Source organism: Xiphophorus maculatus, chromosome 5 (assembly GCF_002775205.1).
Source record: "Xiphophorus maculatus strain JP 163 A chromosome 5, X_maculatus-5.0-male, whole genome shotgun sequence".
Classification (NCBI taxonomy): domain Eukaryota; kingdom Metazoa; phylum Chordata; class Actinopteri; order Cyprinodontiformes; family Poeciliidae; genus Xiphophorus; species Xiphophorus maculatus.
The window spans coordinates 9,854,824-10,133,351 of record NC_036447.1 but is presented as its reverse complement, the minus strand read 5'-3'; the positions used below and the strand labels follow the sequence as shown (position 1 = coordinate 10,133,351).

The window sequence follows — 278,528 nt, the reverse complement described above, 5'->3', positions numbered from 1 at the left end:
ATCTTGTTTCATTACATGAAATATTTAAAACACAAAGCGAAGGTTATTTTGTGAAATAAGTTAAATGATTTAATACTTGTTGTGAACTGCATGACTAGATTATTCATTATTAATGACTTAACTATTTTTTACTGATTCTGCTATGATTTTCAGATTCCTTTTTAACCGGCTTTGGTGGTAATAAAATTATCATCCCTCACTTTAGAGTCTCTGAACTAATTGATTAAACAATTCACCTGTGTGTCATGAAACGTGTTCGTCATGTAAGCAGCTTATCCTAATAATTAGGATACACTGAGTGCCTTTAAATCTAGACTAAAAACCCACCAGTTTAGAGGTGCTTTTGAGACATAATCAATGAAACAATCAACAATCTGATGTGTAACAACAGCAAAATGTAATGCTTCAATTGTTCACTGTGTGTTTTATGACTTTGTAGTTTTGTGTTTTTATGATGTAAAGCACTTTGAGAATCCCTGTTGCTGAAAGGTGCTATACAAATAAAATTAGATTTCATTAGCTAGGCTCGGGACAAAACAATGAGGTATTAGCATGTTTTCCCACTAAAGTACTTAACATTTCTCCAGAAATACAAATCAGTGGGACTCAGATCAATGAGCCTTCAAAATTATGTGAAAGGAGAGCATCACAACGGCAGCTTTCATTTGGTTAGGTAGTTAGGCACTTATGTCTGAAATCAAAAGAAGCTCTTTCTGATTAAATCATGCTGTGTTTGTAATCACCACCATGGTGTGTGTGGGGGTGCAGGCATGGGAACCAGTTGGTTAGCCATTTGCATGTTTATTGGACAGACTGGATCTCATGTTGATGTTCATACTATGATAAAAAAATAAATAAAATTAACATTGGCTATGCAGCCACATTTTTAAAAGACATATTATTATTAAAGGGCAAATATCATAATACCTAAATATCATAACTTGCCTTTTTGACAGTTTTAAAGGGGATGAGTCATTTTCAAAGAAGGAATGAGTTGTTTTTTTTTTACTCACAAAGAGTCTCTGGAGCCATGGCTCTCTAAAATTGAAAGCAGATGCCAAATATTGATGACAGTGCAGTGCGGGAATGCTTGTCAATGTAAACAGAAAACTGATTGTTTTTAGTAACAAAAACACATTTTTAACTGGAATACATCAAACTGTTGTATGTCTGCTTATTGGTAATCAATTCCTTTTTGAAATGAGTATGACTATTCTGAGCATAAGAGCATTTTCCAAAAATTGTGGAGGAGTTTTTTTTTTAAAAAGGGTGAACTCCTTCTCACTCACCAAAAATAGTCATTTTTGACTATTTTGACTGTCCTGCTTGAAGTTACGAAATAACAGGATGTCTTGTCTTCTGGGGAAAGAACAACTGAAAGTAGAGGTGAGGAAAAACAGAAGGTTTACACCATGGATAGCTGGATAGCTCTTGGTGGAGTCAGCAGTCAGACCATCAAGGTGACTACAAATGTTATTTACAAGTATAAATGTTTTCAGGTGAAAAAAATACAGTGGCTTTCATTACATAAAAAAATAACTGCTCTTTCCAAACTTTAATCTTGCTGTGTTTTCTTCACATATTTAGATCAGTGACTTTTCCCAGTGTTTGAGCTCTGTGAGTTCAGCATTTTGACTTCCCATTCAACCACCACATGTGCACTGGCATGTAGCATTGGCTTGAAGTGACTTTGTTAGTTTGTTCGACCTCCAAGCTACTGATCTGTCTCCAGACTTTCACATTCTCAGTTGTCTGAAGCTCCATTTTTCGCTTGCTTTTTTATGCATTTCTTCACATATGAAAATTAATCTATCATGATCAACAAGCCTGAACAGAACATGGTGAAAAGGAAAAAGTGAATTACATGCCCTTTCATATTTTCTGCCTGCTTTGTTGCTAATGAGATAGCAGTAACTGTTGCTAGTTAGCATAAACATATTTCCTGCTGCACTTACTTAAACAACTCATCTCTGTGTAGATAACTTTTGTAAAGCAAATTTGGTTACGGCATATGTATAATCTAATCAAAATTATTAAAGTCTATCCAAGTCCTGCTGCTAGATTTTTGCTGTTTTCAAACATGAACAAGATCAGATGTGTTGCTCTACAGAAATGTTCACATTAAAATTGTAATTTAAGTTTTAACACAGAGTGGAATCTGCCAACAGTTACATGCTGTATATTGAAGTAACAGATGGCGCTACAACTAATTAGCAGGTACAAAGCCACGCATGAACCATCAGATGACAACCATCAGTTCACACATTTGGAGATATGCTGAGCACAACAGCCTCTTTACCAACTTGGACCACAGTTTGTCCATTGTATTAAATTACATTATTATTATTATAACATGATCACCGTGCATTATAATTTACAAATGGAATACAAGACATTCTATAAGTGAAGTATGATGATAAAAGAAACACATTGGATAGAGTTTGGAAAGGTTACAGGTAAGACCTTTAACAACCTTGGCTGGTAAGAGTTGTCACATTCATGCCATATTAATCTTCTGTTGATGTCAGTTTGCACTTAGCATGTAATCTGAATATGAGGTGAAGCACAGGTGAAATAGTACATTTCTAATACTTGTGTCTTTCACCTAGTGCACAGAAACCAATGTTTGAAATCCAGTACTGTGGTGCCCAACACACATATTTGAAGAAGGATTGCGCTTTCTACTGTCTGTCATTTTTTCTTCTTTCCTGTTTATCTAGATAGCAGTAGTTTTTCTTGCCTCCTTAACATTTGCTTTTTGTGCAGATCTACTCCCGTGAGGCAGCTCTGTAAGCTTCCCCCTTCTCATTTCCAACCCTGTCTGTCTGGAAGTAGGTCACAGACTACAGCTGTGTTAAAAGCTTTTCTAAATAAAACACCATAAGCTCAGCAGTGTTGAGCATTAGTCATCCCAATACTTGAGGAAGTTAAAGAGAGCTGCATATATGGTTGCACAGTGTCTGCTTGTTTTTCTTCATATGGAAATTAGAACAGGACAATGTGTTACCCATCAAAGCATCTTTCAAAAAAGTTTCCAGCCCAGTGATGGGCTTTGGTTCTGGCAATATTTGCTTTTTATAGCATATTTCTATGAAATAATGAAGAAAAAAAAATACATTCAGTGTCTTAAAGGTATTTAATATATACACTTCATTAAATTTAAATGAAGTAAAATTATATTTTATGTCTCAATGATGCAGACATTGAATTTGAATACTTGGCATGCCCTGAATCAGTTTAGTTTTCCTCTGGCGCCATCTTGAGGTGGCAGTCTTTCGATGGTTTAATAGCAGTAAAATTCACATTGAATGAATCCCATGTTGATAACCTTACTATTGTTTCATTTATAAAAATAAAGTAGCAAGTGCTGTTTTGAACTGTTCAATCTACATATTCAAGCTAATCTAAACTGCATATAGGACAAAATATTTAGTTTTATTAAAGTGTATTCACACCTTTGCAAACTCTGTTGCAAATGTGGAACTTAGAGTTATTTCCAAAAGTGTTCGAGCCCCTGGAGCTATTTTGGAAAGAACAAGCATAAATAAAAATGTTCCTATCATTTGATGATCATGCACTTCTTCCATGAAATCCTGTAAACATACAGCAAAGTTTGTTTTTTAATGTAATAAATTATGGGAAAATTCCATAGGTATGAATACTTTTGCACAATCTAAAGTGATACAGATGACACAGAAGTAACACAAACAGCAATGAAGTAAAGGAAAACTATGGGTGGCCTCAGATGTGGTTGTTTGAAAGATTTAATTGCTTTTCAAATGCTATAATGGCTCTGTTCATAGTAAGGAAATGGTATGATTCTGAAAATTGCCCACTGCTCTTGAGGCCAATGAGAGACCAGTTCTGACAGAAAGAAGAAACTTTGCTGCAGTTACCACTGAAGTTACTGCACTATAAAAGCATTGGATACCATTAAAGATAACCTGTACACTGGTTCAGGAAGAATATTTGTGGCAAAGAATATTCAGGCTACTCAAACAGGCTCCTTGAAATGTGGCTGCATTCAAAATGCTTATCAATGGTTTACAAGCTTTCATGGATGCTACTGCATGTGACACTCAGCAAACCCTTCATCACTGTGTAATGAATATTAATTAAAATTGAAGCAGTGAGTTATGTGCTGAATTGTCATTAAATCTTTAAACTGGGTGAGGCCAATATAAATGCCAAGAGGCCCGCTCTGCACTTTAATGAAGAATCTTCAAAGGTCACTCATGCAGACAATGGCATTTATAAAACAATTTGCGTCCAATGCTTTTATTAAAATGGCAAAGGCTGTTTTATCAAATTATTTTGGAAATACGCTGCTGTTTTCTGCTGAACTAAGTGCAATTTCTCATCTCTTTTCTGATATTTTAAAAAACAGTATAAAACCTATTTGTCCTTAATGTTTGTGTTATGAATCAAAGTTCTTCAATATTTAATTTGCAAGGCTACTTTTTTAAAGGTGTGTGTATTAACACACCTACAATAGAGTTGATAGTTTTCTGTTGATGCACAGTACTTCTCTGAGTGCAATGTCTGTGGATGTATCTGTGTGTATGTATATTTATCTATGCACTTTTCTGGATATTACTTCTAAAACAAAATAATTTGAGCTTTTTTCATAATTTTAAATACAACCTGCTAATCATCATGATTGTTTATGTAAATGGGTTTTTTGTTGTTGTTGTTGTTTAAAAAAAAAAAATGTATTTGTCTGGAGCAACCACTTTGATTCCGGATTTCATTTATTGATTAAAAGCCTGTGTGTCCGAGTTGGAAAAGAACAAGTTTAATCCCATTAGCCCCATCGTACAGGAGTCTTAAAAAGAAACTGGAACTATCTGTAACAGCTTACTGGATTAGAACCCTTCCTGAACTCATGTAACCTGGGTGACTGTGGGGCTCCAATTATGTTACACCTAGTCAAAAAAAACTTGTGGTTTTAGTTGAACTGAACTTTATTTATGATATAGATGAAAGTTTTTTAATAGCTGGTAACTCAGTAACTATTAACAAGTGCTCAGATGTCAAACCACATCAGTTATTCCCTATAAATAGTAAAGCTTAGATGTCTGTGACAAGTGGATCCATGTAACTAATTCAGGAATGAGTAGCTTGTTGGTATTTTTCCACATTCAGCGTTTGAAATCTCAGTGGGAGAGCAAAGTGCCAAAATCACCCTGTCAATGTGAAATATTTAAAGTTTTCATGTTATTTGACAACATTTAAAAACAAAACATATTCATCCTCAGTACAGCCTTCACCTATTTTTAAAAAATGTTTTCATGGCACCCAGGGCCGAGAATCAACTCAGTGACCACTGTTTGGAGAGATGTAACCTCTCGATTTAGTGCACCTGCTCTACAAACGAGTCATATGTTGCACCTGGAATTGACTTTTTACAAAGACGTTTGTAGAGCATCAATAACATTGGACCTTTTTCATATTTAATTGTGTTACAACCCCAAACTTTATGTAGTTTAACAGTGTAAGACTGAATACACAAAATAGTGGATGGTCACGATGTCCTGGCTGGTAGTTTAAAATGACACATTTATCACAGTTGCATCTCTTAACAGATTAGCATTAAGTTATTATTATCATTATAAGCAAAATTGCTGAAAATGTTTCAAAATCCTATTTTGTTTTGACAAATACATGTGAACATACAGAGACATGACACCCTTTGCTGCTATTTTTGAGCTATTTTAACTTTACTTTCAGTGCTATCTTAATAGCAAAGAATGCTCCAGCTAGTGAGATTTATTTACCTGTAATAAATAGGTCTGGTTCAGGGAGTCTTTGGTAAAAAATGTTCATTGATATTTAAAGTGGAAAGTTTTCTAATGTCAATGTTCAGAAAAAGTCCAGTTGCTTTGGAACAATGGCAGGATGATATAATAGTATTACATTACTCACTCCTAAGCTGAGATAGATAACCAGCTTAGCCCATTGCAGGCTATTGGGCTAACTATTTCTGATCCCATTGACGTTGCAGGAAGCCAGGCTTAAAATAATAAGAGGAGCAGCCTCACAAGGTTATAAAAGGATGCACAAAGAGGGTTTGAGGTAGATGCCAGATTACACGTGTCCTATTCGGACCTGAAACAGGCGGGTGAGTACACAGAGATCCAGAAACTTCCTGGTGAGGCCGCAGCACGCCCTGAGCTCCTCACCTCAACTTCAGCTTTCTTCCACCCAGCCACAATCTGTAAACATGGATCCTGCAGCTCAGACCCTGAACGCCAGCGCAGCCTTCAACAGAGAGGCCTTCCCCAGGAGAGCCATGCGAGCGGCACCCAGAGGAGTCTCATCTCACTTTGTGGGGACTTCAATTGTGATCCTGTCTTCGTTTGCTGTCTCCGCCTTGGCTATGAACTGTGGGAAGAGGATCCAGGAGTTGAGACAAAAACCTCATGGAAGCTAAAACACCTGGACTGATGAATATGCCTTCAATAGCTACCATGAGTTAAGAGTTCTTACAATTACGATTTTCTTTTTCTTTTTTTGCAAAGCCATATTATCTGGCTCTTGTGGTCAGCTTTCTCGTGTCCTTGTACCATAAAGTGTGGGTGTATGTTTAGCATGAGGCATCTTAATGAATGGTCTGAGGAACCAGAAGGATGTGAGACCTCTAGTGGATGAGTTTGAGACTCCTCTGGCTTCCACCAATGTATGTCTTGTTGAACTGGTGCTGATTTCAGAAAGGTGGAAAAAAAATATGCAGTAATATCAAGAAGCCTCTTCCAAATGTTACCTCAGATTTGTTGTCATAGTGATAAAAACAACATTGAAAACTAGAAAAAAAGATGGCTCTGCTCAGAGTGTGCAGAAAGTGAAAGGTGCAAATGTTAGAATGCGTGGCCTACAGAAAGAAAGATAGCATGTAATACATCTTTAGGGTCTATTTGGATCTGAATAATCTTATACACCTCCAGGTGCATGTTATATATTTTATTAACAGAAAATCCTCTAGAGGTCACATTTAATATTGGACTTTAATCGTTTTGTAGAATCACATTCAACATAATCATTATATCTTTGTATTTCAGCTGTCTTTTCTCTACAAAGAAAAATATTAGAGGTATTGTGTATTAGAAGACCTGCAAGCTGTTGTCTCTGGTTTGATGAATGAAAAGTAAAATATTTTTCCCTATTGAAACTAGGCATGGATTGGTTTCTAATATCAAGGTGAAATTTTAAAGTCACAATATCATCCCTACAGAACCAAGTACTTTCAAAGATATACCAGAGAAAGTGTCAAAATGACAGTTTTCTTTGGATGTATTGGGCACAAAGTAATGCAACAACGACACTTCCTCACCTGCTGCTGCGCTCTGATGGTCAGCTCTTCAAGGCTTCTCAAATTTTCTTTTAGATTCCAGATAGACAAATTTTGCAGCTGGAAATAACTAAAGTTAAGAAAAACAAGGAGAGTCACTCTTATCCACGCTGTTCTCAAACTACAGAACAGCAAATTTTAAACTCACAAAGCAAGGCACAGAGCTCACCTAACGGTGGCTGGTTATATTTGCGTTACTCCTTAATAAAACTTCATGGTAGCAGAAAAACATTTCAATGCGATACGTTTGTACAAAATAATATTATTAAATTATTATTAGGTCCTTTTATCTTTTGTTGGCGTATATAGTGTTTTGTTTGAAACTTAACCACTACAGCTCTCCAAACCTGAGTCTTTACATAAAATATACTGTGACCAGGTGCTCAGTGAACTTTTTTGAACAAAAATCTGGAGAAACCATGTTTAACACATTATTTTATTTATTAAAATAATATCAAAGATTGCAGTTTAGATCACGAATAAATCAGCCAATGATGATTTTTCACACTCTGTGAACATCTTAGTTGTTTGTGCTGCTGGAGAATATTCTCCAAATGAGCCTCTAATGTCCGGGATATGCGTCACATGTTCTGATGCCCTTTCAGAGTGACTTTAAACTCTTCAGCCTCCTCTCCGAGAAGAAACGGTGTGTCTGCTGAGCTCTGTCGCCTTCTGCTGATGCGCTAAAGTAAGACAACATGGAACGGTTGTTCTGCTGCTGAGCCGCCTTCTCCCCATCCTCTTCATCATCATCCCTAAGTACACAGATTAAAGAGGTTTTTTTTGATAAAGTGGTTAGAGCTTGTCTCCTGATGTCAAATGATTTTCACAGACCTAAAGTCTGTGAAAATCAAAGGATTTACAGATCAGAGGTTTCCACTAAGTTTTATTTTTATCTTCCAACAATTTTCTTTATGCCTGGAAAAAGTCCTCAGGCTCCTCACCAGTGTACAGGCGCTGCCTTGCTGTCCATGAGAGTCTGAGCTGTGCTCCAGCTGAATCTGACAAACTGAGGATAACCAAACACAGGGTCCAGGTACTTCAGCAGCCACTCTTTAGTTTTGGGGTCTAGCAACAGAAAACAGAAAGTTTTGACATCATTTTCCCACTTTGGCCTTCGTTTAGAGACAAATCTCTAAATCTATGCAGCACACCGAGAATATGAAAATATGCTGCACTTTGACATGTCGAATGTTGTTACCATTGGGATACCCTGAGCCATAATCTGTATCTATCTCCCCCAGGTCTTCTGCAAAGTTCCAGCCTTTCACAACGCGATCTCTGGCAACCTGAAAACCACAACCAGAATTTTCACTGTGAAAATAAAGCAAGAAAACATAACTATAAAAGTACAGCTCATAACCGTAGAGAGACCAATAACTGTTGTCACTCATTTCAGAAAGTGAAACTTGTGGATTCATTAGTCAGGGAATTTTATTCAAATTTGCCCCACCAGGTCTTTGCTACATGACTGGAATGGGTGACAGAAACCTGCCGTATGTCATTAGTAGTGCAGTTTTTCCTGTTTCTTACCACACAACAAGAACATTGATGCTGGTGAACATGGAGTATCTTCATGTACAAACAGACATAAAAACAGAAGAATGCCAGCAGCAACAAAAAAAAAAACAGCTGCCGGACAAGAAGGAAAACAGAAAAATAGCGAAAGCTAAACCTTTAAAAGGAGGTCAATGTGAGGCAACAATAAAAACATCCTTATGATGCGGCAGCAAAGGAAATTACATGTCTTAAAATTGATCAGGAAAGGTTTTATCATTTAGACAACACTTGTATTATACAAATATAAAATAGCATTTCTACCCAGAGGAGATTTAGATTTCCAAGGAAGTATAAATCAGGTCAAACAAACGCTAGAAATAGGACGAGACATGATCAACAAGTGAAAAAAAAAAGGACAGCAATGCATATTGGCTGACTGACCTTTGCACAAATGCTGGCCGCGCTGACAACAGGAAAGAGGGAGTCGGCTTTAGGCCTCACAGTCACCTGGATACCAGGGAAAAGCTGGGACAGCTTCTTCTCATACTTCTCTGCTGGTCCGACTGTGTCCACGTACACCTGAGAAGCATCGGCGATACAGGACAGGACAGAGAGGAGGTGATATGGAGTAAAAAGGGAAAAATAGAGAAGGGAAAATGGCACATAATGAAGCATCAAGCTGCAGGTGCTCTGCGGATATTCAGAACTACATTGAAGAAATTAAACTGTTTTGGTGTAATGTTTACAAACCTCTTTAAGCTGTACTCCACTGTCCAAGGCATACTGAATCAGACAAATGGCTGTATCATGTGACAGGGCATTCAGGTTGTATTTTGTCCTTAAACCAAAATTAAAAACAATGTTATTGTGTGTGCAATTACCATCTCAGGCTGGCACATATATGAGCTCAATGTGCCCTACCTTTGCAACATGCTGGTGGAGATCATGTTGGGCGAAAGAATCTGCAAAGCCCAGCCTACGTAGCTTTGTGCTTCATCCAGTTTTTGGAACAGATTCTCTCTTTCAGCCTCATTTAGCGTCTTTGAATCTAACCAAAGACAAATAAACATTTTATTAAGAGATTAAATGCTTCCGATTGAGGCTTTTTAAAGAACGATGTGTGTGTGGGGGTGTGCGTGCGTGTGTTTGTCTGAGGAAATATAGCAAATAAACTCAGTTTAAACAAGGACTATTCTTCTGAGAGGAAAAAGGAGGATTACCTGCTACTTTCAGATCCTTCAGCTCCTCCTTTTTTGAAACAGGACAAAAACAAATCCCATACACCATCGGTCCTGAATCAGAAAAAGAACATTGTAAGTATTCCAAGAAATTATATATATAATTAGGATCACGGTGAAGTATTTGACGCTGAATTTCAAAAGGGTGTCTAGACCTTTAAACCATAATGTCCAGATGTTATGATATGTCCATTTCTCCAAAATATGTTCAGACTGGCTTTATTCATTTTTTGTAAGCCATGAACAATACCTTGTCATCAGAGACAAAAAACCGTAATTTTACTATGTCTTGGTGCAGGTTTCCATATGTTTGCTGATAATACACTTTTACATGTAGTTGGTAAGGATGCTATTTCACAAGAAAATGTCTTTAACTAAATTATGCATTTATTGTTTCCCCCAGAAACTTAACACCCTGGTGCATTAAGTAATATACAGAAAAGCTACGAGATACAGGGGATGTCACGATGCAATGGTACTTGGTTTCATATTTCTATTTTTAACCCATTAATAATATTCTACATGCTTGTTAACCCAAAAGTCCAACCAGGGACCGTCACTGCAAACTGGCTCTAGCTTTGAATGCTTTTATGTTAGGTATTTGCTAATACTTAACACTTGTCCCAACGCAAATAAGCAGATAAATGATGAAATGATAACGCACCGAGTACAGGACCTCTGCCTGCCTCATCCACTCCCAGGCAGCAGTCCTCCGTCCTGCACACATCAGGAATCCGAGAGGCCAGCCTGCAGCTGCCAGAGTTGTCCGCTTCAAACTGTTTCAGGTCCATTGCTGCTGACTGAACGGACCCAATCGTTAAATGAAAAAGTTTACAACGGTGTTCAAATCGGCGTCCCGATGAAAGCCAATACTGCAGTTTCCAATATTACCACGAGGGGATTACTCTAAGGTTAGCTCGATGCTACATGCTGCTACAACACAGATAAAAACAAGGTTTTCCAAGAGAACTGAGGATAAACTATTAGTTCCCTCGTTTCTAAATAAGTCAACAATAACACAAGTAACTCTGACCTGCTCAGACAGTGGCTGTGCTGCTCTCCTCTCCACTTCCACCGCAGCTTTGCCGCGCCTATTTTGAATTTTCAGGCAAATTACTGCCACCACCTGGACTGGAGGTGGACTCGCACGCATCCATGGTTCAAACATGAAGCGAGCAGTGGGTATAGTAACTGGTTACATTTACTCGGTAACTTGAGAAAAGTTGTAAAAATTGTAAATTTTTTCAGGTTAAAGTAATTCGTGTTTTTACTTGGAAGGTTTGGGAGGTTCTGTTTTTTGTTTGTTTTTTTAAATTGACCACCTTTATTTAGATTTTTCTTTTCTAAAGCTCCCTGTCTCTTCTCTTTTAATTTGGAAAATTACACAATGTAGAGTTTCTTTTCACTCAATTTTGAATTTTCTCTTTTCACTTAAACTGACAAGGAGAGCATTAAGAGTTGAAGGGACCGGGGTGGCGTTGTGACTGGAAGAACTGCAGAAAGCCACAGCTCCACAGAACATGTCAACACAACAAAATACAATACAATAAAAAAGAAAAACAGAAAAAGCTTAAAAAAACAAAAACAGGAAAAGAAAATGAAAACAAATCAGTGCAGAGCAATCCTGGAAGGAAATCTGTTAGTCTGCAAATGATGAGACTGTCCTGAAGATTTATCTTTCTTGGATCGTGACAAGCCTGAACATACATCCAGAGATACGTTTAGCTTTTAGCATAACATGCTAGAATGGTCTAATCAAAGTCCAAACATAAATACAATAAAAAATCTGTCTCTAAAACAAATGCACTCCTTCCAATGAAGTGCCTGAACTCTTTTTCAAATATGATAATACGGGAATGTTAGCTTAAACATGCTAAACTATATTTTCCAAAAAGTTGTAGCTATAACTGCAACAAAAGCAGTTTCTACTAAAAGTTGGGAACTGAAATCAAAACAATGTAACTCTTTTCACATTTTCTTTGAAAACCATCTCTCAGTATCCTTTCACTTTTTTTTTTGCACTATGCTGTTTTGCACCACAAATTGTGGAAAAGTTTAAGTGCTATTATTATTTTAGAACTCCAATTCTTTACTCTACATCCAAAACGTTTTAAGTATAGAACCGTGCTTACTAGGATTGTGTTCTGAAACATAGACCCAGCAGTGAACTTGACATTTGAATTTTGGATGCCCTCCTAATGAGTTTAAACTGCAGCTGAACGTGGAAGCAGGGAGGGAGCCTCAGGTGGTGAGGACGGGGTAGCGTGAGAGGAAAAGCCATGCACAAAAGTCCAAGTGTGCACTGGTTCCTGGGCTGAAATTGGCTTTGCTTCTTGCTCCTTGCACACTCCCTCCTTCTCTCTCTCTCCGCATCCCTCTTGGCGACTGAAAGGCTCCCTTTGTGCCCCTCAGTAACACGCAGTCCCCAGCCGATTAAACGTGGGGAATTAGTAGTCAATTTTAGCCTCACACCACACACACAAACACAGTAAACAGCTTAGGTTGGTGGGGCTCTGATTGTGTTGTTGTTACAGTTAACGCGTCAGCACCATGTTATTTATTTACTTTTTCACCCTTCACATACTTATTGCACAGAATAAGTCTCACACACAGTTCTTTTTTTTTTTATAAATAAATTGATTTAATAGATGACAATAATATTTCAACATTGCTTTTTTGTAAGGAAGCAAAAATACTCGAGTGAGTGTATACCAAACACTTTACAAAACTAACCAGAATTATACAAAATGGAAGAAGCAAAGATGTGACACACAATGCATTATTACTCACATAAAAAAAGACAACTACATGTCAAAAGGGTCAGTATAAAACATTTGAGTCAAGTAATAAAGGCAAACTTGTGGTAATGACCGTTATTCAGGTTGATAAAGTGGGAGAGGGCTGCAAAGGTGTAAACTGAAGGTGAAGGCACAATTTTGGCTGACATGTAGAGCCTTGTCCATGTGATTCTAATCCTAAAGTAATACCCAGAGCTGGCCTGTTACCCCGAAAGATTTGGTTAAGACCTCTAGATCTTAACACAGGTGGTGGATAAATCATCAAAGTGTTTGTCATTTAAAACTCAACAAAATGCTTTACTTTTGTTTTTTGTTTTTTTCAGGAATTCAGGTGATCGCCACAAAGCAAATAGAACTGAGGTAAATCTCCAAGGAGTCACACATTAAAATACTACATCTTTAAGAGCTCTCTTTCCCTGTCTTTTTCCTATTTTTTCCCCACTATACACGCTTATTTAGTTCAGCAAAAATAGATCCAAAGGAAGAAATATAGAGTGAGCTATCTACAGAATAAAAACAACAACAACAACAAAAGCTTCAGCTGTCCATTTTTGGCCATGAAAAACAATCTTACATCTGAAATGGAACAGAACGTGCTTCTTCTTTTTTTCTCCATAGCAGTGGTGCCGATCAGTGAAGATGGTTACACCATGATGAAAATAAATGCACTACTTGCATGAACACAAAAACACCAAATAATCGTTTAGTTTGGTTAATAAAATTAGATTATGTCAGTCTAAAAACCTGTCACCTCCTGGTGTAATCAGAGTCAATCTTAAATCCAACACTAGTCCAATCCCAGCTCTCGCTCTACCGTTTGTAACGTATATACAAGTGCTGTACATGACAAAGTAAAAAATAAAATAGGATGGCACACGTTTGTTAACATTGACGTGTTTTTGATTGGCTGTGGGCCCATGATTCGCATTTCATTCTGCACGAGTCTCTGTTTCGTGTTAGCTCTTGTGGACACTTTTTATCATGTTGGCTAAAAAAAAAAAAAAACAGAAAAAAAACATGGTAAAAACCACTAATATGGCACAGATACACACATACAATTCATACACCCACATGTTTGCACACAGATACAAGAGATTCACGCACACACTTCCCATATTTCCCGCTGCTCAGCTGCTCTGCCTCAAGGTCTTGTGAGCGTGGTGTAAACAGGCTGCTCCCAGTGTGTGGGGCTGTGAGAGGGCGCCACGCTGGAGGGGTCTCCTATGGTAGTGTACAGAGGCCTCTGTGTAGGGCCCATGTAGGAGAATGCTGAATACAGCCCTGGGGCCTGGCTGGAGTGGGTGTAGTATGCCCCGGGGGCTTGGTGGTCTCCGTACTCAAACTGAGCCCTGGAGGCCAGCGAAGGGAAAGCGGAGCCATAGTGGGGGAGGCTGAGCGGGGTGTAGGTGACGTGGGTACCTGAGGAGGGGGAGGATGAAGCCTCTGCATAGTGGCTAGCGGACGCAGACTCACTTTTGATGGGGGCCTTCGAAGGATCCGAGGACGAAGGAGAGGCCTGAGGCTGCTGCTGCTGCTGTTTCGAGAGCCAAGCCGAGTGCCCGCTGGCTGCAGCCAGGGCGTAAGCGTAGGACGAGGCGGAGGAGCCGGCCGGGGGGGCCCCGGCGCCACTCTGTGGGTGACCATTTGGAGGAAGGTACTGGTCGAACTCGTTGACATCAAACGGCTCAATATTGGACATCACCTCATGACTGATCTCGCCAATATCCATGGTGCCGAAGTCAATGTGGGGTTTGGTGCTTGACGATGAAGGACCACCAGATGCCCCCTCAGCTCCAACTCCAAGGGCGCTCCTGGAACCCCCAGATCCTCCGCCAGCTCCTGTTCCACCCTCCCTTTTGGCATCTGACAGTTTCCCAGACTGAAGCTCTGTCTTTGGGGTGGTGGGGGGTGTGGGTGGGCTGTGACCCTGACCTAGATACAGAGAAGAGAGGCCAGCATTGTCAGGTGAACTTTGGCTTTATTGTTGTTTTCATGTATTTTTGCAATGTACGTTTTTTAAGCAATAGCTTGTATATGTGCGTGACATTGAAAAGAATTGAGAGTTAATGTGGTTGAGGCGACTTCCATCTAAGCAAAGTGAAAATGTATCTGAAAGTGAAGTGTAAAGAGAAGTCTACATAAAGACATCAAACAAGCCTTGTGTCAGGGTTAAGGGTGTATGGTTAGGGTTTAAGTTGAGACTAAATTAGAACATGATATATGTGCTATAAAGTTTAATTATATATTTTACTTGGCTCTACATTGCTATCAAAGACATATCCATCAATGTCCATAATTTGGGAGGTTTAGCTTTAAAATATATCTCTTTAAATGTTGATTACATATCTTGGCTTTGTGCACCAGGATACAGGATCTACACACCTGTGGGATGATGGTGATGGTGGTGGTGGTGGTGGTGCAGGTCACCCAGGGGAGACCCAGCCCCACCATTGTGATCCAGGTGTAGGGTCTTGTAGTGGGACTGGGAGTGGCTGGCCTCCCCTTCCCCCTGGCTGTCGGACTCACTGGCTGGGGTCAGTTTGCCATTTTTGCGTCTCCGGGGCTGGTACTTGTAGTCTGGGTAGTCCTTTTTGTGCTGTTTTCTCAACCTCTCTGCCTCCTCGATGAATGGCCTCTTGTCGCTCTCGTTTAGCAGTCTGGGGGTGAGAAAAACAAGGACAGATTAAATCCCATACGTTCCTTGAGACCGATTAAGTACAGCTTCTCCAAATGTAAAATGAAGCAACTCAAAATGTGAATGTCTTTTTATGATTTGTGACTCAAAAGAAATACAGCTCGCATGCAGCGTTTCAAATTTAAGCACATCATCATCCCTTTGCTTTACATCCTGAAAGACATGAATGATAGCAGGGCTTGTCTGCTCCTCCGCTCATACGAACCTCCACAGCTTGCCCAGGGTCTTGCTGAGCTCCGCGTTGTGTAGGTGGGGGTACTGATCTGCCAGCTTCCTCCTCGCGGCTTGCGCCCACACCATGAACGCGTTCATGGGCCTCTTCACGTGGGGCTTCGCCTTGTTCCCGTTGTTCACGCGCACCGGCATTGGCACGAGCGTCCAGTCGTATCCGTCCAGCACCTGACTGACCGCCTCCCTGATCCCGATGGGGAAGCGATCGTCCTCCTCCTCCGACTTGGCCCTCACTATGCCTCCGTCCTCGCTGCCCGCATCCGCCACGCAGAGCGCGGTGAGCTGCTGAGGCGGGCCGCTCAGGGGGGAGTCCGGGCCGTGTGGCGCTCCGGACTGACTCGGTGACAGCGAGTGGCCGTCATCTGACCCCACGGGACTCAGCTCTGACTCTGACAGGCTGTGCTCCTCTCCCGACATAGTTTCTATATTTCCTCTTATACTATTATTATTTGTTTGTTTATTACACTGACAAAACACCTTTAATGCAGTAGTAGGTTTTAAATATAATTAAAAAAAACAATCTCTTTTATTAGATATTGACTTGTTAAAAAGTTTATAGTGTCACCAATTAATGATTAGTTCTGACTCTTCTTGGGAAAAGTCATAATTGTGAGCCCAAATATCCTTTCTTGCTGTCGGGTCCTTTTTTTTAAAATGTAATTAAATTTTTTAAATAGCAGCTAAAATGAAACAAAAAAAGAGAAGAAAGTTTAACTCGATTAAAAATCTGAAAATAAATGTTATAAAAAGCTAAAATGTATATGAACCAAAAACTTGCTGTTTATTTCAGTTCATTATAACAGGTGAAATTTAACATCTCCAAAGAAAATCCAAAAATTCTAATACAATTTTATGCTAAATACAAATTAATGCCAAATCTGGGTCAGTGTAAAGGACTATTGTACGTTACACATAAATATCGATATCATTTATGTCCGAAATGTTGCATTATAAAATTACATAACCTACCAATTTAGATGTCCAGTGGTGGTGTGTGTGGCTGACTGCGGAGCCGATGAATGGCTGCTCTGTGTGGCAACAGCGGAGCTTAAAGAGCGCCTTGTGAGAAGGACTGGGAGGAAAAAAAAGTGATTGAAACTGGAAAACATTCCCAAAGAGACAGCATTCCAGTACAGGGCTAATCCCCGCCCCTCGGGGCACAGTGCTGCGCTCTGATTGGCTCTTTAGTGACGCAGATGTTGACTAAGTGGACCGAAACGCGTATCAGAGCTCAGTGCCCATCAATGTTGGATTTGCAGCAGAGGAGAGGTGAGATTTTTTACCTTGGAGTAGTTTTAGATGAGTGTACAGTGCGCCCATTTAGAGGCAGGAGAAGGCCATCTTTGTTGGACGTGTTAACATGGTTCAAACAAATAAGCAATCGTGGGGAGAGTTATTGCTCGGTCATTTCCAGAAAAAAAAAATGTAAAAAATTAATCGTGAAATGTAGTGGGCCAACAGAAGTATGTAGTACTTGGTACAATGAGCGTAGCTCCCAAATCTGCCACATCGATTAGGAAATGCTGAAGAAGTCCACACGGTTGTAAACATTTTGAGCCGACCTTCACTCTTTCCCTTAAATCCAGTGAAACACCTTTTGATACCGTGAAATTAGTTCCCAAACTTCCCGCATGCATCTGGAAAACTCAAAGGATACAGTTTGCATTTTCCGTTAGTGAATAGAAATCATAAAAGTTTGATGTGCATTTGCATTTAGCCCAGTCAGTGATATCTCTGAATAAAATGTCCCCAAATCTGACACATTGACTTGGAAAACCCAAGAAAGTCTACATAGTTTTCAATTTAGCTTTACAAATAAACATTTAAAAAGTGTGACCTGCATTTATATCTACACCCCTTTATTTGATAACCCTAAAATAAAAACAAGTTAAACACATTTTGAAAACCCAACTTTGCTTCCTTTCTTTTTTTTTTTTGTTTGTTTGTTTTGTGCATGTAGTATGGCGTTCATTTGTACAAAACCTTGCTTAATTCAATACCTATGAATAAAATCTAGAGAAGCATGTAGAAACAGAGCGGCGCCCAAAACTTTATTTTATTTAAATGAACAAATTATAAATAAAGTTCATTATAAGCCTCTCACACACCATTATTAGTTTTAAATTCTTGGTTGTTTTATTGTTTTTAAAACTGTCATGTGGTTGATATTTAATGTGGCTTTTTTAGTGATCCCCAAGGTAAACCCATTCTAGATTGCTCTTTAATGTTAAAATTCTGATAAAATAAGAAATAGTGTGAACCAACTGTCTCTACAATACTGGAGAGATCTTTTTTACAAGTGGGTCACATTTATCTTCTGACCTCATTGAACATCTGTTCATTGAATCAAAAACGTTTTTTTTTTTTTTTTTGTTTTTTTTTTTACATTTCTTCCAAATCAGAACCACAAACTTTATAATGTGAAGGGAAAGGAGATATGTATTCACAAATATAAGTCTACAAAGTTACTCTGATGCCCCTAAATAAAATAGTTAATTGTGCACTTTGCTCTGCAAAACTAGTTTAAATTTCAGGTGAACTTTAGGTCAGTAAACAGCTGATTACTGAAACTTGAAAACAACATCAAAGTTGCATTACATCTTCTGTACAGTCTGTATGAATTTTACAGCACCTTGCCAAATTATCACCTTTTTCACACTGCGTCACATTCCAACAGTAAACGATTAGTTTATTGGAAAGCAGTGAATTAAATTGAAAGTGGTGAATTGCAAAGAGAAGAGAGAACTTTATTATTTGTATTTTTTTGGTGTTTTTCTGCAAACAATAATCCAGAAAAGTGTCCAGTGGATTTCCATTTGGGCTCCTCTTTACTCTGATACCCCCAAATAACATATAGACCCTATTTTTGATACAGTGATCATAATACCTAAATTTGACGTTATTTGTACATTAACTATATGAAGCCTATCAAAAGCTGTTATTGGATATTCTGTCATGTTGTTGATTTTTAACGTTCATCTGCATTTTTTTTAATACAAACAAGAAAAAACGTTCCCTCCTCTGCTACATGTTGATCAATCTCCCTTTTGGATGAAGATGTGGAAGCAGCTACAAGAAAAGTAAAAAAAAAAAAAGAAAAAAAGAACAAATCTGATTATTGACCCTACCCATATTGGATAGTATGTTCCGTAATGTTTTCTTTTTAAAACTCCTTGTAAGTTCAGTAATTGCACTGTTCTCTTCGTTGCTGTGTGTCCGCACATGATGGCCCATTTGCACGCTGTTTCAGGCCGTGATATAAACCGTTAAAGTGTGGCCTAATGGGAAGCACCGTCTGATGAGCGTATAAAAGACACACACACACACACACACATACACACACACACACACACACACACACACACACACACACACACACGCACACACACAGTCACCAAACGACAGCAACAATGACCCCTGTGTGTCCGATTGCTTCTTATGTGTAGCCCGGCTCTCAGTTTTCTCCCTCTCTCTCCCTGCTCCTTCTCTTTGCTCTCTTTGTCTCCATCTCAGGTGAATTGTAGCCATGTGATCAAACGCCCAAGCCTCTATCCATTAACCCTCGTAAATGAAAAAAATGGGGGGAACAAAAAGCAGTTTTGTGCTGCAAACATGGAAAAAAAAATGATAACAGAGAGCGATGTGTGCGTCTTCCTCCCCTTATGTCCAAGACACAAGTGGCGCACACAGAGAAAATAGTCGGCGGCAGACGGGGACGCAAGGACCTCTCTGTTTCTCCCGCTGCGACACTATCCCCGCTCCTAATGTGCACCCATCTGGATTTGGGCCTCGGAGGTGCTGATGGTGGTGCTTGGGCTTGAGGAAGATGCTGGTGGAGGGGAGGTGTGGGAGTGTGTGTGGGGGGGGGAACACCTTGCTTACTTGCTGCACCCGGCCGGCTAAATTGCAGCGGCACAGAGATTCTGCGTGAGGCCTCTCAGGCTTGTGGAGTGAGTTGTGCTTTTAGTTTTGCTTATTTTCGTTCAGGTTGTTTCTGCAGGAAAGGGTTAGTATGTATTCGTTTTGTTGCTGTTGTTGTTGTTTTCTTTTCTGTGTGTTTGCAGATTGTTGAGGGCTGAGGTTTCATGGGGGCTGTTTGGTTCTTGCTCCTGGATGCGCCATTCGCCTCCAGGGACTCTGTCAGTTTGATCTGAGAGAATGTCCGGAATGAATAATCTCTTTAACAAAGCTCATAATTTAGAATTTAAAAAAATTCGATTTAAATGCATTTAAATACTGCTTCAGCAGTTATCAATACATTCATATTTTTTTAAAATGACTGTTGAGTTGATTAATTGCGTAAGAATTTTAGTAGATATTTTATTAACTGAAATTTGAAATTTCCACTTCTGAATTTCCCTTGAGTAGTTTTTTTTTTAATTAATCAAAGTGTTTTCGTTGTGCCGAAAATAATGACAATGATAAAAAATGTCCGATTTTTTTTTAGTGCGTAATAACAAAATGCGTTGCGCTTCGTGGATAAAGCTGAAATAAAATCTCAGCTTTAATTTCAGATTTCAGATTGATTTTTGCAATATAATATTTTGAATTCTTTAAGAATAAACAATCCAAATCAAAGATTTTTATCAAGGAGGACAGCATAAACAGCTTTACAGCTAAATCATGTTTGCAATTGACAACAAAATTATTGATTGATATGTGATAATCAATGCTGAGAAAGCGGAGTGCCTTGAAACGCCTTTATAGCTTGACGCATGATTTGTAACCTGCTCACTTTCAGATGTTAAAAATGTATACATATATATTTATATTTCATTTATTTATATAAATAAAATACAAATATTTATAGTTAAAATCATTTTTCATATGAGAAGCGTATTTCTGGATTTTTAAATTCATATAACAATGTTTGTTGTTTTTAGCAATTACACATTTCTCAAAACTATCTTGACGTAAACAGATATTTTATGTCTTAAATTTTTCCAATATTTCCAATATTTCAAAACTCAAATAATTTCGTGTAATGTGACCATATTGCATTAATTTATGCCTTCTTTGTTTTAAAATTAAATGCCTTCTTTACATTTAGCAGAAGCAGATAGTTTATTTTAAACAAATTTATGCTTTTTATACTTTTGTACTTGATGCGTATCACTCAGACATTTTTACCCCTCTGACAGGTGTTTCAATGAGGCGATCAATTTGTCTCGTAAGTAAGTACGTGGATGACGTAGTACAAACGTAGCGCGAGTTCACGTATTCCTCCCAAAGCTATAGGCTAAAACACAAAAGGGACATGTTCATAAATATTGTGCAGCACAATAGTTTTTTTCCTGCAACTTCCTCAGCATTTTATATGTCCGGAAGCCAAGCTGGAAGCAGGGCGGTTCCACAGTCGCTGACTTTTCAAGTTAGAGATCCGACTTCACCGAGCGTTTCATTTGTGGACTTGGGAAATCTGACTTCCGAGGAGAACATAAGCACAGCATCTGCAAGTCAGCAAACCAGTCATTTACTAATTGTAATTCATCTAAGTCATGTTCAATAAGTTTGGATATTACCTAAAAGTTAATTTACTCAGTAACTCGATTCACAAGGAAAATATATAGATGATCTACAGTCCGTGTTGTCGGTTAATTATGGTGATTCCTGGCTTGTAGCTGGAAACATGACATTTAAGATTAGAATACTATGTACATCCGACCAAGAACGCTTTTAATCCATAAATCCATAAATAAAAAAAACACTGAGAGGTTGTTATTATCAAAACATTTTGATAAGACATACAAGCCCAATCAGAACATATATTTGAATTTTTGTAATATGAATCTGACTTGAAAACTGTTAAATTTCCAAGTCATAACTCCAAATTGGGGAATTTGGGAAACACCTTAGAGGCAAATAGAATTCCTCCTTTGTATTTTGGAAAACCAATAAGATGTGCAATTTGCATTTTTGTATCTCTTCCCATTTTAAGGGTTCAAACACAAGAGGAAGATGTTTATAATTCGAAGTTATACAGCTCTTTTCCTGCTGCTGGCTTATTGTGGTACACACTGTCAGAGCTGTGTGTAAAAGGCTTACACCTGCAAATTTCCCAGTTTTATGTGTGCAGCCATGTTGATTGTTGAACTTGGGCCTGCTTGGAGCAATCTGACTTTATGAAGTCTGAGTTGCAGCTTCAGGAAACGGTCTTGTTGCATTTCAGAGTGGTAATTTGTAAAAACCAAACTTTGGGCATAGAAATAGAATGCATCTTTATACAGAATGCTCTGCTATGATGGAGTCAAAAAGTTTCAAGTTATGATTCTTTTACCTGCGACTGACATGTTGTCCAAATGTTTACTCTGCTTGTGCACAGGCAACATTTTCCTGTCTCTAGTTAAACTATCATGAACCTCGGGGCAGCTGTTGCTTGTTAGAAAATAGAGCTCACATGGTTGCATCAGTAACTGCGCTAACCTGCCATGTGACTACACTAATGGGCCTCTCCATGGCTCCGCAGACTGAAGTGTCACAAGAGCCTGCTTCCTGGCTCCTGGGGGAGAGTGGGGAGACGATGGGAAGACAGGGTCTCATGATCAAGATGGGAGGTCACAGATCCTAGTGGGTCAAAGAGTCAGCCTCAGGTGCACACTCTGTCATGAGATAGAAATACTGGCTCATTTAGAGTTATTCTATGATTGGTCAATTCATTTCACCAGAACATTTTGATAGAGGTGTGTTTTTTTTCTGATCAGGCGCTGGAGGTACAGAGGCAAATGGAAAAGTGAGAACATCCTTTAGAGTTGACCTCAATAGTTGCACAGATCTCTGGGGGAAATTCCTGAAATCTGATGAGAGACAAGAGGGAAAAACAGGCTGATACAAAGAGAGAGAGAGAGAAAGTTGGAGAGAGATGCAGATAAGCATGCACAGCGGTCAAATATTCTGGGTCACATTCTGCATTAAACTGATGCATAATCGCTGGAAAGTATTCACTCCCATGTCAATAGGCACTTTTGGCTTGAACTGAAAGGCAGCATTTGTTCGAAGAGATGACGAACTCATTAAAAAGACTTTGAATTTGTGACATAAATTAGTCTACTTGGCCCAGCTGCCTTAAAAAAGAAGAATTAATCAGTAAACGCCACAACAGTTCTTGTGCTTCGGGTTGGCTGTGTATATTCTTGACTTCTGGAAAACACTGTAATTCATAAATGTCATTTCCTCTGAGGGTCTGGGTGAAGACAACACTTGTGGTCAGTGCTTCTTGCTTGGGAAATTCCAGCTCCTAGGCTATTGCTGCCAATAAAAATGCATCTCATGTGACTCTGCCGCCATTTTCTGGGACCTGTGTGGTGAGCTCTGGAGACATCGTCTCTCCCATAAAACTTTTATGGTGTCAGATTCTGTGAAGCCATGCTGTGTTTTGTAGTATTCATGCCTATTGAAACTTCAACCAAATGTTTTATACATTTTATTGGGGTTTTATTTGATAGACTAACACAAATTAGTATACGAAAGAAGGTCTGAAAATCTTTTTTTTAAAAATTAAAAATTCTTGCATGTGTTTTTTTTCAGTGGTAACTTGAAAAATCAGAGCTACCGGAGCTACCCTTTTACTTTTGCTCTTAGTTCAGCATTAAAATTCTTGGTCTACATGTGAAACCTTGAACATATCATCACCTTCAAACATGATGGAGGGAGAATTATAGTGTAGTGCAGCATTGGAACAAAACCTAGTGGAGGCTGCATATCACTTGAGACTAGAGTTGAGGTTCACCTTCCATCAGTTCAGTGACCCTAAACATACAACCACAGCTTTGAAGTGGTTCAGATCAAAGCATAATCATGTGTTAGAATGGCCTAGTCAAAGTTCTGCTCTAACTCTGATCAATACTTTGTGGCAAGACTTCAAAATCAAAGTTCATGTTCTGCATAGGACAACAGGCGAAACATTTACCCTCTGTAGCGGCAAGGATAGCAAAGCCAGCAGCTAAAGGGCTCTACAAAGTGTTGATTCATGGGTGGTGCGTAGAGATTTTCAGATTTTTATTTATAAAAACTTGAAAATAGATGCATAGTTTTTATTCCATGTCACATTTGTCCACTAAATTATTTTTGCTCCGTCACTCTGATGTCCAAAGTTTTTGTCATTGGGGCCACATTTTCTATTATACCTTTTTAAAATTGGGATTAGAAGCTCTTTTTTTTCATTTTGCTTACTCAACAATAAAGTGAACATGCAGTCGTTTACTGAGTAAAGTAAAGCAGCCAGTATGTAGAGAAAAGATATGTAAATGATTGTAGGTCCAAAACATAAAGCTGGTCATGCAGATTTACCCGCTTAAAAAAAAAAAGATAATATAGAGTGCGATGGGTGTGTATGAGTCACATGTGTTAGTGTATTTTCATCAACAAGAACAGGATATGATACATTTTTACTTTATTTAGCCAAGTTTACTAAATTGATTTACCAAAATCTGTTTGTGGTTCTGTTTATTCTCAAATTAAATTAGCAAAAAAAAAAAAAAACATGGGTTACATTTTGAATACTTTGTGTTGAACCTCATATTTTACATCTTGAGATGATTTTTATTTGACTGGATCTGTTTTGGTACATACTAACATTTTTTTTTTTTAAATGTGCATCTGCATTAACCACGTCTGTTGGGAAATCTATTTTAGTTTGTCCTTCTACTGCTGCAGAAAGCCGCACAAAATCATTCGAAACGCCACAAATGGCCCCCGGGCCACACTTTGGGGATTGCTGGACTATCACATGAAATCCCAATGAATTACATCCAAGTCTGTGGTTGTAATGTGACAAATTCTGAAACAGTTCGAGCATTATATATGCTTTGACAAGGCGCAGCATTGACTCATTGAGAATATATAGAGGCTCAAAATCTTTATAGTCTGAGGACAGGGCTGAAGTCTTTGAGTGCAGGTGCATTTTCAGCTTATCTCTTGATTTATGCAGCATGTAGACTTTTTAAGTTGTAGTGATGCAGTGACACGCCATCCATGGGGATGGATTAAAAAAAGAGAGATTCTGCTATCTGACCTCTGTCACTCCCTTTTTTGCCCATTTTCACCAAGTGAATTAGTGCAGCTGCACCACACTTAAATGGGTGCCCCTCTTTTTTCTTTCCTCCAAGAGTGTATGTGACCAAGCATGAATCCTCCCTTTGTGCTCCATCTGCAGAGCCCTCCTCCGCCCCCAGTGGTTTCTTGCGTTCTTCATCTTTTCTGTTTGGGGAAAGAAGGGGGCTTTCGGTTGCGATAGCGGCAGCACTTGGTGAGGTGGTGGCGGTGGTAGCGATGGTGGTGGCGGGGGACGAGAGGGGTTGAGGGAGGAGGGGAGGGGGGAACTTGTTGGACTGCATTCTTGTGCAGCTGTGGAGGCTGGTGCAGGGCGAGGAGGTGGAGGGCAGAGCAGGATCATCATTGCATTGCAGGGCACCATGAATGGTCTATTGTTCGGCCTTTTGCTGTGTCTACGTCTCTTTGCCACGACTTCTGCTACGCTGGAAGCGACAGAAGAAAAGCATGTGAACATAAAGAGAGAAATCTACAACCTGCATATGAACGTGATAAGACCTCCTCTCTCCCCCCAAAACCAAAGTTTCAGTCAAGGTCCGAGAGAGAAGGATGACGGTGTCTCAGGTGGAGAGGGAAGTTAAATCTCAGTGTCATGATGATGCTGATGATGATGATGGTGGGGATGATGGGTTTGGAGACAATGATGGCATTCAGGCTGCAACTTTATGACTGGTTTGCCCTTCAGTCATACATGCCAGCGTGCTGTTTAGTCATGCATTTATGTTGACTCCTGTCCACCCTGAAATTCCTCCGTGAAGTTCAGCAAAGGCAGAATCAGCAAGCGCTTTCTTGTTTGATTACAAAAAACCATGTTATTTCTCAAATTATCTTTTTTTCTTGATTGTACAAACACTTCAGACAGAGTCATTTCTGAACGTTTTTGCATGTCTTTCAAGACTTGTATCCCTCCGTTTGGGTTTTTTATTTTTATTTTTCAGTCATGAGAATAAGTGAGTCAAACTTGTTAAGTTAAACAGAGAAGGTCAGCATCAGGTGGACCCAGGTGACCTGTCAGCTCAGATTTAATATTTCTCTTCAATCAGAACAGAGCAAATAACCGAGAGCTTATTGTCCTGGATATGAAAGGCTGTAGACAACTTCATTAAAAGCTCATGAGACAAACATTTGTATTTTTTGTTTAATTTTGAGACAGCATTATTTTTAGACTTAGTGTTTGTCTTTAATAAAATAGTAACTGAATAATGTTTGCAAGTCTTTTTATGAAGCCTAATGCTTTATCCTATTTAACCAGGAATGCTCCAGATTAAAAAAAAACCTCTTTGGTCAGTGAGTCCTCATAAATATTTATTTTTTTTCCCATGAAAACATAGACTGTTAAAACGCAGAGCTACAGATAAACAGAAAGTTGTCTTTAACCCAGATCAAATACACAGGTAAGCCCACTTTTATTCATACCCGTTTTGGGGTTTAAAGTGTTTTTTTTTTTCATTTTACCAACATATTTCTTATGACTGAAAGTAATGTTAGCATTTTTACGATGTCCGGTCCTGACTTGGTTCTGATAGAGAATCTTTGGAGAGAGATAAAGATTAGGGAGATGGACAGGAGGCCTTCCATCCTCAAATAGTTCATCTTCAACATAAATAATCAAGTACCAGTGGAAAGATGCAAAAATCTCTACTTAAAGGAGGATTTGATTGTTGTAATGGTACTGATGATTTTTCCATTGATTATTGACATTGTGCTATTGATTTTTTTGAGAGATGCTTGTCTCATTTCCTGCAGATTTGACCAATTTAGAAAGACAACTTAAACTGAAAATGTTTATATAAGTGTAATACCTCTACATTAGTATGTAATGTAGTTGTATACTAATAGTGTTATAAAAGAACATTGAGTTTGTTCTTGCAGAAGAACATTGAGATTCTTGTTCTAAGTTTATCTTGATGGAATCTGCTTTATCAGACCAATCACCTAGTCATCAGAAAATAACACAAAATAACTCTTTGTGTTATTTTCCAAAGAGTTATGAATCCTGGAAAAGCAAAGGAATGTGGAAGCTTTGATACTGCTACACAAAACACAGCCAGATGCGAAATCCAATTGCTATTAATCCGAAGCAACTCTAAACAGGTGGGTTTATAGTCTTGATGTAATTGAATTCAGTGTTTTGGCTGGAAGTTTGTTCCAGATTAGTGGAACATAAAAGCTGAATGCTACTTCTTCATGTTTTATTTCTGACCTTCTTGTAGACTAGAACCAGAAGATCTTTCTGTAAGGTTGATACATATGTCTTTGGTTCTAAGCCATTCAGTCATTTATAACCTAACAAAAGTATTTTAAAATCCACTCTCTGAGCTGCGGTTGGAGCATTGTATCCCAATGATATAAATATTTTTGGTGTCAGTTGTTGTAAATGGCTAAAAACACCCAATCCTGGATTTGTTTGTGAAGCTGTTAGCTTTTCACCTTGTTAACAGACTCGCAATGATATGGCATCTGTCTGCCACATGAAAGGGAACTATTATGAATTACTATAAATCTGGGATGTTCAATCTAAAAAAAAAAAAAACCTTTGTGATAACAAAGATTATGACTAACCCCATTTCTCTTTTCAATTTTCCCCTCACATTTTGTGTGAGCTTCTCCCTCTCGGGCATACAAAATATGTACAAGGCAAGCATGAAGGGAAGCCAGTGCCCATTTAACTGGCCAGATATTGCCATGCAGCGTGTACAGTAAATGCACACTCTGAGTAAGTACATGGCCCCTGAGTCATGACATCCAACCAAATATTGCATTCAAGTAGTTCTTAGGAATTGTGATTTTACAAACTGAACTTATATTTACTTGTGTAAATTGTGCTGCACATCAATGCTGTATGGAGTTATCCAACTTCTGACACACATGGACAGATGTTCCAATGCAGGACAGTTGAACTACATTTCATTGTTTTGCCTCAGTGGCAGCATGTTTGGTGTCACCCTACTAAGATTTCTACTGGATAGAAGTTTGGGGATTGGGCTGGGTGCTACACAACTTCAATGTTGGTCCTGAAACAAGATACAACTCATTTTTTAGTGCGGTTGGAGTTGTTGTTTTGTTCAAACACCCATTCAAGCACATTTCCTCTTCAACATGAGGGAATGTTAACTCCTCAAGTATATAGATGAATTCAAATTGATCAATAATTTTGGCTATGCCACAAGATATTCCAGACTCTGAGGAATGAGAAACATTCCTATACAATGAAGCATAAGCTGATGATTGAGGGGTCACCATCCTTTACTGTGTAAAGGATGGTGACCCCTCAATCATCAGTGACCCCTCACACCCCCACCATGGACTGTTCTCCCTGCTGCCCTCTGGAAAGAGGTTCCGCAGCATCCGGTGCAGGTCCACCAGGTTCCGAAACAGCTTTTTCCCACTTGCCATCAGACTGCTGAACTCTTAACTGGACTGCACTCAAAATCTGGTCTCCACTTCATACCTTGCACATGTACAGAGCTAAGTAACGTCCATTTTACTGTCAGTCCTGCACTTTATATTTTATATTCATATTTATATTCATATTTTATACTGTATTTTATTTTATTCTGGAGTAACCTCACAACATTGGAACCTCAAAACACTGTCCTGAGCCGTATGCAACGAAATTTCGTTCTGTATACACCCTGTGCATGCAAAATGACAATAAAGTCAGTTTAAGTCTAAGTCTAAGTCAAGTGACTTGAATTTAGTGATAAACTGTCTCCTATGCCTGAAAAGAACAATTTTGCTTTCATCAGTCCATAAAATGTTACTCTATTCCTCTTTATGCCAGTCGATGTTTTGCTTGGCATGTCAGTTTTCAGCAGTGCTTTGCGGGAGCTTCTTGTCAATAACTTTTGAAACTCATCCAATTGTTCCAGTTTTCATGGGCTTTCATCCAAAATCATCTCTGGCTTACTCTTTGCCATTTTGATTTTTGTTTGATACATTTAAATGGTAGTTTTTCATTTAATTCCACTGTTTTGGTTTTGATTTAATAGCATTTGAGATCATTTTGCCTAAGCAGCTCATCTTTGAAAGGTCTCCCCCTCCAATCAACGTTTTATTGTCAAAGTAATTATTGTCAAAGGTATTATGTCAAAGTTATTATGTCAAAGTCACATTACTCAATTTCTAAGAAGAGTGTACTGTTATCAGATTGTAACATTCACTGCCATTGTTGCTAAATAAGTGCCACCTGTCTGACACTTGTTGTTTTACCAGAAAGGATGACTTCACTCTTTGACTTCCTCTGACTTTTAAATAATGATTGTCTTACACAGGATTGAATGTGAGTTTGCAGATTTTCTATTACTTCACTAATCACTAGTCCATCATTTGTCAAGTTTTGTCTAAAACATTAATCATCTATTTAGTGATTCCTTTTTTTTAACACAATTTTATGTAATCTTTTTAGAAAATACAAATCTTACGTTAGCTGAAGAATTTTGGAGAAAATTGTGACATGTGCATGTAAAGTGAAGTATAAATTTCTACTTGTAGAAATTCCAAATAGCTAAACTTCATACAATGAATCATAGCTGCTTCTTGACCTAGAACAAGTTTATTTCTATAAAGAAAGAGAAATAATGGGTGTGAAGTTCTTCCATAGAAATGCTGTATGTCTTTAAACTGATTGCTATAATACAAATTACTTTTCTTTTACTGTTTGTAGCTTGCATAAATTCCATGTCCTGTCTTTTTATGTTCCTTTATATTATCAAACACTTTGTGCCTTTTGGTGTTTTTATGAACAAGTAAAACAAAACCACAGATTTCAAATTATTGGTAATTTTCATTGTTTTATTAAAATCAGGAGTCTGTTACCCATTGGTTTTGCCTCCTCCTCTGAGGTCACGTCTTTTTTTAAAACTGGAGATTGTGCTCAATGAATTTAAATGTGAGCTGAGTTAAAACTGCAATCATTAAAGTGACACTTTTTGGAAAACAGATGTGATATGTGTGTTTCTTATTCCAAACATAACTTTTAAACGCTGTTTGGGGTCAATATCTACACATTTTTCTTTGAGAAAGAAGTAGTAGGGGGAAAACAGAAAGTGGATTTGACTTTCCCCATCATGAGTTCTTCTCAGAACATTTAATTAGTCCGTGTGAACGAAGGAGAAAGAGGGCGAGGGCCCGAGGCTCTGAGGAAAAGATGACTACATGAAAGAGGCTGTTGTTGTCAGCGCAGACAGAGAGATTAAAGGCAATGAGACAGAAAGATAGATGGAATATTTTGGAGAGAAGAGTAAGAAATTTGATGATTTATTGTTGACTCCTTGTCTTTGCTGTGCTGAATGTGAGCTAGCCTAATGTCATAATAAATTTTAACAACTATACTGGGTACTATAGTGTTCTACAACAGCTGCTTCGAGCAAAGATATATCAAAGTTCTTAACATTTAATGACACACTAAGAAATTGATAAACTGGATAAAGACGCCATCCAATTGATTGGCCATAAAAAATTAAAGACCTCTGGGAAGTTTAGCTATCTCAAGTGTCAAGAAATCTATTTCTAAAGTCCCAACACCACCAGAAAAATAGAAAACTGGTGCAGATAAACATACTGATGTTCTGGTATTTATAGTTGTTTTTATTTATAGATGCTATGTACTTTAAATACAAACTGTAAATGCAATGGTGGCAAAAGAAGAAACTAGAGAAATGTGTACAGCTTTGACTGCAGGATCCTAATCTCGCACAGAAGTTGTTCTAAACAATCCACCATTATTTCAAGTACATTTATTCAGTTGGGGAAAAATATTAAGAAATATTTAATTATTATTAATAACTATTTTTAAACTAGCCAAAAATGTCACTGAATCTTTTTTGGGTCATAAAATATCTAATTGATTTTTTGCTTCCCAGAGGCATAAATATGACACATCCGGGTGGATTAGGACATGTGATTTGTCTTATCACCCTCCTTAATGAGCAGGAGGGTGATGAAAATTTTAAAAAATGTCCTTATTGAAAATACATGCAAAGCTATATTTGATGGAGAGACAGGACTAACAGGAGACAGAGAGGAGCAGCCAGAGGATGTTTACCCCGTGGTGTTTCCCAGGATGGCTCAGCAGGCCTCCTCTGCTGAGCTGAGCAACGCTGAGCTGCAGACAATGCTCCTCTGTCCACCCAGTGGGCCGCTCCGCAGCTCCACAGCAGACAACAGCTTATTATGAAATCAAAGATCCCCCAGCCTCAGTCCTCTGTGCCTAAATACTGTCCCCTGCTGTGCACGCACGCCCTGTCACCAGCCCGAGGCCGCAAACAGCCAGTAAGGCCGGAGAGGCCAAGCAGATATCCAGGGGTGTCACACACATGAAAGCACGCAAACACACTCACACACTTAACCTACACCAGAACGAACGCACAGCAGCTTATTAGGCAGGATGCTGGTCGGCCATTAGGAGTCTTATGAAAGGTCGCGAGGTCACACAGCTGCTCCCCTCACGGACGCTGACGACAGAGGGACGTGATGGTACGGATAATTAACCGACTTCTGAAAACAGATGCAAAGCAGGATGGAAAGACAGCAGGGAGAGAAGGGAAATATCTTCTTAGAAAAGACAAAGGACAACTTTTAACCTCTCTTCTGCCTGTGACACATTTTAAAGAGATGGAAGGAAGAATTAAATTTGGGGAAAAACAAAACACTGATGATCAGTTTTCTGAAATACATGGAGTGGGACAAAATCAACTCTGACATCAATCTGAATACTTCCTACATGAACATTTGTGACCTTTCCAGAAACCTCTTTGAAACCGCAAAGGTTTGTTCGAATATATAAGGCATATTTTAAAAATAAAAAACTAAAGAAAACAATTACTAGCAACATGTTTGACTGAAAGTATGAATTAATAAAAAAAAAAAAAAAAGGTATTATTTGCAAATTAAGGAATTAAACTTTTAAGATTCTCTGAACTATTAATTTATTTTTGTGAAGAAAACAATCTTATTGGACTATTTGAATGCTGCATCAGATGTCCTACAAGCATAAAAATGTCAGATAAAACATCTTACTAGTTTGTAAGTCATCCGTTGGAAATCATATTTCCGTCATAATTTTGAGAATTTTTTGTATAATATGCGTTGGCTTTGGCAGTGAGTCTGTAGTGGCACTAATCGACCACATGGTGGCGCCGGTGTCCCAGCAAGTGGCACTACCTGCCTTTTCGTTGCAGCTAAACAGACTTTAGTAAGATAACTATCCATTTTGTTTGCTCTTATTTTACATGTCCATGTATTTCATTTGAGCATAAAGTTTCTGCTTATTTGTATTTTCCTATTTAATCTATTTGGCCAAAGGAGTGAAAGTCAAATTTTGTGAAATATATTTTGTACCTAATGGAAGACATTTAGTTTCGTGTAGCTCCTCTTGCGTCTCAGACATTATAGTCACAAATGTGACAGGATTAATGAATAACAACTGGATTTTATCGTCCACACCCATATTCTCAATTTAATCTGCTTTACCAGGCGTGTGAGGTTGTAGTGTGATCAGAGTTGGTTGAGACAAAACATACTGATGTTAGAATCTGAGCCAGCTGCTGTCTAACTCTGAATGGCACATACACACATGTGTGTTGCATAACCTTTTTTCTGTAGATTGTTACTTTAAATCATGCTCAGAGCTCCATGTTTCCACAGCAGTGCTTTGAGCACGTTGCTAAACAATAACAACATTTAAGGACAAGACATTTTATGATTTGATACAGTTTAATAATTTGAAGGATAATTAAACAGTTTATTTTGATTATTGTTTTCCATTAGACCTATATTTTAAAGATTTTTCAGAGATGCAGATGTTTTTGTGTTGGTAAAGAACTTCACCTTACATGCTGTTAAAGATTGGTATAGGTGAATGTTGAGGCACAGGCTTTAATTAAAGTTTCTGGCTTATTACTCTTTATAAGTATTAAAGGTCCCATGAATAGTACCACAATGAAAAAGCTTATATATGTAAGAAACAGATAAATTACAGCAGCAATGGCCACACAAGAGCACTGTTTGTCATCCAGATCATGTCATATTTTGTCTGACATGAGGGCTGAAGATCCCCACCTACTACAACCCAATGATCCGCCAGTCCGTATGAGAAAGGTTCAACTTGGATGCTGCTTGTGTATTTATCCAGTTTCTCCAATAACAATATTAAATTCCTAGAATTCAGAAATTATAATAATTGTCATTAACAATACTAAAAAAGTGGTCATACAATTATTCAGGGTGTTTTACATAAGTCTGTCTAATTAGCTAAATATGTCAGAGTGAGCCAAGACTGTGAGAAGACATCAGACAACAAAGAAATGTTCTATCACAACCAATTAAAAATGTTAATAACTATTCACTGTAGTTTTTCTCCAGTAAAAATATTAATTGGCCACATATTTAAAGTCTTCAGTACTAATCTTGTCTGGTACTAATCTTCCAGGCAATTTAAATATGTTTTTTATTGGTTTGCTGTAATATTCTAATTTTTAATGGTGTGTTTTCATGAGCAAAAAGCTGGGAATCATCATAATTAGGAAGAATAAAGGCTTGAAAGCATGAATCTGTGTGTGATTAATAAGTGAATTGAGTTAATGAGTTAGTAAGATAATTTATTATCAGTGACTGTATAATATAGGACTTCAATCTATGCAGATTACAAATTTATTTAACTCGTTTTATTCTTCGATATTGTTTTCTATGCAATGCTTAGAACTGCAAGAAGTTTGTAGAAACTAGTTCTTGCAATATCCACATTTGTGGTTTGCTGGTTGCTTTTACTTCATGGGTGCAACTCCAGTCCTTAAGAATCTGTGTCCTACATGTTGTCCTACAGCTGGGCTGAATTAGCTTCCCAGCATGTCATCAAGCTGCATATACACCTGTTTGTGACCTATTCCTTTTATTCAGGTCAATATCTAAAACATATTGGACACCGCTATTTTAATGGTCTCAATGAATAACCACATTTATTTATCTTAAATGTGTTTAAATGTAACTTGTTCACTGATACCTAATTTTGTGATGATAACTTGAAAGAAGACAAGAGTTACGCAACATATCAAGTAAAATGTTCAATTCTGTGAAAGAAAAACACTAGTAATAATATTATTGAAAGCAACACACATTATATTGCCCTACATATTAACTAGCATTAAATTAATTGGTTGCACATCTCTCCAAATCATTGATCTCAGGTGTTCTAATCTCTTTCATGATGACAGCTGTATATCATCCAGCACCTAAGTGTGCAGACTGGTTCTACCTACACAATCATAAGTAAAGGAACGGGTCAGTGGTGAAATGTTAGGATGCCACTTGTTCATTTTCTCAGTCAGCTTTTGATGAAATATAACAAAGTGGAGTGAGAGGAATGACAGCAACTCAGCCACATTAAGGTAGGCCATGTAAAATCACAGAATAAGGTAAGTGGGTTCTGAGACACATGGTGTGATGAGCTCAGATCACTAAGACATTTCGAATAATTTTATTCCCCCAATTTTGAGGGGGTAGTTTGAGGATGCCCCTTTCTTCCTTCAACATGACTGCATACCACTGTACAAAGCAAGATTCATAAAGCTAATAAGTGACTAAGTTGTCTTAGAACTTGCCTGCATGCACTGTCCTTACTTGAACCTAACAAAAAGCATTTGAAATAAAGTAGACTGGATCAGCTTGTCCAACATCAGCATCTGATCTCACAAATGCATTTCTGAAAGAATGGTCAGAAAATTCCATAAATGCACTGCTTTCAGGAAAACACTTTCCTCAAGAGTTGAAGCTGTTACAGCTGCAAAGGGTGACATCATATTAAACCCTTTGAGTTAAGAATTGAATGTCACTTCAAGTTCATATGCGTGTGACTCAGATGAGCAGATATATTCAGTTGATAAGTAAACACAAGGTTAATGAAGTTATCTTAGGAGGAACAAACCCTAGATGAACTTGTATGGAGGGCCATTGCACAAGAGCATAGAAACAAAGCACAGACAATTTAAGTTTTAACAGTATAAACTGCTGTTTAATAGTTGTTTGATCATACAAAATGAAGAGACAGTTGTGAAGTGTTTGTTTCTATTGATAATATTATAATAAAGTGCTTGTTCATTTGCACAGGTCTTACTTTAATCTCATGTTTCTGCACTATGTACCTCTTTTGTGCTGGGTAATTTAGGAACATAGTGCATTGGACTTTCAAGAAACAAATTAATTAAATACAAATAGTTAAAGAAACTCATTCAAGAAGACACTATTTCAAAATACAGATGACCAAGAAAATTATTTTGTGCTTTCTTGCCTTTATATATTAAATAATAAATAAACATTCTGTCCTAAGACCTGAACAGATCCAAAGTAAAGTTAATAAAAGCATATATTTACAAAAAAAAGACTGGAAATTAACAACAAAAAGCTTCAGGTAGTTATAGACCAAACACAAATAATACTGAATAAATTAGGAAAACATTTACATTTTCAAGATGCCTTGTGAAATAAAAGTATTACTCTGTCACCACATTTAAAATTAGAAGACCTCTGAGGTTTTTACACATGCCGTCTTTTTTCTTTTTTTGACTGAAACTGTATTTTACACAAAAACAAAATGTATTCCAGTTCTAAGAAAACAAACCTCTCTCACTCCACATGCAAAGCTCACACTGCATCTTTCATATTTTATATTTATCTCAGTTCAGTGCTTTGGTTGAATCAAACAATGTCAGACAACAAACAAAATGGCAGGAATTATCATTAATCAAACTCCTGATTCTCTGCTGATGTATAAAGGTAGGGTTGGCTGTAGTCTATCAAGGCTGATCTGATTCTCTGTGTCCAGAACACACAGCATCTCTACTGTCTGCTCTTTCACAAATGCCCCTTTGTAATCCAAGTGAATGTCATCCCTTATTTTTATCTCCCTTTTACTTCCTGTTTTGAGACCGTCCATTTCCTTATCTGCCTCCTCATCATCTGCATCGTCTCCGCAGCACAAAGCTACTTCATTCTCATAGCAGAAAGCACTGGGGGAGTGAGATCCCTGCAAATGTCTTGCTGCTCTTGGAGCAAACAGTGATGGAGATCGGGAGAAGCTTGAACTTGAAGAAGACAATTGCCCACTGTGACCCTTTTTCTGGCTCAGTTCTCTGGCACTGCATTGAGGTGTAGATGGCACTTCGTAAGTCTTATGGAAGCGGGAATAATCCACATGGTAGCGGTCACCCTTCTCAAACACCACCGGCTCAAAGCGGTGACCCCAAAGGATCTCTCTGGCCAAGTAAGAGCTACGGGCCTGTGTAGTCATGGCTGTGGCCTCCACCATCCCCTCCAAGATGACCACTATCTCAAAGTCCTCCTTCTGTAGGTCACTGTGGCTCAGGTTGAAAAGAGGACTGTTTTTGTTGATCTCGTGGACAACCACCAGTGGTGACACCAAAAACAGTCTATCCAGTCCGTCGTCATAGCCAACATCAATGTCTGTTTGTTCTAAGGGAAGGTACTCACCCTCAGCTGTCACGTGCGGTTTGATGAGTTGCGCACGCACATGCGCCTCAACAATGTGGCTCTTACGCATGTTCCCTAGGCGCCACATGAGGCACAGCTTACCATCTCTCAGGGCGATGACTGCATTATGCGAGAACAACAAGGTCTGCGCTCTCTTTTTGGGGCGAACCATCTTTGCCATGATGGTGCCAATCATGAAAGAGTCAATTATACACCCCACAATGGATTGCACTACCACTGTCACAACAGCAATCGGACATTCCTCAGTGACACACCGGAAGCCATATCCAATAGTGGTCTGGGTCTCTATTGAGAAGAGGAAAGCCCCAATGAAACCCTGGATGTGGAGAATGCATGGCCGCTTTTTATCTTTTGCCTCCTCTGAGATACTTCTAGGATTCTCATCCGCCACAGGAAGGTCCAGTTCAAAGTCCCCATGAGCAAGAGCAACTCCCCAGAAGATAAAACCAAAGAGCAGCCAGGATAGAAGGAAAGTAGCGGTAAAGATGAGCAGCAAGTAACGCCAACGTATGTCTACACAAGTGGTAAAAATGTCAGCCAGGTATCGTCGTGGTTTATCCTCCATGTTATTGAAAACTACATTGCACTGGCCGTTCTTCTTCACGAAACGGCTGCGCAGCCGTCCAGTGCTAAGATCCAGGTCCAGACGACACAGAGGAGAGGAACGACAGCTGCTGTGGATGATCGGCTCTTTCGTCATCCTCAAGGGCAAAGCCCCTAGAACTTCATCACCTCCTGGATACTCTCCTCCTCCACCTCCTTCCTCACCCCGCATGCATGCCCCTGATAGTGTTTGCTGTGTCAGAGGACTGTGGCCGTTGTGGAGGCCCAAACTTGAGATTTTCAGCATATCTTCATCAGTGGAAACGATGCTGTATCTAGAGGAAAAAAGGAGAAGAAGGTACAAAAGATAACTAACCTGATCCCAATTTTACAAACTCATGCGTTTCTCTTTTCATTTTGAAAGACTGTATTAAGTGCTATTCTAAGGTACTGATGGTGTTAGCTCCAACAGAAATTCCAACAAAACTGCTAACATTAACTAGACATGACCAGAGTCAACAAAGCAGATATAAGATATAAGATAATGGACAACTTCCTAATATTTATTGAAATACTGCAAAGCACTCTTTTAATAGTGTGCTTGGGTGCAGGCTACCTGGCACCCAACTTTTCTGCCAATAGCCCGTTTTACAAGTCACTTCAAGATTTTATAAAGATGCCTTTTTTTGTCTCCATGTGTTTTGTGAAAGGAGCGATGCATTGAGTTGGTAGAACTCAGCCACCTGTATTACGCACCAGTCTCACTAAACAAGGTAGTCACAGCCCTTCATCAGCTGGCTGATGATACACTGTTCATACACAAAGAACTTGAAAACCGATCCAATGCAAAATGGTGACGTCAATGTCCCATTACTCCTCCTGATATCCCATGCCAACTTCAGTTTGGAAAACTCTCAGCTGTGCAGGATATTGCTGTATCCACTTGTGATTTATGAACAGGCAGAGGGAGCTCAGTGGTGGTTTGTTTTTGTGCGTTTGTGACGTAATGCTTTGTGAAAAAGGCTATTGATTGCAAACAATATTTCCCTCACATCTACCTCAACTACAACACCAACACCACCACACACATTTAAGCTTTCACATTCACTTCCATGACTCTAAATATAGATTGGTGGGTATCTTTTGTGGTTTGTGGTGAACAGCACTTTTCTTTTGATGTCATTGTACACTGTATAAACAGTGTACAATGACTTGCTTCTAAACTGTAATTACGGACATGGTTTTAACTTCTATCCAACATACCTGTTGACCCTCACCGCTCCCATGGCACCGGTGATCATCAGGCTGTGTCTGCGAGGGCAGTAATGGAGGTTGGGGCGGGCAGTTCCAACCATTAACGTATTCTTGCTGGACAAGGAGGATATATGAGCTCAGGTCTGTCATGCGTTTGTGATCGGACTTCCTTTCTCATGATACATTTCCTGTAGATAAATAGAATGAAGACAGAATTTGATTAAGTAATTAGAAACATGAACGTTATCTTATTCTAAACCAGAATCAACGCAAATAGTCTGTTTTTGTTTGCTTGCTTGTTTGTTGCTAAAGTACATTTCTACTCTGATAACTGAGTATGAAACTGAGACATATTATTCTGTGTGAGTGTGAGTCTACTATCTTGTGGCAGGTGAGAAAGACAAGTACAAGATAACAAAAATGACCCAAATAAAATGGTAGAGCGATGATATGGCCAACATCCATTCAATTCTTGCAAATGTTTAACTTGTACAAAAATATCAGACCATCACAGAGAAACTTGTATTGTGTATTTTTTGCTTAATACCCACTAGTTGCTGATGAAAACACACCTAGTCTATCTTGCTTTAAGACTGTCAGTGTCTCTGTAATCCTGATGTAGTGACAGAGAACAATTTAAGCTCTACTACAGTTGAGAAAGTGTATCTATGGTGGGTCAGATTATATTGTATATGACAATTCAACTGCAAAGAACTGCTAATGAGTTGTCCTCAAGTCTTTTTCTATACAGTAGTGCTCTCATACCAGCTGACAAATGATCCACCAATATTTTCTATGTAAGATGTTTTTCTCCAGAAATGTATGTCAAGAATAAAATACTCTTCTCCATCTCTGTACAGAATGCGGGGGGGGGCCTTGTTATGTAGGCTACTAATAACTTCCGGGCACAGGATGTTACAGTAGCAAAAGTTGTCAGCCGGCACTTTCTTTTCCAGATGTATTGTATCTGTGTAACAGGCAGAAGTTATCAGCTCTCCAAGATGGTCCGGGACCAGACAGAGAGATAAACAGCAAAGCTGGATCTGTGGTTGAACCCTTTGGGGAGACACTGGATCATTTCCACTCTCCCCTTTGGTAAGCAGCAATACGCTTCAGGGGATCATGTTTAGAGCAATGGTAGTGTTGTCCTAAGTAGCATACTGGCCAATGTACTCGTTACCCTGTACACACAAACAGTTACATCAAAAAACACTTTCTGAATAATAGAAACAATTCTTGTTCATATGCAAACAAGGTTCTTGGGCCAAGGGCACCTTTGCTAACATGTTGCCTAAGTTATGTGTGTTTAGAGAGATGCAGCAATCTGGTTTTGAAATCAGAACTTCTTCACTGTTGGTTTATAAGATACATTTGTAAGAGCTATGTCTGGGTGAATCTAATATTATTTGCCCTCTGGTTTAATTTATTTTGAATATTTGCGCTATTGTCTTGATGCATGGCTTCTAGAGTCAGGTTACCAAGTGAAAGCAAAAATAGGAACAGGAACATTTCCTCTGAGAATGTTTGTACATATATAGCTAAGTTTGTCAGGATACTGTTTTCTCTGACAAAAAATCCAGGAGAATATGAAACCATCAGTTTGTAGCCAGCATAATAATGTAAAGTACATCAGCAATTCCACCGGCATTTGTTTATCCATTCATTGTCTATACAGACTTTTCCTCACAGGGTTGAGGAATGCTCACTGGGTGAGAGGTAGGCCAGTCCATCACAGGACAATGTGAAAACAAGCCGGACAAACAACCATGCATCCATCATACACTCACAGCTGTTCATGCTTTATACCTTTCAGTGTAGCAGATTAAAAACAATTCTGCAAAGACTGGACAACAATTCATTCACAGCAGCATAAAAGACTCATTAGGGTGATGATTGATGGTGATTGTTGCAATCAAGGATTGCCCATCCAGTTTAGGTTAGTTTGGATGACCTTTCCCCCTTCAGTTCATTACTTTAAAACCTGTACTACAATACAAGTTTTCAAATAACTTGTATTGTCATTTTGTTAGTTTTTAAGACTTCCTCTAATGATCTGAAACATTTATGACAAAAAAGCTAAAACACAAGAAATCTGTTAGAGGACAAATCCTATTTTTTACAAAAATGTTCCATTTATAATAGTATTGCAAAAGTTTAAAAGACCCCATACAAACAACAATTATCAGGAGTCAGAATTATAAAAACCTCTTGAAAACAAGAAACAAAATCCAGTACAAATAACTCATGTTTTGTACTAATACAAAACATGACAATTTTCAGTGCCTACAGATTTCATGAGACTGACCAGACACAAAGTAGTTCATAACTACGAAGAGAAAAAAACGAGACATGGTTTTCAAGTAAATAAGAGTTGAAAACTATGCTTTTGTTTCTACTCTTGCTGAATCAGTACTTTGCAGAGTTACGTTTTGATGTGTTTATATCTACAAGCCAGCTTTTCACATCTAGAGACTGTAAAATTCACCCATTTTTTTGTAAAGATAGATAGATAGCATTTATTGTCATTGAACAGAATTCAACGAAATTTCCATTGCAGCTCCCGTGCAAAAGGTCAAATATATACAGTATAAATAAGCAAACACACAATAATAAAATGCACAAGCTCTGTCAGACTGGATGTCTTGCCACAGATTCTCAACTGGGTTTAGGTCTTGGATTTGACTGGGCCAATCCAATGCATAAATGCGATTTAGTCCCATTCAGCATGTTTAAGATAATTTGCATGCTGTACTGCAAAACTCAGTTTAAGTCTTTTGCAGCTTCTAACATTTTTTTTTTCAGGTCTAGTCTGTATTTAGCTCCACCCACTTTCCCAGCAACTCTGTCTAGAGTCCCTGTCCTTACTGAAGAAAAGTGTCACTCAAGAATGATTCTGCCACCAACAAGTTTCACAGCAGGGATAAAGTATTCAGGCTGATGAGAGGTTTTAGTTTTTATCCAATATGTTTTTTGCATGTAGACCGCAACTTTACATTTTGGTTTCTTCTAACCAGAGCACCTTTTGCAGCAGGTTTGTTGTGTCTCTTATGACTTACGTCAAGCAGACCTGTAATGTAAACAATGTTGGAGTTTTTGCCACTAATCCATGAAGGTAGATGAGGAATGTGTGGTTTCTGAGAAAATTCTCCCTCAAAAGCTACAGATTTCTGCAGCTCCTCAGGAGTCACAACGTTTGGCTGTTTTACCAACTAATGCTCCCTCTGTCCTTTTTTTTTTTCACATTTCACGTGGACAACGCATGTTATTAGGTTAGCAGTTGTAACATTCCTTCTATTTTCTGATGATGAATTGCTAAAACATAGAGATTTTTTTCTCTCTATGAACCCAACTTTAAACTTTCTTCACAACTTTATTCTTATTCTTTGTTCCTTGTTCATTATGCAGTTTGCTCAATAATGTCCTCCACAAACCTCTGAGGGCTGGAGTTATACAAAGAGTAAATGACTATATTCAGCAACCAGGTGACTTTTGATGGCTGCACTGGATTTTATTTAGGAGCTATGGGGCCTGAATACATGTGCATGGCACACTTTCTAGATTTTAATTTGTGTGTTAAAAATCCTCACAATTCATGCATCATCTTCCTTCCACTTCACAGTTATGCTCCAGTTTTTGTTGGTTGCAGTGCTAAAATTGTCACAAAACATGCAATAACTTGTATGTTTTACACTTTCTCAGCATTTGCTATGAATACCTTTGCAAGGCACTGAATGTACACCTGAAAATAAATAGGACAAAGACTTCATGTTTGCAAATGAATTGTAAACCTGTTCTTCTGGGGGGAAAAAGTATTTTATATTGTGTCTAAAAAGCGAACAGCATCAGATGAGACATTCATAAAGGTTACACGGGAACAAGTTGCAATTAAACAGATTAGTATATGATATTGAATTTTCAGCTGATGGTTGAAGCAACACACATGAACAACAAGTGGAAATACATTTCTGCTCTTGCTCTCCCAGTCTTGTTTTTCCGTATGTTGTCCGTGTCCTCTTTTTTGTGAAGTGATGTTATCAGTTGTGAAATTGTTTTTCAGCCATGTGTGAAAGTGGCCGCATGGCGCAAGAATGTGTGAAACAGGCTAGTTGCGTGCATCTCATGTTCAATGTGCGAGAGTTGTCAGCTCTGCCTAATGCATGGAGCAGACGAGACAGATTTGTGTAATGAAAGCCTATTGATTGCATTCTTACCCAGTGATTAGCCCTAGGCCCGTTCAGAGCTACCACGGGTGGAAAACCAGACAGGCAGGGGAAGGGACAAAGGTTTAAAAAAGAGATGAATCAGTGGTAATCTGCTGTTAGAGGAACAATTGATCCGCTCTTTGGCCCGATTTCAAGGTTATGTCAGCAAGAGGAACCAAAAAGCATCGGGTTGCATAAGCAATAGAAGCCCAGCTGGATGCGGTGCGAAAGGTCAGTGGTGGTTTGTGGTTCCTTGTGCGTGCATCATTATTGTTGCTGTACAATAACCGACAGGCATGCATTAATCAAAAATAGCAATGGATGCTTTCGGGAAAATTTTTGAGAGCCGCAGCTTAAAAGCCTCAGTTCAATAGTGATATTTCAAGTAATAGACACAAAAACATCTACACACATTTACACACATGATAATACAAAACTTGATGGGATTTTCTTTCACTCCATGTTTGATTTGTGCAAATACTTTGATGTATGATGCTCCCAGACTTGTGTAAGGGCGGATGTTACAAACTGGCTACCATCAGTATTTTTTTTTTTTTGATCATCTAAAACAGTTAAGAGTAACAAAAATCAAAACAGAAGAGATCTGTAGAGGAGAGGGTTGCTTTCTGACACCTACTGTGGGTGTTGGCTTTGTAAATATGTGGTTCTTCTGCTTAGATTTTTTTATTTGGTTATGATGTTTTTTTGATTTTATGCTTCTTTTTTTGTTCATCTTTTAAAATACCAGAATTTTTTACTCTAACTAAAATATTATTTTTTTATTTGAGTCCTTTTTCACTATAAAATGTACTGTAGTATTTCTACTCTTACTTGACTACAGTCTTGGATATACTACCCTTCTCATTAGGTCCCATTTAGTTCACTCCATTGGATCCTTCAGTACCCATTTATCTCGACGGTGACCAAAAGGTGTTTCTGCAAAACTCTTTCTTTCTAAATTTAAGTTGAAGCATGGACATTTGCAAAAGTTCTAAGCTGACGCCATCAGGTTCACTAGATGTTTTGATATGACTTGTTGATAGTTTGACTCATTTCAGTGCAGTCAAACCAAATTATGTGGGAACAAAACTAAAAGAGATCTGATCGCTTGCTTCATAAACCAAGGGCTTTGCCTTGAACATCATAAAATGTAATGAATAGTATTTCAGCTGATTTCTTTTCCACTCTCCTCTACACAGAGCAGGTCAAACAGGCAGGAAGGTGCAGCAGGGAATAGGTAAACAACATTGTACAAGGTGAAAGTCCAGTCATAGGATAAATAAAATTATGTTTAGCAGTTTTCTGTTCAATAAGGGAAACTGAAACAGAGCTTTTCCTCACAAGAAAAAGTTTGACATCATATTGATTCTAGTCCTTGGTTGAGATCTGAGATTAGAATATTAAACAAGAAAACACACTTCGTGGCATGCCCTGTGGTGTGACTGACCAACATGGCAACATAATATTAATGTTTCATGTAACAAAACAACCATAATTCTATTTCAATCAAATGACAAATTACCCAACTTAATGTAGTTAATTCTGATTTAATCTAAAAAATAGTTCAATGAAATAATGTGAGCTCAGATCTAAATAGGAAAAAGGAAAATAACATTCTGTTATAATCAGGAAAATATAAAACTAAAACAGCTTGATATCTTTATTAAAGTTATGGTTTATAATTACCCAGTCAATCAGCCAGTCATCAAAATCAATTAATTTTAGCTTCATCTGCTCTGACTATTGGAAGCTTATATAAGTAATAATACTGAAAATCTCTTTTTCTTTCCCCATTAAAAGCATCAACACTGAAAACTTGCTCTCTTTAAGTTTGCAAATGTCACAAAGAAGCAGGATTTTATTTTTAGCTTAGCATAATAAAATAAAAATTAGGGACATATGCTTTGATGCACTAACAAAAAATGATATTCTCTGATTTGATCTAAACTTACTACATCTGTCAATGAACCTGCAACATGCCATTTGCCCTTACGATAAATGTTTAACACATTTCATTGCTGAATTAAATAAACGTGTTTTGTAGGTGTTGTAGTCCTTAGAAAGAAATTTTTAAAAACCGGATTGGTTTCCCTCAAATAAAAACCTTGAAAGAAGTTTTTGACACCTGTGTTGTCTCGTTCTCTCTACTGCCCCAGAGTTGTGTATGAAATATCTCTTGTATTTGAGTTTGAAGTCTGTTTCTGAAAACATTTCCAGATATTCTCGTTGTAATATTTAAAGAGCAATAATGAGATTTAGGGAAGATTAAACTCAGATGACAGCGTCAGAACGACGGATCCAAACGGCTGAAAATACGCAACCAATCAGAAATGCTTAGAAAGTCCCTTTGGAAGACTTTTGCCATAGATTCAGAGTAGCCATGGGACAGATACTTGTATAAATGTATATCAAAGTTTTAAACTGTTTCAAAAATATAAAACAGCCCAGCACTTCCTTTTCCTGTAATTGAGTACTGTCAGACAACTGGCTGAAAGAAGGCTGCTTAGAGGACTTATAAGAATGATTGTAACAAATATTTCTGGTTGTGACAGTGGCAGTGTTACGATTATACAAGCACCATCCTTCACTTTTTTCTCATGTTAGGGTAAAACAGTTTTAAAACTACAGTTGGCAGAAGATTTAAAGTAGACAGCCTAACTAATTATGCATTCAATAGATCATCATTCTACTGTCTAAATGTAAAAATAGAAAAAAATTAATAAATATTACAGCTAATCTTAAGATTGTTTTTTGTTCAAAGCAAAAGCAGATCAAACTATGATACGTTTACACATATTTTACAAAGTGAAAATATGTCCCCATGCCTAGTTCAGGATCTTTTCAATTTTCTAAGGTTATTTTTTTCTCCTGGAACTGCTTTTTGGCACATTGCTCTGCCCTCAAAATAAAAGTAGCAGTGAAAGACAAAGCAACCAGAAAATGTTGCTTTTTACAGGAACTAAGTGCAGCACAGATACTATTATTTATTATGCTCATTAGTGTATAAATAAGTGATAAAGCTGTCTTCAAAATATGGATTCTTCAGTTGTAATAAGTAAAAAGAAAACACTATATAACTTTGAGATGATAGGAAAACTCCTTTGGACTGATCCACACTTGTCGTGCAGTTTCTTGCTATTCATAAGATCATTCGTGTAACTAAATACATCTCTCTGTCTTGCTTGCTTTCTTTTGTTTTTGGTAGTAGATTCCCACCAAGCCATCATAACTGTAGTAAACTTGAATGGCTTTTCTTTCAGTGTGAGCACAGTCATTTCCCAAGCTGACATAAGTCCCGAGAGGGAGCTGCAGTGAGTAATAATGATCTGAATTGCTGTAAATCTCCATGAGAACTAGCAGAATTTCATTATAGCATATTAAAATAGACACCAAAAAAAAGATCTTTGAGGGTACAGTCAGGTTCATAGTAATTTTTAAAGCAACCCAGTTAAAAGACCCAAATGATATATTTTCCAGTGTAATAGAGGGTATTTTGGAAGCTCTTGCTGTGGGATGAGGGTTTGCTTATCTCCAGTAGGTATTGGACGAGACCAAGGTTGTCCAACTACAGGCATCAAGGGCAACAAGTCTGCAACTTTTAGGTGAACCCTTCTGCGTCACCTGTGAATCAAATGACTCAGTCATTCAGCTCTGTGGAGGCCTGGTAATGAGCCATTAATCTGACTCAAGTGTGTTGAAAGAAGGACACATTTAAAAATTTGAGCCTTTGAGGATCTTAGCTTTTGAGGACTGAAGTTGGGCACCTCCACCCTGGGCATTTTACAGGTCATGTCGAATTTATTATGTGCTAAAATCATAGAATCATAGTCTGTTTTTTATGCATAAGTCAGTAAATGAATAGCGCATGACTGCATTATTTGAAAACACATTTCTCTTAAAGAATAGGCATATAAGATCAAACTAATAAGAATAATAATACAAGATGGTTTTGCAAAATAAAATGTGAATGACTAATTTGTTCAATCAATAATCAAAGCATGTATTAAAAAACTGTCCAACACATTTAAATAATAATTAATAAATTGTTCAAATACAGAAAAATCTAAACACATATTTCTTTCTTAATAGGTTTACATGCAATCATGAAGATAAAATCAATGCCCTAATTTAATGGATTATATTTAGGATTTGGCCCTAGTTATTTGACTTGCGGATGTGAGTCTGAAAGACAGAATTAAAAGAATACATTTCAGTATGTGAGGGATTTTCTTTTTCAGATCTACAGCCATCAACATTATAAACTAACAAATCAACACAAAAAAACAATTCGAAAAAGTGTTTCTTATATGAGACAAGAATTTGTTCAAATCTGTAACAGTTGGTACAAGATGTTCCTAAGCGAGAGCGGCCTGCGTATTGCTGAAGAGTGTTATCTTGGCTTCCTGCTGGGCCCTACCCCTGAAGAAAACCAAAACTAGAGCTCTCACCAGGGCTGTTCTCTTTTTAAATAGAAGAACACACATATAACCAAGTACAATCATTCATCTACAATAGACTTATGTTCTATATTTAATGAAAAACCTACGCAAACTCTTTATTTCATGTGTTTCTTAAAACCCATCCTTTGAAAATTAGCTGCCAAACAAATTTACCTACTGGTACATTTAGAGTAAACATGAACGTTGAATCAAAGGTATGTAATGTTAATTTTTATGTTCTGTTTCTTTCTCTCTGTGTGTTCCACCATTAGGACATTAAATTCCAAATTAAGAATTTTGCACATCTTATAACCAGTGTCTATATTTTAACTCATTACAGCATGGCAAATTTGCAAATGATGCAATTTTCACACCCACATCAAAACTTAATTAGCTGTTGCAGTGTTGCAGTTCCTTTAAAACAAAACTCTAAAGCATTATCTTCACGCCCTGCAGGAGAAACTCCTAAATCCGGGTCGATGAGTTCTCACAGCGCAAGCTAAAGTTATGACGAGGCTGTTTGCAAACTGAGCTGTAGCTGTGACGTCTTTAGCTTCATTCAGGCCAGGGGAACTGTCCAGTTCTGAAAATCAATTTCCCCCCTCCAGGAATAATTGACAGCAGGGAGGATGATAGAAGAGCTACAGCTAAGTGCTGCCCTGACAAAAACAAAGGATACCGGCTCTTCAAATAGTTTCTTTCACCTTCTTGTATGTTCATTTAATGGTGACTTTTAACTTCTAAAAAGTAATTTATCAGAGCAGAGGGCAAAGTGTCAACTTAAGGCAGTATAAAACTTTCTAATTTACTTTGTTTCATGGAGGTAAAGCATGTTTGAAAGATGTGAAAAGCCTTTCCACCTCTACATCATCAGCGTATGGCATCACATAAATGCATTTCAAATATAATTTTTAAAAAACTGCCCACACTCACCTTTTGCAGTGCTGAAATCAAAATCATATGGAGACCAACTGTGGTTTCATCCTCATGAACAGACATGTAAGCAGGTTTTTTGTCGCCGCTTCCCTCCTTCTTCTCCTCCTTGTTCTCTTTAGTAGTCAAACATCTTTGTCAGGAAAGTTCACCCCGATGGCTCGAGTGCAAACTTAGTGATGCCTTTATCCAGAGCTTTCTCCTGTTGCTCCATTGTCTACAAACCGAGTCGCTCTTTCTTTACTGCCTGAGAGTTGTGTATCTGTCCTGATGCCTGACAGAGTCGGTGACTGTGCGTGTGTAGGGGTGTGTTTGTGAGTGTGGGAGAGAGAAAAAGAGAGAGCTCTGATTATGTGCCTATTTATAAGTGCTATTGTTTTCCCCAGGGAGTGGAAATGTGGAGTATATATTTAAGACTTTAGCCAACTCAGGCAGATCCTTAAAACACACAGTAGAGATTTATGAGTGACATTTACAAGCCCAGTTTGAGAGAAGTTAATCGGTTCTTTAAATGTAACAAATTTAAACCTGTTTGTAGCATTTTAAACTTTTACAGACATATTTACTTCGCTTACAGGCATTATCTTTGATTCAGTGTTTGTTAGCTAATTTTGTGCATTCCTTAAAGCCACAAATGTGGTAGCAATTTAGCATTATTGATGATTTATTTGACCTATATTTGAAGGTGAGCTTACGTTACAACTTGCATTAGCTTGAACTGATAGTGAATTGTCTCTACCTCCCACTCAGCCAAAATTATACACACAAGCTTATAAACATACAACCCCATTAATATCTTTACTGCATAATTTGATTATCCATCAACAAGTTTCTGGCATAATTCTGGCTGGATATAGGATTTCTTTTCTAGACAGAAATGGTAGTTTGTTTCATTTTGGTAGGATTAGCACAGTCAATAAATTTCAATAGAGCTCAGGTCAGAGACCATGGTAGTTTTCAGTATGTGCCATCAAAATAGATTAAAATTGCACACATTTAGAGCTTTTCTCAGAGCTCCCTATTGCAGCTTTAAATAAAGCTACATTCACACAGTAGGCAAATGAGACTCATCTGAATTTTTCATGGGAGTTTGATTTACACAATTCCGATCTTTTCACCCAAAAGAAAATCAGATTTGTGCCACTTCCATATGTGGTACTAAATCAAAACATCTGCAGTCAGCACAGTCATGTTGCATTTTATTTGACTTTTGTGTTGTTCACGTAAGACATGCATCATAATCTTGTAGCAGAAGAAGCCAGACATGGTAAATCTGGATGTAAATAATGGCTGAGCAGTGCCGACACTTTGGTTGGAGCTAATTAGTGGAACGTTTCCTTCGTCTTTTATAGTCTTGTGAGACACTATAAAAAGTGTCTCACTTTGCTAATTTAAAATAGATCCGTATGCGGCTCCATTAATTATTACTTACATAAACAGTGTGCTGCTGTGTGACATTAACAGTCTTCTTCTACACATGTGGGTTGTTTTGAAATTGAAAACTATTAACATAAAGTCTGATTGCAGTCACATTTAATAAGTATGACCAACCACACACACAAAAAATCTAATTTCAGCAAAATATCAGAACTGATCATTAAGACCTGCTGTGTGAACGTAGCCTGAGAGCCAATTGTGTGACAGTTTTTGTTTTTTGGGGGGAGGGTTTTCCAAAGGATGAATGACCTCTCTGAGTGGAGTCCACATTACATTTATTTTGGGCGCACACCTTTCAATCTAGGATTCAGTGACAGAATCAGCAGCATTCATGTCATAGCTGTTGGGTCTGTCGGTTTTGTATTACTCTACTATACCTTCTATTAAACTATTAGGTCATCCATTCTTGAGAACAAATCTGCATATTAGGCATGCACCGATCCACTTTTTTTCACTTCCGATATTGATACCAATATCTCAGGTTTCGTATGAGAAGATATCGACCCAATCCAGAAAAACAGTGCTGAATTGACTTCAAATCTTTTGTTTTTTAAACATAGATGTAAAAGTACTGAATTTTCAAATTTATTTGATAACCCTGCCCCAGAATAGCACACTTAAATACACCAGTTGCTTCACAAGCTTAGTTAAACTAATAAAAACAGCACAACTTTAACTCAAGTCAGTGCAATAATGAGTATAACAGCCAATATAAAATAAATAATAAAGAAACTGAAACTGACAAAAACAAACACATAAAAGTTAACTGTAACAAACCTTCTTTCAATATCACTAAGAAAGTACAATTGAATTCCAAATATAATCTAAAGTAAAATAAATAATAAAACATGACATAGCTCAGAGCAGAGAGCACAGAATTAAACTGAATAGATCTGACCATATGTATCGAGCACATCGTCACAGATACCCAATCTAAAATATCTTTTCAATATCAGGACCGAAACAGATATTACTGATAACATCTCAACTGCATATATACAGTATATATACTATATATATATATATATATACAGTATATATATATATATATACTGTATATATAATGTGTTGATTGAACATCTCAGATGTGGGTTTCATTGTGGCTATGTCAGACCAGTCTTATTTGTACAAATACCTCTTTGAAGCATTTTTTTTTACCAATTAGACAGAACTCTTTAGTTTCCATGGAAACTTTATTTTCCTCTCTCACACACACAAATCTGCTCTGTCTCTCCATGAAGATTATTTTTAAAACTCCTTTCTATCTAGCAGCATGAAACAACAGGTGGGTGTTATGTTGCGTTGGTGGGGTGTTGGACAGCAGCCATATTGGACCGAGAAGTGTGGGCATAGATCAGAGGTCAGGGGATTAATGAAGTCGGCACAAAGCCTGAACAAGAAGACTGGCCAAACACTGCTTGCTTTATTTGCTAAGTCTGAAGAAAACAAAAGTCGTTGCTTCTGTGTTTGCTACTTTGGCCGTTTGATGATTAACATGAACAAAGTTTTACAATCAAACTCAGGGTCATTCTGACGCTTGGGAAACAGTTTTTGGAGATAAAAGAGCTAATAAATAAAGTGAGGTGGTAAATCATATGCATTAAAACAGCAGGTGCTTCAAATGTCTCAATCTGCAATATGTTAGAAAATTCTCAAATCAGCAGCATCAAGATTGGAGGCTAAGTGGGGTTAGTGGAAGCTGATTCTTCCTGCCAATGTAACCATCTGTGTATGGAAATAGCTCTGATCAAAGTGGCAGTGAGGCAATCTTAGCAGCATATTTTTCTCCTCATTCTGCTTTTCTGTTTTTCCAAGATCCAAACACACCTTTTCTCATAATACTTGCAGAAGCACTGTCACATATTTCCACAAAAAACTTCACCGAGTGGGTCAATGGTGGAAAATCGGCGCCAAAATCCCTCAACAGCGTTATAATAACTCTTCCCTTTAGTCCTCTTTAAATTTGATGTGCAGCTGATGGGAGCTATTTTTTGTGGTGTTGGCCTTCCTCGTGGGCCCGTGTGATGACTCCCTTCAAATGCCATGAGAGCCAATTTACTTGGAAGCAGGCGGCTGGCTCATTTCTCACTTTCAGAGCTCATCCAGGTCAACACGTTTTTAGAAAAACAGGGCGATGGAGACAGGAGGGGGCAAAATAACAGAAGCAGCTCTCAGGAGATTGCAGTGCAGTTCCAAATGTTTCTGATTCTGGTGTGCTGTTATCTAAAACTCCTCGTATCTGCTGTAAAAACAGCAACAAAGTATGCTATTAGGAGATGGTTTGACATAATGACAGTCTAGTTAAGAAGATAATGAGCTTTGCTGTTATGTCTGGCCTTAGCACATCTAATGCTGTGTGAAAGGATATATAATTTTATAAGTTGGCCTTTTTTCCAGCAAATTTAAATCTTTCAAATTATCAAAGAAAAAGTTAATGTCAAACAAAGAATATTGTCATGCAATTTGAAATAACTACTTAAATTATTAGGATTTATGAGCAAGAAGATGACCAGATGTGAATGTAGCTGGAGTGTTATTGCATGCTGCACCTGTAGGTTATCAGTGGAAACTGGTTCTTCCTCCGACCTAAAAACTCCATGTTGAATTAGCACCTGAGTGTATTCCTGAAATGGCCCAGCCCATCTGTAACTGCAACCCTGAGCAGAGAAATTAAACGGGTACAGAAAAATTTGAGACTAATAGCTGACTCACTGAATGTTATACATTTCATCTGTTTCCTGTAGCTGCTTCATCCACATTCAGGATAACCAGCCCAGCAGATCTGGCAGGAGCAGCAAAGAGTTATTGGGTTCAGAGAGCTGTAAACAGGAGTGCTGAACATGATCAATATTTCCTTTGGGCTGCAACAGGGTGCACAGAGCTTAAGCATTTACTTTCTTCTTTACTGAAGTGATTGTCTCTTGAGCTTTACTTAATCTTTAAAAGTGATAAAACACATGTTCTTTTTTTCCTTTTGGATGTCCTTTCTGGACAGTTGTGTCCCAATAAGCAAAGCGATGGTGAGAGGAACAATCAATTACACGTGAAAGTATTTGTAACTGTGACGTAAAACCCTCCATTCTCAAAGCTGTGGACTCTAGAGGGCCAATAAAATGAGCTGCAACAACTTTACTATTTAGTTTAACCAACTTTCTAAATGGCTGGTTTAGAAAGTTACTGCATATGATCTTAATGAATATGGAATGTTAACAGGGATTAAAAAACAGTAACAAGGCTGCACAGGTGGGAGTGAAAACATCCTCCAGTTCTGACATGACCCATAATTCATTCATATATCCAACACTGGAGTTTAAAAAGAGAAATATGAACATACCACTCATCCTACTTATTGTTTGGAGGCTAGTGAAACAGTAAACATCTGATTTACTTCTAATCTTTGTGTCTGCGTGGGAGGAACAATTTAATTCTGAGTTGTTTATGAGGGGAAAAAAAGGATTAAGTAGCTTTACCACAGGCATTAAACTGTCTGAATTACAGTTAGTTTTAAGGAGCGTGAGTTTAACTTTTCTGACTGCATCTCCATGGATACCAGCTCCACTTTCTCATTACCGCAACTTCTGCCAGAGCGGCTGACTGTAGCAACAGAATGTGTCACACCGACGGCAGAGGACAAGAATATCTCTCCTTAATTGTCATTTCATGTGCCAGAATGTTTAATTATACTTCTGTGTCTTAGCTCTGCTTGACAAAATGTAGGCTTCTAAAACTGTAATTAAACACCACACACTGCTGCCACGCTCTAGAGATTAACCATGTAATGTAAAGTGGGACAAAGTGTTTACTTCATAGGACTTACACTAAAACAGATGCAGGACAGATAGTCTACTTAACAATATATACATATACAATACACTGCAAAAGTATTCACACCCCACAAGCTTTTTCTAATGTTGCGCAACCTTTGAAAGTTTGTAAAGGATAAGCCAACCAAGTCGTATATGGTTGAGAAGTGAAAGGAATAGGACGTGTATAAATCTAAAAAGTGTTGCGTGTATTTGTATTAAATCTGCTCCAGAATAACTTGTTACTGCAAGTCCTTTGGGCAGCATTTACCAGCTTTGCAGGTATAGAGACTGACAGTTCTTGGTTCTGCAATTTTGATCAGCTCTGGACTTTGGCAGGGTCATTCTAACATGGGATTTATTTGATCTAAATCATAGGTCTTCAACCCTGGTCTTCATGTTTCAATGTCCACCTGATATTTCTGTAACAATACTCATTATTCTGATAATAAGTGAATTACTTCTTCAAGATAGAAGTTATTGTTGTCATTATTCTTTATACCATAACTACAGTAAGACTGGTAAGTGGTGGACCTGTCCATCCTCTTGTTTTGATGCGTTCTGACCTTTCAGAGGACCATCTGTGGAGCAGCCCCGTCCGTAAAACACCTGCTCAAAAGAGTTGGTACTACGTTTCAGTTTTCTCAGGAGGATGTCATCTGATAGGCCACTGAGTTTTGAGCCCATGCGAGAAACAATGAAGGTTTGTGGGGGGTTTTCCATTAAAAGATCCAACCCCTGCAATACTTCCACAGTCAAACTAGGGCATTTTCCCGTTAGAGACCTTCCAAATAAGGATAGCTCTGTGGAATATGCCATGCTGAAGGTGTATTTTTAATCCAGTCTTGCATCACTTGGATCACCCTGCAGGTAACATTATTTGTTTTCACCAGATATTTTCATGTGCAATTAATTACTAAAAATAATTTCTTTTAAGATTACTTTTGCTGTTTTGACAGGGGCAGTTTATTTTGACATTTTGCTGTGTTTTGTAGCAAATCAGTTTTTTTTTCTTTTACTCCATGTATTTATGTTTCAAATAAATACATCTGAATAGTTATCTTTTAATCTCTTAAGCCTAATTGTAGCTAATAAGGATTCTGCTGTTTTGATTATGTTTGTTATTATATAATGGTAATGAACTGTGCTTACAGCCTAAGAGTCTCCTGGGAAATAACACCACACCAGTTCTACTGAAACAAGTCAATCAGAAGCTATTTTAGTGCTGACGTCCCAGAGAATTACCAGCAACATCAACATGGCGCCCCCTGCTGAAGACTATTACTGCCGCCAGTTCCTGCCCAACACCTTTGACCCCTCCCGCTGCAGGTCCTGCCTGCGGCCCATTCACATGCACCTCAGTAAATTGACTGGAGAATACGCAGATGCTGCAGCTTTGGACATTCCACATGAGCTGGTATGTGCATTACAGTTGTGAAATCAGCCTAGTTAGCATTTTAGCAAACCAAGGTTAGGCATAAAAAACAAAGAAATCTCTTGAGGAAAAGTAAGAAATGATGACCATTTATCAAACCTAATTACTGTACAGTGTAAATTTTAGGGGCTATTCTAAAGCTGTGAGAGAATTTACCGAGTCCTTCCCTGCTGCATCACTATTGGTGTTTTCTTCTCCTACAGTATGTCATGAAAGTATTCACACCCCTTCCACAGTTTATTTTTCTACTACAAATATTTTATGCATTTTAATATGATTTTATTTGATAGACAACACAGTTTCTTTGGAAGGAAAACAGTACATGGGCTCTCAATGTTTGCTTTATGAATAACATTTTCCTCATGTCATGATCCTTATGCACCACTATAGTTTATGTAATTTATGTCTTTCTTTCATCAGTGGCTTTCTACTTGCCACCCTTTCATAAAGACAAATTTTCCTAAGAGTTGAATACAAACGCATGCCAAACTTTTCAGATTTTAAATTTTAAAAAGCATGTATCATTTTCTTTCCATTTCAAAATTATGCATCAGTTTGTATTAGTCTCTCACTATAAATCCCATTACGTTTCCAACTTTATTGTAACAAAATATGAGTAAGTGAATGCAGAATGCTATTTTTGCAAGGTACCATTAGTTTAAAATCTGAATATGTCTTAGACTTTCTATTGGCTGGTTTCTCAGAAATGAACCTGACCTTAGACAGTTCTCTGTGGTTACTACTTAATGCATCTTTTATTAATTAGTACCGGGTACTTTTCAGTGACGTTACTTTTGTTATACATGCACATGTTCTTTGTAGCTGTGGTTTCTCAGTTCTCTGGGCAGTGGGAGGGCTTCTGAATGTGTGAAAGCTCTTTTCTTCTCTTCTCCTTTTTCTCTTTCTCTTCTCGTAAGTTCTTCTTTCCCTTTAAACTTTTTACCCCATCTCTCTACCTTTCTTTTATTTTCCTATTTCTTCGCCATCTGCTGTCTATTGCATTTGAAAAGCATTTTCTAATAAAGTTTTTATAGATATATCAAGATACATGATGCTGAAAGCTGTTACACTCCACTTGTGAGAATAAATCTGCTGGCTTCTCCTTGGCACTCAGACAACAATTGTGAGTGTCACACTGCCAGACAGACCACATAAATAAAACATTTTCGTGGTTTTGGCTATGCTTAATATATTACTTGGTTCTATTTGATATCAAATTCTATTTTAGAGTACAGATCCAATTTAGCAAGCATTTTAAAGTACGGTAGTTTCAATATTTTGCTTGTACTCTTTGGCAGGTCCGGTACTTGCCCTTCTGAGGCTTCAAGCTTTGTACAAAAATATTTTTGCACCATCAATATGCTCCTGAGAAAATAAAACATAATGCATATACTGTACCTTGCTGACAGCTGTCAAAACTGCAGTCTCTTATAGCTGAAGCTTTTGACCGTAATTCAACTGTTACAAGCTAAACTGTAAAATTATTCCATTGAACCAAACATTTATTTCCTCTTTAAGAACTTGCACTCAATGATCTTGTAAACTTTATTACAATCTTGGAGCTTTTTTAGTACTTCTTGATCTTGCTGTTTACTGTAACTCAAGCATTACAACATATTGACAATGACAACATATTGACATATAGCGCTGCTTTTCTTAAGCAGCGCTATATTCAGGTTGTGGCTGATCAACTTTGCATATGGCTAATTGAATTTGCTGACAGTTAGCCACAGTGGTTAAACAAATTGAGCCTGAGAGAGAACTCTGCATTGGAATTTTTTTTATCAATGTATATCTGAAAAATGAGTGAATTGTAAGAGTTCCATTTTTTACCGATTTTAATATCATATTTAGCTGAATTTTATTTATCTTCTTTTTAATGTATGACTTCAGTTTTGAAATACATCCACAATCCATAGTGTCAATATGTTGACTTTGGTGTTAGCTTCTCAGGCCTTCTTGTGTTTTAATATGAATTTTTGAAATCGGAACATTGTAAGTGGTTGAAGCTTCTCAAAAAAAACGTGTCTGGCATTCATTGTGATATGCAATAAATGCATGCACCATTAGCATGTTTCAGAGTTAATATCAAGTAAAATAATAAAGTAATTTCCAAGGAAGTGTGAGACACAATGTTCTACCATTTGTATTGTATGATTATGCCAGTCAATGAAGTAAAACCTAATGTGGAGGTGACAGACAGATAGCACATCAACGTGGTATTTGATTCTTTTATCATTAATTAATGAAAGCTTGCTGCAGTCCTTGGGGAATGGGTGGAAATCTGATAGGCACTGTCACTAACACCCTGCAGTAGCACAACCCCACTGGTTAAAATAACCTGTAGAGTAGAACATGCCAAGGAATCCTATAGTGACAACATTTACATTAAATTAGGCTTTATTGTGTTTTTAGAAACAAAAGAGATTGGGTCTGACATTCATACACCTGCATCCAATTTGGAGAGAATCTAAAGGACAAATAAAGTGTATTATCTGTGTTAATGATAGGTTGAACTTATGATTGGGATCAAGAAAAAACCAAAAAGCTTCCAAATGGGTGGCGCTGGTAATGCAAAGGCACTAGAGCAATGAAATAATGATGAGCATGAACACAGACTAGCTTGAGTTACGTCCTGTAGCTATAGTGAATGAAGAGGTGAAGGTAGAAGGAGCTGAACAGCAGAATCTTGACAGCAGATTTCACAAAAGGATCTTTCCTGGCACGGTGAGTGAAAGATTTCTTGATAGACTTTACTTAAAATTTCCTACAGAGATATGTGTGTTGAGTTTACTTTTAAGGGCTTGTTCTTTGAAGACGCCAGCTTTTTAATTTAGTCACATGGCGCAGGATTCATGTAAAATTGGCAAAATAGACAAATAAAAATATCATTTTTATTCCTTATTTTAAAAAAGCTAATTGCATTACAGCTAAAACTGTTTCAATCAGGTTATGTATCTCACAATATTGCTGTAATCCCAGTCTTTGTTTAATTTAACCTTTGACTCAATCATTTTGCAAATAATCCAGATGCTTATATTTAATATTTTGTTCCTTTCGTCTACAAACCAGGATGTAGGTGACACTAATGATGATGATCAGGATGATTATGAGGATCTAGTGCTGTCTGAGGTGACGACATGTGCCAGCAGTGATGACGCCAGTGGTTGTTGGACGTTTGAGTGGAATCTTGAACGCAGCCTGAGTCCTGAGTGGGAACTTGAGAATTGTGAAACTGACATTCAGCCTAGGTGACCCAGATCATTCATTTTAATGACCTGTTTTTAAATATTTAACTGAAAAATATATCACTTCATGAAAAAAGGGGGGGAATTGGTGAAATACCTAGTTAAATTAGTGTGCACACCTTGAAGCTGATATGTTATTGAACCACTTTCTGGTTGAATTTTGGCATCCAGTCTCCTTCAGTCCGAGTCTATTAGTGTCCAACATCTTGGCTTGAAAACATTTTTCCACTCTAACTTACAAAAGTTCATCATGCCTCTCAGATGACATCTCTTGTGAATAGCCCTCTTTTGATAAACTCGTCCAAGACTAAGTAAGACATTTTCTGTCTTACTTAGTCTTGGACTCTGGCTAAGCCATTTTAAAACTTTACTCTTCCTCTCTTAATACTACTCTCTAGTTTATTTGAATGTATGATTGGACTAACCGGAGTGCTAAAGAAAAACGAAGGAGGTCAGTTTTACAGTAGACACCAAAAGTTTTGGGTCCATCCTATATGGTTTCACATGGGATTTTAACCAGACTTGCATCTTTTCATTGGGAGAAAAAGTATTCATCTTATAACCCTGCTCTTTAGTCCAGACAAGAGAATGTTGTGTAATGTAGACCATAACCGTACTTCTTAGAAAGTCCTCCAGTGTTACTGTTTGCTTCTTGTCTTGATCCATTTAAGGAGAATATCCAATTTCTGTCTCTGTCTTCTAGCTATTCAAATCAGTGGGAGTGTTCAGAGAGGAGCACATCCCTCAGCCCACAGAGCCCTCCTGCAGGCCAAACAGAAATGACCAGACTGGACCTATCTCCCCCGAGAGACACTGAAAACTCCTGGATGGATGAAAGGAGGGGAAGAGACATGTCCCGCCGGGCTTCAGGTCTGTCACACAGTACATCCCGTCATACAAAACATCTTTATCTTGAACTTAGACACAATATTTTGCCACACATTAATTTTTTTCTCTAAACTGTTCTTTGCTAATTAAATAATAAGACGGTGATGACAGGAACATATGACTTTCAGAGTCCAGAGGAGGCAGGGAGAAAGAAAGTGGCTACTTTTCCCCTGACAGAAGAGGTGACGGTGTGCAGCAGATGGATGAGGACAACAAGCGTACCCATCGCTATTATGAGAGGGGACATCCCCTGCCAAGCAACTATGTGCTCGAGCCCAAAGCTTGCGTCCCCTACAGGAATGTCAGCCTTGGACTGCCGTCCCAAAGAAGAAACCCAGAGACCTATATGCAGGCAACTTGGAGAAGTGAGTCCCCACAGAGGTACACATACCACTCAAACTTCAGAAGAGGTACAGACTCTGAGAGGAATTCTCCAACACGTCATAGCTCTTTGAGTCCAGATCGCTACAGGTTACCTGAGTCTGCCATGGGACCTCAGAGAGGGAGCTCCCTCTGTAGGAGTCAGGCTCGGTCTCGTGCCTCATTGCAGGGCTCTCTCCAAATTCAGTCTAATGGTGCTTCACGCCACACATCTGGCAGGTCCAGTCCTTTACGCAGAAGGGATTCCACAGCTCCTCGTAATGCCTCAGCACACAGACGGGCAGACTCATTTCCGTTACACAGTGCTGGCTATGAAGACCTTAAGATGTCCAGCCAAGAGTCAAGGAGTCCGTCACAAGCTTCAAATAAACACAGTTTGGATTCTGAGAAACTCTACAGAAATCTTGAGTCTATATCCCGCCGTAGTTCTTCTGCAGTCAAGCAGAACTCATACGAAGCGTCTCCTCGAAGCAGAACAGCTGTTAGCAGTCTGGCCAACACTCTGTCCCACAACAGCCGTGAAGTGTCACCATCCAGGAATGGCTACAGTCCACAGAGTCACGCCTCATTAAGAGAGCCTGATTCAAGAGACAGCAGGATGAGTAGATCCCAAAGTTCCTGGCAAGGGTCTTCACACTCTTTACTCAATCTCCCATCGTCACATGGTTCCTCTTCATTGAGACAGCAAGGGGCAGGCTCCCAGATTCTAGTTGGGTCGCCCTCAAACATTGCAGTCACAGACGGTAATGATGGGGTTGCTTCTTGGCAGGGGTCTTCACACTCTTTACTTGGCCACCCCCCATCAGAAGCTTCCTCTTTATCGAGACAGAGAGCAGACTCTCGGGTCCTTGGAGGATCACCCTCACAATTTGCAGTCACAGACTCTGATAAGGTTAATGAGGGATTTGGCTCCTCGCATGGGTCTTCACCCTCTTTACTCAGTCGCCCGCCATCACAAAGCTCCAATTCATTGAGACAGGCAACGGACCTTCAGATTGGTGGATCACCTTTGCAAGCTGTGGCAACAGATGCTGCAAATGCTAATAATGGTGTAACTAAAGTCAGCTCTGACAGAAGTAAGAGCATTGTCAGACGAGGAATGGATGCCCTGTTGCTCTCCGAACCGGAAAAAGCTGTAGTAGAACCTGAAGAGGTACATAGATCAGGATTTTTTTCATCATTTTGGCAAAATTCTTGTCAACAAATGCTAAATCTGCACAAATGATTATGAATCCAAGGTTGGGATGACCATAGATGACTACATCATGCTGGCTGATATACCCAAGATTCAGGTGGAGTCAGAAGAAGATTTTCCAGGGCTGAGACGGAGAAATGAGAGTCCTAGTCCCTGCAGAGACCAGAGACAAAGATCATACAGGTGTGTGAGATAATTTTAGTTTTCTTCAGCCGTAGAAAGGGCTTAACACGACGAAAGTGTTTAACATGGAACAGCCATTGACTGTAACGGTTGGTGATTTGATATCTTATGACATAGAAACAGCAGAATAATGCTCCACACGTTTTTGCAGATTTGCAGTGTGACTTTATGTGATAGACTGAAAAAACTTTGGTGCATATTTATATTCAGCCACCACCTTACCTGCTAGTGCAGCTGCAAGTGAAATGGGGTATTCAACAGTTTTAAACCTCTTGAGTCTGAAAGTGTTAGTTCATTCATTGTTACAAAATAGGTCAAGCTCAGGTAGATTGTACATAACGCATTGGTAAACACCTATTGTCAAATGCCAAGGATTCAGCAACTCTGGCTGTGTTTAGAATCATTGTCCTGCTGGAAGGTAAACCTCCACTCCAGGCTTTTACATCCTCCAATTGGTTTTGCTCCTTTATTTAGCTCTTTTCTTCTTCTCATCAACTCTGTACTTCTCTCTTAAGTTCTGTTTTTCATTTTAAAACCATAGGAGATAGGTCCTTTAGAGCTTTAGCTCTTAGAATGTGGAATGCATTACCTCCATTTTGGTACTGTCAGGATTGTTTATTCTTTTTCTCTTTGTCAGCTAAAGACTTGTTTGTTCATATTGGCTTTTTGATAGTTTTATGCTAATGATATTTTATCTATCCTATTTTACTCTCCTTAAAATCTTTATCTTTCCAAAATGTTTTGTGGTTGCGTTACTGTGAAGCGTGTTGTGGTTTTATCCTGTGAAACTTGCTATATAAATAATTCTAGCATGAAAAAGTATGTATTCATCTTCTGAAGGTATCAAGATGAAACAGACATGTATAGTTCTAGGATAGAGCCAGACGAGAGGAGGAGGGGCAGAGAGAGAGGGAGAGACAGACGAGAAAAATGTCGGGACCTTGAAACTGGACGATTGTCTCAGAGACAATCTGCCATTTCTCTTCATACACAGGTAAGATCTAGCAACTGCCCAGGCCTACATGAAAAATGTTGACACAGCCAATGAAAACCCAGTTTGTTCTTCTTCCACTTAAGACGTCAGATCTAAGTGAAAAAAACAGATCTATGAGAAAGAAGGACCGAGCGCACCCTGAGCGCTCGCAGACACAGGTGAGCAGTTTCAGTACTTCCAGAAACTCTAAAACACACGTGTTCAGAGGAAAATGGGTCATTTTTGCTTCTGTTTTCATGCATCATGTTGATGTTTATTCCATCTGTTTTATCTGAGTCTGACTCACTGAAGCTCATTGTAGAAAAAAAAAAGACATTACTCAGTAGTCTGTTTTAGGGCGGCATGCGCATGTGATTAATCATCTTTATTAATGGATTCAAGAATAGTTTTGCAACAGGAGTTGTTTCTACAGGAGTTTTTCTTTCCCTGGAGAAGTGAAGTAAAAAGTTGTTTTTTTCACTTTTCAAAACTGCTGAATAAGTGTGCAATTAATGGATATAAAAAGCTGTGACCATATTTCTATTGTTTTACTGCGGAGAATGTTAAATTGGGTCACAAGACTTCATTGTTGCAATCTAAAATGCAAAGAGAAATGGTATGACCACACTTTTGTGGCTTCCTCTTCCTTCTGCATGCCATGCAGTACTTCTCTCTTAAGTCCTATTTCTCTGTCATCACCTCATGCAACTTGGACACAACATCTTGCTTGGTGAGTGTTTTAAGGTGTCCTTACTAGCTTTGACAGCATCTGCTTGCTTTTTAGAGTGACTCCGAAAACGTTTTACAAGTTCCTCTTTCTCCTCCAACAGTACTGATCGTGGTTCAGTAACTACAGATCTTCCTGTTTTATGTCCTCATTTTTCAAGATTGTAGTTACTTGTGAAGAGTTAACTGTCTTTATCACCTTTTGCATGTTTCAGACTACTGTATCAATATCAACTGGGCCATTTTGTCTGCTTGAAAGTTTCCGCTTCCTTTAGTTTCACAATCAAAACCGAGACACAAGCCACAGCAGACTGCTTTCCAACCGTTTGGCTCTAATGCTTCAATTGCAGATGGTGTTTTCTAAAGGGCTGGATGTCCAGGCTGGATGAGCAAGGCAAAGTAAGCACCTGTTTTTATATTTGTTCATCAAGCTAGATTTTTGCTATAAGCATCAGTAAAGAACCTGGCAGACAGTTTGAACCCAGAACGTACAAGAGCCTGTTTTTGATGTGCCTGACTCAGCCAACAGCCTCTGATGATTGTCTGGGCTGTGTTAAGCGTGGTTTCGATATGATTTAAGCAGCGTTTAAAAATAAAATTCTGGTCTAAATGCAAACATTATCGGTACACGTCACATTCATTTTGAGATTTTAATCATCCATTTCAACTATTTTTCTCTTAACCTGCTTAAAGACCAAACCATGTCAAAGTTTAAACCGCCTACTTTAGTAGCTGATTTAAGACGCAGTTAAAAATATTATGCTGGCCCTCACTTTTTATTATCCCACAAACAGTTGTACAATTGTAAAAGGCATACTGTTATTAACACAGCCACACAATCCCAAGCTGCTACCACCATGCTTAGTACTTTAAATATCTTATGTTTGAAAGCGCCCTTCTGAGTCCTTCACATGTACTTTTTGTCACTGTGGTCAAATTAAACTTTGCCTTTTTTATACCATAAAACCTGTATCTCAGAAGATCTCAGTCTGTACTGATGTTAAACAGGCTGAGATGTAGAAAGTGACTGGTGTTCCAGCACCTTCTATTTTATGATTGTCTTAAGCATAATGATTCCTGGATTGGAAGAGCAAGCCAAAAGACAATTTGGATCAGATAAATGAAGTACAGATGTTACTGGATAATTCATCACAGTAAAAAAGGCTTTTAACTAAATACTACTACAGTTGCATGTTTGTATTATTTCATTTTGTATGTTTAATTTTGACCCTGTGACAAATTGAAACAAATTTTAAAAACTTTTTTTAATTTAAAACTTAAGTGTGATGATAATGTTGCCAAGTAATATTTAGATGCCCACATCTGTTAATTTTCAACAGTGGATGAAGCACTGGTTTGTTCTTGGTGACACTTCACTGAGGTACTACAGAGACTCGGAGGCTGAGGAGGTAGGAACAGATGTGTCTCAATGACACTTACAGTGCCTTGCAACATTTTATTCCATCAAAACCACAAAGTATAAGGTTTTTAGTGGTATTTTTAATATGCAACACAAAGTAGAACATATTTGTGAAGAGGAAAGAAAAGATCAGTGGTTTATGAGGTTGTTATGAAAAAGTTATTGTTGGAGGAAAAACTATAAAATGTTCTGTGTGCAGTTTTTTACCAGCCATATAGAGGACACTGTAAACATGTGGAAGACGGTGTTCTAGTCTCATGAGTCCAAAATGGTTGAAAAACTAACACTGCACATCACCTTGAACAAATTATCCCCACAGTTAAACATAATGGTGGAGAACAACTATCCTAAACATGCAGCGAAAGCCATGTATAACTAAGAAGATTTGGATCAAATTGTATTTATTTGTTAGAATGTTAGAATGAAGGTAGTCCCAACCTGCATTTATTTTAGAATCTGTGGCAGGATTTTGAAATTGATGTTTACAGACGCTTCTCATTCAATCTGACTGAAATTATTTTGAGTTATTTTGAAAAGAAGAGTGGGCAAAACGTTCAGCCCTTACATCACAGGTGTCAAACTCCAGTCCTCAAGGGCCGCTGTCCTGCAGTTTTTGGATGTGCCACAGGTACAAAACGCTGGAATGAAATGGCTTAATTACCTCCACCTTGTGTAGATCAGTTCTCCCAGCCTTGCTAATGACTTAATTATTCTATTCAGCTGTGGTGCAGCAGAGGCACATCTAAAAGTTGCAGGACAGCGGCCCTTGAGGACTGGAGTTTGACACCCCTGCCTTACATGTTCAATTCTGGAGTGATGGCGTATAAGGACAGCAGCTGTAATCACAATAAAAGCTAGTTCTGAAAAACATTTTCACAAGGGAGGTTTGAAACAGTTTAAGGTAACTTCTGTTGAACAAAACTGTACAGTTGTGGGTAAAATGTCTTACAAGGACATAACTGAAACTATGGAACTATCGTCCATTTATACCAGTTATGTCTTTAATGTGTTATGTGTTAAAAATCCAAACAAAATGAAGTTAATTAAACATAATCTCTTTTCTTATAAAGTCAGATGATTTGGATGGAGAGATTGATCTGACATCCTGTGTGAACGTGTCAGACTGTGATATAGAGAAGAACTATGGACTTCAAATTCAGGTAATTTTCAGTGCATAGCTACTATCGTCATGTTTTAAAGCATTTTTCCAGGTCAGTGGACGGTCATTAAGATGCTCCACTTCTTGTGTGTTTCTCTCTTCTTCAGACAAAAAGAGCTGTGTTCACTCTCTCTGCTATAACATCCAGAATTCGTCGGAACTGGGTGAAGTTACTGACACAGGCCATCCAGAACAACTCACAGTGAGTTCCACGTTGTAATTGGTCTCATTATGGGATGAATTAAAGAGATTCTTTCCGAACCAAAGCAGAACCTCACTTTAAAGCTCCATAACTGTCCTTTAAAATTATTTTTAGAAGAGGGAAATCTTAATGACATTTAACCTGTTCTAAACAGACATCATTTCAATTTTAATTCTTAATGTAAAAATGAAAAATGGGTAGGAATAAAATATTTTCCATCACTTTTTTTAAATTTGTTAATCAAAGTTGACATAAATTGATATAATAAATTAATTAAATTAATAAACAATTCCTCTTTGAAGTGTATTATATCGTTTTAATCTAAAATTGTAATTGTAATTTCACTAACAAGTATTCAAGGGGCCAGAACCTTTTTGTGATTGGTTGGTCAGTCTCCAGTGACCCCGTTCTGTTGTCCTTAATTGGATGTGTAACTCTACTCTTATGTATCCCCTCTTATTTTGACCTCAGCCAATCAGACTCCAGCAGTGAGAAAGCGAACTCCCGCTCCCGGAGGCTGTCGTCAAGCCAACGGCCCGCTCAGTTCCCCTGCAAGGACTCCAGCTATGAACCTGCCACTTCTAACTACAATACCGTAGACGCGAACGCCAACAAGGACCCAACGACAGAAGGAGACCCAGGCATAGACCTGTCTCCGGCCACTCAGAGGGAACAAGGAGAAGGTTGGGACCGTGAGCAAGCAAAGAGACTGGAAGAGAGGAACAAGTGGTTTGAGGAAGGGGTCCCTCTGAGTGATTTGAGCAGCAGGTGGGACTCCATGGAGCTGAAAAAGGGGAACATTACAGTCCCTGTTATTGAAACCATGGATTCTGAAGTCAATAAGAAATGGACAGAATTTGAAACGTCATATAAGGACGTAAGCTCCCAGTCTCTCATTGGAGCCCAGGCCCATCAATCAAGTTCTCCAGATTTGTCAGAGTCTCTAATTTATTCTCAAATGTATCAACCAAGCCCAGATCAGGTCAATCAGACTTGCCTGTCCTCTTTGGGCAAGGCTCTTCCATCAATAAATAGTCAAATCCTTCCAACTAACAAAGCTGAAGCTCTTCAAAAGGAGGTAAGCCAATAATTCGTTTAAGGATGCAAAAGAAAAGCTTTGCACCTTCTAACATTTAGTGTGTGTGTGGAAACCAACCTCTCTCCAAAAGCAGGTTGAAAGCATCAGAAAGGAGTATCAAGCCATGGAGATAGATGTGGACAGTCCTTGTGGCCCTGGAGCCCCCTGTAGAGCCAAGCTGAAAGCCATGGAAGCAGCTCATCAAAAGCAACTGCAGGAGCTGCAGGAGAAGCATGCCAGGGAGAAGAAGAAGCTGGAGGAAGAGAGAGACCGCATGCTACAAGAGGAGAGCCAGTCAGCTGCTAAGGGTTAGCTGACGCATAGTATCAGACAAAGAATGTCCCTTTGAGATTTATTGTCCAAATTCTGAACCAAGCCACTTTAGAATAAGGATTACCAATGTACGTAGAGTCACAGTTTATTACATTGTTGAAATCTATATCAATGCAGTAAAATAACACAATTATTTTCTATTTCACAACATACATTAGCATTGTGATCTTCTCTTCTCCCACTTAATTTACTCACCAGTAAACTTTTCTTGACAGAGACATTGAATTTGTCTGAACCAGAGATTTTGAAGGTTAGCATCAATATGCTGCTCCAATATGGGTCAACAAGTTCACAGAACTATTGCAATTGTACTTACTATTGTAAACATACGTAGTTTTACTATTGTAAAATTATACTTGAAACAAGTATAATTTTATCATTTGTTCCTACAGGTGTGTCATGTGTATCACATCCATGTCTATGTGGAGATGTTAGCTGAAGTAGTCTAATCTTAACATGTTTTTCCTCCCCATTTTCTCGTTACTTGTTGATAATTAAGGCTCACCGTTGTCTACTTCTAGTTCAGCAGACAACAGTGTCCTGCTTCGTAAGCTTCTCACATTGCTGTGGATGGCATAAAATTTAATGACTACTTTTAATTTTTACTAAGTTCTCTTAAAATCAATATCCTAAAAGATATCGAAGTTATACGATTTAAGGAATGATAAAAACGACAAAGCTATTTGAAAATTCATCACAGTCTGTAGCCTGACACCTGGAATTTAATTGGGACATCACTAAATAGCACTTATACTGTGATGATTCTGCTTTCTTCAAGGCTCTTCTCCCATAACTTTACAATTGGTTAGTTTTCTAACTGATTAATTTTCATTAAAGCTATGAGGGCACTCAAAGCAGCTCACAGGGAGGAGTTGGAGAGAGAAGTGGAGAAGGCTAGAGGGCTGGATGGAGGAGCAGCACACTTGGATTCCTCCTACAGAGGTCATATGTAAGTTTATTCTCAGCTCTCTGTTCTGCTGCTGATAAAAGCAACTTCCTTCCAGGCTCTTGCTGCTAGACTGAGATGTTCCTAACTCCTTAACGACCCTCACTGTGATGATGCTGTACAATTCAGTTCAGAACTTTGTGTGTTTGTCTACATTAGGCCTCAGGCTGATGTCTTGCACAGCGAGTTAAACGTGCTATCAGAACGATACTCTCAAAAGTGCCTGGAGTTGAAAAGCACTGAGCACAACAGCAAGAGCCGAGAGACTGAGCTGGACTACAAGAAGAAAGAGATGGAGCAGCTCCAGAGAGAAAACCAGGTAGCTGGACATGAGATTGTGTTTTAATCTCCACTGTAGGGTCACATTCTTGCATAATGCATGTATATTTAACTTTCCAACATATGTTTGGAACACAATTTGTCCTAACAAATTCTATTTTTCAGGAGCTTAAGATGAAGCTAGCAGAAGAAATCAGTCGAATGAGATATTTCATTACAGGCCAGAGGTCTGAGGAGGTCTCACTTTGCAAAACCGAGGAAACTCCTTCCAATTTAGAGGTATTAAGAATAAAAACATAGTCTTTTGAAATTATTTTTAATACAATAAATAATCCAGTGTCTTAGTGCAATCAAGCCCCTAGAGCTCATAGCAATCAAATGGTCTTGATATACAATTGGAAACAACACAGTCCCACCATTTAAACACTGCAATTCTGAACCCATAAATAAATCAAAGTAGTTTGCTTTGTCTACATTAATACCTCCATGCACTGCTGCCTGGTCAGTTCTGTTTTCAAATTCTTGACTGTGAAAAATGTGTTGTACGAAACATCCTACTGTAGTATATACTGCCGCCTCCTGGTAAATTTAATGTATTGCATTATCCTGATGGAGCAGATGCACAATATCTTGATTATATATTTCTCAATACACCAAAAAATAACCTAACCAATTTCTTTTTTTCTGAAGCAACATTTGCCAATTTGTAATAATAGCTTGTGTGAATACCAGTTGTTTTATCTGTATTAAACTTGAAAACTACATTAAACTCAGCTGAGAATTATGTCAGTATATTATTTGACGCATAAAATCATCTTGTAAGCTGAAATAGTGAGAAGTTGCATGTTTTGTCTTTCAGACATTGTTGAGAGCAAAGGAAAATGAGGTGCAGTATCTTAAGAAAGAAATCAGCTGTCTACAAAATGAAGTCCAAACGCTTATGAAGGTATGCCTGAATTATCTTAATATAAAATCTCTTGCAAAAACTTCTCGTCTTTACAACCACAAACTTTAATGTATTTTCTTAAGATTTTATGTAACAGATCGTCAGAAGGTAACTATTAGTTAGTATAGTGAGAAAAAGATAGGTTTTTACAAGCAAAAATATGAAATAGATGGCAAGCATTTCTTTAAACAAATGTTCAAGTCATTAAACAATTTTTTTTATTCAAATTTCAAACAATACTTTATTGATGGAAAGAGCATGTCAAGACATGGCATTTATGGAAAAGTGACAAAAAGGAAATTGTTGAATTTCAACAATTTCTTTCTTTCTACATATAGAAGGTGCCCTGGTGAGAGGAGGTCAAAATGCAAAATGCTTGCTCAGAAGTCTAACACTGCACATCATGCCCATTATTAAACATGGTGTTGGCAGCATCATGTTGAGGGAATGCCGTTCTTCAACAAGGAGAGGGAACCATGTCATACTATAGGCATAGATTCACCTCCCAGTAGGACAAAGACCCTAAACATATGCAACAATGGTATGATTTAAATCAAAGCACAATTGTGTGTTAGAATGACTTACTAAAAATCCAAAACAGTTGGGAACAAACTCTCCATCTAATCTGACTGAGTTAGACATTCATGAAATAGCACAAAAGACTTGCGGCTGTGAATGAAGTGAAAGGTGGTTCTACAAATTATTGTGTCTATTGACTGAATTCAAGTGCACAGTACACTTGTCAGATTTGATTGACTAAAAACCATTTATCTTTTTCCTTCCACATAAAATACATTAAAATTTGTGGTTGTAACAGAACAAAATGTGAAAAAGTGAATAATTCTTTATTGGAGTGTGCTTGTAACTTTTGTATTTCAAATATGCTTATGTTTGCTACAGGAAAAAGATGCAGTTTATTCGCAGTATAAGGAGGCCTATGTTGAACTGAGTGATACAAGGGGTCAAAGCCAGTTGGAGCTGGGTTCCCTTAATGAGCATTTAAGACTGGCCAATGCTGCACTCCAGGAGGAAGGCAGACATACCTGACCAATAAGGTCAACACATAAACTTCACATCAAAGGATGAACAGCAGTCAGCCAATTAATAAATATCACGTCAAACCAATCTTATTGCATCACAACTGTTGTGTACGAACCACTGACCGTTATGAAATAAAGAGAACGCGTTCCACGTGTGCGATCAACTTTGTTTATTTAGTGGACACACTTGTAAACATGCAAACAAGAGTGAAGGCAGAGATAATAGTTCTGATAGCTTCACAAGACAAGAGATTTCTCAAAATCAGGATCAATAGGTGCAGCGATATGAAGGAGATGGCTGGACGAAAAGGATGTTTGAAAGTGCTCTTTCCACGCTCATCTAGCCTGTGCTGCCTGGTATTCTTTCAGTACATATTGCAAAGCACCCTGTGGACAAAGGTTTTTACAATATCATTAATTAGCAAGAATGCTATAAATTGAAAACTTCAACAAATAAAAAGGAGATAAGAATTACATGCACAAAGTCTGTAATTGGTTAACATGCTTCTGAGACCAAATTTACACAGATAAGACATGAAAGATTTGAGCTATAATCTTTAGCTAGTGTTTAAGGTGTGGCTCTGGGACACATACCGTTTACCTCTTATGTGGCAGACAAAAGTCAGTCATCGTCGTCGTCATCCTCGGGGACAAAAATGTCATGCTCTTCCAGGAGAGCGGCAAAATTCTTGCTGATCAGAGTTCCAACATAAAGGAAAGGCACCACCACCACTGTCATGCGGATTAGGCCAAAGGGTATCTGCAAAGTTACAAAAGTGTGAACAGTGTAAGTCAAAGACTCTGATTGCTATTAAGCACTGTGCTCTAGACTGAGAGCTTCACCCTAGTAAAATGACAATGATTGTTTAAAATAGTCTTTAACAAATTTAGAGCTACATGGCTTAACTTTTATATTGTCTCACCTTTCAAAGGTTATGCACCTTTTTGTTCATGTCCAGGCTCAACATTTGAACTGTTTGATTTGATGTCAAGTGTTTCTGGGTTTAGAACAGCAAACTAAAGACAAAGTAGTGAAACTGGTCTTCATCACTTAATACTGCATCACTTTTGGCCATCTTAATGTGAATTCACTGCAGATATTTCTGATTAAATCAAGCTTTAAATATAGAAGCCTGCAAAAACAATAGCTTTGTACATAGAAAGCGAGACTGATGTGGTTAGATGGATGAATTGATGAACACTGTAACAGGGAATACAGCCTGGAAATACAGATTTTATACACTATTTTCTTTTATTAGTTACAACCCAGACCAGGAAAACATAAAAAAATCAAATTCCACACTTTTTCAGGCTTTGTAGGAACCCATTCTGAGTTTGAAGCTGAATTAAACATGTTAACAATGGTGAAAATGTCAAACCAGATTACAGACTTAGTTTTGACAATAATCTTTTTTTTTCTCTGCTATGGTCTGCCAAACTCTCACCCATAAGGTTAAAAAAGTGGATACTTGCAGTGAGGAATTTAAATAGAATATGCCATCCCAGCTTTAGAAATTCGACAGTGATATTCTAATGTATTGTTAATTTTTGTTATCATTTCGAAATATTCTGGATGGATAAATCAAATAACATCTTATTTGTCCTTGAAACCTTAAATAAAACATCAAATTTAAAGAACTACAAGATAAAAATTCTGTAAAATACTTCCTGTATATGTGTAAACACACGCTCACTGGCTAACTGAAGCTCCTTTGTAGATTTTCTGCTTTTCTATTGGCCGTTTCTGCTGTCAATACACCTTTAAGCCCGCCTACCCGGTGTCTTGTCGGTTTTCTCTACTTAGCGAAGATAAAAATACTCACTTTTTCAGGTTTTGGAAGGATTGCTCCAGAAGGTGTGGATACCACAGTTCTTCTTTGAGTCGTCTTGGAAATGGTGGATGTTTTCAAGCTGGGGTTACGGGTCATTATGCCCGTGTTCCTGCTGAAAAGACGGAGAGGAAGCCGCAGTAAGCTCGTCGCCATTTTTGTTCTTTACAGTGGGACGTTTGTGCTCGGTCAGGGTTGGGTTGGGTGTGACTAGCAGTTTTGTGAAACACCACACCAACATACAAATATTAACAAATGTACCACAACTATTATTAAAAATATTAAAAACACATGGAAAATATGGACATGTCTTGGGATCATGTGTATTAATTTAGAATCATGATGGTCAAAACTAATGAAAACCATTTACTTAATATTTCCTGCCAGTTGCAGTTTTGCTAAATTATGAAATGTTGAGTAGAAATATTTCCCAAAATTAATCTAATTTTCGCTTTCAAAAAATCACATCACATCTGGTAAACTAAATAACATAATAACTAAATAACACCAAAATTCACAACCCAAATGGATGTGAGTAATTAACTCGGAGAATGTATATTATAGGGAATAAAAAAAGAAATAAAAATACTTTTTAATTTTTCCCCATACTAATTTGAACTTTACTTTAGTTTATACACACTGTGTTAAACGCTTCAACCTCAATTGTAGTAAAGTCTCATCATTTGACAAGTTAGTACAGGCACTAAAGCACCTATAGATTTACTTTCCTATCACATGAGTCATTGACATAAATTTCCCTATAGATTATGCTTCAGGTGCCCCAAAAGAGGGGATCCTTGAAATTCTGCAATACTCAGATGTTAATCTAGATAAAAGGCATAATGGCAATGTGTATGCTGTCAATATTAGAGGAAATAAATAGGGTACTTAAAAATAGATCAGATGAATATATACATGTTTGTATTGTTATTTTGTACATGTTGAATCAATTTTGCAGAAATGTTTATACTCGGCCAGAGCAAGTCTAAAATCTCCTCCACTGTTATTCTTGTTTGGGAACAGCTGATGCACATATCCTGAAGTAAGTGAAAGATTGTAAACCTCAATATTTATGTTTATTCATATGTACAAGAATAAGGACTTCCTTCAGAGAGACAAATTTAACCCAAGGCTCATCTGTGATGCGGGATAAATGGTTTTACTTTCTAATAAAATATTTTATCTTACATTAGAAGTCTAAGCACAAATAACATCCAGCCATTTTCAAGTCCTGTTCTGTTTCACTTTTGCAATTTAAAGAAATAAGTGACTTTTTCAATGACATTTTGATTTCTTGACATGACTTTTATGTTTTCACTAAACAAAGTTCCCACAAGTACAAATCCACCCTGTAATGCAAATTTTGGAAGCTGTATAGAAAGCTATTCTTTTTACAGCATAAATATAATTATCAAAAATGTTATCCGTAAAAATTGTCTGCTAAATTTTATGCCGTGTATTCTATTAAAATAATAGTAACAGAGATTAAAATTCAATAATTTATCGAGCCCAGTTGACTGCAACACCTCATCGGAATCACGGAGCGCGCGCTTTCCGGTGGCGCGCACAAAGAGGAACTGAGAAGGCGGAAGAGAGAGGACGTTGAACAAACTTGACAACTTCTAGCTGCCTGGCTAGAAATACGTTTAGATACTATGTTAACAGAACAAGTTGGTTTTAATTTCCATACATATTTGGTTAGCTAATCAAACGCACTGACTGCATTCACTCAGCTCGCCACACGTTTCAACCCGACTAATGGACTCCAGCAGTTTTTAAACAGCCGCTGCACTTGCTCCTTTCAGCGGTCCCGAAGCCATCCACCTTTACAAAGCCATATTCAGCTTCTGTAGAAGTACAGTGACATTCAGTAAACTAAAGAAGCTGTGGCTTTTGGGCTTGAGGTTTTCTTGCTGGTGGGGGAAGTTAACCGTGTTATTGTGAAGAAAAAAGCCAGAGGAGAGGCCTGCAGCTGAAGAGACTGGCCCGCGAGAGGAGCACTGCTGGCGGGGACGGACCCACTCCAACAACGATAGGCCAACATGTCGGCCCAGGCGCAGATGCGAGCGATGCTGGATCAGCTCATGGGGACGGGCAGAGACGGTGAGCCGGACTTGTCTTGTTTCAGTCTTGATTGATAGCCTGACAGCGCTCGATGACTTGTGTTAGCATTAGCTGCAAGGCTAAGCTGTCAGTGAGGCGTGCTACTCACAGCCTGGCTAACATGAGGGCAGCTAACTGCTTAGCAACTTGTTGTAGACAACCTTACATAGCTACTTAAAACCTTATTTAGAGTTTAACGACAGAGTGCATTTGAATTAAGCCGTTTTCTATGTAGCTATTACAACTAGTCGTTTTAAGTTAATTAAGTCCCTGTGTTTGTAACTTTGTTCGCCCTGTTAAGAAATACTCAGCTAGAATGAAATGACTGACTGAAATCTAAACTTCAGTTTAGATTTTCTTTTATAGAATCACACTTGTTTTAAGGGAGCAGAAATATTTAATAAAATGTATTAAAATAAAACTGCAAATCTCACACCTGCTGCCTTGCTTTTTGTCTGTTTCAGGAGACACCATGAGGCAGAGAATTAAATTTACAGACGATCGAGTCTGTAAGAGCCACCTCTTAGATTCATGTCCTCATGACATTCTGTCAGGCACCGTAAGTATGATTAATCCAAGTAAACTTACTGGACAATAAAAAATAAGTATTTACATCAGGATTTGATTAGGCTTGAGCAGAGTGATTGCATTTATAAACAATATGTGGGCTGGAACCTGTGATTTAGGTTGTTCCTCATGATGCATTTTAGATATTATGATTACTACATACACACCTTCTATGTAAAGACTGTGGTAAAACAAGTCCAGACTAACAATTATGTATAATATTTCTGTTATTTATATAATATTTATATTATTTGTATCTGTTAATATTCATATTAACAAGGAAGTGATGTAGAAAGTGTATTATTGCATTTATTTTCTTTATTGTTTTAGAGAATGGACCTGGGAGAATGTGCCAAAGTCCATGATTTGGCTCTGCGAGCAGATTACGAGATCGCTTCCAAGGAGAATGAGTATTTCTTTGAGCTTGATGTAAGTCACCTAACTGCTCAAGCTCAAGTCTGACATTTTGAATGAAAAAAACATAATCTTTGTCCCAGCTGAATCAGACATCGCTTATAAGATTCTTAAACAAAGCAACTGACTTTTTGTTGTTGTTGTTTCCCCAAATATACAGTACAGACCAAAAGTTTAGACACACCTTTTAATTCAATGAGTTTCCTTTATTTTCATGACTATTGACATTGTAGATTCACACTGAAGGCATCAAAACTATGAATAACACATGTGGAAATATGCACTAAACAAAAAAGTGTAAAACAACTGAAAATACCCCTTATATTCTAGTTTCTTCAAAGTAGCAACCTTTTGCTGTGATTACTGCTTTGCACACACTCTGCATTTTCTTGATGAGCTTCAAGAGGTAGTCACCTGAAATGGTTTTCACTTCATAGGTGTGCCCTGTCAGGTTAATTGGGAGTTAAGTGGGATTTCTTGCCTTATAAATACTCATGAAAATAAAGAAAACCCATTGAATTAGAAGATGTGTCCAAACTTTTGGTCTGTACTGTATGTTAAGTAATTTTAAACATTTTCTTTTGCTTAACATATCTTCCATGTTTTATTTATCTACCTGAATCAGGCTCATAATATGTGCATAGCTCAAAAGCATTATATGTCTGCATCTTAGGGGTTTAGGTTGTTTATATAATTAAACTCTTTCTTTTAATATTGTCAAAATTCACAATTTATAAGTCCTAAAACCCAGAAGTGTGCTCTGCGCTTAGATTTGGCTCCTTCTCTTGTGGGATTGTTTGCTGAATAACTACAGAGGGAGATGCAATTACTATTAACAAGTAAACACTTCCATAAACTTAATATATCATTGCTTTGCCACTTTTCAAAGTGGCATACAACCTATAGTAGTCCAGCAAATAATCCTGTTCACCCTTATTACATACAAACACTACCAGTAGTGGGATAAATGATTCTACTTTCTAATAAATCATTTTGTCATTTTAGAATTCTAAGAAATACTGCTACTGAACTGTCGAATATGTTGTTCCAGGCTGCAGAACACCTTCAGTCTTTCATTGCTGACTGTGATCGTAGAACAGAGTTGGCCAAGAAGAGACTAGCTGAGACTCAGGATGAGATCAGCGCCGAAGTGGCGGCAAAGGTGATGAGCGCTCTGTTTGGTTTAAGCGTTGTACTCCCAAGAAAAGCAACAAACTTTTTTTCCGTCTATCTTTTTCTCTTTCTCTTCCCTGCCATGAAAGGCCGAGCGTGTCCACGAGTTAAACGAAGAGATTGGGAAGCTTCTGGCTAAAGCGGAGCAGCTGGGGGGCGAAGGGAACGTAGATGAAGCCCAGCAGGTGCTGGAGAAGGTGGAGAAAACCCGGGCCTTGAAGAAAGAAGCAGAGGTCAGAAATGTTGCCTTTCCGTTGCTTTGTTTGGCTCTCCAGGTTTTAGGTGAGCCTGCATTATGAGCACGACCTTAATTCAAACGTTTAAGTTGTAGTTAAATGATATTCAGAATGCCAAAATAAATGTTGGGAGTAACGTTCTCTTCTTTTCTAACCCCGATTTTGCTTATTTGTTTTAAAAAGGATGTTTACAGAAACTCAATGCCAGCTTCCAGCTTTCAACAGCAGAAACTTCGGGTGTGTGAGGTGTGTTCAGCCTACTTGGGTCTCCACGATAATGACCGCCGCCTGGCAGACCACTTTGGGGGCAAACTTCACCTCGGTTTCATCGAAATCCGTGAGAAGCTGGAAAAGCTGAGGGTAAGTTTGCTTGTAGTCATGGATCCAGTATATTTACATTTTAACTTCTGATCTTTTAACTCCTCTTTCCATATTCAGAAAGCCGTTGTAGAAAAACAAGAGAAATTGCGCATGAGAAGACGTGAGGACCGTGAAAAAGAGGAGGAAAGAGAGCGACAGTGGGAGCTGGAGCGGGAAAGAGAGAGGGAGCAACAACGAGAGTGGGAGAGAGAACGAGAAAGGGAGCGGAGAAGGTAAGAAATTCAGCCGCACAATGAAAAAGTTTGCATTTATTCACAGACGTCATATGTATCTTTGTGTCATTTTCTCAGGTCTAGATCCAGAAGTGGAGATCGATACAGGTATTCCTTCGCTGCCTTGAGTCGCATGCATAGCATTTCTGTTTTGTTTTTTTAAAGATTTGAATTCTTTATAGAGAAATGGTGAGAAGATATAACATGTGATGTTGCAGTTGTTAAAGAGAATTTATATTTACACGTTGTATTTGTCACCCTCATCAAAGTGAAAATCACCCTGAAAATGGATTTTTCTCATGCAGTCTTGCAATCTGCATTACAAACTGTTTCACCATATGCCATGTTTACTATTACTATCATGTTTTATTTAATGATTCAATTATTGAAAAATTGCTTAAACAGGGATGGAGGCAGTTCATCGTCGCATCGTGCGAGACGGCACCGCTCCTCTCATTCCAGAGAAGACGGACCTGACCGGGATCGTGAGCGAGAGAGGAAGCATCGACACAAAGACAGACACCGCTCACGCTCCCACTCTCACAGGCACAAAAAGAAGAGGTGTATATATTATTTATCACTTCAGTTAATTTGTATTTGAACAGAAATTAACATTTAAGCATATGTTGTCAAGTGAATCAGTAAAGTGGAGTGACTTTGAACAGTGAAAATCTACCAACTTTTGAAATCTGTCCTAAGATATTACTTCCTAATTCTTAGGAACACATAAAGAAGTATTCATGCTCCAGATTTTTTTTTCTTTGTCATATTGCATATTGTCATATGTGGCAGGTCAACACAAAATGGTGCATAATTGTGAAGTAGAATTAAAATGAACACCACTATGTTTTAAAATATGGCAGTGAATGCATCATGTTGCTGGGATGACTTCTTTAGCAGTGACAGCAAAGATGAATGAAGCTGTATACATAGCTGTTGTTAAAGCGTGCCTTCAAAGGCAAGTCCTCAAGGGCCAGTTTTTTTTCCATGTTTTAGATGGTCCTCTGGTCCAACACACTTGATTCAAAGGAACAGAATAATTAAAAGTTCCCTGGGGAGCTAGATGACATGAATTATTTGAATCAGATATTTTGGAAACAAAAATGAATCTAAAACCGGCCATTTGATCTGTTCTAGTAAGACAGCAGCACCAAACATACAACCAGAGCTAAATGAGAGTGGTTCAGATCAAAACATAATCTTTTGTCGAAACGGCCCAGTGAAAGTTCAGAACTCAACGTGGTAATTCTTGAAGTTTACAGTTCGCAAGCCCTTCATCTGGTTGAGCTTAAACTTCTATACAAAGATGAAGTAACACAAAAGACTTGCAGCTATTGAAGATGGGAAAGGTGATTGTGCAAAGTTGAATACAAGCAATAGAGGTCGGATTTTTACTTTTAAAAAAAGGAAGCCATTCATCCTTTTCCTTCAACTTCAGAATTGTTGCTCTTTCCCAATAAAACACACTGATGTGCTTTCTGTTGCAAAGGATGGCTTTCATTCTCTTTCCTTTTTCTTTTTTCCTTCAGATCCTCTAGAGACAGATCATCCCACACACGTGACAGAGAGCCATCCCCGTCCCAGGAGAGGTGGCGGGAGCGTGCAGCGGAGGGATGGCGAAATGACAGAGTGGAGGGGGCAGACTTGGAGGACAGGGAGCGCTCTGCTTCTCCTAACGTGGCCAGAGGAAAGGAAAGGGAGAGATCCATGTCGTTTGAGCGAGACCGGCGCTCCAGCTCTGAGGAACGGGAGTCTGGCGAGATCTGAACAGTTACCCTGCTTGTTTGGATGTTAAATACAAAAGAGGAAGGGGAAATGAGCTTGTTGGTGTCGGTGCATTTGATTTGACTATGCATGTTCAAAATGGAACATGGGTTTGTGGATGGTGGGGATCAAAGAAACATGCAAACCAACTTTTAAAAGACTATAGAAGGCGGGACTTGTAAGAAGGCTGTACAGTCATAATTTTTTGTCATCTTGCTGGCCTGACAGTTATTCGCACAGTTACAAGGGGAGAGAGGCTTGGCTTTATTTCTGTTTTACTGAAGAGCTGTTCTTTTCCTTTTTTACAGACTAGTTAGACCGTTAATGTTTCATACACATTAATGATATAGATGGGCTGTGGATGACAAAATTCTTCTAACAATGTTTTATTTGTTGCCTTGCAGACAATAGTCTCCCCATACACAACCTTTAAGAGGCGCCATCAAACGTGCTCCCCTTGAAAACAGCCTCTGTTGTTGTCCTTAATGAAATCATCTAAATATTTTCATCTGTTCAATTTACAGAATAATGATTGGTGCATATTTACACACTGTTGCTGTAATGTAGGATGGATTTACTGGAAGAGTTTGTGGGAGGGGTCCACATTACCATACCACCACCACAAGTGAATAAAATGTTCTTCTTTTGTTCAAATACTCGTGGTATGTTTTTTTTCTTTTACTTATCACAATTCAAATATGTTTTGTGACACCATTACCCATTGAGTAGCAAGGCTGTACATTTTACATTTACATCTAGTTGTTGCAGCTGACAAAGTTCGAGGTTTGTTTTAAAATTTAACAAAGCCTTTTGCAATGCAGCCTGCATTCTTTCCAGCAGTAACACAGATTGATCATCTCCATACCACTATGCCAAAAAGATGTAGTATTTTGCTCCAAAGTAGCCCATGAGCAAGTTAGTGGATATACCTCAGAGTACACAAATATACTTTAAAGAAATCTGGTGTCTAATAAAAATGCTTTCTTTTTATTTGTATTATGTATTACCTTTCCAAGAAAAAGATTGTGTGGATTTTTGCTGTAAACTACAATTGGTAATGACCTTAAATTTATCACTAGTTTGTTGCCTTTTGTATTCAAATAGTTCCTGATGGTATTCTAATTTGAGATCCACCTCGGCGTGCAACGGAACACATATTTCTTACATGACCCTTAAAATGAAAAATATGTCTCTTTAAAGGTCCAGGCAAGTACAACCTTTGTCAGTAGTAGGGTTTAAATGTTTGATTTTGATGTGTTAAATTATCTGATCTTTACCAGATTCCAAAAGTTTTTAAATGTAACTGGAAGAGTGCCAAACTATGCATAACAGATTCTACAGTATTACTAATTACATGATTAACAAAAAAAAATGAAGTATTGTCTAAGAAACATGCATACTCAAAGCTTTTACATTCATTTGTGTGATGTTTAATAGAATGTTAATGGAAATGTTGCTTTATATTTGAAGCCATTGTTATAATTTGTATTTTGTATGTATTGGAGCTTGTAAAGTCTTATGAAAAGCATCCTAAATTTGACTACAAGCCCAAGCAAAAAAACAAGACAGAAAACAAATACCGGACGACTTCTCTGTAAAGATGTTTGCCAGACAATTGTTTAATTTTGTTTAAATAAAAATAATCATATCAATTTTACTTAACCTGACATTTACTACTTTAACAAAACACTTTTTTTTTTTGCAATATTTGTTCATTTATTTTCCCATTAACTAAACGGGATCTCTCCTGCCAGGAGATCGAAACGGATGACTTGCAGGTCATGCTTGGCACCGCCAGATGGCGCACAGTGACTACGATTCAGACGTAATGACGTCAAATACACGTTCGAAAAAGAAGCGCGAGCAAAAGAAATGAGCCGAGACGTACACGAGATTGTTTTGCTAAATATCCTGAGTTGATTCTGGTTATATTATTTATCTCTCTCAATGTTAAAATGTCTCTGTTAAAACCGTTCAGTAAACTTCCTGATCTGAATACGGCCAACATCCTGGTGAGCTTGTTTTTTTTTTTTTTTTTTTATGTATGTAGCGCCGTAAAGCAGGACTGTGTGGACGTTAATCTATTTAACTTGTTCTAAGTTTTGACATATTCTGGTACTTTCACAAACTCAACCCATATTTGGGTTTATACACAGCTTAGTCTGATAAAATTATTGTTCCCAGTATAAATATAATCGCTTCATAATGCCTATTCTTTGTTTTACCTACTAGTATCCAGACTGTTTTGACTAGTTGAGCTAAACCTAATCAAAAAGCTTGGAATATTGCTAGTTTATAGGTAACACCTGAAAAACTGTGGTGGGGAAGCAGGAATCAAACTACAATTTTTCTGATTGACCGACTCCTTTACCTCAAATTTTAAAAAAGTAATATACATAACTAAATAAATCACTCTTTTGTATGAAGGGCATATCTGCTGTGCTCAAGGAAACAAATCAAAAATTGAATATACATTCACTCGAAGCAGTTAATTTTGAGGCGTTTTGACCTCTCAAATGGTTTGATTCTCAATAATGAATTTAATAACCAGCAAGTTTTAATGTTGACTCAAAGTGATTTCCCCGCAGCTGGTGGAGAATGAGGAGCAGTTTCAGCAGAACTTGGCAGATACCCTGGTGGAGGAGACGGCTGTAACCGTGAATGTGTGAGTGACCCTCTATTCACCCTTCTAACGCTGCAGGTCAGCTGTCTGATACGGGCTAGTTTAGGAAGTGTGGCATTGTTGTGTTCATGTCAGTTTTATTGCAAAGTATTCCTATTGCTCTTACAGCCAGTTTAAAATCAGCTACCATGATCTTCTTCAACGTCTCTGTGACTGATTACATGCCCCCCTCACTGCAGGAGACTAGCCAAGAGTCTCCCGCTTCCCATGGAGAACGATGAGAGTCGGCCGAGGATCGACCTGGTGGTGTTCATCATTAATCTGACCTCGGACAAGAGGTAATGTTTAATCTCAGTCACTTGACAAAACAGGTAATCCATTCAAATCCAGCGGTTTTGTTTTCTGTTATTCTAAGTTTATTCACTTAGCATTGATTTGACCTCTGTCTAAAGGGTCTTGGCATGAAAAACTGATCCAAATTGTATGATTATAGAGAAATATAGAGTCAAATCCATATTTTATCATTTGTTCATAACTTCATGGAAGCCAAATTCATATGAAATTAGAAAACGTTCTCCTGTTGGGCAGAAAAGATGACTTCTGTATTTAATTGTATAAATAGAGACTCCTTGCAGTATTTCACATTACTTTGTACTAGAGTAAATGCTCAAACAAATAATCCTGTTATGTGTTTCGTTATTGTTTTGTCATAGTTTTGAGTCAGCAAAAGCTTCTCTGAAATATTTGGATCCTGGATATTTCCTTGGGAAAGTCTGCTTCGTGGCTACTAATGGTATGACAAATCCTCTCTAGAGTCACACAAGTGTACCACAAGCTAGGAAGAGTACTAATAAATCACTGCTTTCAACATAGAGGCTTTTGAAAAAATGAAAAAATAAACACCTTTTCTCTGTGAGTGGTTGATCTTTTTACTATTGTCCGCCCAGCTCGCCATGCCTCGGTCCGCACAGGGTGCCTGGATGCTCTCAGACAGCTGGCCGCCTTGCTCCACTGCCCTCTGTTGTTTGCTGAGGATCAGGTTTGTGCCACAATTACTGAGCATATTTTCATTCTAAAGTTTAATCTACTAGCCAGAAAAAAGATTAGGACATTAAAATGAAAGAACAAAAGAAATGTTTAATAATAACATTATGTGGAGGTCATAATAGCTTTCTTTTTTTTTTAAATCTTGCTTTAATGATAATGACGGTGATGAGAGTTTATTGCCTGTTTGGAGGAGTCATGCCAGTTTTATATCGGGTTTGTTCTCAACCACATTGAGCCCAAAGAATAAAATATGGCATATTCATAAGAGATATTAAAACTGTGCTGCCTTTCACTGTAAGGCATTAACTTTTCATAGTGTTTGTTTATTATTGTTTTTCTGCTTTTTATTAGATTTTTTAAAATGACAATCATATCACTGAATCTTTGTAAAAAGCCAACCTTTCATTTGAGCTCAATTATTGAGAAAGAAAAAAAATGCAATGTTTTAAGACAGATTAAAAAACATGTTCCAGTTGTTCCCCCTGCTGTGATTTCCTTCAGAATTCCTATGCAGTCTTGAAAAGTCGGGAATTTGCTTTCATCATATTCCAGTTCTGGATCAGTTTGGGGAAAACAAGTACAGGTTATATTGCTTTTAGAGATACATTTCTCTCATTCTTCCAATAAAAGTTAAATAATTCATATTAAATGCAGTGAGCTTACATTCTTTTACAAATCAAGATGTTACCAACAGATCACCCAGAATCCCCTCTTAGATCACCCTACAGGTTTTACATAGTGTTCATGACATCCATAGAGAAAGGTTGATTTTTTGTTTTTCTTTTTTTGGAACCATTTCTGTGTTGATTTCACTATATTAATAAACGATAAATTAAGGGCTTTATCTAATCTACAACATATTTGTGTTTTCCCAGTTAGTTATATATGTCACTCAGTTCTTCATTTTTCTTCTTCCACAGTCTCCTGAAGGAGCAACGAGTTCAGCGCGAAGGCTGCTCACTATCCTCAAAGTGGCGTCTGGTCTCGTTCCGAACACTACCGCTCTGTACCTGTCCAGTCTGACCAGGTGCACCATGCCGCCGGACATCGACCAGCCAAGTTTCGATTAGCTCCCCTCTGTCATTTAATTGAAGTAAAATCTTTCCTGCTGTCTTTGTTTGTATTTCTTTGTAATGCTTTATTTCATTTGTTTCATCTGTGTGTGTCTGTTGATGTATTGAGTTTTAAAGATGGTATGCCATAGTTTTTTGTTTTTTTTCCAATATGCTGTACATAGTGCTGTGTGTTTAACCTAAATATGTGCTTTAATACAAATCTCCTGTTAATATAAGGAGATGTATGTAATTAGGATTTATAACTTTGAATTCTGTTCGTCAAATAAAAATGTAACCTTAGCTCAAGTCTTGTGTCGTCTTAAGTAGACACAAGCTCATTTCTGTGATATCAAAGGAGGTCAGTTGGGGGAAAAGGTGTGTCTACACCCAGAGCGTGTCCAGAGACCCCGTCCCTAGAGTCACGTCTGCATGCAAACATTAACACGCACGCTATTAATAGTTATCATTTTGGCAATTTTCCACCGTACAGGATGTTAAACACATGACCTCCAACTGAAGACTACAATGAGTTAGTGAGACAAAGGAATTTCTGCGAAAACAATGATAGCTTTGTGTCTTCTTGCGTCTCAAAGCTGTTTTCTCTCCATGCTGTGCAGAAGGAAGACCTATTTAGACACATCCCAGGAATGATCTGAGCACGAAATGTCCATCTGCACATTGTCTGCACTTTACCCTGTCAGCTCTGTAGCACAAAGATCAGCTGATGACCTTTTGAGTCTGTGTATGACTTCATCTCTGGCAAGAAATCTGGAATAACACTCAAGAGGATGTTCATTCAGCTGTTTCAGAAAGATGCTCTGAAATAAGAGTTCACAAAATGCAAATACAAGCTAAAGGTGAAGTCAAAGCTGTTGTCACGTTTCTTATTAAAGCTGATTTGTTGGAGAACGTTACACAGATCTAAGCATGAGGAAATTATGCGGATTTCGTGGAACATCAACTGTCACGTCTTTAGGGTGTGTTTGCTGTTTTAGATACGATCATGATTTGGAAAGTGTGTTTTAAGTCCAGGGATTTGAAATTGACCATTTTTAACTGCGCTAAGACAGTACTTCTGCTGTGACGTCACTGTCATTTTATTTCTGTTATATGCTTTGATTCTGTTCATCTGTAGATGATAGACAAGAGAATAATTCTTAGACTGTATTGCATGAACAATACAGTCTAAGAATGTCTAATGTAGTATTTTGGATAAATGGAAGACAGTACACACATCCACCATCACTTTAGTGCCAGTTCAGTGCTGTCTAATTTAATTTCTCCTGTAGGTCCTTAACATATTCTGCTTTGTATGGCTGTTTTTCTTCTGACCAGGTTTTTGATGGAAGAAAACGCTGATTTTCTTACTTGTCTTTTTGGCTCATTGTTCCTCTTTCTTCACACCACAGTGTATTTTTTAATGGTTAGTTTCTTTTGTATTTTTCATATAGGCAAGATAGATTTTGGTTTTAACTTGTTTTAGGTTTTAAAATAATTTTTGGTGAAGATTTGCTTAGAGTGGACTAAACATTCTGAGCAGAAAACAGTAAAACTTTTAAAAGACCTGACAGTTAAACCATGGACAGTTCAGGTCATGGTCCAGTCATTAAATTCCTAATTTATTTTGCAGGTAAATCATCTGCTAAATTTAATGCTGATCTGTCCGTCACCTATCCAAAAAGATACAGTAAATATCTGCTGTATTGGAAAACAAATCTCTTGCTTAGTTTTGGGAAACAAGTGCGCGTGCTGATGTTGATTGATCCTTGCTGGTGCCATTTTCTGCTTTTTTCTGAAACAAAAGTGTAAAATACAGAGTTTTTAATACAGTAAGCTTAGTGAAAAGTATGTGCAAGACCTGCTTAAAGATTATTTTCAAAAGGTACTTGTCGTCTGACAAAAAAACCTCATCAAACATTTTCTAATATATTGAATATGACTTTACTGTTAGCATCGGAAAGAAAAGTCAGAAGCAGACTTTTGTATTCTTTTTCCTGTGTGTCTTTCCACTTCACATTTTCCATGATTTGTGGCTTAAGCTTTTCTTTTCCACGTATTTCCTTGTCGTACTAAAGGAAAGTTAAAAACCCTTCATGAGCAGCCTGGCCTTGCATAAAAACCGTGTCTTCTAAAACTCCGCTTTTTATTGGTCTTGTGTTATTCTAATTTTGAGTAAATAATGATTTTATGTTTTTACTATCTGTAAGCCATGAACATCAATATAAAAAATTAGGAACTTTAAATATACAGTATCACTGATATGATATGTATTTCTCACTTTGTGAACTGAATTGCTGAAATTATTCAACTTTCCTACGCTATTCTTATCCTGTGAGATGGTCACGAGGAGTGACATGGAGCTGGCAAACGCTTTTGTTCATAGCAAAGTGAAGATGGGTTTGTGGGATGTGCAGTTATTTTTTAAAAGTTCTTTGCATTGAGTTCATATGCATTTGATCACTCTCCACTGTGAACTAAAATCACTGCCAACTGTCAAAGAAAAGATATGCTAGAAATCTTGCAACGTATACAATATGTTTCCCTGCCAAAATGTTGGGCCGTGGCCGTGTGAATGTCCACAGAGTCCAAATTAACTTGAGTACGCAGATGGAGCCATCAAGTCATTTTGAGATATCAGACAATTTCCTGTCTCTGCTTTTGTTGTTGTTTGATATGACCAAGACTGTTTATTGCTGTTGAATATTTTTGTAGGCATTTCATTATACGCACTACTGTTTTACAGAGTGGGCTTTGTTGAACGTAATATTTGTACATAATATTATCAAAACCCAAGGAAAAATTGAGTAAAATTGTAGTGTCTAGGGTTAGGGTTAGGGCAAGTATGACTGAGATCCATTGACACAGACTCTGTGATGTCATTACAGCATAAAGTTCATCTACTAAATAATAATTTGAAGGGGGTGAATATTTATGCAGTCGTTTATTTTACACCTGATTTTTATTTAATTGTCTTTTTTTTTTAAGAAATTAGTTTTTACTCTGACATTGAAGTTTTTTGTAAATCGATTTGTCCAAAAAAAAAAATGTTGATCTTGATTGATTTGTAAAAGCAATAAAATGTGTAGAACATCCAAGGGGGTGCATGTGGCGTTAACCATAAAAAAATGTTTTTATCAGAACATTAAACTTAGACTTTAGGAGTTTTAGACAGGCATTTCCAACAAAGAGAGGTATTACTTTGCAAAATTGTATAGCAGGATTTCAGATATACAGCTTCAACCTTCTCTTTAGCCTCCCAGACTCCCACCAAGCTCTCAGATGAATAAAGAAAATCTTCTAATCAGCAGTTACAGTGATTGCAATAATTTCCTGGAATGCTGATTTTTTTAAGTGCATGTGTTAACTCAGAAAAAAAAAAAAGCTTTACCATGCAGACCAACTCTGTAAAAAAAACGCAACTAAGAAAATCTTGTGACACATTTCTCAAGCATACACCTGATTGCCTCTCATTCACAAAGCGTATCGTGTAATGCGGGTTTACTGATCCGCTGAAAAGCTTTGACCTCAGCTGAGCTGTCAGCTGTTTGAACTTCAGAGGACAAGGTTGAGGAGAAGTGGAGGCAGAGGTGTGTCTCTCTAAAGGGATTGTGCTTTGTGTCACGTCTACAATGTGTGCACAAACACACACACACACATTCACACACGCACTATTAAGAGGTTATCATCAAGGCAATTATCCGTCAGACAAGTTAACCAAACAGTGTTTTGGCACCAAGTAAGGACTGGGAAGGACAACAGGATGTCAGTGGGATGCAGGAATGTCCATGATAGCGCTGATAGCCTCGAATCTCTTGGCTCTTTCACGCACGTCTTTGCTAAAACGGACAGAAGCACTTGACCATTCAAGCTGAAAGAGAAGGCCATGACTTTCCACTCATGGAGACTCACACTGTTGAGACTTTGTTGAAATGTGATAAAGGTATTTTATTTAAAGAGGTCCGAGGACGAAACAAGAGAAACTGGGTTTGAGTACCTGTGTTTGAATAGTTTTGTATCTGACAGCATGACACGCTACTATCAGTTTTAATTCAAGTAAAACTAGTCAATTTCTCTGACGCAGCATGTTTTTATGCTAACACTATATTCAGATTTTGAGTTATAACAATTCTCGTCTTTTTTTTTCTAAAAAAAAACATGCAGAGAATGTTACATTTAAAGATATCCTTAAAACTTTTATGAAGTTAGTTTGCAGAAAGGTGAAGAACTCCTCACAATAGTGGAAGGCTACCACAACAATTCAAAAAAACATAAATGGAGAAAACGTATTAGAAGATTTTCTTGGATGTAGTATACCTATAATTATAGCTAATAAATATATTAATTTTCACAAGAAATATTTGTTGTGATTAACAGAAATGTGTCTCCCAGTTTTCTTAAAATGTTAAAGTAATGTTAGCAGAGTTTGATGCTTGCATCACCTCAACAACCTTTTCTGATTCTGGTGGGATAAATAACAACTAGGAGTTCTGAGAAGCGCACCACCTCTTCTGGTAAACTTACAATTAAGTTAACTTACAATAAGGTATTACTTATTAGGCAAACTGATGTAACATGTAGTTAGAATATATGCTGTGTGTCTGAGAATGCAAGCATAAGCATAACAACAGTCTTCTATGACATTTAATATAAGCTAATTTAGTGTTTTATTCTTTGCGTATGAGCATCTTTTGTGTGAGCTGTTTTAAATATCTAAAATCAGCCAAAACAGTTACCTTAGGTGTTAGCTTTTCAACACTGTTGAGTTCGTCCCTTTTCCACAAGATTTTAAGATGGTAATCTTACAGTTAACTCCCCATAGTGTTTTCATATAGCATAGATCCAGATTATTAAAGCTAACCCGTAGTCTAATGGGGCCAAAACCAAAGCAGATATCTTCAATCCTTAAGCAACTCCATACTCAACAATGCAACAGAGGCCCAAGTGAACAAATTTTTATGAACTTTTAAACCATTGTCACATCTGGTGTTTACAAAGTAGCCAATTCATCATTTACAGAAAGAAATGAAGACTGGAGATCAGCACCCTTAATGATCATCAAGAATCAAACACATACTGACCGCAATCAGCAAAACTATTTAATTGGTCTGTAATTCTATGAAATAGCTTTCATTTCCACTACTATTATAATAATTGAGTTTTACCTTGATTTACTTTTCTATCATAGTTATTTTGTGTCAAAATACTTTACCTGTTCTGTTTTCAACAGTGTTTCACACAGGAAGATTGTTACTAGAGCTCCCCTTTCAGGGTAAACAATACAAACACACAGAAAGATCACCAAAAGAAGTGAGCAGTAAGAAGAAGCAGAACAGTCTTTATTGGTAAAATGGGATTTACAGTACATTAAAACCGTTTTCAAGAATTTAGATGTGCATTAAGCGAACAAGCAGTTAGTTACAATGAAAGCAAGTCTCTTGAGCTTAATAAGATTTTTTTAAGGATAAGGTTAGTATAATTAATCAGCAGTCTTATTACTCATTGAATGTCAAGATGTGAAAGTGTTTGCAAGTGGAAGATTTTCTGATTGCTGAAATCCAAGACGGTCTTGTGTGACCAGATTGTTCAACCAGAAAAGCCCAGCTCTTTGTAGGTGGTGTCGATGTCAGCGATGACAACCGCCATCACGTTCCTCAGGGCCTGCTGGCCGGCAGCGTCCAAGCCGGCCTTCTCCCCCATGATTTTAGCGATCACCTCAGTAATCAGCTGAACGGAAGGAAACATCGAGAACGTCAGGGAAACTACTTCAAGAGAAGCGTTTTAAAGGGGAAGAATTGCTATGAAAGCAGCATCCTCACCCTGAAGTTATTGATTGGGATCTTATGCTTGGTGGCGTGAGTGTTGGCCAGGGGTTTGAGGATGGCGGCGTGGTTGCCTTTGGCCTTTAGGAGCTCACCGAGCTTCTTCAGCACAGTGGCGCCGTGGGCAGAAACAGCTGCGTTGCTGGCCAGGTCTCCCTTGGCAATGCCAGCAAACTTCGGGAACAGCTTCTGGGTTTCTGGGTGCTCATGGAATAAGCTGCGGGGAAAGGAAAGAAGAATCAAAGAATGATGAATTATTGCACCAAAAACTTAGTGACAAACTATTTAGGTAAACAACTTAGATTTTCATGAGAAGGGATAGGCTGGTTACCGGTATCTTCAGCACTGTTTTAAAAACTTAGGAATTCAAATCTGCATACATTTTCCTAATCCCAGAAATTCCTCTTAATGAGGCACTAGGGGAAGTGTCTGAGCAACTGGAGTTTTCTCAGACTGTCTGGAACTTTGGGTAACTCGGTGCTGCACACTGCTGGCCAGCTTACTGAAATTGGATATCTAATATTTCAACATGCATAAATGTTAGATATCCAATCCAACAGCATGACTGTTAGGCATAAATGAAAGCCTGACCAGCTAACATCAGCTTGTTTGACAGAACAGAATACAAAATAATACTCTGAAATAACCACTAAAAACCAATAATAAATTTGATGTCTGATTTGTATTTTTATAAATCATGACAAGAAATAACCATAACCATCAACTCCTGTCTTCATTCACAGTAGAGGACGTGTTGTTATTGAAACACTAATTATTGCTGTGAAAACAATCTGTCACGCAAGGATGGAAACAGTCTTATCATTCCAGAACCACTGACCGGGTCAGAACCAGATTCCCATGGGTGTTGTAATCCGCTTCCACCGGACCCCAGTGCTTCAGAACCATATCAAAATCCGCCATGATCAGGGAAGACAAAAGTCTGACAAGAAACAGATGTATAAAATAGTATATAAAACACACTTAGTTAGGGATTAAGGCTCTTCTTTCCAAAAAGGAGAAGTAGCAGAAAAAAATCCAGTTTTAGGAGGATTGTAAAAGTTCCCAAACAGTGTTATCTTGTTGTGTGGCATTGCATTTCTCCTGTTTGGTTTGGTGGCCTCGGGCCAAACCCCACTCAGTTCAAGGGCATCTCATTGCCAGAATGTGTTGAATCTATTACCTCATTTGCCCTTAGTGACTGTGTAATATAGCCTCAGTGCAGTTTTGTATAAATTGATATTAGATACACAGTAGATGCATCTTATATCATCAAAGATTATTATAGCTGTAAAATGCATGCATGCATTTCTCTTTTAACTATTGATATTTTTCTCTTTAAAGGCAATAGTTCTCCAAGATTTGCTTGTGCTCGTCAACTCTTTGTGAAAAATGATCTAAAGATATCTTTTTGTGGAAGAATTTCTATGCATTTTGAACATATCTGTTATAAACCAGGACCAATTATCTCAGTTAAATATTTTAACAGTTTTTGCAAAGAAACTGTTCCTCAGTCTATTGATTTAGATTTAAATTACATTAAACCTTTGACATTAATTTAAATGTTCCAGTTTTTGCCAGAGATTCTGATGCAAAATCAATAGTAAAGGTATTTACTGACCTGCAAGCTCAAAAATGATCCTGTGTGGTTATTCAAGTTTCTCCTTGGCCTGACTCCCCCCCTCTCAAACTGTCCTTTTATACTCCCTCCCTCTGTCCTGCCACCCAATTTTTTTCCAGCACTCCTCTCAGTCTACTGCTCTTCCTGCACGTCTCTTAAAAACACTCTCACCACCACCAACCTCTGATGCCCAACAAACATCAGCTTAGCCACCTTTCAATGCAAACTCTTTTACTGTAGCTCTACTTGGAAGTTTAGTGTCGTCGTCCTCAATCGCAAGTCTTTTACAGCCTCCATAGTGTTTTCTTGTTGGAGGCTCTATCCATTTTCTCAGAAACTCTGACCAGCTTCTTGTCCTTGCTGAAGAAAACAACTCCAGACCATGATGCTGCCACCACTATGTTTTACCAAAGGTTTTCTGTCAAACATATTGTTTTACAAGAAGACCAAAGTTCGGTTTGGACGTTTCAGGCCAGAGCACCTTCTTCCACATGTCTGTTGCGTCTTCTAAATGGCATGTTCTAAAATTTTAACAGAAATGTCATCTACATAGGGAAATAAAGAAAACAGCAAAAGTATGGGAGACAGAAACGCTTTTTACAGAGTGAAATGTGAACAAACATGCACACAAAAAAAAGAAAATTGGTTACTATATAGCTAAAAGCAAGCTTTTCTAATTCTTTCAGTATATTTTCTATGATCAAAGTTAGGGACCAGATCCCAACACAACAATTTAGGAATAAATGCATGTGATTGCATAAAGTTTCATGTGTAAAAATTCATAGACAACATCTTTCCCAGATTAATTCTTCAACATAGTAAAAGCCACAACTCACATGACTGTTAAAGAACAGTCATGTTCTTTAATTAAATCAAACCAACAGCTATGCTGTTATTTTTTAATTTTAGCTAGTAATAGCCTCCACTTGAGCTATTTTTTTTCATCTCAGCACTAACATTAAAGACTGTGCTTCATCCTATTTGTTGATTTCCAGGATTCTAAAATCTGCACAATTAGACTTGTGAGTTATTGTTTCCATAGATGCTCCCTGCCGAGCGTTGCTCAGGGGATACTTCCCTCCTTTATTCTGCTCTCGGATTTCAGCCAGATTGGATGTTAGAAAAAAAATACCCTCCTGTTTTGGCTTTGAAGAAATAGAGCCAGTAAGTATACAAAGGACATCATCTTAAAAGGATGTGCAGCTCAAGCAAAGAAGGTCTATTGTGGTCCCAAACTGACCTTCGGAGACAGTTTTCTGTCACAACAACCTGTGATTCCCTAGACAATAAAGCTTTAAAGTCATACACTGACCCACACAATCTTGATTAAACATTTTCATTCAAGAAGAGAAATAAAAAAGTGGGGTATTTTTTTAAGACTTGTCCAAGCCAACAATAATGCAGTTGATTATTATTATATTCATGCTTACACCTGCAGCTTAGATGTTATGTATAAACCAGCTGCAATGTTTTCTCTACAACCCAAATTTCTCCGGATCATTTACCATGCATGTAAAATAAGTCAGAATGATGTAAAACAACCCTCATAAACAAAAAAATAAGTGGACTTCATTTCATCTACAAATCATCTGACCTACTGTTTGTGTCCCATGTGTGACAAAGGAATGCTCCGACAATTTCACTTCAGTTTCAAGAGTTTGTTTCCTCTTAGATAAAGCATTCCATGATGGCATTTTTATTATTTCATTTGTAGATTCATCAGTTCACTGCTGTTGGACCTAAAATTTCAAGAAGATCTGCATATGTAAGGGTTTCACATCCATACATGGTGCAAAACCGGTCTACATGCAAACAAAATGTAGGTACATGTTTAAATACCGACCACAGTTTCTTAACATGCATTTAGTCACACAATTTGCAAACTATAAGCTCAACTATCAGCTTATTAATGTAACTTATTTCCATGATAAACAAATGTACAGTACTTGACCAAATGTCATAACATTAAATATAATAATTATTTAATCAGAATCAGAATCACTTTATTGCTGTTGCCACAAGTTCTCAGGCTAGAAAACTGCTTCGGTACAATGATGCAAAAATGAATAAATAGAAATAAGAATAAAAATAAAATAATAACAATAATAAAATTAGAAGATCAATATAAAAAGGAAAAATTGCATTTGTAATTTTTGTCTGAATCCAAAATTTGCCTGATGATCCAAAACAGCTCAGAGTGACAAAAAGGGGGGGAGGAAGAAATAAGTAGGCATCAGAATGTCAGTGGTTGTTATCAAGTGACAAACCTGCCCTCTGCTGGTTAATGTTTAACACTGCACTGGGTGAAAAGTACGCTCCCCCCCGACTGAACGCTGATTGGATCAAACTTCTCAGTCGGATCCCAGTTTATCCAATAGCAGCGTCCACTGAACTAACTGGTATGCAGCAACCGGAAGACATCGGCGAGGCTCAGAAAGAATTTAAATATTTGGTTCAAAGTTGACAGCAAGTTTTTCTTATTTTATTTGACTTTGAATTAATAGATTTTTTTTAACTTGGGGAATTGTCCGAGATGATACAGGCTTTAAAAGGTGTCAGACACGTAACGTCCGGTACAATGAAGCAAGCAGGTAGCTATTGCTATATCATGTCTGATAGTTTGATAGTAGTTGATCGACAGAGCCACATAAAGCTTTTGTAACAAAAAAATGAGTTTGAACTTATTTACCCAGCTTGAATTTGGAGCAGAAATTCAAATCTGCTACTTTTTTCCTTTTGCTAATTATGTGAAAACAAATCTCTTCCTAACTAAAACAAAAGCTGCCTGTGTGACTTTAGTCAAACAGAGATATAAGATCTGTAGTGGTGGCAAACATTCCTGAACATGAGCAGTAACATTAACATGATTTCACTCTTATGATGTTTCCACGAAATGGTGCATATGCACAGGGGTCTACCACCAATTCAGATGAGGTCAGCTCCTCAGTTTTTCTTCTGTTATCCTGGTCTGCAGCTTACAGGTCTGAAATCTGATTCATGATATGAATGACTATGATAAGACGAAAATCCTAGCATCGGTTCATTCTTTTGAGTTTGGGGGTAGAGCTGATTTCTGATGTTTTAAAATAAACCTGCATGACGTAACTAAACCAAAAGGTATCTATTTGGATACATTCAGTATTTCAGATCTCTTCAACAACAAACATACAGCAGGAGACTGAGGGACGATTGTGCCCTACTCAAGAAATTTACAACTCTATTCAAAACTCTGTCTGTCCCATCTTGAATAACTGGGGCTTCCCATCTTGAAACTTGGAAAATTTTACTTCAAACCTTCGGGTTAAATGGATAATAATGTATGTACAACTTTTGTTGTGCTCTTGTTTTTAAATTTCTTGACATGTTGGTACTGCTCATTAGGAAATGTTTGGAAACCACCTGCTTAAAAACTTTCAGTGTATAAAAAATTATTTAGGTCTTTCTTTGATGGGCTAAAATTATCTTGAGAGACCACGTCACTCATCATAATTATTAACAGTATGTATCGGATCACCTCATCACTGCATGTCCAGTTACAGAGCTCTGTGTACCAGTCCCATGGGGGGAGATCAGAGGTAAAATCTGGGGTCCTGATCACGGTCGCCCAGTTCTGTGCCTGCATGGCTGGGCAGACAACTGTGGGACGTTCAACACGCTGCTCCCTCTTCTACCTAAAGGTGAGGTTTTTTTGTTTTGTTTTTGCATTAAATGTGAAACATGTTTTCTAATTACACTGAATGTTTAATCAAACCCCAGCCCTTATTGTAACATGGGGTCTATAAAAGTAATAGTAGCTCTCAATTTTATATAACAGTGGACATGTGTTGCTTTTCCACATAGTTATCATTTGTTCCACAGCAAACCTACCAACCTTAATCTCATGTGACCAAAGCACTCAGTTCAAATTAAAGTGCCATCAGCATTCAGTTAACTCCATGTGTATGGTTTCTATGGATACTGTCACACCGAGATGCTAACAGTGAGCTTCGAAGAGTTTTATATACCACCAAGAAAAACTCGAGTTCTCATCCAGCCTAGTTTGTCACAGTTTCAGTTGTTTCCCATTTTCAAATTGTACATTTTTTGGGGTTACAAGTGCAAGATTATTGTTGAGCAGCTTTTTTGTTGCAGCTACTTCCTGACTCATTTTTTAAATGGCATGACCTCTTGTCTTTCTGATTTAGAAGAGCCTTTTTGAATGACCTTGGTGTCACATCATATATATTACCCAAGGCAACAAAAACTATTAAATCTAAAAATCAAAAGCATCCAACACTTTAAATACAGCACTGATGATTTTTTTTCCCCTGGACGTTTTTCCCACTGACTAAATTTGTTTAAATTAATTCTTTTTTCAGTGTTAAATTGTGTATTTAGATGACAAACAAATGCTTTTCAACGCTGCTTAAAAGTCTTTACCAGTGGTGCCAATAATTGTGGCCGTAACTCTTAAAGGAGGACAGGTTCTCCTCATTCTTCATTCTTTTTTCAGACTTCAGATATGTTGCAATCGACCTGGCAGGTCACGGCTGCTCATCCCACCGTCCTCCTGGAGTTCTGAATGCCTTCCCCTCTTACGTGATGGACATGCGCAGAGTTGTTGATGGTACGTGATGACCAGAACTGGCAAACTCCCATTTTGGCAATTAAATCAAATCAAATTTCATTATACTAGCTAGCAGCATGTATTTCCAGTTTACCTGAAAGCAGTGGTGTATTACTTGAGACCAGGAGTTTAAGACTCGTTTTATGGTTCAAAATGGAGTTGATGATGTGGAAAATTACACCCACAGCTCTACAGTGGAGCAAATTCTCCATCATTGGCCACAGCATGGGTGAGTAAACATACAGAAAAGAACTACAGTAGAGCCGTAAAGTATTCTTGTATTTTAATAATATTCCTGTTTTTGCTTCAGGTGGTAACGTAGGTGGAATGGTGAGTGAGCCTCCTTACAAAAGGAAACAAACATATAATTCACATAAATTGTGAAACACGGTGGTGGCAGCATCATGCTCTGACAAAGCCTTTGATTCAGTAAGGACAGGAAATCTGGCCAGACTTTATGAGAAGAGAATGGAGCTAAATGCAGGTTAATAACTATTGACATGGTACAAAACAGTTGAGACTGAGCTTTAGCTTTAGCTGTTGCTTCCAGGACAGTAAACACAAAACCAGAGCCAGAACCGGAGGGTTTAAAACAGCAAAAATGTTTTGCAAAGAAAAATTGTGAAAAATGTCAGCTTGTAGATGTGCAAAAATGATAGAGATTTAACCTAAGAGATAAAACTACAGCAAAAATAGTTCTTAATTTGTAGAGCCCCTATTAAAGGAAATTCATGTCAAATTTTCAGGTGTTTCAAATGTTGAAAAGCACTTATAATTTTACTTTCAATTCACAATTCTGCAATACTGGTATTTGTTGAAATAAAACACAGAGTTTTTGTTTGTATAAATGATACAATGTGGTGTTTTCCACAGTTCAGCGCTCTCTATCCAGAGATGGTGGATGCCTTGGTGCTGCTGGATTCCTACGGATTCTTACCGACAGATCCGGTATTTTTACCAACACTACAGCGCTTTTCTCAGTTAAATTCTTATGTCAGAATGTCATTAAAGATCTTTGCATTCAATGAAAAAAAAAAGTAGGAAATATTGTTGAATGTTATCTCTTTGAATGATGATATATTAACCTGTTGGATTCAAAATGATCCATTTGTTGCATACTTTTATCCTATTCTGGAATGCTGGAGGCAAGAGCCCAGAGAAATGAATAATATGAAAAATGGATTATTTAAAATACTTTCTGACATCACTGGATGTCAATTTATTTGCAGAAAGAAATGCCCAGAATATTACGACAGGGGCTGGATGAGATGATACAGTTTGAAAAGAAGATGGAAGAAAAGAAGATGAGAGTTTACACTTACGAAAAAGCCGTTGAGAGGTACCACATCTTCTTATATCTGCTGTTTTCAAGACTTATTATATGTCACACTCGTTCGGTTTCGTACTGTGTGTTCAACATTTAGGCTTTTGGCTGGAAACCCAAGTTTGACTGAGCAGTCTGCAAAGATCCTCCTAGAGCGAGGTCTAGTTAAAGTTGAAGGAGGTACATGAATAACCTTCTGACGTCTGATCTACTGTATTTTGTCCTCATAAAGGATTTGCAAGCGCGACTGATAATTCTCTGTTGCAGGAGTTCTGTTCTCCAGAGACTTTCGGATCAACTTGGTAGGCGACTGTTGCGCCGTTTGACTCCGTGTAGTCACGCGATGCGGCTTGTGAACGTTTCTTTTGTGTTTTTAGAGAAACGTAGTACGGATCAGTCTGGAGCAGAGTCTGGAGCTGCAGTCAAGCATAGAAGCCCCTGTCCTTCTTGTTCTGTAAAGATCTTCTTCCGCTTCACTTTTTTTATTTTTTTCCGATTCCACTTGGATTTCATCACACTGAATACGTGTGCTTACGTTTGTTTTAACAGAGCAGAAAGTGGCTTTGAGAAAATGTTTGTCGAGTCTGATCAGAAGAAATACACATCAGCTCTTCTTCAGGCCTTCAGGGACCGACATGTGAGTTAATTCCTCCTGACTGCTTTTGTGAAGAGAGTTGTGTCAACCAATATCCAAGTTCAAAAGGTCCACTGTTCTTCATCAATACATGTCAACACAGGGCTGTTTGCTGTTCACTTTTCAGCAGGAGTTGATAGAGATCAACACTGATTTCAGAACATTTAAAACAGAACTAAACACTTCTTTTTGACTAATTTTAAGGATAATATTTCACATGATTTTTAAGTTTTACAGTACTGTTTTTGATGAGCCATTGAACACTGACATTAATGGGTGTGGGATGACCTCAACATTTAAAAACCCCCCAGTGTGACTGATTTAAAATAATTCTGTAAGGAAGAGTGGGGCACATTTCTCAACAGTGTTGCAAAAGTCTCATTCCCAGTTATCATAAAGGCTTGATAGGTATTGTTGCCACCAATAGTATAACAAGTTATACTTAGAAGATGGTTACTTTTTCAGACAGTGCCAGTTTGATATGGTAGCTTTCCCCCTTAATAAAATCATTGGTTGTAAATTGTATTTTGTATTTACTCTTTCTTGATGATCTAAAGCATAAAGTGTAATAAAGAAGCGAAAACACAAGAAATTTGTGCTTTAAGCCTAAAATAGAATAGTTATTGCGGTGTTGAATTTATTTTAGAATCACAAAAACATAACTTATTTTTGCTTTCGCTAGTCTAAACTAGTTGCATTTATCAGCATCCCCCATTGCAGGTGCTAAATTCAAAAGACATGATCTATAAACTTTCGGTGCCACGTTAACATCAACCTTTTCTCCTACACACTGGTGAGAAGACAGCCAATTCAAGTTTTATTTTTTTTTTTTCATGCACGTTTCTGTGTTTCAGAACACGGTGGTGCAGGTTCCAGGCAATCATCACGTCCACCTGAATAACCCTGAAGTGGTCGCACCACTTGTGTCAGAGTTCCTGCAGAACAAAGCACTCTCAGCATCAACAGGCTCAGACAATGTTCATCCTCCTAAGTTATAGTGAACACACTATAGAACAAACTTTCATCTTTCAAATTTTGTCAATTTTTGCGATTCAAGGTTGTGAATTGTGCATTAATCCAGCTCTGTTTACCCTTGCTGTGGGTCTCAGAAGTAAAACCTCAAGCTGTTTTACTTGTGATTAACTATTGCATTAAATACACGTAAGTATTTAACCTGTTTTGACATGATTTTCATTTACTCAACTAGAATCTGTGATGACAACTTCTGCCTTATGAGCAAGTAAAAAAACCATGAGTGAGTACCATGGTTCTCAAAGGAATAATTCGATTGTGTGTCTTGCTCTGCATCAAGGGCAGTCAAAGTATAGTTTTAAAGATCAAAATGTAGATTAAATAAAGTTGAAACACATACTTTAAATTTTTTTTCACCCTATTGGTCTGATGATATTTTTATTGTCAGGCCAATAGTGTTTCCATTACTTTTAATAATAATGGAGTTAACCAGAAATGAACTTGAAATTATTTTTGCTTTTGGGAATATTTAAGGTTGAGGCAAAAGACTCTTCAGAGGAAACAAATCAAACAAATTTAGGCTTTCAGTTAATTCAATGTGACCATTACAAGGTGATCAACTGCCGGATGAAACTGGTGAAAATCCACCACTGTCCTCATAGCAAAATGTAATTTCAACTTCAGGGATTAAAGAGTGTGTTCTTTATTGTTGTTTTCACACCCGTTGTATCATCTGGAAGGTGTCAAAGGTGATTGATCTTTTAACTCGTTTCAATGTTTTCTTTCTGTTGTAGATAAAATATATACTTGGTGCCATTAAGTAAAATACCTTGTTGTTGTTTTATTTTTTCCTGGTCTTTATGTAGTAGACATGTTTACTTTAGTTTGTTTAAATCATCAGTCTCTTATTAAAAACAATGTGCCATTCCTCCCACAATACCTATGTAAATGGCGGAGTTCCTCAAGGTTCAGTTTTTGGCCTATTATTATTTTCATTCAGTTTTTCCATCGACTAGCGTCATTTAGTCTTTTTCTGATATTTTCTTTAACCGCTATGCTAATTACCTTCAAATATCCTTTAACCATATATTAAACAGTCTGTCCACCCTAATCCACTGGTTGACTGACTTTTTTGAAATTATCTTGTTCAAAACGTCCATTAAGGTTGAGACTATGCTCCACTGAACTTGCAATCAAAGAATTAGTCAAGCTTGTGCTTCCTTTTGCTCAATCACCAAATAAAGCATTCATTGATTTGTTTTCATGCCTCAGTCCTTGTTGGAGATGTTTTGACAAATTATTTTTCTTTCATGTTTCAGACTCTGTTGATTGGCTTTTTAATTTTCTAATTATCTGCATGCGTAGTTCTTTATGTCTCTGAAAAGCACTTTCTCAATAAATTTTACTTGGATTTCAATTTTATCTCTTTACAAAAAGCATTTGGTTGTTAATTTGTACACAAATAATTTAAATAACTGCTTTCTGTTTTGCTGGCAAAATTGAGCAGATTAATTTGTTTCCTGTATTTTTTTCCTCTTTTTTTTTTCAAAATTAAACAAGCCCCAAAATGAGAAACGAGAACTTCGGTTTTACAGGTACTCACAGTGTCCATTAATTAAGAATAAATAGATCAACTTCAGGGGAAATAAAATAAAAAGAGGAACAATGTGTACATCTTTTATATAAATATACAGGGGGAAAAAATGTGACAGTGCAGAAATGCTTACTTTGTTTTACAGCAATGACAATATGTCTATGATACTGAAAATCTTTGGCTTGAAAGATTTAAAACCTGATACCTAAAAACTGAAGATCGAGCTGTAATGAACAATGGACAAATATTTCTGTGTTATGGAAGTTCAAAGCTGGTAAACATACTACAAAAGAATTGCAGGAAAAGTGGTTCAAGAAGTATTTAGTGACGGGAAATAAATGCAAATTGGATTATGGATTTCTATTTAAATAAAACAATGTATTATTTGCTTTTTCTTGCCCAATGATTGTCTCGGTTAAATAAAAACGCTTTGCAAAGGGACTGAAAGCGTCTTTCTGAATAGACGATCTCTGGCTGCGTCACGCTTAAAGCGTTCCCCCGGTGTTAAAATAATGTAATGCCTACAAATTCAATACGTTAAAGCGTTAATACCATTTAAAATAACTTATTTACTTAGAGGTAAGCAATGTTAGGTAGTGTCTTGGTTTCACTTTTAAACAAAAGTGAACGGATCTGGGGAGACGAGAGGCGTCATTTCCTACGTCGCAGTGCCCATGTTAACAGTAGTCGGCTACGCTATGAACATATGCCGATATTTACGTCGCATAATTTGACGTCGGCGTCGTGTCTCCAATCATAACTGAGCGCCAAATACAAAACAGCTGCAGACCGGAAAGTTTGATGATGTTCAGATGAAGCGAAACAAACTGAAGCGCAATAAAACCAAGCAAAACAAAGATGGACATCATCGCCATGCGCGAACTGCAGTTATCGTGTTATCAGACGGCGGCTGCTCTGACGGTGAAACCTCGCAGGAAAAGCTCTCAGCAGCTGACAGCGAGGAGAGGAAGAGCTCACTCTGCACAGGATTTAAAATAGCTCCGATTTTCTTGCAGCACGTGAAGATTAAAGGACGTTCAGATGGGGGGTCTTATCAGACTGAACAAAAATCAATGTCCCCCTCTCAGCGTGACGACGTGCAGGGCCAACATCCAGGATCTCATCTGACAGGCAAACCTGTCATCGGCAGGGAACGGCTCCCTGCTTCACATCTGGAAAGCTGCCTGAAAGCAATTCAAAAGTCAAATCCAGCTTTTCCAGTTTCAACAGTTTTCAACACTTTGCTGAAGAAAGCAAGCCAGAGGCTGCATGAGTCAGGGCCTGCAGGTGAGGTTTCCTAGCGTTTTCTTCCAGAATCTGCACTTGTATTTATTTATTTTCATTTGAGAGCATTCCCTCCATCCAGATTCAATGCAAAAGGAGAAAAGGAGAAGTGGACCTGAAGTTTCTCAAAGGCTACCGAAACGTTTGCGGTCTGACCCCTCAGCAGAGGGACACTGTCCCCTGTCGGGACAGGATGAGAAGATGAGGCCCAAGGGACACAAGCTGAGCCCAGTAGGTCTGGAAAACAGCTGTCATACAAACCCTGGATGGATGAACCTCACCACGCCAGCGACTGAGCTAATAAAGAGCTCTGAAGAGGTTCGAGGAGGTAAACCCTGCTTTATTCTGATCGGTTTTCACAATAGGTCAGTGAAAAGAAAGTACACCTTCTGTCAATTATTGGATTTTACAAATCAGGACATGATGAAATTGATCTGCTCTTTATTATGCAACAGATTGCACAGTCATCTATTAAATGAAGGCTCTTTTTTTGCGATTATGTATGAGTTTATTGTTATTTTGCCTATGCTTTTTAATTGGCCCAAGGTGTGTTACTTTGGCTGGGTCACTGCAATGCCTTTTTTATGTTTGGGATACCTTGGATCTCCAGGTCACTTACAAAATATCACAGACATACTTACTCTTCAGACTTGGCAGCAAAGGTTTTAAATGAAGCTGTGCCTAATGTTCCCACAAACTCACTGATTCAGAGACCGGACAAAACGTTGCTAAAGACTATAAAGTATAGAGCTCTTTATAATAAATGCTGAACAATTTGAACACATTTTTTTTTATTTACTTATTCTGTTTTAGATTCTTGCTTTGTCTGCCAGAACAGTCATCTCAAGCATGTAGAGCTTGAGATGGAGATGGAGTTTGCTGATATTTCTACTCAGAAAAGATCATCTGCTGTTAAAAATATTTACCATTTGTAAATAATCCCTCTCTCTATGCTGAATGACAAACTTCAGAGTGTTTGGAGATCACCTTTTAACCCTTTTCTTGGTTAATGGGCTGTAATAATGGCTATTCTATTGTTATTGCTGCTGTCTTTCCTTCTTAGCATTGTGTTAGCATAGCATCTGTTTGGAGTACAGAGGTAATTACAGTTGCTGATCAATCAAGCAATAAAGCAGCAGCACCTACATCCTACTTTACCTCTGAAATCATGCATATAATCAAGGCTGTACTCAATTTATCAACTACAGCTTTTCAGTCCAGCTTTGTTTTTGTTCAATAAATACTGACAGTGTGACTTATTGTCACTAATTGAAGTTGGATTTGAATTTGAATCCTTTAAAAGTCCTGATATTCAAAACCCCAGTAAACAGAGGGTTTACTTTTACTTTGTACAATGACTTTGTGTCGTACAGGATAGTTTTCCCCCCTTTTTTTTCTAGATCCCTGTTTTGAGGATGTTCTCTGGACCGACAAGTATGTTCCTCAACATTCCAGTGAAATCATCGGTAATTCTGCCTCGGTGAATAAGCTGCACAGGTAAGTTTAAGTCTGTCCTGACCCCTGCCATCAAATAAAGTTCTCATGGTAAATACTTCATGAGAAAAACTGCTTTTTCTTTCTGTTTTTGAGCAGTTGGCTGAGGAACTGGAAACAAAGAGCTGACGGTGACGAGCGGAGACAAAGGGCAGAAAGGAAACAAGACGAAAACAGTGGTGGTCTTTCTTTCTACCTTTATTTCAAAGTTTAGTTTGATTTAATGTAATTTCTTGTTTTTATGTTTTAGAAACATTCTCAAACATTCTTTAGAAACATTTTCCTAATACCACCGAGCAGGTTCGTGGGACTGTGGAGACTTCCAGGGTGAGGCTGGGTTGGAGGAAGGAGGAGCGGAGCCGCTGGGTAAAGCCATGCTGCTTTCAGGACCCTCGGGTGTGGGCAAGACGGCTGCTGTGTACGCCTGCGCCCAGGAGCTCGGCTTCAAGGTGGGGATTTACCATCAATTATTTATTAGGCTTAAAGCTGATTGTTGCAAACCATTGTGGACTAATTTTTTTTAAATCCTTCCACTTCTAAGTCTTTCCACAGAGGAATTATTGCATAATTTTAAGACGACATTGTGAAACTTTACTGTCCCCCCCCTTTAAACGACAGGTGTTTGAGGTGAACTGCTCCTCGCAGCGCAGTGGCCGCTGTGTTCTGTCTCAGCTGAAGGAAACCACACAGTCTCACCTTGTGGAAATTCCAGGGGAAGATCCACTGAAGCCTGCATACTTCAACAACTACAGTTCAAACAGCTGTACTCCTAAATCTGAGGCCTTACCAGGTAGGGTGTTGGTTGCACTAAAGCACAACCAGAACTGTTTCTACACCGCAGTGAAAACAGAAATATCTGTTTTTTTCCCCACAAAGAAATTTTGTTTTTAGTTTGTTTATTATGATATGAAATTGAAAAAAATAATCAAGAAGTTGATGGCAGACATACCTTAAAGAAAAAAATCAGTTAGTTTGAAGGTAAATAATGCTCTTTGAGTTTATTTAAAATGCAACTGTTCTACGAGACTCTTTAGTCAGCAGCAACAGTAATTCTTTTTCCTGATGTTCTTAATGCTTGTTTTCCAGAAAAATTACAACTCCCTAAAAATACCGTCGCCGCGTCCAAAAAACGTGCGGCGCGAAACTCGCCTAGTCGTAAATTTAAAGCTAAGCCAGCCACTGTCACGTTGGCTCGCTACTTTAAGATGAAAACTGGAAAAGCAAAGACCAAGGAAGTGGAGAACTCCTCAGCAGGATGCGGTCAAGAGGCGCCACACAACAAGAAGACAGCCACGTCACTCATTCTGTTCGAGGAGGTAAAACCTTTCTTTATAAGTTATTAAATGCCTGGCTGTAGTTGACTTTTATTTTTTATTTGCAACATTCTGCTCTAATAGGTTGATGTGGTATTTGAGGACGATGTTGGCTTCCTGACAGCCATAAAAGCCTTTATGACCACCACAAAACGACCTGTTGTCCTGACCACTAATGGTAAGATTGGATTTTAATCTCTTTATTTTAAATAAAAGTCTTGAAATAATGTAATTGCTCATTTAGAGGACAGTTTCATTGAAAAACGTTCTGTAATACTCAACATGGATGTGATGTAAAATAAATTTAGGAGTTTCAACTTTTTCCACGGTGGTGTGATCAAACAACACAACAATTTCAAAACCAAAGTTGGGTGCAAAAGGTTGCATTTATTGCACCTTTTTGACCACACAGGGTCAAAATGATACTTACAGCTGTTATAAAATGCTGCCAACTGTCTCTCAGAACATCCTGTAACTAAACAAACTTTCTGCAAATTGGTTGCTTTTACAGTGTTCAAACTTTCATGGACAGTTCAAGAGTTTTCATACATTTAGCTAGCAAACAAAAGTTTGTTACAAAACTAAATGTTTAGTTTATGAACTAAATATTTAGTGTGTAAATTAAATATTTAGTTTGAAACTGACATCTATAGATGTATGAATAACTTAGTAAAAATATGACTTTGAAAAATGAACACCCATTTTTTTCTCTAAACCAGAAAGCTTGCTGTAAAAAAATAACAGTGGGGTACGTGTCCTAATTAGACAATTATTGACACATTATATTATCAATTAAGATTGAACACTGTTCTGAACAGTACAGAATCATGCTCTCTAGGTGTGTGTGAGTCACATGAGTTGTTTAAGCCTCAGCTGTGTGTGGTATCGGCTAGATGACCTTGCTGACTTTACTGCTGCATCAGCATATTCAGCTGCACTCTCTGTCTTTGCTTGTAAAAAATCATTAAAGTTTTTGTTGACTCTAGTCTGGTAAAAGATTAATTTAAAGCTGTGAGTGAATGGCATTCTTGTCCATAATGGATGGATCTAAACTTCTGATCAAACATATTGAGTTTCTTTAAATGCATGTCTGTATGTTTTCCTTAGATCTCTCATTCAAAGAGAGATTTGGCTGCAACCTGGATGAAATAACTTTCAAAACTCCACCATCAGTAAGTTACATTGACACAGCATCATGCATGTCTGCAGCTGCAATTGATTTCAAAAACACATAGAAAGCTCATCTATTTCCTCAATTCTTGCACAGTAAAGTAATGAGGAGATCAGCGAAGCACAATCTTTAAAAAATACTGTCTTTTCTTCGTTTTGAAGGTGAATGTGTGTAGTTATCTGCAGCTGGTGTGTCTGGCTGAAAACTTCCAGCTGCCTCCAGACGATGCCAGCAGCCTCTTCAGACTTGCATGCGGCGACGTGAGGCGCAGCCTGCTGCAGCTGCAGCTCTGGGTTAACAGCAGCAGAGGGTCGCAGGGCGGAGCGCTGGCTGAAGAACCGATCAGCTCACACCGTAAGTTTAATTTTGTGGATACGTCTTCTGTTGTTTAAAACCCCGACAACAACAAACCTGGCAGCGGTTTTGTTTGCAGACTGCAGCGCAACAGAAGGATGCGGTCTTGATTCAAAGGTTTCTCCCTGGCAAGCAGGCTGCTCCGTACACATGCTGGGTCTCCATCCTGTGACCCCAAATTACCTTCTTAATTTCTTAAAGGCAAGTACTTTATACAAAGATCAGATTACACACTGGAAGGCTCTATTTACTGGTTCTGAACACCTTTTAGGGCTGCAACTAACTATTATTTTAGCTATTGGTAATTATGATTAGATTTTTTATTTAACCATTTAAACCTTTCCTATACCATGTTAGAAACAAGTAAAATATGCAAATAAACCAGTAATCATTTTCATTTTTTTTAAAAAGAAAAGCATTTTCTTGCCTAAAATGCAATAACATAGCATTAATTTGGTGAACATTTGATCATTTGTAGCAAAGGATGAATCTGCATCTGAAAAATCATGATGTGAAAAGCTCAGCCTTTACTGCTCTGTGTTGTTCTTTCTCCTCTTTCTGAGTCTGTGTACAGTTAACAATTAATCGATTACTAAATTAGTTGACTATTATTCCAATAGTCAATTCATCACAACTAATCTGACCATTTCAGCCTCAATATCTTTGCAGACTTCTTGTTTTTTTTATTTCTTTTGTTCTCCAGCGTGGGTCCCTCTCAGAAGAGAACATGGTGAAGTTTCTCAAAATCCTGTCTGAGAGCTGGAGAAGAGGTGTACCTCTGCTCTACTCCAACCTGGAGCTCCTTCTCTCTATCGGAGCCCCTGAGTCCGATTCCCAGCAGCAGACTGAGCCAAGGCGCTCTAATCCTCACATTCTGCGACTGAGTCACACCTTTGGTTCAGAGGTGTCGCCGACCCACAACAAATCTTCCCGGCTGAGCCGAAGGAGATTCACGGCTTCCAAATCAGCGTCACATTTAACCAGCAGACCTCAAAGAGCGCCATCATTCACCGAGACCCGGGACAAACCTGAAAAACGTGCAGCCAAATCGGTTACCGACTGCTTGGACGGACTGGCAGATTTCTTTGACCTCATGTCAGACATTGACTCGACGCTACCTCACTATGTTTCAGGCCTGCACACGGCCGAAGTGTTTGTTTGGACCGGAGCAGATTTAAAGGACGGATTGTTGGATGAGCCGGGGGAGGAGGACGGCAGGAGTCTGAAGCAGGGCAGGCTTGAGGAAATGAAGGCAGCAGCTGAAGGTTTGGGTTGTCGGCAGTGCTGGTGGAGAGTTACTGAGGCGCGGACTGAAGCCTACAGATGTAAACAAAAACTGGGCGATAAGCAGTGGAACAGACTGCAGGAGAGGCTGCTGTTAACTAGCTGCTGTAAAAGACAGAGTCTCAGCTTTACTGCTCAACCTCGATGTGCGTCAAGGTGAGTCTGCTCCACTTTTAATACTCCACACCAGATCAAAACAGTTTTCAGTTCAACTTTCTAGAAGTTCTTAATCTAGAAGATTTAATGGTATGTAAAGACCTGTAAAAAGTAAACATACAGTGCAATAGTATAACCGCACTCTGGGAAAAATAACTTTATTTAGAGTACATTCTTGTATTTCAAAACCACAGCATCACAAATCCTCCTTAGGTAACGATGGGCATAAACTTAACAATAGTGTTCATAAAATAAAAACATGGGCAAAACATTAGAGGTAGCAGTTTTAAATGCAACAGAAAATATAGGAATTGCATTGCTGTTCCATTTTAAGTATATCAACATCTCTTGTATTTGTCCTATTTTTACTAAACTCAAAGAACATGCTGTTGATGTGTTTACAAGCTGAAAAAGGTGGGAGTTTTGATGGACAAAGAAAAAAAATAATAACCTGCCAATTCGCCTTCATTCACCGTTATATTTTCTGCTGTGTTTGTGTTTTGAGCCGAGATTTACCTGAAACTTGCATTTGACTCCAGAATACTTTGGTATACAGAGCTCAGTTAACAAATCATCATTCCTCCACCACTATGTTTAACGGTTGGTATTCAGTGTTTGTCCTGATAAGCTATTTGTTTTCAAAGCGCTATACTGCTGTGCATTATGGTCAAACATCTCGACTTTTGGTCTCATCTGCCCAAAGGACTTTGTTCCACAACTCGGATGCATCTCTGCAAACCTTCACCATGCTTCCATAGTCTTTTGACAGATACAGGTTTCCTGGTAACCTTTCCAAACATGCAGTATTTAAGTCATTTTGAAATTCCCAGATCGTGATCTTCAACATGCTAACTGAGGTGTGGATTGTTTGAGTTGGAGATCTTGTGTTTTCTACGATCTGAACTTGCCTGACGTCCTTCCAGTCTGAGACGTTTTCCTGTTCCAGACTTGACTTTGACACCCCGGTTGTACATTATCTGACTCAGGAATGAAAACTGCAGCGTTTTGAAACACAAAATTAATCAGGCGCTAAAAGGCTGGGATAGATCACCCATTTATTTGACAGACTTAAGTCTCTGGTAAAATATGTGATTGATTAGCATCTGGCTGCTACTTTACCTTTACAACTCAAACGGAAATAGCAATGGTATAGTTACATTTTGCTTTTTGTTTAATTAAATCTGTAAGACATTGTTGTTTTTCTACACTTGAGATTAAATTTGAACACTTTTACAAGCTAGTAAAAGAAAAATGATTACAGGGTGTATGTTTTGTTTTTTTTCCAATGACTGTATAAAGTAAAGGTTATGCTGGGTCCTAACATCTTGTTTTTTCAGGAGTATAAAAGAAGACTCGAACGGTTGCAGTATACCTGACTTTGAGTAGCTTATCCGTCTTTCCAGGGTGTCCCAAAGGAGGTCCAGAGTGAGTCGGCTGCTGCTCAGGAGTGAGTCCTTCAGCCTGCTGGGGAACAGACGGGCCGTCTGTGTCGACTACCTGCCGGTTCTCCGCCTCATCTGTCACACTGTCAGTGCACAGCAGCACAGAGAAGAGCTGGGCAGGTGGGTCACTGATTCTGTGCTAAACTTCACCATTTCTACTTTTTAAGCAAATAAGGTTGAGATAGTTGAATCTTCTCTCTCAGTTTTTTTTTTATGCAGCCAAATGGTCTTTAAAATATGTTTCTGTTTTTGTTCTCACAGGCATTGGAACTACCTGGGCCATTCACATTTAGGCCTCTCAAAATCTGCCATCCAACTCCTCGCTGAGGATTTCCTGTTAACGAAAGTTCAGAAAGACTCCTGAGCTCGACAGGTTTCACCGTATTTATTTGACCTAAACTCTGACTGATGGATTCACTGCCTTAGAGATGACTTATCATGTTTTATTTTCATGAAAGTGCAAATAGGAAATATAAATAAAAGTATTTTTAGATAAGATTTGTTATACTATTCATTAGGTGTGCTTTAAATCCATCCTGACATATTTTACACACTATAGGGAGTGAAGATGCTCCAAAAAGAGGAAAAAAATAGCTCACTGTATGACAAACACAAAATACCAAATTCTATATTAATCCCATTTAAACACCCTATGGATCCCTAAAGGACCGATGATGCAGTTCAGGAGTCTGCAGTGAGGTCTGTTCATGGTGAATCAAACATATCCAGTTAACAGGAAGAATCAGTGAGGAGCTCGTAAAAAGCCACAGCCTGCAGCAGAGCGTCACACAGCTCCTCCCCTCCTCTCCTGCTGCCCATCTGGAAGTAGTTCCTGTACTTGGCCAGCAGTTCCTGAGGGACGTTTATCCTGGGAAACTTCTGCGTTACTGACTCAGTCATCAGCTGGCGCACTACCTGAGCCCCGCTAGTCCGAGACTCCCCCACAATCAGGTCAAAGTGGCGTCCCACGGCGGTCCTCATCATGTTAAGAACCCTGATGAGGAAAAGAGGACTCGTTATTTCTGCGTTTAATGCTGCTGAAGACGAGAAAACGTCAAACGGTTTCACTGAATGTAGATTGTAGTAAAATCTTTTGCGGATGACAAGGTGCTAAACCTCAAATCTGGTTGACTTAATCATTATAAAAGTAAATTTGATACGAGACACGTGGTAATGATAGAAAAATACACGTCGAAAGATATTTTAAAATAAAATGCATGCCGTACTTGGTAACCTAAACTGGGGAGATATTTGACAAACAGTAGATGGTGTCTACTGGTTGTCATTAGATACCAAAATGCCAGCTTTATTGTTGATATGCTTTTCTCATCATTTTGGCTGCCACCTTAAATCAGGTAAGCTGTCAACAAAAACCCCAGCTGATTTCCTTCTCTTCTAGTTACACGTGGCAGGCATCGTTCATTTTAAGCATCTCAAATTTTAGCAATTTTGAGGACAATGGTGTATCCCAGGATTGGTTAAGCATCAAGTTTAAAAGCATAACTCTGAAGTTTACTGGCTTTGTGAATAATTTCTAACCACAAATGTGTGTGAAGCTAAACATCTTACAAATAACAGGTGTGTTGCTGTTTTTCCAGAACTGACTGTTGGTAAATCTTAGCAGTCAAAGAAGTCCATGAGGTTCTGTTAAAACCACTAGAGGATCACACCAAATGAGATATGCCTATTTTACTTGTTACTCTGCTGTTCTACAGGATGAATAATCAATAATAACTATAAAAGCATCACAGTTGTGATAATACATTTCAAAACAAAGGACAGGAATGCTCAACTATGGTTGTTTCAATTAGCGTCTTTTCTGACCTGGGAGGAATATTAGGCTCTGGTGGGGAGATTTTGGGCTCCAGCAGAGCAAACAGCAAGGCCTCCACAGTCCTCATGTGGGCCATGATAGGAAACAGAGCTGTATTCTGCACAGAGATGGCGGGCTTCTCTATCAGATAGAAATCTGCTGATGGCAAGACGGACACCACCGTGGACACCTGTGGGCAGAAAAGGAAACACCTTTGTATTCAGCTGGATGTGAGGATTCAGATAACACCGTTTGAAAAGCTGTGATGAGCGTACTCACATCATTCAGGTAAGAAGAAGCCATGTATGTCCCTTTCAAGAAATTAGGACACTCCTTCTGTTTCCACTCTAATACCGTCATCTCCCGGTCCACATGGGCCCAAGCGATTTTATTAGTTCCACATACTAGTGATACTATGGATGTAGCATCCTGTGTACACAAAGAACAATGACTTGGGAACAGTGCTTTATGCTCCCTTTGACTTTTACTTTTGAAATATAGGGTGATCATAAAAAGCACTTCATGACCCTTAAAATGTTCCACATTTCGTTACGTTGCAACTATCGTCTTCAATGTATTTTAATGGGATTTTTGTGCTGTTTTCTGTAGGTGTGGAACATAAAATGCATTGAGGTTTGTTGCAGGGCTGGGAAATTTTGATTATAAATAAAATCTCAGATTTTTCAAAAGAGTCAAGTTTTCCAATTTTAACCACAGTCCTCATGTGATTTTTTCCCCCCTTCCCCTCATTCTTCACCTTAAAAAGTGCAATTTTATTTATTTATTTTTTCCAATAAAAAAAGGCCTATATTTCAACCATTCATTATGTGAGTTGACTTAAATTCAATGTCAAAATAAATTGAAGTTGCAAAATTTGCTTGGCGAACAGGATTGTAATTTTTGGGAGGACTGACCTCACTGCAGACTATGGAAACCCAAGGAGTGCAAAATCCACATTTCCTAAAATGTAATCAGAAGTTTTGATTAATTGATCAAATCGATTTATCGCCCAGCCCTAGTTTTGGTACTTAGTGAGGCAAAATGTGGAAGTTCATTGGACATGAGCACTTCTGCAAGCCACTGTATAAACATAAACCCACAGCAAGAGTGCTCTGTTTACTTCTAACATGATTTGAGAAGATGTTTGTCATAATCAGACTCATGAGGACTCTGAACCAGCATCTCACCTCCAACCAGGACCTGTCCACCTCCGGTCTGATGAACTTGGCCAGCTGTATCCGAACCTTCCTCTCCTTCTTCACCGGATTCACGATGGAGTTGAACACTATGACCGCGCTCTTGTGCTTCAGCAGCGGGACATTTACCACGCTCTCCAGAGTTTTAAACGGTCCGTGTTTGGTCCTGTACTCCACGATGTTGAGCGACTTGCGGCCTCTCAGCAGCTTGACGCTGGCCATCTCCGCCGAGGTGGCGTTGTTGAGGAGCTGGAGGATGGCGTCCCGCTGCTCGGAGGTGTAGCAGGCGTCCAGTGTAGTCCTGCCGTCCTCCTTACAGGACTCAGGCGACAGGGAGGAGGAGGAGGAGGAAGAAGAAGTGAGAGCGGCGTTTAAAGTCTCAAAACCCGCCACGGGAACCCGGCTCCTCCAGCAACAGGTGCACTGGAGGTAGCGCAGCTCCAGGTCCGCCGGAAGGGAGCCGTACCGAGGTCGGAGCAGGAGTCCGGACTGCCCGGCATAGTGACCTGCAGCGGACAGAGATATAAGCGGAAAACACAGCAGACATCATAAGCCTGCCTTTAAATATTCTGCCCTAGAATAATTTAAACAGAGCGGGTTAAATTGTGATTTTATCCAAGTTTACCCATTGAAGTTTTAAACACTTGCAACCAGCTGAACTACACCACGTGATTTAATAAAATAAAAAAACACATAATATCACCATACATACGAACCCCTGTAAACCACCGACGAGAGAAATCTCCTCACAAACCACATCGTCCTTATTTTAAAAGCAATATTTGTTCAGCTGCGTTGTGTCATTTCGTATTTTGCAGAAGCACAAGCTACAAACCCCTGGCGGACCTCTACCGGAAATACGTCACCTTCAGTTTTGAGGTCAGTCGGAAATACATCGTTTACAACGTCGGTAGATCTTCAAAATAAAATTATAAATAATAAACGGAAAACCTTTTCTTCACCGGAGTATAAAATATGTATTATTGTTGGCCAATTTCTACCCATTGTTAATCGGAAAGAAATGCATTAAAAGGAGTAAATATGCACATAGGCAGCACATTGCATACCTTGCATACATAAACATATTTTTGCATAATGGAACATCACCGTCCAGAAGCTCACAGACGGCCCTGAAAACCAAGACAGAAAAGGCTCTCATTGATTTTCGGAAGAAAGTCCCATCTGTTCTTGTAAATAAATGTGAAAAAGATGAGAGAATATCAACGTTCAAGTTTCTGGGAAAACACACTTCCTACCTTCAATAACTGTCCTTCCTGAGAACTCTGAGAGAGAGATTAAATTGTCACAACACTTTCTGCTGTCCTACCACTGCTCTGCACATCATAACTTGGTTCAGCAGCAGTTCTTCATCTGACAGGGAGACCCTACAGAGAATCATTAGAGCTACACAGGGAATAATAAATGCGTAACTATCTGATGTAGTCACATTTAACACATAAGTTTCTGTTTCAGTCATATTTCCAACTTTAAATCTCATATTTCTAACTATAAAACTCATCATTAAGATAGGACATGTGACAGAAATGGGCTTCCATGACAGGCTTGTCTCTTACATGTATTTCAATGAAACAGTGAACATTTTTTGTTGTTGTAGTAAATGATTTCATGTTGCAAAGTGTCCAACTTCTTCATTGGGGGTAACTGACATATCTGCTTTTGTTACTGATGTTTGCTGCATTGGTGAAACATGATAAAACCATCTCTGACTACAGGGTATACAACAAGCTTTTGGATGCTTCCTTATAGGCAATTGTTCACGTCAGTGTGTCCAAACTTTTCCTCCCTTCGTCTTCATGCACAATCCCTTACTCGCTTGTGTTCAACCTGATCGAGCGGGTTTGTGTCCCTTAAAAGTCCTGCTCTGATACCAGTGTGGTTCGCCATATAATCTACAAAGCATCTCATGCCTTCTTTCTGTTGTTGAAGTGTTAGAAAAAAGTAAGTGGATTGTTTAACAAATTATATATCTAAGCAAGTGAAAAATTTGAACAGAGGAAAGAAAAACTAGTGCCTATTCTTCCTTTAGCTAGTAGCTTGTAAAATACTGTTAACTGAAGGTAATAGTTATACAGAGTTACAGTGTAACTCCACCACCAAGATAAAATCTCATCCTTGCCAGTCAAACTCCAACTTTTTTTATGAGCTGCAAGCCAATAAGCTGATACGGTAAGTCAATCGCTGTGCAGCAAAGTGGTGTTTGTTTCACTTCCTTTCTAAGTTATTCCTGGAGCTCTGTGTTTTGTATGCAGAACAATAAACTTCATAATGCTGCCCTGTTAAGAGGAAATACTGGCTCAGTGAGAAGAAACTGTGTTTTTATCTGCCCCAGAGCAGAACAGCCCAGACTGGAGTCAGCATGGAGTTGATGCCTAGTAGCCGTTTCCTCTGGTTTTAGCTGTCTGGGTGACAGCAAACTTTCCTCTATGGCCAGTCAGAGCAGAAACAACAAAATCCTTCTGGATCTGGTGCGGCAGCCGGGAAACAACCAATGTGCTGACTGTGCAGCTCCTGGTGAGTATGCTCTCAGATTTATGATTTCTGAACATTTTGCATACTAGGGTTTTCAAGACTTTTTTTTTTTATCCATTCCTGATTATATTGTAATGGTCTTATTTAACAAAGTGAAAACAGTAAATAATCACTTGGAGCCATGTGACATTTTGATGAAGAGAGCATTTAAAGTTGTGTTTTATTGCTTTGGTCACGTTTCAGCATAAACTTGTATTAAGGGAAGCTCTGACTCATGTATAATTGTGTTATGACCCAATTGTTCCTTTTATAACTCCCAGCATTTGCTACCATGAGGACAGTTTAGACAGTATTGGCCTGTGTGACAGGAAGATGTAGACAGAATACTAACTTTTTCATCTGCTTTTTTCCGTCTCACAAAGTAAAAATTGTGGTCTTTCACTCTCACAGAGCCTGACTGGGCCTCGTACACTCTTGGCATGTTTGTGTGCCTAAACTGTTCGGGCATGCACCGCAACCTGTCTGCTGTCAGCAAAGTGAAATCCATACGCCTGGATTACTGGGAAGATTCCTTAGTGCAGGTAGTGATTTGTAATAGAATATTTTTTTTCTTTCCAGTTTGCATGCGAGATCGTGTTTCTTTCAGTGTCTGACCAGATTTTCCTCAAATGCACCATTCTGTGAAAGAGACAGTAGACGGTGTTTCAGTTCCTATGGGGTTTTTTTTTCTTGTAAAAGAAGAATAATGGCTTATATAACATGTTATTACTCATTTTATCAGAAGAAAACCAAAATATTGAAAGTGTTTCAAACTAAGTCCACTCTACAAATCTTGACACTGTTTGTAGTCAGTGGCGGGTCTTGAAGAAATAATGGCAAAGGAAAATTGATAACTCAGAAGATAAATTTGTCCTGTAGCTGGTGGGATACCGGCTACAGGACAAACTGTAGCCTGTTAGGGGTTTGAATTGCTCCGTTCATCTCAGTTGTTGTGTCCTTGGGCAATATACTTTAACTCTGTGCTGTTCATCTGTGGACTTTAGTATTTGTTTAGTAGTAAGCTACAGCATTTCTATGATGGTTTTAGTGCATCATTTGTTCAGAACATTGAGTTCCCATCACTTTGGAAAAGGTTGAAAGAATTTTTCAAAAATAATTATTCTACCATCATTATCAGCATTAAAGATTTTTCACAAGAGAAAAACAGCTGATATTTTCCCTAGGATTGGACTTTCCACAAAGGTTCATTTAGGCTGAGTTAAGTCCTTGAATATCTTGAAGAAATAGTAAGACTCCACAGACATCACTTAGCAAGTAAATGACAATTACTATTACATATGAAAAATGAAAAAATAGGGGTTGCTTAAAAATGATTCCAGCTTGTAAACCCTGATAAACAGCAAAACCCTGAGGGAAAACCAAAATCAAGATACCAGTACAAACAGTTCATACCAGTCGCACAGAGGTGGGAGACTGATTATCTGGGGAAAGACAAAAACTGGGCGCCTCTTATTCAATTAGTTATTTATTATTAACAGTGTGTCTGCTGAACTTTGGCCAAGACTTGGTTAGACAACAGGACAATGGGCATAAGAACTGCAGGAAACCTACAACAGAGAGTCTGAAAATGTATAAGGACAAAGGCATTTTGATGATTCAAAAACTGTACATAAAGAGTTGGGCTGGGACTTCAGTAAGAGGTTACCAGGGTAGCTGATCGAGCCCTTACTGTTTTAGGGGGTGGGGGTGGGTAAAAAATATTTAGATTTCATTAACATTTGTGCATGTTTTTGCAAATACAATATTTTCTGGATTTTGCCTACCAGTCGGGGGAGATGTTCTGCTGGATGTTCACATAAATAATAACATCAACAACCCTACAACACAAATGTTCCACAAAGTCTTTGTTTTTGGTGTGTTTAAGTGAGTTTGTAACATTGAGGGCCTAGCATGGTTGCTAGAATTTTTTTTATATAGAGGAAGACATTTATAGAAGTCATCTTGTTTGTAAGGATTTTTTTTAATAGGTCAGTGAGCCAAGCCAAAGGTAAGTGAGTCAAACGTCATGAAAAAGAGGATGACATCTAGTTATTAGTGGTGAATGGGGTTATACAAACTAAATCATGGCTTCTGCTTTTTGGCTGATGTTTTGACAAAAAAGACATGATGTAATTTTGTCAAAGGTTGTTCATGTCAGTTGTTGTCGTATGTCATGATTTACAATAAGAAAGGTTTGCTTCATGTATCCAGTTAAGTTTAAAATATTTGAAGGAAACTGAATAAACATGTACTGTCCTTTTGTAGCATTTTAAAACCCATTATGCTGTGGTTTCAGTTCATGCAAGAGCGGGGGAATTCTGTTGCTAAAGCCTTTTTCGAGAAATGTGTCCCTGCCTTCTATTACAGGCCACAGCAACACGACTGCATGTGAGTGACCTTCGTCGCATTTGACACGTATTCACCTCATCAGCTTAGCATAGATGGAAAGCTAATACTAAACTGTCTCAACAGGACACAGATATGGAGCAAATGCTTGAGTAAATAATGAAAAAACTTCTGCCACCCAAAGCAACGTGTGTTTATGCTTTGTTTCAGTGTTCTTAAGGAACAATGGATCCGTGCAAAGTATGAAAGACGGGAGTTCACGGGAGAAAACAGCGAGTTTCTGCAGACTTACAACTTTGGTAATTCTCTTGAACTTTTCAAGAACATATACCACTTAAAAGTTAAATGTGGCTGTTGTCACACTGTTCTATGTTTTTAATTAAAAAAAAACATTATAAAGGTCTAATCCAGTGGAAATAAAGCAAGTGTTGTCACGTCTTTGAAGATTGTGCATTTCTTTTGATGCACTTTTCCTTAAATAATGCATGCATATTGGGATCAAGAGTGTGTGATTCATAGAGTTTTACTTCATCAGAACAGGGTTAATTAAATTAATCATCTATTTTTTTAATATTTAAGAATCAAATGATCATTTCAGGATAAAAGTTCAATTTCCATGAATGCCCTTCGGTGATCAATTGATTATTAAAAAATTATTCATATGCTGTCAGTTTCACCTTCAAACGTTCAGCATACCAAGCAGAATGAATGTTCACCAGCGCAGACAAAGTGGCTGCATAGGATATCATGAGCTTAGGTAATGATATTACTAGGTTATTGCTGTGATAGATTGGAGTAGCATTTGAGTGATTCTGTAGTAGTGGGTGCAAGTGTGATACATGAAACTTGTGAGAGCAGCATCAACTGGGAGCAAAATTTGTTGTCTAAAAGCCTGCCTTCGCATGTGACAAAATTGTGTATTCGACACTGTTGAATAACTATTAATGTGATGTTGGATCCTTCTTTATCTATGGAAAGGATAGCTTGACAGGGGCTTTTGAAATGTGAACCTGATTGTCAATAATCTACGTAATGTACCCACTTTAGATTTATTTGAATCAACACTATGGAAGAAGGGCAGAGACAACAAACAGTTCCTCAAGAGAATCTTTGTGCTGTCGCAGAAGGATTTCACCCTCAAATACTTCACTAAGGAGGATGTAAGTTCTTTTAATTTTAAAAGCATGATTGCATTAACTTCTTGATAATTTTTCTCTGTACTAATTACATTTTCTCATGAAAATCAAGTCCAAGGTTGCCAAAGCAGTTATCAGCATGAAGGATCTTAATGCACATTTCCAGCCACAGAAAATCGGTCATCCTCATGGGCTGCAGATTTCCTATCTGGAGGATGAGCGTACAAGGAACCTGTTTGTTTACCATGAGAATGGGCAGGTAAAGCAACTTGTCTTATATATCTGGCATTAGAGCAAATCCAAATATATGAAAATCATATAAATTCTTCCATTTATACTAACTAAATAAATAGACCTGACAGAAAGTCCACTTTTACAAAATCTTCTCATCTATCTTAATTTGTTGTATCTCTTACTCCTTCCAGGTCATCGTGTCATTCTTCAATGCTATTCGTGCCACACGCTTGGCGTATCTCTTGAAGAAACATCCCACTCTACAACATATTGATGTGAGACAACTTTTACTCTACTTTACCAAACACTGATGTGATCCAAGTTTGTCATCTTCATTGGCTCACAATAAAATGAACATTAACCATGTTGAGTCAGACAGTAGAGCAGAGTTTGTTTGAATGTGGATGTGTGAGCTATGATTGTCAAGTCTGACACTCATAGGTCAATATTGCAAGACAGTGTTACTTTCGGTACAAAGAGTTTAATTTAACCCCTGCTCTAACTCGCCTACAGATATTTTTGTTCATGCTAAGCCCACTACCAAACCTCATGACACAATTTATAGGCTTTGGTTACATTTGCTTTACTCTCACTTCTTTTGGCTATTTAGGGGTCACCATAAGTGAATTTTCCAACTCACTCCACCCACATCATCTTCCACTGTAACACTAATTCTCTGCTAACTTTGCCTCATTACCTTTATTAACATTTTCTGTGATAATACTCTTTTCCTCCTTGGTGGCAGCTCCATCTTCACCACCTTCACTGACTATGCCGTGGAGCTTTCCAAAACATCTCAACATTTCCTTTGTGTCTGATTTTATGCAATCTTATTCACATTTGGTCACAAAACAGTCACTGCTCAGTCTATTGTGAGAGATTTTATTGGTAGGGCATAAACAGAAGTGCATATTTATCAAGTGGAAGAAAAATGGCAAATGTTTTTTGTTGACTGTTAATTGGCTACTCTAGATTACCCTCAGGTGTGAGTGTATGGTTGTGTGTCTGTGTTTACCTGTGAAGGACTGGCAACCTGTCCAGAGTGTGTCCTGCCTTTTGCCCAATGACCGCTGGAAATATGCGTCAGTCCAGTCGTTTATCCTTTGTAAGGATAAATGGTTATAGACAACGGCTGGATGGCTTGAAAATCCATTCTGACCGAGCTTGAGGTGTTTTGCAAAGATACATGTGCAACAAATTCCCTAAACATGCAAAGGTGGGAAAGAGATGCTCAAAAGGATTTGCTTCAAAGGGGTTTAAGACAAAGGTACTTTTTTTATATAGATTTTGTAAATGACAGACAAGAATAATTTCCTTCCACTTTACAAATATGGGCAACTTGACCAAATGTGAAAGAGTTTCAGGGTTATTGATACTTTTACAAAGAATTGTAGTCATTTCTGACATTGTCCTTGTTGGTTCTTTCCAACGGAAGTCTTAATATCTCCAGCTTTGTCTTTTTACCACTACCGCCATCTTCAAACCATACCTCACTGTATGTGTTTCATACCTTGAAGTTATCCATCTGTTACTACCCTGCCACTCCACTTCATACTGTTCTCCTTTACTTGACTCTTGTGTACTACCTCTGTTTCTGTTGAACTCACCCATCTACACTACAGCAACACCAAACATGTTATTACTAATCTAGTTTATGTTTATAAGAAAATTACGTTTTTCCTACAGCACATAAAAATCATTAGAATTGAGCTCATCTGAGCTGCTGACTATTTAAACCACTATAAATTTTAATTTAGCAATTTTACCAGTATTGTTTTTGTTTCTTTTGTACAGCTAATACCTCAGTTAACAAATCATTGCCTGAAAGAGGGCTACATGGAGAAAACTGGCCCAACGGTTTGTTGTTCTAGCACAATTTATGTATTTAGCTGGACTAGCCCATCTGCCGTCCTTATCAGATTGCTGCATTTGTGTTTTTCAGCAACGTGAGCCGTTCAAGAAGAGGTGGTTCACTCTGTGCTCAGTGAACAGGAAACTCCTGTACTGTAAATCTCCACTGGTAATAAGCTGATCTTTTCTAATAAATGCACATGAATGTTTCTGTTGAAGTGTATTCATAGCTTTAAAAAAAGTAATGATCGCGCAAACTAAATATTTTCTTCTGGTTGCATTCAAAACTCTTTTCTATGCACCAAATTGTTAGGATGCCACGGATCTAGGCGCCGTCTTTATTGGGTCCCAAGACCACGGCTACTCTGTGTCAGAGAGCAGCGGCCGGTGCACGAGGTCTGGCCGGTGGCACTGTGGGATCGCGATGGAAACTCCAAGCAGGCAGTTTGTGTTCATGTGTGAGCAGGAGCAGGAGAGAAGGGAGTGGATGGAGGCCTTCAGAAAGGTCATCGCGCAGCCCATGACCCCAGAGGATTACGCCAGTACGATGACGTTGTTCCAGCAAACCCCATGCAGAGCATTTCAGATTAAAGACGCTTCCTCACTACCATCTCTCTTTCTTGTTTCCCTACAGATGAAGCCACTTTGAGGAGAGGGAAATGACTGGGACGTTTTGACAAAGTGACTTTGGAGCAGTTACTCCTGCAGCTGAGCTGCTGTGGCTTCCTGGGGCCGATGTAGATCAGAGGCAGCATCTTCTTAGTAATAGTTATTGTTTTAGTGGATGTAGAAAAGCATTTTTTGCAGCATGCCTTATGTATTTAATGGAACTCAATATTGTATTTATTGAAATACTTACTTCAGATATAAAAAAAAAAACCCAACTATAATAATCTAGAATAATCACTCCAAAGTTCAAACAGCACATTAGCCATGTTTTGTGTATATTTTTTATGTTACTGAATTTGCACATTTTTAAATCTTTTTTTACTGTCTGTGACTCTAACCAAACAGGAATAAATATTAGATTATTTTACTACATCTATCTGTTTTTCCTTAGCCATCCATTCATCTATACATCTGTCTCTTCATCCATTGTGCCACTGAGCAAAGATTCTTCAAACATTTCTCTAGAAATGCAGATCAACTCAATAGCATGGCCTAATCTGCATCTAGCTGAGAACAAACAAAAACAACAACAACACGCATTACAGTATAACTACAGTATAACTATAAACGAACTACATATCTGTGAAGATAAAGATAAAAATTTTGGAACTGGATTTGAGTTTGACTTTTTTTTTTCAGGACCTCTTACTGGAACATAAATCTAACATTAGAAGAGGTGCAGTACACAATATTTACCCACTGGCTAATATTAAATTTCTTCAAGTCCAGCAGCAGAACCGTCCTGCTTTCATCTGCTTCCCAAATCCTCTCCTCCACACGTTTGTGTATGGTGTTTTTCATTTATTGCCACACGTTGGCGCAAGTTGACCAAGCTTTCTGTAAAGATGTAAAAAATATTCAGATGACACACTCGGATGCAGTTTTCTTGTACCAGAGAAAGCCAACTAAGACAAGTGACCGACAACACAATTAAACTGTTCTGTTTTAAAGCTACTCTAACAGTGTTTATTTCAATGTTGCAAAAGTGACAAGTACTTTGTACGTATATCTGAAATATTTGACATGTTTAATCCTGTGTTAGCTGAAGTGAGGAGGCGTGGCGGAGCTCTGCCCGCCGATGAAGCAGTGCAGCGGGCGCAGAAACGTCCTCTGATTCGCTGTCTCGTCACGGCTGGGAGCTGAATGTCTGTCCGGCTGAGACTGGCGGCCAGGCGGAGTATTAGTTTATAACGCACCCTTCTGTCACCCCGGATGTTAAAACCGGCTGTGCAGTGCCGACATGTAGGGATGCGTCGCTCACTGGGAATCAGCGCGCAGCGGAGTTGAAATGCGGACATAGCCGTTAGCGAGCGGGCCAGGCCGCGGTGAGCTGGCTGGCTGTCCCCCCCTCCTCTGCACCGGGGCAGGAGCATGAATGCTGAGCGCAGACCTCTGCATCGACTCTGCTGAAGACGTTGGAGAAGATGCGCAAGGACGTGAGGATATTGCTTGTGGGGGAACGTGAGTGAAGCTTTGGTTTGGCTGTCGATGTGTTTGCAGAGTCAGCCTCTGTTCACTTTAAATGACACAGATGCTCCCACCAGAGCATGTGATGCTGAATGTCTTCATGATGATGATCATGATGATGATGATGGAGGCTCAGTGGATGTCTCTCATCTTATTCTGGAATTATCTAACTGGTCTTTTGTAATTATTCCACACACTATTATTATTATTAAAAGTAGGTACTTACCCTTGTATTATTCCCTGTGAACATTTTTCCTGCGTGCTTTTATTAATGCAAGTGATTAGCTGCAGCTTTTGGAGATGACAGGATGAAGGGAACTATGCACATATTTTATTTCTGTAATATAGTTTCATAAGTTCAAAAAGTGTGGGTCAGTGACGTCATGTTTAAACAATTAAGTGATGCCCTCTAATCCTAGCAAATGCACTGTAATGAATTTAATCTATTTGTGAATTATGTTTAATGAGGATTTTCAGCTCAAATGCAACATTTATCTCTAACCTCCCTCCCCAGCCAAGGTGGGGAAGACGTCCCTCATCATGTCCCTGGTCAGCGAAGAATTTCCAGAAGTGGTATGAGCTGTTTACTTTTACACTGCTGCTTTTTACTGACCAGTTTAATGTGCAGTAATGAGTGTTTTCTGTTTGGTCCAGGTTCCCTATCGCGTCGAGGAGATCACCATACCAGCAGATGTGACACCAGAAAGAGTTCCCACACACATTGTGGACTATTCAGGTACAAAGAGGCCAGATCCGTCCCTCTTATCTGGGTTTTATCCTCCCCATACAGTGACTTAAAACATTCATACCTCTTGAAGTTTTTTATTTTGTTACTTTGCAGCTATGTTATTCTGTTAGGATTTGTTCTGATAGACCAGAGGTCTGCAACTTGCTTTGACGAAAATGCATGCAAATTCATGTCATATCTTTTTTATTGTAGAACCTAACAATAGAAATAAAATTGTGGATAGCTGAAAATGACTAATTTTATTTCATAGATGTTTATCAAAAAATATAAATGGTTTTTTTATGCATATATTTTATGTAAATAAGTTTTATCTAGCTGGACTTAGTGCAAAAATAGCTATTTACATAGTTAAGCTCCAGACTGCTTTGATAGACCAACATAAATATGCAGAATTGTAAAGTTATGCATGATTTTTAGTTTTTTTTACACATTGTCTCTTAACAATAGTGTAGATATGTATTCAGCTTTTCAGAATCAACAATTTCTTAAACTGTGTTTTGGTTTTGTTTCCACCCATTTTTTTCACTACCGACTCACATCTTTGTTTTGTCTTCTTAGCAAAAAAGCTCAAGTTAGGTTGGATGAAAAGCATCTGAGTTTAACAGTTTTTCTTCCAGAATTACCCAGTATTTACCTCCATCCATCTTCCCAAAAACTTTGACCAACTTCCATGTCCCTGCTTAAAGAAATGCATTCCCACACCATTATGCTGCCACCATCATCTTTCATAATTTACTGAGAAATTTCTTGTCATGATAAGAATATGTCTATATCACGACAATGAGAAGCTCCAGTTAATGATGTCTGAATACTCCAAATATCCTATATTCTCATAATTGTTTAAGTTGCAATTTTTCCCACCATTTGTTTCATGAGATCATTGATACATTTGAAAATATGATTATTGTGTGCAGTTTAATGATACAAGTCTCACTTTTTATGTAAAAATAAGAAGCCTATTTCAAATGGCATGCTTTTAAGAGCTGTATTTTTGTTTGTGGGATTTTTACTGCAGTCACTGCCATATCGTCACCTAAAAAAGACTGCAGTAAAGTAGATAGTTATTTATCACAACTTATTATTGTGCCAAAAGTATCACAAAATATTGTGGTACATTTTTGCATGCACATTGTTCGCTCCTACTGCAGGCCTCTGAACTGCTTCTCTTTGCTCGGTGTGTCTGTTTAAATGGAAGACTATTGTTTGAGGTTTGCAGTTGTGTCAAACTGTTTATGGCTCTTGATTTTTGAAGGATTTTTTGAGCAACTTTCTCCCTGACCTGCCTGTCTGCTATGTTCTACATGTCTTCATGTTGTTGTTTGTTCACTAATGTTCTCTAACAAACCAAGCAGGTCTTCAAAGAACAACTGGATTTATACTGAGATAAAATTACAAATGGTGGACTCTATTTGCTTATTCAAAGAGTTTATTAGGTGACTTTATTTTGGGGTATCAGGAATTTCAGCTTGTATCTAGCAGATTTGTTATGTTAAATATAAATAGCGTGTCTCTTTTCTTTTTTGGTGACCATTTGGCACTACTTTGTGTTGATCTATTAAACTTGATCTAAAACTTTAATAAAATACACCAAAGTCTGTGGTTACAGCATGACAAAATGTGAAAGGTACGACTACTTTTGTAAGATGCTTTACCTGTGCTCCTTCCACAGAGGCGGAGCAGACAGACGAGCAGTTGTTTCAGGAGATCTCTAAGGTCAGTTAGTGAATTAGCCAGCTCAAAGTGTTTAACTTCAGGCGAAAGCCTAATGGCCGACTCTGCTGATCTCTCCTTTAGGCAAATGTGATTTGCATCGTCTACGCTGTCAACAACAAGACATCCATCGAGAAGGCGAGCCTCTTCTGCTGCTGGCATTTCCATAATTTGCTTACATATCAGTTAAACATTTCAGCACATGAGAACGTCAGTGTGATTGTTGGAAGACTAAAAATTTGAGAAATAATATATTCTGTCCTAAATATCTTTACAGGTGACAAACCACTGGATTCCTCTCATCACCGAGAACACAGACAAGGATAGCAGGTGTGCACATTTAAACAATGCAGCGGAGAGCAGATCGTACTGCTCCTCTAAAACATTAAAAAACTATATAGAAAGAGAAGCCCTCTTCAAAATTCCATGTTTTTATTACTGCTTGTTTTGATTTTTGACATGTTTGTCTTAACATGCCCAGAGTTCCTCTTATCCTGGTGGGGAACAAGTCAGACCTGGTGGAACACAGCAGCATGGAGACCATTCTGCCCATTATGAACCAGTACAGTGAAATAGAGACATGTGTTGAGGTGAGAGAGTGTAACGTCTGCAAGGATAATATCATGCAGTTTGTTCAATGATAAATACATAATCAAATTATATACACAACATTCCCTGAATTTATTGGCATCCCCGGTACAAAAGCGTAAAAGGCTTTGAAATAAATTCATCCTTTAATGCAGTTGCATAATCTCACACTGAAAAAACCCCACTGAAAATCCAATAATGCCAGATTTTTATTTATTTTCATTTTCTTCTGGTATTTCAAAGATTTAATAGTGGCATGAAATCTAACAAGAGTGCTATAGAAACAGGCCAACATTACTGGGACAGATCCTACACCATACTTTAAATCAACACTTTGTTTCAAATAAACCTGCAGTGTTTGTTTCTGAAAACACTCAGTCTTTGTTTCATCTGACCAAAGTGCTTTAGTTCCTGTTAAAGTCCCAGTAGAGTTCAACAAACTCCTCACCATTATGCTTTTTCTGGCATCACTCCCAAACAGCAAGTTGGCAAGTAGATAGCATCTAATGGTTGTTATCAAAACTATTTTTTTCCCACCTCCCAAAACACACATCTGTCTCATTTAGTCAGCATATTCTCTCTATATAAACTGATTGCTTTATATAAGTCCAATCTTTCAACATTTAAATTGTTGCTTTTCAGCCCAAAGGGAACTGTGTTCTTATCATGTTAGTACACTTGAGCTCATTGTGAATTTTTACATTTTTCTTAAAATCACTCGGTGTCTTCTTTTGAGATTAGAAAAAAAGTACATTTTTGACATTTTCTCAGTTTGTCTTGACTCCCGACAGGAAGTTCTTACATGTTGATGATCTCTAAGCAAAGCTCCACCTGCGGCTGTTTTTTCAGACGCACCAATTAGTCTGAAGCGTTGCTTAGACGGATCGCGTGTCTTAATACCCTGTCTGACTGCTACTTAGAGCAGCTCTTTAAGCAGTGCTTCTTTTTCTCAGGGCTTCAAACCTGCATGTGAACATAGGAAAAACACGAACATATAAGTTTTGTTTTATTCTTCTGTTCATAGTGTTCGGCAAAGAACCTGAAGAACATCTCTGAGCTGTTCTACTATGCCCAAAAGGCAGTTCTCCATCCCACAGGTCCCCTCTACTGTCCTGAGAAAAAAGACGTAAGCAAAAGGAACAAACTATGCACCTCTCTTACTTTGCATCAAGACCTGTGCTGAATATAGATGCATCAATCGGAGTTTTAGTGGCAAATTTCTGGTCACAGATTTTTGCTAGTTCAGGTCTTTCTTTTAAGAACTCTTAACAAAAACAGTACTTAGTCCTGTTTTCTGGATATTAAACATCTGATTGCTAGTAATTAGCATCACAAATGAAGTTCGAGATACTAACAGTGAACAGTATGCTGTGCGTATTTTGTGTAGACAGAACTGGACTCTTCTGAGAGTTAAAAGCTTTTTCAGCGTCCTGTTAGCTGCTGAAGCTAACAGGACTTCAGGTTTCTGTTTAAAGCTCAGTGTGAATGAACACCTGATTATCCTCCATTGGAAATAGATTCATTTTAGAAGCTTTTTTGGGATTCAAAATACTTTATTTTTGAAATCTGATACAGCAGATTGCTAACCTACACACCAAAGAGTGGTGTTGTTGGTGTAAACTGCCACTACTTAGATACACTAGTCATAAAAGATATAAAAGTACTTAGTTTCTGGCAGGCTAAGTGTATTTTTTTTATTATTATTAATTTTGAATTTGTTACTTGAATCTGTCCTTCCAGATGAAGCCTCTTTGTGTAAAAGCGCTGATCCGAATCTTCAAAGTGTCGGATTTGGACAATGATGGAATCCTCAACGATAATGAGCTCAACTTCTTCCAGGTGAATCGGCTTTGTTTTTTGTTTTTTTTTTTCAACCAGACGCAAAATTCTGCAAGTTAACTTTCAGTGTCTTTAGTTTTAACAAATATTCTTCTGTGTCAGCGAGTGTGCTTTAACAGCCCGTTGGAGCCTCAGGCATTGGAGGACGTGAAAAACGTGGTCAGGAAGAATTTGATTGATGGAGTGCAGCATAATGGACTCACTCTAAAAGGTTGGAACCGGTGATCTGGCCTTTAATTACATTTTCATGCATGCATGTGCCAGCCTTGCTTTATTCCTGACTGTATTTCGCACCTTTATGCCCCCCCTGCAGGCTTCTTGTTTCTGCACACACTGTTTATTCAGCGCGGTCGTCATGAAACGACCTGGACAGTTCTTAGGAGGTTTGGGTACGATGACGACTTGGAGTTAAATCAGGACTATCTCTTCCCCCCGTGAGTCTCACTTGATATTCATAGATATTATACAGTGCAACCTTTACCTCTGTGTTTAAATACGAGCTAACGCTTTGCTCTTTTTAGGCTGAAAATTCCTCCTGACTGCACCACAGAGCTCAATCACAATGCCTACCTCTTCCTGCAGAGCGTCTTTGACAAACATGACAAGGTACGACCCTGCGCAGCTTGTTTTCTGTTTGCTTTAGCCTCTGTCCTGACAAGACACTCGCGGGAAGCTTCTCAGTACCAGAAATACAAACCAGCATACTTCTCCTCCTGCCAATACCGCACCCCCACATCCCCCACTGCCGAGGAGCTGAGGAGCGATTTAACCTGCTGGCACGGAAGCAGGATTTACCGGAGAATAAGCCGGAGGTTAAAGAAGGGAAAGTCAAAGGTTGAAAGTGGCAGATCGTGCCGCTTATATGTTGTAGTGATTAGTCTCCACCTAGAAATGTGTAGCTAGATCCAGTCAGGTTTGTTTTCTGAGGATGGATTCCTCTCAGGTTTTTCATTTTCTCTTCACCTCTTTATGGTGGTTTTGAGATTAATGGGGGTTTTTTTCTAGGCCTGAGATAGTATGGAAAACAAAACTGAATTGAACAAATTATCTATATTTCTCAACTTTTTTCCTGTCTATAGTTTAGCTGTATTCATCCTTCCTGGTTTGAACATATTTGAACACTTTGCATATGTCTGTCATGAATTAATAGTGAAGTTCTCTATTTATATGTTGGTTGATTAGGTTAAAAACCATGGACTTTCAATTCTAGCAAAGGTTTAGCATTTAAACTAAACTTTTGCTAGCATTAGCAGCCTGGGAGTCATAGACTTTATGTAATACAACACAACGTTGCAGATCAAGGGTAAACCACCAGGTTGGGTTGTAACTGCAAGAATATTTACAGACCCATTCAATCAATTGGAATTATATGAAAAAGCCCATTTAAGTGAAACATATTATATAGTTTAATTACAAACATGGATTTTTGAAAGCCTTTATTTCTGTTAATTATGATGATTTTCCACTTACAGCTAATGAAAACATGACATTTAACATCATAATATTAGACCAATAAAAAAAATGTATTTGAAAAACAAGAAAATTTTTTCCATGGCACTAGAGATCTGGACAACCGTATTTATAAAAAACCTTTAATGACTAACAGGATCGTGACTGTGCCTTGTCGCCTGATGAGCTGAGGGACTTGTTTGACGTTTTCCCCTACATGCCCTGGGGTCCAGATGTCAACAACACTGTTTGCACCAATGACCAAGGCTGGATCACCTACCAGGGCTACCTCTCACAGTGGACGTAAGTACTGCAGATGGGAGGAGAACACTGCAAAAACACATAACTTTCTGCTGCCTAATATCTTAGTACACTTGAAATAAGACAAAACTAACATGCAAGTAACTTTTTAGCAAGATATAGAATTTTGTTTTAAGACAACAATTCCTTAATAATTATGGAGTACTTATTATTTTAGACCAACATTTAGCTTTATACTTTTAATATAGTTTTGTCTTGTTTCTCTTTCTTTTGGTTTTGTTGTTTTGTTTGTATTTCCTTCAAATTCATGTAAAGCACTTTGAACTGCCATGTTGCTGAAAATGTGCTATATATAAATATAATTACCTTACCTAATATAAATGAGAAATACTAGTTCTACTGGCTTATTATTTCACATTGGCAAAATGTCTTGTTATATGAAATAGTCAGCCAGTTGAATTAGAACTATTAAGGAATTATTGTCTTAAAATAAGCTACTTAGTCTTGCTGAGAAGTTACTTTTAAGTTAGTTTTGTGTTATTTCAAGTGTAATGTGGTATTTGCACTAGAATCTAGTCCCAAATACTAAGTAAGATTTTGTGTTTTAGCAGTTTATTGAATGATTTCTGCTTGTGGATAGCTGGGCTACCCACAAGCTACCCACAACCCTATATCACCATATAGGGTTATATATAGTGTCTATATAACCCTATATGGTTATATAGACTAACCATATAGGGTTAGTCTATGTATGTCTATGTTAGGGCTCTGAATCAGAGAACAGGAAGTGGCAGTGAACACGTTTCAGTTGTGTTTTAATTAAAAAAAAAAAAAAAACAGCTTTAATGGCCAAAATGAACAGAATCAGCCATTAATCCCATGTAAAAAATTTAATAAAAAACAACTAGGAACAAAGTGAGTGACGACAGCAGAAAGGAAGCAATAGAGCTTCCCGCTAAGCCGCAGCAGGTCAGACGTCAGAAGCTGGGAGGCCTGTAAGGATCCAACTGGACCAGTTCTTAGCCAAACAAACGGTCGGTAGCCGCAGCTCAGCCTTAGTGATTACCGTACTTTGTTTATAACAGTATTTAAAGCAACAGAATTGGCATTCTGCACCATTCTGATATTTGTTCCTCCCCTGCTTTACAGTAACTCTCCTGTTTAAATTTGCAGCCACATTACCATGTTATTAGGGTTATAGCAGGAAGAAATGCACGTGTTGTCAGCTGCCAGAGCTTATTGGAGCTTAATAGATTTAGGTTTACTGAACAGGAAAAGGAAATGTTAAGCATGCTCAAGCCATTTTAAACTCAGGAGAGGGATATTATATTAGACTCATAGAGCTGTAAGAATCACGGAAAGATCAGACGTTTATCTTTTATTGGTTTCCTCCTTTTATTGAGCTCATTCTGACAGACTTTAACTCAGTAATGTTGGACAAGAGAGGGGGTTTTTTCTTAAAAAAAAGAACAGGGTACAGACTGGGGTTAAAGTATTTTTTTAGGTCTTGATAATCATAATAAAATAAAGTATGGAAATATATTTCTATTTACAGACTTTGCCTTATTCTTTCTATTATGGTGGCCTCCCTATTGCATTTTCTTTCTTACATCCACCCTTTATTCCTTTCCTTTTTCCTTGTGTACTTATCCTTCCATTCCTTAATTATATCCTACCTCTCTTTCTTCTTTGTGTGTTTCCTTCAGTAATTCCTTGTATCTTTTGTTCCTCCTTTGCTTTCATGTTAATTTCTTTCCTCTTCTATTCTTCCTGTCTCCCTTGTTCTGTCATTTTCTTTCTTTCCTTTCAACCTCTTTGATTCTTTGATCATATTCATCTTGCTTTTTTGCAGGTTAACAACTTATTTGGATGTCCAGCGATGTCTGGAGTATTTAGGCTACCTTGGCTACTCAATAATTGCTGAGCAGGAGTCCCAAACAGCAGGAATTACAGGTGAATTTTACCAGTGCAGTGTTTTTCCCTTAATTAAACAGAATACAGTAAAGTTGTATTTCTTTAAAATAATGCATAAAACTCGCAGGTGTGGTGTTGGAAAACAACGGCAGCGGTTAAACAATAATGTTTCTGTTGTCACTAGCTGCTTTGTGTCCGGCAGCAGCCTGATCTGATCCGCTGATACCTGTATGTGTGCTTTGGCCCCCTGCAGCGACCAGAGCTAAGAAGATTGACCTGCAGAAGAAACAGACTCAGCGCAACGTCTTCCGCTGCAACGTGTTTGGAGACATGAGCAGCGGGAAGAGCGGCTTCCTGCAGGCCTTCTTGGGTAGAAACCTCGTGGTAGGCGCCGGAAACAATGTTAACGTAGAGAGAATACACAGACCAGCTACAGCCATTAAAGCCACAGACTGGTGACGTGATTAGCAGGATTAACTCATTATAATACGCTTGTCAATAGGTGGGCTATACTAGGCAGCAGTCACTTCTTAAAATTGATGTGAGAGAAGATTGAAAGGTGGGAAAGTGTAATGATCTGATTAACCTTAAGTAGGGCTGGTATTTATGGCTGGACTGGGTCATAACAACAGGTTTTAAAAAAGTTCCACTTGCTTGACCTGATGCACCAGTATGGCATTTTGAGATTTTCCCTCACTCTAGAATGGTGATTATTAGTAACCGTTTAGCTACTAATAATTTTATGGTTACAAAACTTAAGTTGTTATGCCTCCTTCAGTTTTATTTGACAGTGTGAAATGTGTTTTATTTTGAAATAAGTGGGAAACTAGGCATCCATTTCATATTCTAAATAAATAATGATAAAATAAACAATTTATGTTTATAGTTAAAGTTTGGACACATTATTTATGTAATTTAACTAAGTTTACCTTCTGTATTTTGTCATATAATTGTTAGATGTATAACTGTCAGATTTTTTTCTCTAATTTGACCTTTCAGCCTTGTAGTTGTATATTACTTATTCACATGACCTATTTTTATTTTATGCAGTAGGGATTGTAGATATGTTTATGCAACATTCCACTTCTTTCTAGCGACAGAAGATGATTAAAGAGGAGCATAGATCCTACTACGCCATCAGCACAACATATGTTTACGGTCAGGAAAAATACCTTCTGGTGAGTATTTGAAATTCTATATATTTTCCATTGTGTGGGTTTTAATGATATTTTGTAATCCATATGTTATATTGATTTATGCCACCAAAATTCATATTTTCATTCCAAGACTCCATGTGAAACATATAAGGTGGTGAAGTTCAAAGCTTGAAAATTAAAATCATGTTACTCAACAACAACATTTAAGCTAGCCTTATAAATGTATAGATGTTGTGCATGATGCTTATACTTGTACTAGGCCACCATGAAGTGATTAGAGCCAGTTATACAAGCTTCTTATCTTGTTCACTTGATGTTTTTGTAATGCACACTCTTCAGTTTGACAAAAGTATTAAGATTGTTTTTTAAAAATTGGAGCCATAGTTGGTTTTCCACAAGAACAATTTAATCCAAATTAATCTCCTAGCAAAGTAAAACCATGAATTTGGGGCAGCTTCACAAGTCATAGACTGCGAATAGTCAGTGATTCAAGGGCCGCAACATACAGATCTATGGTTTTCATTGACTTTAACAGCTTGTATATATACGGATCGCTCTACTTAGCAATTCATCAGTAGTAGAAATGATCTGCAAGTAACAGAACACGTTACATTATATAGGAGCATAATTAATCATAACTTTTATGAGCAGGAAAAGTAGCAAAAATATTATTTTCCAAATTTTTTACAGTTAAAGTCATGATCACTATTTTAGCAGAAATTGCTATACGAAAGATTTTGTTTTTGGTTTTTTGTTTTGTGGCACGTAGGTATAGCACTTAAGACATGGAGTAAATTCAGACTGAGACTGTTTAGCCAAATTTAAGCAGTTTAATATGCAAAATCAACAATCAGGTCAATTTAACTCCTCTTATGTCAAAGCGAGTTTTTAAGCAAAAGGGATAGGAGAAAAATATATTGATGCGCCGATGTGAGAGCATAACAGTAAGACTTAACAAATTAAGTTTATGTTAACTTAATGCTTAAATTTACCCAAGTTACATTTGTGTATTTCAAGTTATATTTTTTCAAATTCCATGTTTTAAAAATAAAGCGAAAAATTATTTATTGTTTTTTGCGGCTGCTCAACAAGAAAGAGACAATGTGCTAATGAAACTCCTCTCTTCATACACCAAACATTTTAAGTTAAACATAGAGTTTTTTGATGACTAGTGTCATAGCAACATGCTGCTCTGTGCTGTGGTTTGTCCTACACAGCGTTTCAAACAGTGCAGAACCGTACCTGACCCGGTCACAACATACAGTCAGGAAACTGCAACGACCAACCCAGTCACTCTTTTCTTGCTTTTTCACTGTGCACATTATTGCAAGCAATTACTCTGCTATTTTGTAACTGTTTTCAATAATTTAGAAATCATACGGTCCTAACTGAGTAAATAAACTATGATCGGTTTTTTCTACATTAGTGGTTGATTAAGCCATTCCTTTGCAGCTTCATGAGGTATTCCCAGACTTCGACTACCTGACTGATGCAGATATGGCCTGCGACATTGTCTGTCTGGTGTATGACGTCAGCAACCCCTACTCATTTGAATACTGCGCCAAAGTCTTTAAGGTGGATCGCTGTGCATTGTTCACATATCAGTAGAATTCCATCCAAAACTCAGAATTTTAAGATCTCTCCGTCTCATCTCTTCCACAGCAATACTTCATGGACAGCAAGACTCCGTGCATGATGATCGCAGCCAAGTCGGACTTACCCGAGGTTAAGCAGATGTACGGCTGCAGCCCTCTGGAGTTCTGCAGGAGGCACAAGATGCCGCCTCCGCAGTCCTTCACCTGTAACACGGCAGCTGAACCAAACAGAGAAATCTACACCAAGCTAACCACGATGGCCATGTACCCGTATGTATGCCGGCATTTCATTGGTTTCAGGCTTGTAGGCTACACTGTCTTCTGTGTCTGGAATTGAGGAAAATGTAAAGTAATAGAAGTAGCAAAATAGAAACAAAGCAACAAAAAACACAGCAGAAAGTTGTGAAAAAGAAGGGAAGGTACAAATAATCTGATTTGTTTATCAAACAAAGCAGGCACTGGTTCCAGATGATGCACCATCGCCCACATATGGTAGTGGATATATTGGAGCTCTAAATTACATTTGCTTGTCAAAAAAGTTCATTTTAAAAGGACTTATCTGGTTTATAGAACAATAGACTGGATGATTGTGATTTATTTATTTACAATTTTTTCAAGATTTATAGGTTGTCTGACTTTTATTTATATTTTCGCCCTTTTAAATGTAATAATTTGTAATGTGAAGTTATGATTATATGCTCCCAGAGTATTTTTTTCAGCTTTGACCTACCTGCAGAAATTAACCTTTAGAAACGGAGAGAGAGAGAGAATGGGGAATGCTTTTACTTTTATGATCACCGTTTACCAGTTAACTAGAAAGGTCTGTGTAACAGCGCTGTATGATGTAACAGCTGTAGGTGGGACTCTTTTTCATCATGCACTATATTCTTCATGCATTCACAATGCTGGGTTTGGGATGTTGCTTTTGGGTTGCGTATGTAGCCAGTCAAGCTGTTTTTAACTGGAAACACAAACCATCTTTCATCCTGTAGTTAAGAGTGAAACTAAGTAAAATATAATTCCCTTTTCCCAGCCTGTGCGGGAATTAGTTGTTTCATGTATTTCTGTTTCATATGTTCTATCAACATATTTTCTTTTGGGTAGTTTTACAGTGGTCTTTCAGACGCTTCTCTCTGCGTCCTGTAATGTTTTATAGGGACATTAACAATAATGGATTGTTTTTCTAAATGCAGAAAACCTCAGAAATACTTCTGTGTTTGTTGAGTACCTGATTACCTCATTTAAACACTGAACTTTTTTCTTCTGTGTCTGTCTGTTACGCCCCCTGTACGTTGGTGTGTTTGTGCCGGTGTGTGCCCTCCCTGCTTCTCTCCTCAGCCACGCCCGGCTGCGCTGCATGTGCACCTGCAACCGGTGCACGTTCTGCTTGTGTCAGAACCTCCTGAACTCTGAGCTGCTGCAGACCGTCAGGGCCAAACTCTACGCTGTCGTGCTCAGAAGGTCTCTAATGGAAACTTCTTCTTTTTTCTCCTTCTTTTATGTGTTGACCTCGCCAGCGCATGCTTGTCTTCCTGTTTCCCTACTTTGCTTCCTTCATTCGTCATTCTTAATCAGGCTGTTAGGTGATATTGATGGTAATTCATCATTAAATGGATTTTTTAGGCAAGTTTTGTTTTTAAATTATTAAAATTATACACAAAATAATTTTTTTTTGGTGTTAGATAGTCCTGTTTTTCCCTCCTGACAGGTTATGTTTATCTTGATTTTAATTGTAAAGGCCTATAAGCTTCATCTTTTAGACTTTATTGTTAACAAGGATTGTAAGCTGCTCAAACTGTTCATTGTTATATAAATTACATCTAACAAAGTTCTTATTTCTAGTCCTGCTGTCTCATGTCCTAACTCTTAATCCTCTCATCTCTCTGCCTGCCTGCTTCTTCAATGTCTTCACATTTCAAAGCTTCTGTCATGTTTTGTTGTTCACCTTCAGTTGCTTCTTCTGATTCTTCTTTTTTTTTTGCTACTGTCATTGCTTAGACTTTTATTTGCCAATTTGATGTGTACTGCAAAGAGGCAGTAGGTAAAGTGAAAGAAGTGAATATTTAAATCGCAAATAGTCAGTGAATCAGAATTTGGTTTTTGTGGCCGATTTCTGGTTTTGAAAAGCTTTTACCTAGCATTACTAACTCTGCCCAATCCCAGTTTCTCTTTTAAAAAAAATTTAAAAAACGGCATTTAAGACATATTCTCTATCCATCCAGCGTTGGATAATAATCCCTCTCTGGCTTTTCATACCTTTGCTGTTTTGCGACTTTGTAGATTTTAGTCTTTTTGTGCTTCTTTTGCCAGATGCAATAGATGCCTTCTGGCAAAGGGGAGTTTAAAGAAACTTGCAGCTTAGAGAAATAAAATTGGCTCTTACTTAGTTATTTGTCTACCGGTAGTTGATAGGTTAGTTATTTTAGTTTGAAGAGGGGCATACATTCTCACGCAGTCTTTTATGAGTAAACTGATCCAAAGAGGTCATGGACATGCAAAGTTTTTAGAAAAAAAAGTTTTATGAGATTTCTGAAAACACTTGCCAACAAGAAAAATCAATGAATTTGCAATAGTTAAAGTTGATGGGTAAGAGTAGCAGAGACGTCACATGGTGTGAGTGAAAGAAGTTGCTGTAATGTAGCTAGCATTAATAAAACCAGTATCTATTTGTATATTGCCCAGAGGATGTAGAACCTTTCTTCAACTATTGAGATTTTTGAAATGCTTACATTATTTCCATGACAAGAAACTGACAATGATAAAAACAAATCTGCTTTATTGCAATACACTCTTCTAAAAGAGATCTTTGATCTCCAGGAGTCCTGTTTGTATAAAAGTTAAAGAAGAAGAAGAATGTGCTTGGCCTTCCTGTTTTCTGAACCAGATAACAGGAAGACCAGAAACAAAATATGGTTTCCTGTTTTAAAGTTACTTCCACCTTTTACTGGTCAGGTTCAAGATGAAAATTGACAGATTCCAGTCATCATCTGATCTCTTGGTGCATCTAACATCGTTTTGACAAATCTGTAATGCATAAACTCGACCTTTACCCTTCCGGTGCTTTCACTGTTCACATCTCTTTTATGTCTTTCTTTGTTTCCTTCTATCTGTGTATTTATTTTTGTCTCTTTGCTCAACAGGCATATAATCCAAGAAGACCTGACAAGCTCCACCTTCTGGCTGAGAGCAAGTGTCGGGGCCACCGTGTTTGCAGTACTGGGCTTCGCCGTATACAGATTACTGCTGAAGACACGGTGATCACCTGGTAAAGTGATCCAACTTTTGTTACCATGGTACCCAAAAAGGCCAATTTTGACCGATCAACATATTTGGACATTTATGCATTTAGAATTTAATGATCTTTGAAGAATCTCATTAAAACCAATAGATTATTGTTACAAGTCCCTTTTAATTGCTGGAGAAAATATGTGTTCACATATAAACCTTCTACTTTTTCCTGATTCTTTCCACTTGTGTTTCTCATTTTGTGGATAAAATATTTATTTTGTAACAAAATGATAATTTGCTTAATCTGAATAAAAATAACTAAAGCTATTTATATTTCTATAAAGATCTAGATAAGCTGCGGCTATGCCATGAGTTAGATAAAGGTATTTTTGGTTGCATGCTGATGTGATAGAGGTTAATTGCATTATAATGTTTTTTTGGGCTGTCTGAGGTCTGTAAATAGTGTATATAACATAAAATGGCTTTTCTGCTCATGCTTGTGGACAAACAACAACAACAATAATAAGAGACAAATAGCCAAATCTTTCCACACATTTTTGTCTTGTTTGCACAGCCCAGTTAATCCTCATTGGGTGTGAGTGTATAAAAGAAACACTTTGCTGCTCTTTTATGTTTAACTGCAAACGTCAGTTTTTACTTCTAATGTATGCATGTGTTTCTGTACTAAGGAAGTGGCCACACTTGTGTTTAGGCATGCCAGGTTTTTGTGACCTGCAAAAAACAGCAATGTTAACTTATTCCAGTTTTTTTAAAGACATGGATGCCACTCATTTGAGTGCTGGATAGTGCAATTTGAGAATAATAACTGAGTGTTGCGAGAATCAGCTCTCCTTGTCTCTGAAAATGCAATAATGTGGCCACAAATGTCGCCACAGTATTTATGTATTTCTTCTGCCCCATCTTTCTGAACGTTTACAATAAATTAATGCCTATAAAATGTGGTGGAATAAAATGTGTTCTTTTCTCTCTGTCAGGTTCTAGTGAACATAATATATCTTTGGATATATTAGCAAGTTAGCAATATTAGCTAATATATCTTCAGATATATTAGCAATAGATATATTAAAGATAATATATCTATTGTTTTTTTACCTTTTGGTTTTCCTGAATATTATTAGAAAAAAAATTTCTGATGCACAAGGGGGCAGTATTGGATGAAAAAAGATTTTAAACCATCTGATTGATATAGCGCACACAGTCATAATCAATAAAGAGGAAGATAATTGAAAAGTTTATTTCAGTTGCTCAATTCATTATGTGAAACGGACTTACTGATTTCCTGTAATGTACTTGTTCTTGGGCCTTTAGTTGTTAGTCGGGCTTGGAATGTGAAATATTTGCAAACCAGTTGAAAAACCCAAGTGCTTAATTGGATGTGAAATACCACAGTGTTTATCAAATCACATAGAATTCCATATTGGGAAGACTCTTCATCACTCTGCAATGTATTTGATCCATTTTATATCACAAATTATTTACTCAACTAGAAGGTGGATATACAGAAGGATGATCTCTGAACATCTGATGAACTTTACAACATAGTGCAAAGTGACTGTGTTCATGAAAAAGTCGTTTAACTCTGGCTGTGGTTAGAACATGACAAAAGCTTTGAACTACCCTCTCCTAACGCCCTGTATTATTTTTATATGAGCTAAGTTTTTCCACTTAGTGGGTGTTTTTCCTGCTGCACATCTTGTCTCCCTCCTTTTTTGTTCACACCCTCTTCCCTCATCACCTCTGCCTCTCATCACAGCTCTGCTGTTGACGTTGAATCAGGACCTGCAAAAACAAGTTGAGGCAACTCGTATGTCCAATTAGTTGGATACTTTTTTGAGCTTTGCCCTTGAAAGAGAATTCAAAGTGCCTGGATCATCTTTGCTTAGCTCTAAATCTTTTAATAAAATTGTCCATTTAGTTGCATTTTATGATCAGCTCTATGTAAAATATACAACTTTTGTTATTCTGAAGCCATATAAAAGCCATGTTGTGAAAATATTTCATAGGTAAACATCACAAGCATTTGTAGAAAAGATGGAAATTATTTGTGTAAATCTGGTTAAAGCGGAAGCCAAATTAAGTTTTCATCAAAAGCAAAACAAATGCCTGGCTTTAATGTGTCACTGTATAGTGACCAGAAAGAAAATCTCTAAAGGGTATATGTATATACCTTAACTCCATTGTTTCCATGGCAATGCAATCACACTGAAGCACAGCGTTTTACCACAGGATATAGACCACACATGCTGCCTTCTCATAACGTGGCTTCCACCCATCTATTAAGTGTGTTTGATGTCTCTCCAGGTAATAGGTGGGTGCTTGTCTTTAATGGTGCATTGTTACAGCAGAGATGGAAGGATCTGTTTCAAACCTGGAATGATCAGGAATTTCACCTGCATCCCTTGATACTCCCTACTTTGTGCCTTTTAATAGAAGTGTGCATGCTTTGTGTTATTGGTAGGCAGAAGTAGGAAATGTTAACTGGACATCAAGTGTGAATGAAGAGGCTTTTGAGTTAAAAATCTTAAACTGATCAAGTTACTGAACTACACTGGCTTGCAAAAGAGTTCGAACCCCTCAAAACTTTTTCACACTGTCACGTTACAACCACAAAATGATTTTGTTGAGCAACAATAGGTTTAGTTTGGCTATTAATAACTAAATGTTGACGGCAATTAATAAGGAAATTTTTAATTTAGATAAGAATTAACAAGTTGGGGCAGCACCTAATTATGAGATAAGTAATAGTCAAATGCTGTAGTTCAGTCTCAGTTGTTGCTTATACATACCTTCCTAATATGGCTTAGGTATTCAAATAACTATAGATGAAAGGACGAGTCCAACACAGCAGCTGCAATGATTGAACTGTTTCCTTTCTTTAATTGATGGACGAAATAGTGCTCCACCAGGTGTTTAAAACACTGAATGTTATTTTATAACCCTTTATAAGGGCTTTAAACTTCTCCACTACTTTCTCCCTGACCTGTCTGCTGGTTTTCATGACGCCACTACCTCGCTAATGTTTTCTAACAAACCTCTGAGAGCTTCAGAGAACAGCTGGATTTATAGTAAAAATCCATGATAGTTGGCTGTAACGTGACACAATGTGAAAAAGTTTAGGGTTGTGGATGCTTTAGCAAGATTCTGTATATATCATACTGCCAGTGAGCTGCTGAGGTAGATACCCGGAGTCCCTCAGCAGAAGCCCCCTCATCAGGAATCGCTGGTAATCCCTCGACCCCCCGCCCCCTCCCCGTTTTCTCCATCCCTCGTTATACGTTCCTGCTAGGACGTATGCGCAACGGAGCGGAGCCGCTTCATCTCCTGAAGCCGAACCCAGGCAGCGTCTCGGCGGACTCGGTCGGAGTGTTGCTCCCTGCCTCCCGGAGAGCTTCGTCCTTCCCGTCCCTCTTCTCTCTGAAAAGCAGAACGCGCGCCAGGTGTCATGACGCACCAAAAAAACTGGCGCGTGTCCGAACTTCTCCCCGCAAGTCTGCCGCGTGCGCACATCGCTTGAAGTCGGGCCCTCGCTCCCTCTCGTGCGCGGATCAATCCAAATGAGAGCGTGTACGTCAGCCCCGGGCCCGTTTGTCATCTCCGTCCCGCTGTCACAGCTGATGATGTAATTGTTTCTCCCCCAGATGGATCCGCGCTCCGCTGCTCCTCCTGCGTCGCTTTTCTCTCGGAGTGAAAAGAGTCGCTGCAGAATGTGCCTCTGAAACTTGGACCGCTGACAGAAAACCACCACATGAGGACATTTTGCGCTTCAACTCCTGCTGAACTTGATCAACTTTCCTTAACAGGAGCGCGCGCTCGTTTGATGCATTGTGTTCTCGAGGAGGGAGATGGGGAGAAACCATCTGTATCTGGGGTCATTTGGTACGATCTAGTGGATGTATGGAGGAGAGCAGCCCGAGGATGACCGGCGGAACCCGGGAGGCTCCGGTGAACATCTCCCCGGCGGTGGCTGCCCACGCAGAGGGCGAGGAGATCGAGGTTTTGGAGAGCACCGACGTCCTTCCCGTAGCTCCAGAAGAAGTAGTAAGTCTGCATAGTAGGCTTAGACTCTCATCTGTAATGTCAGAAACCCGGGTGTCCGTTAATTGGATTATATAGAGTGCAAATTAAACTTTGAAGGACGCTCTTATGTCAGGACTGAACTGTTGAGACATTGTTTCTTGACATAGGCTTATAAGAATTTATTCATTTTCAAACAAGACTTGCTCTAAAACTGCTGCATCCTTTTAATATTAAGACCATTAGATAATGTAGGGTTTTTTTGTTGTTTTTTTTTTTTGTGGCGGTGTACATCATTTTCAAACAGGTGCGCCAGCCATCTTTGGCACCTGAGTTTTTCTTCCTTCCTTCTCACTTTCACCTTCACTTGCTCTTCTCTTGTCTTTGCTTTTCCTGTCTCAGCAGTGGAAATCTCTGTTTGACCAGGTAAGGAATGCAAAGTTTAAGTGATATGCATGCTTGTCTCTAGTGTGTGTTTTTGTGTGTAACCTCTAACCTACAAGCAAAAGAACCCTTTGAACCCAAGCTTAAATGTATTTCATTATATAATATGCATTTCAAAATGTCTCACACCACACTTTTCAGATTTTATTTGTATCTCTGATACCCAATATAAAATTCTGACCAACAAACTGGCTTCAGAAGCCATCTAATTCATTGCTAGAGTCCTAATGTCGTCTCAACATAAATCCAGCTGTTCTGTGAAGACCTCAGAAATTTGAACATTAGTGAACAAACAGCTTCATGAAGACCAAGGAGCATCAAACAGGCCATGGATAAGGTTGTAGAAGTTTAAAGCAGGATTAGATTGAAGGACAACAACCCTAAACATAGATCCATAATTGTAATGAAACGGTTTCGATCAAACATTTACATGTTTTACAATGGTCCAGTCAAAGCCCAGAACCTAAATTCAGCTGACAATGTGCGGCATGACTTGAAATTTTATTTCAACCTGACTGGGAGTAAGCTAGACACAAGTGAATAGAAATTTCAGGTTTTAGAAATGGAAAGCTGGACGTGACATATCAGCAGAGTTGAAGTGAAAGATTTTTCAGCAAATTATTGACTCGTAGGTATAAATACAAGTCCACATAATAATTTTCTAAATTTTGTTGGCAACAATTTAGAAAAAAAAAAATTTCGTTCACTAGATTGTGTGCTACTTTGTGTTGGTCTTTTACATAAAATCCAAATAAAACAGACAATGTTTGGGTTATAATGCCTTAATATGAAGGGTTCAAGGAGAATGACCTCTATTGCACGGTAATAGATAATGTTGCTTCAGAAAAGTTATATCTACCTGCCTAAAGAACAAAAACAATGTTAAGAGTTTTTTTTATTTACATTTCAGGGCATTATAGGAGACAAGAACACAAGATAGGAGAAACTCTTTATGTTACATGAGCTTTAACTTCAACATAAACATGAAGTGGAAAGATTTTAACACAAGAACTAAAATCTTAATGTATTCATACACTCTAACTCTGCTGATCTGTAATTCTTAGACCATTCCACAGAAGCTTCTTTGTATGCTAAACTTTATCTATTTGGAAAGCAAGTGTGAATATGGAAGTGCCAGTTTCTCATTTAGGCTGATTAATCGATTGTATTTTTAGACTGAAATGTTGCCAAGGCCAGCTCTAAATCCCTCGCCTGCTGGGTAGCAATCATGGCACAACATGTAACAAGGCCACATCTCTGTCAAAGCCAGGAGGATCAGAGTGGGAGGACGCTGGGGGCCGAGGGTGTGTTGCTTGCTCACAGTGACCCCATAATGCCATTAGGACGACACATAATACTGGATGCATTGATCTATGAGTCAGGCCTGCCTTGTAAGAGACACATGACAGCATGCAGATGCACACAAACAGCCAAGAAACCCCAGGAGAAGAGAAACAGAGACCGAATGATCACACAAGCAGCCGGTTGAACTGACAGACGGCAAACGAGACCCCCACTGTCACACGCACGCACGCACGCACGCACGCACGCACACACACACACACTTATTTATGCACAGCTATCACTGTGTGGGCCTGCTGTAGCACCTGCCTGGCCTGGGATGGGGCCCCCTACTTTCTGCTGAGGGTAATTATTTGTATTAATGTGTGCGTGTTTCAGTGTGTGTGTCTGTGTGTGCACAGGTTGGGTGGGATGTTCTGAGTTGCATCTGAGGCTCGTGTCAGGCTCACTCTTCCAGGGGTATACGGAGGTCCCCGTGGGATTATGTTGTGACTGTGTGTGTGTGTGTGTTGGTAAGGGAGAGCTTTCTATGGACGGCCATTGAATGGGCCCCTCAAGCCGCCATCTTTATGCGTGCCGAACGGCTTTGAGTTTCCTCAAGTGGGCGTCGGCCCAAAACAAAACGCGGGTTTGTCCAAATGGCGAGGTCGCTGGCCGCTCTGGCAGCTACAAATGTCCTTTCTCTTCTTTTGCTCTCTGTTCCTCCTCCTCACTCACAATGAGTTGCTCCATTTGTCAAGGGGCCGACCTTGGAGACACCCTGCTGCTGTGAAGCGACAAGAGGAATGATCACCAGGATCATTCAGTTCCTGAACATCAGGAAAAGCAGGGTTTTCTTTTTTCAAACTTGTGTTTGTGCAAAAAAGATGAATGAATCTAAAATAAAGAGCAAGGCTGGAGATTTAAAATGATGTGTGAACATTGAAAAGATTATTCATTTATGTAAGTTTATTCTGATTGGATAGATTTCTTTATTTGGCAATATAATTAGATTTTAGTAAGATAATACCTCTAATAATAATACCTAATAATACCTCTGCTTCTCTTACATTTTATTTTCATTTGATTATCTGAGTTTGGATAAAGATATGAACCAAGAATGTTAGGTGTCCTGAAAGTGTTTATCTGTTTTTTTTTCTTTTTTGTGACTTTTAATCACTGAAATTAGAAATAGCATAAAGTATGAGCACATTCAATGAAAATGTCAGTGACTCTTAAGAACAAGTGACATTAATTCTTCTTTTCAGTTTGTTGGTATCTGATACAGAAACTATTTCAAGGTGCCTTCTTTCAGTCAGCTTTCCTGCACTGAACAGCAACATGTGGGACATCAGTATATTTTATGCTCTGTGCATCCTGAGAACAACTCTAACCTTCTCTTTGCATCTCATTTAAAGGACTTGTATCTGTTTTAGTAGTACGATGGAAAATGTTAATGGTTTTGAAACCATAATATTTCGTATCCCTGACTGTTACCCTGCTCATGGAAATATCCCAGTAAAGCATTGAATATACTCTTGCAAAGAACGTTTTACTGGCAATCTCAGGTGCCAACAATAGATGTTATGGACCTATATTTTCCGTTCAGATCCACAACACTCCTATTTTTACGATTTTGTAAAAATCGTGAAAAGCAACGGTCAGGACATGAAATACGGCAGAGAGAGAGAGATAGATGAGAGAAACATTTGCTGCAAACACCTTGAGGTCAGGAGCTGAACCCAAGAAGGTCGCATCAAGGACAAAAAGCCTCTTTATGTGGGGTGCGCCGCCCTAATGTTACCCCATGCTCCGCCGCTGCAGTACTGCTTTTTAACAGTAGATCAGTACATAGATGTTTGGTAATAGTTATCAAGAGGGAGCAGCAGAAGAAGAGTCTAGAGCAAAACTTTGAAAGGTGAGGCCTGTGGAGAGTGTCCTCAGAAAGCTGGATGGAAGATGTATATTAAATATATATTATATTTATCCTATTATTTTTGTCACTGGCAGACAACTTTTCTGATTGGTTGACAGTGAAATTAATCAATCTGCTCTGCTCTTCAAGCAAGTGCTAAATGGACAATATTTTAACAAAAAAAGACAAAAAACCATCCAGCAGCCTTGCTGTGGAAGACTCTGTGCAAATTCAGAAGGTATTTATGCTAAATGAGTGTAATAATGACTGACTATTGAATAAAAGTGAGAAAAACATTCTAAAATTTTATATTTTTTTGGAACACTAATACTGTTTGGGAGGCCATGGCCAGGAAAAGCTTGAGATCCCTGAGTCAAGAGCAAGTCCATTCCTCATATATGATCCCAGCAACATAAGCAGAATTCTGGCATTTTGACAAGAGATTAATTTAGCACAATAAAATGTGGAAAAATTGTTGCGCTGTGAATACTTTCTGGATGCACTGAATGTGCTCTACAAAAAAAAAAAACCCTCTTAATTGGCAAATATTCTGCCAATAATTTGGGGTTACAGTCCACAGAAAAATCTGCGATTATATGTTCTGCGAGTACTGAACTGCATATAGGCAGAGATCCAGTGTATTATGTTAAAATATAATAATAAAGACGCTTATTGTTTGGCAACACATTGTGTAAAAACCACCAGTCGTTCTGCACCTTAATGCTGTAAATATGTAGCCAGTTCATGTGACTCAGCTGGCAATTTGATCTGTATACAAAACCTTTGCCTTAATATCGTTTTCACTGACTCCCGTGTGGCTGAATTTTATTTGAGTTTCAAAGCGTCACAGGCTGAAATGGAAATGCTGTGTCGCTGTGTTCTGTCTCCCCCGTCTCTCCTCTCTCCTGTCCCTGGAGAGGATTTTGTTGCTGTGTAAGTGCTTCCCTCCTCTGAGGAGTGCAAACCTCAATGCTTCGATTCATGTTCCCCATCTCCTGAAACAAACAAGAAGAGTAAGCACAGAAACAGACAACATCTAATGAAGCTGGGGAGATGCAGTCAATGAGGGAGCTGATGTCTGTCCTCCACACACACACACACACGCACACACACACAAATCTGGAAAGGCTGGAGCTGTTGTGAGCTTGTTCATAGATAATGGTATTATCACAAACAAGGAACAGGTTCTTTTTTAGATTCTACTTTCTCTGTCGGCTTACTCACTGCATCACTCTTGTGACACAACGTTCACCCAATTTCTAGATGCTATCACACTTTTTTTTTTCATGATCTCTATTCAGCAAGTTTATACCAGAATGTAAAATGAGTAAACGGCCTTATGTTTTGCTCCCTGGGAGGCAACATCTGATGAGTTTCCCTGCCTGACTGTGACTAAGACTGTTAATTAAGGAATGTTTGACAAGATCTCTTTGTCCCATCTGCTTCTCATGTTCACGGGTGAAGGGTTTTGTCAAAACCACATCTTGCTGTTAGCAATCTGCGGTAGGAGTTATTTAATAAAGCATTTAAGCATCACTTGGAGAACTCAGATGCCTCAGAGTTTGAATTGGTTCTATTTTAGTCTAGAGCTGCATCGACATGCGGCGGTGACTCCAACCAACCGATCTCAGCTTGATTAGATCTGACCGATAACCAGGAAAGACAAATGTCCAACCTTTTTCTGATCACTTGACATACCATACCAGAACTCCCTGGTTACTGCTAACCAGTGCACTCTTCAGTGTGGACATTGTTGCTGAAGAAAAACAACTTAATACTCATTTCCAGTATGAAGTTGTTATTATTATTATTATTATTATTATTATTGTTATTATTATTAATTGGAATGAAGACCGGTATTTTTTATTTGGATATCATTTAACACTTTGACACTTTGACTTTGAAGCTATTGGACTTGGTTGGAGATTTGTCTATTTGTCAATAGTATCTTGTCCAGATTGTTCTTTTAAAAAAATGTTATTTATTTATTTTTTTGATAACTGCTGTTTTAAAGCCTGGGGGGAAATATTTGATAAGAGGGATGCCTTTAGTATTTGAATGAAAGGCAAAACTTTCTTAAGGAAAGTTGTTAAGATGTTAAGACAACAGATAGCAGCTGTTGGCAGATAACAGGGAGCTCCTCTGTTTATCTCTTCACTGTTTCAGTCTTTGTGATAGGAGAGAAATGCTGGCAGTCTCTTGGATATCTCATTGTTAGATAAGAATCTAGACTGTTGTTTACAATTACTACTGCTAACCACACTGTCCATAATCTCTTTAAGTAACATAGTAGGCTTTTGTCTTTGCTTTACTTCTGGAGAAAACCCTGTTTTTCCACAACACACACAGTGTGACATTGCCGCTGCTTTTAAGATAAATATTTGATGACAGCTCAAGACAGGAAGGCAAGCAGAAGTACTGTGAATGTTGTTAATTATATTCTTAAAGAAAACTTGAATTCAGTTTTGGCAGGTTTACAAAATCTCAGTTTTGTGCCAAGATTTTTTATTTATTTATTTTTTTTGGTAATTCTTAAAAGCTATCAACTACTAGCCTGTCTGATTGTGGGCTCAGTCGCCATCTGTGTTTTTGCATCTCTATGTGCCCCCAGCTGCCTTTCTGTTGACAGCCTGCTCCCAACGCCACCTTGAAATCCCCTCAGACATTTGCCCCCAGGAGCTTAGAGATTAAACACTTTCACATGGCTGCATACTTTCAATGAAAGTGTTTCCCTTTTCATTTCTTGGTCGGTGGCATAAAAAAAAGCATTGTATGCCACAGTCATCCTAGAATGACCCTTTAGGCCACACATATAAATGTTTTGCTGCTATTTTACTAATGCTGTCTGGAAGAGCATACTCTGTATGATTTACAGTCATCACTCCATGACTTCTGTAGCTACAATCAATGTAAACTGTATTTTATTTGTGCTAAACCTCTTGTTGTCTAGCTGGTAGAGCCTTACTGTATTCAATTTGCTCAAAAGGGAGGATTCACCTCCCAGGTAGCTGCTATTTGATGGGTAAGTGGGAAGCGGCAGCTGCGTTTAGTCGTGCGTGCAGGGAGAGGATGTCTCGCTGCGCCCTGTCAGTTTTACCCATGCTGCAGACAAAGCCGTGCAGAAAGTGAGATCATGGAGAGCAACCCGGGACGCTGATTGTAGTTTCCTTTTGACTCTGTAAGGGATGTCTTTTCCCTTGCCTCCAAGTCCAGACAACCTTGAACTGAAGGCTTTAAATTTCAATGGAGCGGACCCAAACATTGTCTAAAAGAAAAGGAGAAAAAGTGTGTATTTGTGTTTTTGAGAACAAAGTTTATTTGCTTTGATTATATTTATTTATATGAATGTAAGAGATAAAACCCACCACTAACTTAATGTTTCTCCTTAGCTTGATGGTTAGCAGTTTCCTCCCAGCTCCTGGATTCAAATTTGTGTGGTATTTGTGTGGAGTTTGCCTGTTCTCTCTGTGAATAGTGTATTGATTCTCTCCAGTTACTCCAATTTCCTCCCAAAGTCCTAAAACATTTACATGAGATTTATTGGTAAATCTAAATTTCCCCCGAGTTTGAGGATGAATATTTGCCTTTCCTTTGTGTCTTTGTTGTCCTATATTGGACAGCGATGTCCTGATACTAAAATTTCAAACTTTTTTATTGATACAAAGGAAAATATGTGATACTATAGTAAATTTTGCTGAACGGAAATATCCCCTTTAATTTAGAAATTATATTTGTGTGTTTGTGAATGATCTTAAGCTGTCAACTTAACAACATAGAGTTCTATCCTCCAGTTCTTTAGTTTTTTCCAGCTCAGAGTTGGTGCCAGGACAGAACCAGTTTTTCCAGTGCTGGTGCCGGTGCTTTAACGGTGTAAACAGTACAACAGGTGCTAAAGAACCACTTCAGCTCTGGAACTGGTTTTGTGGAAAGCCCCCGTAAAACAAGAAGATTGAAACTTCTGTGGTGATGTCAAAATACCAGATGAAATTGTGCTCAATTTTGCTAAAAGTTTTTTTTTATTGTAAACAAACTATCAGGCAAATTTGCATTAAAATAGTTTAAATATCACTTACAAAGCAACAAGGTAGGTAACCCCTTGGGTTTTTCATTGGCTTGCATTGGGCACAAAGTGTTTTCTTTTAATTCATTTCCTTTACAACATATAAATTCTACAGAAACATCTGGTCAAATGGTAAGGAGAATTATTTACCTTTCATCGGAGCAATATGTTTCCAATTAGCAAATCAGTGAGGTGTTTTATATTTCAGCTGTAAATTGAGCACTATCTCTTTTATCTACATTATTTTAATACACCGATGTACTTATCAGCCTAATTGCCACTGACACACACAGATGGTGAGTTCACTGTTTGCTGACCTGCTCTTCCAGAGCTCCGTCAGCGACTGACACCAGCTGAGCCTTGGCCATGACTCAACAATAAACACACACTGAGGCATCACTGAGCTGCGTATTATTAATTTAGGATATAACAGTATTTATGAGTTTGGAATTACACCACGCCTCATTCTGTCCTGAACTACCTGGGCTGTGCTGTGATGGAATAACAACCAGAACCTTAAAGATTTTCTTGGAAAGATATAATCAGAGCTCATCTTTCCCCCCTCCTGCATGTCCCCTCCCCGGCTCTAAATAGATTCTCTTAATGAAAGGCGCAGTTCCAGTTGGCAGAGTGTGAAAACAGTCTCTGCTGAAGTAAAAATAGCTGCTGGATCTGTTGATCTGTAAATGGCAGAGAGAAGATGTGGCCGTTTATCTGTAATTGGTTGCAGAATGCATAACGCATATAGCAGCCATAGCATGAAATCTGAATGACTCTGCGGTGTGGTAACACCCATATGTGCATACATGCGAGTGGGGGTGTGTATGTGTGTGTGTTCACAAGCGACATAGTGAAGATATTTAAGGTGGTTTGGTAATTCTGGTTTCCAATTCTCCAAAGTTTGTTTCCCTTCAGGTTTGAATATATGTATGTATGTGTGTAGGCGTGTATGTAAGTATGTATGTATGTGTAAACATGTTGCTTTTATGCTGGCTGTGACCTCTTTTCTCTGTAGGTTCATCTTTCACCCAAGCTAAACCGATTGAAGCTTGTTTGGTTGTAGTTTATCTAAAGAGCCAGAGTGCAGTGTTTCTTTAGGTATGTCTACATTCAATAAGCTAGATCAAAAGAAAACCAGAAACATATTTTCTGCTTGTTATTTTCCAGAGTGTTACTGTTAGTTCCTTTTGCTCCATGCTTATTTTTAATGTTATAACAAACCAATAATTATATTGCACAATCAATAATTCAGAAGGTTTGTGTCCACAGTTTAGTGTAACTATATTTGATTGTTTCTGCGTTGGTGTGATGTGTTTGATGTACAATGTACTGGAATGGGTTGCAAAGATATTTATGAGGCATTAGGACTCAAGAGAACCAACATGGCATTTATTGTCCATTCCTCAAGAATACATTGATATGATTCAGAAAGTAACAAAATAACCGATAACTACATAAAAAGCACTACAGGCCTCACTTCCCTCAGTTAAGGTCTGTGTTTGTGATTCAATGAACTTGAGAGAACAAGGCAAAAACTGCATCAATCAGAGAGTTTCAAGCCAAAACCACTGCTGACTGAAAAGTAAGACTGGGCGATATGAACGTTTATGGAATTTTATCACAATATTTATTGGTACAATTGTGACAATAATTAAATTGATTTTAAAAAATGACATTACTTCTTTTTTTGTCTGGTTGTGACTGCATGGTGTGGCATCATGGTGCCACAAACACAAATACCACCCTGGAAAAACATTCCCAGTTGAAATGGGTGTCTTCTGGACACCACTTACTGAAAGGAGTGTGATTTATATCGCTAAACTGCACACAGCAGCTACATCTAATAATATTTTTGAACTTACTGATATTTATTGAAGCTCTTGTGGAACAAGCAGTGGAGAAAATAGTAAAAATATTTCTGATAATACTGAAGGTTTTGGAACATGTTACATTCAGTGTAGAAGTTACACAGTCTCTGGGCATCATACCTATAGTCAAAGATGGAGATGGTGTGATGGTCTGACTGCTTTGTTGCTTCAGAACCTGATGCCGTAATTTTCAATATGATTAATCATCATAAAATCCTGATGGGAAATGCCCTGCCATCAGTTTGGGAACCTTAAGGTGAATCTCACTTGGGTTATGCAGAACGACAATGATCCTAGGCTCACAAGTAAAGTCACTTCTAAATGGCTTAAAAATTGAAGGTTTTTCAGTGGCCTAGTCTGAATTTATTGCGTTGCTTTAACATGACCTTTAACAGGGTGTTTATGCTGAAAAACCTGTAGTGTTACTAAATCACATAATTCTGTTCTGTTTTCCCTCCAGAGTAACTGAAGTCTTTATGAGACAGACAGGATGGTGACAACCAAAACACGGAAAACTTCAAGGGCATATTCCCCCAGTGCTAGATATACTTTGGAACATATTTTACTGGATTCATGTTTTAAGTCATTTGCCTGTTTGCAGCTCAGCGTCTCATTATGTGCTCAGCTGTTGGTGAAGCATTATTTTAAACGAACTGTTCCTCTAGTGTCTCCTTGTTTACTCCTCCACCTTCTTATCTCCCTCGAGTTGTTGTGGCAGACAGTTTTGTAGACAAGCGAATGGCAGAAATGCATAATTCAAAGGTAAAGGCATTTTTCACTGCTTCCTATACACCCACGCCGAAGCTGAATGCAGTTTGCTTTTTCTGCATGCCTTTTTTACACTTTGACATCTTCATTTGTTTTGGAGAGAATGTTACATCTGTAAAATCTGCTCACGGTATTTAATGGTATCACAACTGCTTATCGGGTATGTCTTTTAGATATTTAGTCATTCTCCAGTCCCCTGACTGTTTTGCTGTTGTGATGGCAACCTTTGCAGGGTCTACCCGACAGGCTCAAGGTGAGCGACGGTGCTTAGCTTTACCCAGATCCCAGCTCCCTATCTGTCCCCTCTGTGTCATCTTACAGGGCGCTGCAGCCAAAGCCAGCAAGCTGGGCCAAAGTGCTGAAGTGGCCAGCTGTGAGAAGGACAAAGCCACAATGCACAAAGAAAAGCAGTGAAAATGAATGTCATTTTGGGTCTTTGCTTCTCTGCTGGGATGTTTTATCAACTTTTGCTGCAGTGCTCTTCTCGATATACTTTCATAAAGGGCTAAATTAAATACACTGCAGTGGCATGCTGCTCTTTAGACACATTAAGTGCATGAAAGCAATACCAGATGTTATATGTATGATTATTTAATGAAGTGTTTGAACGTTAACTTCCAATTTGTGGATTTTATAAAGCTTTGACCTGTCCATACCAATGTAGGTGGTTCCAATTTTTCTTTAGATGCAATGATTAACAGCATAAAAAATGTAATATTCAGAGCCTGTTATCTTCTTAGCCTTCAGTATCTCATTAGTGTAAGTGCCGTTAACATTTCCTTCAGTCTACTTTATGTTCTCTGGCAGGTTTTGTTTTGGTGTTCATATAGATCTTTTCCCTTGACGATTAAAATCAGCATTTAATAATTGCCTTCTGTATTTACTTAGGTTTTTTATGACATGAACAAGTTTTGATGATGTGAAACATTTAAATATAAGAAGCAAAAACAGTAGAACATGTTTTTCCACAGCACCGTACCTAAGGAGGTTCTTGGTTTTTAACACTAAAATTTTGTGGCATTTTTGGTATGTAACACAGCAAAAATACATTTGACTTGTCAGTTTTGAAAGGGACACTTTCTTGCTTGCTTTAAAATTCAGTACCTCAGTTTAGAGTTCCTCCCAGCACTAAATCCTTCAGCACCTCTTGCTCCCAAATTGAAACTCACTGTGGGAAACTCATTTTGACCTTTTCCATTTGAGTCCACTGAGGACAAGGATTGCTGCTACACAAGGATCCAAACAATGTTTTGACTGTATGTAGGGTAACTGTGAAGTCAGAAATGATTCATTTTCAGACTTTGTCTTATTGTCTTAATACAGCCATGTTAGATTTGTTCTGGCACAGAATCATAACAACATAATTGTTCTGTGGAATTGCTTAATATTTCATGGTTAGGGCGTAAGAGGGCAAAGAGTTGTTTCTAAAAAAATTAAATATTTGAAAGAGCAATTACTTTCGGTGTCTAATCTAAAATGACATATTACATAACTGTTAATGAAACTGGATTATCTCCAGATATTATTTCAAAGCCTTTTGGAATAATTTGAAAACGTTAATAAATAGGCTAAAGTGTGTTTATTTCTCACTCTTTATTTGATTTTCTTATTTCTTGAAGCTTACTTTGCATGTTTTTTTATATATTTTTTAAATTTCAGAAAATATGTGACGTTCCTCTCAGTGTTGATGGCAATGCCTTTCAAGCATGCAAGTCTGCCCAGTGCCTTGGAGACCTGTTTGCTGCAGGGTTGTAAAAGGCTTATTTATTGCAGCAATTTGGTGAAAAAAGAAAACTGGACTTCTGGTGTTCTCAGATTTTACCAGCAGTGGGGAGAGCAGCCAAAAATTGTACCCTTCTTACTAAGTGCTACTATTACTAAAGAGTAGCATTAAAATGACCAATATACAGTAAGTGTACCATTATTTAAAATTAATATTGCAAAATCTGTTAGTGTTGCAAAAGGGATTTGGCTCGCAGTAAATAAATGTATTTATATCTTTCTGCTTTAGGTTCATAATCAACATAGAACCTCCAGATAATGAGCCATCTGTTCAGCTACTGGAAAAAATTTATGATATTTAATATTTCCATCTCACCAACAAAGTTTTATCAAAGAAGGTCTTCTCTCTGACTGACCACTACTCTTTTGGCATTGAAGAAACTTAGAGTTTCTTGACCTTTTATGCGGCAATAAACATAAAGTTTCACCAAAGACATTACGGGTTTAGAAATGCATACTACTTAAATAATCAGCTAATATATTATATTTTGCAGTGCAGGCAGTTCTTTGAGAAATGCACATTGTGTAATGTGATATTGCAATAACAATAAATTTGTCATATATTTTGCAACCAAAGGTGCTTTTTCCACCAAAGAAGTTCCAAATCTTTTTGCTTAGCAACAGTTCTTTCCCTGAATGCAGGTCAGTTCATTCACTAACTGAGTTTATAAACAATAGGTTTTATAACCCCCAGTTAGTGTTTCTAACTTCTGACTCAAGCAATATGGAGGGGTGGCTGTTCTTGTTGGAAGCAGCTGTCCCCTGCAATCAGAAGGTTGTGGATCCTGTTACATCTTAAGAGTTAGTGAGCAAAACAGAATATTGGTTAGGCCTGTCACAATAACACATTTTGCTGAACAATTAATTGTCTCAAAACTTTAAAAAAATGCAACTTTCCCCAAAATTAAATCTTCATAAACGTCAAATTCGATTAATCGATAAAATCAACTTACGTCCCAATCTTAATTGAAACCATTAAAAGTAATGGTTTGTAATTCAGTGGACATACCACACTACTTTAGCTTCCTGAACTGTCTTTTCTGGATGTAAATTTTTTCTCAGCTGCAAAAGTGCTATATGAAACTACTCCCCTCTCCCCTTACCTTAAAAGGAAATAAGCGCTGATCTTATAGAGCAAGGATTGTTTATTTCTTGCCGCTCTCTGAGGATTATGGAAACAGGATTATAAAGTAGAAGCCGCCCTGGTGGGAGTTTTCAACACTGAAAATGGATCATTGGACAGCTGACTGGCTCACTGCCTGATTAAAATGATTACGAAAACATCCAGCGTGCTATATTGTCTCAAAAGAGCACAGATTTGGAAATATTAATAAGATCTACATTGCTTTTTGTAGGGGACACTAAAACAGATGGCAACTTTAAAAATGTTTCTTAGTAGCATATAAGCTCCCCCATCCTCAGCCGAGCCTTTTGTACTGCCCCTTTTCTTTTTTCCCTTTCTTTTGGAGATTTTAAGTCTGCAGCCTCCCCTTAGGGCAGCCCAACCTCTAGTCCATTTCCCAACTATTACAGATCATAAATCTCTGTGGTGAATGGAGCTGTGGCCATCGGAGGAGCCGGGGTTTTATGGTGTTGTTAGGGGAGCTGACCTGAGGGCAAGCCTATGGCAGAAGAAGAGACTGAATGGGAGAAAGAAAAAAATAGACAGCATGAGGATGGCTCATTAAACAAATGTCTCTTTCTGTGTTTTGTTCCCTGTCATTCTCTAAGAAGAGCTGCTGCATGTGTGAAGCAGCTAAGAGATGTTTGACCGAGGGTCTGTCTTGTTGTTGTTGGGAGGTTCTCACCTCGATGTAAAGGGGAGGTTCTGGGGAGAAAAAGGTCACAGACTTCTTTCTTTGTCGCTGTTCTGACCTGCCGTTGCCCTGTGCGCTGGGCCCTCAACTTTATGTCTGCTTTTATGACAAGTTTGACTTCTTCTGTTTGTTTCTTGTGACTTTTTTACCCATTGTTCTTGGCAAAAGGGCACAAGCATAGTCAGACTGGATGCAAAGTGTTCGTGAATATAAATTTTCTTGCCTTGGAACTTTTGGATTTAGGTTTGGCCTTTGGGCCATTTCTAACATAATGTGTGTCAATCAGAATCATCCCACTGTAAATCTATCTGTAAGTTAAGGGTTGCTGTCGTGCTGGAAGTGCCACTGTTGATATTCCACTGTACTCCTAAAATAGTCTGGTCTGTTAATTCACCATAACTCAGGGCCACACTTTGTGCTCCATTGGCTCACTTATCTGCAGGGATGGACTCAGAGACTTCTCTGCTGTTTGAGATTAAAATATGTAGATGCACTCTCTCTCTGCGGCACACAGTTTGTCCTTTCCTGATAATTTTGATGACCTTTTCTGCAGACTCTACACAGATGAGACTGCCATCTATGTAGAAATCACAATTTATCAATCTGGCAGATTCAGGAAATTCATTTTCATATTGGGCAACCAAGTACTTCATTCAGATTTCACGTAGCCTGGGGATGATTCAAAAGATGATTACTCCAAAAAGATCAGCCTTCATGCGGTAATCTGTAGGCTCTGTGCTTGTATCGTTGTTCCTCCACCACAAAACATGTGGGTAGTGTCTATCTTCTTTGTTTATATGGAGCCTCTGGAACATTTTCTTAACATCACAGGTAACAGCGATTGTGCTTTTGTGAAATCTGCAGAATATTCTGGCCAACCCATTTGTGAAATTAGATCAAGTTACTAAGCAATGACTGAGATTTGTGTCAGATTGGCTGAGCAATCAATCACAACTCTAATTTTGTCTGGCTTTCGTGGGTGATAAGCCCAAACCACAGCATCTTCTTGGTTTGGGCTGACTTTAACCATCTCTACTTCACCGTCCTGAAAGACACCTTATGTAAATTTAATGTAATCGCTCTTAAATTTGGGATTTTGTCAAATGTCTCTTTCATGTGCCTGTTTTCAGGACATGTTTTAAAGGGAAATGTCCTCTTTTATTCTGGACAATTTAATCTTTCTGCATCATACTGGTGAGCTTTATCTTAACTGGCTCAAAACCTGCACTCATCCTCTCACACACCTCTCCACTATGTCTATGTTTCAGAATTGTTGTTTGCATATCCATACAGTAACATGTAACAGTAACAATTAATCCATAATTTTCTCTGTCAATACTGCAAGAAAGTGAAGATGTGATTTCTTTTACTTACACTTCTTGAGGTGATCTTGACTGTAGAACTCTATTCATGCAGGGGCGTTTGACAGTTGTCTTTACATTTTCCACATTTAGCTTGTTTTCCCAATTTCTTGAATAGTGTGCCCTCAAAACACAGGCAAAGCACAGATTGTTATCAATCACAACTCCTCTTGGGCCTTGTTGGAAAGAATATGGCATTTGTGGCCATAGTGCTTTCTACCATAACACATGCTGTGTTCATTGTTACTGATCTTCAATGTTTGTTTGTTTATTTATTTATTTATTTTTCTTCCAAATTGGGCATTGAATGAAATATCAACCATTTTGCTGTCAGCAACTATGCTGTTGGAGCATTACCTGAATCTGCCTCAGTTTCAGGCAGATTCAGATTCAGGCAGGGATCACTTGAAGATCCCTTTCATCTCCCACTCTTATGAGCTTGCGTCATGTGTACCAATGGCCTCTTCCATCTTTATTTCAGCCTGTTGTGCTGCACATTCTGCCCTTTTTGATCTGATACTTAATTGTTCTGATGTACAGCTTTAGTGGTGACTACAAACTGTGCAATTGGAGATTTTTCCTTTGTCAAGAAACCATAAAGTCTGGCCTTTTCCACACTGGCATCATTCCTCTAGCCTCTCTTCACTCACTCTTACTTTCATTAATCCCATTGAATCTGCTGTCATGGCTGTGCATGAATCCATCTCTTTTCTAATCTGTAAGTAGATGGAGCTAAATTAGGTTGCATTTGTTCATAATGTTTCTTTTACTTGTGTCCCAAGCCCTTCATATGACTCAAGTCTTGATCATTTCATTCACTTTTGAGTGGTTTGTGTTGCTCTGACTTGTTCCTTCCAACTTTGATATATTTTGTTGAATTTATCTTCCATTTCACAAATCTTTTGTTGCTTATGCTCCAGTAACTTTGGGTATTAACTTTCTTTCTTTCACTTGATGATTTTATGGGCTCAACTTTTTCGTCAGAAGTATTTGGTTCAAGTTCAGTCATAATTGTCTTATTATTGTTTGTGCGAGTTTGTAATGCGAGCAACAGTCCCAAAAATGGTTAGTTTCGGTTCAATCCAAGTATAAGTATGAGTTGAACACAAGTTCCCCTTCACAACGCGTGTGAATAAATATTTAAACATCTAACATTCATAATTGCACTGTCAGCAACAATGGAAACAATAATTTTGCTAAACCAAGAAAATTGAACTTCTGTCTTCAAATGCACAAATAAGGTTCCCTCTTTTTGTCTATTTAAATTTACTTACTACAAATGTGCAATAATGTTTGTGGAGCAAAATCAAACCTTCTACTCTCTGTATAACCATTATCATAACAAAGTGACTGCCATTAAAGGAAAAGAGGAGGGAGGAACCACAAGTATCAAAAGAGCATTTGTGCATTCATGTTTCTTTTTACTTCCACTTTCAGATATACGGTATATTACTTTGTGTTAGTCCCTCATGTTCCAATGAAATACATTGAAGTTTGCAGAGTATTTTGACAAAAGCTAGAAAAGGTTTAGCCTGTTTTTCATTTGGACTTTGACTTGTTTTCTTCAGTGCGTCTTAGAGCTCAGTCCTGGTTGTAGCCGTTTGTGTGTCTGTTTTTGCGTTCACAGTTTCTCTGCTATGAACGCATTCACGAGCAGCGACAGGGGGTAAAGTGTTTATTTGAACACATGCTAGAGAGCCTGCTGAGGGCCTTTCAACTGTCTACTGCAATCCCCTCTGCTCCTGGAGACCCCCTGGGGACACCGCAACTTGCTGTCTCCCATTTAGTCTGTGTCCTGACCCACTCTCAGACTATCAGCCAATCTGTCCTCTTCCACTTTTTCTCTGTCAGACACGATCAATCCAGGTCAACTTTAAAAGTCACCACATAACTTTTGGGTTCTTTAACATTCACTTTTTCAATGTTCTGTTTTTAAAAGTTTTTTAACCAGACTGTGGCGCTCAAACAGAATAAATGAACTCCATATCTATCATACGAAAACATCTGGGGTTTCTCTGAGGGTGCCTGGTCACAGCATATGAGCAATAGATCACTTGGGGGCTTCATGGTGTTATTGTTTTGATTGTCATAATTTTAATTCCGTAAGATTTAGGTATATAAAGCTATACAAAATGGATATGTGATGGGAAGCACCCATCACATATCCCCATCGAAATGTGATGATGGGGAAAGACCCAAACACAGGCAGGGAAGAATTAGGTAAAGGAAAAATATTAAAAAACCTGAAAACTCCAGCAGAGTTGAGTACAATAAGATCAATCAATTATTCAATCAAGTTTATTTGTATTGCACATTTCAGTAGCTTTCATTATAGTCATATGTCAAAGTATTTCTTGTCAAAGTGAAGTTTCTGTCATAAACAGCAAACATATATTAGCTGCTGAATTCATTGGGCATCAGAATAAGAATCTGTGACTATGTTTGAGACTCTGATTTGGAAGTAAGAAGGAAGTAGTTCTTCTGTTGCCCTGTGGTGTTGAAGATATTGGCTAATTAAACTGCTTTTTGGACTGGTTCACTTCAGCAGGTTACACACGCGCAAGAAAGCGTCCAGAACTGTTAAACTGTTTTAAGTGGTCGCATATTGGAGCTTAAATATTAGTGGAGGCGGTGAGAATGAGGAGGCCAGGTGGTCTGCAAGAAGAAACTGAACCCTTTTCCCTCCTCTATCTTTGAGAGTTAGAAAGAAATCAGAAAAGAATGGAAGGGGGTTTTTGAGAATGTGATAAGATCCAGGAATGTGACATACTGAATAGGGAACCAGGAGTTCAAGGGAGCTATAGCATGCTGACCAGGGGAAATAAATGAACACAATCACCCAAGGTAAACACAGTTCATAGGAAAAATACCTAAGCAGAATAGGAACCACCTCTATATTAACTCCAAAGCTTGTGTTGTTGGGTAAGATGCTTCACCCACTTCGCCTGCTGGTGGTCAGAGGACCCTGTGGCCTCACCAAAGGCTCTTTGGCCTAGACAAAGCATGTTTTTATCTTGATGCTCTATTGAGAAACCCCTGTTCCTTTCTGTCTGGTAAACCATTAAGCCAAAGAAGGAACAGGGCAGTAAACCCGAACTTGTGGAGAGGAAATAGGCTGTGTGCAAAAACAGTGCATAGAGTGTGTGACTGGGTTTAATGAAAGTGTCAGGATCGTAGAGTGGGTGTGTAATCCCAGGTGGTGCTGGGTAGCAGCTCTCAGCTGTCTGTGGACCTAGCTGCTGTGATATGGTGGGAATTACTAGAGATCCTGATTGAGCAGAGGCAGAAAGAGCCAACGCTTGATCAAGTGTGTTGATACTGCATTGCCTAGAAACATTTAATTTGAATTAGGTTGCTTCTAGGTGCCTCTTAGTTACGTGGAGATAAGTTTCCTTATTAAGATTATGTGCCTATGAGGCTGAATAGATGTGTGTATCAACTCTTCGTAAGACAAACCGGGGGGAAAAAGAGATGTGAGTATTAATTACTGCAGACGGTGGGATCCTTGCACAGGTTGCACATTTCACACTTTCAGCAGAAAGTATAGTTGGGTCGTATTTGCTCAGACCCAGAAAAGCAAAGGTTGCAGAGCATATTGACTGTAAGAATACAATTCAAACAAGAATGCATGCTAAACTACATAGCAAAACAGTTTTATTTATATAAGTACCCTAATATTCCTTCCAAAATACTTTGAAACCTGGCGAATACAAGAATACCAAAGTACCTATCAGGTATTTTTGAGTTCTGAAAGTAAATCAAGAGAATCCAATTAAATGAAGAAAATGGTTCTCTCACAGAACCATATGTGACCCTCTAATAAAGCCTTTTCCACTTTTAGTCTCTCATCCACTAACCAGCACTTCTCAGTCCTCATCTTTTCAATTCCAACTTCCTGTGTCTCTAACTACTGAAAGCAACCTGGAGTGGGTCTGGTCTCTGTCCCACAGTAATCATCTTTTCACGCAAAAGCAAGGAAATAACAAGTTCCATAGTGCTGACTGTCAAGCACTTGCACAGCCGTCTTTCACTAGACTTTCCCAGAGAGAAAAACACTCTGCTCGTATTCAAACATGGGTAACAAGGGGAAGAAAGCAAAGTGTGTGAGAAAATGTTGGAGGAGGTGCTGTTTGATAGAAATGGGTCACAAGAGCTTTCCTGATCTCTCAGCTTTGTGATCTTTCTGATCTATGCTTTGTAGCACTGTGGCTTAATTAACTTTATTTATACTCAACTATTATCAATGCTATGAAGTTTAATAATTCTACCACCCAGTTGACAGCCTGACATTGGGAGTTTTTTATGATATTACTTCATATAGAGGACAAATGTCCATCAGACAACAAAACCAAGCAACTCTAAGTTGTATATAATTCCAATATTACAGTTATTTTACATTTCATACTTTTCATACATTTTTTAAAGTGATACTTGCAGACAGCAAATTAAGCTTTCCATATGATAAATAAACGTTGAACTTGTAGCTTAATAATTCGGGTCGTGTCTGTTGTGCTTACGCCCGATCTTCTTCCTTACAGCAGATACACACAAAGTAACGCCAGTACCAGAATACACAAACATTTCTTTTTGTTTCCATGGTTAGAACATTAGCCTTGCATTTATTTTAAGCTTAAAGCAAATGAGATGTGTACATAGACCTATATATGCGGGTAACCTCGGAAACCTCCTTGTTCTGAATTTTTCCTTGTAAGATTTGTAATTTTGCAGCCGTTATTCTCTCCCATATAGAACGTAACTAAATGTTACCATTTGGTTAACGTTTAACTAAATGGTTAAGGGGCTGCATGTGATTCAGTTGTATTATTTTAAAAAAAATCTTTAAGGTCCAAGTTATCCATAGAAGCACTAATGAACATGCTCTTTTTCCTTTAAAAACCTGCCTTTTCTTTTCACTGCTGTTCCTTATCTTTTCTTCCTTTTACCTCCGTCTACCACTCTGTGGCCTTTGCCTCAGCCTTTGAGCTTAAGTGGTCTTTATAGTCACATTAACAGACATTGCTGTGGCATTTTAGTGGCTGTTAGGAATCTGTTGAGGCATTAGTCATGTCTCTGAAGTGTGGCGACGTAGACAGAGCTCTGGCTGGGCCGGCGGAGGCCGTGACATGCATGGCGAGCTGTTTTTTATGTGAGCCAGACAGGTGACCTTTTCCTGCAGAATGCTCAACGACAGCAGAGGTGATGTCTGAGTAATTAATGGTCTGAAACCGCATCGTGGCTCACCACATCCTTCCCTTCTGCAATCTGCTGTCGCTGTGTCACTCAGCTGTCGAGTGAACCACAGTCGAATTAGGTTTGCCTACCTGTGTTTATCCCTTGAGGAATTATGTTTCTAGAAAATTGCATTCGATGCTGTTTTTTAAGCATTTGTTAAAATAAAACTGAGAAGAGGAATAATGATCTCACGAAGAGCAAAATTGAGGTAAGGCTCTTTGGTTCTGTGTCACACAAATCCTCTGTAGCTGTATTGTTGTTCTGTTGGTGTGGAGAATACAGGCTGCCATCCAAAGTAACGTAAAGTTTAATTAGACAATTTATTCTTTTTTATTATAATAAGATATTTAGCCAGGAAAATTTTAATGGCACTTCTGGTAAACAAGCTTAAAATTAATTAACATTTTATTACAGCAGCATAATCTCACACTTAAAGACCTCCAGCTTTGAATTTAAGTGCATTCATTCAATGGAGGAGAAAAAAAATCTATGCTAGCAAATTATTGAGCCTCTTTTGCCAATAGAACAGCACTTACTCTTTTCCAGTAACAATTCACAAGGTTTGAGTTGGAGCATATAGGGGAATATTTTACAATTTCATAATTTCTCTGGATTGTCCACAGTCATGTGTGCTCTCTTATGCTCTCTTTTCTTTAGCTTTCTTGGCAAATTATCTGTAAAATGTAGTCTAATGGCCAAAAACAGCCATGACAAAAGGGTTGATTTTCCTGTCTGTCTGTGTCCATATCTGTGTTTATTTGGATTATCTCATATAATAATGCCCTGTTTACTGGTAAATCACTTTACCAGCTTACTGGTAGAGAATCCAACATGTTTTTATAGAACATTTCCCAGTATTTCTAAGAGTTCATAACTCTTTAATATGCTGCTACACTGGACGCTGAAATTACAAAGTTGACCCAAAGTCTTTAAATCGGGGAACATTTCTCCTATTGAAGTGACCAGAAGTCTATATCACTCTCTAGCTTCCTGATCCCCTGTTTTCCTGTTTTCTTTTTTTTTTTTTGCGTAATAACCAGTGACCTAACTGTGCACACCTCATCTTATGCAGCAGAGTAACACATAAAGCTTATCAAAACTGGCTACTGACCTGCTGAGACAGAACAAGAGGTTAATTTTTCCCCTTTAGTGAGAACGTTTTCAGCCTCATTTTAATTTCATGAACCCTGTTTAACACATCACATCTCCATGCATGTCAGTGACTCTACTTCTTGACTTTGATCTTTGGAGTGATGTCAGCTGCTGGTCTGTGTGTTTCACACACCATTTCTGGCTCCCCGCCCCTCCAATTCAGGGCCTCTGCCTGCTGACAAGCTGCCAGCTCCACTCAACCTGAACTAGTCCCATAAATGAAGCCAAGTCTGGGCTCCGGCAGAGGAGCAGATGATGAATCTCTTAACCACAACGCGTTGCCTGGCTTATAGTGGCCAGTAGCGCTGATAGTGTACTCCTTCAGCTGTGTCAGATGAATGTGGATGTGTGTGAGGGAAGAAAAGGAGACTGTCATGGTTACCTGCCTCATTAATACGAGAAGCTATGAATCTGTGTGAGTGTTTTTCCATTATGACATGTTTGAATGATGACCAGAGAATGAGGTGCCCCTGGTTTTGCTGGTCCTCCCTGGTGCTTCAGTGTAATTAGCAGGGAGACTAATGAGCTTTAACAAGGCAGGCTTTTTATTAGAGCTGCTAATTGCACCATGCCGGTGCTGTACTTGGGAAGCAGAGCGATGTGGATGGTATTAATTTTCTTGTAGATGTCAGTTCACACGAGCAATCCATAACACTGAATACTGTGTAGGTCTTTCTTTTGCTGCTGAAAGTCTGACTTTGTCACCGTTTTCCCCCATTCTGGCACAGTTGTTGTTTTCCTCAGTCCTCTTGGATTCTGTCTTGCTGTATTTCAATGGTTCTTGCTCGTCTCCGCTTCTCTGGATTTGGATCCTTTGAGTTGGTGCCCAGTCCAGTTGTTTCTGAGCAGCTTTTGCATGTCTGGGAAGGCACAGTGGGGAGAGGCTGCATTTCCATCAGGATTTTTGTTTAATCTGTTTAGACCTAAAAACAACCTGACAGCCATAACCATAAGCATAAAAACATGTTGGAGAAGCAAAGATCTGATCAAATGAAACAAGTTCTGGCATGTATGTGTGGATCTAGCAGGGATCTGTAGGCTTTTTTGGTGATATGTGAACTGACTGAAATAAGGAAATTATGATTGCTTTATATCATTATAACAGTATTTACATGTAGTGTCTTAAAACAAAGCACAGGTGGTTCAGATTTTTAAAGGGGCTGTTTTAAGTATTTTCCAGGAACATATTCCATTTTATAGCACAATCAAATAAGCATGTTTTCTTCAGTTGTTATGAAAATGCTGTATATGTCAAATATGACGTGAAAATTTTTAAGACAGCTTGAAATTGGCCTGTCTCTTTAAGAAGCGGCTTCTCTTTCTTCTTCCTTCAGCACGTCATCACAACAACGTTTCTCCATTATGCTATTTACAATTGTTCTTGAAAGCGTTGGTAGGTAGTTTGTATGATAAGCTCAGCAGACTCTCAGCTCTACCAGGTGTTTGCTAATTGCTGCTGCTAGTCTGAAGGAGCTGAGTGGAAAAGGTAACGGGGAGGGCTGCTCTGTGAGGCAGAAGCTTGGCTGGGGACTGCAGGTTCGAAGAGGAGCTTTGTGGAAGCGAGCGCTTAGGCAACTCCGAGTGACTGGCATGGGAGATTAAAAGATTTCTCAAACATGCATGAAAGAAGCTCTGTCAACCAGGAGAAGCTTGGAGCAGAGCTCCTCCTGAATGCAGAAACAGTGGCTTTAGCATATGATAACCAGGGAAACATCTCTTTGGAGGTTTTAAGATCTGTATTGCTGGAAGGAGACACTGGGGCAGACCCAGAACTCAGTGGAGAGCCCATTTCCCGTTACAGATAAGTAGAGAACAGTAGAGGGATGGAAACATGTTTAAAATAATCTATATCATGATTTAATTTGTTTTTACTTGACACATGGATGTAGCTATTTTAATACTGTTGCTAAAAGCATATTATGATAGAAAACTTGCATCATTTTGAAAGCTACACTTTATACATGAAAATTATATGTGTGGATCTTTAATGGTGACTTCTATGACCAAATCTTATAAACTCCTTTTCAGACACTGCCTGATCAGTTTCTCTTTGCACTGTGTTTGCTGAGCAAATTCTTGTGGCATTTCAACTTGTTTTTTCTGTTCGAGATATTAAATTTGACCTCCCACTCAGTTTCTTTTTTGCAAAATACTATTTCACAGTACAACAACAACGGGATAACAAACAGAGAATCAAAAATCTTGAACAACTGGAGTGAGTGCAAAGGCTTTGAAAAAACTCATGAAACTTTTCCGTTGATGACCTTAAATCTGCTCGCACAAATGCTGCAGCTGCTTTTTTCACCACAACAAGTGAGGACATTTTGGCTGAAGGAGTTTGCCTGACCACAGATTAACAGCACAGAGGAGCGATGTGTGTAAGTACATGTGACTCCCTGCCTCCTCCTGTGCAGAGTGCATGCCTGGACCTCGCAACTCTATAGGAGCCGATATTGACTGATTAATTGGTCATCCTGCTTGCTCCTAATTGCCTGCCGGTGTTTCGCTTCACAGCACCAAACAAGCCAGTACAAAGAGCCTGCTGGACAAGTTTTGTTCCTCTATGAAAGGCTGGATATTTGATGTGCTAATTAGACAGTTTCTTTTCATATGCATGTAAGAAAAAAACTATTTTCCCCAGCAGCTTGGTGTTAAGTTTAGAGCCACTTTATAACTATGGAGAAAAAGGGAAATAATTAGCAGAGCAAACAACATGCAACTTTTTGAACTAAGCTTTTATGATTCGATCAAAAACATCTCATTACTGTTTCTGTGCTTGTTGACTCCATGGTAGAATCATCTGTTGCCTAGAACTTAACCCACCTGTGTGATATCTCACAGGTTTATGCTTTTTATTTGTTTTTAGCAGGATAACAAATGTTTACAGGGATTGGTTTGAAAATTGCTGTTCGCTAAAGCTCTCACCTAAGCACTTTGCAAAGGAGAATAGGCAACATATTTCAGTCTCCAGGTGCACAAAGCCAGCAGAAGTCGCATGACGTCACCATGAGGCACTTTGAGGTTGGCGGTTGTAACCTGACAATGTTACTAATTAAAGGGATGTACTTCTGCAGTTCATTGTTACATGAAAATTCAATATGTATAATTTTCATGTTGGTGAATAAATATTTAATAAGATCACTTCTTTACAGAATTACATTTAGAGCATGTCATTTGGTATTAAGTGTGTATTTGTGGCAGCAACTACTGCAAAGTGTGTACAGTGTGTTTCCTTGCGCTGATTAGCCACAGTTCCTGTATAGCTCCAGCCTGCAGGTAGAAATTATTAAAAAAAGGATTTAAGAAATTGTTATTGACTCCACAGGCAACATCCTAGTTTATTTATTTATTTTTGTACCTTTTCAGTTTTCATATAGGCCGCAGGCTAAAGCTCTTGTGTGCGACTGTTTCTCCATGTCGTAGGTCACATGTGCTGCTGAATGACTGCTTCATGCCTGTTACTGCATGAACCCCAGGGACTGCATCATTTCTGACTGTGAAATTAGATGACCCGATCGGGATAAAACTTCAATTTCCTGCCATGTCAGTTTGTGTCACACTATTTCATCTTTATTAAATACAAGAGAGAGTGACTCGCCAGGTGACTCTCAGAAAACATCAAATAAAATTAAAAATTTATTGTTAGATTTATTTCTTTTTTTTCACAACGTCCATGCTTGTGACCAGACATTTTTTGTTTAAAATTAAATTATTTAATCAAAAGATTTATGATTTTCAAAATGCTTTTGGAAAGCAAGTTGTAATGTGACTTTGTCTAATTTCTAAGATTGTGCTAATCCAATCTCTAGCATAAGATTGTCTATTGAAATTATAATAGAGCTGCACAATATATTGCATTACAGAAGCCTGTCACAATATCAGTGTGTGAGATTTTGCAATTGCAAAGCAATACTTGGACATAATATTTGTAAACATACAATATTCAAAGTGTCAGGAATTCATATTCTACATACATATAGTGTATTTGGCCAGTTTGTTTGGACTCTAAGCCATCACCCAATGTAGATTTGTAGTGATTGAGATGCTAAAACTTACAGATAGCGGTCTGCAATTTTCCGTAGTAATATTGCAACCATGTATTTTTATGATACCATGTCACCCGAAATGGTCATTATCAGACTCCCTGAATGATCTCGGCTCCAAATACTAATTGCTGGTTTACTTTTTGTAAGTTAGATGATCCCACAAAGAGCCAACGGACCACATTTTGCAAATCCAATAACCAAAGTACTAAATAAAGCCATTAAGTACTATATCATAGTATTGTCAGTGTAAGTCTGGGAAGCCACTAGGCTACAGAACTAAGTGTAGTAGTGTCTCTGCAACATAAGCTGAGTTTGGACAGAGTTTTTATGCGAATGCAAAAATGAAGTGGATCTGAAGTTAAAGGTTCCTTTACATCACTCTAAAATGTGGACATTTTCCCCATATGATAGGCAAGTTTTTGGGAGGTATTTGCTCAATTAATGCAATTTACAAAAGTGAAAACGTATAATTGTTAGTTTTGTTGTTGTGAGATGAAAGCTATTAGGAGCTGAGTTATCAGTGGGTGGTATCAAAACAATGAAGAGGCATGCTAACATTGGCCTAGCACTAGAGCAAACTCCCCAGAATAAAAACTTTATCAGAAGGAATAAGCAAATGGTAAAACTTACCCACATTTTATTCTATATGTTGTCAGAACATTGTTGTGGGTTTCTTAACAGTCTAAACCCACCTGCAGCAAAACATCTGCTGTCAAGAAAAATGGATAAAATAATCCATAATCTGCAGTTTCAGATTATTGAAAATGCCTATTTTGGTGTACGAAGCAAATTTGTACATCTTAAATAGACAATCTATTCTTGTAGAATCTAAACTACAACCAATAACCTGCCCTCACATTTGATCAGCCTGCCTGTTTTTCCTGGTCAGTTTCTTGCTTGCATTTGTTAAACTACAGTCTCTGCTCTGACTGGTACATAATGGCACAAATTCCAACTCTGAAAAACAACTTTACTATTTAGTTCTACTTTAGTTATGGGGAAAGAAAGGTTTTAGGTCAAAGCAAGCCACGATGTTTGACATGACATTGAAAATATTGATTGAATATGTTTCATGAACCGGATGCCCTGCTTACACAATGAAACAATGGTTGTGCTATTGTCTCACAGTAAAAAGCCGGTGACTGAGTGAGAGTAAAAAAAGGAGTTTAGAGATGACCTACGATGCAAAATTCACATTTTGCATGTTTTTATTCTCACATTTGGTAGGAAATTCTAAAAACAGCCCAAATACTTAAAAAAAATATGTCTCTATCCTGTGTTATAGTATTCAACTAATAGCTGGACTTTCTCCCTTTGCGTTTTGTTCTAGAGAGAAAAATTCATGTTTCTATCATTAAAGCAATTTATTCTGAAACAACAAAACAAGAGTAGGACATCACACAATCGCCATCATGCTTGACTGATGGTATGATGCTCTATTTCTGAAATAGTGTTAGTTAAATGCTAGATGTAGTTGGTATGAGGCACGCCTTCCAAAACGTTATTTTGTTTTGCTAGTTGTTGCACTTGTATCCTGCCTTGATAGCAGTCGTGCTGTGTTGTATAGTCGCTGTATCCTTTAACTCATATTTTCTCACATGGGTCTAAACTCCCATTTTGCTCTGACCATCTCCCTTCTGCTCCTTAGTGCAGCTCACTGCAGCAGAGTTGGACCTGGATGGTGACCCGTATCACTCCAGGTCAATGAGATCCTGGAGTCAGACTGGTCTGACACTCTGTGGTGAACTTAATCAAGTTGTTTTTAATGACCTCCTGTCAAGCCTGTCTCTTTGTCTTAAGGTTTAATTGATATAACAGCTTAATATGCTCAGTCCTATAACTACACCCAGTGCAGTGTAAGAGTACATACTGTTAGTATAGTCATGCTCCAGACTTCATTTTCCTTGAAGTTGTTTTTTTAGCATATTCCCCAGTGTGTGTCGGGGCTGCTGCATTTCTCCAGGCTCTCTTTGCAAATGTAAACTCTCCGAAAAATCTCCCTGACCCTCGCAATCTGCCCTCCCTCTTCTTCCATAATATTCAGGTTTATGAAAATGAGGCTGAAGAGAAAAAGCCCTGCATTGTTACCAGTCTGCAACCTCCCACCCCCATGCTCCCTCTCCATGCAATGTAACCTCGCTGTATATCTTTATTCCTCCTTCTGCTGTTGTTCTCTTCAGCACTGACAGCCTGTTTGGAAGCCCTTAATATCACTGCATGTTAATGTTTTGAGATATTAACGTCTGTGTCAGGATCTGTGTGTGTGTGTGTGAATGCTTATTTCAATCTTAAGGGTTTTTCATCACTCCCCTTCAGCTTTTTGAAGACATACTGCATAAACGTTCTTGGGACAGCATGCACAGCATGTTGTAATTTTTTTGTTATCCTAGCATTATTTATTGAACAATAACAATATCTTAAAAAATTGATTGGCCTGCAATAATGATTAGATATTATATAATGAGTGAAAGGGTTTTATAACTCTGAAATATTTGCAATTTTTGATTGAGATTCTTTTTTTTTATTAGCACAGCAGAAAATGTTTTAAGAAGGTGTTTTGATGCTCTGATAAAGTCAGTTGGAAGGAACAAATAATTTTTTTCTCTGGTTAAACAGTAGGTGTAGTTAAACCCTGCAAAACATGTAATACAGGAAAAAATAAACAATTTAATGGTTAGTTTGGATTTTTTTTTTATTTGAAGTTCTGTGAAATCACTTTGAGGTTGTTGAAAATAAATTCCCAGTGGTGGAAGTTAACTAGCTAGTCAGACATACTCATCTTTTTAGCTGACTTAGACCATTTAAAACAACTTAAACTGAAAATGTTCATTAAAGTTTGCATATCCTAACATTATTAACCAGACAGTAACAAAGGAGGCAGAGGATAGGAGGTAATTTGTGTCAACTATGCAGCCATGACGTTTTGTACCCAAAAGACAGTCACATAAGTTGCATAGTCAACACAAATCACCTTCTGTCCTTTGTCCCTTTTGTCGAATTAATCCAACATTTGAACAGTGGAAGGAAGCCAACTTACCCAGACAGAACAGTGTATGCAGAAAAACACCAGACTGGGATTCGAACCCAGAACCTTCTTGACGCAAAGCAACAGTGCTGCCAACTGCGCCAGCTTGCAACCTATCCATACAAATATGTCAACTTTAAACATTAATGAGTATCTTTTTCCTATAAAATTAGTAACACAACATATACCGGTAATATTATTTTAATCTAAACTTTAATTGAGATCCCCTCAGCTTGATTATGAATACTGTTTAATCTTTAAGGAGTCAGTTTTAATTCTAAGCTAATGAAGAAGTCTAAGTGATCATGGGTTGAGAGTATGCGTCTGTGCACCACACAATGTGGACCTGCGTGCAAGGGAAATAATAACTGGCTTTAGAGAAGGGACTGGGTAATGCTTGCATGAAATTGCCTTCAGAGGCCTATTGTGCGACGACCCACTTCAGCCACCCCCCCAGCCAGCCTGTTGACTTCAAGGATTGTTCATTCAGCTATAAAGCCTGTGGTGTGGCAAAGTGGGGCGAGGGATGTGTTTGCGTGTGTGTGGTTTTTGGTGGGGGGATAACGGATGGTTGTCTGCATCTGAGTGTCATGAAGAGAGATAACAGGATCGTTTGCTGGAATCTTTTTCCAATCAGGGACCTCACATGTTTGCAGTGCAGAGAAAGTTGAGGGAGAAAGTGAGAGATGAAGTTGGGTGAGGGGGTGTGATGTGTTGTTGGGTGGTGAGTGACAAGGGAGGGGAGGGGAGGGGAGCTGCGTGGTGTGGGTCTTAGATTGGACTGTAATCCCTTAGTCCTGCAGAGAAATAAGGCCGCACAGTCTGGGACAAACAATGAGACACTCACTGAACATACTGGCTGTCTCTCACTGTAGCTAGTGATGTGGTTTCATCATGACAAAATCTGTTTGGCAGAAATTACCTGATCTGCTGGAGGAAAAGGTTGGTTCTTTGTTTTAAGTGTTGAGAAGAGTTTGTGTTTTATGTGTAAGATGAGTTACTAAGAGATAAATACATGAAGACCTATATGTATAAGTAATGACAATTCCTTATTTTTTTGGACTATGTGAAAAGCTACTGAAAAATGTCAAATTTCTTATTTTACGTGTGTGCTAGTTTGGCTCAATCTTTTTGAGTGACTTGTGGTCAATATTTTAATGCTTTGGCTTTTGACCTGTTGATACAAATTTTCACTGATTCTGATTTCTCTTTAGGAACTAAGAATAACAATTATACTATTTTTTATAAACTTTCTTCAAGAATGCTCATTATCTATTTTTATTAGGAGCAACATCTCATGGGGTGTGTGAAAGAGTGAAATAGGTTCTTGGTCATTTAAAAAAACTTAAATTGGCATAAAATGGCCTGCACTTGTAGTGGCCTTTATAGTCCAGAGAACTAGAAGGACCTACAGATGTAAGGCTGCCATAGCAGATCCTCTGAGCATCACCTGCAGGCAAGGCAGGTGAAGATGTGGACAGATCGGTGGTTCGAAACCAACTCCTACCTCCTGAGCCACTGTCGACCCAATCCACCTCAGCTGATTTTACAAACCATTAGCTGATCCTGAGTCCACTGGGAACATTTTTGAACAACTATGAGACCTGGAAAATTCGGGAACTTGATGCTCTGATAGGACTGACAATCAGCAGCACAGCTGGTGGATTGATACTTTTCTCTTTCATTTCGCTTGCACACACAACCCCCTTGATATGTGTATGAGAAGCTTTGAATATTGCATGTTTCATAAAGATGCAGTGGCACAGATGCAGCATGTAAAATATTTGCGTGTTGGTAGAATTATTATTTTAGTGAGCTTGTGGGATTGTTTTATGATCAATGCTTTGAGTATAATTTCTTCTTTGTAGGCATCTGCTCATGCGTCCTTGGTTTCTAAACCTATTTGAAAATTTATGGAAATGTATTTAATGTACAGTGCATCTGGAATGTATTCACAGCACTTCACTTTTTCAACATGTTGTTACATTACTTCCTTATTCCAAATTGTATTAAATTAATTGCTTTCCTCAAAATTCTACACAGAAATACCTCATTGTGACAACGCAGAAACAAGTTTCTGAGATTTTGTATTACAAATTTAAAACCAAGAAATCATGTTTACATAAGTACAATCCCAAAAACTTCATGCACCATAGCAGCAACAACTTATTTCAAGAGTTTGCAATAACTATGAGTCATTAATATTACAGCAGAGGAATATTGACCTTACTCTTATTTACAGAAGTATTTTAGTTAAACAACTTTAGACGGTTTTCAGTTTGATCATTGTGTTTAAAGTCATAGGAAGTCCAGATTTGGCTTGGCCACTCCAGAAGGTTTTTTAATTATTCAGGTGGCCTTGCTACTGTGTTCTGGATCATTGTCCTGCTGCAAACCTAAAGTGTGATTGGGTTCTAACAGGTCCTGTGCTGATGGCTGGACATTATCTTGCACAATTTTCTTCAATTATCAATTATGACAATTCACCCAGGTCTTGAGAAAACCAAATTTTGAGATTAATCTCAGAAATTTTCTAGAAACAACTTGGACATTTCTGAGTTTGAAAAGTCAAAAGTTTGTTGGAAAATCCTCACACTAGCAGGCTGTATATCTTTAGATATCTATTTTGTTATGTTTCTGGGTTGTTTTGTGACCTCCTGGATGAATCATTGATGTACACTTGGAGTTATTTTGGGTGAACGGCTAAAATTAGTAGAACTGCTGCAGTTGTGAATTATTGTTATCACTTTGGCTCAATGGCATCCCAAAAAACCTAAAAATGGCTTTGTAACCCTTTCAAGATTCAATACCTTTTTTGTTTTGTGCTATTTTTGAGTCTCTATAGGTGAGAGAATTGTTTTGTTTTTTTATAGATGTTTCAGCCATCAGAGATGTTCTAGTCAAAATATTTACTATATCTGTAGGTCACTTAATCCTAGTTTAACTACAGTTAATTCATGATCACTTTTTCTGTTTTTTCTCTGTTAATGAATGACAATCATTTGAAAATTGTTTTTCCAACTGTATTTACTTATGTTATCTTTATGCAATATTAAAATTACTTTGATGAAGTGAAATATTTCAATGTTAGAGCCTCCATCCCACCAAAACAAACAAACAAACAAAACAAGTTTTTGGTGCAGGAGAGTTAGCATCTGGCAGGCAGCTGATAGTGTCTGTGTTTCATCTTAACATCTTTCGCAGCTTTAATCATTCGGCCTCACCTCTGTCTTCCTCTGCAGTACGACCCGGAGAATTCAGGCTTCATCAGCACAGAGCGCTTCAGGGACCTGCTGGCGACGCACGGCTCTGAACTTGATCCCCACAAACTGGAAGTGTTGCTGGCTCTCGCTGATGGCAACTCTGATGGAAAAATCTGCTACCAGGACTTTGTCAACTTGGTGAGAAGTTTGTAGAGCTATTGAAAAGAAAATATGGTTAGCAAGGCCCTATTTTACATAGAGCTGGACTGGTTGGAATAGTTGTTTTAACATTTATAAACGGATAATAATTTGAGAACTGTCTGTCTAGGACTGGGGTTAACAATTATTTTAGTAATCGATTGTTCCACTGATTATTCTGTCAATTAAATGATTAATTGGATAAAAAAAGACACTCTGTCTTAATTAAATTAGTTGAATATTATTATGGTAATCAATTCATCATGATTAATTGTTTCAGCCCTACTTCTGATTTTAACACTTTCTAAATGATCCTAAACATGCAAGTGTGAGAAAAACAGCAAAATCAGATTAATCAGAACACATCATGTTTCACAGCGCTGTTCATGTCCCTGCATACATTAAAGATAGTTGGATTTGGACTTGACCTTACAGCTAATGTGCTCTGACCTAATGTGGTTATGCACACTGAGCCATGCAATCTTTACACTGATCCTCAAAATCCATATTTCAAGATCACCTCGGCCACAGAGTGGAGTTTTCTTCCCGACAGGAAATAACACTCACTCAGGTCACAAACTCCCTTTTTAACTCTCACCTTGTCCCACTTGCAGTTTCACCTTCAAACCACAGCCTGCTGCTTATAGTCCTACATTTCACTCAAGTACCTGCATCTGGGCTTACCTGCTCGGTCAGGCTGCACTTTCATGCAGGAAGCTGAACCCAGGACAGTGTGGAGTGCTCTTGGAGCGAGATTCCTCTCGTGGAAACCAATAACTACTGGATTATTGAGGGATTGGGTGGGGCCGTGCGTTTCTGCTAAAAACTGCAAGGAATTTATTGTCTGCCTCTCCCCATGTTCTTTAAGTCGGTTTATTGCCTGATACAGTGGGTGAGGAATGAAGCCTGCAGGAATCTGGGGAAAATGTCAAAAGGAGTTTTTGTTTTGCTCTTTCCAGCTAAGGTCATGTGGGAGTCTGATGGTTACAGTGAGCTACGGGTGGGACAGGAAGGTTTTCATTATTGAACATGCTTTATTTTTCTTCAAAGTCTCCATAAGAGCACAGGAATTGTGAAATCTTTCTTTGTAAGCATATAAACTATGGAAAAGACATTTTGTGTTACATTAAATAAGCTGATTTCTGTTGTTCAAAGCAACCAGCCGACTTTCAGATGGAAACATGCACAGTAGAGCAGGTTGTACCTGAAAGTCAACCACAAACTCTGATGGATGTAATTGGGATTTTATGTGATGCATAACACAAAGTAGTGCATAACTATGAAGTGGAAAAAAAATGATTAATCAATACTTTGTAGAGAATAATTTGATTTCTGTGTACATAAATACAAATAAGTTTGCCTCGTGTGTGTGTGTGCAGACATCAACAGGGAGTTGGCACTTATTATTTTGTGTGCTTTCTGTGGTACTGCACTACATTTTATCCAATCTGGTAATTTAGATGATTTCTTGCATTTTACAGATTTTTGGAAAACCATTTCTGCAAGAACATCCTGGTCAAACCTTGATGCTTTTAGCAGTTGTGTCATTGCTCGGTCAGCCAGTTTATGTGGACAACTACGTCTTGATTGGTTTGCGGCTGTTTAAATTCATATTTACTTCAAAATCCGCTGGCCTTCTCCTTGGCAGACACAACAATAATTCTGATTGCTACACTGCTGGTCAGGACATGTTGGGAAAAAAGGAAAAAATTAATGTGATCCTTTATATTTTATTTCACGAAAATGTTTAACATTATGTTGATCTGAAAATATTTCATGAGGACCTAAAAGAGTGGATGACATAATGCCGTAAAATCACATACTCTCTGAGAAGCTGAAGTGAAAATGTAAACTTCAAAAAGGGAAACAATTCTCCATCTTTACTGCCAGCGGCTGGTCACTTGTACATTTTTATTGCTACTAATGTAAAGGTGGTCGGCAGGTAAAAAGTGGTTAGAGGGGGTTTAAGGTATAATGCATGGGGGCCAGGAGACAGACTGTGAGGGGTTTATTTGGCACGCTATTTCTTCTTTGCACAGCAGCTTTTCCATCAGTGTGATTGTCAGTAATTGCCTCCTTGCTGCTGCGTCACTGGCAGCATTTAAATTACTGGTCCCTATTCCCTCTCTCCTTATACACTCTTTACCTTTGCCTCTGTCTTTGTTTTTTCCTTGGCATACCTTTTCAGTTTGTCTTTCCTTTATTTTGCTTGTCGCCTCTTTTGTCTTGCCTATTTGTCTTCTCATGTTTAACTTTGCGTCATCCATCACTCTGAAGTATTGCCTTTGCGTAGACTGGCAAGGGAAGAAACTAGTCCATAATAGCTTTACATTTCCCCAAGTACCTACGCTTTTAGTCTGTGTGTTTTTGTTTTTTTTCTAAGGATGATTACACATATTTTTGAAACGGGACAGTATATTGTATCCTGTTGCACATTTTGGTTACTGCAAATGTCGTCTTTAAGTTTTCAGGTATTCTTATGTTACCTCAGTGTTCTGTTAAATGTCTCCAGTCTTTGATTTTTGTTTAAAGTTATTGTGTTTAGTTTGACATGTTAGTAGATCATTTGATGCTTTACCGTAATCACTGCCTTGGCTTAAATACCGCTCAGATTAGCTTTGCCAGACCCACCTGCCTGACATGTTCTGTTCACTTATTGCCAACCTTTCCTATTGTTTCCTTGTGTCCTGTGACTTTGCCTGTTTAACTCTGTTAAACTCAAAATTTACTACAATTCTGCTTATGTCCTGCTTGCATTTGGGCCATACATCACCATTTGCTATAGCAAAACATAATGTCATGTTAGTCACTAGAAGTGATTTTGTTCAGTAACAAAAAATGTGAACATCTTGGCTCTTCAGGAGAGCAATGATAAGTACATAATTCTGTTTTTACTATGTTTCAGATCATTAAACAAGTGTTAATATCAGACATCAGTATGAGTAAATGCAAAATGCAGGATCTTAGGTCCCTCAGGGTGTTGTCAACAAATGAGGGAAAATGGACGGAGTTAAATAGAGGGCAGAAATATCATTGCAGAAAAATAAAGGACCTTCCTCAAACACTTGCAGCTTTAAATGAAGCAAAAGGCATTTTCAGACTTGTGTTTGGAAAACATGTAAAAACTATCATTTTCCTTTTATTTCACAATTAAACACTTCTTTGTTTTGAACCATCACATAAAGTTTGAAAATACACTGAAGTTTGTAGTGGTGACAAAATGTTAAAATGTGTAGGACTAATTTTGCAAGAAAGAGTTTGTTGAGCATTTACTGTGTTGTAAAATAATGTTTAAACTTGACTTATGCTTGCTGACAGAAACTGGACAGGCTCTAAGTTTATGCTGATCTGTGCTCTTGAGTTATTTCCTGGTTTCAGCCCATGAGCACAGTGATTCATTAGGGCTTGTGTTTGTGGCGCAGAACAGCAAGGCTATCCATCTGCAGCTGAAAGATTTCAACTAACACCCACTACTACAGATCACAGCTACTGAGAGCAAGAGGTTTGCTTGCTCCAAAGAAATATCCACTATTTGTTTTTGGCAAGACTCTGCATGCATAAAAAAGGGGGATTTCTCTCAGCAATGTCACAGAAGCTATTGGTAACAACAACCACACATATTCACGTTGCATATTTGTTAGCTGGATTAAAATATTGTGTTGAAACTTGAGGTAAAGACTTAAATCCTTCCTTGATATTGGGATAAAAACTAGAAAACCTTCTGAATTATAGAATATAATATATGGAAAATGATATATGGAAATGATAAACGCACTAACTACTGACTGCTGTTTCTTTTTTATAGACTTTATAATTAACTAGTATAGTTTTTTATAAATATCTTCTGAATATCCTCTTATCCTCTAAATATTTAATCCATGTAATATTTAGTGTACATACACAGAAATGTGCTTTGTGCACTTTTTCTTTTGATTTTTGCTTGTTTGTTGACCTAACCAATTATAACTCCAACAGCTCTCTGTTCTTCTCAAGGTTTTTGATTTTATTGGGAATGAAAAAAAATGATGTTTCCTTTCTGTTGGTGATAACTTCAATAAATTTCTGTCTAAGTTTCGAAATAACAGTACAATTAAAGCATTGTTAAGGAAGCATTGCAAAAGGTTCAGTTTGGCGGATCTGTACATTCAAAGATTTTTCCCAAAGATTGGGTTCAGGACCACTCTCTATAATATAAAAAAAAAAGTATTTTCCTGAATTATCCGTTTTCTGCAACGCGCTACAAAGTCTTTTCAGAATTTTCTATTCAAAGCAAGAGTCACATGTAGTGCACAGAAAGAGGAAATTTGAAATTATGATTTATAGTAAAACAGCAAAAGAAATAATAAAAAAAGAAACAGACCGTTAGTCTTTTATACAGGGTGAACTATTTGTTAGTTTTGATAATATCTTTGTCTTTTGCCAATTTGTTCAAAGTCTGTGTGATATTTATTTAGTTGCCTACATATGAGGTTCTATCTTTAAACTGTAACCTGAGCAAAGATGTAATGTCAGCAATATTTCTGCTTTTGAGATCACTAATTTGACTTCAAATGTTCACATGACCCTGACCCTTAACCTTTAAATGCTGGGATAACTCATACTGTAAATGCTGCATGGACTGTATTTCATACCTTTCACCTTGATTAAGCTCAAAAAACGTCCTTATCCTTTTTATTTATTTCTCGCCTTGCTCTACTTTCTCTTTAAACAGTTATTTTCTCCGTTCTTAGTCTATTTCTGCTCCTGTTTTTTCTCACAGATGTCTCTGTCTCCTACAATGTGTTTTGTGTTGATCAAACGATGAAGTTGTCCCCTGCTGGATGTATACCCATTTGTCTTCGCCTCGTCTGTCCCTTCTCCTCTTGGCACTGGGTCAACACACAGAATGCCATTCTTTCTTTTGTGTCTTGTAAAAAAAGGAGAGGAATTACAATCACGTCACCAGATGAACTGACTGTCTTTATGCAACCAAGCTGCCAGGGGGCGGTCTGTGTGTGCACTTGCCTTTGTGTGGTCCAGAAGTGGCCATGGTAACCTGTAATCATTTTCCCACAGTTTTCTGAATCTGTTATTAAGACAAAAATAATTGGATTTTTCTGAATATTTGCCCTCCAAAGACCCAAGCCGTGTTTGAAGAACAATTTGCCAACTTAACTACCCGTAATTTTACAAGACTTCTTACTGTATTTTCTAATTGAAAAGCCTTTTTTAACAAATGTTTTCAAAGATAAATGTTATGCACATTCACTGACATGAACTTAACAGAATAAAGTTAAAAAAGAAGCACTCATTTAGACAAGAGCAGAAGCAATGAGGAGGAAATGGGACCAATTGATTCTCATTGTCTGACTTTAGTAAAGAACACAACAATAGTGATAAAAATACCAAACTTTGAGAACACATTAATACGCTAATGCACAATGCTGACTTGTGCAGATTACTTTTAGTCAAAATTTCAGGTTTCTCTTCAAGAACTTTAACAGCACTTAGATTCAAACCTCAAATGAATAACAATAAGCAGCACTGCTGTGGCCTGTTAATCCTTCCTTTTATCTGCTGAAGCCTGATCAATTTGTCTTTAACATCTCAGAATTGACTTTCTTTTCTACCTTAAAAAGGCTGGTGCTCATTTTTTAACGAACCTCTGTAAAAAATATGCAGGATTAACATCTTTCTGAAGACATGTGATGTATAATCTCTATTTTAGGGTATATGGTGGCATTCCAGTCAATTTTTACTCAATATTACTACTATTTTATATTAAGGACACAACAAAACTGAAACTGTACCATAATCCAAAGCATATCTGCAGTCAAACCAACACCTATAAGGGCAGGTTCTGTTAGAAATCAGCATACCAGCATCATGGCTTCATCTGTTCTGAACACGAAGCAGCAAAGTTTCTGGTAGAAGATCCAAAGACGCTCTTGCAAGTGCAGAGAAGGTGGTAATACGTTGTCATAATCTCAATGAATCAAAGCATTTCCATCAAATACATTTGGTCCTTCATTTTCTTCCGCCGAGTTAACCATCCAGGCTTCTTTCTCCCGTTGAAGTCTGATTAATTTAAAAACTGTTAAACGAACAAAACTGAAATCATCTTCTTATTTTTGTATGAATGAGATTTTGCAACAGCCATGCTGGCTTTTGTGCCCCTTATTAAATGACATCACACTTAAACATCGCTTTATTAGGACACTTTACAATCAAATCAGTCATTGCCATTCATGTACACATTCACAGGCTGATGATGGCCAGCTCTGCCCTGGGGCAATCTGACAGAAGAGCGGTCCGGCAATATGCAGAGTCTGTTGTATTGCCTGCCTGGAGATGTTTCCTGCAGCATGGCTCCCATTCTGCCTCAGTGGTTAGCCTTCGATTCTTTTTCACCTTTCGCACCATTTCCTTTATTAGTCAAGGTGTTACTTTTTACTTCCTACCACATTCTCTGAGATTTCTCACAATGTGGAACATCTTGTATTGTTTAAACAACACTTTGGAACTTAAAGATATGTAAATATGCCCTTGTAGCCCTGTCCTATAGCCTTGCCTTACCACACACTAAGAGCTGCTGTTTTTCACCTGTGAATCTGGTTAATACAGCTGTTCCAAATAACTCAGGATAACTACGAGGCTTTACAGCGTGGATTATTTGGACTAATGTAGGACATTAAATTCTCCTAAAGACTCTCACAATGTGCAACGGGTGTGAATAAAGTTGTCCTCTTCTACATAAAGCGCAAGTCAAACAGAAATAGTTTCCTGTTTTGTTGAAATCATATTTTGAAGCACATGTTGTCCAAGTTTTAAGACACATAAATCTAAAGTTGCCGGAGCAGGGTTATGGATTATTATGGATCAATTGAAAACATAATTGAGGACCATATGGAGATCAGTGTTATGACCATTATTATTTCTCTTTGCTCTTATATTCATTTGTACTTTTCTTCAATTGTTTAAGAAGTTAGTTTCTCTCTTGGCTCTTGTCACATTGTGTTCTTTCAATCAATGTGACGATTGATTTATTGTGAATAGTCATTGTTAGCAAGGCTCGAGGTCCTGACCATAAATACAGCCAGCTTCCCACACTGACAGCTGAAATCCTGCTTAATATTCTCAGCATAATATCCTGCCTGTTGCTCTGTTGCTGACTTATTGTGAGCAGAAAGGAAGCAGATTTAATGCGGTTACCTGGAAGGTACATTTGGATTATGTGTAATTTTGCTGTTTGACTGAAAAGCATTTCAAAGTCCTCTGGGATAAAAGTGTTTATAAAACCTGACACAGATCTCTCTGAACTCCGCTTAATCTTTTTCTCTTTAATTCCTTGAATTATTTTATGATGGTTTTTAGTAATGAAAAGCCTTCAGGTGTTAGAAATGTGTTGCAAAATGGCTGATCAGTTTGATCAAGTTGTTCTTTGTTGGCATTAATGCACGGCATATTCTTATTTTACATCAATGACAAGACTGTACAACAGCAGTATTTTATTGTGGGATTTCTGAAAACAAGTGGATTAAAACAGGTTAAAGAATGTATTTAAAATATTTGAATATGGGATAATAATTTGAGCTGCTGGACCTCTCACAGAAAAAAAAAAATGTTCTGACTGTGAACTTATTCTTCAGTGGGGTTACATCTGTTTATGACTCTGATAAACTTAATTTAATTTTACAAACAAAAAATCTTAATACTGCTTCATCAGTTTCAAATTTGTAAATACCCTCATGTGTTTTGTCTGTGAAAAAAAATGAATATAAAATATCTACTGCTGTCAATTATGTAGTTTCACTGTGATCTAAATATTTGTAAAATAATTTAAAAAGCCACTACATGCTTTAAGTAAATTTTTTCAGTCAAATGTTGAATCCAAGAATGACATCAGTATCAAGTCCAATATAAATAGTAGCTCTAGTTCCAGTAGATTGCATTTGTTGTTAGGACTATAATATGTTTGCACCACATCCTGCCAGCTAGCTCTAATTATTTGCTTCCCGCTACAGTCCATCCTATAGTAAATCATCTCGATACTTCAGCTTATAAATAGTTCATCTCTAACACCTTTAGTGAATACCACAACAGAGAACCTGTATATTATAGGTTTAGTCTGTAGTATATCAGGAAACTGAAATAAGTCAAACAAAACCAAGCCCTTGATGTGGCTGGAGCCACGAAAGAGAAACACATTCATCTGGGAGTGGTGTTAGCACACATGCTTTAGCACACTAATGTATTAGGTAACATAAAATGTGAACGTTTGAAGGATTAATGAATACATTGCTGTGATCAATGTTTTTAAAGTGAATTATACAGCTTCAGAGTGATACGATGTTGCCACACAAATCAATATGATGAGTTCAGAAACACAATGAAGTAGTGGGTATACTGGTGACTGGGTAATAGCGCAGCTTATGTGATAATAATGTCCGATGACGTCACTTAAAGTATCTTAATAATAAGCCTCTCTAATCTTTAACATATCATTAACCTCTCTGCCCTTTCCAACAATCTCCTAATCCTCTCTACTTCTCTTCTTTCTCTTGGGCAGATGAGCAACAAGCGCTCCAATAGTTTCCGGAGGGCCATTCTGCAGGGCAGCAGGCAGCTGAAGGGCTGCAGTCTCAGAGATGAGGTGGGCTTGGGGCTGTCCCAGCGGCTGGTTCGCCATGTTGCCTATGAAACGTTGCCCCGCGAGGTTGACCGCAAGTGGTACTTTGACAGCTACACATACTGCCCCCCTCCATGGTTCATCCTGGCTATCACCATCGCAGAGGTAAATTGGCTAAGAAGGAACTAAACCGCCCAATATAATTCAGACCTTGGCCAGATGCAGATTTCTTTAATTTTACAAATGTTTCAGTTGACTGAAAGTAATATTAACATTTTGGAAATACCAGCAGAAGAATTTAAAAAGCTCTTCAGCAATTACAAGAAGATTATAAGTTTGATTGCTTTAAAGCAAATAAATATTAAGATTTATCCTTCATTTAGACACATTGTTCTCTTTTAATCTCGCTCTCATTTCCTGTATACAACAAACTTCTTCTTTCTTGTTAATCTAAGTCTACCAGGGTTATGAATACTTTTAGGATTTAATGTAAAGTTAATGTGTTTTTACAGTTTAGCCCTTCTTTGGAGTAAGATTTTGATTAAACAAAATACCTTATGAGAGGATTAAGATTTGTTTTAAAATGCTGCTTGTGAATTTTTTGGAGCAAAGCAAAACTTTACTGCGAATCTGAAATTTTGAAGATTTCATTGAGCAATATGGTGCAAAAGGCCCATTGTATCCTCAACGATCCATGACTTGGGTGTGAACATAGTTTTTGACTGGACTCTATTAGTCATGCGGATCTCAAATCTGACTTTTTTCAAAAGTAGCAAAAATTGGGTAAAATAAAACCTCAAAAAGTCTTGTTTACAAATTGCAACTAACCATGCAGGGTCGTAGGAAACATGTGGAAGGATGTGTTCTTTCAAATTTAACCAAAACTGAACTTTTTGACTTGGTCTATGGAGGCATAACTTACAGTCCCAATCACAATGAACACACAAGCCCCAAACATAGAGATGTACAGTAAGTATAATGCTGGGATACAGTATTTTTCCTAATCTGAAAGCAGAGAAGCCACTCAATGGGAAGATGGAAGGTGGTAAATATAGGGCAATACTTAAGAAAAACCTTAAGGAGCTGCATAAGACATGAGACAATGGTGTCTTAAAATACCACAAAAAGCTATTCTATTTTCTGTTTTCCTATTTATTCTTACGATATTTATGACTTTGATCCCCTTTGTTTCCCTGTGCTCTGTTAGGTTGCAGCGTTCATGTATTATGGAATCCAGTTGGATCGTTTGGTCCTGCAGGTATCCAGTCCGTCCTTCCTAAAAAGCCCCCTACCCTACCATCCCCAGCTCCGAGCCCAAGCCTGGAGGTACTTCAGCTACGTCTTCATGCATACTGGGTAAGTCTAATCCGGTAACATTGTAAAATATTACAACATGACATCTATTTGTGATGATGTACTGCTGATATACAGCATGTTATACTCTGATAAACACATGAAACATTTTATGTGTTATCAATAACTAGATAAAATATCAAATTTATTTATCTGGTTGGGATGTCAGCCTTCATGAGCACACATTAGCACACATTTCTTTTCCACTTGCACCAGTGGTTATGGGTGCCTAAACATTTGACCTGACATGTATCTGTTGTATATTTAAGGAACTGAGTCATATGAAATGTTATTGGTGAAAAATTCAATTTCCAAAACTGAAGTTTGTTTTTTTGTGTGTGTGTTTTTTTTTTTTTTTAAAAAGAGAACAAAATGTAATTGGGCAAAGCTGAGATGCAGCTGGTAATTGTCAACATGTGAGAAATTAAAATCAAATCAAGAACAAGGGTAAGATCCTCTTTTACTACAGCTAGTGTCATGGTAACAGAGAAGGGATTATCTTTGTGGTTTTATTGGTCTAATGTGTTTACACTTTGATAGTGCTACCATGAAAACTAATAATTCATAATGCAATAATCAGATAAATCTGTGGGGAGTGGATAGTGGTTTTCATCAGCTCAATTATGGCCATCCAGATTTAATTACTCCTAGGGGTAACATAGTCTTAGCCATAAAGAGAGATAATAAAATGGTAATTTACTGGGGATAGATGGTAGCTGGGGTGACAGTGGTGAACAGACAAGCTTAAAATTGCTGAATAGAAAAGAAACATGTGATGATCTGTGATTTTTACAGGTTATTTTAAATTTATTTCTTCCTATTTTGTACTTGATGACGGCAACAGAATACATAAAAATACAATGGTTGACAATTTCTCATTTTAATAGAGCAAATCAAGACAAGTTTGTTATAAGGCAAATGCAAAGTTTTCAATGTTTAAAGACTGGCATCTATTGTCTATTCAAACTAAAAATAAATAGAAAATTTCAAACTTCCAGGCCAACTAGAGTGGGTCTGGAAGGTTTATACGACAACAGATTTCTATGCATTTTGGTGCTAACCTATTCAGTGATTTAGCAGCTAGCAAGATCCTGGAAATGTTCTTCAGATAGTAGAAGGCTGACTTTGTAATTGTCTTTATGTGTCTCTGAAGGTTCAGGTCAGAGTCTATCACTACACCCAGATTTCGGGGCTGATCACTAAGAAAGAGTTATGTAGAAAGAGTTATGGCACAGATTGATTTGTTTTATGCACATAATCATCACTGGAATGGGTTAGTAGTCACCTGGTGACATTGTAATGTAGAGTTGTGCATAATCTGTGTAGTTATGGTAATTAATCTTGTTATAATCCTAGATTATTTCACATGGATATTAAATGAGAGGGGTCCCAGGATGGAACCTTGAGGTACCCCACAATAATATGTCATTGATGAGGGTAATTTTAGTACTGTGTTTAACATGAAAACCAGACTGAAAGATTTTGAGATTGGAGATTGGCCTGTAATTCTGCAACAGCAACTTGCCTAGATAATTATTTTTTAACAGTGGCTTGATAACTGCTATTAATGTGTGCGCGTGTGTATGTGCATTACAGGATTGAACATCTGAGCCTGAACATGGCCATGCAGCTGCTGGTGGGAGTGCCTCTTGAAATGGTCCATGGTGCCCTGAGGATCGGACTGATCTACGTGTGTGGTGCGCTGGCAGGTGGGGCCAATAGCTCTAATCTTCATCCTGAACACACTTTCCTGTTACGTCATCTGCTTGTTGTCTATGTTAATGCATTTTCACAACATATTAGAATCAGCCCTGTGTACATACTAGTCGACAAGAAGTCTGTTCTTGTGTGACTTGAGGACAGATGGTTTTGTCTGTCTTCCCAGCAGACGTGATGAGATGTAGGGGGTTTTCAGTCCCCCATCAAGAGGCCCGCAATATTCATTTAAGACAGGGGACAACAAAAAGATGAAATTCAGTCAAAGAAACACTCTCAGTAATAATAAAATATAATCAGAGGGAAGAAAGAGAGGAGAGACTATTTTTTGTGGTAATAAATCAGAAAGGCTCGGAAGAGAGAGGCCATGATATTAAATATGGAAGATGAGAGGAAGTGTACGAGAGTTGGAAAATAATCAAAGTCAAGTGTATCCGATATGAAAGAAAAAGTCGATGCAGCTTTTGAAAACAAAATGTCAACACCCCACTTCTACTTCCCTGTAAACCTCAGACGGAAGCATTTCAGCTGACTTAAAAGATCGTTGAGTGTGTGTGTGTTCTGTTTACATTTACCGAATCTGTAATGACTAAGTCCTCAGATCCTGCTGAGCTGTGTGTTAAAAGAGGAAAGAACAGATTTTTGCAAAGAGCTCTCATTGAAACACTCATTACTTATTCTGTGTTTGTATTTCTGTGTTTCTCCATGAATCTATTTGTATGTGTGGTGTGCTGAAGGGTCACCGACACAGACCCTCGGGATACCAGCTGAGGTGACCTTTAGTTTTAACCTCACTCTTAAAATGAGGAGGAAACTGAACTATAAATCACACATCGTCAATGCACACACTAAAACACACACACAGACATGTCTGCTGTTTTAATTAGATATTGACCACCAACAGAAGAGCAGATGCACAGAGTGGTCGAGTTGGCTGCACTGTTAGGGTTAGTGTCACATCGGACGGTTTGGGTAATTGGCAGTAAAGTTCTGCCAGAAATGCACAATTTCACAACAAGTGGAAATTTGCACATCATTGTGCTCTCTCTATATAAATATTTATACTGTATGTAAAGATGTTTGTGACTGCTTATTTTTATCAAACTCTGCTTCCAGCTCTTTGTTTCATTATTCTTTGTTAAATATTCTTAGGAGTTTGATAATTGCAGTTTCATTTAAACACACAGGAGGTAGAGCGAAATGTGTATTGATGTTACATAATTAGGCTGTTCTGTTCATGGCACCTCAGGAAGGTAGATGGAGTTTCAGTAAATTAGTGTAATGTTGACACTTTCATAACTTTGAATAAATGGGGTTTTATGGAGGCTCTGAAAGGCAAGCAGGTAAAAAAGACTCTAATTTTTCTAAGTACTTCTTACACTTTTTTCTGACATTGGAGGATTTGTCTTCCCAAAAAGAAAAACAGAACAACAAAATTAAAACTTTTCTTGCTTCCCTCAAATTTTATTATACTTCATGTAATATGTTTGTGACAGGAAAACTCAAAATAATGAATACTTGTGGTGTGAGAAGAGAAGACTAAATAGGTTTCAAAGGGTTTTTTTTTGGTTTTTTTTTACAAATGAAAATCTGGACAGTGTGGTGTACCTTTGTAATTAAACCCCTTTTTCAATACAGAGTAAAACCATTCTTCTCATCCTCTTGTTGTAGGTGTTTAATAGAAATATTTGTTTGTAGTCAGCCAGACTGGATGAAGAGCAATTTTTAGGTTTTGTCTCAGATTCTTAATTTGATTTACTATGACTAGGCCAGTCAAATTCATACATATGCTTTTATCTAAGCCATTGCACTATAGGTCTAGCTTTAGTTTTTCAATTGTGGTCCTGCTAGAAAATGAACTTGCACCCTGTCTCACATGCTTTTCAGCCTTTTTTTCTTCCTTTTCTTATTTTATAACCTAACTTTAAGGTTAACCTTGTTCCTGACCTGTTTGGTCTGTTCCTTTGTCTTCATGATGCTGTTTGTTCTTTTGTGTTCTCTAAAAAATACTTCTGAGATATTTGAGATTTAATTACACAACAAATATATAACTTCTGAAGACATTGCTTGCTCTGGATTTTATTTAGCGGTATCATATTAAAGGAAGCTGAGATTTTTTTATATATTATTATTTGTAAAACAAAATAAACTTGCACAACCATACACTGGTTTGTGTCTGCCAAACAAATAAAATACCATAAAATGACATAAAAGTAAACTGAATTGGTGTTAATTATTTCTTATACGACAGAGATCGTCATTGTAACTTTGCTGATTCATTTGTTTCATTTTTCAACTTCATAAAATATATTTGCTTCATTGTTAAACTTATGAAAGTCATGATTTTAAACTATAAACTGTTTGTAAATAAAGCAAAGTAGTTTAGCCTCAATCCATTTGTAAACAAAATTGGGCTCAGCTGGTACCTACAAGAGGTCAAAGTTTGGTTCAGAGATCAAGTAATGATCTAGAGAAAGGTCACTGACCTTTTACACACAATTCACACTCTGACATCATCCTGGAAGTAGTAGACATGAATATAAAATCTCAATATGTTCTCTTTGGGACTGCCGGTGTGAACACAGCTGCCTGTCCGTGTGATAATGTATTCACACAAAGCCAAAGAGTCAGCTACTGTGGGCACTGAGGAGGCTCTGATGAAGGCTGTATTTGTAAAACTCTGGCTGAATAAAACCTAGCAGTGGATTTTGATCACTAGGAGTACTGCTGTACAATTTATTTAGAGAGAAACGCAGTGGTGGATTTAAATAATGTTAATATCAACTTCTTTTCGATATCTTTTAAAATAATGTAGACGATATATATATATAAAACTTGGAGTATCCCTAATTGTAATCCATAGGGGGGCCCCGAAAATCTTTGGGGACACTGGCTTAATTACTCAAACATCACATTAGCTTAACATACAGTATCCTGGCTCATCTGGAAGTTAGCCAAAGTCTCAAGATACAAATAAGAAAAGGGGTAAAATATGAAACTTACACTAATTACCTATTTGAAGTCATTGAAAGGAGGAGGTCAGGTAACATTGACCTATGAAATATAAACTCCAACTTCCTGCTTCTGGAGCTGCTTGTTCAGTGAAAAACTAAATAGGCAAGCAATATTTTGTGCTCGTCTTCTTAAAAACAAGGGAACACAGCAGGAAATGTGGCCAAAAGGTACAATACAATGAATGATGCAGCTAAATGTTGTGACACACAGAGCTGGACAGATTTATTCACAGTCTGTGATAAAAAGGCCGTGTTATAAGACACTGTGTAAAAAGGGCTTAAAGTAATTTAATCTGTCTTTGCAGCAGCATAATCTCACAATGATTTTTTTTTAGGAAAGTCAAGCTTCAGTTTGAGGACATTTATTCAGTGGGGGAAGAAAATCCCATTTTATAAAATAGCTGTTTTTAACAAAATATCCTGTTGAACTTTTATTATTATTATTCCTGTTTTTTTCTTGGGTTGGGGCTAGAGAGACATTTCTGACCATTCCTGTTTGCACAATTTCAGGAATCTCTCACTTCATGCCATCTTAGCTACTCCCCTGCAAACTTTTGATGCATCCAACCAATAGACCAGTGTTTACATTTGTAATAGTAGGAAAGACTTATTTCTGGTGTCCTCCCCAAATAACCAGTTGGCATATAAATGTTATCTAATACTTGTTATGGGATCTTGGGTCCCACTCTTTTCTGCGGTTCTCTGACAGAATTTTTCTTTCCTTATCGTCCTGCTCACTTTGCTTGGCAGTAGAGCAACTTGACAAGACACATCCTCCAGTTACATTTATTTGAAAAGGACCGGATGTTTTAATTTTGGATGTTGTAATGGGGAATATGTGTATACACAGGGTTGCTACTTAAAGAATATTAATATTAATAATATGTGTGGCATCGTAGATGAAAAGAGAAAAATGTGACATCACTCAACAATTGATTCTTCTGCTCCATTTTGTGTTGACCTAATGCTTGTTCAGTAATGTGCAGAATTTTAAGGCAAGCAGAGGAGGAAAACTTACAAACGGAATAAGAATGTGCTTCTAAACACAGTTAAAGATAAATTATCCCAATTGCTTTCTTTTTCTTTTCTTTTCTTTGCAGTTTTTTCTGTTTACTGTAACTTTTCAGTGCTTGATTGGATCTTTTATGTGTGTTATAAATGGGTATGAAGGAAAGCAGCAGCTCTCTTTGACTCTGGCACTCTGCAGGAGTTGCACCAGTGTGAATTTATTTTTTCTTCGTTTTTATTTTTCTACATAACGTTGCACTTTGCACTGGTGCAGTAAGAGAAAGCTTCTGTTTGTCAGGACACAGTACGCCTACATTCCCTAGTTAGCTGCCTTCATTCCATTCAATGTTGACATATCCATTAGACTAGAGGCCAAAGCTTTGCAAATTATTCAGTTAGTCATACTTTCTGTCAGTATGACTTTCTGAACTGGGAGACCCTAGAGTTGAGGTTGGCATTACAACGCCTACAGTTTTGTGAAAAAGGGCAAAATACTTGCTTTCACTTGATATTTTTATGTGTAGAGATACAAAGGAACATATGTGGTGTTCCCAACAATGTCTACAAATAAGGTTAATAAAATGTCAGCTTGAACAACAGATGACATTTGATGTGCAAGACCTTTAGATGGATGCAAACAAATTAAGTTTGCCAATCTTGATGGATAAAGTCAACTAAGTCATGGGGAAAAACTCAAGTTCACGCCAAGATTTGGTAGCTTGTAAAACCTGTTTTAGCCACAACAGTTATCACTTTCTGAACTTTCTGGAGGATTTTTTTTTCCTTTCAAGATTTAGTTCATTAAGGATTGCTGGCAAGGCCTCAAGTCACAGCCACCACAATATCGTATGAGGGAATACACTTTCTTCAAACAAGACATACGTATTTAGACTTTTTCATTATTGTACATTAACCTTATGATTTAACATGCTAACTGATGGTTGTGGATTCTTGATATTAGCTCAACTGCTTTTTTTGCTATTTCTTTGAGCATTCCCCATCTTGATTTGGGTAACCCTATCTAACCAACAATTGCTTCTCTTAGATCTTTGTTGATGCATTTCCTCATTGCCATTGTGTTTCTATTCACCTGTAAACACCAAAGCAGCAAATTGTCAAAGCTCTGGCTCCTATAGAGGAGATCATACTGGTAATCATCAGTTAATCAAGTGCATTTGCTACTTTCCTTCCTAAATCCAATGTGAACAGTAAGAAAATTCTTAGGTTTTCTTTAATAGTTGTACTTTTCACTCCATCTGACTTATTCTTTAAGGTCATCTAAATGCAAGATTTTGCTTTCATTTTGAGAAAAAGGAAAGGATATCCTTAAGCATTTCTAATTTTAGCAGAAGCCCTTTGACAGATTTGTACCCTTCATCTTCACTGCAGGGTCTCTGGCGGTGTCGGTCACAGACATGACGGCTCCGGTGGTTGGATCGTCGGGAGGAGTGTACGCCCTTGTCTCGGCACATTTGGCCAATGTTGTAATGGTGAGCTTTTGTGTTTGCATGCATGGGTGTGTCTATGAAGATATCACTCATATTCCGTCTAATCCTGAGAGGAGCCTGTTTGAAACCCCAGCAGGTGCTTCTCCTCCTCCAAATACCTTACATTCTTCACTGTCAGTTTTTCCCTGTTCTTCAAAGATCACACAAGTGTGCCGGTGTGTGCACATGCTTATGTGACAGAGTGTGAATAAAATCCCATCAATGCACTCTCCTGTCCTTTATTGTAACTCCCACCCGTCTAATATAGGTAATCAAACACACTTTTGTTGTTCCTCAAAGTGAACCTCTGTATCTTATTTTGCCCATCATGGATTCCAGCAGGTCCCTCTCATCATTTTCAAGGTGAGGATGGAGGTATTTGTCTTTATTCTCCATTCTGAAATCATATTATCTCTTACAGCAAGACCACAGAGGGTCAGAGTGTCTTGAACATTTTCATAATTGACCTGAATTAAAACAAGGGCCACATACTAATGTTGCTTTGATGCCATGATGTGTATTTGTGAGCATGTGTGTGAATTCCAGAAGTGCCATTGGCACTTTATGTGTTTTTCCCCAATATTTGAATCCTCTCTTTCGTTCTGTTTTTCTAGAACTGGTCGGGAATGAAGTGTCAGTTTAAGTTATTCCGAATGGCCATGGCCCTGGTTTGCAGTAAGTTGGAAATAATCTGCCTCTCCTCCATGCTCACCTCTGATATGCTATTTTTTTGGGGGGGGGGTTTTACCACAGTTGTTCTTCTTCTTTGTTCCTGAGACCCATGCCTGCATATTGATACTGAAGGCAATACTGAACTGTTTTAACTACTGAATGACTAAAATTGTGCTGTCTCTTCCAAACTTTATCATAATTTTTAAAACGCTATAAATCTTAGAAGATCAACTAAATGATCGGATTTCTTATGCAGTCTGGAAAAGCATGGAGAAGTACAGAATTTATTTCAGTATTTTCTGCGTCTGGTAATTGTAAAGTATGGAAAAATCTTTCTGTTTCCTGAAATTATTCCTTTTAAGTGTCATTTTTAGTCCTTCCTTCCCTTTGTCTTTCTTCTCTTCCCTATGTTCCTTCATTCCTTACTTGTTCTTTCTTTTCTGTTTTTGTGTCTACACTTCCTTGTGTTAACAAGACCGGTAATTGAAACAAGGCTTCAATGTACCACATCTATCCATCCATCCAATCTGACTGAGATTGAACTTTATGCAAGAATATGTTTGTCTGCCATCTTTCCATACTTAAAAGTGATTCCTAAAGATGTAAAAAGAGCCAGATTAATCACGGAGACTGCATCTTCCATCTGATATTAAGAGATATAGGGGTGACTCATTTAAAACATATTTTTTGTATTGTCACATGCTGACATCTTGTCTCTTTCTGTGTTCACAGTGAGCGTAGAGTTTGGTCGGGCTGTGTGGCTGCGGTTCTACCCTCCAGCTTTCCCTCCGTGCCCCAACCCCAGCTTTGTAGCTCACCTGGGGGGAGTCCTGGTGGGTCTCACCCTAGGCGTGGTGGTCCTGCAGAACTATGAGCAACGGCTTCAGGAGCAGTCGCTGTTTTGGATATTTTTCTGCGTTTACACCTTGTTTGTGCTCTGTGCTGTGTTCTGGAACGTTTTTGCCTACAGCCTGCTCGATGTGCGAATACCCCCGGCACCATGAACCTGCTTCCAGGGGGCCAGCTGGCAGGATGTATCACCTCAGCATTCACGTTCAGAGTCTCACCTGTCGGTGATCTAAGACGTCCCACAGCCTACTAGTTTCACTAACCCTAGCCTTATCATTCAAGCCGAACTCCTCCTGCGCTTTGTCTGTGTCTGCTGGTTGCTTGTGGAACTCAATGATAAAACATCAGCAAAGAAGAAGCCTCGGATTTAACACTACAGCATTGCTTTTACCTCTTCTGCCTATTTCTCCTCAATCCAACGGTGCCTTCTCATGAAGACATCACCTGCTGAAAGTATTTCTGCACATCTGCCTCTTGGTTGGAGTTACAGCTACAACACCTTACAGTGTTACACCATTTTTGAGTCATAGCAGTTTCTCGTAATCCTCTTTAAGTGAAAAAAATGTGTTTACTCCTACAGAACGTTGGTGTTTCTCTGTCCATACAAGCATCAGGTGCATCACATAGCACAACAGTTAGCTTTTCAATGAAAACAGATTCTTTAAGCTACACGTCAGTCACCTTTACAGGTTAAGAATTTAAGTTTTGAAGAGGGTGAGTTACTGTTAAGTATTGCCTTCAGAATCAGTATATAGGCATGGGCCGACTAGGTATAATAAGGATCTCAAACTACTAAATTTGTCCAACATGCCATGGTTTCAGTTTGAAGTCCATGAGGCCCCCTACTACTAACCAATAGATATTATTTTTAAGAAACATTGTTTTCTTCTGTTTTTGCAAAAAAATCTCCATCTTCACAGTTTGTGGGATTTCAGTTCAAACAGCTGCACTGGCTATGCTGCGCCAGCAGTTGACAATAGTCTTGACATTAACTATGTTGAACTTTACAAGAAGAAAATCCTAAATATGGCTAAGCTAGTCAAATGACTAATAATCTCATAGTGATTAAAAAACTGGAATAAACAGAGATAAGCTGATACGTTTTTGTTTTAAATCTTTGTGTAAATGTCATGATATCAGTTTGCAGACTTCAAACTGTCTTACCAGGAGAAACATTTAGTGGCCCATGCCTATAAAAACAACCGTGTCGAGCGCTTTTAAAAACCTCAGTCTTGTCTCCTTTCTGTGTACAGGGACTGTGTTTGTACTTATAAAAAACAAACAGAAGTGCCATTCTGACTTGAATCTTTCTGATGCCAAATCATTGCTGCAAGCACTGGCGAGAAGTGTGTCCCTAACGAGTGTTGCTAGGTTTTGTGACTAAGGAGTTTGTCAAATGTAAGAGAAAAACCTTTAGTGAAGAACATCCTCCTGATACAAATAAATGCAGTGAAATTCTTTATCTTTCCTAACAAAGTGCTTCATTTATAGTAATTGTTGCAAAAAGTATAAATAAAACACAAAAGATGACTTTATTCATTCATGGTTGAGCCTCAGTGAATCATTTTCTCGTTTGAACATACATCCTTGACCTCAAGTCATTCAAGTTTAGGTTGTTTCATTTTCAGTTCAGAAGCCAGCTGGACAAAAAAAAAAAAATCAATATTTGCCTGTTAGTTCTTGTCTCAACTTGATTGGTTAATTGATTGGAGCTGAAATAGGAGGAAATCATCACCCAAAGCTTGAGGTCTCTAACTGTACTGTATTTTAAGACTCATGTTACACGCTTTAATGACTATTAATCTAATGAAGTCCAGATTAATGTTTTAACATGTTAGACTTTTTTATGTGGTGATACTGGTATGTTGCGTAATTGCTTGGACATCATATATGTTCGATATATTCTGTATGTATCCTATTTAAATGAAGGTTAATGATGGCCTAGGATTGTACATAATAAGGGCTACTACACCAAACAGAGTGAGGAGTAAAACTGCAGATAGTATTTTGATGTTGTGCATATTTTGTAGATTTGATATGTGCATAAAAGGGGTCCAATAAAATGTTTTATACAAATCTAAATATGATTTTAGTGTTTTCTTTTAGAGATTTGTTTACTGTTGCAGTTTTTCCTCTGTGTAATTATTTCAAACATTATTCAGTAGTAAAGTTAAACTTGTAGAAATGCTCTGGTGTTCTAGAAGGCTTTTGAAGTATGATGGAAAATGAATCCAAGTTGTGCAAGAATGCAGATTTGTATGAAGAACAGCACACTGCAGATACTGTGCATATGCTTAAAATCTATATTTTTAAAAGATTGCTATGTTATGTATAAAAAGCAAGGGGAAAGCTAATTTTATCCACGAAAATCAAACTGCATGAGTTGCTAAATTCAAATATGCATTGTGAATTACAAATAATGCTGAAAGAACACATAACCTCAACTTTGTAACAGTCAAAACTGTATATAAACTTATGCAAAAATACAATTCAAAAACATAAGATTGTCAGGGACTGAAGAGGGGTGAAGACCTTTAAGATAAATGAAGAAGGTTATGACGCCATCCGGTGGTGAAAACGTAGCACTGCTTCGGTTACGGTGAAATGACCAACACTTCCTGTCATAATTACTTTAAATAAAACTTCACCCATTACAACCCCATTAAAGAAAGAGAGAAAAATCAAATAACATTTGTAAGTTATTTGATTTGTATAAATATATTTTTAAATATTTCTACAGCAGCATCTGTAAACATTAAATTTAATTCCTTTGTTCTCACACTGTTGTTGTTTGGGATTCTATGGAAAATATAGTTGATAGAGCCAACAATTTTTGGTATTTTTGGTAAATTTCTAAGAGCTTTTCGATGGTTAACGTAACCAGAAAGCTTACAGAATAGACACAAAACAGAATTATAAATCTGAAACGCCTTTCTTGCACAGATATCTAACAAACGGATGCTTCTTTTCTTATATTTATATTTTTGACGCTAAGTAGAAAATGTTATTAGTTACATTTGCTTATTTTCATCACTTGGGTTTTGTATTCATATTCTTGTTGTAGATATTTCCCTGGGCATTTTATTTTACACCCTTGGGTTTACACAACACTAATAACCATAATTTTCTATGGATTTCTTAATATTAAAGTAAACTAAACGCCCCTTTTTAAACTGAGGGGCGTTTCCACAGACGTGATAAATCTTCGTTACGTCTGTGACGTCAGTTTTACGTTTACGTGAGACCGCTGAGCACAACGCTTCCTACATCGGACCTCCATTTTTGTTCTTGTCACGGGATTACAGCATGCTCTTATCAAAGAGATAATAACATCGATTTCAGTGTTTTGTGACGTGCGGTTCAGTATTTCTACATAATGGGGCGAAAGAAGAAGAAGCAAATGAAGCCGTGGTGCTGGTATCCTTCTTTAAAGTGCGAAAAAAAAATGCCGCGATACGCGGGCAGGCCACAGGCTACTTGTTAGCCTGACAAAGGAAGGCCTAAGGTAGCTTCTGTTAGCACTGTCAGCTAATGTTAGCGGGGCTAAAGGCTCAAAATCAGACAAAAGGTTGGATCTATTCTTTTAGATCTGTTTAATATGATTAGAAAACCAAGCTTTGAGCGTTTCTACCTCATAAAATGTTGTTTTACTTCATCTTTCATTGCTAATTTTGAAACAAGCTAGCCATGGATTAGCATCCCGTGTGTCTGAGTCTTTATGTAATCTTGTTACCAAACAAGTGCTGCTGTTTCGCTCTCAAGTAACGTCATCGGTTTGTCTGTGATTCTCAGTCGGTGATTAATAAAACACAAAACTCCTCAACTCTTACTTTAAGGTACTGTAATCGAGACTTTGACGATGAGAAAATTCTCATTCAGCATCAAAAGGCAAAACATTTTAAATGCCACATTTGCCACAAGAAGCTATATACCGGTCCCGGCTTGGCTATTCACTGCATGCAGGTACGAGTCTCTAATCGCAATTTCTTTGAATAAGTTGAACTGAATTGGAGTGGGCGGGTAGTCGAGTGAATGTTTGTACTTGCATGCCTTGCGGGCTCACTTACTTTGCATGTATTTCAGGTACACAAAGAGACGATTGACAGTGTACCGAACGCAATTCCAGGAAGAACAGACATCGAGTTGGAAATCTATGGCATGGAGGGAATTCCAGAGAAAGACATGCAGGAGAGAAGACGAACATTAGAACAGAAATCACAAGGTACCTTTTACTGTTACAGATCAGAAGTGGAATTTGAAGAAATTGATAGTTGGTTTTTTTTTTACACTTGTTTATGACAAGGAAAGGTAAACAAGAGCAGCATTTTTCCTTCTTGACTGTATGTTTACAGTTTGAAATCAGAGGTTTACATACATCGAATAAAAGAAAAAGTGCATGTATCTTTTCTTCTCACTGCCTGAACTTCTTTCACACAAAACCTCTTTTGTTTTAGGTTAATTAAAATTACTATATATATATATATATATATATATTCTTTATCAAAACTCTTCCTTTTCTGCTTTCAGAGAGTCAGAAGAAGAAGTCAAACAATCAGGATGACTCTGATGACGACGACGATGATGATGAGGCGGGACCATCTGTCCAGCATGTAGCTGCTGTCCAGCCCCAGGCCGGGTACGTTGCACCAATGACCCAACCTGGAATGCCCCCTGTGGCTGGCGTACCTGGGATGCCTCCTGCAGGATATCAAGGCAAGGCAGAAATGATATTCTCTGTTAATTTCAAGTTTGCATCTATTAAATTTAACATGTTTTATGCTTTTGTCTTAAATCAGATGTTTAAAATCATGTGTTGAGTGATTACTTATGTTGAATTATTTTTAAAAGAAGTAAATGTTTTGTTTTAGGAATGCCTCCGATGATGCCAGGTGTTCCTCCCATGATGCACGGCATGCCTCCTGCCATGCCTGGAATGCCACCAGCGTGAGCAATAACTCTGTGCTTTTTTTTTTTAGCTTTCTCTTTAACAGTTAGGTAAAGTAGTCTAGACAATAATTTAGTATATAAAGCTTATCCAACTTGTTTACAGCATGATGCAGATGGGAGGGATGATGCCTCCCATGATGCCAGGGATGCCTGGAATTCCTCCAGGTCAGTTGTGAAAGCGGTTTTATAAATACATGATGTAGCTTAAAGTTAAAATCTAGACCAGGGGCCTGCAACCTTTACAGCATAAAGAGTCATTTCTGCTCACAAACAGGCCAAGCCTTTTTTTCTGTAAGTTGTACTCCGTCTTTATTTTGTTGTTGTTGTTGATAAAGTGATGTTTGTTATTTAGGAATCCCCCCTCACATGGCTCCAAGGCCGGGGATGCCCCACATCGCTCCGACCCCTGCAGCCGGACCAATCCCCAGCCGACCTGCAGCACCAGTGGTGCAGCCTGCTGTCACAAAGCCCCTCTTCCCCAGCGCAGCGCAGGTTGGAATCCTTCAACTTCTTACTCTTGGGCGGTGGGGGGTGTTAAACACCTTTCTCTATTATCCCCCATTGCTCACCTTTCTAACACCTTTTGATTCATGTTTAGCTCCCACCAAAGTTGTATTTGAATTCTGGTTAGCTTTTGTTGACCTGCTACGTGCCAATCCTGTGATTTCCTTCCCACCACGCTGCAGATGGGCTCTGGTGTTAACAGCAGCACTACAGGCGTTTCCTCTCCACCTGCAGACCATCAGTCTGCCTCTTCCCAGCCTCCCTTTTCTAACATGCCCCAAGTACGCTCACAGACTTTGACCAGGCCTGTGGCAGCTGCATGTTGCATAATCACGTTGCCTGCTGCGTGTCGAACGAGGCTGTTTACTAACAGCATTAGCTTGAAGGCTACTTTTAACACAAACTGTGACCTTTATCGCTGCATGTGCTTTAAATTAACACGGAAATGGCATAGACACTTGACAAGTTATAACTTTAACAGCATGGGCTATTAAAATAAGCATTATTGTGCTTTTAAGTTAGTTGTTTTGTCACAGTAGAAGATTCAGAACTCTCATTCACTTAAAACATTCTGGACTTTTTTTATATTATGTTTACAGTTGATGTGAAGGGACAGAGCTCATTCTAAGCTAAATTTCTAGCACTGTTTAAATGAACTACTCTAAATGCAGAGTTTATTCCATTAGGTTGAATTATTAGTTATCTTAGAACTGGTCGATACGGCTTAAAAACAGATTTCTGATTTAAATAATTTTTTTTTTTGCATGCTTTTCTAAAAAAGAAATTATAAATGACTGAAAACATTTTCAAAAAGTGGAATTTATTGCAATCCTTTCTGTGAGTTGTATGGAGTATTAGCGCCAGGCTACGATAATTTCTTAAGAGTCTTAAAATTACAAGAAAAGACATTTTAGTAAGAAAAAAGTAATTTTTCTTAATTTTATAGTTGGAATTTTCATAAAATGACTAGATCTTTCTAACATTATAACTTTATTCTGATAACATTAAGACTTTATTCTCATATTATTTAAATTGTAATCTTGTAGCATTATGACTTAATTTTTGTTAAAACAAAATCAGCCTGGCCCCTACATTTTCTTGTGGAATTGATCTGGACTCATTGTCAAGATAAACAGAACCTGTTAAACAAAATGCCGTTTTTGGCTGCACTTAAATCTCTCTGAACTACCGAAACCCAAGGAGTGCATCGGTGCAAAAAAATTTCAGATTTTTCCAAAAGTTAAATCTTCAAAAGCCAAAAATTTGTTACAATCGATTTATCGCCCAGCTCTAATTTATCCAAAGGCTGGTGCTGAATCCAGAAAAAACTCCATCCTGTTCGTCTTTTAACATATTGAGTCATTTTGCATGGTAGACTGGTCAAGAAAGCAGAATTTTAAAATAATTTCCCAGTAAAATGATTTGTGTTGTCTTGTTACAGGCCCAGCAGAACCCTTCAGTCGCTGCAGCGTCAAACTCACTCAGCACTGCCGCGTCCTCTGAGCCTCCCAAAGCAACTTTCCCCGCCTACACCCAGCCCTCTGTCTCCTCTTCCACTTCTTCTTCTTCTAATCCCTCTAGCAGCACTGTGGCTAAACCCCCGGCCACAGTGACCAGTAAGCCTGCCACCCTCACCACCACGAGTGCAACTAGTAAGTTGATCCACCCTGATGAGGATATCTCACTGGTAAGTCGCTTCAGCTTTCCGTTTTGCTCTTTTTCACAGTAAGTAATGACTGGTTTATATAGTATGCTTAGTGATATTGACTAGTAGCTACGTTTGATCAGGATGAAAACGTCAGTCAATTTGGCTTGGATGCATACTGACAGCATGTTTTTTATTTTTTTTAAATGTAAAAGCGGGCCTTTAGGTTGGTGGTAGAACTGAGTAGTTTTCTTTTTGTGGTTATGTTGAAGGATGATTCTGAACTTGAATATCCTCAGTGTGAATTCAGGGCTCGCCAACATTGGTACCCAATTCCTCAACCTTTGTGTGAGTGTCTCTTTGAGCTGAAAGAGGCGTGCCACGGTTCCTGCAGTCTGAATGTCTGTGTTGTGTGTTTTTCTCTGTAACCAGGAGGAGATGAAGGCTCAGTTGCCGCGTTACCAGCGTCTCATACCCAGGGCTGGTCAGGCCCACGCTGCTGCTGCCCCTCCGGTGGCAGCTGGCATAATGCCCCCTCAGCAGGGTTTGCCACCACAGCAGCCTGGCATGAGGCATCCCATGCATGGTAATTCGGAAACAAACCTTTATAAATGTTAAATTATCTTTTAGAAATAAGAATAAAAAAATTATCATTTAAAAATGGGTCGAATCACTGTGTTATAGTAGTAGAGTTAGGCAATACATGTATTTTATTGCTTGGTCTAATTTTTGGTTTCCAATTAATGTTTAAAACCCCCAAAACTCTCCATATTGTCAGGGGTATTTTTTTTTTCCACTGTTGAATGATTAAATGCAGTTTAGTGACACAAATCACACTTCATCTTGTGACTGGTGTCCTATTCATATTACAAAGAGTGTTTTTCAAGTGTAGTATTAGTTTTTGTGTTGCAATGACTGCTGTGTCATGCACTCACAGCCATACAGTTACCTTAAAGTAGGGTGACCATATTTTCATTTCGGAAAACCAGGACACCTTGGAGCGTGGGGGGATCTCTGTTCCCATGCATAGAGATGTCTGTGACATGCACTCACTTAACATAGGCCTACGTAATCCTACAATAACATGATATTTACAGTTGGTTTATTAAAAATGCTTTTCAGTAAAAGTCAACAGCAATAACTCCAATAACAAATGATAATTTTATTCAAAATGTATTTATTAAAAAATGCTTAACAATTCCTGTAATGAATGAATAGCACAATGAAAGAAATAATGTCTCATCTAAACATCCCTCACTTAACAATAAAAGTTAACAATAACTCTCAACTCCCAATAACACATCAGTTTCGTGTTTCTCGGTGTCCAGGTGGCTTTTCAGATCCCTTGCACCTCCATTGGACACCGAGACATATGTGCCTGCTTTGCACACTGTGCACAAGGCCTCCCATTTGTCTCGACCCGGTCTGAAAGCGGGGAAACTCTTTTGTAAATCGTCGGTAAACATACATTTGCGCTTTGGTATGTTGTTGGCGTACTGACAGCCACGCTGTCTATCTTCTGATTAAGAACAGGGCTGCCCACACTGACGCGGCTCAGGGATTACGTCACACGCAGCGCCGTGCGCAGTGCCCTAGTGCCTGTAAATTTAATGGTCCAATGAAGGTAATTTAAAAAACAGGACATTTCCTCACTTTCTAAAAAAAACCCGGGACGCCCGGGACAGGACGTGAAATACGGACATGTCCTGGGAAATACGGACGTTTGGTCACCCTACTTAAAGAGAAATAATAAATAGATCTTATCACTTTTACAGTTATCACACTATTACTACAGCATAATGTGATAAAACTTTTAAGTCCATACTGCCTACCCTGTAATTATGACTACCTTCTCATAATTAAAGCATTTTCGTAGCCTGGCCATAATGCTCACCTGTACAAATCACAGAAGGGATGATTGAAATACAAAACCACTTTTTGAAAATAATTTGTCATTTGTAGTTCAATTTTTTTTTTTTTTTATATTTATTTATGATTTTCAAGAATAAACAAGCAAATTAGAGGACAAAACAACGATATATAAAAAAAAAACTAACCAGAATCATCAAAACAAAAATCCACAGAACAGAACAATCAAAACACTGTCAGCTAACAAAGGGTCTGATAAGAGGACAAAATGCACATCAGATTGTAGAGTGTTATCGAGCATGAGACAGAGTCCAAGCGAGTAAGAGACATTTCTGAGGACATTGAAATAAACAGCCCACCATGGAATATGGAATAACAAGAAAAGATGAACACAAGTTATAATCACAATAAACATGACGAAACGGTAAATGAGTGAAATAAATTATTAGAAAATACAGGTCCAGATGTAAACGACAGTTATTTTAGCCTATTATTTTGTATGTATCTATTGAAAGGACCCCACACATCCAGGAGCTTCTGATGATTGTCAGACAAAGAATATCGAATCTCCTCAAGATAGATACAGGACACCATATCATTAAGCCATTTCTTAAAACAAGGCGGGGTAGAGGATTTCCATTCCCGTAGAATAACCCGCTTTGCTACCACTAAACCAAACATTAGAGACTGTTGTAGGGACATGGGAAGAGCGAGAGAGGATTTAGAGCAACCCAAAATGATCAAATGCCTATCCGGACATAGAGGCTTGCCATAAGCATTGCTATAAAATTCAAAAATCTTGCACCAGAAGTCCATTAGTTTAGGACAGGAGCAAAACATGTGACCCAGAGTCCCATCATCTAATTTACATTTGTCGCATTTTGGTGAGACGCAGGGGAATAGCCTATTGAGTTTAGTTTTAGAAAAGTGCAGCCGATGGATAACTTTGAATTGAATAAGTTGCAGTCTAGAGTTAATGGAGCAGGTCTTGATTCTTGAAAGAGACAAATCCCATTGCTCATCCGAAATCTCACCAAGTAGATCAGAAGCCCAGGCCTCTTTTATATGCCTAGTAGATGGGGATGAACTGAAAAGATTAACAAACTGAGAAATTAGGTTTTCAGAGGTAGAGGGCTTTCTTATAAGCTCGTAGAAACTATGCTGTGCCGGTAAGGTTTCATAGTGGGGGAGGTGCTGTTTTACAAAGTTCCGAGCTTGCAAGTACCTGAAAAAATGGCTAGAAGGAAGAGCAAATTTTGATTGTAGTTGCGTGAAGGAAGCAAAGTGATTATTAATGTATAAATCCTTAACAGCAACTATCCCCTTATTTAACCAGTGCTTAAAAACTACATCCATATTACCTGGCTTAAATGCTGAATTCTGACAAATCGGGGCATAGATGGACAAGCCAGGGAGATTCAATACATTCTTTAACTGCTTCAGAATCCTGAGTGAATTTCTTAGTATAAAATTATCCTTCAGCAACTGAAAGGACAAAGAAGGATTGGAAAACAATACTGCAGCTGAGGAAGAAGAAGTAAGCTCTAATAACGCAAGGTTTTCGTTCAATGGCCATTTGGGTAGTAGCGAGTCAACCACCTCACCCCTCGAACAGAACTGAGTCCAGAAAACCCAGGATCTGGCATTACACGCCCAGTAATAGTATCGAAAAACAGGAAGACCTAGGCCCCCCTCCGCAGTAGGTTTCTGTAGGTGAGACTTTGATATTCGAGGGTGCTTACCAGCCCAGACAAAAGGGATTATAATAGTCTATCATCTTAAAAAAGGAAGCAGTGAGATAAATGGGTATATTTTGAAAAAGATAGGTAAATTTCGGAAGGAGCACCATCTTGACAACATTGATGCGACCAATCAATGAAAGAGGAAGGTGCCTCCACATGTCAGCCATGGATTTAATTTTGTTGATTAAATCCAAAAAATTATATTTAAAAAGGAGTTTAGGGTCTCTTGTGATATTTATCCCCAGATACTCGAAATGACTAGTGGAAACTTTGAATGGCAGATTGCTAAGAAAAGCAGCGTTCAGACCATTTGAAAGAGGCATAAAAAGACTTTTATCCCAATTAATAGTAAAACCGGAAAGCTTGCCAAATTTATTTATAAGTGTAAGAAGTGGAGAAAGAGAGACTGTAACGTCTGAAAGGGTCAGGATAACATCGTCTGCATACAGGCCAATGGGACTATCTGTAGCATAGTCTGAAATGCCAGTGATCGATGGATGGTTCCTGATGGAAATAGCAAGGGGTTCCATGGCCAATGCAAATAGCAACGGAGAAAGACAACACCCCTGTCTGGTTCCGCGATGCAATAAAAAAGAAGCAGACCTGTCGTGATTAGTCAGAACTGAGGATCTTGGCTGAGCGTAAAGCATTTTTAGTAAAGTCATAAATTTATCGCCAAAGCCAAATTTTTGGAGAACCAAAAACAAATAGTCCCATTCAATTTGGTCGAATGCCTGTTGAGCATCTAATGAAATAACTGCGGAGGCAGGAAGGTTGGACTGGTACATAACACTTGAGAGTTGACGAGTGTTTGAAAAGGAATACCTGTTGGGGATAAAGCCAGTCTGGTTGGGATGGATCAGATGAGCTATGCATTTATTTAAACGAGTAGCTAGTACTTTGGCTACTATTTTTTGGTCACCATTTAGTAAGCTTAAAGGACGGTATGAGGCAACATTAGAGCAACCCCTGCCCTTCTTCAGGAGAAGACAGATATGAGCATCATACAAACTCTGGGGAAACACTCCCTCCACCACAGAAGAGTTCACCATACGCAGAAGAAGATGGGCAACCAGATCCAAATAACATTTATAGAAATCTATTCCAAACCCATCCGGACCACAAGCCTTACCAGGAGATAAAGAGTGTATCGCGGATTTAATTTCTTCAATAGTAAAACTAGAGTCCAGGTGTGCCCTGGCGGATTCATCCAGGACAGGTACATTTAAATTGTTTAGAAAGACTTTAATATCCGTGCTGGTAGCACTACTCTTGGAGGTGTATAAATCACTGTAATAATTGAAAAAGGCATCATTAATGAGTTTAGGATCAGTTAACAGTTGGCCAGAAGGAGAAGTAACTTTATGAATTGCTCTATCTGCCAGTGTGCCTTTTATTTGTCTAGAAAGCAATCTATCAGGTTTGTCCGCCAGTTCAAAATGCTTTTGTTTAAGTTTGCGAATGCAATTACCAACTTGTTCCCCAAGCATGTGGTTATATTCAGATTTTATCTTCAGAATGGCATTAAGTATATTTTCATCATTTGAGTTTTGGTACCTGACCTCCAAAACAGCCAATTCAGCCTGAATATCTGCAAAACGCTGAGATCTGGCCCTTTTGACCGAAGACTGATAAGAAATAATGTTGCCCCTCAGAACCACCTTAAATGTCTCCCACAAGACTGAATCAGACACATCACCTTTGTCATTAAAAAGAAGGAAATCTGAGATTTTAGCTGAAATGAAGTCCTTAAGTGCTTGATCCGAATTGATGGGGGGGATAAACTTCCAGTTGAACGATGGAGCATGAAGATTAAAGTGGATCTGAAGTAAGACAGGGGCGTGATCTGAAATTAAGATCCCGTGATAGAGAGAACTGACTGTATGTGAAATCAATTTAGAATCAATTAAAAAGTGGTCAATTCTGGTAAAACTACCATGGGAGGGGGAAAAAATGAGTATTTGCGATCGGAAGGATGCTGAAGCCTCCAGATATCCACTAAGTTTAGTGACTTAATGAGGTTATTTAAAACAGACACTGATTTCAAAGAAGAGGCAACCTTATTGGAGGACCTATCCAACACTGGATCGAGATAACAGTTGAAGTCACCTCCTATAATCATGTCCCTATTATTAAATTGTGCAATAATATCAAATATCTTGCAGAAAAAGTCGGGGCAGTCACAATTTGGGGCATAAATATTCAAAAGGGCAACAGGGATGGAATTAATTTCACCAGTGACAAGCACATATCCCCCCCCCCCCCCACCGGATCTCCAGACATGGAGTTAAAGATAAATGGAATAGACTTGCGGATAAGGATTGCAACCCCTCTAGCCTTGGAAGAAAAATTAGCCTGGTAAACCTGAGACACCCATGAAGATCTCAACCGTCTCTGCTCAGTTGGATGAATATGAGTCTCCTGCAGAAAGATAATATCAGATGAAAGTGATTTTAGATGTGAAAACACCTTCGCTCTTTTAAGTGCCTTACCAAGGCCTCTACAGTTCCAGGAAACAAAATTAATAGGACTCATGCTCGACTTAAAAGTGCTATTATCCTGCATTTATCACAACGTAAAAAAAGCAGCTGACAGGGTAAAGAAAACCAAACACAGGCAATTTAACAGCAACAACGCAGAAACAAAAACCCCAAAACTCACCCTTGCCGCAACATGAACAAAGCGGCATATCCCAAAATCTAGAGTGGAGGCTGCCGGGTAACAGAGCAAAAAAAAAAAATCACAAGTGGGTAATCTAAACACAACACGCCGTGTTTACCTCCAGAAATTGTATAGATGTTAATATGCACCAAAGCTTAATCGAACTATCAGACTAACTAGCACAGAATGATTAACAAAGTCATTTAATATGAGACAATGAATTGGCAAACCGCTCTGCATCAGTCGGTGAAGTGAAGGATTTCACAGTGTCATTTAAAGACACTTGCAGCTTGGCAGGAAAACGCAGGGAACATGTGGCTCCGGCCTCCACCAGCCTCTTCCTCACGGTGTTGAAAGCCTGGCGCTGCGCTGAAACCTCTGCTGTGTAGTCTGGGAATATGAAAACTTTCTGGCCGTGGTACATCAGAGGGGCTTGCTGTCGACTCAACCGCAGAATATTCATCACGTCGCGGTCATTGTGGACCCTGGCGATGATAATCCGAGGACGTTCATTAGGAAGTGGCTTTGGTCTCAGGGTATGATTCGCCTTGTCAATTTTAACGGGCTTGGGAAAGCTGTCCTGTCCCAGCAGCTCAGAGATAAATTTTGAGACAAATTCTGCAGGTCGAACCCCCTCTACACCTTCCTCGAGGCCAACAATCCGAATGTTTTGTCTGCGCGAGCGTCCCTCCAAGTCGTCAACCTTTTTCTTAAGAAGGCCGTTAGCCGCCGCTAGCTCGCTACATGATGACTCCAGGGCCGAAACACGGGCATCGGTAGAGGTTAGAGCCGAGTCCATGTCATCCAAACGGTGCCGGACCTCACTGTGCTCTGTCTGCAGGGTTGTTAAACGAGCTTCAATTGAGTCCAGACGTCCTTCCAGTGATTTCTTGAGAGTATCCACGAGTGTGTAGACTTTAGAAAGATCATCTTTGTGGCTATTGACGGCGGCTAGTATAGTCTCGTTGCTAACAGCGGAGCCCGCCTGAGCAGTCGACTTCTGGGCTTCGTCTTTCCTAGGCATGATGTGAAATGCCAAAACTAAAATAAACTGAAGAGACGGGTCCTAGCTACTCACTCGGTGAAAAAAATAATATCTTTGGTGCAGTGAATAAGTTTTAAATGAAGGCAGTGACACGGAGCTCTGCAAAACACGTCTACTCCATTACTGCACACTAGCGCCCCCTTTGTAGTTCAATTTTAGAAAAGGAAGTGAAAAAGAAAAATATCTTAATGTATGGAAAAGAAATCTGATATTTTATTCTTAAATCGTATTACCCCGTCTTACCTTTATGACTCAATATAAACTGTTAATCTCTGACTGAGTTAAACCTAAATAGCTACCACCTGTTGACTCTCTGAGGACTGAAGCTGTTGCTCTACGTTGCAGGTCAGTACGGTGCTCCTCCTCAGGGCATGCCTGGCTACATGCCTGGAGGGATGCCTCCATATGGGCAAGGTCCTCCTATGGTCCCCCCTTACCAAGGAGGCCCTCCCATGGGTATGAGGCCGCCTGTCATGTCTCCAGCCGGACGCTACTGAAGAAGCAAAGCACCCACCACATTAGGTTTGAGGTTAACACCTTTCTCTCATCCTTGTGCTTTTTCAAACCTAGCTGCCATGAGCAGTAAGCCTACAGTGGTGGCGAAGACAAACATGGTCTGTTTAAACAAACAAACAAAAAAAAACAACAAACAAACGCATGGACATTTTATTGTAATATGTTTATTAGAAAACAGCCAAACACCATGAATATCTAACAGCTTTTTTGGTGTTACTTGATCACATGTGAGGATATTTTTTCCCATAGGTTTCACTCAGGTTCATAAAGGTGAAGTGTGTAAAAATGATTCGTATTTCTTTTGAAGCTGCTGGAGTTACATGAACATACCAACCCCTTACAAAGGCAAGTTTCTTTTTAGAACATTCGATTTTTATTTCTTCAGCAAATTAGCTGGGGCCCTCACAGCATGCACAGGTGCTGTTGGACATTCGTCCCCAACCGTGGTTGGTGAGGGTCTCATTGATTTAAGATGATTCCAACAAAGTAATGTTAAAAGTTCATGACTCATCAGTCTCTAGCTTTATTCTTGTTTTCAGGTTTGTTTTATTATTATTTCATGGTCATATGCCTACTTGTATGCATCCTTTGTAATGTTTTATCAATCTGTTGTAATAAAATCCATCTTGAAATCTAATGCTGGTTTGTCCTGACGTACGTAGAGGTGAGTCACCAAGGTTTGTACTGGTGTTGTATTTCTGCACATCTAATGGCTCTGCTGAACTGTAGGATCTTATCCAAGCAACAAAGTTTTCCATTTCTTCATCGTTTTATGTTTGCTTTTAATTTGGTTGTTTTCACCTCATCCACCTCCCATTGTTTTAAATAGGATGTTTACATACAGCATTGTCCAAAAGTGCTTTTTTTTTCATGTTTTGTGAATTTTTCTGCATTTTGTCACATTACAACATACTCCATTGAATTTAATAAGATGGACCAACACAAAGTAACAAAGAATAGTAAAGTGGAAAGAAAGTTATACATGATTTTTCAGCTTTTTAAAAAAAAAAAAAATTATTCTTTGGAAATGTATTTTACATTTGGAGACTAACATTTTTGCCTTTCGTTGGAAATCTAGCTAAATGTCAAAGTGGATGAAGAGGATCTGAAAAGTTTTTTGAAAGGTTTCGCCACAGATCCTCTATTAAGATTTGTGTCTGAATTTTGGATTATTTAAACATGGGTGCTATGCGTTGCTGCATAACACTGTAAGAAGATCCTGGGTTTGAATCTTGTCCAAGGGTTTTGTTGCATGGAGTTTGCACCTTATCCCATGGATTTCTGGGTTCTTATACGGCACTGTGTTTAAAACATGAATGTTCAGGTAACTGATTACTCTAAATTGCCCATAGGTATGAATTTGTGTGACTCTAACCAGAGTTTACCTGGTCACTTATTTGGGCCTTTTTGCATGTGGGTCAAAAAGTTACTTGTTTTTTACCCCATGTTTAACAGCACTTTGTTCATGTTTGCTGTGTAATCTCCCCAAAGCTTCGTTTTGACGATGCCTTTCGTCTTGCTGCTTTTAGAAAAGTCCGTTTCCAGGAGAAAACAACTAGTAATTCTCTTGAGAGATGATTTCCCACCAGAGCTTTGAATTGCTGCAGCTCCTCCTGAGTTACCCTGGGCCTCTTGGTTGCTTTTCTGATTAATGATTTTCCGCTTGCCCGACCTGTTGGCTTCTGAGGAAAGCATCTCAGATGATGGATTGCACAGAGATCTGGCAGATGTTAAAAGCTTGGGATGTTTCATAAACAGTCCGACTTTATCTTAGTTGATGAGTTAACATTCGTTAACAAACTTCTGAGACTTTCAGTGAATAGCTGGATTTTTATTGAGATTGAATTATCCCAAAGTGTAATCCAGTTACATTTTAGATTAACTTTTGAAAGTGATTGGTTGTACTAATGCAATAGCATCTACAATAACTGAAGAATTTTGATCGAGTTACATTTAATTTCCCTTTGGAATCAAAAGTATTTTTAAAATTTTAATTGAAGCTGTATTTTGAATTATCACAGTAAAGAAGACTAAAGATAATTGAGAAGACAATAGACCCCATCCCTTTTTCTCTATAAATATGTGCTACTTTGTGTTGGTTCATTGCACAAGAGCTCAGATCCGGTCCTCCAGATCTACCTTCCTTGAATTTTTAGCTGCCTTTCGCCTCCAACACACCTGACTGTGTTGGAGATTTGATTTGATTCAGCTGTTTAAAAGCAGTGATTCATCTAAAAGTAGGCCTTGAGGATTGGACTTGGGCCCTTGGTTTATTGCCTAATATTTTAGTTAAAATACACTAAAATTTGTGGTAATGTGGAAAAGTTCAAGTAGTGTGAATACTTTTGGAAGACTTTGTAAAATAGAGTTATGATTTAATGCACCCAGATCATTTGGACATGGAGCCCACCAAGGAGGCTGGGTAATTTGGTTCCAAATACAATACATGATCTAATGGAAAGTAGTTTAATTTTATTCTACTAACTGAATTTGCACAGCAGCACTCAAGCATGCATGATTGCTACAGTGGTAGCAATATAAAACACACCCAACAATACAGTAGGTCTGGGTTAAAGTCCATTATAAAAATGTGGCATAGACTTTCAGAATACAAAAATGCTGTTTTTATGTTAATTCTATGTTCAGTTTTCATTAGTTCTGTGGTCCGTCATATATTCACTAGATGGCTTATTTGAATATCGTCAGCAAAAGTTGCTTCGGCAGAAGGTAAATTTCACAAGATTATCGCAGCAGATGTAACCCAGAGATCACAATAAATGCCACCACACATCTATAGAAGCGTCTCCCAGACTGATCTTTGCCACAGTGCCTGTCTTTATTGTTGGGTGGTTTTGTGTTTCAGCGCCTTTCAGTGTCTCAAAGTCGCCCGCTGTGTGCCATTTTATCCTGTGTTAACATTATTCTACAGAAAACGGCGAAGAACAACTAAGGCAACAGGAACGCCAGTTTGAGTAATTCAATATTTTGAGGCATTTTAGTGTTGAGCACATTTTCCTCTGGCCAGATCACTTACTGCTTTGTATTTGTTTTTGTCTAGCCCATCCATATGAGCTTTTCAGCCTTAAAACCCAGTCAGCTGGCATGACAGGTCAGTTAAATCCTGTAAGTACCTGATGTTGATTATAGTGTGAGACGTTCCCATACAGCTAGATGCAAGGCTCTGTTTAATCAAAGTGATTTGTGATAATATAAAGACATCAAAATTTTTATTTGATGTATTAAAATCATGAAGAATGACACGGAAGTACACGCTTGCCCTCTGCTCTGATGACAACTGGCACGGTAAGTAGGAAGAACAGCTGGGTACTTACTGAAACTTCAAAACAGCTCTTAAATTCTCAAGTGGTGTCATAAGTTAATGGTTACGTGGCTTTCTATGCTTTACTGAAGTCATGCAAATTCCACAATCTCTTGCTGTAACAGGATTTATGTAAAGCCAAGTTGCCAAATGTTTTCTTGCATCAAAGTACATTTAGAAATCCCCCCCAATCCTCTGAGAACTGTACATTATTCAGGTTAAAGTCTAAAATGAAATGGAAAAAATGGATTTCTCCCTCTGTTACGTTTTGGAGTCTCTTGTATGACCTGCGTGTCCTGTGTTTTTTTTATTATAATAATTTGTCCTTTTTCTTAGTGCATGACAATGGCTTTATTGAAGTATAAGTTTGACATATAGTGGATAAAATAAAACTTTTTAGTGTTTAGATTAATATTAAATTTTTAATTTCATTTTAAGAAAATTGGCTTTCAGTACAGTCAGTACTACTGACCGAAATGAGAAGTGCTTCAATGCCGTGCCAAGACACCACTAGACGAAGATCGTTGTTTTATTAATATATTTGAGGATGATGAGGTCATAAGTACAACATTTTTCATTTATTTTCTTCAGTGTTCATCTGTTTTTCTTTTTTGTGTTTTTTTTTTCTTTGTAAATATATTTTCCCTGCATGTATAAACTATCTTCTTGTCTGTTAAAATAGAATTTCATTCTGTCCTGTATAGATCAGTTCTCTTTTTGGAACTACCTGTGGTGTTTAAATGAAATGTGACATAATTGTGTAGTATTATGATGCTCAATAAATGAAAATACTTGCATTGCTTTCCTGCCACTTGTCATTCTTAATTTACAGGAATGCAGCTGAGAGCGAAAATCCACTGGGATTCCCGTCATAGTTTCACGCTTGGCCTTTATACAAGCTAGTGCACCATCTAGCGGCCAGCGGAGATTTTACAGTGTTAGAAGAAATTTGGTGCTCAACACCAAAGAGCTTTATTACATAAATAACTGAGGCATAGAGGAAGGACAACTCTTGAAATACAAAACAAATCTAAAAGCATGTTAATCAAATAAATAAGGTGTGCTGAAGCAGGGAGATGTATAAAACAATTCAGAGGAGTATGGATTGATTAGGGACAAAAAACTAGATTGTAGTACTAATTGTTTTTTTACTATCCATGGATGGACATAAATGTGTGCATTCATAGGTAGTGTTAAATATAAAATGCTTGATCTATTTTATTTTAAGGATAAAAGGATCGTCGCTGCTCCACGTTTTCCTTTGTGACAAATGAACCTCGCTGCAGTTCACTGTCCTTAGAAATGGCTCTGCAGCCGTTTCCAGGAAGATGGAGGTCTGTGACTTTTCTTTCTCACCTGTTCTGAAATTTTCGATCAGGACATGTTTCATTTCTCAGATCTTTTGGGCTATTTCAGACAGCTTCTGCTTGAGTAACTCCTTTATTCTAGTAGCCTGGGACTATTTATAGCTGGGTGTTGTCACAGTTGATTAAAAATTTTAAAAGTAGGCAATTCACTTGGTTCAAAATGTTAGATGGCTCTTTATTAACAGCAAATGTGAATAAAATTGTGAGTTTGGTTGTAGCCTTTGTGAACTGAATTAAGATGCAGTTCTTGAGAGTGAACTTGCACAACACAGAATCTGATGTGTTGTGCAATACCAGAGTTTGAGCTCTGTCCCCATTCTTGAAGGGAAAATGCTGTACTAAACTTTTACTGTGAAACTGTTACTTTGCATGAAAACTTTCAAACTGGCTCTGGGGTTTGTTACCTTTTTGAAATCCTTTCCATTTATCTATGCAAGCAACACTGCTAAGATAAGTTGATTCAGAGAATAATGCCTTGCATTATGATCAGTAAACACATAAATACTGTGTTTACTGCCATCAATGTAAACCAATGTGTGGATCTTTATCATAATTAAGCTTTTTATTTCTCATTCCATAGAAGCAAGTCAGTCAAGTGAAGCAGCCACAGCGGTTACTGATGTAATGAGTGTGTTCTAGTTGGACAACACCATCGGTGCCAGAACAGTGAGCTGTTTCCCCTAACAACTCTGTGACCTGAAGGAATTGCTCAACAAGAGAGACAGGAAAATATTGAGTAGTATATGAAAACAACTTCAAGACAAAATTAGATTGTTGTGGAAGACAGCCTGCCTGGTTTTGGGACCCACCAACATCTGGAAAAAGCAGGCAACACTTGTTCTTTGATTTCTTCTATGCATTCAACAAAATTCAGCTCGGTTTATTAAGTCAAAGACTCCTGAAGACACAGGTGGAGGCCTGTCTGTACTCTTAACTATTCCTGTTCACTCTGTACACCTCAGACTTTCAGTATAAGACAGAGCCCTTCATCAACAGAAATAACTCAGAAGACATCAGGTGTATCAGAAATCAAAAAAACTGCATACAGAGATGATGGAAACAATCATCTTGACGTCAATAGAAACAAAATGAAGGAAATGATTGCAGATTTCAGGTGAAAACAACTGTCAAGTGCTAGTGTGTTCACCTAACACACTGGACTGACAATGCAACAGTGAAGCCAGCAAGAAGGGACAGAGCAGAATGTACTTCTACATATTTGGATGTTTGTGTGAGTGTAAAAGTCTTCATGTTTTGACAGATATGGGGTGAATGCACCATGATGGAACTTATCACTGAGAAACAGCTGAAAACATCCTGTTCACAGATGGACAGTCAGCATTGTTTCCTCTGGAATATTCAAATAATTAACACAATGGTTTTTGAAGAAGTGAAGCAGTTGATGCAAATTTTAAAGAATTGTGCACAAATTTATGGGAAGATAAGTGAAATTACTTTAAACAATAAGGCCTGATCATGTCCGGTATACCTTAACATTTTTCTTTCCAATTTCTGACAGTCACTGGATTATTGTTAAGATATTTGGTTTGACAGAAGCTATATTGTGTGTGTTAGTGTGTGCTTCCTCTTGCACAGGCCTTGAGGTTAGAAGGTGGAGCTACATTGGGTTCTTCTTGGTTTCATTTACGGTTACCCAAACTTTTGTCATATCAGTCTGAATCGTCGGCATGTAACCTGTGTTGTAATGGTTTACATCATTGTCTTTCTTCAGCATCGGTTTTAGTATCAGTGGCATTGAGAATGACTGGGATCCGGTACCTGGCTTGTCTGTGGACTGTGGTCATCACTCTTACTGGTTTTGGTAAGTTTGGTTCTGCTTTTCAAGTTCAAGGTGTACTCATTCAAGTAACTTTCTTTTTAATGTGAAAAAACATAATGTCGGGAGATTGAAGATGGACGTGGTGGGAAATGAGAAAAACACAACGAGGGGCTAATTTTTCTTTCTGACTTTTAAAAGTGATTCAAAGTTCTTTTGATATAAAATAACAACATGTAAGTGCATTTTGGTAACTCCTCTAATACGCCGACAAAGCACAAACCTTAGTTGTAAGTTCAAAAACACCATCCAATGTTTTTAAATTAATTGCTGAACCTTCAGCTATAATGCACATTATTTAATATAAAAATGTATGAAATTTGGCAAGTGTGTGGAAGTAATGGGGGGGGGAAAAACTAGAAAAACACAAGCAGATACGCATAAGTTGGAGGAAAAACAAACCGGTGCTTCAGCTCCCATTTCAGATGTTGGGTTAGAATCGTGGGTTTACATCCCCGGCTTTCCCAAACAGACTGACGTGAGCAAGAACACAGAAAAGCTTTTTCGCTTTGATCAAACATTTACTTTACTACTGCCTCTCTGCGCTTTGAGGGCTCCACTGACCCAGAAAAAGACACAGTTGAACAGAGAATACAATGACGGCACGATCAGCTTTAACATTTTGTTTTTATCTAGTAGATAGCTTTTCGTGTCTTATTATGTATGTATGTAAATGTGCTAGTAGATTGTAGAAGAGAATAATAAGACCCGCCACACCAAAGATAAGACATAGAGTGATAAAAGTTATCGCATTTACATTTTCACACCTGGAAAAACTGTCAGCATCACTTTTTTGTAGGAAGTTTTAACCAAATCTTTAAAAGTCATCAAAGACTACTTTTGATTCTAAATTGCAGGAATTTTTGTGTGAAAGCGTTTTCTTTCCCCTCTTAAACCAGAAATTAAACAAATTCGTGCAAATCAAATGAATAGAGAGTAAGTAAGAATTTAACCCTCCTGTTATGTTCGTTCCTGAGGTACAGCTATAATGTTCCTGGGTCAATTTGACCCGGGGAGTGTTTAATCATGCAATAGTGTCAGAAACCAAAAGATTCCTCCAAAACATTTTTGTATGTGATTATTAACTCCAATACTAACCATTTCAATCAATATTTGTGCAATGATGTTTTTTAAATTCTCGCAAATAAAGGATCAATGACGAGAACTTACTCATTTACTCATTTGGACATAAAAAATGGAATTAAAATTTTTTATGTCCACTGAAAAAAAACCTAGACACACAAAAATTAATAATTTCCTTGAAATTGAACTTTGGTAAAAAAAAAAAAAAATTATATTACATTTTGATTTTTTTTTTTTTCAATGGGTGATCTTTATAATTGAACTTGAGACACGCACAAATTGACCCGCTGATTAAAATCATGACAAATGAGTCATGAGGAGAGTATTTATGTTTTCCTCCACTTCTGCTGAGTGTCACTCAGTGTGGGCGGAGTTTGCCCACGGGAACAGAAAAAATTCCCGTCAAAAGTTGTAAGAACACCTGCTTTCTCGCAGTTTCCTAGTGAAGTAAAGAGAATAGTGAGAAAGTGGGTTCGTGTGCGTACACATGCGCATGTATGGGTGTGGTGGGGTGTGTGTGGTGAAATATGGTTCATAGCTGCAAGGAAACATACAGAATTGGACTTTTTTAAAAAAAATCTGTTTTACCCTTCAACTTGACTGCCGGGTCAAATTGACCCGAACAGTATCCATGTAAAAAGTAGACGCGGGGGGGAGGGGAGGGGGTGTTGCAAATGTGTAAAATGAATACATTTTTAATTTATATGTAGAGTGCACCTATTAAGACAAATAGAAAATGTTTCATGCAAAAAAAAAACCAAAAAAACTTTGAAGTATTTTTTTTTTAAATTTAACTTTAACACGGGTCCATTTGACCCGCAACATAACATTGTGGCGCTTTATGGGATTTTTCAGTTTTTTGCGGCGATGTTTCGTTCGTGGAGCGGCTGGAGGGAGAGTCGGTGGTCGTCCACTGCCACATGAAGCCGAGGGGCCAGCCACCCTTCGGCCTCTACCTGAAGCGCAGCTGGCTCCGTCCCGTAGACGTCTTCTTCAAGTACACCAAGAACGACGCCTCCGTCAACGAGTCCTTCAAAGGCCGAGTGAGCGTCAGCGGGGACCCGAGCAGTTACTCCGCCAACGTGACCATCTTCCAGCTCAGGGCCGCCGACACAGACCGCTACACCTGCGAGTTCATGGTGGAGAGAATGGGCGCAGAGGATGAAAAGATCCAAGGCAACACCGAAATCTTCCTCCAAGTCAGCTCTGGTGAGTCTCTTTTCTCTTTCCTTCTCTCTCGCGTTTCTTCGCACACAGCTTGGGGACAGGAAGTAGTGGGGAAGTGAAACCTCCAGAGAAACCACCCGGCTTTCCTCTTCTCCCAGATGGACAGTCGCAGGGGTGTACACAGGCCTGCGAAGGGGCAAGAGCTCCTGGAGTTTTTATGTCGACAATTAAACTATTCTAATCCATGAAATATAAAATAACATGGAGTCAAACACTAAGATAAAATACTTCATTTTATGTATTGTCTTATCTGTTTTTTTCCAAGCAAAAACAGCAAAACCCAAGAGATTTTCAAGTTTTTAAAAATTTTATCATAAATGATTACAAACATGTCCAACCCCCCAATACAATGACCTGACTTAAACTGCGAAACTTTGCTGTTGTTACTGCAAGAGGTACATTTCTCCTCAGTCATTTTTATTTGAATAAGGGAAGAAAAAGCTTTGAATATTTGTACAACTACTAAGGTAAGAGCTGTGAAAACGATCCTTGACCACCAGTGTGCATGTTGGTGCCGTGCCAGTTGTGCAAAAATGTCTTTGGCACACAGAGGAGCTTGTATCAGGTTTTAAGTGGTTGGTGACTGTTTAAAGTATAGATGATATTAAAACAAAACTCTGGGTTTTGTATAAATCTAAACAAACTAATAATATTTAGGGTCATATGATGTGAGTTTTCATTTTTCTAATTTCATTTCCTCACATCGGCGACCACACAAGCTCTGAAAGTGACTGATCAGTATTATTAAGACATAAGTAAAGACAGTCTTCTCTTCCTCTTCAGAAACAATTAGATAGCTGATCGTATTGATAACATCATTACCTTTTGAATGTTACTTAGTCATGTCTCTTATTGTTTTAGGGTTATCTCATGTAAAATGATGCCATCACATTCTGAGCCAAATTCTCACATGAACGAGTTCTTGTTCATTCACCAATCGTTTTAAAAAAGAAACTTTTGAAAAACTTACAGATGACAAAGTGGATCTAATGGAGTATTAAATATGTCATCATAGCTTTTGGGTCAAAGTATCTGTTTAATTGGACATCTTGGTCTTGGTATAAAACCATCCAGCTTTGCTCTACATCAGTCAAATGGCCACATGTCAGCGGAACGACAAACATGATGAAGATCTAGTAATCAACAGCAAACTGTCTGATCTTTAACGTATCAGAAAAATATACTAAGACTAAAATGTCTCCAGCCTATAAGAGATCTGGGATAATGACCAAAGGCAGGAACATACAGACAAACATAAATATTTAATCACCTTTTTAATAATATTTCTGATGTGCCAAAAGTGCAAACTTCCCCCAACAGGACTATGATTGTAAAAGAAATAGAAACAGAAATAGAAATATTCTTCATTGTCCTTCAGTTGTACCAGTAGCAAGGTGAAAGGTTAATGGAAGTATGCAGATTCACACAAAGGTAAACAGGTTTAACAAAACTATGCATCTATGCAGGGTGATTTAAAAAAATTACCAAATATGAACTCGCGCTTTACTCAAGTTCTGCTCTACTGGCCTCCAGTCATTCCTGTCTTTGTAAAAAAAAAAAATTAAATGTCTCAATCTGGTGGTTTCAGTTTCTGTCTGACACATATTAGCTAATACTTGTGTACTTAGAGCCAAAGTCAACTTAAAAGCGGACTTGTTTTGGTCTAAGTGTCAAAGAGACACTTAGTTTCTGTATTTCCATATAGAAACACTGCTCACTGGAGAGCGGTGTGCAAACTGGGACCGTTTCAGTTTTCGCTGGTCGAATGCAGCATTGTTTTAAACCTGGACACATGCAGAACGTCTACATGTGGAACTAACGTGCAAAACTCTAAACTCCACCACCACAGTGGACCATAGTGTCAGAGTAAGAGGACTCCACATTTTCACTAACTTCTGCTAATTGGAAAAATTATAGTTTCTCATTCAGTTACTGTGACAAATAGGTTAAATAGGTTAGCATTCAACCAGCCCCAAAATGTCGTGGGAGTCCAGTCACACAATAACATCACAGTCTTACTCAAATATGCATAAACAACACTGACCATTTCCAAGTGGGTTTAACAAAACCATAATCTCCCTTAAGTTATTTACTTTCCACTTCCTGTAATGCCTGAACACATCAACAAAATCCAACTATTTTCTGAAAATGTTAACGTCTCATGTTCACCTTTGACTGATGTATGTTTCCCGAAAATGTAATGAACCGTGTTTTTGTGTACTCCCCCCCTATAAATCATTATGAGAGACATTAGACTCCATATGATCATCTTCTTTAAGTGACCACGTCCCCGATGTTACATCCATTTAATTCCCTTTTCTCCCTGGAGATGCTCCGAGCTCTGTGGACCTGGACCTGATCCAGACCTGCACCGGAGACTCCGCTGTCCTTCCGTGTTTCACCCCAAATAGCGAAGGCTTGGCTGTGGAAGGCGTGGTTCTGAACAGGCAAAGGGGCCGAGGCCCCGTGGAGGTGGCCTACCACTCTCAAAGGCGCCACATTTCCCTGTTCCCCACTGAGAGAGTCCAGCTGTCGTCTGCGCCCGGACCGGGCGGCATCACCTTCAATGTGACGCTGCTGCAGCTCCAGCCTGAGGACAGCGCCCTCTACAGCTGCCAGCTGCTCCTGCGCGGCAGGCCGGACAGCAGCACCAGTCTTAAGGGTCAAGTGTTCTTTATTTCCATCCAAGGTGGGTGACATCACCGACTGAGCCGGTTACCGTCTAAACGGGCTGCAAAATGTGACCGAATGTCCGCAGGCTCCGATCTCAACATGTCAGGACGCTTCTGGCTTCAACTAACACACCTGTTGATTTACCAAATGCTCTCCAAGTGTATCCACTGCCTCACCTCAGCTCCTTTCACTTGTTTCATTTGTGCAGCCTTGCTGAAAATATGTGAAATCAAGAACACAAATTGGAAACAAACACATCATTCATCAGCTTCGCGCTTAACCTTGGTTAAGGAAGCGCGCTCTGCAAAATGAATTACAGCAACTCAATCACAAAAAAAACATGAATTAACATGTATATGCATATATTTTTTTATATCTGTTCTTTTTTTCCCCAGGAATGCGACAGAAACTCTACAGCAACAAAATTAGTTTTATTTTCTTTGCTCTCTTTATGCTTCCAATTTGTTCTTGACAAGGAATTCCTAACACTATTTCTGGTGTTAGGATTTTGGCTGTGGAAATGTGGAGGAAAACTGTGGTTCTATCATCTCCATCTGGATGTTTGCACATCAGAAATAAACAACTAATTTTGCTCAGTGAGCCCAGTTTATCAGCAGGGGCCACGTGGAGACACAGCAGGACCGCAAGTTTCATTACCACTTATAACTTTTCTAATTTTTCAACAAACTAACAGAAACCTTGACATTTTATCTGTTGATATGAAACCACTCAGTTTGAAGTTTCTAACCAGGTGAACTTCTACCTGTTCAGGTGCGATATTTTAGCTATGCGTCTCTCGCATCTGAGGCCAGTAAGCTAGCTGGACCTTTACTTTGGAGGTACATTTTAGTTGCCAAGACAAGAAGACGTTTACATCGATGACTCTGCGAATTAGGATGATTAAGTAATTTTGGCTGGACTTTTGTTTTTCTGTTTTCTTATTAAGCTGATTATTTAGTTCCCTAAAAAAAAAAAAAAAAAAAAACAAGTAAAAAGGATTTTTGTCAACAACATCTTTTAAGCTAATAAGGCTCTTTGTGACCTTTCATGTGTAAACCCTGGATATTAATCTAAAAAATCCCCGGACTTATTCTAAAAAAAAACAACTGTTTGAGTTTGAGTGAGGTTTCAAACCACAATGTCTATCTCATAAAAACATTTGACCATGACTAAAAAAAAAAACCTGAAAATAATGCCTCAATTGCTCAACAGGAAATATGCCCACAATGACACTTCAGCCAGGCTAACAGTTTATCTACATATTTCATGAGTTATTTAATGCAGATCACTAAATACAGGGGTGGTTGTAAATACAGGTAAATTGAATCGTGTCAGAATAATAATATTTAATAAAAATAATCAATGTACAATTTCAGTTTTTGCATTAAAATAATGAAATGGAATAGCTGAAATGAACTTTCAGAGAGTATCAGTTCTTCAGATTCATTAGATCTATTTTTCTTATTAGTTTAGAAACCATTCACTTTCTTTACATCAGTTCCCATCAATAGCAACATCATTCGATTGAAGAAAATGTAGTGATTCATGTTTTTTTTGTTTTTTTGTTATTTAAAAACGCAAAAACAGAAATTAAATTGTGGTTCATTGAAAGATTTTCTTGAGTAGATGTTTGGCAAAATTATATAAATAATCTTTTTTCAATTTGTTTTACAAGGTTGTGTAACCTTTGTGGCTCTAAACGAGTCTAATTTACCTGGACTGAGGGAAAAAATGTCTCTTTGCAGATGACAGATATTTCACGTAATGTTTTCATGCAACTTCCACCTCGTAGTCCTAAAAGGCTGAAATGTGCAAAAGCTTGGGAGTGTGAATCCTTTTACAAGGTGCTGTAAATGTTTTCAGTGTTGCTTCTTTTTTTGGGACAAAGAATAAATGTGCAGAAATCTTCCATTACATTTTCACTCAATCAGCTGACAGGTATTAGAATCTGGTTGTAAAAAAAAAACACATTCGTCAAGTTGTTCCTCTTGTGTTGTTTTTTTTTTTTTATCTCCTAACAGATTATATCTGGGTTTCTAAGAACGGTTTTGCTCTTAATCTTTTCATCTTCTTTAATACTTCTGCTCTTAACTATGGCTGCTTTCCCCTCCATCAGAAATGACAACACATTCAAACTGCAGCCCGAGCAGGAAGGAAATCTGCGGTTTCTGCTTCTTGGCCGTCATAGATGGGCTGTTATTGCACTCCTTTTGTTATCACGTGTTATCTCAAACTATCAATTGTATTTATCGTCTGTGTGCGTGTTTCTGCAGGTGATAGGTGTGGCTGCTCCAGCTACCCCATGCTGCTCTACGCCTTGTCTGGAGCTGCGGGCATCCTCTTCCTCCTCCTGCTCCTCGTTGGATGTGTGGCGGCGCGTAAAGTGAGTGGTCTTGTAGGTTTTGTTCCGCTTCTTTGACGCTGCGCTCAAATGGGGTGGGGGGCCTTACAATCAGCACCTGCAAGCCGAGAGCGTGCCAGAGGAGTTCCTCTCCAGCTCGCCACAAAAGCCGCAGCAGTTTCATATGTTTTGCTGCAAGTTGTCAGCATGTTTTTCTTAAAAGTTGAGCACCAACAGAAATTGGACTGCAGTCATTAGTTTCGAAATATTTGTTGATTCTTAGGGTTACTAAAAAAACACAAAAAAAGGGTCTGTTTCCCACCTTTTGCTGTGGGATTTAAGGGAGTTTCGGGGCTAACAGCAACAGACGCTGTCTGGGCTGAGGAATGACAAACTTTGATTTTAACACAGGAAATCGAGCTTTCGTATTTACGTCGTTTGCTCAGCTCACTGATTTTGTTTTTTTTTCCTGTCTCGTCTCGATGGTATTTCAGGGTAAAACCCGCCAGGATATCAAGACACACTCTCAGGCGCCCATCTACGAGGAGATGATCGGTATGCAGTCTCCCAGCCGAAAGCTGACCGAATCCTCCGAGTACAAAAACTGCCCGGTGAAGAGGGCCAGCCCTGGAAACCATTATGAAAGCCCGAGTGGGGCTCTCTTTCCCCGGAGGGATTCTGAGAAATGATGTGTTAGATCAGAATAGGATGACCCAAAACTTTCTGAGATTCGCAGAACTCTTTCACATCTGTTTATTGACTATCAGAAAATATATTTTTGTGGCCTTTCAAACAAGAAAAAAAAAAAAAAAAAGCACATTCCCCTTTTGTCACATTTGTCAAATGTTTTAGAAATAGAAAAATATTCTGTGGGCCAAAGAGACAAAACGGTTTTTCTTGTAACATTTGTAATAAAACCAATGCACTATTTCAGGAAATAAACCCAAGAACATCACTCACTCACTCACTGAGTGTGCTGTGGTGGCGCGGTGGTAAAGCACCTCCCACGTATGAAGGCCTTGGTCCTCAATGCGGTCGTCGCAGGTTCGAGTTGCAGCACGATGACTTTTGCCTCATCACTATCCACCTTCCTGTCTAATAAAGGCTGTTTAAAAAAAACATGACTCCCTCAAACAAACACAGTGCTAGTCTAGAGATGATTTCTTCTTTAGGAGCTGGATGACCCAGTGCAGTTGATGGAAGAATAAATTCAGCTTCTTATCAGATGATCCCGAGGAAGAACTGCAACTCTTTTAGCTGATCCTGTTTGGGTCAGCCAAGAGACCAGTTCAGCACTGAATGCCTAAAAAAAAACCCCCAAAACTTGAAAGGTGTTGGAGTAGCCTAGTCAAAGTCTACTCTTGAATCTAATTGGGATGATAGGGAATGACCCATAATAAGCTGTTTCTGTGGCTGAATTATAATATCACTCCTAAGAACAGCTGGCAGAGTGATGTAAAAGATTCTTTGCCAGTTATTGCAAACATTTCACGTTTATGTCGACACAGTCAAGTTTTATATTTAGGGGATATTTACTTTTTCCCTCTTAATATTGAATGAAATTACTGTTAGACAACTATATGTATATATATATTATCTAGTCAGTTTATCTTTTGATGACGTGAAACATTTACAGGTAAAATAAATATTTTAATCTAAATACTTTTTATTGGACTGTATATATAAAACAACTCAATGTCATTCCTTCATAGTTTGTTTCACTTGTATTTCATTAAAATTGTTTAAACTAAAAGTTCAAACTTGTGGGATTTCATTTTCATTTGTTGTCACACCTCCCCACCAGAACCCACCACACCTAGAAACGCTTGATGACCTGAGGTGGAAAAACGGGTGTCCACCCAGACCAGGCTGCAGGGTCAGTTTAGTTCAGTTCATAGTATTTCTGCACAACCCGTATCGAATTGCAAAAAATTTGGAACTGCACTTTTATTTCCGATAAAAACCAATCTGATCTCGACAGAAAATATTAGGTACAACACAAAGTATTTGTTTGTGTTTATTAAGTTTTTTAAAGCAAATATGACCACATCTATCTAAAACGTGACTTTAACTCAAAAGTTGACTGGTGTAAGAGAATCTCTGACTCTGCTTAATTATTTATTAAAAGTATTTAAATATGACAAGTGCTTTTAAAGAAAGAGTGACTCAAATCCTGTTATTGCTGAAAATGGACAAATTTTTATACCTTTTTTTTGTAGATCCAAAACTTAAAGCTTTGGCATGTTTGCTTTATTAAAAGTAAAGCATTCAACAAATTACACATACAGTTCCTAAAATATAATATTTTGGTCCGCATGACGGAAAATGTGGAACACCACTGACTGGAGACATTTAACAATAAAACCAGAACAAACTTGAAAATGGTCAAAAACTTTTCCACAGCACTGTGATATATGAAATAATTTTTAAAATACTGCTCACAGTTTTTTAAGAAAAGGACAAGACAACGACTAACAGACGAGAAAATGTGTATTTTATTAATATAGTCTGAAAGAAGCTCCATAATTCATGGAAACATTGTTTTTTTTCCAATGCATGTTTTTTTAACAATCACATTCTATGAGGAGAGAAAAAAAGAACAACATTAAAAGCCACAACTTTGCATTAAATGTACAGACATTTTTCCGTAATGCTTTTTTTTTTTTCCCCCAAAGTGAAGAGAAAGGCAAAGGCAAAGTCCCCACAGCCCACCCTGACCCCCCCACCTCTCCCTAAAAAACAGACAGCCTTAAAAGTCATGGGCTTTTTTCAGTACAACCCACAGTGCTTTAGCAGAAAGATAAGCGCTCATTGGTTAAGGATTACACAGCATGATGACGCAATGTAACGTTTGCTTAAACATTAGGTAAAGATGGGGTTTTTGGGGGCGGGGGGAGGAGATGAAAGACACGAGAAAAAAAATAAACAAACAAAAAAACAATAACCCCAAAACATCAAACCCCGAAGCCCAGAGTCTTGGTTGACCATCACCTGCAGTACATCTGCGGGTGATTGGACTAGTCCCTCCCACTTGTGCATAGATCAGAATCCTTTTACAACCAGCTTCATCCCTCCACTTAAAAACCACCTGTTACACGGGAGGAAACGCCATCTTAGTCGCAGGAACAAACATGTTCTACAATAGACAGGAAATTATTAAAAGAAGAAGAAAAAAATGGCTTGCACGATGCTCCCGAAAAAACTGAATGGAAAATAAAAAGAAATGAAAGAAAAAAAAAATCCATTTTGTAATTTTTTTTCTTTTAAACAAACAACTGATCATTGTTCCAATGTAAAGCAATTTCTACTTGGATTTCACGTGTAAAGCGCTCCACTTTTCGCAAAGGAAAAAAAAAACAACTGATTCTCAGTCTTATTTGGTAAACATGTAACTTCTAAAAAACTTCTTTTTTTTTTCTTTTGTGGTTTGAACTAATAAAACTTTAGTGATTGCTTGGAGTAGAATAGTTGTCAGTTCCTTTAGTTTTTCACCACACTACCATTAAAACGCAGAACTGATGAGGTTTGGATCTGGAACCCTGGCCTTCCTGAGACAAAAAAAATCCACATCTTTTCTCTTTTTTTTTTTTTTTTGTTTGTTTGTTTTTTTTTTTCTAACAAGTGTGCAAGAAAGTGAGCGAACTGCGTCGCGGTATTACAGGAAACATCAAATCACAACTCAATACACGTACAGAGAGATAGTCACCAAAAAGAGAACTTAACTTTTGTCTTTTTTAAATACGACACAAACACTGATCGATCCCAGAGTTTTGAAGTAGCGTCAAACCTTCGTTCCGCAAGATTTTCATGTCCGTATTTGATGGAAGATTAGCTTCGTCCTTTTGAAGAACATTCCTGTTGTAGAGTCCTGTTTTCTTGAGCTTCAGACAAATGACATGCTTGTAAACGACAGGTGGCTTTTTGCAAAAACAAAGAAAAGATAGGCACCTCTGAAATGAGTCGTAACAAACTCGCCTCCCATGCTTTATCCCTTTACATTTCTCTGACAAGTTCACTTCTGGATTACTAGTCCTACAGCTATCTATGGCCACAATTAACTTGTTTCCTTCTTCCTTTTTTTTTTAATCTCCATTTTTTTTAAAAAGGTTTTATTTATTTTTTTTAAACATTTTCCTTTTTGTGTTTTTTGCTACATTTTTTTACGTAACTGAAACGAAATGGTGCAATACTCCACGATAATCCTCAGATGGGATTATCTCACAATAAAAGCCACTATAAGGTAGATAATTTTTTACAGATAGAACAGGGGAGGAGCAAGAGAGAAAAAAAATAAAAGTCCTTGAGTAAACATGTACACGTGAATTGTCACCATCGCCCCTTTGCCCTTAGACGCGTTTACCTACGATTAGCTGAGCAAGGGGTAGAAGACACTCAGTGCAACATTAGAAGATAATCAGAATGAATTAGACCAAAAAAAACAAAACACAAAACATAACAGAGTTGAACATAACAGCAGGCCATGTGCCGAGTACACAGTTTTTAGAGCACACATTCATACGAACATCTGAGATGAGTTTTCTTTTCCAAATCTGTAACCTAATGCAATAGATATCTGATATTCTCTAAAAAAAAAAAAAAAAGCCCATATATGTACCTGTCAGCTGGACAGAAAAAAAAAATTAAAATTACTGACTTCACATTGTTATTGGCGCTCCATGATTCAAGTATTTAGTTAAATAACTTTTTTTGTGGTTTTGATATGTCTGCGATTTAACAACAGGGTAAAATATGCAACTTAGCAGGTGCTTCGGGTCGGGCTTTTTAAAAAATAGGCAAATCACACACACACACACACACACACACACACAAAGCGTGCTGTGGTACGCCTCCGAAACCAGAACGTGCATATCTAACTCCGTAGAAGAAAGACGTCGCTTTCAATCAATCAAGTATCAACTTCCACTCGACCCCAAACCCTTTCCTTTCTATCCCTTATTTGCGGGGAAAATACATATTGCTCTTTATCGGCTTTAATAAACCAGGACCACAAAAGACTCGGAGTTTACGATCCAAGAAGTTTGAAGAGGTGATACCACATGTTGGAATATATATTTATCAATATATGTGTGTGTGTGTATGCATACAGTTGCGGTTCTTGCATCTATGGTCTCGCCCCTCCATCTGTTGCCTCCCGACCAATTAAAACGCAGGAAATAATCCGAGTCTTGCCTGTCCTCAGCACCAACAGGGAATGCCTGCTCAACACGTAATGGTCCACGCAGAAATCCTGCCAAGGTGACAACTGATAGATTTAGACGACTTAATCTGGTCCTCAGATTCCCCGTTTCTATTGCCGCCCTGGGCAGCTGCCCATATCTAAAACCGCCACTGTGTACATAATTGGGAATACATTAGCTGTGGTATCTAGAGAGCTGTGGAGAGGAGAGGCTCTCGGTGCTGGTGCAGCATGGGAAAGCCCCGTCGCTGTCGGGGTTCTCCGGTCAGTACAGAACGCTGGGAGCTCCTCGGCTGTCTGAGCTTAGATCAAGGCAGTTACAGAAACAGGCAATAGTGATTTTTGCTTGTGTGCTGCAGGACTCCAAGTCCTGAAAGGTAGACTTTTCTCATTTCTTAATTTCAAATCATTTTTAAGAGATTTTTTTTTTTATTTTCTTAAGACTGTACCTCTTGAAGGGTGCTTCCCTCTTCCTGTAGCTGCAGAGGAAGAGACAGCGAGGCTGAGGCCTGATGCTATCTGTGTGTGTGTGTGTGTGTGTGTGTGTGTCGGCATGTGTGTGGAAATGTACAGTTCAGTGGGGGCCCCGCTTTGAGCGGGACACAAACACGAGATAAATACAGCATCCACAAAACGGCGCCCCGGCCGCTGCGTCCACCCCTTCAGGATGGCGGCGGTGGAGGCTGGCGACCCGGATACGTTTCAGCTAGAAGTGCAGAGCTTTAACATATCATAGATTTTCTTCTCTTTTTTTTTTAAACCATTTAGATTTTTTAAGCATTTTTTTAAAGATTTTTATGTCAAACTTCATAAAAATGACATTAAAATGCAATTTTTTCATTTTTGGTTTTTAAAAAAATATGTACCCGGGATTACCCATCATCAACTGTGCACTGTAGCAAACTGGAGCCCCTAAACCGAGTAAAGATTTTTCTCCTTAGCATGAGGCCTTCCCCGAAAATAAAACCAACATTAAAAAAAAAAGACACATTTAAAAACAAATGTCTCAGAGGATGAAGGGAGGGGATGCTGCCACTCTTGTGCTGCTCCTGCCTTCTGCACCCTCTGCAAAAGCTCCTCCAATACAGGTTGGAGATACAGTATGACACAGCTAATTCATATTGGCACAAAACATTGGCAACTTTCATGTGCACTAATAGCATTACTGGAGGCGTCAGCTCTAGGTTTTAAATATATATATATACATATATAGATATGTATATATATATACGGAGAGCTGCGTCTCATACTTGCAAACATCAACTCCCCTACCCTGAGTTTCGGCTGGACGGACGTCTCCAGCACGGAGAGAGAAGATCGACGGAGGCGGCAGCCAGTTTGACGTGTCGACAGGGAGCTCAACGGGGGGAGAAAGAAAAAATACTTTTGGCTCCCCTTCCCCCCCTCTGCCTCTTTTCTAGTATTCTTTTTGCATAGAAATGTATAGGAGGGTCAGTTGGTCAGGGGAGAGCTACTGGGTCTGGTTGAGGATGAGGAGGAGGTTACAGGGTAGCAGCCGGGCAGAGGGTGAGAGGCAGCAGCTCGGAGCGACATACACCTGCATCCCCCGCGTCTGAGATTACCTTAACTTTTACACGTCGAGATTACTACCTGGAAGTACTAACGAATACTGTTGAAAACAAAAAGCACGAGCAGTTCAACACAATCATTAACGGTCTGTAGTATTGATCCTCGTTTTGCATTCAATACACAGGATGAGCGTACAGAGGCACCTCTGACCAAAGTGTTTCTGCATTTGAACAGTGAAGGGCTAGTTCAGCAGCCAGGTATCGTGTAGACCACTGCATGTAGACTAATCATAAAACAAACACACACACATTAAACAAAAACAAAGGTCTTCTCCAAACAATACAAAGTACACTGGCAAAAAATTCCAGGAATATGACTCTTACATCTTCCAGCTAAAGTGATCTTTGTGTAAAAGGACTGAGAGGCAGAGGAGACGGCGGGACGACCCCCGCTTCCTGCTCCCAGTTGGAGATGTGTGGCAGAGAGAGAGAAAGAGAGAGAGAGAGCGAGAGCCGTGATAGGCCAGTCTTTGAGGAGCCCAGGAGGAGGTTAGGGTTAGGCACTCAGTGGACACACACCCCACACACCCCCTGTATCCCGGATCCACTCCGCTCCTTCCCGAATGACAGCTGGAGTCTCGTGCCTCCGGACCAGAACAAGGCTAATGATTTTGGAGTAACAGTGATATTCACTTTAAAAAAAGTTCAGTTTTTCTTGTTCCCCCCCCACTACCATTTCTTCGCCTCAGAGTCGGTCGCGCTTCCCTTCATCCTGCTACCGGAGGAACGGCGGCCGCCACGTTTCCATGGAATCGATACAGTACGCAGAGGAGCAGGAGGTTTGCAAAGTTTCTGCTGCTCTCTCTCAGTTTTTTTTTCTTCTTGATTTATTGGATTGCAGTTGAAGTGATTTGCTCTTCATAAGTGCTATGCTCAAACCCTTTGAATTTATAAAAGTCTTATGTCTCTTCTGTTTGTACAGTACCAAACGCAAGGAACACTCGTAGGTCTACTGCATTAGGAACCGCCACCCCCTCCACCTCTAATTTGGTATTGTGCCAAGACAACCAGAAGCGTCCAATCCCGCTGCGGTTTCAGTCTGTGTTGGGTGTGGCTGTGGCGAGCAGAGAGGAAGTGTGCATCATTCTACAGTTCTTTCAGTACAGTTTGCAGCTCTTCCTCCTCCTTCCTCTTTGCTTTAGAGTTTTTTTCTTTTATACCCCCAACAGCTTTGCAGGGATTGGAGGCCTGGAAAGGAATCAATTGTTTTGTTTCTCAAAAAGTAGGGGGTGGGAGGGTTTTGAAGTTCCAAAGTCTTTTGCTGAAATCAGCAACAATCATAAAAGAAAACAAAAACAAACAAAAAACCCCGACTCTGTATGGAGCATGGACGGAAGAAAGGTTGATGGTGTATATTGCACAATGTAACTGTCACATTGAAGTAAAACTGAGGAGTTTTTTTTCTGTTTGTCCTCTGAAAAAGAAAAAAGAAAAAAAAAAAAATCGGCAGATCGGCGACAAACAGAGCAAATAAAAGATTCGACAAAAGCACCAGTAAGCGACTGGAGTCCAGGCTTCAGGTGATGATTAGATCCAACCGGACGTCACGCGTGCAGCAAGGTTCACGGCTTTAATCTTCTCGCAGCTTATATCTTGTGATAAATGACAACAAGAGAGGAAAATAAGAAACGGCAGGGTTTGACACGTAAAAAGTCTACAGCTTGTGCAAACCCTACGTTTGAGACGAGTTCAAGGATCTGAGCAGATGATTGGTAGTGCCAGTCAGGCGGTCCGGAGCTCTTCGCCGCCTCCTGGACCGCTCATTGGCTCAGAGGTGAACTGTGCAAGATTTCAGCTAATTCTTCACTTACAAAAAAAACAAAAAAAAACACAAAAATAAGAATAAAATCAGGTGGCTTGGGAAGGTCCTGGGCCAGAGAGCACTTAAGGCTAATATTAGTGCTGAGAAACAAAACAAGTAAAGGTCTTTGAACAACATCATTGGCCATGGATACACTGGGAATGGTTGGTTTCAGTGTTATTTTGGGAGGATTTTCATTTGTTTGTTCATAAAAAAAAAAGTCTCAGGTGGCAGCTTTGATTGCTTCTTCTAAAAACACTTTGCGCAAAATGTTGTGTATACTTCTGAAAAAACATGGGGGTGGGGGGAACACCTACAAGGGTTTTTTGTTGTGACCAATTCCAGTTTTAGATGCTGAAACTGAAATCCAGTTTGTTTCTGGAAAATACTAAACGGAGACAAAAAAATAAAAATAGATTAATGAAACAGAAAGAGGACCGGGGTAAAGCAGAGGCATCGGGGGTCTGCAGTCTTTGTCAGGGACCCTCAGCTTTCTGATTTACAATTCACAGTTTGAAACAGTTTCACTTGATACTGATTATCGCCACATGATTTGCTTGGGTTTTGCTCTTGCTCATTTCAACCATTTTTTTTTTTTTTTTTTCTGTTTTGGACTTTTCTTTCGCTTCTGATCCGATCCCCCGCCAGCAGCTGACACAAGAGGGCGCCAATTGGGTATCGTTGAGTCGCCCACTACATGGACTCTCCGCTCAGCAGATCTCCAGGCAGCAGGGTGTTAATGGGGGTGGGGCTCCCGATCACGCGGGCGTCCTCTCCGTTGGGCGGCCCCCACAGGCTGGAGTACTGGGGGACTCCGCCCCACAGCAGGTCGCTCCCGCTGGCCTTGCTCCCACCGCCGCCGCCACCGCCACTGCTCCACTGGCCAATCGAGTGGGACTGGGAGTTCCCGCCCATCCGATTTTGATTGCTTCCTGGGTTGGCGTGCCAGCTCGTGGTGGTTGCCCCCAGCGACTGGCCTTGTGCAAAGAAGCGGTTGACGTCCTCCTCCCCGGCGAACTCTGCCAGGATGGTGGTGTTTCCAAGCACACACCTTCCAGCACAAAAACATCAAATTACTAGTCGACATAGAAACATCAAAAAGTACGATGGAGTATTAGTGACACGCTAAGAAAATTAGAAAGATAAAATTCAGAGAATAATGTCATAACATTACCAGAATAAAGTTGAAATAATATGAGAATTGCAGTCATAATATAACGTCTTTATTCTCATGTCATTTCAACTTCATTCCTGATTGATTTTGCTGCAATATGCTGCAGTAATAGTTGTTTAATTTCCTGGACAACTACAAATAGAATGATTTTTCTTGAGAACTAAACAACTAGAGTGGGTCTTTTCTTTAATTTCCAAAGTGTGGGCTGTTACAAAATTCACTTGTATGAAAGTGCACCTGATAGCAGCATGACTTCCCTCCTGCTCCTCTTTCATGTGACTGTCACTAACAGAAATATTCATGCCTGGTCAGAATCGAAAAGATGAAGTGCTTCAAACATGGGAAAACACCAAGATGACAGCAACAACATGAGGTTTCCCTCAAGTCTTCCCTATTTTCTTTTCTCTGTTCCAGCAGCTTGACTCATTCAGAAAACATGCAGTGGGAATAGTGAGGCGAGTGAATTTCCCCGTTTTACAGAAGTTTTCCAAAAACCATATACAGCCACTGAACTTTTTCACATTTTGTCACATTACAACCACATGCTTGAATGTATTTAATTGGGTTTGTTTGACAGAATAACACAACGCAGCACACAATTCTGAACTGTTTTCAAACACACTAAAAATATATTCATATCCTCCTGAGTGAATATTTTGTCAAATCACTCTGTATCTTTTGGGAGTTATTCCTCTATCAGATTCCTAAACATAAGGATATATATTTTTGGCAAATTCTTTGAAAAACTATCTCAACCTCAGTCAGATTGGGTGGAAAGCATCTATGAAGATAATTTTCACATCTTGCCAAATGTTCTCAATGGGATCTAAGTTTGGACTTTGACTGAGCCACTCTAACGTAAATATTCTTAGATGTGTGTATGTTTATGGTGATTATCCTAAACATGTCAGCCTTTAACTGGTTTTCTGTCAGGGAAGAGTTGTATTTAGCTTCCCTGCAGCTCACAGAATGATGCTGCCACTACCACATTTCGCTGTGAGGATGATGCTTTAATGTCATGTGAAGCTAGTTTTCTGCCATAGAAAGAATTCTGCCTGCAAAAAAGTTGGATTTTAATTCTATCTGACCAGAGAATCTTTGCTGTGTCCCCTATAGAAACTGTGGATTTTTTCCCCAGCAGTAGAGCTTTTATTAAGGCTAGATTTATTGAGTGTTGACAGATTCTTCAACCTGAGCAGAGGATCTGCAGCTCCTCCAGAGTTACCATGGAGGTCATGAACAACTTTCTGATTTATGCTCTCTGAACTCTGAAGGGTGCAAGAGTAAATGGGCCACAACTATGCACTGTTATATGTTCATCTGTAACATAAAATCCCCCAAAACGCATCGAATTTCAAAGTTGTGACAAAAAAAATGTTAAAGTACTTTAAATTGAGGAAATGTACATCCTCTCTCCCATCCCTGTTCCATCTGCCTTCCTGCTATCTGAGACATGAAGTTGTAACAGAGTGGCTCTCAGTGACCTCCAATGCTATCGCTGCAGACTGAAGGAAGCTTACATGTGCAGGGATTTCTGGGCCTTGGCGGCCTCGTCCTTGGAGCTGTAGCGCACCACAGCGTTCCCCTGAGTCAGGTTGAGATGGAATGTGATCAGGGGACCGTGCTGCATGCACAGGGTCCTCAGGGTTGAACCATCAATCTGACACACAAAAGAAAACAAAACAACAAAAAAGAGGATTTTATTCCAGATATTTCAGTTAGTTTACAGCTCTACCTAAGATTAATCATTTTAGGATGTAAGAACAGAAACGTACCTGTGGGGTGAGATTTCTCAGCACCAGCCAGCTGCTGGTCCTGCTGGCGCTGTCTGTGCTCCACGTGGTTCCCTCTGCGACAGAAACACTAAGTTCTTCAACTGCAGCTACTCAGAGAGCATTTTAGTACTAATTAATTGGTTTCAACATTAAGCATATGTGCAGATTTTTTGTGAAGGCTGCTTAAGGTCAAATAAACTGTGATATACTTCACTGCGCAGCTCCTGTCTGCGCTACAAAAACACAAAAAATAAAAATAAAAGCAGGTTTTTCTATTTCCTGCATGACACTAGATGTTTTGTGTCACAGCAAGGTCACACATACGGAGGTGGTAAACCCCAAAATGTCAGTTTAACAGGGTGTGTTCGGCTGACATTTTGAAAGCGAGTGATGTGAGAACTGCACCTGTGAACACAGCCTCCACCTCCTCAGTGGAGGATGAGCTGGATGGGTGTGAAACAGATCAAACAGAACATGATTTATGCTGATATCTCTGCTGACGAGTTTGAAGGAAATCTGCTGAAACTGACCTGACTTCTCTTCAGAAGTTGAAGAAAAACACAACCATGAAGCACTTATAATTGGGTACAACAATGAGATAAACACCGAGATTTAACAGCATTATTATTGCTGTGTACAAATTCACCACAGTTCTTCTAATTGTAGTAGTAATATGCAGTAACTCCAACCAACACATACAAAATGCTTCTGTATCATATTTTATACGTTGGGGAAAGTAACGGATCACACGGTGTGTTTTTATAGCTGGAAAGGATTCAGTGAGTGTTTGATTAATTTTTCCACAGTAAAGTATATTTGCTTAAAGCTCTTATTGTGAAGGTCTGAATGGAGGAGCCATCTCAGTTCATTTGTTAAGTAAAAGATAGAAATTAGACCAATAGCTTTACTCTCCCATTATTCTGGCTTTTTTTAAAACAATTTTTTTACCAAATATAAGCAGACTAAAATGCCCTTACAGTATTAGGCAAATAATAATACAATATATCACTATGGTAACCATTAAAAACAGTAACAGCAAAGGTAGTTTGTGAAGCTAAAATTATTAGTATCATTATATTTGAGAGGTATCAATGTAACACAATTTAGAGCTGTAGACTGCATGAAAAAACATCAGAAAATGAATAAAAAGAAAGGAAGACCTCTGCTAGCAAACAGTTCAAAGTTTAGTTTAATTTATATGCTGATTGATGCATGAATGTGATGGGAGTTTAGTGTAAATGACACTTTGAGCTCACCAGAGGCATAAGTGGCACTCCAGCCTTGAGCCAGTCCCAACGAGCTGCCGCCCCACGTGGAGGAGGGCTTGGTGTTGGTGAGACCAGGTGGGGGCCGGGACGGGGCCGTGGTGCTGCGCGGGCCCTGAGGAACCTTCCACAACTCATGGGACAGAGAGGCTTGGCTCTGAGCAATGGGCCCCGGGGACCAGGTAGACTTCATTTCAGTCAGTTTACCTTTACATTCACATAAAAAAACATGAAGAAAAGGAGAATAGAGTTAAGGGAAAACCAAGCCAGGTTCGCTGCTACATGTTATGCTTGATATTTAGAACTGGAACTCAAAAAGCAAAATAAACCTCCTCTAATGAAATATTAAATAGCAAAAATGTGTTTGTATTCTTCTAAAATTTTGAAAAAAAAACCCTCTGATTTTTAGAAAGGTTCATGCAATATAAAATACAAGCATGTGCTGCTTCACTTAAAAACACTCAAACTTCTACAACAAAGATACTGTAATCTCACAGGGGGAACTTGCATTTGGTTTCACAGACAGAAAAGGTAAGCAAAAAATAAAAGTGAAGAGAGAAACCCACAAATTGTTTTCACACACAGAACACACTAGATAGGGGTGTGGTCCTGATGCAGGGACTGGATGGGTGAGGCCTGTTTTGTGGTTTTTGGTCTGCAGCACAGATTGTTCACAATCACATCAAGGATGTTGTCTGACTTTTTTTTTGTTTTTACTGGTATAAGTAAGAAGAAACACACAAGTTAGGTTTTGGGAAAGGCTTAGATGTCTACTGGATGAGTACCTGAGCTCTCTCCATCACTGGACAACAGACTGAAAGAGCTAGATAAGTCACTGATTGGCCAATCACTGCTGGTCGGAGGCAGAGAGCCATTTCCCAGTGGAGAAACTGGGGAAGTGGCTACGTTATTGTGGAGAACGTGGTGTAGTGAGCAAAGACAGACAACAGAAACAAGATTTTAAAGAAAGTTAAAACAAAAGAAAATAATTCATGATGCACATGATATGTAGGTCTGAGATGTAATGGAGGTAACAGAAGGACAGAGTCGATGATGATTGTGGCTTCGCGCTATACCTCCGTTTCTGTCCCGCAGCAGGTAGCGGTTGACATCATGGATGTTTGTGTTGATGGTGGGACCGCTGGGGACGCTACCAGGGGTCATGTTGGGGTCATTCTCAGGGTCAATATTCTGAAGGCCCTTCCATGGCACACCTGGGCAGAACTCTGAGGAATAACAATCATTGATGAGGATAAATAAAGAGTTTACATAAACAATTATATATTTTTTGATAACATTGACTGCTCTAATGGCTTTTACAACAAGCTAAAAAGTCTAAAGATGTCAACTCTGTAATAATTTTAAATTAAAATCCATAACTTCTTTCTCACAAACATTCCCTGTTTTCAATAATAATAATGTATAACTGTAATGTATCACTCATTGCTGAAGGCTAGAAAAACATGTTTTTCAACTTTTTGAAAAAGCTCTTTTAGTTTCAAGAATAATAGTTCTTAAAAACAAATCAAAATCAGAAGCTTTCCAGTTGGTCACATGTACTTTTTTCAATCATAATTATAAAGTAAATAAAAATACTATTTTGGTAACCAGGGCAAAAAGAACAAAAAAAAACAAACACTGACACAGGAGGCTGAATTCTGGTTACATCACTATTTAGCTTTTAAAGAAATGATTTGAAGAAACATCGGTGGAAAGTTCAACAGTTTTTTTCTTTGGCTAATGTCACTGGAGTATTTTCTGTGAGGTCTGACTTGGTGATTCTTTTGCATTCTTATAGAGCTACTAGCATTTATTTACACTAATATTTACAGCCTGACTAAAGTGGAAATCTTTCATTTTTATCAGATTTTCAGGTTTTGACCTGGCAACCGGGTCAACGATCGGAGAAGATCAAAGCAAAAACGGCTGGTTTTTGTTTGCTTGTCGAGTGACTGTTGCAACATTATGTTCAGTCACGTAAACAAGCTTCCTTTCCTGTGTGCGTGTCAGTGGTGGTTGGGGTTGCTGAGGTTTTGCTACAGAAGTCCAACCTGTTGAAGGCCCTCCTCACCACTTTGTATTTCCCTACCTCTGAAGAGTTGTGGTTTTGATTGAGGGGCTTAAGCGCTGCTCACAGTTTGCAGTTCTACTCTGCAGCTGCAGGTTCCACTGAGGACATTTGCCATGTCATGAACTAAACTGCATATTGTTAAAGGATCCGGATATGAATTAGTTTTGCTTTCGCCAACAGTCACATAATTGATGATCAGCTTTTGTTTCAGAAGCAACTCAAAAATGTAACTGAAAATAAAAAAATCTAAGTAATCATCACAAAGTTTTAAATGTGTGTGCACTCCTCACCTGGAGGCCAGTTAATGTTGGCGCCATTTGAGATCTTTTCATTGGGGCTCTTGCCTTGGCCCCAGTTGTCAGGAGGCACCAGAGGGCTGCTGGGGGACTCTGAGTTAGAGATTAGATTGTAAGGGCTGTACGAGTCCTCCAGCTGGGGGGGCTTCCCTGGAGGTCCAAGGGTAGAGGCAGCAGATATGGCACCTGAAAGGAAAGTAAGTACAGAGGAAGATAAGTTTTCATACCATTAAATTAAAATTTGAGCTTCACGAAAGGAATTCACAAAACTCAGTCAATTGACCACATCTAAAAGTAAAAATTCTAATTTCTTTTAATCTACATATCTTTTGTATCAGATAGATGCACAATAATGTACACATATTGCCCTGCAAAGCTGTTATACAACTGATCCATTAAGAGTGCAAAACAATCTCAGATTGGAAATTCCTTAAAATAATTGAAATTTTCAGTAATTTGTTGCTCTAAATTGCAGAAGACTGTGCAGCAAACTAGGCCAGCATTTAAATATGTCTGAATATAATTGGAAAATAACCAGAAATATCCATACCCATTAAACATTTTCACATTTTGCCACATAAAATCATCAATGCATTTAATTAGGATTTTAACTGACTCTAGATTTACATCAGAAAGGCTCAGTCAAAGTCCAGAGCAACATCCAATCAAGTCCCCGAAGAAAGACTTGAAAAGAAATATTCAAAGATTTGTACAATCTTATGTTTGTATTTCATATCACAATTCTGTCCTACATTGTGTTGGTCTTTCATGGATTTAAAGCAGTAAGCAACTTGCTTCTCCCATCTTTTTGAAACATACCATGCTTATTATTAAAGTTATTCTCCAAATTTGAAGAGTTGCCAGAGAGGTTGTCCATAGAGTTAGTGTGTGTCCACTGGGACAAGCGAGACTGGGGCTGGGGGGGCTCCTTCAGGGACAGACCCCCAACGTCCATGCCATTTACATTCATGTTTGGATTCAGTCCAGCTGCAGAGAAAACACAAGTGACTTTAAAATTATATTATTATACATGATAGCATGACTCTTTACACAAACATCTGTGCATAAAACTGTTTTAGCTCAAAGCAAGATGACAGCAGCTTGTTCTTGTTTTTTTGTCTTAATAAGTTTATTAGTCATTCATTTATTGAACTTTAAATTTTTATTGTAAAAAATAGAGTTTTTTTTAGTTGGTTAAAAAAAACTAAAATCTGACTTCAACATTGCGCTGTTTTCCATAAGAACTCACAAAGAGGGTAGGTGCTGTAGGCATTGGGCGAAGATGGAGGCTCTTTGGTGTGCAGTGTGTCAGCGAGGCCCGGAGCCTGGTGTGGGCCTGTGAAAGGGTCCAAGGTTGATTTTCCGGAGCCAGGAACTCCAGCAGGGCCACCAGGGGGGTGCAGTCCGGCGGATGAAGAGGACGAGGAGGAATGCGAGGGAAGCTGCTGCTGCTTCATCAGCAGCGCCTGGTACAGCTGACGCTGGTGCTGCTGGATCTGCTGCTGCATGTTGGTGATTGTACGTGCAACCTGGAGAAAGAGAGAACGATGGACAAAATAATATATAATAAAAATAAAATATTGAACTATTCATTGTTCTTGTGACAATGACAATAAAGATCTATCTATCTATCTATCTATCTATCTATGAACACAAGTGTTTGCTGCAGAAAGAGTACAAAAAAAATGCCAAGTCAGGGTGGTTTGTGTATATGGAAATAATTTTAGGGAGACGTTACAATTTAAGACCCACGCTATAAAAAATTAGTTAAAAACTATTGAGCAGTTTCTTTGAGCAGTAAAGAAGCTTCAGTAGTTAGTATTTAATAGATTGTGTTGTGACAAAGGATCTTTCCTTTTTGCCAGTAGAGCAACATGTGACATTTGAAGTTGTGTCATAGCCATGGGAGACAGAACCTTCATACAGTCACACAACATAATGAATTATGAAATATTGTTTTTCTGTGAGAATCCACATGTTGACTCACTTGCTGCTCCTGTTGCCTAATGGGGCCGGACACATTGCGCTGCGCCTGCATCATCTGCTGCTGGATTTGTAAACGCTGGTATGCCTGAATGGAAAGAAAAAAATAAATAAAATAAAATAAAATAATGCAAGTAAGGCTCAAATCATGCATGAATAATCAAATCTTTGTTCTTAACACTATTATTTATCTAGTTATTGTTTTTTTAAAGGGTTACTGGAATGAATAGAACCTAATGCTGCTGTCATATATTCTGGAGTCCCACAGGGATGCAGTTTGAGGTCAGTTTGATTTCATTAAAGTCGTATGTCTTATGCATGCAACCATGTTGGGAAAAAAAATATTACAAAATACATTTTACCGAACAGAGTTTCTGTCATTTAGTTCTATATTCAGACGTTTTCAACTTCTCTCTTTGTCACTTTTTAGTCACTGCTTTAGTAAAAACGTGATATTTAAATCAGCTTAATTTAGTGTTTTTCTTACAACCATTTTCTTCCTCTTTCCTTGTCAATACTTTGATTCAACCACAGATATTCTGTGGGTTTAGATTATAAATGCCGTAGAAAGAATTTTCAGAGTTTACTCTCAAAAGGACTATTCATTGTACTTTTACTGTTAATAAATGCTCTCTGCTTTCTTCGCTCGTTTACTGCCACCAGCAAAGTGCCTTATTTAGTATCAATTATAGAACTTGTAATTAATTAATCACAATGACAATGTTAAAGTCTTTTAACTATAAATATTGCAACACATACAAGTTTTCTGTGTATTGTGATAGGTAACAATATAGACGAGTCATATTTGGTTTGTTTCAAGTAAAATATCTGAAAGGATTATTTGTGAATACAAAATGTACAGTAGCTCATTAGATGTCCTTAATATCTGTTCACTGTAGTTTGCTCATCAACAACTTATAAATTGCAACTGTGCATAGGCCATCATATATTCTCTTTTCAGTTGTTATATATAAAATTCTTTATATAAGGGAGGTCTGATACAGGAAATGTCTTGTTCTGTTATCTGTGTCTAGTTCTTTGCAATGAGTTCTTTCCAAATATACATTTTGAATGTAATATATTGCATTACATTCAGCTTCCCTATTTTAAGTGGGCATTGCGTATGTTCACATGCATTTTTTTCCTCTGTGTATTTTTAATATGGTAATGGTATTAGTGGTTTTAGCAACCACTAGTGTTTCATTTTAACTTCAAGAGTATTTTTTCATTCTTATAAATTGTAATAAGAAGATTTTGTGCATTTGTGTACCAGCTGTGCTTTAAATGCAATGAATGAAATGAAACAGAAGCCTTACCATTTGCAGTTGCTGAAGTTGGTACAACAGGGTCATTTGTTGAGGGTTTATTGGTGAGGTTAAAAGTGCAGGGTTAAGACCAATGTTTTTTGCTGCAAACTGCAAGAGTTGTGCTTGGACCTGACAGGAGCAGAGGGGTGAGGAAGAAGGACAGAAAAAGAACTTTAAAAATGACAACAAAAAAAAAACACAACAGCTCCATCTAGTGGGAGATTCAAACTAATACATCAGTTTTTATTATCATGGGAATGCAACAGTCTGTACTTCCAGAACAAAATTATTATATATAATATATATCTATTTATACATATGTTAAATGTCATGTGTCTACCTGAGGGGAGAGAAACTGAGGCACTTGAGCACGTAGACTAGGCTGGGAGGAGCTGAGAGGTGGCACTGGTGGCTGAGGAGGCTGCTGCTGCATGGCCCGGGTTTGTGCTGCTCCATTACCGCCAAACATTCCATTGGGTATCTGAAAGTACAGCAGATAACAACCCAGAAACATTCGGTTAAATTTCACTTACACAAGTATTTAATAAAGCACAAACAAAAGCAACAGAAATTGACTAAAATGCTGAACCGGTCAACAAATCCATTTAACAATAATTTTAAAAGCATTGAAAGTAAGAAGGACGAGAAAAAACGACTGACGATAAAGGTGCTGCCAATGTTGTTAACAACATACTTTTAAAAATATTTGAATCAAAGAATAAAAAAAATAAAATACATCAAAAAACAAAGATGGTAAGCTGTAATGAAATCTGAGTATATTTGACCATTTCGAGCAAATAGAAAAACAGAAAATGATCAGTGAAACTGGTCTTTATAGGACTGATTAGATCATTCAATGAATTGAGTGAAGGCATTTAAAGTCAATGAAGAGTTCATGAAACACGCTTGGAAAACTAATATTTATAATTTATATGGAAATATAAAGACTAAAGATCTGTATTTTTTGCATTTAACTACAAAATGCTTAGGCAAACTACTGGTAACCTTTAACTTGATTCACAAGAGTATGCAGTTTTTCCACTATTCTAATCCCAACACAAAATAAATATCCCTTTTTTTGTTCTGATACAACACTGATATCTGATTATACTGTAGTGCATAAAAGCCATTAAGTACAACTTGTGAAATACAGGTGTTTTATTTTCTCTTGTTTATTTGAAAACAGTACTCTACATTGTATATTGAAACAGAAAATGCTTCTTCTAATGTACCTGTCTGTTGTTCAAGTTTTGCATGGCCAGCCCCGGATTGCCCTGTCCCAAACCCTGCCCAGCAAGGCTACCATTGGCCAGGGGGAGTTTCAGGCTGGGGGAAGGCAAAAATGGTGATGGGGGAGCGTCATCTGACAGGACGTTATCCTGGAGGACAAACAAACCCACGACCAATCAGAAAGGAGAAAGTGAGAAGAACAAAATAAAACTTTCTCATCATTTCTGTGTATAGACTGCTCCGGTAATTGTTTTCTCACCTTGTCAAGAAATGTGTTGCGGTCAGAGGGGTCTTTGGAGAGAGCGGAGGGCCGACACACTAGGGTCTTGTTCATCCCGTTGCTGTAGTCAGACATCCCCAAACCCCGCTTGTCCAGATCTGTCTTCTTCTCCAAGAGAGCAGCTGCAAGGAGACAGAAGAATGGTGGGAGACAGCTAGGGTTAAAATCAGTTTCTCAACATAAATCATTGGCAGTATTTAGCAGTTTATAATTTACCTAAAATGAAGAAAGTGTATAATTTTGACACAATAAAGAGAAATATTCTAAACTTACTCATGGCTTGGTCAAGGTTCATGTTGTTGCTCTTCAAAGCCTCCTCAGCAGGGTCTCTCTGTAATACGAGAAGAATAAATGATGCATTTTCTAATCAAAAACCTGTTTCTCACAACTAATTCAAAGCAAAATAACTAAAAAAAAAACTGCATAGAAAGGCAGCGATGCAACTGCATGTACTTCTTTTTGGGGGGGAATCAAAATAACTACTTCTACCTCAGAATTTGCAATATATTTTGTTTACTTAGACAATGCATTCATACCGGAAAGCCCATGTCAGTGAGCTGTTTAATCAGACGGTTCATGATCCAAGTCTCATCTTGCTTGCTGCCGATCTTCCCCTGTGAAATACCAGCAAAATACCAGTCAATGCATTTCCACTAACACTTAGAACACTAACACTTCCACTAACACTTAGAACAACAAGCATAACACAGAAGTACTTCTGTGCTTCACACAGAAGTGAAGGTTGTTCTCTGACCTTGCTTGGACACTTTTTGGGTCCGTTGCCCCAGGAATTACAGGAGGAACTGCTGTCCTGCGATGTGGGACTGTTCCATACATCCCCATCCTCAGTGTCCCATTGGCTGGTAGACATGCTCATTTCTTCTCCATTTCCCCAGCCATCTTGCATAGGTTTGGGGCCTTAAAACATGTATTGAATGTATAAATTAACTATAGTAACAACAACAGCAACAACAACAACAAAAAAAACCCCATAAGATTCTCATTTTTCATTAATCTCATATTAACATGATTCATTCTGCTCCCAAAAGGTGTCAAGCAGGTTATTCTTAGTCGGACCACTAGGTGCCACTGTTGCCATTTGCCATCTTTACCTTACTCAACAACCCTTCTATAATTTATAACAGTTTCACCCAGCAGTAAAAACAACCACAACCTATTGATACGTGGAATTGCTTTAATCTTAGCAACACACCACTCAAGGAACATCAACAAACACCTTCTGACTACAATTTGAAATCCCTGCAGTAAAAAACAGATGCATACACATTTTGAGTGTCATCCTGAAGACTAAATCTCCAGCAAATTCCCAGGTTACATATACAGCAAAGTTTAGAATATGTAACTTTAGCCAAAAGCAAAATGTTTGTCAATTAGTTTACCTGATTTGCAAGGTGCAGAACCCGTGTGTCCATTTGACCTCACGTAAGGGCCAGGTGGCTCATGGCCACCGTCTCCCCATCCTCCAACACCACCTGGGGGTTTCCCCCAAGCAGATGTACCATTGTCAACAGCTGAAGTTGGAGCTGCTGGCTCTCCCCACGCAGGCTCCGGCTTGGGCTGGACACTGGGAAGCTCTCCCCAACCTGGAAGAAATGTACATTAATTTAGAAAAAGAAAACAGAGCTAAAAAGAGAAGTCTTGGCTCACATCTTGTCTCATCATATCTCATTACTGTACATAAGATCTTACTTCTGGTAACCAAAACCAGGCTTCTACTTCTCTACCTTATCTGTGTATTCATTGCACAGGCTTACTGGAACTGACTTTTTAACTTATAAATGGGCTACCACAAGGTCTTATGAAGACCCATATTTTTATTGCCATCCAGCCCAGGACAGAGGATGATAAAGAAGGAAAAAATAAACTTCAACTGAGAATAAAGGCTAATTTTCTAGGTCTTAAGCATTAGCCAGAAAAAAACTATTATAAATATTTTCAAAATGTTTATAATTTTTAATATCAAACTATAATCAAATGATTCGTTTGAGGTGTTTAAAACTGTTTTTAGTACCTGGATTTGCAAGGGGCGGTCTACCCTGGGGTCCCCCAGCCGGATGAGAGGCAGCATTATTTGGTGACCCATTGTTGTTTCCTTGGTGCAGCATGTGACTTGGGGGCTGGCCATGGTGAGAATGATGGTGCATGTGGTGAGAGTGATTGTTGTTATTACTGATCATTGCTACTGCACCATTCTTGCTGGGTGGTGGGCCGCTGTTGCCTGGGTTGTTATTTGGATTGTTGCGATCCCACATGTTGACGGTCTTGCTGTAGGCATTGGGATCACCCCAAGTTGATGTTCCGTCATCGATCTCCATCTTCCGGCGGATGGAGGGAGGAGAGGGCTCCTCCCAACCAGTGGGCTCCGTGCCCGGCTCCTGCTTGCTAGCGTTTCCCCAGCCAGGGTTGCTTTGCTTCACCGAGCCAGGACCACCCCAGGAACCAATGCTGACACATCCTCCACTACCAGTGCTGCTGCCACTGCTGCTGCTTTCTTGGGGCTTTGCAGAGCCCCAGCCTCCCTGCACTGGGCCACTGGCACGTGGGGTCTCTCCCCAGTTGCTGTTGCTTACAGCAGGAGTAGGTTTCCCCCAGCTCCCACCTCCTCTGGTTCCTCCTCTAGGGCTTTCATTCCATCCACTGCTTTCTCCATTACTTCCTTCTCCTTCCCACATGCTGCTGGAGGAACCATTTTTCTTCATGTCTGGGGCCCCCCACTCACCTGTGGTAGAACCACTGGAACCCACATTACTGTTGCCCCAGCTATGAGAGTTTTTGGGGCCTTCTCCCCAGCTGCTAGGCTTGTTTTTCATCATGCCATCATCCCAGCTAGATGACTTCTCATCAGAACCCCAGGATGAGCAGTCTTCATTTTTAGGACCGCTGGTAGGTAAAGGGTCTCCCCAACCACATGCTGTCCCATTTGGGGCTTTGGTTGCTGAAAGTGGGGGGTCCCCCCATCCTGATCCAGTTTGAATTGGCTGCGGTGGAGGAGCGCTCCAACCAGAGGAGGATGATCCTTCACTGTCCATTTTTCCGCCAGATCCAGGCCTCTGGCTGGGCCCAATGTTAGGGTTAATAGCACCTCCATTGGTTGATGAGGGTCCACCATTAGAGCTGGAGCATCCCATGGTGTCTGAGCTGCTAATGCTCTTCCCATCATCAGAATTGGCTACTTCCATCTCCCACACAGTGTGCTGCCGGATGGGGGTCTGTCCCCAACCCGAGTTACTCAGCACTCGGGGGTCTAGGTCCTGCCGTGGGAGCAGAGGGGCAAATTCCATGCTGGAGGATCTGTCTCTGCATCGGGATCGCCCTTCACTGCTGTCTCCGCTATCCTCACTCGCTGGAGCTGTTTCTGATTGTTTGCCCCATGAACTCATTTGGTGATCCTGGCCTGGACCAGAATTACCAGCATCCACCGAGTCCCAGCCTTTGGATATATCCCCACCTCCAGAGGACTTCCCCCAGTCTCCCCAGCCACCACTGCCACTACTTCCACCGCCGCTGCCTTGGCGGCCCCAAACAGAAAGCCCTCCAGAGGGAGATGAGTCCCAGCCCGAGTCTTTCGGAGACTCTGTCATCTTGTTTTCTCCTCCACCCCACACAGAGCTGCCTGTTGTGTCCCCACTGAGCTGGGAAGACTCAGTGGGTGAATGACCACCCCATCCAGTAAGACCGTGGATGGGGCTCATAGGCTCCTGAGCTTGTTGTTGTTTAGTATAGTTTGGTCCATCAGTGTTAAGGTTAGCAGGCTCCATATTGAAAGATAAGTTTTTGTTGGTTGAAAGGTGCTGCTGATCATTGTCATTACCACTTATCATGCTGACCCAACTCCCCCCACCATTGTCCGCATTCCCGTTTCCCACATTTCCATTTCCATGTATGCCTGGTGGGAGGGACGAAGAGCTGGGGCCATTAACACCTCCCGCACCACCTTCATGTCCCAAGACAGGCCAAGCCGATGGGTTGGCATTGGGGTTGAGGTTCAAGTTAAAATTAGGTGATCCCCAGTTACTGGGGGCTGCTACTCTTCCACCATTCATGCCATCTTGTTTCCCATCTGAACCCCAGCCTCTACTAGCTGCTAACGTGCTGGTTGACACAGGTCCCGTCATCATGGTACTGCTTGGTTTGAGAGAGTTATAGTGGGCCTGCTGGCCAGTGGCACCTGTGGCCATACTCAGAAGACCACTCCTACTTCTAGAAGCGACAGCACTGGTGTCTAAGTTAGAGCTAGCTGAGCCCAAGGAGCATTCTGGGTTTGATGGCTGGTCGGAGTCGATATTATGCTTAATGGATGGCCAAGCTTCTGTATCACTTCCGTCAATGATCACTTTATCCCAATTGTTGGCACTGGAAGGTCCGTCAACAGGTACTGAAGTGCCCCAATGAGACTTCTCATACTGGGCACCAGAGCTGCTCAGCAGGGATATGTCTGAGGGAAGACAGACAAAAGAACGTCATTAAGGAGACCTCACTTTAATAGATATACAAGGACATAAAATAATAATAGTCTGGAATTCCAATAAATACATAAATTGAGAATAATAATGGAGATTAAGAATGTAACAGAATGTCTTGACACAAAATCAATCAATACTGAAAAAGTAAAAAACAAATGTCATGAGAAAAGCTGCCTAGTTGCTGGTTTAGTTTAAACTATTATTAGAAGCTTGAAATATGAAGGAGAGTGCTTTCAGCTTTATATCAGTATACATGTTTGAGAGTCATATTTTGAAATAAGCATTATAATAAAATAATAACAGAATCTTTAAAATATAGCTTGTAGTGTCCAGGGCTGTAAAATACCGGGAAAAATAGAGAAATTATTTGCTGAATATTACAATATCATCACACTTTTATCAGTTTAAAGGACAATAACAGTCCATCTAAACCAGGGGTGTCAAACTCCAGTCCTCAAGGGCCGGTGTCCTGCAACTTTTAGATGTATTTCTGCTGCACCACACCTGAATAGAATAATTAGGTCATTAGCAAGGCTCTGGAGAACTTATCTACACAAGGTAATTATGCCATTTCATTCCAGTGTTTTGTACCTGCGGCACATCTAAAAATTGCAGGACAACGGCCCTTGAGGACTGGAGTTTGACACCCGTGATCTAAACAAACGTATATATTATAGGACATTAGGGTTCAAATCCACAGCAGCTGTAATGAAGCCCATTAAATATTTGTACTATTTGGAGCTGAAAGGAATTTGTGATTGTAATATTGAAAACAGAAATAACGATGATGACTGGGATTCAATATATTGTACCCTGATAACAGACAGGATGAAAAGTAGGGAGGGACAATTGTTATATGGTGAAGAGAATGTATTATATTCAATTAAGGAACACCATGTTTTACAGAAAGGTTCACTGTCAGCCTATATTTAGTTGCCTGAACCAATTTTGATCTCCTTTGTTTATTAATGCAAGCCATCTGCCCTGACAGGCAAAGATGGTCACACTGCCACTATGTAAAATTTATCACATAATCAGAATGTACAGTCAAGCGTGTTCCATGTCATATCAACTATGGCATATCCATATATCCCCACAATTGTGCAGTGGACCAAATAGAAACACTTATCAGGAGCTTTCCTCTTCCAAAACCAGTCATTTTAGTTTCTCTTGTATAAAATCCTTCAATTCACCTCTCTTTTAGAAGCCGATACTTCTTTTGTGTCCTATTATTTTACAATACGCACATATCAGTTATTTTAATGTACCTTCAGAACAAATTTTTTCCTCCCTCTTTTTCCCCTCCCCTCCTCCTAACCCCCAGCAGTAAGAGGCCCATCAGTCTCTATTGGAGCTTTGCTGGCTGGCCCTGTGAAGGTAAGACCAAGTGGAACGCTCCTCGTTTACTGGAATGAAACCAAGGCGGCTTCTCATCAATCACTTCTTATGCTTCGCCGGTTCCGCTCCTCCTCTAACTTCATGGTATTAAAACCAAAAACGACGTCTTTCTCCAACTTGTTTTCACTACCCGCATATAAGTAAGAGAGTAAATCTATTCAACTAACCCTTTTTTCTTGTTTTTACACAGCAGGTACCTCAGGGTTACTGCAGGTTCAATCGGCAGCAAGCAAATTTATGGAGCACAAAAGCTTCCATCAGATGGGGATGGGGGCTTGACTAATAATACATTAAGTCAATGGTATAAAAGGGTAATCAATCATTGGGGGGCAGCTAATCAATGATCTTATTAATGCTAGTGGGTGAGAGCAGGGAGACTATCGATCCAGTATGCAAACACAAGGACCGCTAGGCCAGCCGCAGGCAACTGAATGCGATAAAATATATAAATATCACCAGCAAAAAGGTCAAAGATGGGAATAAAAACCAGAGAGAAATGGAGCAGCACATATTTATCCGAGTTCATATGAAGTACAGCAAAAGCACAAGGCTCAAACACCAAACCAGGAGATGTTATAATTCAAATAAAAAGTGACAAAAGTGGGTTCAGAAAATGGCAAAGCAAACATCTCATTCCAAATGAAACTACAAAAATTATCCGTAAGGAATAAAAGAAAAATTCTTCACTGGCTTAACTGTACTGATTGTTTAATCATTCCCTTATTTAGAAAACACGTTACATTTACTGTTTCTCTGTTGGAAATTTTCATCTGATAGTCGGACCACTGTGGTCATTTCAAAACAGCCAAAATAACTATTAGGCAGAGAAACTGGTCAAAATGATTCCTGCAGATGAGGAGAAAATGTTGATTTGTTTGAGGTGTGTGGAGTCCTATAGAAATTGTGAAATATTTGTTGCGTTAAGATACTAAGATGCATGGCATAAGGGTAGCTCAAAAACATGTCCTTGTGCATCTCTTGTCCCCTGGTGGCATTATTGTTGATACGTAAACGTGCTAACAAAAATCTGCAGTTTGCAACAAATCAGAAAAAGGGAAACATATAAAATGATTATGCTTTTCTCTTAAAATAAAGTTAAACGCTGTTGTAGCTTGAATGGAAATTGGAAGCTTCAGTTAAAATGATGTTTTTATGAGCACTTAACAGTGATTGCTTTTTACAGCAGCAGTTAAGGACAGTTTACATGACAAATACCTGCAACAGGGGCAACCTCTGCACAATAAATATTCAGCCTTAAAAAGGAGCAGAAAAGAAGGCAAACACAAATTGCAAAACCAAATGAAGTGAATTAAATTCTAGCATTTGTGTCTGCTTTTTAAAGTATAATGATATGAAAGTTAGAAAAAAGTTACAAGTAGTAAATATTTGATAAACAACAGTGATGAAAATCCAGCCAAATTTGTTCTAATGCATATTAAGAATCTCCATCTAGCTCCAGAACCAATTCCCTTGTGTCCCAACTAAAAGTCGCTTAAAAAAAAATAAAATCCTGATACCTGCTGGTGTGCCATCAGGGACTTTATCCCAGCTGCCCCCCAGTGAGTTGTGAAGCCACATTTTCCGTGGCCTATTTTTGAAAAACTGTCTCATATTTTGTTGATCTAATTATTTTAGGATTGTTCTTCACCCTTGAACGTGACTTTCACAGTTAAAGACACTGCAGTTCCTTGTCACTGTATGTTATGAGCTTTAAAGAAAAATGCTTTGAGCTGAATTATCAACAAATCATTAAAAAAAAACCCAGAGTAAATATGTTCTATTAGAACTAAAGCAAACCGCTCAGGATCAAAACAGTCAGCAGGAGCAAGGCGTGAGCTTAAAGATGCACATGTCATCTTCCGAAATAAATTATAAACCTACACCTGTTTGGAAGAATGCATTTTTAACCAATTAAAGCAACATTTAAGAAGGATTAATCTGCAGAAAACAGTTCTGGCGAAATATCTAGGATGGATATAAGATAGATTAAGTGGGACACAATCACATAATGATGTAAACCATGCAAGACTGATGCAATGTAGGGTGGTTTTACAGCATATATGCATAGCATACTGAAGCACTGGACGAGGACTCAAGACATCTCTACTTTATGTTTTATTAGTATAATTAATTAGATACATTTTTGATTTTTGAAATAGAGGCATAGTGCTTCCTTAAAGGAGAATATACTAGCTATTACCAATATACACTAATTGCAATTAAATCAAAAGAATTAGATAGATGCTACCACCTTCTAACAAAAAGATTTGAGAATCATTTGCACGTGCCATCCTGTTGCAACAAATAGAAGCCAGACAGCTAGTCTTTAAATTTTTACACGTTAGCATCTTCAACTAGACGCCTTTTAACTAGGCGTCTAGTTGAAAAAAAAAGAATCATGACAGTCTTTAATATCACGCCATCTTCCCACTTTCAGCTAAGGTAGCTTTTTATAGCTTTCAGACGAGCAAAGAGACATTTTTATCAGAGCTGGATTGCATCCAAGATGCTCAGCCGCTGCCACAAAAAGGAAATCTGTATTTGGTTCAGTCAACCCCACACCCAGACTGCGTCTCTTCCCTCATTTGCACATTCAGTTTTCTTAAGGATGCAAAAATAGGTTACGTGGCAGGCTGCTGTTCTTTAATCCCTCCCATCTGATATAACATAAATCTCAAAGAAAGAGCTTACAAAACAAAAGGCAAAAAAGAACCATGAGGAGACGGTGCTTACACTGGTAGAAAAAAAAAAAAAAAGTCGGTCTGAGAGAGAGAGGGAGAATGGAAAAATACCCGGAGAAAGGTGCACGGAGACATTGTACAGATCCATGAAGAAAATGGGCACGACCAGACAGTGTGTTAGTATGTCTGCTACATGGTGCACAAGCAAAGCAGCCTGTGAAGGTATTAGCTTTCTGTATCTTATGTAAACAGTTAATCAGAGTATCTGCCGCATGACTGAGCTAAATCTGTTTTCATAAGTCCTTCATCAAATTCCAAAAAGGTCTTGCTAATTCTTAGCAAATCGCCGATGTAAAAATCGCTGATTTAAAAGAACATAAATGCAAGTTGGATGTAAAAAAAAAAAAACAAAGAGCTGAAGGCGATTATTTCCGTCTAGCGTTTGCAGTCATGTGGAATAATGCGCTTCTAGGCTCATTCAGGTTGCAATTAGAAAGGCAGACTCTGATTATGACCTCTAAATGAACGGATGAAAAAAATAGAAAAACAAAAGGTCCCTCTATAGCTTCATGTGGTGACCAGGTCTGCCTTTGTGTGCACATATGAGTGGAAGCTTGATTTCTGCATGAATCTGAAGTGTTTTTAGTGATGCACAAACAATCAATGACGATCAAAGATCAGCGATACCGTGTGCTGCCATGCAGAGCTGAGGCAAAAATAACAAAAGATGAACTTCATATAATGAAGACTTGCTGCCATCACAGAAATGGGCATTCTGCCAAGAAGTAAATGTCGTCCCCTCCCCTTTAAATGAAATGAAACGCTGGGTGACAGAACGCATAAGGGCAAAGGGGGGCGGGGAGGAAGATAGAGGAGAACCTGGGGGGAGGGGTTCATTTATTCAGAGTGGAGAAAGAGAGAGAGAATAAGAGGAGCAACAAACTGATTTCTTCCGTTTGACACTGAAATCCGGCCCAAGCTCAGCTGTAGAATCCCATAAAACCAGAATCAAAAGCAAGAGGGGGGACATTTATTAGTCTTTTGTCCCCCTAATAGACCCTCTTGGCTTCTCACTCAAGGACGGCGTGTACTTGTTTTTCCGGAAGCAGAAAGGAAAAAGGGACAGTGAGGGAATGGTCTCGAGTGAGCGCAAAAAAAAGCTCATCATTCACGTCTGTTTACCTCTGCTGAGAGACGAGGGAACTTACAAGAGGGGAATCGCAGCGACTTCTCTGGTTTCCCTGACTGAGTCGGCGTTAATGAAGCCACCGGGGGGTTCTAGCACTTGTGTGGGTATGAGTGTGTCGCAGCGTGAGCACAAGGGCCAATCCATACCTCCCTGGCTTCATTAGGGCCAAGCAGTCATCTGAATATTTGATCACTTTTAAAAACATACAAACAACCAAGAGCTGCTGATACAAGCAGACGGCATTTAAAGACATCAGAGTAGCGGGCGATATAGATATAGAGTTTTATCACAATGTTTTGTAGTACTATTGTGATAATGAGAAACATAAAGACTTTTACTTCTTTCTTAGGTAAATGCATGGCACAGCATTCATAGCGCCACATATATAAATTATGGTCTTGAAAAACATTCCTATTTGAAATCAGCTTTGTATATATATTTATTTTAAATTTTATTGATATTTATGGATGCTGTTGTTGGAAAAACAATGGAGAACAGCAATAAATAAAAATTTGTATCTTAAGAAAAGTTTCACAATAAATGACAAACGGTACGATAAATGCCCACCACTAAAGTCAGGCTGAACGGATATAAGATGGATCTGTCTGAACTATTCAGTTAGTCACAGTTTAATTAAAAGCAAGCGCCCAAAGATTTAACTGAGAAATTCAACAAAAAAACCCCAGACACTTAGTTTTAAGTCAACAGGTTGATGGGGGTGTGGAAGTGCAAATGAAAGGGCTGAGTGTTTAAACAAAGTGACCCTCTGGCTGCGTGCTCTGTCTGGACGACGGGCAACCAGCTGTTCCCGCTCCACTTCCCACACTCCTAACAGACGGCCATTTCAGCACCTGCCGGTGGGAAGCCCGTCTGGACGGCTGCTAGCCGCTTCCGACCACTTAATGCTCCCAGGTCAGCTGGAGACATGGCAGTAGCGGGTGTGACAGAGAGACGGAAAGGGACGAGGGGGGAGGGCTATCTGTCTGGTAGGACAATTGAATGCATTCTAAAGGGCAGAGGTCATGTGAGGGTCTTAAATGCCCTTGAATTTAAAGCAGGTGCCCAAATAGTTTTTGTGAGGCTGTCTGACAGCCAGCTGGAAGCTTTGAAATTTTTATGTGCTCATCTGAATTTTGAACACATAATGTAAAAATAGAAAAACATCTAAAAGACATTTAAGAAATGAATGCTTTAGATTCTTTCTGGTATTTCATCTATTTAAATGTCCTTTTCTGCATAAGTGGCATTTATGCGCGAGTGTGTGTGCGTATGTGTGTCTGCATGGTTGTTTCCTTGTGATGGACTGATGACCAGTGTGTGCCCTGCATCTCACCCAACTTATCACATGTTTATCCTTCGAGGGATGGAAAGATGTACAGAAGTTAAACAATGATAGGTTGCATCATAAAATCCCTCTTGTCCCAAATAGGAATCAAAGTTTTAAAAAGTTAAAAAGGTTCAAAACCTCAAAAATCTTCTAGGAAGTTGTTCTGATTGCTAACAGACTTTTCAATGTGATGTCAGAGAAAGACTCTCTATCCAAGCAGTTAGTCTGACAAACCTACGAGACAAGCACTTGTGATAATATATAAAACACAAGTACTTGTCTTACTTGTGTTTTATATATCATCAATGTTGCAGTCGATATGTACGCTTTTTAGTGCGTTGTATTAAATGATTGTGTTAATTGTGAAATCTTACTTTGAGAATGTCAAATTAAAGCATAATTCTGAAACTTCAAAACCACAGGGTTTCTAAAAGTTTTGGGAAATTTAATTTAAGGACTTTTATATTCAACACTCAAGTGAATTGCAACTCATAACTTAATATGTTAGTTTAATAACTCACTTAAATAATAATCAGTGTATATCAGATGTGACATTAAATAGTCAAGAAAAGTTCCAATAAAAACCAGACAGCTGAAGTTGCAGAGTAGGGTGAATGTTTAGGACGAAAAGGTTTTGTCACATCTTCATAAAACTCTCCGTAGCTAGAATAATGAAATTCAGGAAATACACAGATTCTGTTTCTCACACCCTGTCTGACATTTTAAGAAAATCTGGACATATTGGTGACTTTTTGAAGGCCTTAGATTTAGATTCTTACAAATTAGACTTTTCATGTTTTTTAGACCCTGCAGAATCCTTGGTAGCAATCAGAAACAAGAACTACATGTAAAAGAAAACAAAAAATACATATGTATTAATACATACTTGACATGTATGCTTTTTATATATATGTACTTTTTAACTAATTAAAATGACCCCTAATCTTAACTATTTTTAAGATTGTAATATTTCTGCAACTTAAAAGCACAATGTAAAAAATTCAAATGTAGGAGTAAATAAAACAGAATTTAACTACTGTGTCTTCTCTGTAATTTACAGCCTAACAGTTGGTGCAACAACAAGGCTGCTGGCTGCGGGCTATTAGCTGACAAGAAACAACAGGCTGTGCCTTAGAAGCCCTTAGGACAAAACCAAGAGTCTGAAGGAGGGGGAAACCCTGCCACAGGCTGTTTTACTAGCAGACCCCTGGGGAAAATGAGAGCAAGGTGAAGGCCAAGCAGGACAACAACTGCTGCACTAAAGCATTATAGGTTAATACATCGGACCAAGGCATCTTAACTAGCATTAATCCCACAGGAGAGACATCTTTGTTTGACTTTCAAGGCTTAAACAGTTTGCTTCTCTGCTGAGAATAAAGCCTGGAGCCAAACCAAGGGTTCCGGCTGAGGACACCATACAATCCATAGAGTACAATCAGGAAATAATTATACATCAACATCAACGGAATTTTCATTTTCAGCAAATGATCCAACAGATACATAACAAACACACTCCCGAAAAACTATTTTTAAGTAAACAGGCTTTCAGCTACCGATTACATAGGATTTAGGCCTCCGTTTGAGGCAGTGGCTTCATCAGCTTCATCACAAGAACAGCAACATAAAGCTCTGCACTGCTTTCATGACTCGGTGACTGTGCGCGGCAGCTGCGGCAGATCTGTTTACAGAGAGCGCGCTCGGTGTGCTCACAGCAAACGTCGAGCCGGTAATCAAAGGCAGAACAGAGTGGCAGAGCTTTGCTGATCAAAAAAACGAAAAGAAAAAAACAAACAAGCAAGCAAAGGGAAGCTAAACTAAGAAGCAAGCATGGGCTCACACTAGGTCCCACTTAAAGAAATAACCATAAAAACACAGCGCCATGCATCATTCCACTCAAGTCTTCAATGGGACAGTAGGTTAATGTAGGAAGATGAAAGAGTTTTCAGTTTGCAGACTGAAAACTCTTCGTACATTTATGACAACAAAAATGCTGTTTTAAATAATAATGTTTAGTCGGAAAAAGGTTAACAGCAGTGCTAATATGCAAGAGAAGAGAAGTCGGGCTCGAACACTGATGTAACTCACCACTAAGACATTACTTACAAATACAAACAAACACTTCACAAGGAGCCCCTCGAGGCATGTTCAGCAGAACGGATCCTATGAGCCAACAGGGAACTCATTAAAAGTCTAGGCCTGGCTAAGGAGGTCACAGCATTACTAAACCTCTTCATTTTCACTAGATGACTAACATTTTCAAATGGCTTGAAATAACTTGACAGTAACAATTTTAACATATCGGCAGAGGCGCTTCTAACACAAAGTACTCATTCCTTGATGTCCTTCAGATTTAAAACTACAAACTCTGATGGCTTGTTTTTTAGATTTTTATGAGACAGACTAACACAAAGCAGTGTATAATTGTGGAGTGGAAAGGACATGATGGTATTGTAATTTCTTTACAAATAAAAATCTTCACATTTTTAAACATACTGAACGTAAGATCAAAATTAAAACTAATTCTTCACAACGCCTTTTGTTGCAACTGTAGCTGCAAGTATTGAGATATATGTTTCCACCAACTTTGTAAGTCTTAACATTGAGCAAATTAGTTCAAGCTAAGTCCTATTGGACAGCAAGGCTGAACAGGAATCGTGAAGCCCTGCATCAGATTGATTAAATTTGAGCGTTTGACTAGCCCCTTCTGACATTAATATTTTTGGACTTAAAACATTCCATTGCCACTCTGACTGCATGTTTGGGGTCATTATCTTGTAACAGGTGACCTTTCCCCCAGTCTAAGGTTGAAAAAACTGAATACGGAATCCAAAAAAATGACCAAGTAAGTAATGAAAAAATGCTCAACAGTTAAACAAATGTACACAAATAGATGAAATAGAAAATGAATGTCCAACATTCAAAACAGTGACGAATCAAACTGAAAGTTCTGAAACAAAGCCCACGCACATTAAGCACCGAACAAAAGAAATAAAACAAGCGGAAACATAAACCGACTACACTGACACAAACCTGGCTTGTGTTTGCTTGTAGCGGACGTGGCAGAGTTTTGGGTCGTAGCAGATGACGACAAAGACGCTGAGGGTGAAGAGGAGGGAGAGGAAGGAGGGAGGGTGAGCGCGCCGAAGGCTCCTGCGGGCAGCGGCTGGCCTCTCTTCAGTAGCTGCTTGTGCTCCTGCTGACGGAAGCGCGGGGGCACCTCTCTGGGCGGATAGCGGCCACTGGCAGAGGACAAGTGGCACTGCTGCAGGAGTGGGCTCTGAGTCAGGACCTGGCTACCACATGGGGGGCCCTTGCCATTGCCAGAAGTAGAGGTGGAGAAGGAGGAGAGGGGCAGCGTGGGGCTGGAGGGTTGGAGGTGGTGAGATGAACCAGGACTGGGCTTAGTGGGGACAGGCTCTGGCACTGGACAGATACAATAGCATTCATTTCAGGTAACAGAGGCAGCAAACTGATGTCAACAGAGTAGAAGGAAACGATCTTGTGTCATACAGAGTTTTGCATTTAACGTTTCTATGCATTGCTACGTTACAACAAAGAAACTTCAAGCACAAGTGCATCCTTGTGCTTGAAGGATGAGTATGGAGTGAATTTGTATTCAGTTCCCAGAGTGAATACAACAAACTATTTCATAAAGGAGCAAAAATTTCAATCTACAATCAGGCTGAAGAGAAAGCCTCAGTAAACAACAACTACAACAGATTCTGGACTGCATTTGGGTCTGAGCTTTAACTCACATGTATATGTTTCGATTTCAACTGCTCCATTAACTCTGGCTGTGTGGTTAGTCTTTTGCAATCTCTAACAGATGATCTTCCAGCCAACATGTTTCACCATGGCGACGGTGTGCTCAGGATGAGGTCTCAACTGATTAAATCATCTTCCCCAACAAGAGATGGCAAACTGATGCAGGACTTTTGAATGTTTAAAACTATTTATTATTTCACTTCCACTTCACAATTGTGCACTTATTTGCATTTTCTTTAAATTTAATTAAGGGACATGAGTGGTTGCAAAGGGACCAAATCTGGAAACGTTCATTAGCCATGAATGACTTTGCCAGGCACTATTTATAATTGCATTTGTTTCACTTAGTCTGTTGGGTTTGTCTGGATCTTTAGAGGAAGAGCTTCATGCAGCCTACAGGTGAACATGTGTAACAGGGGTTGACACTCCTTGAAAAGGTCAGCTTATTCTTCCAACATCTATAACTAGCAGAAACCTCCCATCTTCTTCTTTCAAAGTCCTTTGTTGCACTACCCGTCATCACACACACAAGCCAAGACACATCCTCCTATTGATTGGGCCTGAGTGTGACCCTGTTATTACTGTGACCAACCAGCCAACTAATACGATACTGGACAGAAAAGTGACAGACGGACCTGTATAGCTACCAACCCAACCAAGCAAAGTGATCAAAAGAAAAGGTCTGGTCTGGACATTGTCTGAGAGTTCACACATAAATATCCAACAGAGTTTAAGGCTAAATGTAGGGATGTTATAAAAGATTATTTTTATAATCGATTAAAGTTTTTCTGTTATTTCAAGCTTTATCATGATCTTTATTGTTATAATAGTACCACAAAACACTAAGTCCATATCTCCCACCTTTAGTTGAGAGTCTACATTATTACCTTTAGAGGCCTACACTGCATTGCCAGTAACGAAGCACACAGTGACATGAACACACCAGGTCAACACCGGCATACTGCAGACTAAAATGAATTGAGTGCAGAGGTATTCTGCGGAGCCTGCCAAGAGCTTGTCTAAAAGCACGGCAGAAAGTGGAGGCGCTGTCAAGCCGACTACCCGCTGCAGCAGACAGGAAGCAGTAATAGGAAGCATAAATTCATAGTTACATTACATACATGTCTCCTCAAGAGATCAAATTCACATGCCTGAAATAAACTGAAAAATCCAGGCAGAAACACAAAGCGCTCACAGGGGTCTTTAGGTTTTTCAAGCCAGTGAGATCAGTGTCAACCCGAGGCAGAGGGAGAGTTTGCTTCGCTCCATCAGTGTGACCGCCTGTTGGCTTAGAGCTGCAGATGGTGACGCACATTTCTGATTAAAGTCAGCTCAGCCCGCCTGACGTCGTCTTGGCCAATCAGGCAACGGCACGATGAACGCTCACCACCCTACTCCTGTCTGACCTACACCGTTTTCACTCCAGTTTACTCTGCGTTATTCCATCAGCATCTCTCCATTTCTCTTGTTTTTCTTTTGCATCCAGCTGCTCTTCTCTGCCCACCTTCTTGTACCTTTTCTGTTATTTTTAATATTTTGATCCTCTTCAATTCTCTCCCCCTGTCTGTAATTATTTTTCAGTTTCTTTCATGTTTCCTCCAGCCTCAGCTGGATGTTTCCCAACAACAGACTAATTTTACCTCAATCTGGCTTCCTTCTGAAGCAAGGTGCCTCTACAAATTGCCGGAATGGTACACTATATGAAAATCAGCAACCTGTTACACTTTAAAAATTACTCTGGCTTGGAAGAACACAATGTTCAAGACCAAAGGGTCTTTCTTGTAAAATGGAGAAAATCGCACTGAAGTGGTTTTGGGTAGCATGTTGGCGAAAGATGAAGCATTTAGCAAGTAGACCAGGGTTAAAGAAATGCCCAACCAATTCTATAAATCTGCTGCTTGTCTAAATTCATAAATGCATGCACTAAAATAATATATAAGCAATGTTTAACTCACAACGTATGCCAACATGACCAGGTAAATGACACTAAAAACATAGATTATAAGGTTATTATAGACTATAACATAGATTTGAATCTTTGTTTAGCATTTAAGTCAGTACAACACTTTCAATCAGCGGTGCACCAAGATGTTAGGAAGAGAAAGTATTTAGGTTTTCAGTAAACCACAGTAGAACATCAGCTGAAAGAAAAAAAAAAACTTCTGGTGATTAGAACTGACCATTTTGTAGGCAGACAGAAACTAAAAATCTATCATTTTTCATATTGGACATCGCACCATAACAAATCCTACCAGGTTACACTATCTTTGTGCGAGAACTGTTATTGAGTGGAGCAACCAACCCTGCTTTCAGTGTCAGTGAAATCTTTAAAATAAAGTCAGGAAAAGCTCAGACATGCAAAAAGAAAATTGGTTTAAATTGTATTTCTATGACATGCAGGAGCATGTTTGTGGTTTATTCAGATTGAGAAAGCAAACCTCTCAGCAGATCACAGAAAGGGTAAATGTATCACAGCAACATTTTTCTGTCTTCGAAAAAAAAAAAAAAATCAACCCCTTGTTTAACAGTTGATATAAATAACTGATGGAAATCAGCCACAAAATTCCAATTAGTGCATCTCTACACACAATGAGACTCATGATTGATGTTAAATCCATCACGAGATACATAAACTGTCTATCATGACATAGACTTTTGACATTCGAAGTAATAGTTACGAGACTTTGCCAACAATGGCCATCCAAACTTTTGCACTGTAATGTAGAGGGGAAAAAAAACTGTAGCCCTGAAGACGACAGCTAATTAAATAAGCGCAGGGATCAAGTGACGAAATTCCATTAAACTCTCCTGCTGAGGCTTTCTCAGCAACCTTGCGCACAAGTTTTAATTACAGCCTTTCTTGATACTAACTGGTTAATTACACTGTGTAAGAGAAAGTAAGATATAGCACTGTCTCAGAAAGAAGAACACAAATGAGAAACAATGAGTAAAATGGAAATACAAGAGAGAATCAGACGTTTAATTGGAAATCCAAGAACAAGGCACAATTGGCAAAGAGATTGTTACAAAAAGAACCAGCTGGCTCCCTGGGCTTAGTGGCTGGTTGTGCAGGTTCCCACATCTCCGCTGACTATTGTCTGCAGAGCCACTTTATTATGCAGTCATGTTTGTGGAGGGGGGAGGGATGGACATTGCACGTAGGCTTGTAAGCTCTGCACAATGGTGCAAGTCTTACATCTAAGAATAGCTGAAAAGTTGTGAAAGTGAGAAAAATACATTTGGTAATGTTTCACAAAAACACATTTTAAGAAAAAATCTCTACTGCCATGTGAGAAAATGTTTGCGTTCAAAGAACAAGTTAAAAGAAAAGGGGTTTATAAAATATCCATTTTAAAAGTACAAAGGATCAAAAGAGTGAAAAAGAGAGAAAGAAAAGACTTGCCAAATTTATTAATTCAACCCACAACAAAAACAGAATAGACTTCAAACTTATTTTGGTCCTTCTTTTTTTATACAAAGCAGATCTGGATTATTTGTTTATTTGAACACCAATAGTGCAACTACTTTAATATATATTTAGTATCACTACAGCATAGTAACACTTTTAAATACTGACTTAAAATGTCAAAATGTCATGTTTTGCCAAAGAGTTCTTTTGTATAAATCCTAAACAAAAAATACCTGACAGTGAACATACAGATGAAAAATAGATGGGTGAATTGATGGATAGTAGTAACAATGTTTGATGGACAAAAAGTAAAATGGACAAATGAGAAAAAAAACATGAATGTAATTAAAGTCTGGAAACACTTTTGTCTATCATTACATAGTTATAGTTGGAAAATACCACAAAAATCTAAATCCTGTCTTTTCCATATTAAGTAGGAATCCTGAGAAGAAAAAAAAAGAGCTAACAATAAACTCATTCCTGAGAAAGAAACAAAGGCTATTATTTTAATTATTGTAGTTATAAACAACCCAGTGCTGCAAATAAACATAAAACTAGCAAACCTGATTCCTTAGTTAGTGTAACAAACGGGACCCTTGAGTCTGAGATTTTAAGTATATTTGTGTTTATATCCTGAACAGATCAAATGAGCGAACTGATGAAACGTCCCATCTGTCAGCATCAGGAGAGAACAACAGAAACTCGTCCCTTTCACTTCCACACAAAACGCAGGCAAAATTTCCCACTGCTTGCCCAATCTATAATGAATGGTTGCTATAGAGACGACAGTTGCCTAATGCACCTCCATGTGCCTCCTATAACCCCCTGTACCTGCTGCGACCCATTCCCATACTTCGCCTATTAATTAACTTGTCCAACCTTTGTCTGCTGCAAGTTTTTTGGTTTTATAATTCTTTCTAGAGTTTCTTCTGTCCTGTAGGAAACATGAAAAAGTTGCCTCAAGAAACCCCTGATGGCAAGTGAGGGTAGAAAGCTTGAGGTCAGCGCCTGAGGGCAATGAATGCCTCGGGCAACATGTCTTCTGAATCCAAGAGCTAAACTCTACGACTTAAATTTGTTTTTAAAGCTCACATAATGCAGGAGTGCGGTCTCCCACAGTTAAGAGCCCTGGGCTGATAAGGTAAAAGAAAGTGTTGGTAAAAGCATTGGTAAAAGCATTGGTAAAACTCCAAAAGAATCTAAAAAGTTTTAAAATAAGAAAACCATGAGGCAGCATTAAGAAATGCAAATATAAAAATGGGGGAAAAAAACATCTTCTTTGTGGTTGTGTACCTATGGTAAGAACAGAAGAGCCCCTACATGGTGACATGCAGACACTCTTTCAACCTTTCAATAAACACTGCTATTCAAACAAATGCCCCCAAAACACAGTCTGAACTGTCACTCATCTCACTGTGCTGTGCACTATTAATCTGCCTTGCATTTGACATGAAGCAGCTTAATGTGGAGTTGAGGAGTATGTGGGGGGATAGGGAGGAGGAGGGGTGAGAAGCACTGAATAGGCTCATATATCTGTGGTGTGTGACTGTTCATACAACATAAATAAACAGAGAGGAAAGCATTGTTTAAGTTTGAGCCCTCCTCTTGTTTGGTCCATCCCTCATCCTCCTCTTGCTCGTGTTGAGAGAGCAAACAGAAGATGGCAGAGAAACAATTATGCTCCGCAGTCATAAATCTACTGGACGTAATTCACAGGCTATACACTATTAACTCGTCGTGTGTTTATAAATGCATTTAACTCAAGAGGGGAAGAGGGGGAGAGAAAGAAAGGAGCAAGGCAGAAAGCTAAAGTAAATTAGCCCCTAATTAGATTGCGATTCATGAAATTCCGCTTTAAAAGTGTTGACGCAATTAATAGCATGTGAAATTGCAAATTAATCCAATACAAAACGAGGGGATGCACTTGGGTTTTTAAGAGCGTCTCTCGCCACTTTGAAAACTATAATGCTGTTATCACCATGGCGACACCGTGCAAATATGTTTCTCCTCAGGTTTGGTGGCAGTGGCTGAGCAGAGGGTGGGTGAAACGACGCAGACATCAGGAACAGAGAAGAAGGATGACACTGGCTCGCCAGCCTTTTTGAGATGAAAACACACATGATGCAGCAATACACAGAAGATTTCCTGATTATGATGGTGCAGAATGCAGCCACCACACAGATGACTTTCTGAATCTGCACGTAGACTCCTATAACCTGAATAGAACTGATCGAACTTCCTGCCTGAACAGCACTTTCTCATAATCTCAATAATATGTGCATGTTTCTATGTAAATACCAAAAGATATGACACCACAACAAATACAGCATCATCTCTGCTGCATAATCTGCAAACATATTTAGTGCCATTCAACATTATGTGATGCTCTTAGTAGCTTTCATGTCCCTGTTCAAAGAAAGTATCTCCACACAATGATGCCGCTATTCCCATGATTCAGGGATGGTGATGTGAAGTTAGAGCATAGAGGATTTTGTGCATACGTTTTGGTTAGTTTGACACAATGCAGTGTGAAAGCGAACACGAAGTTATGGCACTATTGCAACTTTGGTCTCCAACAGAACTAAGTTACCAAATTATCAAGTGTGAAAACAACCTTATTTAGGGGTATAAGAGTAAAGGGAGCTGAATAAAAATGCAGACCACATTTAAGGTTTCAAAAAGCAATTTTTTCACACACTTATGCACTGGTATGTGTTTGTCTATCACACAAATCCACAAATAAACATAAATTGTTTTTGACAAGAGTCAATACATTGCAATCTTTCACGTCTCTAAGGGTATGACACAGGTCAGATTTCTTTCCTGTAATCTGATTTTTTTTGTTTTTTGAGTATTCATACCACTCATTAAATGTGACCAATCGGGACTTAAACTGTTTATGACTCCAAAGTGATACTCATGCACAGAAGAAGACAGTACAAGTCACACAGCAGCAAACTGATCATGAAGTATAAATGGATGCCGCCATCTATGAATCAATTTTAAAGCTACTGCGCAATGGGACAGACGGTATTGTCACAAGATCATAACACAAAGGAAGTCAAGTGTCTGGATTTACTGCATCGGGCTTCTTCTAGTGCAGAATGACCATACATGTCTCATGTCAATGACATAAAGATTGGGCAAAATGTGATATGATAGTTCAGAGGGCAAACACTTTGAAAACAATCGGATATGTATTCTTTTTAGTACCACATATGGAAGTTACATAAATCAGAGAGAGAAAAGATCGGCATTGTGCTGCACAGAGTGCAATGAAAAAGTCTGCTATGAGTCTCATATGGGCAAAAAAAGTGGATTTGGGTTGCATTTGCCTGCTGTGTGAGCGCAGCCTTATTTTGTCAGAACTAATGTCCATGTGTAGTTCGAAAAACTAAGCAGCTGTGATTGCCGTGGCGGCAGAGATTGTGAAGAAGCTGCTGTATGCCGTCAGTGAATAATCTCCATCCCTTGGAGACTTGAAAGGAAAATGAGAGGAGGGTTTGTATCAGAGGTCCAGCCTATATGTGTGGGTGCAGCAGAGAGGGGGGGAAGTGGGCTAAGGCACTGGGGATGCTGCCTCCAGAAACCTTGCATTCGGTGAAGCTCCGTGCCTAATAGGGGGCAGAGAAGTTAATTCCAGCGTACCGAAGCTTTATCTCATTTTCATACATATGAAGCTGAGATCGATTACCGCAAACAAATTGAATGCCTGGGTCCAAGGAGGGCCTGCAGAGAGGAAAAAGGGGAGGAGGGGATGCTGCGTGGCTGTGACTATGAATTCCTAAAAGACTATAAGGATGGTAGAATGCACTGATATGGATGAAAATACACAAATCACTGCTGCATACTGATTTTCTCCCTTCCTGCATATATATACTCACACACCTCTATTATCTAGTGCCATGCATAAAAAGCAATCTCTGTCCAGCTGACGCCACCTTCCATTTAAAAAATATCGGAGATTGGAGGTTGCAGGCCAACTCCCAGGAGTCCTGATGGCTTTCTGAGTGATTAGATTTTAAACCGGACTTCTTTCCGCAATGTTCTTTTTATTTCCATCTACATGTGCATCCACTTTGTACACACATTCAGAATCATATTCCAAATCCATCTTCATCTTTCATTTAACACTGTATAACAATTGCTCACATTTTTAGCCCTCTTCTGTATTAGTACCAATGCTGAGAATTTAGGATATTTTGTTGCACTCGTCGAATACAAAGAGCCGCTTCACTGCTTTCGTTTCTCTGTGTTTTTACTTTCATCTGTCCAAAAACAGCTCATTACAATTTTTTCCTTTTTAATTATTCTTTTTAACGGTCTCACAGTTGTCTCTCCTTTTGTGAACCACTCTAACAAGCTGTGATTTTAAAACTTCGTCTCTGACTCTCAAACAAAGTAGTCTGATTTTTGTAGACAAAGTGTACTTTAATCATTGTAGATCCAAAAGAAAAAGAGGTGTTTCATGATTTCCTCCATCTAAAATATTTTTGTGTCTATTCCTCATTAGAAGAACAGATCAATCTTTGACTGAAATGCTTCCATTGAATGAGTGCTGCCAAGTTTGACTGTGCTGGAAGGATGAAATTCGTACTTTTATCTGGACCCTTGTGGTTATTCCAAGAACTGTTACACATTTCTTTTGACTTGACTCCAGGAGCGCACCGACAACCAGGAGGTCAACAAACAACCCAGAGAGCCGCCTACAGCACTGTTGGTTTTCTGTGCCTCAGTGTTACTGATTAAACCATTTTAAAATGGACTAGGCTAAAAACACATTGTTACAAAATGAAACCGTACTAACAGTCAAACATACATACAATGTCATCTTCTTCTGGACTTTTGGTGACTTGCTGTTTTTGATTTAACCATTCATTCTGCTCTCTAGCTGAAATTATGACTACAAGCTTTAGAAAAACAAATAAGGGGATATTTTTAATTGATCTAGTCAAGGCTGCTCATGCTCAAAAATCATCCAATATGACTGAGAAAAATAGTTCTGGAGAGAAAACATGGTGGAAATTTTTCCACAGTAACACACAAGACTCAGTGCCAATTATCACCATCGCTTGTTAACAGTTATTGCAAACAGGTGTGTCAGAACCACATTTGGAGGCATCTTGCACAAGGCCAGGTTGGCTTGGTTTTTTCCTTAGCAAATAAAATCAGAATTTGAAATATAAACCCTATATTTACCCAGGTTATCTTTGTCTGATATTAAAAGTTGTTTTATGATCTGAAACACTGAAGTATGACAAACATTACCGCGCTGTAGATTACAGACAAACAAGTGAAATCCGAATATTTTGTCAAATTGGTTAAGCTCACAACTAAAATGAAAACCACAAAGTGTGGGCTGATGTATGCTGACAATCAATGAGCATCACAACAGGAAGCTAATAAGTCTCTCATCATAACATTTTCCAGAGTCGAGATGACAAACACACTCTGGGTAATCAAAGAGAAGCACTCATACCATCATGAACATGTTGAGCGAAGCAATAAAACCAAAGCACACAAGTAAAGGTGAGACTGTTGTTGGAAAGGGAGCCAACAAATGTCAAAGTGAAACAAGCGAGAGAGAAATTTCTGCTCTGTGTACCCAGTAATAAAAAATAGATGCTGCACAGTAGCCTACCGACTCTGTAATATGTATTGCTAACACTTTTTACATCATATATCCTTTGGTATTAAATTCTAACCCTGGAGGTGGAATGTTAACTTTTGTTCCTCTACAGGAGCAGCACAATGTTGCTCTGAGTAAAGCTGAAACTTTATTAATCAACCAAGCTTATACACAGTGCAACAGAACAAAGGTGTAAACTTACTAACAATGCCTTTTAGAGGTGTTTTTTAAAATTTATTCAAAGCATGTGAATCACAGTGAAAAGAAGTAGGCAGCAGATCTATTTTAGCACAAAACACAAAGGCCATATAAGGACAGAGTTCTTTCAGCCTCACTCTTTTGCAATACAGCTCAACTGCCTTTCCTTTTTTATATTCAACTCATCCCATCCCCCTCATCTTTTTACCCGCATCACACAGGGTGAGCTGTCTGGGTGCCTGATGCTGTGGGTGCACTGAGCGTCACTCTGCATTACCCTGCCCTGTTTTCGCTCTAAAGTGTGTACGCATGGCTGTGTCCGAGAAGGACGGAGTCAAGCTCCACAATTGTGCACGCATGTGCATAATGTGTGTGTCCATCTGTGTACAAGAATGCAAAATCCATTAATAAAGTGTGGGTATGGCTGCACAGATAGGTCTGCAGTAATCAGAGCATACATATGTATATAAGCAGTTAAAATGCACAGAAACAGAACGACAGTGTGATGGGAAAACATAATTCCATCTTTTTTTTTCATTTCTTCTGCTTCTTTTTGTCACCCTTAAATATTCCAGATCCAAAGTTTGAATATCAGACAAATACAAAAATCATTCTTTAAATGATCATTCCATTTTTCAAGGTGAACAGGCATCCAAATCAAACTAGTTATTTTGTGAAATTTTAATTGCCTCCCTGATTAAGTAATCATTTAACTGTCGTTAACTGCATTTTAAGTTATCATGACCTCCAAAATTAATCCAAGAGCACATAGACGACTAATGTAAGACAACATTTAAAGCACTGTGGGACAAGATTAAAAAACCAAAAACGTATGTTCACGTTAAACCCACTGTTGATCAAAAACAAACACCAAACCCCGCCTCACATTTACAAAAACCACCTTGATGATCTCCAAGACTTTTGTGGACTGACGACACAAAAGTGAAGCTTTTTTCCCTTAATGAATGAAATCAATTTAAAACTGATCATTGCATTTAGCCTGATTATCTTTCTCTGGTGTAAAATTTTGTTTGATGATCAGAAACATTTAAGAGTGACAAAAAAAACCCTGAAACAACAACTTTGTAACAGAGCAAATACTTTTTTTACATCACTGCTTATGTATGGAATGCAGTGTTATAACAGCTTACTTAGTCATGACACTCACCTTTGGGCTTCTGATCAGTAGCCTGCAGGAGGAGAGAATAAAAAAATCACAAAGGGTTTATAAACACTGGAAGTATTTTTAAACAATAAAATAATTGGTGGATGTTAACATCGTTCAGTCTTTATATTCAAGGACATAATATAAAAGACTAAAAGAAAACAATGTTTTGTTTTTTCTTTCAATATTTTACCAAATCCTCCACAGATCAACATGTTTATGTTTGTGCCATTTAAGAAAAATTTGCTTTAGTTTATTGGTAGAAGCATCTCAGAATGTGAGAATCACCTTTTTCTGAGTGATTTCCTTCTTGGTCTTTTCTTCTTGCCTTTTCTTTTTCTTTTCTTCCATCAAACGGTTCTCTTTCCTGTGTTGCTTGCTTCCCTCAGCTGTTCAACCAAAGAAAAGAGAAGCGAGTCAGACAAGAGGGGAGACTGCTGAGAATTTAGTTCCAATAAACATAATTTACACATGTGCAGCTGCAAAAGTCGATGTCATTGCTGCGTAAATTACATATTATGACTTACTTTTAAACCAGTGGAAGTAAATGCATGGCAGACAACTAATAGGTTAAGACATTAATCAAGAGGTCATGTACTTCATGGACTTAAGTTTCTAAGTCAAGTTTCAACAAGATGAGACAAAAAAGATTTAAGAAACATCTGCAAAGGAGAAGACAAAAAAATAAAAAACTTCAGGGAAATAAAATCTTGATTTATTTATTTTCTTGGAGAAGTGTTTTAAAATTTACTGTAAATTATGTCACAAGTTTGAGGATTTCTGCAAATATAAATGACTACGTTATCATAACTCACTGTATACAAACTTTAAGTGACTGTTCTTTTAGGAACATTTATTTAGAGGCATAAATTAGTAACATTCAGCTCCTTTGGATTTCAAAATGGTGCCGTTAAGTTACCTGCACAATATGCTAGAAATGCACAGAGAAATGAACTGGTGACTATGGTCAGCTATAGTAGCTGAACTTACTACGGTAAGTTCAGCTATAAAGTTGAACTTCTTCCTATCAGCATCTCCTCCCAAACCTAACAACACTCGTCAATAGGGAAGTTGGTACCGAGAAGACTCAAAGTTACCTATTTTTAGTATCAGTGAGGAATTTCAAAATAAACTGGAGGATGCTATTAAAAAATTAATTCCACAGGTGCAACTTCTCCATTAGGATTGCTAATTAAGGCGAGAGCAAGACTTACAGCAGATAACAGAAAGGTTTAATGCCTTACAGCACATTTACAAAAGATGTTACATTTGGAAACGTTGGCAGCATTAGTTAATATAACTAGTCCACATTCTCTAAGAAATACACAGTTACCAACAATAATCACAATAGCACCACTATTCGTCAATATGAGATACTATAGACGTTTTAAAATATTGAGGCTATGATCATTTTGTGCTTGTATTAAAATAGATAAAAAGCTGTTCTACATTGACATGTCAGAGTTAACATCATTTGGGACAGCAGTGTTACACAGTCCAATCCCTGCTGCTTATAATGTAAATATTTAATAAGCATTGATGGCAATAAGGGAAGGTTAGTAAATATTTCTATGCTATTAATTATAATTCCTTAAAGAGTAAATGAATCAGCTGAAATCAGTATAAGCAGGGCAAAACTTAAAAACTTGATTTTGTTTTATTTTGTACATTGGCCCAAAGGTTGACTGGTACATCTGTTTTGCACCAATTAGGAAATGGTTTTGCTTGGTTTCTAATGTGTCTTTCATATTTAGATATTAACAAAAGCAACAAACTTGTGAGTATTTTTTTCTCTGAACTAATGACAACAGTACTACTGACTTCTATGTTTTGGTGCCAATTTCCAGAACTATGTCTCTAATACTGTAATGCTGTTTGTAATACTCTAGCCATGTTTAGAAATAATGAATCAAGATGAAAAAAAAGATCACTAAGTCACAACATCATAGATTATAGAATGAGCAAATGTAGGACTAAATCCATTTCCTCAGGGAAACAAAGATTTTAAAAAACAACAGCACACAAAGTAAAAAGCAGAAAACTGACATCAGGAGGCAAAGCTACTGCAAGCAAGACAAGGTCTGGTAAAACGAAAGAAACGAAAAGAAAATAAGAAGATAAAAGGACTGAAAGGAAAGCTGACTTGTAGGCCAACGAACTGGTAGAATGAGACAAGACCTTTTAACAAAGAACTTCTTTGAGTGAGTGTGACTCAGACTAGTCAGATAGCTCGCCTGAGGGCCAAATGAAACCAAGTACTTCATTTGAGTCTTTATTTCCTTTGGCTCAGCACTAATGACAGCTCCAGGAAACTGAAGTATGAACTGGAGCTAAAAGGACTCTGTTTTTAGTTGGTATTAAAAGTTCAGTAAGTGAAATCGAAAGAGGTCAGCAACAACAGAATTATGGTGTCATTAAATCCATACAAAATACCAAAAAAATAAAATCTCAAAATTAGACAAAAGAACCCCCCAACAAGACTGTGTTTATTATTGAACACGATGGGTAGGAGTCAAAACTAAGGTTCCCAAACATTTGCCAAAATTCCACACTCTTCTAGACAAATAGTGTTATTTCTCTGTGCTTTTTAGACTAATTTTGAATTACAGATCCAAATGTTCGCTATTAATTTATGGCAGATCTTATTACAGTAGCGAGACTGTAAATGTGAACCCTGCAAAGACCACCGAGTGGAGAAAAGAGGATTGCTGGCTGGCTGGAGAAACTGATGGATGGATGGTTAGACAAACTGGTAAATGGCTGAATAAATAAGGTAATGCATTATCAAGTAGGAAGATGAATTAAACAATAAGATCATGGAAAAGGGAATGAATGAATAAATGTGTTTAAGCAACATTTTTCTTTTCTGTATCTACACAGAGCTGGAAAATACTTAAACTGCATAAACTTTTCTAAACTTTGTAAAGACCCAGCAGTCTAAACTCATCGCAGCCATTTTGATTTAAGTTTTAAAAAAAATACAATCTTTCTCAGTCACAAGCTAAATATAAGCTTCATATTTTCAGAAAACCCTGCTAAATAAGCCAGTCCTATTAAAAGCTCTGGATGCTAGGACAACACTAATGCTTGATCAGGTGCTGAACTTTTTTGTGAATAAATGACTGACTTATTAATATAACAAAACTCAAACTGATGGGCTATAATGCTGTCTAATTTGCAGCCTCTCCAACATGCATAAAATTATGCATGGCAGGGATATGGCTCAAAATTTAGATAAATGATTGAATCATAATGCATATAACAGGGTTTTAATAGAAGGCCTGCCACCCACTGTGCTGCTCACTGCCAGGGGGAGGAACATGTCTGTCAGAATGACAAGAGAGGCCTAAAAGAGGCGGACAAAGACCAAACAACTGGGCACAGACTGGTGAGCCAAGAGATTTGGTTAAACGTTTTAACAAAAGTAAGTTTAATGTTAAACCACAAAAAGGCAGTAGTGGGCAAAATGCAATAAAGAGATGTCCCAATAGTTCTCCATCAGTATTTCCCTTCCTACTTTCCCTTACAGTCTCATTTTTCACGCTAAGTCTGCGTGTGTAACATTGTGCTATCTGAGCAGCTAGGGGACAGCCACCCTAAGGTAATGAATAGCAGGCTAAACTATGCGTGGAAGTGAGAGTCTGCATTTGAAGAATACAAATGCAGTTTGTGCAACGTGGGCTGTGCATGTTCTGTACAGCACTACAATTCTCATTTATTCTCCTCAGTTTTTAGCCCTTCCAGTCTCTCTCTGAACATCTGACATGATGAAAACTGACAACAAGGTTCACCTAAAAGGGAGAGCAGAGTCTAAAAGTTCCAAGTCAATTTTCCAGAGTTCTCTATCCTATGCAGTCATCCATCTTGAAATATAAAGTTGACACTCAAGTTCACATTGAACTTATCATATATTTCTGCAGTGGGCAGGCATATAAAAAAAGAAAAGAAAATAAATTATGGATTATTTTCATCTTTAGCAGGTATAAAAAAAAAAGAAAAATAATGGGGAAAAATGGAAAGAAGAAAGAAAGTTATAACTAATGGAAGAAATGTAGGAAAAGAAGGGGAGAAGAAAAGAAAGAAGTATGGTACAATACTTAAAGACCTATTGTCAATGTTTCAACCTTCCAGAACGTTCAGGTTCTAATCTGCGCCGCATCCCCAAAACCAGAACCAAACATGGAGAAGCAGCGTTCAGTTTTTATGCTCCAATAATCTGGAACAAACTTTCAGAAAACTGCAAAATAGCTGAAACACAGAGTTCCTTTAAAACAAGCCTGCCTTTGATTCATAATTCCTGGAACAATAAAAACATTTGGAGATGATTCCAATAGTTTGGTAAACAAAGGTGACCTGCAATGAAGTGGACAGTTATCGTCTGATCTGCAGTCAACGCCAAGGTTACTTCCCCCCTGACCTTAGCTGACCTCACATAAAGCCGTACCGGCCTCTTGCTCTCAGCAGTGCTGACACCCGCACTACCTCAGCACAGATCATTTCTGTGGTGCTGCTGCTGGCATCAGATTTACAAAACCACATTTAGACTCAGAAGGCTACAGCTTGTCGTTTAATAATCTCATATTGAAGGGGCTTGGATGAACTAGCTCAAGTACAATTGCAAGTGGGTTCAACATGTTACAGCAAAGCTACTCTGTGGTCGTGGGTTTGTACATGTTGGTAGCCTTTTAGAAATCACAGAATTAAGAATCTGCAATATCTAGGAAAGGCACAGAGACAAATGATTATTGCCAGCTACGAAGCTAAGTGTCTCGATGGCTGAAATAAAGAGCTAAAATTAAATACTTTGAACCCACATTTTGACAGACATAAGATCATAGTCATCACAATATCAACAATACTGCAATCGCAAAGAACTGATTTCAAGTGCCATGCATTTTCACTCTGAATGTTAATAATACTGGTTGGTTTTAAAACTGTCCTTGATGTAAATCATGTGTGTATTTTTAAAAAGAAAAGAGTGTGGAGTAAGTGAGTTTATTCAAATCGGCATTGACATCGGAATATTCTGGAATAGAATTGCAACTGCATGTTTGCAGCATATTGAGCAGCATTACTGTTAATTATGGTTCTTGAGAAGAAATTAGTTTTGTCAGTTTGAAGCTTTACAAAACACAAAGACTGTCTTCAGAACACGTTTCAAAAGAGTCAAGTCTAGTTCTTTCTTTTTTGGTTCTGACGTCAGCCAACTGCGACTCCTTGTAACTGCATTTAGAACAGAAAGGTCCTTTCTTTGTTTTGGCTATTTGATCCAGACTGTGGTCGGAGCTCTAATCTTAGCCCCAGTCAAGCTGAAAAGGTCTTGGAAAATTGAAAAGGCGTGATTTAGCAAAGGAAGTTTCCTCTCGGTGTTGGACTGAACAGGGCTTCAGGGCTCAGCTACAAGGAAGGACACACATGACAGCAAAGTCTGAATATGAGCACACACAGGAGGAATGAAGAAACAATCTCGCACAAACAGAAACACCCACGTAAAAACACACATCGAGTATTGCCTCGATGTGTGTGCACAGTGGGCTCAGAGAGCTGGGGGGAGGCAGCGAGGGAAAAGGGGGGGTAGGCAGGCAAAGGATGAAAGCCAACGCAGAGCAATTCCAATTAAAAACGACAGCCGCCGGAGAACCAGACCGGGCAAAGAGAGAAGGAAGGGGGCTATACTGGAACAAAAACAAGGCAGCAAACACTGGAGAAATTGGGGAGCTAAAAACAAAACTTAGCATAAAAGAACAAGAAGGCCGTTGGACTCTAATATCCCTGCACCTTGATTGCTGTAGCCTACAGAAGGCTAATATGCGGAAGGTTAGAGGGAAAAATAAACTAAGGGTGGCAGAAAATGAAAGAAGAACTACATGCTGTATTTCATATATAATGAGTGAGACAAAGTCAGAAACACTCTACAAAAAGAAGATGGGCAATAAAAAATGTTTCAGTCTCACGTCTTGTGAGCAGCTGTCAGACCAACTGCAGGCAACACTTCCTACAAAGCTGCAGCTCTTCCAGCAAGTAATAATATAAATAATACGATGGCCAGACCAAAACCACACAATGTGGTCAACCCACTTTCCACCAACACAACCATTCCTGTGGCCTTTCAGAAGCCACAAGCCCTAAATCTTCCCTTACCTGGAAAAGGAATTCAGGGTTGCTGCTCCCGACACGTGAGAGCGTACACTAGTGTTTACTCCGCCCGAATGCGTTGGGAGGTAAGCTTGTAAATTCCAAAGCTGATAAGCAGCAACAACAATGCAGCTGTATTTTCCTTCAACCCAACAGTCTGATTGTGAAGCATTCTGTGCATACCAGCTTTACTTAAAGCAGGTGGCATTTAAAAAAAAATATATATATATATATACACATATATATTTATATATATGTGTATATATATATATATAGATATAGTGTCTGCTCGTCTATGAGATCAGGCACACATTTCCAGGCGTTGTAAAATCTGTGATTTGCTACCTGACTGCTCTCAACCAGGTAAGTGTGGAGAAATGATTAAGATGATTGCAAACACTGAAAGAAAAGAAAATCTCAACAGAATGTATTAAGAACTCTGAGGTTTTCCATCCAGAAAAAAATAAAATAAAAATTAGCTCCCAGAGTCTTGACTGCTCCTATGCCAAAGCCGATCTGGAACTTTTTAGCACAGTGGCAGCTCATTAAAATCGGAAAACAGCACAACGGGCAAGACCAAGCAAGACTGCTCCCTGTCATCACAGCGGCTAAAGCTTTAAGAACTCAACAAGAAGTTGTCAAGACAAGTGTGAGTGTTAGTCCTTACCTCCTGCTTATTTATATGAACTTTAGATGTTTTCAGAACCAAATGTAATTATATTTGCTGGTGAAAGTTCTGCAGCCTGTTAATAAAGCCTCATACCATGGCAACAAAGACGATTTGTTGCTGACTAGCTCACAGATAATAGTTCAGTGGAATGGATGGATGGACATAATAGATGTAGAAGTGTGGAATAATTTTTACAGGATATTAAAAATGTCACAGACCTTCAAAGCTATTCCATGAACAAAGCATGACAGACAGTGCCACTACTATGTTTCATGGTGAGGATGGTGTGTTCTTTTCTTTTAGCTAATGAAATATCATACATTTTATTCAGCACATTTTGAAGTATCTCATTAAAAAATGTTGGTAGAAACAGTAAAATTCAAAACAACTTATTCAATTTCACAAAAAAACTTTTTTTACCTCATTTGATGTGGTTTTTGGCTTTTTCAAAAAAAAAAAGTTAATGAGCTAAAAGGAATATGGAAACATTTGCTGAAAAAGTTTTGATGAAGCAAACATTGATTTCACAAGACTGGTCAGCTGTTATAGAACTGTATTTCTTTCTTTATGTCTCTGGACAGCATGCTACATCACCAAACCAAGTTGACATGACAGAACAATTACAACTTGCCCAACAGCAGCACATTCCTGAAAACCTCTCCTCATATTTCTGAGATGTGTGGTATAGTTTAGTTTGCAATCTCTACTTCCTGTTTATTACACCCCTGCATAACTTCAACTCAGAATGACATTACGCTTTCTGTGACCTAGTTGATTCACTCCAAACCAGTAGATTGAAACATGGCTGATTCGCATTTTCTGCTTGGAACATTTTAAAAGTTTGCTCCAAATATCCACCAAGGTGTAACATTTAATTTATTTGTTGGTACAGTAATCATGTTCTCACATTTGTATTTAGCTAATTTAAGCTTCATTTCACTGTTTAACTCATTTATAATTACTTACTTTTTATAAGTATGTGATTTTTAATTTCTTTTTTAGATTTACTTATTTATTTATGAAGTTTCTTAAACTAGTACTTGAGTCCTAATTTTGTACCATAAACATGTAAGTGTGAGCTGGTATGACAATGCAGTTCATTGAATTCCTAAAGAATGAATGTTGCCTTAATTTCCGCAGTTCTTTAAAATCAACACAAACTTCTTCTCTAATATTGATACAAATTATCTCAAACTCTGAATTAATATGTGAACTTGAAGGATTAGCAGGTCATTTCTAAAAGTTACTTTAAGAAACGACAAACCAACAAGGCATAAATAAACACTTCAAGTTGATAGTAAGGTCTTTAACAGCACAGATAACACAAATGATCAGAGTTTACCACATAGAGCCATGACCCCAGCTTAAGGTCAGCTAGAGCATGCCAGTGCTATTTACATCACTTCAACTTAAAGCTTGGGAAGTCCTGCTGAGCCTAAGTCTGGTTACATGAGAAGCAATGCTGTCTAACGTTGGCATGAGGCAGAAATATGGGCTGAATGCCCTGTATGGAATCTGTCCATTTTCCATGTGATACCCTTTTCCTTCACTCTACAGCTCTCCAATTAGCCAACACTGAGCGGAGGAAAGGACAGGGGGCCCCAGGCAAACCTCGGCACACAGAACATTCCCCTGGACTCCCGCCAAGACTCACAGGCAGAAGCACTGTGGCTTTGGCTTCATTTCCCCTCCATCCCCCTGCTTCCATCCTGGCTCGGCCCGGCTTACCCCTGTTGGGCCCCTTTAGCCCATGGCCCCTCCATTGGCACACAACTCAAAAGACAGAAGAAGTTACACAGACCCAGCTCCACTCAAGTTGGAGTCTGGGTCTGTATATAAGGCAGATCTGAGACTATGGTGGTATGCTTTTGCTGTATGAAGCGGCTTTAGCATATTTGACCTCTAAAAAGACCAATTTATGGCCAAAAGATTTAAAGATAAATTTCTCAAAATGACCCGAAGGTCCAACCCTCTGATCCCACATTTTATGTGGTCAATTCTTACATTATTCACTGAGTGATGTAATCAACTGTAGGAAACGATATTGTGCCCAAAATACCTACCTCTTCCTTACTGTTTTCACACCCAAACATACTTTATTTAGCTCCATGAGCACTTCGAACACACATGCCTAGTTAATCTATGTGTCTGCCCTTAACCTCACTTCAAAACGTCCGTGGACAAAGAGAACAAGGAAAGAGGATAATGGCTTTTGGCAGTCTCCAATGGAATCCAGCTGATTCTACTGCCAACGCTCCCCTGCTGGAGCAGCACCCTGCAGCGGTGTTAAGCATGCTATCTATCAGGACTGTGCAAGTCGTCTGAAAAGCCTCATAATCACAGGTTCAGTGATAGCCACAGTAGGGCCCTGGCTAACGTCATTCATGGAGGGAAAAAAAGGGACACACAACAAAAACATACACACAGACAAAAAGGAATAAAGACTTTTTGTTTCACTTGATTGGAATGATCCGACTAATTATACTATAAAGAAATCCAAAATTATATTTGAAGAACTAAAACTGTATGCCAGGGGGGATAAAACGAACAACAGGAGCAAGGCTAATGATAACAGGCTTCATGTTTTGTATAACGGGTCAAACGAGGGGAGGCGAGCCTTGGGTTTCGTTTTTATATCAACAATCTCGACCTTCGGTGATAAAAGCGAGCTGCAGATGGCAATTGCAGCCAGGATTTGTCCTCATGGCTTTGTTACAATACAATCTAATCAAAATAATGTCTGAATGCCAACAGCCTGCAGCCTGATTCGACCCAGAGCCAATGTGGGTAATAGCTTTCAAGTGTACAGCCAAAAAGGACAAAGTAGCAAAGTAATTCATTAAGTCAGGCTCGTAATGTCTCAATATGGATGACATCGCACTAGGGAAAATTTATATGTATTTCTATCTATCTATATTACTTTAACACATCAGAGAGAAAGCATTCAGATGAAGCCAGCAGATTTCTTTTGAATCGACAAAAACTGTTAGAATTACTACAAAATGAACATTCAAGGATTAAAGCAAATATAGGTAATGTCCATCTGATTTTTATTTAAGTATAAACTGAACATGGTGAATATTCTTTGTTTTGAAGCATTTATTTTTAAAAAATCTTTGGAGTTGATCAAGGAGAAAAAAAGTCTCATTCTGAACTTCAATTGATAACACATCTATTGGTGAATCTCTAATCTGTATTCCTATTGAGGTATTTAATTAGCAGGTTCTGTGATTACACTCTAGATACCTATATGCTAAAGTTATGGGGCACTTATGTCTAGTACAGTTATTGAAGTAACATGTACTTAAGGTAACATGGAGACTCCCCTCTATCTTTCCTTTACTTTTCCAATCTAGATTGTTTTTTCTAAATTGTCTTATAAGGCAGACAGACAGGGTTGCCCTTGTGTAAGAACTTTGCTCTGTTTAAGACTGTGAATCAACTGTGAGTCTGAGGCACGGATGAGATCTCATTAACAACTGGAGGACAATAACAAACTGCCTGGGATTTTAAGCTTGAGACGAATGGTTGCAAAGTCCCACGGCAACAAAGTCAGCAGTTACTCGTGTGTAAACAGTGACTGATTCAAACAAACATCACATATTTTGCACCCTCATGGCAAACCGCATATACAATTAGAGGCAAGCTTGGCTGCATATGTACTTGCTTTGCAGTGTGCATGTTTTTTTTTCCCCTTTCATCACCTTGCTGGTGTGTGAAGATGGAGATAAGACAGTTTGACAAAAATGTCAGTGAGGGATGGGGAGGGCTATGGAGTTGAAATTGAACAGGAAATTATGTACTTCAATTAAGACATGAGGCAGAGATATTAAAAGCTGTACTCCAGTGCCTGGGGGATCGGATGCAGAGAAAAGGCGATGCAATGGAAGGCGACAGTTCAATCAGAATCTCGGGTTTTCGTACCGAGACGGAGGAGAGGGGGTGGAGCCGGGAAGGAGGGAAAGGAGACAGGACAGCTATGTTTAATAATGTACTCGTGTAGTGGAATGTGCAATAGTCTGCAAGATACATGAAGCGATACATTTAGAGAATAAATCACAGGCTGAATGGTGGTGAAAAGAGGGGGTTTAAATCAGAGGTGCTCCAATCAAGCTTTTCCAGTACAGATTTTCTATTTTTCTTTAATGTCTGATGTGCCAGTTCTGTTTTTTTTTTAAATACTGGAAAATAGGAAACAGAAAAAGTGTGACACAGGTAACACTTTTGCTTCAATTGCAAAATTATTCACAGTAATGCAACAAAATAAATGTCTAACATCTCCAGAAAGTGACACAAACTGCATGTTTGGTGTTTTTTATACACCAAAAACTGGGGGAATTCTTAGTTTTAATGCAACTAACAAATAAGGGCGAACAATTTCATTAGTGTTTGACTGGTGATTACAGTCAATCCAAAGAAAAGTGTCCAATTCTGACCAGGCAGAATGATTGGTGCACATCTAGTTTAAAATGTATGAAAAAAATCTCAGTTACATTTTAAAACACCACAGCATCAAAAAAAAGACCTGAAACTACTCATCAAATACTGGTAACTGCTAATATCCAACCCCTTATTAATCAATTTGTGATAAAGATCCAATTAAACCCCCTTTTACCTTAATTACAATAAATTAAAGAGTTGTACAAGGCAATTCTCTCTTCGAAATAAATGTGATGCACCAACTCACTGATGAGAGATCGGAACTGGCCAAGTTTTGCTTGTTCAGGAAGGCAAATACTAAGACATTTGATTTTGTTCAAACTTATTAAATAAATCAAAACTAATACCTCCCACAGTTTTTAATCCGTAAAAATGAAAGGACAGCATGTACTTTGATACATGTTCATTTTTTGAGGTTAAGTCAATTCAGATTTGGGGTAAAAATAAAAAAAATCAGTATTGCCCAAGAAAACCCTAATCGGTGCATCTGTAATCATAGTGTACATTTACATGCACAGCTGTTTTCTAGGATACTAAGCCAGTCATAAACATGTTCAATATTTGCAAGCCACTAACATCATTATTATTCATGAACATATGCATTCCAGACACGACCATCACTGGGTATAATAACACGAAGACATGGAAGAAGCTTTTCCATATGGTTCCTAAAGAGCAAAGTGAGTCAGTGGCACCCCATCGGTACTGATAATACCAAAGCTCAGCTTTAACAGTGCATCACAGAAACATGACTTAGGTAAGACGGATTTCCTAAAAGCATTAATAATCAGATAATAAAATCAATTCATGTCTAATTTTTAGGCTCAAATTTTTCTTTTCAAACATTTAACAGTGACAACAACCGCTGAACCATAATGGGATAAGATATGGTGGATTTGAAACTTACCTTGCGTTCATAACAGCTTTGGCCGCTTTTAGTGAAGAATCGGTGCATGGCAGGAAAATATGAAAAAATAATAATAATAAAAATCCGATGTCTGAAATTTTTTTATGGTTTTCTTTTTTTTTTTGAAAAGTTACCCGTAAAACGTTGGTGCAGAGATTTAGCAATTAAAGTCGGACTTGATAGATAAGCCGACTGCTGCTGAAGCAGCTTGTGGTGTCAGGATATCGAGGTAAACAACGGCTACGCAGCCAGATAATATACACACAGCAAGTTCGGTGATTTCTGCTTTGAGCATAAAAAAAAATACTGAAATAAACGTTTTGAACTTAAACTAATCGAAGACAATATACCGATATAACGAGGGGAGGGGTAAACGGTGAAGCACCACTAATAACAAAAACAAAAAATAAAATAAAAAACAACTGAACACGAATAAAATGACTTTTTAAAAAGCAGAATAATGGTGTTAGCTAGTGTTAGCTTGGTTTGCGTTAAGATATAAGTCGTCGACTGAGGAGAAGTTTTGCAAAAACGGAGAATTCAGGCAGTTTTCGAAGGGGGGGAAAAAATCGCCGAAGAGAGTTCTCTCTGAGCAAGCCGACGTCCGCCAGCCGGCCAACTTGTTTTAAAGTGCAAAAGAAACGTTTCAGTTTAAGAAGTCGGCTGGACGGCTAGCGACGTGCTGGCTGCCGCGAATGCAAAGCGAGCAGCGGCTCCGGGGAAATACATTCTGCGTGGAATCCAGACGACGGAGCGGACACTCGCGGTGGGCGTTCAGTGAGCTCTCGATGACAGCGGTCTTTCAGCCATTTTGTTCAAACTAACAACACCGCAGTCTGCCTCTCCTCCTTCCAGTGAGAAACACGGACCGGGAAGTGGTTCCCGATACGTCACTCTCGGCCAATCAGAGCAGCGGACGCTGACTCCGCCCATCCGGCCCACCCTCTCCTGCTTTTCTGAGCCCAGGAGCTTTTTCACAGTGAGGACCTTCACGTCATGGGCAGCAGCAGGAGACAGGCACGAAACCAAGCAGGTCACATTTCAATGGCACTAACTGAGGCAAACAGAAAGCAAACTATATGTATTTACGGCCAAAAGCGCCTCAATCTATGGAATAAATCAATGAATGAAAGTTTTGTATGTAAATTAACAATATTTATAAATACAATGTGCTCCAAATATATTGATTTATCAAATGTACAAATAATTAAATCATTAGTTAAAACTTGAATTCACTTTGTTAATATGTTGTTATTTCAGCATTTAGTGAGAAGTGAGTCTACATTTTCTCGGCCAGTCAAGCCCAACACCTGATTGGTTAATCTGTGCAACAACTGACCAATCCCTAGGAGTATTGTAGAGGACATTAAAGATGAAAGATACAGCAAATATCAAATTATATTCTGCAAAACATAACTATGAAAAAAATATAATTAAATGTGTTATAAATAATTTTGAATGTATTTTAACATAGTGCATGCAAGTTTTAAAAAACTATTTTTATGTTACTTAAATATCTATTTAATAAATTATGGAAACATTTAAGTTACCAAAGCATTTTAAACCATTACACAAATATTTCTTTATTTACTTAATGCATGTACTTCTACCTTTTATGGCATATTTAAATATTTAAAAACTGACTTATGTGCTGAATTAGTACTTTTAGCAGTCTATGTCTATTATTTTTGTCATTTTCTCTTTGGTCAAATTTAGCATTAGTCAAAATTTTTATTTGATCATACCTAAGGGCAATTTTAAAGAGAGTCATGTTTTTAAACTGTAGGAAGAACCCAGAGTATGTGAAGAAAAAACCTCACATGCATGGTGAGAACATGCAAACTATATACTGAATATATTGAATTGGCTTGTGAGAGGGCAAAATCTC

At 38.6% G+C, this 278,528-nt stretch overlaps 18 protein-coding genes and 1 long non-coding RNA gene across 34 annotated transcripts; 12 read left to right on the top strand and 7 right to left on the bottom strand.

Annotated features, from left to right (window-relative positions):
• The first annotated feature begins 2,968 nt into the window (after nucleotides 1-2,968).
• LOC111608508 lies at nucleotides 2,969-7,163 on the top strand. The gene is made up of 2 exons (XR_002752714.1): nucleotides 2,969-6,121; nucleotides 6,209-7,163. It is a non-coding gene; the product is annotated as an uncharacterized LOC111608508 (long non-coding RNA).
• Nucleotides 7,164-7,770: 607 nt separating this feature from the next.
• On the bottom strand, nucleotides 7,771-11,186 carry rnaseh2a (ribonuclease H2 subunit A). The gene is made up of 9 exons (XM_005797515.3): nucleotides 11,120-11,186; nucleotides 10,751-10,886; nucleotides 10,069-10,140; nucleotides 9,770-9,896; nucleotides 9,599-9,686; nucleotides 9,290-9,427; nucleotides 8,550-8,637; nucleotides 8,293-8,416; nucleotides 7,771-8,103 (listed from the first exon to the last, which is right to left on the bottom strand). Exons 2-9 carry the CDS (start codon nucleotides 10,875-10,877, stop codon nucleotides 7,950-7,952), a joined length of 918 nt encoding a protein of 305 aa, XP_005797572.1. The 5' UTR covers nucleotides 10,878-10,886; nucleotides 11,120-11,186; the 3' UTR covers nucleotides 7,771-7,949.
• A 1,519-nt stretch (nucleotides 11,187-12,705) lies between these two features.
• On the bottom strand, nucleotides 12,706-16,878 carry LOC102221365 (transcription factor Sox-10-like). The gene is made up of 4 exons (XM_023334687.1): nucleotides 16,780-16,878; nucleotides 15,785-16,490; nucleotides 15,267-15,541; nucleotides 12,706-14,816 (listed from the first exon to the last, which is right to left on the bottom strand). The coding sequence occupies exons 2-4, from the start codon at nucleotides 16,225-16,227 to the stop codon at nucleotides 14,026-14,028; spliced, it is 1,509 nt and encodes a 502-aa protein (XP_023190455.1). The 5' UTR covers nucleotides 16,228-16,490; nucleotides 16,780-16,878; the 3' UTR covers nucleotides 12,706-14,025.
• Nucleotides 16,879-34,882: 18,004 nt separating this feature from the next.
• LOC102235546 (ATP-sensitive inward rectifier potassium channel 12-like) lies at nucleotides 34,883-47,993 on the bottom strand. The gene is made up of 3 exons (XM_014476135.2): nucleotides 47,735-47,993; nucleotides 38,170-38,348; nucleotides 34,883-37,241 (listed from the first exon to the last, which is right to left on the bottom strand). Exons 2-3 carry the CDS (start codon nucleotides 38,259-38,261, stop codon nucleotides 35,597-35,599), a joined length of 1,737 nt encoding a protein of 578 aa, XP_014331621.1. The 5' UTR covers nucleotides 38,262-38,348; nucleotides 47,735-47,993; the 3' UTR covers nucleotides 34,883-35,596.
• Nucleotides 47,994-54,232: 6,239 nt separating this feature from the next.
• LOC111608664 lies at nucleotides 54,233-60,945 on the top strand. Its single transcript, XM_023334244.1, has 6 exons — nucleotides 54,233-54,391; nucleotides 57,482-57,660; nucleotides 58,361-58,527; nucleotides 58,674-60,079; nucleotides 60,165-60,304; nucleotides 60,942-60,945. Exons 1-6 carry the CDS (start codon nucleotides 54,233-54,235, stop codon nucleotides 60,943-60,945), a joined length of 2,055 nt encoding a protein of 684 aa, XP_023190012.1.
• Nucleotides 60,946-61,217: 272 nt separating this feature from the next.
• Nucleotides 61,218-69,561, top strand: LOC111608513 (TRIO and F-actin-binding protein-like). Of its 3 annotated transcripts, XM_023333178.1 has the most exons (13): nucleotides 61,218-61,298; nucleotides 61,382-61,456; nucleotides 62,354-62,402; nucleotides 63,344-63,412; nucleotides 64,494-64,583; nucleotides 64,690-64,784; nucleotides 65,256-65,862; nucleotides 65,954-66,170; nucleotides 67,033-67,144; nucleotides 67,301-67,460; nucleotides 67,586-67,699; nucleotides 68,280-68,366; nucleotides 69,267-69,561. In XM_023333178.1, exons 3-13 carry the CDS (start codon nucleotides 62,376-62,378, stop codon nucleotides 69,411-69,413), a joined length of 1,725 nt encoding a protein of 574 aa, XP_023188946.1. In that variant the 5' UTR covers nucleotides 61,218-61,298; nucleotides 61,382-61,456; nucleotides 62,354-62,375; the 3' UTR covers nucleotides 69,414-69,561. The 3 variants fall into 3 exon arrangements, with proteins under 3 accessions (XP_023188946.1, XP_023188945.1, XP_023188944.1); XM_023333177.1 differs by lacking the exons at nucleotides 61,218-61,298; nucleotides 61,382-61,456 and adding an exon at nucleotides 61,908-62,007; XM_023333176.1 differs by lacking the exons at nucleotides 61,218-61,298; nucleotides 61,382-61,456 and adding an exon at nucleotides 61,916-62,007 and having other exon boundaries at nucleotides 62,263-62,402.
• LOC102220931 (essential MCU regulator, mitochondrial-like) lies at nucleotides 69,562-71,421 on the bottom strand. 2 transcript variants are annotated; one of them, XM_005797513.2, is made up of 3 exons: nucleotides 71,230-71,421; nucleotides 70,008-70,166; nucleotides 69,562-69,793 (listed from the first exon to the last, which is right to left on the bottom strand). In XM_005797513.2, the coding sequence occupies exons 1-2, from the start codon at nucleotides 71,389-71,391 to the stop codon at nucleotides 70,029-70,031; spliced, it is 300 nt and encodes a 99-aa protein (XP_005797570.1). In that variant the 5' UTR covers nucleotides 71,392-71,421; the 3' UTR covers nucleotides 69,562-69,793; nucleotides 70,008-70,028. The 2 variants fall into 2 exon arrangements, with proteins under 2 accessions (XP_005797570.1, XP_005797569.1); XM_005797512.2 differs by having other exon boundaries at nucleotides 70,001-70,166; nucleotides 71,230-71,420.
• Nucleotides 71,422-72,794: 1,373 nt separating this feature from the next.
• Nucleotides 72,795-78,741, top strand: LOC102220509 (putative RNA-binding protein Luc7-like 1). Its single transcript, XM_005797510.3, has 10 exons — nucleotides 72,795-73,338; nucleotides 73,803-73,897; nucleotides 74,236-74,334; nucleotides 75,371-75,481; nucleotides 75,582-75,725; nucleotides 75,912-76,088; nucleotides 76,167-76,321; nucleotides 76,400-76,429; nucleotides 76,727-76,882; nucleotides 77,851-78,741. Exons 1-10 carry the CDS (start codon nucleotides 73,278-73,280, stop codon nucleotides 78,086-78,088), a joined length of 1,266 nt encoding a protein of 421 aa, XP_005797567.1. The 5' UTR covers nucleotides 72,795-73,277; the 3' UTR covers nucleotides 78,089-78,741.
• Nucleotides 78,742-79,944: 1,203 nt separating this feature from the next.
• Nucleotides 79,945-83,108, top strand: cenpm (centromere protein M). Its single transcript, XM_005797509.3, has 6 exons — nucleotides 79,945-80,097; nucleotides 80,674-80,750; nucleotides 80,948-81,046; nucleotides 81,422-81,501; nucleotides 81,656-81,747; nucleotides 82,676-83,108. Exons 1-6 carry the CDS (start codon nucleotides 80,041-80,043, stop codon nucleotides 82,823-82,825), a joined length of 555 nt encoding a protein of 184 aa, XP_005797566.1. The 5' UTR covers nucleotides 79,945-80,040; the 3' UTR covers nucleotides 82,826-83,108.
• Nucleotides 83,109-88,124: 5,016 nt separating this feature from the next.
• LOC102219983 (myoglobin) lies at nucleotides 88,125-90,344 on the bottom strand. The gene is made up of 4 exons (XM_005797508.2): nucleotides 90,248-90,344; nucleotides 89,468-89,569; nucleotides 88,627-88,846; nucleotides 88,125-88,534 (listed from the first exon to the last, which is right to left on the bottom strand). The coding sequence occupies exons 2-4, from the start codon at nucleotides 89,548-89,550 to the stop codon at nucleotides 88,394-88,396; spliced, it is 444 nt and encodes a 147-aa protein (XP_005797565.1). The 5' UTR covers nucleotides 89,551-89,569; nucleotides 90,248-90,344; the 3' UTR covers nucleotides 88,125-88,393.
• A 2,298-nt stretch (nucleotides 90,345-92,642) lies between these two features.
• On the top strand, nucleotides 92,643-99,047 carry serhl2 (serine hydrolase like 2). Of its 2 annotated transcripts, none has more exons than XM_023333156.1 (12): nucleotides 92,643-92,838; nucleotides 93,787-93,924; nucleotides 94,740-94,853; nucleotides 95,041-95,082; nucleotides 95,164-95,183; nucleotides 95,727-95,801; nucleotides 96,083-96,192; nucleotides 96,278-96,357; nucleotides 96,445-96,479; nucleotides 96,555-96,631; nucleotides 96,727-96,814; nucleotides 97,666-99,047. In XM_023333156.1, the coding sequence occupies exons 1-12, from the start codon at nucleotides 92,781-92,783 to the stop codon at nucleotides 97,807-97,809; spliced, it is 981 nt and encodes a 326-aa protein (XP_023188924.1). In that variant the 5' UTR covers nucleotides 92,643-92,780; the 3' UTR covers nucleotides 97,810-99,047. The 2 variants fall into 2 exon arrangements, with proteins under 2 accessions (XP_023188924.1, XP_005797625.1); XM_005797568.2 differs by having other exon boundaries at nucleotides 93,781-93,924.
• A 942-nt stretch (nucleotides 99,048-99,989) lies between these two features.
• LOC102235023 (ATPase family AAA domain-containing protein 5) lies at nucleotides 99,990-108,371 on the top strand. Of its 2 annotated transcripts, none has more exons than XM_023334522.1 (14): nucleotides 99,990-100,664; nucleotides 100,744-100,989; nucleotides 102,062-102,158; nucleotides 102,255-102,331; nucleotides 102,456-102,604; nucleotides 102,774-102,945; nucleotides 103,242-103,471; nucleotides 103,553-103,646; nucleotides 104,576-104,640; nucleotides 104,801-104,993; nucleotides 105,073-105,194; nucleotides 105,697-106,433; nucleotides 107,837-107,995; nucleotides 108,137-108,371. In XM_023334522.1, exons 1-14 carry the CDS (start codon nucleotides 100,190-100,192, stop codon nucleotides 108,237-108,239), a joined length of 2,919 nt encoding a protein of 972 aa, XP_023190290.1. In that variant the 5' UTR covers nucleotides 99,990-100,189; the 3' UTR covers nucleotides 108,240-108,371. The 2 variants fall into 2 exon arrangements, with proteins under 2 accessions (XP_023190290.1, XP_023190289.1); XM_023334521.1 differs by having other exon boundaries at nucleotides 102,255-102,334.
• On the bottom strand, nucleotides 106,576-111,742 carry tefm (transcription elongation factor, mitochondrial). 2 transcript variants are annotated; one of them, XM_023334524.1, is made up of 6 exons: nucleotides 111,601-111,742; nucleotides 110,876-111,390; nucleotides 109,968-110,117; nucleotides 109,700-109,878; nucleotides 108,791-108,869; nucleotides 106,576-107,958 (listed from the first exon to the last, which is right to left on the bottom strand). In XM_023334524.1, exons 1-6 carry the CDS (start codon nucleotides 111,641-111,643, stop codon nucleotides 107,947-107,949), a joined length of 978 nt encoding a protein of 325 aa, XP_023190292.1. In that variant the 5' UTR covers nucleotides 111,644-111,742; the 3' UTR covers nucleotides 106,576-107,946. The 2 variants fall into 2 exon arrangements, with proteins under 2 accessions (XP_023190292.1, XP_014331637.2); XM_014476151.2 differs by lacking the exon at nucleotides 106,576-107,958 and having other exon boundaries at nucleotides 108,240-108,869.
• Nucleotides 111,743-113,053: 1,311 nt separating this feature from the next.
• LOC102219725 (arf-GAP with dual PH domain-containing protein 2-like) lies at nucleotides 113,054-120,021 on the top strand. 3 transcript variants are annotated; one of them, XM_023333351.1, is made up of 11 exons: nucleotides 113,054-113,071; nucleotides 113,235-113,416; nucleotides 113,825-113,955; nucleotides 115,710-115,801; nucleotides 115,970-116,058; nucleotides 116,807-116,919; nucleotides 117,008-117,154; nucleotides 117,321-117,404; nucleotides 118,924-118,986; nucleotides 119,072-119,149; nucleotides 119,294-120,021. In XM_023333351.1, exons 2-11 carry the CDS (start codon nucleotides 113,329-113,331, stop codon nucleotides 119,627-119,629), a joined length of 1,221 nt encoding a protein of 406 aa, XP_023189119.1. In that variant the 5' UTR covers nucleotides 113,054-113,071; nucleotides 113,235-113,328; the 3' UTR covers nucleotides 119,630-120,021. The 3 variants fall into 3 exon arrangements, with proteins under 3 accessions (XP_023189119.1, XP_005797564.1, XP_023189118.1); XM_005797507.2 differs by lacking the exon at nucleotides 113,054-113,071 and having other exon boundaries at nucleotides 113,097-113,416; nucleotides 119,294-119,522; nucleotides 119,615-120,021; XM_023333350.1 differs by lacking the exon at nucleotides 113,054-113,071 and having other exon boundaries at nucleotides 113,097-113,416.
• A 680-nt stretch (nucleotides 120,022-120,701) lies between these two features.
• On the top strand, nucleotides 120,702-136,563 carry LOC102219294 (mitochondrial Rho GTPase 1-A). Of its 3 annotated transcripts, none has more exons than XM_023334667.1 (20): nucleotides 120,702-121,110; nucleotides 121,631-121,689; nucleotides 121,771-121,852; nucleotides 123,534-123,577; nucleotides 123,659-123,712; nucleotides 123,852-123,904; nucleotides 124,056-124,164; nucleotides 125,187-125,288; nucleotides 125,903-126,001; nucleotides 126,104-126,212; nucleotides 126,315-126,435; nucleotides 126,523-126,607; nucleotides 127,608-127,753; nucleotides 129,564-129,664; nucleotides 129,879-130,009; nucleotides 130,726-130,803; nucleotides 132,235-132,357; nucleotides 132,445-132,647; nucleotides 133,716-133,838; nucleotides 135,518-136,563. In XM_023334667.1, exons 1-20 carry the CDS (start codon nucleotides 121,074-121,076, stop codon nucleotides 135,633-135,635), a joined length of 1,977 nt encoding a protein of 658 aa, XP_023190435.1. In that variant the 5' UTR covers nucleotides 120,702-121,073; the 3' UTR covers nucleotides 135,636-136,563. The 3 variants fall into 3 exon arrangements, with proteins under 3 accessions (XP_023190435.1, XP_005797562.1, XP_023190436.1); XM_005797505.2 differs by having other exon boundaries at nucleotides 120,703-121,110; nucleotides 130,720-130,803; XM_023334668.1 differs by lacking the exon at nucleotides 133,716-133,838 and having other exon boundaries at nucleotides 120,703-121,110; nucleotides 130,720-130,803.
• Nucleotides 136,564-138,896: 2,333 nt separating this feature from the next.
• Nucleotides 138,897-192,572, top strand: rhbdl3 (rhomboid like 3). 4 transcript variants are annotated; one of them, XM_023334709.1, is made up of 10 exons: nucleotides 138,897-139,190; nucleotides 139,265-139,664; nucleotides 140,043-140,066; nucleotides 171,634-171,792; nucleotides 180,341-180,565; nucleotides 181,608-181,756; nucleotides 183,350-183,462; nucleotides 188,881-188,981; nucleotides 189,593-189,653; nucleotides 190,383-192,572. In XM_023334709.1, the coding sequence occupies exons 2-10, from the start codon at nucleotides 139,521-139,523 to the stop codon at nucleotides 190,652-190,654; spliced, it is 1,248 nt and encodes a 415-aa protein (XP_023190477.1). In that variant the 5' UTR covers nucleotides 138,897-139,190; nucleotides 139,265-139,520; the 3' UTR covers nucleotides 190,655-192,572. The 4 variants fall into 4 exon arrangements, with proteins under 4 accessions (XP_023190477.1, XP_023190478.1, XP_023190476.1 ...); XM_023334710.1 differs by having other exon boundaries at nucleotides 138,897-139,664; nucleotides 140,046-140,066; XM_023334708.1 differs by having other exon boundaries at nucleotides 138,897-139,664.
• A 1,165-nt stretch (nucleotides 192,573-193,737) lies between these two features.
• Nucleotides 193,738-209,544, top strand: znf207 (zinc finger protein 207). 2 transcript variants are annotated; one of them, XM_005797503.2, is made up of 11 exons: nucleotides 193,738-193,916; nucleotides 194,336-194,462; nucleotides 194,583-194,721; nucleotides 195,027-195,212; nucleotides 195,368-195,443; nucleotides 195,550-195,611; nucleotides 195,799-195,938; nucleotides 196,133-196,231; nucleotides 197,392-197,637; nucleotides 198,028-198,181; nucleotides 205,258-209,544. In XM_005797503.2, the coding sequence occupies exons 1-11, from the start codon at nucleotides 193,876-193,878 to the stop codon at nucleotides 205,407-205,409; spliced, it is 1,422 nt and encodes a 473-aa protein (XP_005797560.1). In that variant the 5' UTR covers nucleotides 193,738-193,875; the 3' UTR covers nucleotides 205,410-209,544. The 2 variants fall into 2 exon arrangements, with proteins under 2 accessions (XP_005797560.1, XP_005797561.1); XM_005797504.2 differs by lacking the exon at nucleotides 196,133-196,231.
• A 1,872-nt stretch (nucleotides 209,545-211,416) lies between these two features.
• On the top strand, nucleotides 211,417-220,089 carry LOC102234253. The gene is made up of 5 exons (XM_005797564.2): nucleotides 211,417-211,936; nucleotides 213,890-214,243; nucleotides 216,591-216,950; nucleotides 219,208-219,317; nucleotides 219,770-220,089. Exons 1-5 carry the CDS (start codon nucleotides 211,876-211,878, stop codon nucleotides 219,962-219,964), a joined length of 1,080 nt encoding a protein of 359 aa, XP_005797621.1. The 5' UTR covers nucleotides 211,417-211,875; the 3' UTR covers nucleotides 219,965-220,089.
• Nucleotides 220,090-221,747: 1,658 nt separating this feature from the next.
• LOC102233996 (trinucleotide repeat-containing gene 6C protein-like) lies at nucleotides 221,748-277,493 on the bottom strand. Of its 2 annotated transcripts, XM_023333095.1 has the most exons (22): nucleotides 276,641-277,493; nucleotides 264,777-264,877; nucleotides 264,492-264,513; nucleotides 253,353-253,745; nucleotides 241,276-243,699; nucleotides 240,644-240,847; nucleotides 239,998-240,161; nucleotides 239,780-239,857; nucleotides 239,517-239,574; nucleotides 239,223-239,365; nucleotides 238,966-239,112; nucleotides 238,074-238,214; nucleotides 237,743-237,862; nucleotides 236,431-236,514; nucleotides 235,693-235,972; nucleotides 235,263-235,430; nucleotides 234,438-234,629; nucleotides 233,153-233,302; nucleotides 232,068-232,283; nucleotides 230,812-230,885; nucleotides 230,557-230,696; nucleotides 221,748-228,913 (listed from the first exon to the last, which is right to left on the bottom strand). In XM_023333095.1, exons 2-22 carry the CDS (start codon nucleotides 264,837-264,839, stop codon nucleotides 228,556-228,558), a joined length of 5,619 nt encoding a protein of 1,872 aa, XP_023188863.1. In that variant the 5' UTR covers nucleotides 264,840-264,877; nucleotides 276,641-277,493; the 3' UTR covers nucleotides 221,748-228,555. The 2 variants fall into 2 exon arrangements, with proteins under 2 accessions (XP_023188863.1, XP_023188864.1); XM_023333096.1 differs by lacking the exon at nucleotides 253,353-253,745.
• Between the last annotated feature and the right edge of the window lie 1,035 nt (nucleotides 277,494-278,528).

What these genes read in the sequence shown, in the direction of transcription:
- rnaseh2a (XM_005797515.3), bottom strand. Translation starts at nt 10,877, where the DNA reads ATGGACCTGAAACAGTTTGAAGCGGACAACTCTGGCAGCTGCAGGCTG. An exon ending in AGGCAGAGGTCCTGTACTCG is followed by an intron (nt 10,141 to 10,750) that starts GTGCGTTATCAT and finishes TTTCTGATTCAG; the next exon opens with GACCGATGGTGTATGGGATT. An exon ending in TGGCTCAGGGTATCCCAATG is followed by an intron (nt 8,417 to 8,549) that starts GTAACAACATTC and finishes TTCTGTTGCTAG; the next exon opens with ACCCCAAAACTAAAGAGTGG.
- LOC102221365 (XM_023334687.1), bottom strand. Translation starts at nt 16,227, where the DNA reads ATGTCGGGAGAGGAGCACAGCCTGTCAGAGTCAGAGCTGAGTCCCGTG. An exon ending in ACCCTGGGCAAGCTGTGGAG is followed by an intron (nt 15,542 to 15,784) that starts GTTCGTATGAGC and finishes TCTCACCCCCAG; the next exon opens with ACTGCTAAACGAGAGCGACA. An exon ending in CCATCACCATCATCCCACAG is followed by an intron (nt 14,817 to 15,266) that starts GTGTGTAGATCC and finishes CTCTGTATCTAG; the next exon opens with GTCAGGGTCACAGCCCACCC.
- LOC102235546 (XM_014476135.2), bottom strand. Translation starts at nt 38,261, where the DNA reads ATGGTTGGAACTGCCCGCCCCAACCTCCATTACTGCCCTCGCAGACAC. An exon ending in GGAGCGGTGAGGGTCAACAG is followed by an intron (nt 37,242 to 38,169) that starts GTATGTTGGATA and finishes TTTTTCCTCTAG; the next exon opens with ATACAGCATCGTTTCCACTG.
- LOC111608664 (XM_023334244.1), top strand. Translation starts at nt 54,233, where the DNA reads ATGGCGCCCCCTGCTGAAGACTATTACTGCCGCCAGTTCCTGCCCAAC. An exon ending in GAAACTGACATTCAGCCTAG is followed by an intron (nt 57,661 to 58,360) that starts GTGACCCAGATC and finishes TCTGTCTTCTAG; the next exon opens with CTATTCAAATCAGTGGGAGT. An exon ending in CATGTCCCGCCGGGCTTCAG is followed by an intron (nt 58,528 to 58,673) that starts GTCTGTCACACA and finishes TATGACTTTCAG; the next exon opens with AGTCCAGAGGAGGCAGGGAG.
- LOC111608513 (XM_023333178.1), top strand. Translation starts at nt 62,376, where the DNA reads ATGTCCAGGCTGGATGAGCAAGGCAAA. An exon ending in GAGCCAGTCAGCTGCTAAGG is followed by an intron (nt 66,171 to 67,032) that starts GTTAGCTGACGC and finishes TTTTCATTAAAG; the next exon opens with CTATGAGGGCACTCAAAGCA. An exon ending in AAGTCCAAACGCTTATGAAG is followed by an intron (nt 68,367 to 69,266) that starts GTATGCCTGAAT and finishes TGTTTGCTACAG; the next exon opens with GAAAAAGATGCAGTTTATTC.
- LOC102220931 (XM_005797513.2), bottom strand. Translation starts at nt 71,391, where the DNA reads ATGGCGACGAGCTTACTGCGGCTTCCTCTCCGTCTTTTCAGCAGGAAC. An exon ending in TCCTTCCAAAACCTGAAAAA is followed by an intron (nt 70,167 to 71,229) that starts GTGAGTATTTTT and finishes GTAACTTTGCAG; the next exon opens with ATACCCTTTGGCCTAATCCG.
- LOC102220509 (XM_005797510.3), top strand. Translation starts at nt 73,278, where the DNA reads ATGTCGGCCCAGGCGCAGATGCGAGCGATGCTGGATCAGCTCATGGGG. An exon ending in GCGCCGAAGTGGCGGCAAAG is followed by an intron (nt 75,482 to 75,581) that starts GTGATGAGCGCT and finishes CTGCCATGAAAG; the next exon opens with GCCGAGCGTGTCCACGAGTT. An exon ending in AGAAGTGGAGATCGATACAG is followed by an intron (nt 76,430 to 76,726) that starts GTATTCCTTCGC and finishes TTGCTTAAACAG; the next exon opens with GGATGGAGGCAGTTCATCGT.
- cenpm (XM_005797509.3), top strand. Translation starts at nt 80,041, where the DNA reads ATGTCTCTGTTAAAACCGTTCAGTAAACTTCCTGATCTGAATACGGCC. An exon ending in TGAATACGGCCAACATCCTG is followed by an intron (nt 80,098 to 80,673) that starts GTGAGCTTGTTT and finishes ATTTCCCCGCAG; the next exon opens with CTGGTGGAGAATGAGGAGCA. An exon ending in AATCTGACCTCGGACAAGAG is followed by an intron (nt 81,047 to 81,421) that starts GTAATGTTTAAT and finishes GTTTTGTCATAG; the next exon opens with TTTTGAGTCAGCAAAAGCTT.
- LOC102219983 (XM_005797508.2), bottom strand. Translation starts at nt 89,550, where the DNA reads ATGGCGGATTTTGATATGGTTCTGAAGCACTGGGGTCCGGTGGAAGCG. An exon ending in GGGAATCTGGTTCTGACCCG is followed by an intron (nt 88,847 to 89,467) that starts GTCAGTGGTTCT and finishes CTTTCCCCGCAG; the next exon opens with CTTATTCCATGAGCACCCAG. An exon ending in TCCCAATCAATAACTTCAGG is followed by an intron (nt 88,535 to 88,626) that starts GTGAGGATGCTG and finishes CCTTCCGTTCAG; the next exon opens with CTGATTACTGAGGTGATCGC.
- serhl2 (XM_005797568.2), top strand. Translation starts at nt 92,781, where the DNA reads ATGATACAGGCTTTAAAAGGTGTCAGACACGTAACGTCCGGTACAATG. An exon ending in GCTCCCTCTTCTACCTAAAG is followed by an intron (nt 93,925 to 94,739) that starts GTGAGGTTTTTT and finishes TTCTTTTTTCAG; the next exon opens with ACTTCAGATATGTTGCAATC. An exon ending in GAGACTTTCGGATCAACTTG is followed by an intron (nt 96,480 to 96,554) that starts GTAGGCGACTGT and finishes TTGTGTTTTTAG; the next exon opens with AGAAACGTAGTACGGATCAG.
- LOC102235023 (XM_023334521.1), top strand. Translation starts at nt 100,190, where the DNA reads ATGAAGCGAAACAAACTGAAGCGCAATAAAACCAAGCAAAACAAAGAT. An exon ending in GCATGAGTCAGGGCCTGCAG is followed by an intron (nt 100,665 to 100,743) that starts GTGAGGTTTCCT and finishes CCCTCCATCCAG; the next exon opens with ATTCAATGCAAAAGGAGAAA. An exon ending in TAAATCTGAGGCCTTACCAG is followed by an intron (nt 102,946 to 103,241) that starts GTAGGGTGTTGG and finishes CTTGTTTTCCAG; the next exon opens with AAAAATTACAACTCCCTAAA.
- tefm (XM_014476151.2), bottom strand. Translation starts at nt 111,643, where the DNA reads ATGTGGTTTGTGAGGAGATTTCTCTCGTCGGTGGTTTACAGGG. An exon ending in CTTCTTCTTACCTGAATGAT is followed by an intron (nt 109,879 to 109,967) that starts GTGAGTACGCTC and finishes TTCTGCCCACAG; the next exon opens with GTGTCCACGGTGGTGTCCGT. An exon ending in GAGCCTAATATTCCTCCCAG is followed by an intron (nt 108,870 to 109,699) that starts GTCAGAAAAGAC and finishes TTTCCTCATCAG; the next exon opens with GGTTCTTAACATGATGAGGA.
- LOC102219725 (XM_023333351.1), top strand. Translation starts at nt 113,329, where the DNA reads ATGGCCAGTCAGAGCAGAAACAACAAAATCCTTCTGGATCTGGTGCGG. An exon ending in TCTGCAGACTTACAACTTTG is followed by an intron (nt 116,059 to 116,806) that starts GTAATTCTCTTG and finishes TACCCACTTTAG; the next exon opens with ATTTATTTGAATCAACACTA. An exon ending in CCACTCTACAACATATTGAT is followed by an intron (nt 117,405 to 118,923) that starts GTGAGACAACTT and finishes TCTTTTGTACAG; the next exon opens with CTAATACCTCAGTTAACAAA.
- LOC102219294 (XM_005797505.2), top strand. Translation starts at nt 121,074, where the DNA reads ATGCGCAAGGACGTGAGGATATTGCTTGTGGGGGAAC. An exon ending in ACAAGACATCCATCGAGAAG is followed by an intron (nt 123,713 to 123,851) that starts GCGAGCCTCTTC and finishes ATATCTTTACAG; the next exon opens with GTGACAAACCACTGGATTCC. An exon ending in AAATAGAGACATGTGTTGAG is followed by an intron (nt 124,165 to 125,186) that starts GTGAGAGAGTGT and finishes TTCTGTTCATAG; the next exon opens with TGTTCGGCAAAGAACCTGAA.
- rhbdl3 (XM_023334709.1), top strand. Translation starts at nt 139,521, where the DNA reads ATGGAGGAGAGCAGCCCGAGGATGACCGGCGGAACCCGGGAGGCTCCG. An exon ending in GGAAATCTCTGTTTGACCAG is followed by an intron (nt 140,067 to 171,633) that starts GTAAGGAATGCA and finishes CTTCCTCTGCAG; the next exon opens with TACGACCCGGAGAATTCAGG. An exon ending in ACCAGGACTTTGTCAACTTG is followed by an intron (nt 171,793 to 180,340) that starts GTGAGAAGTTTG and finishes TCTCTTGGGCAG; the next exon opens with ATGAGCAACAAGCGCTCCAA.
- znf207 (XM_005797503.2), top strand. Translation starts at nt 193,876, where the DNA reads ATGGGGCGAAAGAAGAAGAAGCAAATGAAGCCGTGGTGCTG. An exon ending in ATGCCTGGAATGCCACCAGC is followed by an intron (nt 195,444 to 195,549) that starts GTGAGCAATAAC and finishes ACTTGTTTACAG; the next exon opens with CATGATGCAGATGGGAGGGA. An exon ending in CCTTTTCTAACATGCCCCAA is followed by an intron (nt 196,232 to 197,391) that starts GTACGCTCACAG and finishes GTCTTGTTACAG; the next exon opens with GCCCAGCAGAACCCTTCAGT.
- LOC102234253 (XM_005797564.2), top strand. Translation starts at nt 211,876, where the DNA reads ATGACTGGGATCCGGTACCTGGCTTGTCTGTGGACTGTGGTCATCACT. An exon ending in CATCACTCTTACTGGTTTTG is followed by an intron (nt 211,937 to 213,889) that starts GTAAGTTTGGTT and finishes GGGATTTTTCAG; the next exon opens with TTTTTTGCGGCGATGTTTCG. An exon ending in GATGTGTGGCGGCGCGTAAA is followed by an intron (nt 219,318 to 219,769) that starts GTGAGTGGTCTT and finishes ATGGTATTTCAG; the next exon opens with GGTAAAACCCGCCAGGATAT.
- LOC102233996 (XM_023333095.1), bottom strand. Translation starts at nt 264,839, where the DNA reads ATGGAAGAAAAGAAAAAGAAAAGGCAAGAAGAAAAGACCAAGAAGGAA. An exon ending in TTAGGCAACAGGAGCAGCAA is followed by an intron (nt 235,973 to 236,430) that starts GTGAGTCAACAT and finishes CTCTTTCTCCAG; the next exon opens with GTTGCACGTACAATCACCAA. An exon ending in TGAGAAATCTCACCCCACAG is followed by an intron (nt 230,697 to 230,811) that starts GTACGTTTCTGT and finishes TTTGTGTGTCAG; the next exon opens with ATTGATGGTTCAACCCTGAG.